At 42.8% G+C, this 288,358-nt stretch overlaps 5 protein-coding genes across 7 annotated transcripts; 2 read left to right on the top strand and 3 right to left on the bottom strand.

The window, feature by feature from the left end:
• Nucleotides 1–109,508: 109,508 nt before the first annotated feature.
• Nucleotides 109,509–143,972, bottom strand: KLF5 (KLF transcription factor 5). Of its 2 annotated transcripts, none has more exons than XM_035114951.2 (4): nucleotides 143,659–143,972; nucleotides 139,057–139,924; nucleotides 136,989–137,048; nucleotides 109,509–114,058 (listed from the first exon to the last, which is right to left on the bottom strand). In XM_035114951.2, the coding sequence occupies exons 1-4, from the start codon at nucleotides 143,836–143,838 to the stop codon at nucleotides 113,880–113,882; spliced, it is 1,287 nt and encodes a 428-aa protein (XP_034970842.1). In that variant the 5' UTR covers nucleotides 143,839–143,972; the 3' UTR covers nucleotides 109,509–113,879. The 2 variants fall into 2 exon arrangements, with proteins under 2 accessions (XP_034970842.1, XP_034970843.1); XM_035114952.2 differs by lacking the exon at nucleotides 143,659–143,972 and adding an exon at nucleotides 141,876–142,666.
• Nucleotides 143,973–159,737: 15,765 nt separating this feature from the next.
• PIBF1 (progesterone immunomodulatory binding factor 1) lies at nucleotides 159,738–239,604 on the bottom strand. Of its 2 annotated transcripts, XM_060273324.1 has the most exons (19): nucleotides 239,331–239,604; nucleotides 238,263–238,558; nucleotides 237,896–237,996; nucleotides 237,041–237,239; nucleotides 235,338–235,457; nucleotides 231,232–231,365; nucleotides 230,621–230,729; nucleotides 228,814–228,995; nucleotides 227,783–227,908; nucleotides 221,217–221,315; nucleotides 199,885–200,050; nucleotides 197,510–197,660; nucleotides 191,148–191,238; nucleotides 185,048–185,150; nucleotides 182,919–183,049; nucleotides 180,189–180,273; nucleotides 172,669–172,692; nucleotides 167,126–167,299; nucleotides 159,738–163,590 (listed from the first exon to the last, which is right to left on the bottom strand). In XM_060273324.1, the coding sequence occupies exons 2-19, from the start codon at nucleotides 238,512–238,514 to the stop codon at nucleotides 163,534–163,536; spliced, it is 2,304 nt and encodes a 767-aa protein (XP_060129307.1). In that variant the 5' UTR covers nucleotides 238,515–238,558; nucleotides 239,331–239,604; the 3' UTR covers nucleotides 159,738–163,533. The 2 variants fall into 2 exon arrangements, with proteins under 2 accessions (XP_060129307.1, XP_034971382.1); XM_035115491.2 differs by lacking the exon at nucleotides 172,669–172,692 and having other exon boundaries at nucleotides 239,331–239,602.
• Nucleotides 239,605–239,964: 360 nt separating this feature from the next.
• On the top strand, nucleotides 239,965–263,873 carry DIS3 (DIS3 homolog, exosome endoribonuclease and 3'-5' exoribonuclease). Its single transcript, XM_035115488.2, has 21 exons — nucleotides 239,965–240,292; nucleotides 241,840–241,997; nucleotides 243,137–243,330; nucleotides 244,263–244,336; nucleotides 244,976–245,140; nucleotides 245,887–246,057; nucleotides 247,555–247,668; nucleotides 247,753–247,890; nucleotides 248,339–248,485; nucleotides 249,379–249,495; nucleotides 250,808–250,909; nucleotides 252,418–252,482; nucleotides 252,837–252,921; nucleotides 253,808–253,935; nucleotides 254,808–254,894; nucleotides 255,555–255,711; nucleotides 257,923–258,137; nucleotides 259,733–259,901; nucleotides 261,003–261,161; nucleotides 261,725–261,847; nucleotides 263,557–263,873. The coding sequence occupies exons 1-21, from the start codon at nucleotides 240,041–240,043 to the stop codon at nucleotides 263,641–263,643; spliced, it is 2,907 nt and encodes a 968-aa protein (XP_034971379.1). The 5' UTR covers nucleotides 239,965–240,040; the 3' UTR covers nucleotides 263,644–263,873.
• A 2,454-nt stretch (nucleotides 263,874–266,327) lies between these two features.
• BORA (BORA aurora kinase A activator) lies at nucleotides 266,328–280,399 on the bottom strand. The gene is made up of 12 exons (XM_035115489.2): nucleotides 280,266–280,399; nucleotides 278,845–279,015; nucleotides 278,224–278,330; nucleotides 277,979–278,024; nucleotides 275,802–275,883; nucleotides 274,560–274,625; nucleotides 274,040–274,096; nucleotides 272,729–272,952; nucleotides 270,665–270,818; nucleotides 269,678–270,258; nucleotides 268,065–268,196; nucleotides 266,328–266,789 (listed from the first exon to the last, which is right to left on the bottom strand). The coding sequence occupies exons 2-12, from the start codon at nucleotides 278,998–279,000 to the stop codon at nucleotides 266,700–266,702; spliced, it is 1,695 nt and encodes a 564-aa protein (XP_034971380.1). The 5' UTR covers nucleotides 279,001–279,015; nucleotides 280,266–280,399; the 3' UTR covers nucleotides 266,328–266,699.
• A 922-nt stretch (nucleotides 280,400–281,321) lies between these two features.
• On the top strand, nucleotides 281,322–286,296 carry MZT1 (mitotic spindle organizing protein 1). The gene is made up of 3 exons (XM_035116645.2): nucleotides 281,322–281,505; nucleotides 282,791–282,936; nucleotides 284,956–286,296. Exons 1-3 carry the CDS (start codon nucleotides 281,457–281,459, stop codon nucleotides 284,977–284,979), a joined length of 219 nt encoding a protein of 72 aa, XP_034972536.1. The 5' UTR covers nucleotides 281,322–281,456; the 3' UTR covers nucleotides 284,980–286,296.
• The last annotated feature ends 2,062 nt before the right edge of the window (nucleotides 286,297–288,358 follow it).

Raw genomic sequence — 288,358 nt, 5'->3', positions numbered from 1 at the left:
TGTGGAATTCACTGCCACAAGATACTGTGATGGCTTCTTATTCAGATGACTTTAAAAGTAGATAAATGGATTAGAAAGGGGCAGGTCTATCAACTGGTTATCGTTGGAAACAGGATTTATTTTAGTTATTTTGGATGACACTCTAGCAGCGATCTTCCCCTGTTGTCTCCTCCACTGTAGAAATTTAGTTTTTAACTCGTTGCCTGATTGAGTGGGTAGTTTACCTCATAATGCCCTACTGTGTGTATAATGCTATACACACTATTAATACCACTACTATTGATCTTCTGGTGTTATCGTTTAAATTTCGGAGGTTGAAACTTTGAGATTTAGTTTTTTTAATGTATGCATTTGTGAGCCACTTTTTAATGAAACGTAAACTCAAAGCAACGTACAAACCAAACAGTACCGTAAAACCAACATAAACCTAAAACAAAAGCTAAAAACTTTCATATTCATAAACAAAGAACCCCAGTCAAACACATCCTGTCCATTAAATGAGGCTGCAATATCAAAAACTCTCCAAGGTGAAGCCCAAAAGCCTGGCTGAAAACATATTTGCCTGGCACCAAAGAGTAGCCAACGTTTCTCCCAGGGGAAAACATTCCATAAGCAGGGGGCCACCACTGAAAAGGCCCTTTCTCATGTTACCACCCACTACACCTCTGTCAGAGAGGGTACATGCAGAAGGACCTCAGATGAAGAATGTGGAGTCCAGATGGGTTCATGCGGGAAGAGGCAGTCCTTGAGGGACTGGGGTGCTGAGCTACATAATGTATGCTTTAAATTTCATATACTGTCTATGCTTATCATTATAACCCACTTTTGAGACCTTTGGGGGAAAGCAGGGGTTGGGTTTTTGTTTAAAACTACTTTATTATTACTTTATATTATTTTTATCCAAAGCCGGACAGTCAACAGGTTCCATTTTGCCTGCACAATTTGCTCCAAATACCAACTGCCGAACGTCACTGCTTTCAAAATCACCCCCCTGGACAGAAAGTACTTTCCTGGGATACACCACAACAAAAACATTTGGAGACACATGTACATTTCTAGAACTACATTTGTCGTGGTGATGTTCTAGGAGCACTTCTCAAATGCAGATCCCTTGTTGAGTGCTGCTGCCGGCAGGGCCCAGAGGTCACGGAAGGTAAGCAAACCTGACTTGGGCAGCCTCCGTTCTCCCATCCAGAGTTTGTCGCTTGAGGTGGTCAGTAACCTTTCGCATCGCCTCAAAGTCTTGTGACTTCGGAGGAATGCTGCCGTGTCTAGGAAAGGTAGGCTGGTGGCATTTCACAACCCAAGCTGGGCGGAAATCTCAGGAAAGAGATACCTTCTTTGCACCAAAACAAAACAAAAACTGCTCGAGGGGGTTAGCTGCTGGATATACACACAGCCTGTCTTCTGTCGGTAACACTGGCTGCCTTAACTGAAGGGAGCAATTCAGTTCAAGGGTTTTATGGTGCTGTAAGGCCAAAGGCCAACATACTTTGAAAGCACCTTATCTGTTAAGAACTCCCCACTGCTGCAGACATTGCCCTGAGCAGCAGCAGGGATTGTTCTGTTTGCAACTTAAGGCATAGCTGCCAAGTCTCCCGTTTTCCCCGGGAAATCCCCGTTTTTCCAGCTGTCCCTAGCTGAAAAAATGGATTTTTTTGTTTCCCCCCGGTTTATTCTGGCGCGGCAGCCATTTTGGAACTGGGCAGAGCATGCTCAGAAGCGACTTTTGATGCTGCTCTGCCCAGTTCCAAAATGGCTGCAGTGCGACTTCTGGCGCGGCGGCCATTTTGGAACTGGGCAAAGCAGCCTCAAAAGTCACTTCTGAGCATGCTCCGCCCAGTTCCAAAATGGCGACAGCGCTACTTCCGGTCTGCTACTTCCGGCCCGGTCCCTTATTTCTCTGACAGCAACTTGGCAGGTATGACTTAAGGGTCAATTTTGTTAGGGGGTGATCCTATGGCAAGATCCACTGGGACAAGAAGTTTAGGATGTAGCAGGTCTCTGACTCGTGTGACTCATTCCCAGCTCAGCTGGGCTCAGCCAGCGATATATCAGTCCCCAGTCCTGGTTCAGATGAAAATACACCAGAATGACTTGCTGCATAGTCCAGCTGAGCTAATCCCAGCGTAATTGCCCCTAAAGGGGTGTTCCAGGGATGTGGTCTTGGTGGGATCAGGGTGGAGAGACTTATGTTGCATCCTCAGCCAGGTCAACTTGGTCACATGACCCGGCAAACACCATATTAATGGCTTGCTTAGCTTCTGCTAGGTTTAGGCAGAGGATGGGATTTGGATCTGGTGTAACTTTCTGCCAAACTAACTTACACCGGCTTGCTTTAGCCCAGGTGCTTGTGCATAGTGTTGCCCCCTCAGTGTTAAAGAGCGAGAATGGGCAAATGTGTTGCTTAGCAACCAAGCAGTGTCATGATCTTGACTGAGGTAGCACATAGCTCAATTGGCTTTGTAGTTCCGAGGCAGTTTTCCTCTGTATGTTTGGTTGAATGTCTCCCTGCTACGTACAAGGCCTGAACTAAGAACGACAAAGGACCTTTGTTCCATCCACCTCCAATGTTTTTGTTCAGCTTACTTAGTAAAGTACTTACTTTTCTCTCTGGACTCTATTTGCATTATTTAAGGGACCTTGCTAACACCCTTAAGATCTGTGCAGGAGGTTGTCTTGATGGGTGACATCAAATCCATAGCTAGAGCACACAGACCAGGGCTGTTATTTCCTGCTAGATGTTGCACCACAATTGTGGGATCATTTTCTCCTCCTGACAGGCCTTTTCTTCTTTCAGAAGGCAGACACGTTGGAATCTTTAATCTCTGGATTATTTTTATTGGAAAATTGCTGGTGCGTTTTGATGCTATTAATAAATGCAGTTTGCCTACTGCTGCTTCTGGGAGTGCTCCTTCCCCATGTCCAAGTTCGACTCAGATGTATGAAGAGACAACAGACCTCCCACCGGCCCATGTCCTGTCCAATATGTGGCTTGGCTTGCTCTGTGCTATAATGCTGGCCTCAATTATGAAGTAAACTTCAAGCCCCATGCTTTGAACTTCAGATGTAAACAAAAAACCCTTTTCGGACATCTAGTATGAGCTATGTGTGATTAAACACTCACTTTCTGGGTAGCCTGAAAGTACCTTACTGGGGTACAGATCGTGCTTTTTTTGAGGGATATCAACATAAAAGTCCTTTTTTCAGGTGTTCCTTGCAATAAGTGTGTCTGCCTATACAGTGGTACCTCTGGATACAAACAGGATCCGTTCCAGAGCCCCGTACACATCCAGAGCAGTATTTAGCCTGAATCACTCCCTGCGTGATTTGGCGCTTCTGCGTACACACGTGATGTCATTTGGCACATCTGCGCATGCGCGCATCTTCGAACCCGGAAGTAACCCGTTCCGTTACTTCCGGGTTCGGCACATATGTATCCTGTGTCGTACGCAACCTGAAGCATATGTAACTAGAGATATGACTGTATATGTACCAAAAAAGCAAGTTTCTAATTCATATACAAATACCTTAACATGGCTATCTCTTATGTATGAATAAGGCTGCAGTCTTAAATACCAGCCTTGTGGAAACTCCAGGCTTGGCATAGTTAGGCTAATGTGACCCACAAGGCTGTTTTCCCCAAACATGGACACCTGCCCCACAGGAAGGTAAGGATGCAGCTACAAAGCAACTCCCAATTGTTGCTTGGCAAATGTGGCTCACCAACAATGCAGCCTTTTCAGAGTTGTCCCTTTGTAAGCATGGTTTGGATTCATCAAACCACACCTGCAAATGGAGAAAGCAGGGCTCGCTGTCGGCGGCAATTGACTGATCAACTTAAAGTTGTCAGCTGATGTCATAATGATATCAGGTGACTGACAGGTGGATGGTTCTGTTTGCCTGTCCAGTGGCCAGTGGGGGGGGGTCAGTTCCCCACCGCAGCCATAGTTGGTGCCCACCTGTTCTCCACCGCAAATGCCTTCCCATCCCCAGACCGATTTCTCCAGTAGCCCAGCTCACTTCTGAATCCAGAAATATTTCATCCTAGCAACTTCTCCCTTGTGAAATGATACCAAGTGTTTTTCTATCTCTGCACCTTTTGGCGTTAATAGGCCAGCAGTCACTTGCACTCTTGACTGAGATTCCATGTGGCCAGAAAGGAAAGAATGAAATGAATGTAAGGTCAGCTGAGGCAAAGTGAGGCAAGGGACCTAATGATGCACTTGCTCTCATGCCTTTGAAACAAGCGCTTAGCCGCAGAATGCAATGGGGTTGCAACACACAGGGCTGCCTAATTGCGTCTTACAGCAGAATGGGGACTCCACGGTGGGTGCTTAATACATTTATAATGTATGGTGTTTGGGAGATACCAAGTATATCAAACGTGCAGGGCACTCAGAAGTAAATCCCACTGAACTTGGTGGAACTTAGGCTGCAATCCTATACACGCTTATCTGGGATGCCTGGGTGGTAAAGGGGTGCTCAACCAGTTCTGGGTGGAATGGCACTCCCCCTGAAGGTTCAGGTTCGTGCTCTTAGATCCACTGATGTCACTAGAGGCATTTTGACTCCATGGTGAGGAATGCCTTCTACCAGCTTCAGTTGATGGTCCAGCTCAATCCCTATATTGATGTGGCTTCGATAGCCACTTTGGGTAACCTCATTTTTAGATTAATGAAACGAGGCTGCCTTTGAAACAGCTGCTGGTGCAGGACTCTGTGGTGAGACTGACCATAGGTACCAGATGGTCAAGATGTATTGCACTAATTCTGGCCCATCTGCAGTGGCCTGCAATACATTTTCTAGTCCAACGGAAAGTGCTGCTTTTAACCTGTACACCCTTATACAGCACAGAACCTATTGATGTCTTATAGATATATATAATCTATATATATATATAAATGTAAAAATCGTGAACTGCGTTTTCCACTTTTCTCCGTAACCGCTTGACCGATCGTCCTGAAATTTTGACACAACGATCCAGGCCACTCCCCGAGCGTTGTTGGGGACAAAGATCCCTCAAATCACACACCTAGGCAGGTATAGACCTGGTTTTCCACCAAGTCAAACAGCGCCCTCAAGTGGTGTAATACCCTCCTCCACCCCCTCCCTTCCTGTGAAATATAAGCCACACCCACAAACCAAATGACATCATCAACCAAGCAACTGAAACCACCAAGGCGGCCATTATCAGACCCCTAGCCCCCACCAAATAACCAACATTGCCAAGTGGAGGTAGGGGCCTGCCTGGAGGGGATGCGGGGGGGATGCGAATGGCCGCTTTCCAGACTAGGCCAAGTGGAGGTAGGGGCCTGCCGGGGGGGGGAAAGGGGTGTCCGAATAGAGGGCAGGGATACGTAATGGGTCAGAACAGGGTGGGGGAGACACAGGGATGAAACCTGCCCTCTCCACAGTATCTCGCCTCGACTAGGGGACTCTGAGGCTCAGGGGGATCTGAAGGGGGGCTATTACCCTCCATTTCACAGACTAACGCACAGCAACGCGTGCAGGGCCAGCTAGTTTGTAATAGATTGTTATTATCGGGGTTTTTTACATTGCATTTGTCATTCTTCGTGTTGGACCTGTGCAATTTCCTTCATCATCGGTCACCTTGAGACAGTTTGCATAGTAAGTCAGTTAGTAAGTGAAATGAAGAGATAAAACAATAAATAACAGATACACACAAGGGAAGGTTTTGGTGTATAAGAGAGTAGAGAACCTGTTCTCTTCCAAATGTTTCTGGACTACAACTCCCATGATCCCATGATTCAGAAACTACAACTAATCCAGAATGCGGCAGCAAGACTGGTGACTTGGAGTGGCCACTGGCACCATATAACACTGGTCCTAAAGGATCTACATTAGCTCCCAGTACGTTTCTGAGCACAATTCAAAGTGTTGGTGCTGACCTTTAAAGCCCTAAACAGCCTTGGCCCAGTATACCTGAAGGAGCATCTCCACCCCATCTTGTCTTTAAATCTCTTTTATTGTTGACCAGTATTTCGCTTTTCATTCTTAAGCTGGGAATCGAGCAGTTGCTTTGGAAGATGATAATCAGGTATCCAAACCACATGAACAGTAGGAGTTATGCATCGGAGCTAGTAAGGAACAAGCTGGAAAGTGAGTCAGAGAACGTTTGAGAGTAGTGGTGGGGGTCTGCTTAAATTCAATGCTGCTGTGGCTATGGAAGAAGCTGGAGCTACTCGGGGTATGAATGCTGTGCACCCCTCCATCATAGGTTCAGGTTGTAGAGATGTGTAAATAAACCATATATCATAGAGACACCACAGTCTCCGCTGTGCCTCATTTTGTAAAAGGAAACGCCAACCATGGGGCAAAGTGTGCCTGAAACTCCCTTGAATCTCACACTGAGATCATATTATACGATTACCTCTCTCGGGTTATGTTGCAAAGACTAATCCGCTTTACAATAAATGAAATTGAACGGTGAAATTGCATAACCAGGAGTGTTGGGAAACATATGGTGAAACGTTTGCCGCAAATGCAACTGGCACATCAAAAGTACTTGCAATAGTGGAGCTGTAGAAGAGACCCTTGACTGTCAGTATTTAATGGAAGGGAGGTAGAAACAAGGGCCCGGGAATGTGAAAAATCCTTGCCTCCTCTCTTTTCCCTGGAAAGCTCAATCATTTTCCGTGGCAGACATCCTTTGTTGTGTGCCCTTCTCTAAATAATAAGAATAATGGCAATCTATCCTTCACCAGCAGGTCCCAGGGTGGGTTGCAATAATTTAAAACTTGGTATTAAAAACAGATTAAACAAATTACAGCCATAGGAATAGGGCAGGCCCTGAAATTACACATCTCCAGTGTCAAAGGCCTGGTAAAGAAGTGTGTCTTCAGCATTCGCTGCAAACTATATATTGAAGAAGCCAGATGTTCCTCTTTGGGGAGGGAAATCCACAACTTGGGGGCTTCTGAGGGTTGTATAACTTGACACCTGATCTTGACACCTGAAAGGGATTGTTCCCTAACAAATGCACTCAATTAATTAAAAATATATGGCCTTTCTATTTAAATAAATGCCCAACAGGCTTACACAAAAAACCCCAAAAACCACTTATACAAAGTCGCTTTTTCAAAAATCACTGTTTACACCAGACCTTGTCGAAAAATATTATTCTTAATTACAACCCAGAAAAGGTTTTGGTAAATAAAGTTCAAAAATGCAGGCAGCTTTGCCCATCTACAATCACGCACACACCAAAGAGCGGCAGTACATAACATGACATACAATTTAAAAGCATCAACATGACTTCAGTCCTATGCATAGTGTCCTGGGAATAGCGCATAGGTTTAAACACATGGAACTTCAATCCCCAAGACAGAAACGTATTACGGTACATCGCCAACCAAGTACGCCACATAATCCCATATATACTGGAAGCAAGACAAAAGAATGGGTACACTTGGAGAGGGACACAATTGAAAATAGCTGCACCACAGCAAACCCATTCCTCCCAAACAAACTAAGGAAAATCCCTACAACACTAAACAGGTTCACACAGACCATGCTTAAAGCATGGAAAGCAGAAATAGGTAAACTGTCCCCAACCCCATCCCCACCAATTCCCCTGGCACATCACGGCAGCACAAAACCTCCAGATAAAAACCTGACAAACCAAAGGCTTATACCACCTAACAGACTTCTACATGGAAGATTCTCTGTCAGCTAAAATGCTGGTTAAAACTAAAGCTTTTCATTAGAAAGGGCAACCGTGATTGCAAAGTGTTAGCATTTAAACTACTAGCAAGGAGTAGGAACCCCATCAAAGAAAAGGAAGCAAGCACCCTGCCTCTGCCAGATTATTTTCCTTCTGATTTCTTCCATATGCTAATCTGCCACACACAAAAAAACTTGGGAGCCTCCTTATCACCTCATTCCCTTGCCACAGCTTTCCTTCAATTACCCTGGCGCTCTGGCTTATGGCAGGTCACACATGCTTTGAAAAAGTCCTGGAAGGTGCTCCCCTGCATTCTCCCTCCACAGTACCAAAGGGTTTAACCCTTCCCTCTACAGCCGCTGGGATTTATCCCCCTAAAGCTAATGGCAACTTGAGGAGGGAATGGTTTATGTTGGGTTTTTCTTTGATATAGGTACTGATCTGTTGCAACTCAAAAACTAGTTCTGAAAATATTTCCTCAGTCTAATGCAGAGATGCATTATTTATTTATTTATTTCTGCGCAGATTCACTGGAGTTGTTGCAAAACATCTAGAAGTTTGTTTAGAACAGAAGGGAGGGGAGGGGAGGGGAGGGGAGGGAGGGAGGGAGTATTCACTAACCCTTTTTTATATCCTGCCAGCTAGCCTAGAGGCAGACTCTCATGGTAGCTCAGAAGAATAAAAAGCTAAAAAATACAGATACAATAGAATCAACTTTATTCTCTTAGAATGCAGAGGAAAACAAGCCAAATGACTCAACAACCCTAAGCAAATTTGCTGCGCATATCAGATGGATAATACATTGCGACATGGAGCACACAAGAGTTATGCTTCTGTCTCACACAATGTTTGTTCTTTCATTGTGTTCTCGTTTTGGTTGCTACCCATTTCATGGTACCGTAATCCTACAACTAAAGCAAATTTAAGAAACTGATTGGATGCCTTCCTCGGTATCTGTTTCGAAACAACTCAGTTCTGATTTCTTTGCATATTCCTGCCATGAAAAAAAAATTCCTAAACATGTGCATGGATACGGAGGCAAGAGGAATGAAACAATCTGTATTCATTCATTCATTCATTCATTCATTTATAACTTTTCTATACCACCCTTCAACTGTAAAAAAACATCCAGGGTGGTTTGCAGTCGCTCACAAAACAGCAATGATTTGCTCATACGCAGGAGAGACCCATTGAACTCTATGGACAAACCTCAGCCCATTGGTTTCTATTGAGTTGAATGCAACACCTACTTTTAAAACGAGAATCCATCCATCCATTATTTTGTTCAGCTGCCAATGAACAAAAGGTAGTTCACCTGGTAGTTTTCATTCATTTACATATTTATTTATTTATTTAAAAAAATAGACCTTGCCTTTCTCAAAAGGGTTGAGGTGGCTATAATAATCAGCAAGAAAACTAACTACAAAAGTTAAGAAGCATGAATGATGGGAGCTGTAGCCAATAACATCTGGAGAGTGGGGGAAGACTCGTCCAGTGGGCCAAGCCTTTGTGAATTTCGGGGGCTTAAGTGACAGCCAATCTAAGTCATTCTAGTTAAATAGACCTCCTTCTTTGGAGGTCTTTAAGCAGGGGCTTGATAGCCATCTGTCAGGAATGATTTGATGGTGTTTCCTGCTTGGACTGGATGGCCCTTGTGGTCTCTTCCAACTCTATGATTCTATGAAATATATCAGAGAATCAGTGTTGTTGAAGAGGAGGGTGATGCATTGGAAGTAAGCTTAGTGGTAATAGCTACAGCCCTCACTGCCACGTCCACCCACTTCAACTGAAGCTGGGTCTTCTTCCTGGCTTCTATTCTTGGCTGTGGCTTTGGGCAAACCCTTTCGGCTCTCACAGCCTCAGTTTCCAAACCTGTAATTTGGGGATAATTCATACCTGGAGGGAGGACGTGTGTGCGTGTTCTAATGAATCAGCATTTATGAAAGGCTCTTTTTGTTAGGGTAGTAGGCACTCTATAAATACTATTATTATAAAGGTGTTTGTGTGTTTAGATTGGATGCATATCTCCAAAACCCAACAGATACATTTTCATTGTTCACCAGGAACAATGTTTTCATTGCTTACAACACTTAATTAAAAGTTACTGCCCTGTTGATGCTCTCAAGGAACTTTGAAGACCTGTTAAATTACCTCGTTAAACACACGAGGATGTTAAATAAAGTAATCACAGTACATGTGTCCTATCCTATATCAGAGGATTGATCCCATGGTCCCCCTGGTGCTATTTACTTTGGCTGATAAAGCTAGTTGATCAGTGGAAGAACATAATAATTTAAGAAGAACGCTGCAGGATCACGCCATCAAGTCCAGCATCCTGTTCTCTCACAGTAGCCAACCAGATGCCTAAGGGAAGCCCACAAACAAGACCCAAATATAACAGCACTCTCCCCACTTGTGATTCCCAGCAACTGGGAATACTTCCAGAGGCCTCCAGCAGTGGAGGTAGAACATTGCCATCATGGCTGGTAGCCTTATACTCCAGGAATTTGTCTAATTCTCTTTTAAAGCCACCCGGGTTGGTGTCCATTACTACATCTTATGGTAGCAAATTCCACAGTTTACTTCCTTTGGTCAGTGCTAAATCTCCCCATCTTCCATTCTTCAGCTTCATTATGTGGTCCCAAGTTCTCGTATTATGAGAGAGGGGGAAAAGCTCTCTGTCCACCTCCTTCAAACTATCTATTGAGTTTCCCCTCACTCTCTTTTGTTTCTAAACAGCCCCTTCATTGGAGGTTGATTACTTGGGTTGCCCCTTTTCTAAACCTTTTCCAGCTCTACAAATTGTGCCCTCCCTCAAAGAGGGCACGTGTTGCGGTGAGACCTGGAGACCAACCTCCTGTGTTGTGGGTGGGTAAGACTGGTCAGCCACAACACCCAATTGGTAGGTCCCTCAATGTTGGGTTCAATCTGGCCAATGGGGCGCAGTCCAAACAGATCGAGGGACCTATATAAACCCATGCACGTGACCCAGAGCTTCCTCTTTCGGTGCATGCATTCGGAACACCCGCCCACCTCTCCCTACTTTTAGGGCTTGTTGCGCTTGACCTTGCTATGCCATCATGTATAGTCTGTTGTTGGGACAGGGTCACGGCAGGAATTTCCCCCACTTGGTTGATTGGCTGCTGCCATTTGGGTTTCGCCTGCCACGTAGCAAATCGTCACAACTTGTAAGGTTGCGGATAGGCACTAGTTCAGGTGATAGGGATGGGGGAACACTCTCGCCATCCCTATGTGAAGGGTATTCCATTAAAGGAATCCAGGGACTCATATGGTTTGGTCAACCCTGCAAGGGATTGTGCCCGTGCCTGAGTCCAGGGGGACATCTGGATGGTGGATGTAGCCTGTTCCCGGCTTTCCGCCTATTCAGGTGTTGACCCTCGGCTGACCTATGGTGGTGCCCTGGGTCAGCGCTACCTGCAACGGTGCAGGGAGCTAGTCGAACCAGAGCCTATGCAACCACTCACTTTCTGTAATCAATAAAGTTGTGGCCTAAATTCTGCCAAAAACCCAAACTAAAATTTGAGTCAAGTGTGAATTTATTTTTGGGAGGGGGGTCTCTGGGTCTGAACACACAATATCATTTTCGACGCGAGGAGACCCAAAACGCACAACCATTCCAAATCTGGTTGCACCACAGATCAGAATAACAGCATTATGTCAGTGACACATGCTTTATTTTAAATTTTTTATCCATTTAACAATATTTCTATGCTGCTTAATCAACAACAGCTTCTAAGCGGTTTACATAAAACTATATAAAATAGTCAATATTAAGATACCAACCAACTCAAACTTTTTTAAAAAGTAGGCATAATACTTTGCTTGCACAAGGCCCCAGGTCCAATCCCTGACAACTACAAGCAGGGCTGGGATTGGGAATGTCCTCTCTTGGAAATTTAGGTCAACTGCAGCCAATTAAGGTAGCAGCCAGGACTGAACTAGATGGGCCACTGATCTGACTCAAATAAGAGAGCTTCTTGAATTCCCGTGGTCCCCCAAGGCCTTGAGCAGATCTTTCCCCGTCTGATACCTAGAGACACCAGGGACCGTATCTGAGATCTTAGACATCACAACCATGAGCAATGATCCTCCATGGTTTTTGTGGTACAGGCAATCAACATATTGGACCTGGGCCCAAAATAACATGTATAAAACCTGGTGGGAGGCACCTTGAGTTAAACACTGGCAGAACTCCAAGGTAGCCAAGATTTACAAGCCACATGGCACCAGGTGATCCTATGGCATCCCTGCACATCCAACATGGGAGATCACCGACTCGGCTTGTATAATAATAATACCTTTATTGTCAACGTACAACCTGTGTGCAATGAAATTAACTGAGCCTCCCCCACACACAAACACTCAATCTCATTGCACTCTGTGTGCTTGTCGCACAACACACCAACCCCGAAAGTCAGTTGCACTATATTATTTTCCGTTCAGCAGCCTAACAGCCCACAGATAGAAACTGTTTTTTAGCCTGTTGGTACAACTGATTATTTTCCAGGGACTCCCTGGAAAAGACCCTAATGTTGGGAAAGATGGAGGGCACAAGGAGAAGGGGACGACAGAGGACGAGATGGCTGGAGAGTGTTCTTGAAGCTACAAACATGAGTGGAAGACAGGAGTTCCTGGCGTGCTCTGGTCCATGGGGTCACGAAGAGTCAGACACGACTAAACGACTAAACAACAACAACAACAACAACTGATTATACTTCTATATCTCTTGTCCAAGGGCAGAAGATTAAAGAGGTGCTGGCCGGGGTGTGAATCATCCCTGAGAATTTTTCTCACTCTCCTAAGGCAACGATCCCTTGCGATGTCATCTAGAAGGCTCAGGGGGCAGCCCATGATATCATGTGCCGTGTTCACCACCCTCTGTAAAGACTTTCTGTCCGTGGCTGTCAAGCCAATGTACCACACTGTGATATGCTATGAGAGGACGCTTTCCATTGTGAAGCGGTAGAAGGAGGTCATCAATTGTTTAACATTTTTGCTTTGCAAGACCCTGAGGAAATGGAGTCTCTGTTGGGCCTTCCTAACCACCTGAGTTATATTGTTTTTCCAAGTGAGGTCTTCACTAAGGTGAACTCCCAGGAATTTAAAGGAAGATACTCTCCCCCCCCCCCCGGATATATAACGGAGCTAGTTCCCCTCTCTTCCTCCAGAAGTCCAACACCATCCCTTTTGTCTTACTAGTATTTAGGTGCAAGTTATTCTCTAGGCACCATGTAGATACTTTTTGAACCTGCCCCCTGTACGCTGATTCATCTTCACCTGTAATTAAACCCATTATCGTAGTATGGTGTAGCCTGGATGGAGGAAGGATCTGCAAAAGCCTACCAAGGCCAGCACTATCTATTCCTGCATTTCTGAACATGCGCTATGGCATTAGACAAGGAGTATGGAAAGCTCCTTGGGGAACATCCCCCGAGAAGGTGGATTAATCACCAAATCTCCTTGCTCTCAGGGTAGCATTCTGCATGGACTTGATCTTCTCATTTGTCTTTGGATAAAGTCTAAGAAACAGAATGAAAGCCTACTTAAACAGATAGTGCTGATTTGAGAGCAGGGCATATTTTCAAAGTGATGATTAATGTAAGGTTTTAAGTAGCATTTCTAATCCCGCTGGATATAATGGATGCCACTTTCTTTGGCAACGGCGCAAGGGCAATTAAAAATGCTTGATTTACAACCTTAGCTTCTTACGTGAGCATTTGAGAAGACACAGATTTGGAACATTACCCATTTAAAAAAATGTGGCAGTCACTACTCACTGCCCTTTGTATACCATTTTTATAGAAGTAAAGGGAGACGTTGCCGGGCACGCTTCCTTGAAGCAAATGGGAGCCATGCAGGGAAAGGATACGGGAGTCTGGGCGCCCAAATCACAGATGGCAAGAGATGCTAAGCAGAAATGAAGACATTCAGCAGAGGCAAAATATGCTCTATAAGAGAAATTGTGGCAAGTCGTTGGCAGGAATGATGAGCCTGAAAGAAAACTGCCTCCCATTCTATACATGCTCCCTGGCAGGACAACAGAAGCTAACGAGAGAAGATTGAAGAATGTATTCGAGTTTCTGCAGAACCTCAAAGAGAAGAGACTCAGTTCAATGGTAGAACACATTCTTGGGACACAGAAAGTCTCAAATTCGATTTCTGGCGTCTCAAACAGGACTGGGGAAAGCTCCTGCCTGAAACTCTGGAGAATCACCCTCAGTCAATGCTGAGCTTGATGGACCTCTCCCTTACAGCAGGTGCTTCTAATCTCAGCTCTTGGCATACAGTGAAGATACCAGGTAGCCTGACATCTGGCTGGTTGATAGGGGGTCAAATACTTATTTCACTCATTATAATGCACATCAATCTCTGACTTTTGTCTTCTGGGTTTCTGGGTTTTTTTCCTGTTGTTATTCTGTCTCTCGCAGCTACAATAAACCTACCATTAAAATTATGGACTGGTCATTTCTTCGTCAGAGGGGGCAAACGGGCAAATTTAGCAGGGGATCAAATACTTCCCCCCCCTCTCTGTAGATCCCTTTAACTAGCGCTCTTATCATCCGATTCTTACCCAGTGCTTTTTTTCAGGGGGTACTCAAGGTACACAATGGCGGCACCTCTTTTGGTTGTTAAAAAGTGTTGCACTTACTGTAACAGCTTCGTGGCGAGTTCCTGCACCTATTTTTCGGGGTGGGGGGGGAGCACTGTTCTAACCTATTTGTCTCCTTCCCCTATTACCAAGATGGGGAATATTCATTCATCATGCCTGACCCCTGGCCATGCTGGCTGGATGGCAGCTGGAGCCCACATGTTCCCCATTCTTGCTCAGTTGCCACCTTTGCACTTTCTGCCATCTTACTGTCCTGTGCCTGAAGTAGCTTCATTCTGCTTATTCCTCTAGTCTTTTTTTAAATCTAGTTCACAGGCCCCACATACCATGTAAGAGTCGGACGTGTGCTACTATCCTGCTTGCTGTTGGATTCCATCTCCCATCAGCCCCAGTCAACATGGCCAATAGTTGGACTCTAGCAACAGCCAGAGAATCGCAGTTCCCCCATGCCCTTGTCTTATAGGACGTTTGCCGAACAATGTTGGCTACTCCTGCTATGCAAAATGACACCATTAAGTTTTCAGCAATAAGATGGAAATTATTGGTTTCCGCAGGGAAACCCAAATCGACCCATGTTTTTTTTTTCCTGATCTGCGTTATTAAGCAAGGAAGGAACATTTCACGATCAGGTTAGAAGGTTTATAACAGCTGCATAGCTCTAAAGTACAAAGCATAAAAACAATTCTTTTTAGAAAATTAATGTTTTAAAGATGCCTGCACAAATTACAGTAGTTGTTTATGTTAGCTCTCCGCTTTGCATTCTGTCTCCAAGAGAGCTATGAAAATCAAACAATCCCTACAGGATTCCTCATGTTAAATATTTTTTGCATAAACAAGGCAGAAGATTTGATTATGGCTACAGTTTTCCAAGATACACAGCTTTTGAAGGGAAATGCTTCCCCCTGGAATACGTTCTTTCATTTTGTTTTATTAACTTTTTTCCCCTGATCCAAACAATAAGAATTTGCTTTTCAAGAAAATGGTGCATGTAATCATAAAAAACATTCCACTCACATACTATGTGTTTTAAAATAAAGCTTTTCTGTTTTGTGATAATAAGGAGAGAGATTAGAAATGAAAGCACATCTCTACAGGCAAATAGAAGGGAAATATCAGAACGTGTTGCTAGTTATCAGCCGATACCAGATTATAATATTTGATGCTGTAGAGTTTATAAATGATGACTATAGAGAACAGCGGAATGAACAACAAAGGAAACTTTAATTGAAAGCTGTGCCAAACTGTGGCTGCTGTAGATTTTGTTTCCTTACTCAATGCCGCCTATAGCCACTTCCCTAATGCAACAACTTGTGGGACATTTTGCTTTTCCTACAATGAAGCACCATCATTACAAATGACCGGAGACTGTGCAATTATCGTTGCCTTTCATTGTTATAAAGCACATCCTTGTTAGAGAGCAGCATAAACAAAAATCAACCAAACGAAAAAGGGTCATTCCCCAAGTTGCGGTAGTCACACTTTACGTTCAACAAGGTAAACGATCTGCATTGATCATCATTGTCTTTCTCTGTTTTGCATGCAAGCATCGGTCTTAGATGAGGAACTGCCAGCTCTTCTCACATAGGAGGGAATGTATTTTCCATTAAGGTGCCAACGCAAAGGCAATTTTTTCAGTAGTTAAAAAAAGGCTCCTCCCTAATTAAATCAGGGACACTTTTTAAAGGTAATCGAAATGTTTTCAATCAATTAATCTAATGGCCTGATCAATGCAATGGTAGCTGACATGGTGTTATTCAGATGTTGTTGGAGTCCAGCTCTCAGCATCCCTAACCAAATGACGTCTGTTGCTGTAGAAGTCACCACATCCCTCAACCAACTGACCAATGCAAAGTGAACATATTTCAGTCAGTGCTTATGCTACATTTTAAAAGCTTGCATTCTTTATTATTTGAAGTACTAAGGTATATGCTATTAAAATCCAACAGACAGCTTTCCCTTTCATTGAACATATCCTTGGAATGAAAAGGAACCGGCATAAACATCCAATCAGCTTGCCTATTTCTTTTTATCATTTTTTTAAAATAAAAAAATACTCCATAAAGCATTTCTGCTAACAGTCATTATTGACCATAAAATTATGGGGGAAATTAAGGTTGACAGCAGATCAAAAAATGCTACTCAGTTAAGAATTTTCCATTAAATCGGTCAATACATTAATAAATTAAATGCAAAAGAATTGGCCATGATCCAATTGCAGATTTCAACAGGGGGGGGGGTAACTAGGCCCTTAGCAGTACACTCTTACACCTGGCTACTCAGAAGATTCCAGCACCATTTTCTCCAGTGGGGTTTATTCCCAGGTGAATCCTAGATACACAGTTTTACAGTCTATACCTTTGCCATTGCTACATATTACCAAAACTAGGTGCTTTTCACAAAAGATAACCTCACTTCCTAGAAGGAAAGGTAATATTTCATATTTCTTTTTCATCTCTTATTGTAGCAATACACCAAAACGGTTTCCAAAATAAAGCCTTAAAAGACAAACTTCTATGCTCTTAACTCTCAGCTTAACAGTAAAAACCCAACCTTAACTCTCATCTGCTATCAAATTAATCTAGCCATTATACAGGCTGCAGCCCCTATAAAGCATCATTATGGTATAATACAAACCTATTTTTATAATTACAGTAACCTTCCATATACATTCATTCGAGTATTAACATCATGCTTCCCTTTATCTGTGATGTACATGCGTTTATTTTCATTCAAGTCAAAGGTCAGCTTCTGTTTCCTCTCACTCAAAGCACTTGAAGTATACTGGCCCCAATCCAAGAGAGCGCGTGTGCACCAACCAGGGCTATGGGAGGAGCACAGCACTATTTTAAAAAATGGAATCCTGACTAGCAGCTGTTCAGCGGGGGACTGGATATAGCCCCCATTTCCAAACAGCTGATTGACAAAAGAGCTACAGGCATGCGGAGCCCAACTGAAGTGAGCTGGGGAATGGCAGGCACAACATTCATTGGCCTGTACAATTTCCCATCCAATCACAGGTATTTATTCAAAAGCCTGCTTCTGCACACAGATAGCCTCTGGCTGCATTGGAATAAGGCTTTGGCTCCATATCCGTACTAACCACCTACTTTTCCAAAGTCATAAATACCTGCTTTAGTTGCAGTTCATTTTCAGGAAAGTGTCTGCAAACTGTGACCAAGTCACTCGTCGGATGTTTTCTTCCAAGCAAGACGGGCATGATTTGAAAAGAGCAGAGCTTTTTGACCCTCTAAAGCAGAAGTAGCTCACATTTGGGCTCTCTAGCTGTTGCTGGACTACAGCTCCCATAATCCCTAGTATCCAAGCCAGATGGGGCTGATGGAAATTGCAGTCTAACAACAGCTGAGCCACCTTTGCTTCAGAGACTTGGAAGAGCAACATTCAGCAAACACAGTTTTGCCTCGTTATAGAAGCTAACTTCTATCTCCCTGTCTTTTTGCTTCCCTCTTCTTAGTTCACCAACAACCTCTTGTGTTTGCCTGTCCTCCTGCCTGCTTGCCTATACAGCACAGCCTTTTGAATGTATTCCTCTGCACAGATCCATCCTGGCCTAGCACTATTTCTGGGTTCACCTACTGCAAATCTTCCCCAGGGCTCTTGTCATTCAAGGACTCACTTCATCACCCTGCATGCTTGGCTACCTGTGGATCAGTGGTAAATGGAAGGTTCTCCACAATGTGTAAGAAACTCTTATTCATGGGGCAAAAAAAAAAAAACCTTCAGTAGCACCTTAAAGACCAACTAAGTTTTTATTTTGGTATGAGCTTTTGTGTGCATGCACACTTCTTCAGATACATTTGAAACAGAAGAGTCAGACCCTATATATATACAGAGGGTGGTGGGGGTGGTGGGAATGGGTGATGGGCTGATAGGAGTGGTAAACCTGTTGATGGCTGTTAATGACTGCTGATGACTGCAATTGGTCCTGCAGGGAAAAAGCAAGGGCTGAGGCGCTAAAGAAAGCTTGATCATGCATAATGAGATAAGAATCCTATGTCTTTGTTCATCCCAGGTGGATCCATGGTTTTAAGCTTGGTAATGAGCTCCAATTCAGCAACTTCTCTTTCCAGTCTGTTTCTGAAATTTTTCTGTAATAAAACAACTGCTTTGAGATCTTGTATAGAATGTCCTGGGAGATTGAAGTGTTCTCCTACTGGTTTCTCTGTCTTGTGGTTCCTGATGTCAGATTTATGTCCATTTATCCTTTGGCGTAGGGTTTGGCCTGTTTGTCCAATATAGAGAGCTGAAGGGCACTGTTGGCATTTGATGGCATACACAATGTTAGAAGATGAGCAATTAAATAGTCCTGAGATGGTATGTTGGATGTTGTTGGGGCCAGTAATGGTGTTGTCCGGGTGTATGTGGCAGCAAAGTTGGCATCTGGGTTTATTGCAGGCTCTGGTACCAGTGTCCATGTTAAGTTTGGTGGTTGTATTATTGTGGGTGAGGAGTTGTTTAAGATTGGGTGGCTGTCTGTAGGCAATGAAAGGTCTTCCTCCCAGAGCTTGAGAAAGGGAGCTGTCATTGTCCAGGAGAGGCTGTAGATCTCTGATGATGCATTGTACTGTTTTAACTTGGGAGCTGTATGTGATGACTAGTGGTGTTCTGTTATTCATATCTTATTCATGGGGCTAAGCTATGCATATCCCTTGGTCTATTTGCCATTTAATCGAGCAAGCTTAACCTCCACCTTAATTCTAAACTGCATACTTCCAGTCGCTTCCAACATCATACAGAGTGGACGCCACTATTTGCTAAAAGAGTCGATTTCCTTGAGAAAATGTTTTACCAACACCCACCAAGCTTTGAAATGAAATGCTGGACAGCAACTTTGCAAGTGATGTCCAAGTGTTAGGACTTTGTTCCGAATCAAATTTAAACAAATAGCTTTTCCCACCCCCCACCTTTGGTCCCCCTCCCAAATTCCTCAGCCGAGAGCTCCAGCAAAAAAAAAAAAAAAGGAGAAAGGAAAAGGGGGGTGAAAACACAGTTCAAAGTAAGTTCAGACATTGCCGTTTGTGTCGTCTAATTGTAATGTGTATTACAAATTAAGGAAGAGTTGCATTTTAATAAAGTTGCCGTTGCTGAAACAGGAAGCCATTGATTATCCTCGTGTGTACCTTATGATGTATTTAGAGACCAGAACAGCCAAAGTTTTGAAAATGGAGAACAGCTGAATAATGTCATTAGGACATAGGCTCTACTCTGACAAGCATAATCCCACTGCCTTTGTCCCCCCCCCCACAAACACACACTGCAGTTCTGAAATGTGTTAAAGGCAAGTGGAAACCTGAAGACACCATCGAAAACTCTTTTCCCAATCCCTTTGCAATCATTTCCTTGCTACTTTGCGCACCTGAAAGACGCTGACTGCAAAAGGCATAATGGTAGACAAGACTGAGGAACATGTCCTCCAGATGTTTGGTAACATCTCCCATCAGCCCTAACCAACATGGGCAATGGACTGGAATGATGGGATTTGTAGCCCAGCAACATCTGAAAAAAGGTTATTGGTTCCCCCATTGGTTACAATTCACACAGGCCATAACTGCAGGCCTGAATCAAGTTCTCCTCCCTCTCCCTTCATAACTTAACTGCCACTTGTATCGTGACATTATAAATTTCCCCACCACCAGCAGTCAATGAGGTCGAGCAGGACACTGAGGACAGAGGTCAGGACACTGAGGACAGAGGTCAGTTTAGCTATCCATTAGAAAGGGGGAGATGTTGAAACATAGCTTCCATTTATTGCAGTTTCCCCGTTTCTTGTGCACATACGTAGATACCCTAATCTCTCCCTTTCCCACACTGCTGCCGACCCTTACCTTTCAGCTCCAGGAGCACCAAAAGCAACCTGGAGACCTTCATTATTATTATTATTATTATTATTATTATTATTATTATTATTATTATAATTATTATTATTATTATTATTATATAATAATATAAAGAGGGATGCCTTGCAGGGTGAAGGTGGTTTCCCCAGCCACTCTGGGCAGCTTCCAACCGAATATTAAAACAGTACAGCATTAAACATTTAAAACTTCCCTAAACAGGGCCGCCTTCAGTTGTCTTCTAAAGGTAAAATAGTTATTTATTGCCTTGACATCTGCTGGGAGGGTGTTCCACAGAGCAGGTGCCACTACCAAGAAGGCCCTCTGTCTGGTTCCCTGTAACCTCACTTCTCGCAATGAGGGAACCGCCAGAAGGCCCTCGGTACTAGATCTCAGTGTCCAGGCTGAATGGTGGGGATGGAGACGCTCCTTCAGGTATACAGGACCGAGGCTGTTTAGGGCTTTAAAGGTCAGTACCAACACTTTGAATTGTACTCGGAAACGTACTGGGAGCCAGTGTAGATCTCTCAGGACTGGTGTTATGTGGTCCCGGCGGCCACTCCCAGTCACCAGTCTAGCTGCCGCATTCTGGATTAATTGCAGTTTCCGGGTCACCTTCAAAGGTGTACTGTGCATTGCAGTAGTCCAAGCGGGAGATAACCAGAGCATGCACCACTCTGGCGAGACAGTCCGCAGGCATTGAGGGTCTCAGCCTGCATACCAGATGGAGCTGGTAGACAGCCGCCCTGGACACAGAATTGACATGCGCCTCCATGGACAGCTGTGAGTCCAAAATGACTCCTAGGCTGCGCACCTGGTCCTTCAGGGGCACAGTTACCCCATTCAAGACCAGGGAGTCCTCCACGCCTGCCCGCCTCCTGTCCCCCCAAAATAGTACTTCTGTCTTGTCAGGATTCAACTTCATGGCATTCTCCACACAATATTGGTCTAGGTAGGTTTCCTCCTTCCCAGCCATCATTTGGAGAGGAGGCTATGCTGTCTCTGCTATTTTAGGCATCCAAGTTGAAGGGGCTGTTAATCTCCTCTTCTGCACCACCCAGAGGGATGCCTTGCAGGGTGAAGGTGCAAAAGATGTGCAAGAAGGCTTCCCTCCTCCTCCTTGTCAGAACAAATTAAGGAAATCCTCTACCTGCTTACCTGGGAGGAAGCCGCACTGAATACAGTGGGGACTTATGCCTCAGGAAATTTGCTCCATAAGGGAATTTTCCTTGCTTTAAGTTGTCCACAGATGTGCTTGTTGGTTGGCATCATCAGGAAATGGCATTATCCCATTATATACCGGGCCTTTTATCTGATGTGCTTGACCAATGGCCTGCTTTAATCCCACATTTAATGTGAATTTATTATGGCCATGAACTGCTCAGTGCAAGTGAAGAGACCTCAGAATGGATGCAGTGGAAGAATAGGAGAATATACCGTCTGCTCCCACAGTATTTCTGTTGCTGCCAAATAACAGGGAAAAAAATCATCATCATCATCATCACCTATTACCTCTGTTGTTGTTGTTGCTGCTGCTGCTACCACTACTCTTTCAGAGTATTGTCATCTTCAAAACAACCCTGTAAGGTAGGTCATTTTTATTATTTCCATATTGCAGATGGAACTGCAAGCAGCTTCCTGATCAAGTAAATTAGGACCAGTTCTTTTGCACGAGTAGCTGGCATAAAACAAGACAGTGTAAATTAAGTCAGTGTAAATGTTGCACTGCATTCCAACTGTGTTCAAACTGTGTTCAGCATTGGCACTGCTTTTTGCAGATGGAAAACAAGCAATTAAAATAGGGTTTAATGCGGGGGTTGCCAGGTCACATGACTGAGCTGAATGGGCATAGGATTGAGCCTAAGTCCGTCCCCCCCACTTCTCGCAACACACACCCATAATGTCCCTTTTAGGGGACTTGCACTGTCCTGGTTTTAGCTGGCTAAATCCCAGCTGAGCAAGGATTGAGCAAGTTATATCAGCATATCTTTGGTTCAACTGGGGTGGGGATTTAACTAGCTGAACCAGTTTGAGCTGGCAATCAGTTGGCTGAGCCAAAGATCCACTGGATTGTAAGCTGCTCGTCCCTGTGGATCTTGCTATAGGATCACATCATTTTAAAAGGGACAGTACCTCCTCCTTGTGTCCTAGGAAGCAGGGCTTTGGGAAGTTGTATCGGATATATTTTTCATGGTGAATGTAGGAAGGCATAGCCAATTGGTTCTCAGCATATGGAGATATTGACAGACACGAGAGTTTTCCACATGACATCCTCATGTGATGGAATGGAAAAGTGTTTCTTCCAGGAACCTGAGTGTATAATGGGACTTTCCTGCAACCCCTTGGCTATTTTGCCCTCCGAAACGAGCACTGAATCTGCACACCCCGTAGATCATTCTAAACTTATTATTATAAAGGCCCTCTTTAAGGAACAATGAAATGAATTATAAGAATGAATAATTTGAGAGTTTGCTAACTTAAAACAGAGTTCCTTCTGTACTGAAAAGGAAGAAGATGAGATAATTCCCAATAATTTGTTGTAAGGATTATGATTAGATGAATATGATAAGAACAATAGGTGTAAGAACACATTTTGTAATCTGATGACTCAAGCACGTGAATTTATATAACCTTGAAGATCATTTAAAGGGAAAAAAGGATTTGCACATGCCGAAACAATCTTAGCCAACCTGATATCCTCCAGCTGTTTGCAACTACAACACGATGATGCTGTAGTCGAAAACAGCTGTAGGGTGCAAGGTTGGTACAGGCTGACATAGAAAAATATTGAAGCCCAAGTAAAAAAAAAAGAAGGAATAAATAAATGGCTGTAAGGAGTCAACATCCCCACATTATATGCTTACCGCCTCTCACCCAATAATATTGTATACACAGTGCATGTGGAAAGAGGTGCTAAGGCTGCACGGTTATATGCACTTCCCTGAGAGTAAGCCCCACTAAAATCAATGGGACTTACTTCTGAGTAAGCATGTATGGATTTGCACCTTAAGTTTTAGTATTGTGCTGTATTTAGAAGGTCACACTACGAAGCTAAGCCAGCTCTTCCAGTTTGATCAAGAAAACCAATGGAAAATGAAGAAGATGATGCTATTGATTTTGCTGTGGGAGAGTGGACAGTGTCAAATTTCTAGGTGGAAAGATTGCAGGCGAGGTATTTTGGAGTCAATCATTTATTCGCTTGCTGCTTTTTTTTTACCCTCAGCTGAAGACAATTTGCAACATTAAAACTTCAGTCACACGATATTATAAACTGCCCAGAGAGTGCTAAAACAAGTGCACATACAAGGATCAAAACAACTACAATACATTAAAATAAATGGAAAGCTTTGCAGAATTAAAATTAAATAAATATTACGGTGAAATCTTGTTTGGTTTAGTGGAGGATGCTTCTGAATGAGGTGTGTATCAGATTGCAGCATTGACTGTCTACCTAAAAGAATCAGAACCAGAACTCTAGAGATAGCATTGCCTACAGTATACTCACACACATATTCTGGCATTTGGTCCAGTCAAACTGGTTTGAATAGGTTTCTCATTGGTACCTCGAGGGAAGCCTTAGGGCAGCTCCCAGGAGTGCAGTCCACCTGCATGCCTACAATTTGGAGTAACTGTTGTCCTGAGCAGTTCTAGGCTTGTACCCGTTTTAAGTAACCTACACATACCCCATTCAGTGCCTGAAACTGTTCGAAAATACTCTAAAGTTTAAGTTTCAATGGGCAGGTGCCTATATATTGTTACACACAGCCCTCTAAAAAGGTGAATCTATGGTTGTCTACTTTGTTTGCTTCAAATAAAATAACAGATTCAGTAAAATAGCAATATGATCCACACAGCACCGCATTTAGGTATAAGATGAAATATTTCCCGAAAGTGCTTATAGCATTTCCAGACCTCTAAATGTCCGAGTCTGGGATCCCAGGAACTGCCTGATGGGGTTTTGGGCTGCTGTTTCTCAAACCACAGCTTCTAGGGCTTCGTGGCGAAATTGTTTCTTACTTTCCAAAGCAACTTGTGACCTGGCATAGGGGGGGTTGCAGTTCAAAGGGGAAATGTCAAACATCCCACTTAGCCACGCCCAAACCATGTTTAATGGACATGTCTCAATTATATCTCTGAATCCCAGCCAGAATTTCAATAGTGGGAGATTGGCTAAGTTGCCTCTTCCAATAACCAACAAATATTCTGATTATCAAAATAATTTCTTATTTTTTTATTTTTTTTAAAGACTCTTGCTTCTCTTCCTGGTAAGTAATTCACCAGATTTGTGTTTCAAATTCTTCGAAGTCTTCTAACAAGGCCCACTGGAAATCAAATTCAGTTGTACTTGTTAAGATCAGATTAGCAATTACTTCCTAATGTTTTCTGTGCACTAAATCTTTAAGATAAGAAAGTAAAAATAAAGCATAACACAAAAGGATAAGGAATGTGAAGAGATAACTTTCATCAATAGTTCTGAATTTCCTATCACATACAAAAAATTTTTACCTTTGCTGTCATCACATACACACTCCAAATATGTGTTGGGGTTCAATTCCTTTCTCTTATTCAATTCAACAGACATCATTGGTTTTCTCTTAAGGATTAGTAACAGAATTGCTGTTTACGAGGTTTATACTATGTGGAATACCGCAGACTAATTACTGCGGCTAGACTGAATGTCCTTGATTCGGTGGTTTTGAGGGGAAGATTTGAGGAGTCCCATACGGTCAGAGAATGTGCCATTGTGCCTTGGGTGAGGTAGAGTCCACAGAACACATTCTACTGAGTTGTCCCTTTTATAATGATTTAAGGCAATATCTTATAGACCCATATTTATCTCAGTTTAGTTCCCGACCAAGAGAACGGCAGGCAGCATATTTGCTCAACAAGCCCACTGGGAAAATAACCTTCTCAGTGGCTAAATTCCTCTTCCTGGCGCTCAAGTGTCGGAAACGTATAATCGAATGTCTTGATGTGGGTTATCTGTAGGAGGTTTAGTAGCGCGGTCATACCCCATTTATGTATCCCTCTGATGCCTTCAGTTTTATATTTTTATATTTTTATGTATCCCTCTGATGCCTTCAGTTTTATATGTTTATCTTTGTATTGAGAAATGTTTTTTGTTTCTGACTATTGGTCGAATAAAGTATATTGAATTCTTACATATAAATTCCAAGATTTCCTCACCATTTGCCTTTTAAAATAAAGGCAATTTAATTGTTTCAACTGTCCTTTAGAAGTGAAATTGACTTGATCAGAAGCATCTTGTGATTTGGTCTAGTCAATGTTACTTCTCCAGTCAAATTGTCTTCTCCTGAGACAAAGGGATTCTAGCCATGACCTGTAAGGGAGCAAGGCTTACCATACCCTTCTATAGCTTTCAAATCTTTGGTGCTGAACTGAAAGCATGAAAGGATAGGGTGCTGCAAATAGGATGCTGTCCCCCATTGTTCTTCAGAAATAATCATCTCCCCACAGCCTTAAAAACCCTCACTTCTCAAAATGGAGTACCAAAAGGAATAAAGATCAGTGAACTTGGAAAACAGGAAACAGGAAGAGAAAATGACTTAACGTTTAAGTTACTTGGCGGGGTTTTGTTTCACCCATCATTCCCTAGAATATAAATGAAATGGAAGGTTTTGTTTTTTCGAAAACAGACAGGTTTCCAGCAACAACAATTTTGAACAAAATATTTTTACAAGCTAAGTTAGAAGAGCATCATTCCATTCATGGTCCACACCCATGATAACTTGAAAGACAGAACTAGAGGACAAATATTATGATCAAATGTTCTTTGTTATGAAGAAAGGTTCCCTTTTCTTATTACCATTCCTCTGAGTTCATCTTGTCCCCCACAAGGAGACTTTTTGAACTTGAGTGCGTTCAGCCCATAATATATATTTTTAAGTGGATGGAAAACTGCATCTAACACAGAGTCGTTTTCATGTGTGCAGTTGAAAGGTGGGAATTATCTGTATGATACGTCCATACCCCATGCCAAGTTGGTAATGCAGATATTGAAAAATATTTAGCATGAACACTTAAATGTGCATTGCAAGTGGAAATATTTGTAGAGATTCCAACACATTTTAAATTGCATTTGCTTCTCTTTAACGTTTGCTTTGCTAATTTGTTCATCTCGCCCCTCCACACAAACACTATATTTACTGTTCTAGTGCTAATGCATTTTCACGTCTCTAAAGCTTTTAACCTTTAATCTCCTCTCATTCAAGTAAGGTTAAGTAATCTTTTTTTCCTTTCTTTCCTTGTGGCCAAAAATAGGTCTTCAATCAAACTTTCCTCTGAAAAAGACAACACTCCCATCAAACCCCAAAGTGCTTCCTCTTAAAACTTGACAATTTTCCTAGCAATAATGCAGAAAGAATGTGGAGCAAGAGATTATGTAAAACAGGTAATTCTTTTTAAAAGCACGCAGACACAATGTTTTATACCTTTTAAATGAAACCAGGACGAAACATACAAGAAGGCAACTGTTGAAATTAGGGCCTGATCCACCCAAGTTTCAACATTTTTCAAGGAGCATTCAGTTCAACAGGAGAAATTTCGCATACGCACTTATGACTTCAGACATTTAGGCTGCAGTCCTATACCCAGTTACCTGGGAGTAAGTCCCATGGAACTCAACAGGTCTTACTTCTGAGTAGACATATATAGAATTTCACTGTAAGTTAAAGATATATAACATCACACAGTAGCCTTCCAAATCATTGACATCAGCTCATGTATTCCATTTTAAATTGTTTCAAATCCTGCTTTTCAATTTCTGTTATGTCACCATTTTTATTATTATATTTTTAATGATAGGATGTTTCATTGATATTATATGTTCCTGGAAACTGTTGTTGAAGGGTGGCATAAAATTCCCTTAAATAAATTAATAAGGCTGCAATCCTGTGCACTCTTTCCTGCAGGTAAGACTCACTAAACTCAACTGAGTTAACTTGAACAGGACTATACTGTTGATTTATTACAAAGCAGGGACTCATGTAGCAATACAACGGCCAGTCTCATATAAGAGTAAGCTTTTAGAAGCCTTTAGTTAACCAGTTCATTTATTTTTCAAGGCACCTTGTGGCACACAGTTTGGGAGTTATAGATTTACATGATGTCTGGCAGCCTCTGCTAGCTTAAATGCTAATGAAATAGTAATTTAAGTTTAATTTCCAGACATACCGTACGTGTAAATCAATGAGGGGATACCGAGATGATGTAACAATATAAGTCTCATTCCTAGTGACATTGTACACCCACAAATATTTTCTCTGGGGTCCAAATATTAAAAAAAAAATCTTTAAAAGGAATCTTGCTGCAAGCGTGTTCAAAAATAGAATCGTAGGGCGTTATTTTTTGTTTGGGTTGTAATTATAGATGGTGTTTTATTAAAAGAAGTCTGAGGTAAGGGATTGTACATTCTATTAATGCTCTATACTGTTAATTCCTGTCACTGTTCACTTGTTACTTTATTTTTAGGGGCAAAGTTATAGTGAGCTCCTAGATCACATGTGCCAAAGTATTTGAAGTATCTGCAGCTGCTTACATTGCAAGCGATCCAAACTGCATTCCTGTCACGAATCATAGATTTGCGAGTGCAGCGCAACAAGTTTCAAAAGAGAGAGGGAGAGCGAGAGAGCAAGGTTATACATGTTGCAATCAGATAGTGAGACTTTATAAGATTCTTTCGTGTCTGAGGAACTCCATCGTTCTCTCGACCCCCGTCCTGATGATGGATGGGTTGGGCTGCCATTGCCAGCTTCAATCTTTGGCTTTCATAGCCGTCTACCGTGCGCCGAGAATGGATTTAAGTGGGAATGGATGGTTGCCCATACAGCAACCATCAAAAGGTTCACAAGATGCCATGCGCCAGCAGCTGACATGGGCACACAACTTGAGATCGGAGAGGACTCCTGGAAAACATGCGGCTCGGAGCTAAAGAGCAGGGTTATCAAGTGAGGAGAGGGGACCGGTTCTTGTTCCCATAACAGTGCCTTGATTTGCAGACGAAGCCTCACGGCGGGGGGGGGGGGTCAACACCGTGGGCTGCCAAGGTCAACTGTTCCACTTGGTTGAAAAGTTGGCAACCCTTGCCCATCCCTGCAATCCTAGTGGAGAAGGTTAAGCGTTTCATTTGGACACTTAGCAAGACTGGCTCTGTTCATACAGATCCATTCCCTTCCTCAGGAGGGAAGGAGGAGCACATGAGTCAATCTCAAGGGAGGGAGCTTTTCCATAGATTCTGTGGTCCCTTCCTTTAACGTATGCACCCCTTTGTAGAGGGCCATGTGAATGGTATCGCACCAATCAGAGCCATCCTTGCCATTAGTAAAGGACCCCTGGACGGAAGTGTGAGGTGGCTACCTCAGTCGCCTGATTTAGAGGTGTAATGAAAGGACAGCATTACGTCAATGCTTTTTAATTCTTCACTATTGATGTTGTCTCCTGCTTCAGGTGCTAAAATAACTTGGCCAGCTTTGAAAACAGACCTCAGTGCTGACCTTTGAGGGACACCGTTTTCATTGTATCTTATACATTTATTGTAATATTTTACTTTCATTTTATATTTTGAAGGGGTTTTTTTAATCAACTTGTGAAAGAGGCTGTATCGATTGGTGACTATATCGACTGAACATGCCCAGGCATGCTCCTGAAGGAATTTTAAAAGGGAAATTTGCAAAGGAGAAGGCACACCAAGTGAGATTTTGACATGCCTGAAATTGAGACTTAAATTATAACATCACAATTCACATGAATTCACACTCAAAATGATGTGTGCTAAAACATTTTCCTTTGCAGTTGAGAAAAATAATCAAGGAATGTTGTATTACTCATTCTTGCAACTTAAAATAAATTTAGCTGCTTCAAGTGTTGGACTTGTCTTTTTTTATCTTTCCTACGAGGCATCTGTTTTTGAAAATTGAAGTTAGTAATTGTGGATGGGGGCATGCAAGCAGCAGCAAACCTTGCCCAGATCACAAAATAGCCAAGCATCAGCTTTGGACCCACCTCAGGCAGCACAATCTCCTGGGTCAGCCCTGCCACTGCTTTTCCCAAGGGTGGTCAGATGCAAAAGAAGCTCGGGTTCTGGCACCTCCTTGAAGGAGAGGTAGGTTGTGATGCATGGAACATGGACGGAAATGCCCCTTTCTGTACAACTATTAAAGGTGTAGGAACCCCATTCTTTTTTTTCACCTGCCCAACCATGATCTTCTTACATCAGCCCAAATGTAAACGGTGCAAAAGGAGATAAGGAAAAGAGAAAATAGAATATCCTCATGCAGAGCCATTTTATATCTTAATGCTCAGACAAAAGAGACCTGCATTTCTTGTCATCTATCTCACCAGGGTATGGAAAAACAAGAACGGTCACCTCACCTTTGAAGCACGTGATTCCCTGCCCCTGGCACAGAATGAATGAATCTTTATTTGCATCAGCCGCCAGCCATAGCAATCAAACAAACAAAATGTGGTATACAGAAGATAAATTATTGCCCCTGGCAATAAAGATCCTGAGAACTGTAGTCTGCCCCCTCACAGAGCTACATTTCGCAGCACTCATACCAAACTACAGTTCCAAGGATTCTTGCTTCCTGAGCTACAGTTGCTTCCTGAGCTACAGAAGTCATTGAAAACATCAGTGGCCATGCCCCACACTTCCTATAGTTCATCATGCCTTTAAAAAGCAAGTGTCCTATCATGGTCAGCTGAGAGCGCTATGAACTACATGCAACCTAGAAAACAAAGGAATTCCCCAAATTTCCAAACGTCTTCAACAGAATGTACCATTGCATAACATTAATGTCATTTTCTTGGTGTTGACGTTTCATATGGAACATGGCATGTTTACTTTGCCTCGTTTGTCTGATGATTATTAGTTCTGCATTAACTTTTTGCATCAGGGTAACCACACTGCGCATGGAGAATGCTATCTTGGGTCACAGCCAACCGTCTCCAAGTGCCTTGGTGGCTTTCAAGCACGACTGACTGGAGGTGGGACTAGACAGTGTGGCGGCAGCCTTAGGCCTTCAAACATCTTCCTACTCTCCCCTCTCCCCAACCCCTCCCCCAGGCTGTTTTTCTTCAAGTTGGGCTCATTTCTGGCATCAAAAAATGAGATGAAGAGTTACGGTGGTGCTGCAGGAGCAGCAGGCTCAACACAGATGCAATTCCAGATACTTATGGCTTCTCTGCTTCAAATCACACACACATACCAAAGGGCCTTGCAGTTGTTGGGCACAACTCATCTTCAAAGGCATGGGTCATGTCTAGTTCTTCTGTAAAGACCGTAAACAAAGAGGCATTAGAGGACTAGCCTAGTACAGTCATACCTCTGGTTGCGTCCACTTCAGGATGCGTATTTTCAGGTTAAGTACGTGGCGGACCCGGAAGTGTCTACTTCTGGGTTCCACTGCGCGCGCATGCGCAGAAGCACTCCGGATACATACTTTTCAGAGAACGGCACCCTGGAATGGATCAGGTATGTATCCAGAGGTACTACTGTATGTTGATGTTGTTTTGCGCCATGTACAACCTGCATCACAAGAATATAAGGAACTCTGTGTACTATCTCAGATCACCGGTCCAACTCTGCCACAAGACAATCAGCAGTGGTTCTCCAAGGTCTGAAACAAAAGTCATCCCGTACCTGCGCCTAAGATCTTTTTATCCCCTTGGATTGAGTCTGCGATCTTGTGCATGAAATGCATGTGCTTACCTGCTGCGCTTTTGGCACTCCACAGAGTTTTATGCCTTCTTTACCCCAGTACTTCTTGTTTGGGATATGAACCTGAGACTATGGGAGACTTGTGCACCTGACAGACTAGGCTTCTACTTATGTGACTTTGTGTCTTTATTTTTAAATTTTCTAGCCCCCACCCCACCCCCGTCATCACCAATCCCAAACTAGGTGACAAAAACATAGCATAAGATGATACCATCAGTTTCATATGTACAAGAGGACCAGATTACACTGTCACCATTGAAATAGAATTGCCTCTAAAACTAGATTGATGGCTTCTTCCTATATTCCATTAACATTCCACAAAAGCCTGAGCAATCGGGTACCAATGTCCATAGAACTGTAGAGTTGGAAAGGACCATGAGGGACTTCTAGTCCAGGGGTCGGCAGCCTGTGGCCCACGGGGGTCATTTAAACGGCCCTCAAACCCAGCTGCCCACTCGGTGAGTCCCCATGAGCTGCGCTAAAGCAGCGCAACGCAAAGCGGGGGCTTGCTTCCACGATGCCAAAAATCACATCTGCGCTGACGCAGATGCCGGAAATCACATCTGCACAGACGCGATCTGGCCCACAGAACGATCTCCGCAGGAGTGAACTGGCCCAGGCGAGGTAAACTTTGCCAACCTCTGTTCTAGTCCAACCTTCTGCAATGCAGGAATCTTCTCCCCAACATGGAACTGGAACCCACAACCCTGAGATTAAGAGCCTTAAGCTCCACATGCATTCCTGTAAACAGCCTACAGATTCTTCTCATAAGCCCCAGCAAACATATCCAATGGCTAGGGATGATGGGAGTTGTAGGTCAGCAACATTGGGAGGGCCCAAATTCCCCCATACCTGCTACAAAGCAATAGAAGCTACTTTCCCCTTAGTGCTACCATGGTGGATATACCAGAAATGGCCTCGGTCCAGTATATCTGAAGGAGTGTCTCCACCCCCATCGTTCTACCTGGACACTGAGATTCAGCGCCGAGGGCCTTCTGATGGTTCCCTCGCTGTGAGAAGCCAAGTTACAGGGAACCAGGCAGAGGGCCTTCTCAGTAGTGGCACCCGCCCTGTGGAACACCCTCTCACCAGATGTCAAAGAGAAAAACAACTACCAGACTTTTAGAAGACCCCTGAAGGCAGCCCTGTTTAGAGAAGCTTTTAATGTTTGATGGATTGCTGTATTTTAATATATTGTTGGAAGCTGCCCAGAGTGGCTGGGGAAACCCAGCCAGATGGGCGGGGTATAAATAAAATATTATTATTATTATTATTATTATTATTATTATTATTATTATTATTATTATTATTATTATCTACCATCAGTAGGTTAGAGATCACCCACCAGAGTAGCACTAAGCAGAAACAACCGTGTGTCTTGATATCATAAAGACTTCCAAATAATTATGACATAAGCTTCCATGGACTTCATATTAGTTTACTAGTTTGTTAGCCTTCAAGGTCCCTGAAACCTCTTTCTGGTTTTTGTTGCCACAAACTGAGAGAGCTACCCCTCTGAAATCTATTGGACCAACTTTCTCATCCTGTCAGTTTTACTCCTTTTTTTATTCTGTCAGTTTCACTTTAAAGGGCTGCGAATATGCTCCCTTCCTTCCCTCTACTTTAAACAAACAAACAAAAACAACCCAACTATGAATAAAGGTATTAGGGAAAGAGGCAGGTAATCATAGCAAAAGAGAAAGCTTTTATAAATCGGCCACTTTTAATACATATTAAGCTGACGAATATAATGGCGTAATAAGGCACAACAAAACACAACATGTGACTTTAAGCTCCTCCCCCTATTAAATTGCTTTTCCCAGCAATAAACTGGGCTGTACTGCCTAGCATGGAAACCCTTTAAAAAGAAAAGAAAAGAAACATACTGCTACCATGCATGACTCCTTAGTGGCAACTGAGGCTGGATCTACCCACATCAAAAAACATTTCAGGAAAACGCGTTGTAAACCTCATAATGGAAAATCACGTTGTTGAAAGTCCCAACTCTACAGAACTATCTGGTGTCACAGTGTTGTCATACATTTTAAATACTTTTTAAAAAATACACTAATTGGCTGAGTCCTAAGTTTGTGAAAAACGGCAGTACGACCACATTTCAGCTATGGAAGAGGGCTCAGTGTTGATTGGACTCATTGGAGGAAAAAGATCTTGCTAACAGTTTAGAAAATCTGGTGTGTCTGGTAGACAAAGAACTGGGTGGCAATTCCTTTCTCAGTTCTAGAGCTCTCAACTCCTCCCAAAAATCCTGGGAAGTGGCCATTACTCAGCGGTAGAGAGAGCATGCTTTGCAAGGAGATGGTGCCTGATTCGACTCTGACCTTCGGGTTTAATAGATTTTATATACCAGGACTGAGAAAGACCTTTGCCTAAGATCTTGGAGAGCTCTGGCAGGCCAGAACACAGAGCTCAGTGGCATAATAACCTAAGTATGACAGCTCCATATATATATATTTAGAATCATAATACTGAACTTTGCTCTTTTGTCTGCTATTGTTGCTGTTCTTTCATTTCTGTTTTATTGCCTTCCGCAGCAGCTGATGAGAAAACACATTTGAACTCCTTATTTCTATATTCTCCTTATTTCTATATTCTCTACTAATCCGTTCTGATATTTTAATACTGTGGGACCTGAACCAATATGTCTGTATTTCCAATGCAAATGTCTTTAAGATGTTGTTGAGTGCCTGAAAGTTTATTCCACAGTCTTCAAATGGGATCATTTCCTTTCAATGTAGTACAGCTGTGCAATAATCAAGTGTAGTCTGCATTCCATATGCTAAAAGCAGATTGCTTGCTGTTCGTTATATGCCTAAGTTTGCCCATTTGCATGATCCAAAACCAACCTCAGCCAGAAGTGAAACAATCAGACACAGCCAGACCATGTTGGCATGTTTTTATTTAAAGGCACAGCTAGCTTTTCAAGGACTCCAGGTGAGAAACAGGATGATTACACAATATGAATAACATAGTATATTTCTTGGAAACGTCTGCAACCCATTCACGGTCTGTTTGCTTTTTCAAAAAGCAATCTGCTGTTGTAACCAATAAACCCACAAAATCAAAATGACTTATTTTCAAAGACTTTGCTCTGGGATAATTTTAGAGAGCCAACTTTCCTCCTCTGCAAAAAAAAGATGAGCATATTTCACTGCAAAAGCAGTGATTATGGCCTTAGTGATTCTTAAACCATTTTTCCAATCTTACCCACACCATTCTCCTGCCATCTTGCTTGGCCAAACTATTCTACATAGTCAGCCTGGTTAGCTCAGTTGGTTGCAGCATGATGCCAAGGTTGCAAGTTCGAACCCTGTAGGGGACAGTTGCATATTCCTGCATTGCACAGGGTTGGACTAGATGATCCTCGTGGTCCCTTCCAACGCTACGATTCTATGAAATGGTTTGAAACCCAGGTACAGTATCTTAAAGGTGAGTTTTGTATGTGTTCCTTTATGTGCTCCAATCAGTGTCAGAGACCTCCTCCAGGTGTCATTGCCAAATGAAATACAGTAGGCATTTAGTAGACCTCTCAGTAGCAGTGCTAATTCTGTGGAACTCCCTCTACACATGGTTCCTCTAGGTCTCTAGGCCATTACCCTATACATTTTTAAGTTCCTTGCTGGGGCAGAAGCTTTAGCTGATATGTTTTAGAACGGGCCGTACAATTGGTACCGTTGAACATGCAGGTGTTACCACATTATGCTGCTGTTGGAGTATAAGACAGATCACAGAATCAAAGAATTGTAGAGTTGGAAGGGACCCCAAGGGTCATCTAGTCCAACCCCCTGCAATGCAGAAATGTCAACCAGATCATACGCGAAAGATGGTCATCCAACCTCTGCTTAGAAACCTCCAAGGAAGGAGAATCCGCCACCTCCTGAGGGAGTCTGTTCCACTGTTGAACAGCTCTTTCTCTTAATTGTAATCTCTTGGTGTTTAGTCAGAATCTCCTGGTGTTTAGTTGGAATCTCCTTTCTTGTAACTTTGGTTCAGATCCAGAGCAGCGCATGGAAACGCCGTTTACCTTCCCGCCGGAGCGGTACCTATTTATCTACTTGCACTTTGACATGCTTTCAAACTGCTAGGTTGGCAGGAGCAGGGACCGAGCAACAGGAGCTCACTCCGTCGCGGGGATTCGAACTGCCGACCTTCGAATCGGCAAGCCCTAGGCTCTGTGGTTTAACCCACAGCGCCACCTGCGTCCCTTCTTTACCCAGCTAATCATGCCCAATTCCCTCATAAGACTTCTTGTCGCTTGTTACCAGAATGTCTCCAAGTTGCTGTGACATTTCCACCCCGTCACAATGATGTCTGTTCACACAAGTGTTGGCTCCAAACTTTGGTAGCTACACCGATTAATGAAGGCAAGCAAAGTAGATTGTATCTGAGAGCAATGTTCCCTAGATTAGTAACGTGGGTGAAATCAGTCAAATCAGGGATCATGTCGTGAGCAGGATGGCATATTATGCAACTGATCACATATGGTACATTATGATCAGGGCTTTTCCCCCCCAGCTGGAACTCACTGGAACTCAGTTCCGGCACCTCTCAGATGGGCACTGTTGCCATTCTTTTTTATTATTGTTGTTAAAGATTTTCTTGATTTACAGAAATATGTGCAATGTCTCTCGTAACATTTTTGCAAATCAGTTTCATTTGTTGAGACATTGGAAAGAAAGGGGGGAAAGAGGTAGATGGGGGAAGGGTGGGTGGGGTTGGAGTGGGGTGACAATGTTTCTATTTTGCTCAATATATGGGAGGGTTCTCAGCGTCGCTTGTGTAACTTCTCTGCTGTTCGCTTGTGTTCCTTTAGTGGTGGGAGGTGTTGGGTTGGCTAGGATATGGTTGTTCCTTTGTGGTTGGCTGTGGTGGTCTTTGTTTCATGTGTGAGTGGGGTGGGTGGGTGTTTTGGATCAGGTTAGCAATATTGATTTGTATGCTGTCTACTTTGTCTACTTCTGCTTTGTCTACTTCTGCTTCATTGACTATGCAAAAGCCTTTGACTGTGTCGACCACAGCAAACTATGGCAAGTTCTTAAAGAAATGGGAGTGCCTGATCACCTCATCTGTCTCCTGAGAAATCTCTATGTGGGACAAGAAGCTACAGTTAGAACTGGATATGGAACAACTGATTGGTTCAAAATTGGGAAAGGAGTACGACAAGGTTGTATATTGTCTCCCTGCTTATTTAACTTATATGCAGAATTCATCATGCGAAAGGCTGGACTAGATGAATCCCAAGCCGGAATTAAGATTGCCGGAAGAAATATCAACAACCTCAGATATGCAGATGACACAACCTTGATGGCAGAAAGCGAGGAGGAATTAAAGAACCTTTTAATGAGGGTGAAAGAGGAGAGCGCAAAATATGGTCTGAAGCTCAACATCAAAAAAACCAAGATCATGGCCACTGGTCCCATCACCTCCTGGCAAATAGAAGGGGAAGAAATGGAGGCAGTGAGAGATTTTACTTTCTTGGGCTCCTTGATCACTGCAGATGGTGACAGCAGTCACGAAATTAAAAGACGCCTGCTTCTTGGGAGAAAAGCAATGACAAACCTAGACAGCATCTTAAAAAGCAGAGACATCACCTTGCCGACAAAGGTCCGTGTAGTTAAAGCTATGGTTTTCCCAGTAGTGATGTATGGAAGTGAGAGCTGGACCATAAAGAAGGCTGATCGCCGAAGAATTGATGCTTTTGAATTATGGTGCTGGAGGAGACTCTTGAGAGTCCCATGGACTGCTAGAAGATCAAACCTATCCATTCTTAAGGAAATCAGCCCTGAGTGCTCCCTGGAAGGACAGATCGTGAAGCTGAGGCTCCAATACTTTGGCCACCTCATGAGAAGAGAAGAATCCTTGGAAAAGACCCTGATGTTGGGAAAGATTGAGGGCACTAGGAGAAGGGGACGACAGAGGACAAGATGGTTGGACAGTGTTCTCGAAGCTACGAACATGAGTTTGACCAAACTGCGGGAGGCAGTGCAAGACAGGAGTGCCTGGCGTGCTATGGTCCATGGGGTCACGAAGAGTCAGACACGACTAAACGACTAAACAACAACAACAACAACAACAACAAATGCTGTTGGCGGATTTTTGTCATTGTCTTGTTGGGCTGTGTATGTGATAAAGGGGAGCCATACCGGGGTGAAGCCGTCTTCTTCTATTTGTCCCCGTTTCAGTTTCAGTTTGTTGGTTAATTTTTCTAGTAAGGCTGTTTCCCATACTAATCCTGACAGGTCTCTCCAGTGTCTGGTTATGGTGTTTCTGGTTGCTGAGAGTAAGTGGGTTATGAGTTCTTTGTGATGTAGGTGGGCATTATTGTCTTAGAAGATGTTTAGCAAGGCCAATTCTGGGGCTATGTTTGCTTGGTTACACCATTGCCATTCTAAAAGAACAAGGGAGGTGTTCATGGCAAACAAAGAGATGAGGTGGTTGTATCCAATGCTGTGGATTGGAACTCAGTGCTGGGTGTTTGGAGTTATTGTTTTCCTGGAAGCTCTTCTCCAAAACACAGATCTTATATGTTGTGTTTTGGCTCCTTTGTGTGGCTGTTACCAGTGGCATAGTAATAGGGGGTGGGGGGCACACCGCCCTGGGCAGCAGGCTGGGCGGGGGGCAGCAGGCTGGGCGGGGGTGACCACCGACGACGACACCATGGAGGAGAAGCCCCGACGCAAGTGAGATTGCCTCACTCCGCGGCTTGCTCGCAGGATTTGCTGCAGCGCTGCGGCGCACGTGTTTGCCGCTGCGGGCAGCCAGGCGGCTAGCTACGCTGCTGGCCGTTACTACTTTCCTATGTTTATATGGAAAGGTTTGGTATGCAGACCACTACGGACAGTGAGAAAAGACGCTGTCAGAGAGTGAAGACAGCTCATACATCCCAGATGCTTCCTAGCTTAACTCTAAGTTTAATAGAGAACAGCAAAATTAACTACAAGACACCTGAAGGCAGCCCTGCTTTAATGTGTGACATTTTAATGTATTTTAAATCTTTGTTGGAAGCCGCCCAGAGTGAAATAATAATATATTATTATTATTATTATTATTATTATTATTATTATTATTATTATCCTCTCCCCACAAAACTGCTCCAGTCAGCCCCCAACCCCTTGGAGAAGACTTTGAGCATGTGTGGGGAACTGCAAGAGAGAGAAGGAGGGGAAAGTCCCATTGGGCAAGTGGACATCCGTTGCTCGAGCAGAACAGCAGCACTGGCAACAACCCTGGAAGCAAAGGTTTTTACAGGCAAAATTGTCAAAAATTGTCCAGAAAATGGTCAAAAGAAGTGGCTTTTTCACACTGCTAAAAGTATTCCCCAACAACAAGGACTCCAGCTCAGCATAACCCTACCAATGCTTCCTTTTATCAAAGATCTTTTACTCATGGGTAATATATATGCTATATCAAATCATATAGCAAAGAGCTCCTTTAAGCAGCTTAATCAGCAGTCAATCCATCTTGGATTCTGTTTCAACCAGGGGACTTTGACTTGTTAAGCCAAATATTTAACTACCGCTTAGATTTCTAGTATCTACTTGAAGTCTTTATCAGGCCACTCCAATTCATCTTTGTCAAATAATAAACCTTTTGGCCGCAGACCCCCATTCTCCCTGCAGGTGTCAAAGAAATATATCACTGTAATTTATAAAACACAAGATGACAGAATCCCCATTAGCTCAATTGTTAGCCAATGCCAAAAGGTAATCTTGTTACAAATATCACCACCTTTTCATCTGTATTATTTTCCGGGTGGTCTGAAACGTTGATTCAGAAAATAATGCCACAAACAGCAACTTGTAGTTCCCGAGGCCAAGCAGCCAGATGTGTCAATAATCAGTGCAAATTGGAAACAGATGTTGGTCCATCTTGAATAATAAATATAATTGAAATACTTCCTTTGGTCTCTCAGGTCCTCAGCAGACTCAAAAAATAAAGTCACTCTGAGTTTTTATAATCCATTTCCTTGGGTTCCTGTTTTTATGATGATCGCTAGGCTGCATTCTGAAATGCCTGTGCCATGGTTTGCTATAGCTGTCATTGTCAGGTAGTGGCAGTGAGGGATATATAAGAATTGGAACATGATCAATGCTGTACAACACTGGGATATAATATAATCTGGCAGCACCAGATCACCAGTGTTGAAGCAACATCAACTTTGTTGGACTGGTCATGTATTTTGGATGCCGGATTATCATCTTCCAAAGCAAATACTGTCTTCCCAACTTAAGAATGGAAAGCAAAATACTGGTGGACAACAAAAGACGCTCTCAAGACAAACCTTAAAAAATGCAGTATAAGCACAGAAAACTGGGAAACACTGGCCTGCGAGCGCTCCAATTGAAGAACAGCCTTTACCAAAGGTGTCATGGACTTTGAAGAAGCACAAACTCGGGACAAAAGGGAGAAACGAGGCAAGAAGAAGGCATGTTTGGCAAATCCTCACCATGATCAGCTCCTGCCCAGAAACCTATGTCCCCACTATGGAAGGACGTGTGAATCCAGAATTGGCCTCCACAGTCACATACCATTAAGACGATGCTCATGGAAGACAATCTTACTCGGGTACGAGTGATTGCCCAAGAAGAATCTGACAGCAGGACAGGGAGCCTGGGGAGGTGGGTTGGAGTCCTTACCCGTGTTCAAGGGAAGAATCACGCATGATGTACAAAGTCAAAGGCAACATGGAGTCAACGTGGAGCTAAACAGTGATGGTTTGTGGGAAAGGGGAGGTTCAACACATTTTTTCTTCACGCACAGCAGCTGATTGGCAAAAAGAGGCAAAAAACAGAAAGCAGAGATATGGGTGTGACAGGACTACAACATAGGCACCATGGCCAGAGAGCGATCAGCAGCGCCCAGCCATGGCAGAGGTCCCTGATGTCATTGGCACATACTAAGTGGTATGGGCAAAGCAATGTGCCCTGGTAATGGGTGCCCTTCACTTGTGTTGCTAAGAGTACTGCATTCACCACCCCCAATCCTGTGCACTTCACTACTGAAACAAAACGATTCCCACCCACCTACCCAGGAGATCCCTCTTGGAAAGATCTGACTGGTCCGAAAAATAACAGAGATTTTTATTTATTTTTAATCCTGCTAAAGTGGACAAGAGGATGCTCCCACCGAAAGGCCTAACCCTGGGACTGGAAGAGCAGTGCTGTGAAAATCCACTTTGTTTTGGTTTGGTTTTTTAATCTATGCAAAAAACAAACAAACAAAAAACGCAGTCATCATATGCAGTCACTCACTATAGTTCCCCTTCGGAAATTATCAGAAAGAGATATTGGTTCTCAGGGCTTTGATAACATACCCATCTCTCTCTCTTTTTTTTTTTTTTTTGCTTTGAATTCAAACTCTCCTGGAGGCTCGAACAAAACACAATGCTGTCTGGTTAACACCTCCTTATCTTAACCCGGGATCAAGATTAAGTCACTATTGTGGCATTTGGTTAAGAGTTTTCAACATGCTGACACCATTGGGATGCCATTACTTCAGATATCTGAGGTTTCGTTTCCCTTCTTTAAGTGGGACCTAACTGACCCCCCCCCCATGCCCCTTTAGTGAAATTAAAAGACACACAATAAAATATTAAAACATACTTCTTTTAAAAGAATTTATGGCATAGAAGGGAGCTAGTTTTACATATTTATGCCCCGTGGGTCCAGTTATGACGACCCCAGGGAATCAGGGGTGTTACAGTGTTGGGGGGGGGGGTTGACGGCTGGCTGCTGACACTCCCGACTCTCAGCAGGTAATACTAGCTAATCCAAAATGTTTCATAAATGTTTGACAAAATCATTCTGCAGGGATTTCCCCCTCCCTCCTTTTTTGCTCATTAATTTTCCCATGGCCGCCTCAGCCCCCGTTCTTTGCTTCTCGACTCCTGCCTGCCAATTGTTATTCATTTAATGCGACAGGCTGTCATTTCCTTTGAAGTCACCTCATCCTTCCTGCAAACTTTGATGCCACGCAAAGCTCTTGAGCGGGAGTGTGAAGATCAAAGGCAAATATGACAGGGTTGCTGCTGCTGCTGCTGCTACTGGCCCTCCCAAGTTGGAATGAGGAAACCAAACTGAGAGTCCGCACCTCAGAAGTGCTCCTATGGGTTGTGCAAGAAGGAATGGCGCTTAGGGAGTGAAAATCCCACCATTTCAGAGAACTAGTCATCACCTTCTAATTCATTCCCAACATGGTGTCTGGCGGCAAGAAAGGGGAAAGTGATCCAGGGAGAGCAGAGGAACTCTTGAGTGCTAGGACTCCTGAGAGCTGAGTGGGAACTGGCTAACCTAGACAGTCTTCCCCAACCTGGTGCCCTCCAGAAGGACCACAGTTCCCAACATTCCTGGCCCCTGGGTCTTGTAGGAGCTGTAGTCCAAAATAGCTGGAGGGCACCAGATTGGAAATCTCTGCTGGTCTTGGCCAAATGATCAGATGAGAGCCAGGCCCATTGAAGAGTGGATATCTATAGCTGGGAGCCCAACTAATTTTGAACTGTTGCCTCACAGCCAGTTCCTTTCACATATCAGGGTTACAATCTTCCCAAAGAGATGCATTTATTATCAAGTGTATTGTCTCAGGGCGTCGCCGAGGTTTGATCTTGGGGCCTAGAATGAACTACTCAAAGTAAGTCCTCTGTGCTGACGCAATGGTGGCAGAGAAGTCTTTCTTTGCTGCCATCTCTGCCACAGAATAAGCCCTAAAATTGATCCATTCTGAATCTCCCTCCACTGTTTTCTCTGGCTGTCTACCAAAGTGTTTAATCGCCTTGAGTTCCTCAGACTCTACTCAGGGTGTTGTGATGTTAAAGTCTCGAGAATAATCTTTTGGAAAATATTATCGAGAATATTCTCGATTAATGAGAATATTAGAGAATTTTCATTTAAAATAGGAAAATATTCATTTTAATGCATTGAAAATTATATAATTAGTTAATATACAAGTTTATTCATGGGTAAACTTGTTCAGATGGCAACCTTAAAACTGTACAGATACTTTTATTCAATGGGGCAATGCAGTGAGTTAGATGTGCTGTTACACATAATTGTATAGGCCTAGGTACTTTAAGTGTATAAAGGATTAAAGCTACTTTCTGTATAAAAAAAAATCACACTGTATGGTGAAGGGCAGAGGTCAGCAAACTTTTTCAGCCGTGGGCCGGTCCACTGTCCTTCAGACCTTGAGGTGGGGAGGACTATTTGGGGGGGGGGATGAATCAATTCCTGTGCACCACAAATAACCCAGAGATGCATTTTAAATAAAAGCACACATTCTACTCATGTAAAAACACCAGGCAGGCCCCACAAATAACCCAGAGATGCATTTTAAATAAAAGGACACATTCTACTCATGTAAAAACACGCTGATACCCGGACCATCCGTGGGCCGAATTTAGATGGCGATTGGGCCGGATCTGGCCCCCGGGCCTTAGTTTGCCTACCCGTGGCCAAGGGTATAGAATCGCTAAGAATAAGGTCACACCAAAATAGAAAAAAGGCTATTACATATAGTTGAAATATATTCGAATTCAAATGTTCATCAAATTAAATGAATAGTATTTTAAAAACTATATTTAAAAAAAAATGTTTTCTGTAGCTCACATTTCAGAACTGCCAATGGTGAATGACACAATGCCCAGTAATGTAACTGGAACAAAATAATAATTATTATTCATTACTTACACTGGCAATATCACAGCTTGACTTATTACCGTGTTTCTCATATTATAAGACATGTCTTATATTTATTTTTTCCTCAAAAAAAACCACTATGGCTTATTTTCAAGGGATGTCTTATTTTTTCCTCCTCCTCCTGCCGCAGCCGACATTGCTACTGCGCCTATCACTATGTCTTATTTTCGGGGTATGGCTTATATTCCTTGAATGCTTAAAAATCCTGCTATGGCTTATTTTATGGGTATGTCTTAAAATATGAGAAACAGGGTATTTACTATTTTTTAAAAAATGTGGGTTATAAAACTGGTCCTTACATTAGAATTGACAGTTTGTGGAGAATATTCTCCAGAGACTATTCTCACCTCGCTATCAGGGTGGGAGGGTTCTTGGGAGAGAGCAGGCAGGGCTTCAGCAGGCTCACCTGTTATATGGCTGGTGTCATGTTGTAATCTACGTATATTTCTCAGTGGCCTTTGAGGATATGATATAACTACACATTTTAGTATGTTGCTCTTCAGGAGCAAAACGGTTATTTTAGTTAGGTTTCGGTTTCCTTTCTGCTGTTTGAAGTTGGTAGTTATTCCCAGGAAGGCACCCAAAGCTTGTCAGGTGAATTACTGCAGCTGGAAAATCCCCCAGAGCATTCAACAATCCTTCTGGGTTCAGTCATCTCAGAAGATGGGCCATTCCATTGAGACCACAACCCCTTCAATGGTTAAGCGCCCCTGCCTGCCAGGTAGTGATCCTTCCATGGCAACATTCTTTTCAGCTCCCTTACCCCCCCCCCCCCGATTGCTTTCATTCTGAGAGGGAAATATCAGCTCCAGAGGGGCTCTGTGTAGAGCCAGTGAGTAATTGAGCCAGGCCCATGGAGACCATGAAGTCTCCAGCTGCTCCAGATTTGAGTCAGGGGCTCTGCGTGGAAACTGAAATCCCCCTTTCTGGGCAGGGTATCTCAGTATAGAAGGATAGATGACTCAGGATAAATTGCTTCAACTCCACCTCCCATACCCCATCAGACCTTGCCTGGTGGGCACAGCTGGGTCATGATGGCTTCCCCTCTGACGTGCCCAGAGAACTGTAGCTTCTCCCACCCCAGAGCAACAGTTCCTAGCATCCTTAACAGGCAAGATTCTTTGGGGGAAGCCATCTGCTTCAAATATGTGTTGAACGTGCTTTAAATACCTGGGGGAGATCTGCTCTTTGTCTCATTCTTGCTCTCGAGCAGCAGCTCTTGACCATTTGAGTCAGACGATAGATTGTGAGGTCAGCTTCTGCTGCTGCATGACTGGACAGAGCTCCATGGTATCTTAGAGTTCCCAAAGCTGCATTCCCCCCCCCCACTTCCTCCCTTGCCCAAAGGCTTCTCTCTCCCATTTTTATTTTTGACAGTGGCAGACTTTGAGCTCTCAAATTTCATTGGCACCCTGTACAACACTAAAATACCCAACACCTCTTGCAATCCATTCTACAGCATTGTTGTGGTGCCCCCCCCCGCCCCTGTTGCACTACCCTAAAACTGCCTTTGCCTTTAAGTTAGAAGCACATAAGAACTTGAAAAGAGCCCCACTAGATCAGGTCAATGGCTCTTCTAGTCCAGCATCTGATCTCACAGTGTCCAACCAGGTGGCTTTGGGAAGTTAGCAAGCAAGCAGGACCTGAGCTCGTCAGCCCCCTCCCCACTTGTGATTCCCAGCAGACTGCCTTTGACAGTGGAGGTAGTCCACTGGTTTCAATTGGTCTGCTCTGAGCATGTCGTAGGTACAACCCAGAAGCTCCATTACTATGGTAGTACAGTGGTACCTCTACTTACGAATTTAATGCGTTCCGAACACACATTTGTAAGTTGGAAAAAAATGCAAGTTGAATCCCATAGGAATGCATTGGGAGAAAAAATTCATAAGTCGAAGCAACCCTATCTAAAAAATCGTAAGTAGAAAAAATCCTATCTAAACCGCATCCAAGATGGCGGACGGAGCTCCATTCGTAAGTAGAAATATTCGTAAGTAGAGTTATTCGTAAGTAGAGGTACCACTGTAGTTGTTTTACAAACACGACAGAACTGAAAATCATGGAGGATTAATTCCAAAATGGGAAACTATGAATAGTTACAAAAGCAATGAACTGGCTGAGCTATTTGTAGGTCTCGGATGATTCAGAAACTCATACAAGTTGAAAACTAGTAACATTTGACTGGTGAATTAAACAGCTCTATTGAAAAATATTTCCATCTTCTCGTTAACTCAGCAACCTTCTCTCCCCTCCGCTTTGAGTTTGGAGAATTTTCAAATAGTTCTCTTGGGCTGCTCTGCGCATTATTTTTCCACTTGGCTAGAGATTTGGAAACTAGAGTCCAGTTCAGTTGACAACCCTATACATCATGCCCTTTAGATTGCAGGAACCTGATCACATTTATCTCTGTTCCCACAATGGTTCTGCTCACAACTGTTTCTCCACATAATTCAGAGAAAACAGTATTTTATCTTAGATACGGTGCTGCCTAATCTAAAAGTTTCAGAAGCCTGCTCGGGGGCGGGGGCTCCAGGCAGGCTACCATTTTGAACCAGAACCAATGGTAAGAAGGGCTTGTCTTCCTTTGCAACTAGCTGTCCTCCTTTCACTGTTAATGCTCTGCCTTCCCCTTTTTTGAGTCTTTTTCAAGGCCATCCTTACCCATAGCTGAGTAGGGCAACCACCCACCTCAGTTAGCAGGTTCTGGGGGTGGGAGCATAGCTGCCAAGTTTTCCCTTTTCTCGCGAGGAAGCCTATTCAGCATAATGGAAAATCCCTTTTAAAAAGGGATAACTTGGCAGCTATGGGTGGGAGGGACCAGCAGCACAAAGTCTTGGAGCACAGAGCTGTGTTCTTCATTCACTACATGAACACATGAATGCAGAAAACGACATTTTACATTGTGAAGAATAAATTTCAGCACCTTCTTTCAAGTGTAAGGACATGCACTTGAGTCCTGAGTTGTAAAATTTGTTGCTGGAAGGAAGGCACTAAATTTCATTCTGCCATTCATCACCACCACCACCCCCCAAAAATTAAAGGCATGAAATTCTAATGCAGCAGACTACAAAAGAGAATTTTGGTCTCAGCAGTAAACATTTAAGTAAGCACCCCATTATTATGTTCACAATTATTATTTGCACTGTCAAACCTGATGTGCAAAATGCATGCCAGGTTCATTGCATCTTCATTTATATTTTGCTTACTGTTTACAGCTGTCTCTATACAGATCATACGATAAGTGGTAGCAGGCAAGAGGTTTAATAGGGGAACCAAGGGGTTTTTCAAGAGAGTAAGCAGCTTGGCTTCAGCATCTTCAGGTCAAAAGAGCAGATTGTTCTATAAGATCTGCCACTTCCTGTACTGTAGTTATCTTTTTCTTAACTGAAGTTCACTGAGATTCTTTCACTGCACTGGTAAGATATTCCAACACTGGCCCAGTTGACAGCAAACATTTGCCATTCTTGTGCCCATGATTACGAGTGTAAGAGTGCCCAGACGGTTTACATTCATTCCTTTGTTGTCATTGTTTTATTCGTATGGCCCTCTGCCTCTAAAACCTGCACATCCTTCCTCCCTCTGCAAAGTAGCCTTAACTCTGTGCTGATCGTGACCTCAAACCACGTTAGCTTGAAAACAGCAGCCTGCTTTACACACAACATTGAGACATAGTTTAAAGTAAACTCAATACTGTAGTTCCCATTTACTCCTATCCTGCTCTTGCTTTTGAATAATATTAATATTAATATTAATATTAATATTAATAATTTATTTATACCCCACCCATCTGGCTGGGCTTCCCCTGCCACTCTGGTTGGCTTCCAACAAACATTAAAATACATCAAATATCACAGATTTAAAAACTTCCCTAAACAAGGCTGCCTTTAAGTATTTTCTAAATGTCAGGTAGTTGTTTATCTCTCTGACCTCTGTTGGGAGGGTGTTCCACAGGGCGGGTGCCACTACCGAGAAGGCCCTCTGCCTGGTTCCCTATAGCTTTGCTTCTCACAGTGAGGGAACCGCCAGAAGGCCCTCGGCGCTGGACCTCAGTGTCCGGGCAGAACGATGGGGGTGGAGACACTCCTTCAGGTATACTGGACCAAGGGCTTTAAAGGTCAGCACCAACACTTTGAATTGTGCTCAGAAACGTACTTGCCAGGAAGAAACAATGTGGACCAGTGGGCACAGTTTGTTTCCTGCAAACAAACCAGAAGCAATAAGCTAAGAACAAACCCTGGCTTCCAACAGTGGTTTATTTGGAGAGAAACAAACCACAGGCACTGGTTGAAATGTCGCTCTCTGATTTACTTCTTCCCAGAAAATTGGGCACCGTTGAGCATGTGCAATAGCACAAGGTGTTATGCTACTTTTAATACTGCATATGAAGAAGGTCAGGGTCTGACCCCAGTGCTTGAAGCTGGTTTGCAAACCATAATTAAGAGTAACCATGGTTAGCATTAGCCTCAGCGCCAGCCCAGCACTAAACCATGATTAATTATGCAAGGGGAAGAGACGAGGGGTATTTATGCATAGCCTATTGATCTTATATTTTAGGTCTGCCCAAGACCATTCCCACACAAAGTGATGAGTGGTGGCAACTGTAAAAATAGCACTAAATAAATTAACACCTGGGACAATCTAGCGAGTGCAATGCACTTTTCAGTAACTCTGAATTCAATGTGGGAGAATTAAACACTTGTCTAAACCATGACCAATGAAATCAAAGGGACTTAACTTTGGTTGGCATGTGCCCAAAATGTAATGAAGAATTACCTAATATCCAACATACAGCTGGCACTGCGGTGAGCATAAACTAAAAAGTCACCCTAACCCTGACACCTGAAATCTAACATTTATTTATGGGCTCTTCTAAAGTCAGTTACAGGGCTAATGAGTGTACTTGTATTTAGTCCTATTAACTTTGGCTCACATTTAAGAAGAACAGATTATGATGTTTTATATTATATCCACATGTAATGGCATGCACTTTTCTTCTATTCCAGCGGCACATGCCAAGGTGAAGAAAGGTTTTTGTCTCATCAGAGTTAACTAGGTTTGTATAATTAAAATAAATAAAACCAGGTTTGTTTGTTTTTTTAAAAAAATAATTCACCTTCTTCCATATTTCACCTTCTTCATATACCTTGGTAATTATGTCTGTGTTATGACACAAAACGTTCAGGCTTCTAAGCAGCTTTCAGGTTTTTTCAATTCCAGCTGCAAAGCACACAATTATAAACTGAAGTTTAATTAAGTATGCATTGCTTGCAGCAGTTGTTTAATCACAGGGCCATCAAAGTGTGTTTCCAAAAATCTTCATAAACAGAATCTTTTCAAGTAAATGGTAGGTTGGCACATTCTCCGAAGAAATAAACCATGCAATGCATTAATTTTTAGCTCTTTTGGAAATGTTTGCTCTCGGTCTGCAAAAATGGCGTCGGTCCAGAAATGAATCTAATCTAAATTACCAGTTTGCTCGACCAAAACTTGACCATTTTGAAGGCAGATAAAATATAGAACTATGTGGGGCTTAAAAAAACAACAACCCAACTGCATTTGCAGCAATCAAGTGGAAAGATCTGGGGTAGAGATATTTTGAAGACCTACACAACTTGTGACCAATCAAGCCAATAAAATCCACCATTTATATATAGTGATCCAAGGACCCCAAATCTTTTGCAGTGGAAGGCCCCAGATCTGCAGATACTTCTGTCTTTTATTATTATTATTTAAAGAGACAATAATAACTTTACAAATTCAGCGGCTGGATGCACGGCAAAGTGCCCTGCTGCTGAGATCTCAGCCACTTCCTGCAAACATCTATGCACATCTTTTGAAGCATATGTAATTTTTTTAAGCATATGTAAGTTAAGCCTTGTACAAATTTGCAGCCACCCACTAATGTGAATGGGGGAGAAGCAGATGTCTTTGGGAATCCCAGAAGTAGGACTTGAAAGCAATAGCTCGTTGGGCTCAATGTTTGCCAGCAAACATTTTTAGCACAAACATTGTGCTTTTAGGTGGACTGAAATATGTTCTGCCTTGTATAAGGCAATATATACCCATGTTATATTGCCATTACAGGTGCCTATTTATATCAACTATGACTAGAATCGTGCAGCAGAATCATTTAATTGAATCCTTTAATTGAAATTCAGCTCCAGATTAAAACAATCTCGTGGATTTTTATAGTTCCAGATATTTCTGGAACCAATGGACGGAATTCCATATTACACTCTTCCGAATGTTCCATCTGCACAAGCATTCCATATTGCCAGACAGAATGATTCCCTTTCTCCTTTCTGTACTGTTTTGGGGGTTCTCCCTGGAAGGAAATCCCCATTGCACAAGCAGAAGTCCTTGTGCAGGACTTCCATTGATAGGACTGGTTAAGTGAATCCTACCCATTCTGTTTCATATTTTGTTCATTCGTTTCATAAAATTTATATAAAGAAACCCACGTCAAAGCAGTTTACAGCTATCGGGAACTACTGTGGCTGCAGACATCCCTAACGTTTTGCCATTTTAATCTTCTAAACGTTGTGCAGCCATATTCCTTAAACAAATAATTTTATCTGAACTGGTAGTTGCAGCGATGGAAATAACATTTTATTTAAAACCATTTTATCCTGTTCCTCAGCCTGAAAGACTCCCAGAGCCATCTTATGTCAGATCAATAAAAACAGGACAGTCTGCAGATTTCCTGAAAGGCATAATACAAAATGGCGGAGGAGAGAAGAGGAAAACAAGCAACCTCAGTCACAAATTCTTAGAGATTGGTTAGTGTCAGAGCACTGTTACTCAGAGTAGACTTGTTGAAACTAATAACCATGACTACGGTATGTTAGGCCCATTAGTTTCAATGGATTTACTCTGAATACAACATAGCTAAATACCACCTCCAGCTTCAAATTCCCATTCAGCCACAAAGCTCAATGGATGACCTTGGGCCAGTCACTATTTCTCAGACCCACCAACCTCACAGGGTTGTTGTGAGGATAAAATGGAGGTGTGGAGAACCACGTGTGGCTTGGAGGGAAGATGGAACATAAATGTAGTAAATAAATGAAAGTTACATAACAGCTCCTGATAAGGACCAGCTGGGAAGGAAAGAATTCAGAGAAGAGGAGGAGCCAAATGGAGCTGGTCTCTCAACAGAGTAGACGCAGTAGACCAGTTCCCATTTCTCTTTCTGTTGCAGCCTGAGGGAACCACTTTTCCTTGAAAGGAGACTATGTTGGAACATCTGGTACTGCAGGGAACAGGATGTTATTGCTGTGGAAAAACCCACCCAATCAGATTGGACAATGGGTTTTGTTTTTTCTGATCCACTATCTCTTCTGATAATTGGCTGAAGAGTAGCACAGCTCCTTGCGGCCACCATCTAAATGCACATTTGCATGGTGTTACTGAAGAGTATTAGACTATAAAAACAGCTTCTTCCCCTCTGTTTTCCTCACCAGCTTTTCCAACGATGACTATTTGACTCCACATAATGATGCGTTTTAGAGTATAAACATATGGGATAAGTGCTGCCTACACGGATTTTGGGAATAAGACTTTACGTTCTTAATATAAGTGCCGGCTTTGTTTTGTATTATTTTGAAGTTTGTTTGTTGTTTGCTGTTGATCTTGAAAAGTTGCATAGTGATTTAGAGCTTCTAAAACACTCGACAAAAATTGTATAGAAAAACTATGTAGCCCGTGTATGCACTGTACGTTGAATGCACATTCGGAGCACATTATTTCCCTCAAAGAATTCTGGGTACTGTAATAAAATAATAATAATAATAATTTATTATTTATACCCCGCCCATCTGGCTGGGTTTCCCCAGCCACTCTGGGCAGCTTCCAACAGAAAAATAAAACACAATAGTCTATTGAACATGAAAAGCCTCCCTGAACAGGGCTGCCTTCAGATGTCTTCTAAAAGTCTGGTAGTTGTTTTCCTCTTTGACATCTGTTGGGAGGGCGTTCCACAGGGCAGGCGCCACCACCGAGAAGGCCCTTCTGGGTACTGCTTACAAAGCTACAATTCCCAGTGCCCAGAATTCTGTGAGGGAAAGAATGTGCTTTAAAGGTATAGAGTAGGCACAGCCTTTGATGAGTGCTGGATTAAGAATGGTATGGGCAGTTCCCCCACATAGAGCACCGAGCCAAGGGGACATCTGAGAAAACCCATTTGGGGGTGCCAAATTTTGGGCTTGCTCAGGGCGCCATATTAGCAAAGATTACCAAAGTCTGCCTCTGCATTAGATGTTAGGAACAGAGGCAGCTGTCTTAGGCTACTGCAGACTGTTTATCCATTTAGCTCAGTGTTGTCTAATGTCTACTCTGACTGGCAGCAGCTCCTCTGGGCCAGGGTCAGGGATAATTCACACCACTCACTATCTGTCCCTTTTAAATGGAAGTTGCCCAGGGACTGAAGCTGCAAAACCTACCAGGGTGAGGTGGGGTGTGGTGGGTTTCCTTCTCAACCCCAGTGAGTGGAGGAATGAACTGGGCTTGAGATGAACTTTCTCAGGTGTTATATGAGGGCAGAGAATCAAATCTCTCCATTTCTTTCCTTCGCAGCCATATTGCTGCAGTCTTGAGTTAGCACGACAAAAGCTAATGGCTGAAAGAAACACCCCCATTTATAAGGCAGTAAAAGAGAGAGAGAGAGCCGCGCATTAACATGCTGCAATTCTTTCCTTTGAACTTTCAGGAAATTTCTTTGGTTTTAATAGCACACCTTCAATTATATACACTCAGAGAGAGGGATTTTTTTTCATAGCAATACCCTGCCTGTTTATTACTTTTTAACAGAAAAAGTGAGCTGCATCACAGACGTGTGGAACATGGGAGTATCATATCTGAGTATATATTAGGGTACATGTCAGACATTTTGTGAATGTTGGCATTTACTGTACAGGCTGGCAAGGCAGTTACAGCAATGGCTCACCTCTTCAAAAGGATATGGTAGAATGTAATGCTAATGTCCAATGAAGGTCTTCCAGACTTGAGTGTTGAGCACAATTGCCTCCAGCTTCAACTTCTTCTTCCTAATAGTAGTGATATCATCATTTATTCAGTCAGATCGACTGCACAACAATGTCTCTGAAGCAAATTCAGGATGAGAGCAAGGCTCCTCTTTGCCCTCAGTGCTTGCTCTTGGTGACATCATCTGATTGGCTACATAGCGTCACTGTAACCTGGAGGAAGAGTGGAAATGAGACTACTGGTAATAATACCTGGCTGATAAGTAATGTGAGAGGATTGAGAAAGTGAGGCTTGAGGGTTTGGGGCAAACACACCCACTTAGTTCTTTTCTCAGTCAAATGTGTTTGCTAGAGAACATTCAGTTTAACCTGGTTAATACCGTATTTTTCGCTCCGTAAGACGCACCTGACCATAAGACACACTTAGTTTTTAGAGGAGGAAAACAAGGGAAAAAATATTCTGAATCAATGCCGCTGTTGGTGGTGGCGGCGGAGGGAGGAGCAGCCTGCTTTCAGGCTACTCGCCCCGCCCCTCAGCTGCTGGCGGCGGAGGGGGGAGCAGCCTGATTTCGGGCTGCTCACCCTGCCCCTGCCCCTCAGCCATGGCTCTGGCAGCAGAGGTATCCCTCCACTCGAGGGATCCCGCTGCCGTCCAGTGGCTTCGCTCCATAAAACACACAGACATTTGTTTTTAGGAGGGGGAAAGTGTGCCTTATGGAGTGAAAAATCCGGTACCTTTGGTGACCATGGCATCAAAACAGCTCAGAAGGGACTGACCAGATAGACCAAGGATGGAGAACCTATAGCTCTCCAGATGTTTTTGGACTCCTTTCCTGGTCAGGGATGATGGAAGTTGTAGTTCAGCAACATCTGGGAGGGCAAAAGGTTGAGTGGTATAAGAGAACTCACATAGAAGAAGTAGGAGAATGAATGAGCAGAGTTTGGATGTGTTATTAAAATGTTCACTGACAGGGGCTCCAGATGATTTACAGATAAAATAAAAAAGAGCTAAAAGCATCTGAAGAAGTGCGCATGCACACGAAAGCTCATACCAATGACAAACTTAGTTGGTCTCTAAGGTGCTACTGGAAGGAATTTTTTTCTTTTGTTTTGACTACGTCAGACCAACATGGCTACCTCCCTGTAGGTAAAAGCATTGAGAGAGAAAAGCTATCATTAAAAAAAACAATTAAACATTAATAGAATTAATTCTTTCTCTATATATATCAGGGTCCCCAAACTAAGGCCCGGGGGCCAGATCCAGCCCAATCGCCTTCTAAATCCGGCCCGCGGACAGTCCGGAAATCAGAATGTTTTTACATGAGTAGAATGTGTCCTTTTATTTAAAATGCATCTCTGGGTTATTTGTGGGGCATAGGAATTTGTTCATTTCCTCTCCTTCAAAATATAGTCCGGCCCCGCACAAGGTCTGAGGGACAGTGGAACGGCCCCCGGCTGAAAAAGTTTGCTGACCCTTGCTCTATATATTATTATTTGTTTGTTTGTTTGTTTGTTTGTTTATTCTTTTATACCCCGCCCATCTGGCTGGGTTTCCCCCGCCACTCTGGGCGGCTTCCAACAAATACCAAAATACATTAAAATATCACAGATTAAAAACTTCCCTATTAAAACTCCCCTATTAAAAATAATAATACAATCACAACAAAAACAGCAGAGAACCAACTGTGCCAAGGTACAACACACATGTGTTATGAGAGGCATCATCTTAGCACTAGTATCTTGGAACAAGATATTTCCCTGCCTGAGGTAAAAGACAATATATCACCCTACCACCCTCATCCCAATTCTTTGTAAAGCAGCTACCGTAACTTTGGCTGCCTCTGCTGTACCTACGGCAGTGTGGTGCACAAATGCTCTAGCCCATAGCTGCCAAGTTATCCCTTTTTTTAAGGGAAATTCCCTTATGCTGAATAGGCTTCCTCATGAGAAAAGGGAAAACTTGGCAGCTATGCTCTAGCCTCCAACACCTCTCTGCCACACCCTGCTCAACAGTTTCAGCCACCTGAAGCAGCTGTCTCTCTGTGTGTGTCTAATGGTAGGGACAACCCTGTATATTAGGTCAGATGAAGAATGCGTCTCTTAAAATAGAGCTTTTCACCTGCAGTTGTATAGAGAGGGATGTGACAGCATTTTAGACATATGAAAGTTTTTAAATCTAATTGATGAATCAATTAAATGTTGCAGTGCTTGTAGCTAGGCATAGGGATCAAATAGAGAACAATTGTACACATCAAATCTGAGGAGGCTAACGTGGTCATAGCCAGAACAGTGTTAATATAATACAGGACTGTGCCTGTATTATGCAAGAAGGAAATGGATGCTTTTCCCCCCTATTCTTTTTCATCCATAACACAGTTCATTCACACACCCGCATATAATTGGCTATCGCGCGTCCCTTAACAAAGACCATAGCCAACTCACACTTGCAGTGGGCGGTTGAGTCATGCCACCCATGAAATCCTCATTTTTCAGTTATGAAAATTTATCCCAGTCCAAAAAGGTACCTCATTGTCTACACACTGTTTTAATATGAGGAAATGCAGGATGTGGGGGTGGATGTGACTCTTATAAGACTCCAGCCGTGAAGATTAAACTAGTGAGGGTATAAACAAAGCAGAAAGCTTGCAATAAATATAAAAAAGCCGAACATTGGAAGTCTGTACCAGGCCCCTCTAGAGATGGATGGTCCGAGGGGCATTGCCTTGTCTGGATTCTAAGGAGCATTCAAAGAGTTGTTACGAAATACCTAGTTATCTCCCACTTGGACCACTGCAATGCACTCTACTTTGGGCTACCTTTGAAGGTGACCCGGGAACTGCAACTAATCCAGAATGCAGCAGCTAGACTGGTGACTGGGAGTGGCCGCCGAGAACACATAACACCAGTCCTGAAAGACCTACATTGGCTCCCAGTACATTTCCGAGCACAATTCAAAGTGTTGGTGCTGACCTTTAAAGCCCTAAATGGCCTCGGTCTTGTATACCTGAAGGAGCGCCTCCACTCCCATCGTTCAGCCTGGACACTGAGGTCCAGCTCTGAGAGCCTTCTGGCAGTTCCCTCACTGCGAGAGGTTACAGAAAAACAGGCAGAGGGCCTTCTCGGTAGTGGCGCCCACCCTGTGGAACGCCCTCCCATCAGATGTCAAGGAAATGTGCTCCACACAAACATTGCTGCTTGTTTCTTTATTGTTTGTTTTGTTGGTATCTTGTTGCTGTTGAAAACTTAATAAACGTATCTTTAAAACAAGATGCTTTGTTCAAAAATGGCACCCATCTACTCCCCCCCCCTCACCTGTGTCCACTTTTATCCGCTTTTATTTTCTCGGGATTCTGCTCCCTCATTCCGCTTGACGTGTTAGACCAAACAAACTCAATCCACTGGCTTCGAGACAATATGAAAGCTGTTTCTGTGATGTGTGTCCAGGGATGTGTCATTTGCACATTCAAATCGTCACTTGATGGGGCGGCCATCCTGAGGTGACCTTCCATGCAAAGACCTTACCTGTTTAAACTAAGAACATGTATATTCATGTGCTATAAATGTGCCATGTGCCATTCATCTGGGAGTGGCAGTAAAAGACAGCTTCAGAAATTAAAGCTGTCTTCACAATGCTTTGCTTTTTTTTAAGAACAATCCCTGTTTTCAATTCATCACATTCTGGATAGAAGCATGAAGCATGGAGAAAGATTTACTCTTCTGTTATCTTCTCTTATCATGACCATAACTGACATATACACTCCACCACTGTCTTCCGCTCATGTGTCCTCCCCCCATGTCAAGGAATCAAAAAGCCTTTTTCTGAGGAAACATTTACCTCATAAGATATAATGCAAGGAGGTCCAATACTATCACCGTACCTACGAAGAATGCAAATGCTATTATTTGTTGACAGAGAAGTTAGCAACCAGTTTGTAGCTCCCAAGAGGTTGGAGGGAGTAGGGAAGGGAGGGAAGATAGCTAGATTCCTCGTTCCTTAGCTGGATTTCCAAATATGTACTTGATTATCCTTTGAACAAGATGGTGCTCCTGACAGAACACAAGGTGGTCAAGTGGGTTAATGATCCATGGGCAATATGCCTATTCCCAAATTTAATACTGCTGCGCTAAATATTTGCTTTATTTCTGTCCCAAGATTAACTGCTGAAGAATTGAGCAAAAAGGGTTAGTTTAAAGCAGGCACCCCCAAACTTCGGCCCTCCAGATGTTTTGGACTACAATTCCCATCATCCCTGACCACTGGTCCTGTTAGCTAGGGATCGTGGGAGTTGTAGGCCAAAACATCTGGAGTGCCACAGTTGGGGATGCCTGGTTTAAAGTTTCTGCAGATACTATAGCAGGAGAACTTACAGACCGGAATTAGATTGCAGCAAGATCTTTGTCAATTACTAGTGTAACCTGTCACAAAATGTTGCAGTACCGGTACATCTTCACCTGGGCTCCTAGCAGGAATATTCTGATTCAGGGTTCCAATGAGCCAGCCCGCTCACAGGTCCTTATAATATCAGTGGAAACAATTGGTCCTGGCGAGTATTAACCACTTTCCATTTTAACCTGAGGGTTGTCATTTTTCAGTTCTAATTTAAATTTAAATTTATTTTAATTAATTTTGGGGTGCATTTTAATCGATTGATTGCTTGTTTTTATTCATATTGTATTATTTATATGATATTAGCCACTCTGAACCCGGCTCCAGCCAAGGAAGGCGGGGTATTATTAAATTTATTATTATTATTATTATTATTATTATTATTATCATCATCATCATCATCATTATTATTATCAGCTGTTAAGAGCTCAAAGCAAGCCCATTCAATCTTCTTCCTCCCCTCTTGGTTTTGCATTTTTCTTCTCTGACATTATTCTGAGGTCCATTGAGCATGTTCAGAGTAAGGATGACATGATGTCCTATGATATGCTGCAATATTGCACTGAGATCTTACCTTGACTCTTAATGCCTAGGGACCAATAGTACTCTGTCTTTGTCTTTTATCTGAGGGCTGGCCTAGAGCAGGCATTGGCAGCCTCCGGCCCATAGAGGCCGTTTATCCGGCCCACGGGCCGCCCATGTACCGAGCCGCCCGCTCGGCAAGTCCCCCACGCGCTGCGGTAAACCGGCGCGGCACGGGGACTCACCGAGCAGCGCCAGGAATCGCTTCTGTGCAGACACAGAAGCGATTTCTGGCGCTGTGGACATTTTTGGAAATGGGCAGCTAGCACCGTAAATCACTTCTGCGCATGTCCGCGGCAGCGCAGAAGCGATTTCCGGTGCTGCCTGCCGATTTCCAAAGTGTCCGCAGCACCACCAGAAATGGCTTCTGCGCCTGTGCGGCCCATGTCCGGCCCACGGATTATAGTCCGTGGGAATCCTTCGGCCCACGGGAAGAAAAGGTTGCCGACGCCCGGCCTAGAGCATTTGCTTTCTTAATGGCTCATTTCTCTCTCTTTTATTCCCTTAATGGCTCCTTCCCCAGGTGATTACCTTACGAGGAAGCTAACCTGGTTTATATTTTAACACTTGCTGCATCCAGGGGTTAAAAGGTCTGGCACACACAAACTCACAACACAGGGGAGTCTGGTACCCACAAGCTCATAGCAATACACTTTCCAGATAGATGAGATTGTCCGTGGCTCAACACTGAGTATGCACTCGATAGGAAACCTCTGTCTGCCTCTGGGTGCATTGATAGCCCGTATAATTACAGGACTGAAGAACTGGAATTCCTGACCTGAAGATTCCCCAAGAATCCCTAGAAGATTAGGTCATATTGCAGGCTAGGGCCAGGTTATACAACAGGCTACAAATCAAGAGCAGGTGGGATTGAAGAGTACGATGCTAGAGGTGTTTGTAAGACTAGTCATTGCTTAACACAAAACATGCTGTGGAAGCTCAAGGAACCTGGCCAGATCGTACTCCACAGGAAAGGGAGGGGATGGGCACGGCACTCACTAGCCAACCTGTTCTGAGGAGAAATTTCTTGCCATCCACACACACAAACAAAAAAACCACGGGGAATCACTTTGATTCTGAACATGAAAGCAAGAGGTGTTACCCCCCCCTCTTTATTTCAGGGAAAATATATTATTAGCATTTTTAATTACTACTATCCAATATCCCACTTGAGTTACCTCAAAGAAGGAGGATTCCCCCCGCCTTCCCTTCGCCAATCTATTAGTCAGTCAGGCATAAGATGAAAAGTCTCCATGCAGTATACTTCATAAGTGTTAACTCACTCTGTTTCAAAGTGAGTGAGTTCCTTACTCCAGTGGCTCTAGGGGGAATGTTCTAGAATTTCACTTCTCTGGCGGTGAGAAATGTTCTGATCGCTACCCTAGACTTACTAATTGACAGCTCCGGCTCATTTATTCTGATACTCATGCTCCCTTTTAACTCTTAAAAGAAAATCCCTTTCCCCGTTGCTCACTTAACTTTTCCATATTTAGTTTGAGAGTTAAATGTTCGAGTTTACAAAGTGGTTTCTAACTTTCCAGGTTCTTTAATGTGCAAGAAAAGTTCCACCGAGAAAGAACAAACTCCAAAATCCATAGCTGGTTTTGAAAAATGGTGGCTCCCAATATTTGAAAACATGAAGCCTGGCTGAGACTCAGGACAGGCAAACAGGACTGTCTTCAAAGTGTCTAAGCAGCATGCTCCAAAATCTAGAGATGGGAGAGAAATTAAGATTTGCAACCTGCCTAATTCACACTTCCCGAAACAATACACACTGAAATGCAGCTGTTCTTCAAAATGTGTACTTCTCTGAGTTCTGTGATGCAATTCTCAAACCATAACACAAGTACACAAAGTTTATTAGAGGAAGGTGTACATAAGAATGCATATATTAGTAAAATTAACATTAAAAAAGGAATTGCGTTGAAGATAATTGGTTGCAAAAATATATCTTTTGGGCAAAATTCATACAAAAATATAGAGAAACTCTGACAGCAAAACACTGGTGGAATTTCATGAGAACTTTTAAAAAAGAAATTCACAAACTGATGCAGAGGTGAGGCAAACTGAACTTAAGGTTGGAGAAACTAAGAAACCAATATGGACAGATTCATCCACCCTGCTAGAACGCCCTGTGAGTTTTTCAAATAATCTTTAGATGTATCTCTTGAACTGTATATTACTTCATGGGTCCAGGGTATGCATTTGCCAGGATTGCCAAAACACCAGGGAGAGAATTGAAATGCACTGGGCCAGCTGATAGTGGAAGATTGCAATCTTTCAAAACAAACAAACAAACAAACAACAACAACAACAACAACCATAGCTACCACCATTGGCCACCTTATCTTAAATTCAGCTAAGACACACACACACACCCGACCATGTTTAGCACAGCTTGGGTTGGTTGGACTGTTGGCGTGGCTTGTGCTGGCCCAAAAGATTAGCTCTGGGCTAAAGGAGGGAGAGGTGCAGGGCTCCACTAAAGTGGCATTAACTCTGGAGTTAACTCTGGAAACAAAGAGAGAAAAAAACACCTTTGTAGGATAAGTCCCCCTCTCCTCTTATTCAGACATTCTTCACTCTTGCATGTAAGCCAATCAGGCAACAGGGAGTTGGGTTCCCTGCCAAGCACTATGCCATCTTTACTCTTTGTGGAGCCCCCGAGACTTTGAGAGCAAAGGACTGCAGTGGGGTGTTGCCTCTCTTTGTGAAGGTTATGCCTCTCAGAATAGGAGCTCCCCATTGTCGGGAGGCAGCCAACTGGAAGGGTAACAAACAGGGGTTCGTGAGATTTGATATGGGACCCCGACGCCGTCTCTTGCTACTAGAACCAACTGCCACTCTCCTCGCTAGCAATTCCAAAGGATGAAAGATCCTCAGCGCAGCCTCAAAACATGTCAGGGGACAACTGTGCAGATGCTTACATGCGGTTTCTTATTCACACACTGGTCAGGCCTGTACTCATGTAGCTTCGACGTCGCAACAGGATCTCCTGGACCATTCACTAGTGTCCATCTGAGCGCACTTTGGTTAAACAGGAGATATTCTGGTGTCTGAAAAGCAAGCCACTCTCATATCACGTACTGAGTTTTTTAGAAAAGCTGCAGAACCAGGAAAGAAAAAGCAGATTGTTGCCAAAGATGTCTCATCTTGCACCATTATTATATCAGCCTCTTTATGTTGCATGTACATGCATAGGCCTACAAACTTTGTTGTTTTAGCTGTCATCCTTTAAAAAAAACTATATATTCTAGTATATTTTCCCCTTTATGTTAGAGGCTCATGATTCATTCTTACTTGGCTACAGCACACTCTTCCACCCACATAGAAAAACATGCCAAACCTCTGAGGTTTTGCAATATTCTTTTGTAGCATTGCTTTTATCAGGCAATCAAGTCAATATTAATGTAATTTTTTTCCCTAAAGCAAAAGCAGCCTTTGCTGCCAAATGCACACGGCTCACTGGGTGATAAAATAAAGTATCAACAGATAGTTTTTCAAAAAAAATTAAAAAATTCAGCTAAAGATATTCCCAAAGATTTGTGGCTTGCATTTGTTTGTGCTAATACGTGCTGTGCTGAATGAAGACATTCATAAGGATCTGATCCTAAGGATCCAATCCTAAAATGTGCTTATTAGCATGAAAATTCCACCACATGTCAAGAGGATGACTCATAAACAAACTTGATTGTAGACCAAACCGTGTGCATTTTCTTTGTGAAGGTAATCCTAAAACCATAAGGGAGGATTCTGTTATGGAATGAAGGGGATGTAAATTAAGAGTGAGCTGAAACTACTTGCCTCGTTTTAAGTTTGTTTTCGTGAGTGTCAAAAGTGCCTTCTGGTTTTGGTAGCTTTTTGGCACTTGTTGCAGACACTTTCACATTGTCGCAATGTTGTTTTCTTATGCCATTTTCTTTCTCCTCCTTCCCTGCCCTTACAGTCCTCAGCCTCATCATGGGCAGTTGAGCCACCTGGATGAACGATAACTCCCAGATACCCAGCTTTCTAAGAAAGAAAGAAAGAAAGAAAGAAAGAAAGAAAGAAAGAAAGAAAGAAAGAAAGAAAGAAAGAAAGAAAGAAAGAAAGAGTTTCTAGCATTTGTAGAAGCTGAGATATGGGCCCAAATCTGTAATCACTTTATTCACATTTGTTTTGAAAGCAACTCACCTTCTTCCACCTTTAGCCAATCAATGAAGTCAGACCAGTAAGTGACATTTAGGAAAGCCGATCTAGCCAAAGAGACACAGCAAAAGCAAGAGTGAAACGCCCATGATCTCGACTCTTCTAGATTATCAGCCTTTTCTGCTGGCCGTTCCCTGGTGTGGAATTGACTGCATGACCTAAAATCCAGGATTTTAATGTGACGGGGGAGTATTGTATCAACTCAAAAACAAAAAACAGGAGCAGCAAAGCTGCAGGAGCACACAATCTTTCTAAATCAGGACTTGCTTTACCCCAAAATGCAAATTTCTTCCAAGTTCTAAAGATTGCACTGGCATTAACAGAGCAATTATTATTGTACTGTATATGGTAGTGGCCAAGACTGTGGCTGGGAGAGTGTGGCCTGCAAAGTAGTCCAGTGTTCTTATCCCTATCTTGATGAAGGGAGAGGGGAGGTAGGATATGACAACCCTGAAGTGTAATTCAGGTTTGTTAACCTGATATTTTGGATTGGGGGGGAGGGGGAGGGGCAGGGGCAGTTATGAAGCTTTGTTGCAGCAGCACTGAAGTTAATTAAGAGCTGACAGTGTAGGGAGCCAGGGGAGAAATGGGGCGCTTCAGTAGTGGTTGGAAAGACATTGTCTGAATACAAGGTCAACACACAGATGGGCAGCCGGTTTTCCCTTTAAGAACAAATCGAGGGGTAGATCTGGAATACAGGTTTCACAGAGCAGGCGTAGCTTCCAAGTGACATGTCCCGTCAGCGCAAGGATGTATGCTCGCACAGGGGAACTTTCCCCCGTCTCCTCTTCCAGATTGCTCCATAGGGTTGAGGGAACCACTCTGACAGATTTAGGGACTGCATGTGGGGAGAAGAAGGGTGGACACTCCATTGACAAGCGTAGATCCTTGCAGTGAGGGGATATTAGTTGCATAATGACTCCAGTCTAGCCAGGCCTTGCCACTGTTCAGTCACGAGATCTACCCGAAGTGTGCATGCACACGAAAGCTCATACCAATAACAAACTTGGTCTCTAAGGTGCTGCTGGAAGGAATTTTTTTATTTTGTTTCGACTATGTCAGACCAACACAGCTACCTACCTGTAATGAGATCTACCAGAAGTTTTGGTCCTGTTCTCTGTTGCTAGTCACGTTTGTTTGTTTGTTTGTTTGTGATATTCCCTCTTCCCTGATGGAAAAATTCATGAGCCTCACTTGCCCATACTGTCATTTGATTGTACTGTCTATCAACTCACAGATAATTTTGCAGATGACTTTATGATGGTAAGTCATGCATTAATGTACTGAAAATGCATGTAAGCAAACACATATGAATTTAGTCCAATTTAGACCAAAAGGCAGTGGTATAGGCAAATGAGAACAAGGACAGAAAATGCCTTTTAAAGAAACCAAGCAGATTACTATTAAACAGGACAGTGAGCTGATTTTCCAAAGTTGTGATCCTCAGTGTTGTCTAAGTTACTTATGTTCTAAAAGTTATTCAGGATGCAGCACATGTACTCAAGGATAAAAATAAAAATGAGAAATAAGATAAAATTTTGTTGGGAAATCAATACAGAATTTCACAATATTGTCTTCTGCTATTGGCCTAATTGGGTTCAAATGTTGAGAAGTGATCAGGAAGTCTAATTTCAGGAGGAAAATTCAAGTCTGGACACCAACTTCCACATTTCACAAATTGTCCAGGACTATGAATATGAGCTGTTTCTAAACCTGGGAAATGCCATGTTTACATTTCAGCATGCAAAGTTGCTTTATCATGCTCCCAAAGCAATTGACTGAATAACTGCAAATTATTAGAGGAATGTTTTAGTAAAGATTTCCTATGTGCCGTCCCAGGTTCCCTGTGTTGCAAATCACATATGATCATTGCAAAGAAGCTGTTATAGCTTAGTTTTGCACAGAAAGTGACAAGCAAAACAGTTATACACATGTAAGTCCTAGGCGTGCATAAAGTCCTTGCTTTAAAATGCAAAGGATAATTTAGACTGGTGTGAATAAACATTGCTATAAGAGATATAAATCAACTCTTAGTGTTTAACATTTCCCCGCAGTCTCAGGATTTGCATTACGGCCATCTTAATACAGTAATAATAATAACAATATTTTCCATAATAAATACCTGCTGGTGGTTCTGTCCTCGAATATCGAGGGCTTTAATCCGCCACAAACATAGAGGCAGTTAAGGGCATGCTGGTGTCCCTAATTTACAATTAGGGAATAAATATGATCACGCCCTCCGATATCAAACTCAGCATGTGAGTGTTGACATGACTGCAGCCCCGGTGGAGCCTAGAGGAAGAAGAGGAAGATATCAGCATGCTCAAGAGAACCCCGAGGTTTACAGAAGAACAAAAAATATTTGCAGCGAGGGAAGGGAGGAAGAGACTAAGTTGATTTTAAAAACCCAAGAACACCAAACCCAAAACAGCTCCATGAGGACTGAACATAAAGGGCTGAACTTACACTGAGCGGGTATTGGGGGGAGGGGGGAGAACCAGAAAAACAGTGGGGATTGGGGAATGGGGTGGAATATCTTAGAAGCAACCATTGTTGACTGGCTGGAACACTGCACAAATGCAACATTTTACAGGCCCCAGTTGTTACTGAATAAAAAATAACTGGGGAAGCTCATTAACCCCTATAGGGAATAATGGGGGTTGCGGCAGGGCCCAGCAGAAAAGCCTGTGTGTGTGTTAAAGGGTGGGTCTAAAAGTAAGGGAGATAAGGTCATTGGAGGTAATTGTGCTGTTTTTTTAAGGATACCCAAAATCTGCTGCCTGAGATGGTCCTCTTTGCACCTTTAGGCAATACCATTCTTGCATTAAAAAAATGTCCTTGCCTTGTCTCAATCACCTGTCCTGATTTGGTAACTTCTTTTGGCTCCCAGGGCCTTCATTCTTTCCTTTTACCTTAATTTTCCTGTAGCCTGGGCCCTTGCTTGCTCCACCCCAGCACTGAATACTAATTTCTCCACCTATGACACAATATTTCCTTCTTTAACATCCTGGAGGTATAGCCAAAATTATTGACTACACTGAGTATTCTCAGCACGCATATATAAACTATTCCCTCTCACTTATCACCTGCCTCAGCACCTGCCTTGTTTGTCGTGTTCTGTAGGAAATAATGTAACTGTATGCCTTAAAGAGAATCTTCTTTCTATGTGATGTTTCCTCATAGTACCTGGTATGCAATGAACACAAAAGGATTCCTCATGTATTAGCATGAGGTCAATTAGTAATGGTGATGGATTAAATAGCAACCAGAGACATTTGTCCAGATGACACAATTTTTCTCTCTGAGAGCAGCTCAATTGCAGGAGTTTAGATGGGGAAGTCCTGCAAGAACTGACTTGCACTGGTCTCTCTTATGAGAGAAATATTTCCAGTTCTCAGGCTTATGTCACTGATTGGTATCTTTTCGCAAGTAAACACTGTTGTTTTGTACTTTTCCAGATACCTAGAATTCTGGAGTAGCCCCAATTTCCAAACACAATACTGAATGGGACTGTCTCTCTATAGGCAGGAAAGGTAAAGGTAAAGCTTACTATAAAAAGAAATTCCAACCCCCCCCCCAAAAAAAACCCTGCACTGAGGGTGCAAGATAAATTTTGCTCTATGTCTGCAACAGAGGACAATCTTTGCTTCTTTGCTGGTCCTTGATTGATTTTGTCTTCCTAGTTCAGTCTCAAAAAACATATAAATATATACATATACAGAGAGAGAGAAAGGGTATGACATACAAAAACCCGTGTAAACAACAGTCGCAAAGAGTCGGTGATTAAAAAGCATATAAACCAGCATGATAACTAATGATGAAAGGAAGGACAACATTTCTACTTTTCCTGCGTATATTCATCAATGTCATAGAATCATAGAGTTGGAAGAGACCACAAGGGCCATCCAGTCCAACCCCCTGCCAAGCAGGAAACACCATCAAAGCATTCTTGACATATGCCTGTCAAGCCTCTGCTTAAAGACCTCCAAAGAAGGAGACTCCACCACACTCCTTGGTAGCAAATTCCACTGCCGAACAGCTCTTACTGTCAGGAAGTTCTTCCTAATTTTTAGGTGGAATCTTATTTCTTGTAGTTTGAATCCATTGGTCCGTGTCCGCTTCTCTGGAGCAGCAGGAAACAACCTTTCTCCCTCCTCTATATGACATCCTTTTATATATTTGAACATGGCTATCATATCACCCCTTAACCTTCTCTTCTCCAGGCTAAACATACCCAGCTCCCTAAGCCGTTCCTCATAAGGCATCGTTTCCAGACCTTTGACCATTTTGGTTGCCCTCTTCTAGATACGTTCCAACTCATCAGTATCTTTCTTGAACTGTGGTACCCAGAACTGGACACAGTACTCCAGGTGAGGTCTGACCAGAGCAGAATACAGTGGTACTATTACTTCCCTTGATCTAGATGCTATACTCCTATTGATGCAGCCCAGAATTGCATTGGCTTTTTTAGCTGCTGCATCGCACTGTTGACTCATGTCAAGTTTGTGGTCTACCAAGACTCCTAGATCCTTTTCACTTGTACTGCTCTCAAGCCAGGTGTCACCCATACTGTATTTGTGCCTTTCATTTTTTTGCCCAAGTGTAGTACCTTACATTTCTCCTTGTTAAAATTCATCTTGTTTGCTTTGGCCCAGTTGTCTAATCTGTTAAGGTCATTTTGAAGTGTGATCCTGTCCTCTGGGGTATTAGCCACCCCTCCCAATTTGGTGTCGTCTGCAAACTTGCTCAGGATGCCCTCAAGCCCATCATGGACAAGGATCTACAGTCATGGACTCCATCATGGACAAGGATTTACAGTCTGGAAGGAGTTCTTGCCAGTCAATTTTAGGAACTGATGTGGGACAACACTGACTTCCTTTAAATTCTTCAGGGTTGGCATGGGGAATAACAGCAGGGCATAGCTGACTTGTCATGGTAAGCATGAGTTTGCCCACTGGATGTGAGGAAGCAACGATGGCAGCAAATGGTCTAATTTTGAGTTGTGCCATTCCCCCACCCCATACAGCAGCCATGTTGTGTTATTATGACACATACTTGCCGGCAGCCATTTTGTAACTGGCACAGGCTCAAAACCTGAAATGTTCCCACTAGTCCAAAATAGTTGGCAACCCCTGTCTATGATGATAGGAACCATTATAATTCCATGTAGGGACTATCGGCACTCGGTAGCACCAAAGCATGTATGAACTGGCCCTTAGCAGAACATTTAAACTCAGTGATGCAATCACCATTGGGTTCAGTAAGCTAGAAAGGCCTGTGAGAAGCTAAGCTGACTGAAAAAGAACAACCTCATTAGTGGGTTATATTTGAATTCTCATGTAGAGCAAAGTGCACACTGGAGAGAACAAAGGAAGCTTGCACTGGCTGTGACGCAGGAAAGTCTTATTTCATTGTGGTCATAATGACTCATCACCACTCACTTTGCAAGACGAGAGCAAAGCCCACTTTGGTAGGGAAAGGGCCACTCTCAGCCATAGCTCCAAGTCCTTTGCTTTCAGGATAGAAGGCAGGTAGTAGTAAAAATAAAGTCAAAGAATTTTTGTCTCCAAATGTTGTGGTGGTAAGGGGCAGGGGCCTAGGAAGGCAAGTCATAAATCAACATAAGTAGGAAAACATTAAAAACAGGTAGTCTGATATGCTAAAGTTTTTTTATTTAGTCTTAGCCATATTTCTTTTTACCATTTATTAGAATTACGCAGAGGTCTAACACATGCTAGTAAAATGCGGCTGTGTTGAGTGCTCCTATTCAGGGCTCCAGTCAGCCATGCTGTTTTCCAGGATACTCCTTGGCATTCCTGCTTCACAATTCCTGGGTTTCCATCTCCCCACTCTAAAAGTCAGCCAGCAAGCATTTGTAGCCTAGTCCTCACTAGACTGCTTCTTTTTCTGAAAGGTTGGGTGGTGGGTGGTACTAACATCTTGGGCAGGTTTCCTCAACCTTGGCCCTCCAAATGTTTTTGAGACTACAATTCCCATCATCCCTGACCACTGGTCCTGCTAACTAGGGACCATGGGAGTTGTAGGCCAAAAACATCTGGAGGGCCGAGATTGAGGAACCCTGATCTTGGGGTTCCATTGAGTCCTTCAACGCTTCCCTCCTGTAAATGAGTAAAAATAAGGGGTTTTTATCAGTCTTCTTCAGTCCAGACTACAGTATGTCTGTTTATTGTCCAAATCTAATTATTTTATGAAACAGATATTTCCAGCTATGAGAGTGACTTCGGAGAGTGCCAACTGTTTCATGCTCTGGGACCCAGCGTCCTGCCGCTTGCACCTTGATGCAAGCTGGTAATCTCAGACGGTCTGTGGGTCTACGAGACAGTCCTCCCCGACCCTGGGGAGTGCGCCAGGGCTAATTACCCCCATATCAACCCTGAATTACCGGCACGGCTGAGGTCCAATCGTGTGGGAGCCAGCCATTTCTCACCACCGGAAACAGGAAGCTCCACTGAGTCCTTCAACACCTCCCTCCTGTAAATGAGTGGCGCGGTTTTGGTTACACAATGATCCATACTTGGAGAATGACTCATTTACAGGAGGGAGGCGGTAAAAATACGGTAACTAACCTTCCTTTTCCTTCATCAGACACCCTTGCACTTTTTAAACATATGCTTACCATAACTCTATTTTCTCTTTCATCAGGTGCCTTGGAGGTGAAAAGGTGACACACCGATATTTTAATTAAATGAATATTGCATCCACTTTTCCCACAACGATTGCAGAGTCAGGTACATGTGGTCTCAAGTGGACTTTTTACCAGGAGGCTGGAGGCTCGGCTTGGGAGTTGCGGGGGTGGGGGCACCAAGTGGCACCCCCCCCTGCACAGCATGGATTGGAAGCAGGATGCTGCGCATGCATCGTTATGTGGCGGGGTATCACCGCCCCCCGCGCCTCCAAAGCCGCGCGCCTCCAGCTACAAACTCCAGATAGAAAGCCTGCTCAGCCTGGCATGCCCGCCACTCTTAACAATCCCCCACCCACCCACATTGCTGAAAACATTGGGAGGCAGTATACCATGACGCAGAATACTCCCTTGCATGCATATTCAAGAAATTGCCCTAGAGTGCCCAGAGGAGACCTGTGTCCCACTGCCCCTGTGGCTACAACCCTAGTTTGAAGAACACAAAAACCTCATCGCTGCATGTGAATTGGCATTCATCATTTGATTTACCGGAAAAACAATATTTGCATAGGTGGAAGACTCAGCGATGAAAATGAAGCAAAGAATGCAATAATAGCTTGCATAGTACATTGGATTGTGACCACTATGACTCATTCTTGATTCTTGATTCCAAAAGCACATAAAGGTAAGAAAGTCAGTTCACAGAGCTAGTTTCGAGGATGGCAAACACGTTGCCTAGCTTATCAGCACCGACTTTGTCTACCATTGTTGAAGAATAATTGCCTGGGATGATAAGTAAAGTGATAAAAGAGAATGATATCTGATAGCCGATTGCTGATAGGCATCCCACCCCTTTTGATAACCAAGCAAAAGCTGGATCCTAATATGTCGTCATCATACCCAAATGAGTTCCAGGGTTCATTCTCTTTAGCCTGCTAACATTGCTCCTCCATCACCACACAGCCCCCCCCCCTCCATTGGATTTCCTGGGATCTGTAACAGAAGATGGTCTTGAGTAAAGTGAGGGGATTTTCATTCTCTGCCAATATATTTTTTTAACAACAAAAACAAAACCAAGAGCTTTATCTGCAGAAATCCTGAACCAGTTTACTCGGGCTACCTTTTTAGGCTCTAGATCAGGCTTCCTCAAACTCAGCCCTCCAGAGGTTTTTTTGGCCTACAACTCCCATGATCCCTAGCTAGCAGAACCAGTGGTCAGGGATGATGGGAACTGTAGTCTCAAAACATCTGGAGGGCTGAGTTTGAGGAAGCCTGCTCTAGATGTAGTGGGCTTTGGGGAGCTCCTCAGACTTAACGGTCTTGTGCTTTACCCCCTTTAGCTGGCTGCATGTATTACTTCACTTACTTATGGGGTGGTGTGTATTATTTCACTTCAAAATGTGATAGGCCAGCCCTGTTGCATTCTGTTCCTCTCTTGCTCATACTGCAGAGTTGGGACCACTGAGAACTGGTTCTAAAAGTGGCTGATGTTTTTCGCTCACAGCCAGAAAAGTGATGGTATGGTCACGTGCAAGACCCCATTTGGGAGCTGGCCCTTGTGCCCACATCTGCAAGAAGATGTGGTCTCGCACTCTGCTGTAAGTCAGAAAGCTCGCGCCAGAGCCCAGGAGCAAAAAAACAGCGAGAGGGCAAGACCCCCAAACGAGTGTTCTGATTTTGATCAGCAGGATGTTGGGGGATATGGTATGGGCATAGGGAAAAGTAGGTGGGCCAATGGATCTGAGTCTTACCTTTGCACAGCCAGCTTCATTTCAATGGCAGGAACAACCACACTGTTGTCGTCGTTTTCCAAACTGAAACACATCAGAGTGTTAGAAAGCCGTGCTTCAGGAATAATTAGAGCTGAAAAGCTCTCAAGAGCCCACCATCCTAGGACAGAAGTGGAAGAAAACTTTCCATCCCAGGATGGTTATAAATTAGAAAGTGTACAATCCAGAAAACAGTTGCATGCCATTCTGTGATTTCTCATAAAGCAAGTAGGATCAGGACAATTGCTCTCTTATTTCTAAAATTAGTCTGCAGTCCTAAACACAGGAAGCAGGCCCACTAGATAGACTGGGACTAACGCCTGAGGAAGTACACATAGGATTGCACTATTAGAGTCATAGCACAAGACATAGCGGGACCCAAGTGGTGCTGTGGGTTAAACCACTGAGCCTAGGGCTTGCTGATCAGAAGGTCGGCGGTTCGAATCCCAGTGACGGGGTGAGCTCCTGTTGCTCGGTCCCAGCTCCTGCCAACCTAGCAGTTCGAAAGCACGTCAAAGTGCAAGTAGATAAATACAGTGAGAAGGTAAACGGCGTTTCCATGTGCTGCTCTGGTTTGCCAGAAGCAGCTTTGTCATGCTGGCCACATGACCTGGAAGCTGTACGCCGGCTCCCTTGGCCAATAACACGAGATGAGCGCCGCAACCCCAGAGTCGGTCACGACTGGACCTAATGGTCAGGGGTCCCTTTACCTTTACCTTTACAAGACATGGCAGTAAAATGCAAAATAAATCTCATGTCAAACAAAAAATATGATCATTTTAAAAACTGTGTCTAAACTACCATTCTGCAGTTCTTGCTCTGAAATAGTCCCTTCCTTTCATTTTCTCCAAAGAGCAAGGCATATGGAAGGCGCATTACAAGAAGCCTTTTCAAAAATAACACGGTTGAAAACCACGTTCAGGAAACAGGGTTGAGTAGCTTGTTCATAGTTTCCCAACATACTTACATTTGGGCTTGAGGCGGGGATCCTTTTCGCTTTGAGGATGATTGGAAACACCCCAAGACGTGATATTCACTTCCATGTCAGCTAGCCAACGTTCTTCAAATTAGCACAGACAGCACCTAACCCTTTTAAAAAGCAGGTTATGCACAGCTGCTGGGATTCTGTTATATTTTTTGGCAAGGGATCATTGGATGAAGGCCAATGTAACATTTAAATAGTGGTCAGGTAGGGATCACTTGCAGGGCATAATCCTAACTTCACAATTTACCCTGACCATATAATTTAATGGCGAGCACAATCACCGCCTTTACTGTACATGGGATCCAGTTTTTTCTCTCTCTCCTGGATATCACTTTCTCCTCTCTTTCCTTCTCTCTCTCTCTCTCTCTCCACGCTGCGTTAGTGTTGCTGGTGCAACCCACTTTAGGTTTCAGATCAGTCACAAAGCATATATATATATATGAATGAACTGATTAAATATACCATATACAGTGGTACATCTACTTACGAATAACTCTACTTACGAATGTTTCTACTTACGAATGGAGCTCCGTCCGCCATCTTGGATGCGGTTTAGATAGGATTTTTTCTACTTACGAATTTTTAGATAGGGTTGCTTCGACTTACGAATTTTTTCTCCCAATGCATTCCTATGGGATTCGACTTACAAATTTGTTCTACTTACGAATGTGCGTTTGGAACGCATTAAATTCGTAAGTAGAGGTACCACTGTATTCTCCTGGGAATTGAAATAACTTGTATTTGAGAGAATGAGTGTCTGAATTCACAGCTCCCTGAATGTCACATTCTCTGACAATGTTTAAGAATCGGTTTTCTGCTGTTTCAAAAGCTGTTGTGGAAAACAACCTTCTTGTGTTAAAAAATAAAATAAAATGGCCAGGCTAGAAGATTACCAAATTAGGTGTAAACATCTTTGCATAATGATCTTAAAGGTGCAATTGGGGGGGGGGGGATTGCTGAGAACTGAGAAAGGATTCTAAGCCAATGGCATACATACAGAATCAATGTAACCTTAGGATTTCCAAGATAGTTCTACCATTTACACTACTGCTAACAGCCACAACCAGCTTTCCCAGGCCAATTCAGCAACCTCAGACATGTCTTGCCACGTTGAAACTCTTTTTCATGTATAGCACTTTTGGTACAACTTGGCATAGCTTCAAACCACCCACACACTGGAGGGATGAAAAGATCAAATTAGAGGGAAATTTCCACCTATTTATTCTCAAAGGGGGAGAAAAACATTCGGTTGCACAGGTAGGCACGCCCAAACCTTTTCTTTTTCCCCCCCTTTTTTGTCCTCAGTACTCAAATACTAGAACATGTCTATGAACCGGGAGCAACAAGAACCTCTATAGATGGCAAGCTGGTATTTGAACTCGTAGAGTCATGTCCAAGGCCCAAAATGCTCCGGTCTAATTGTGGGACCCTGGGACAGTCCTCTTTTACTACTATTTCTTTGTCTGTGAAAATAACCTAACAGAAAAAGTACCACTCTCGTTAACAAACTACAACTTTTAAAACACAACAGTTAAGTTTGAGTTTACAAACATGAAAACAACTCTCTAATATTCCATAAGAGAAAATATACATGGGTAGGCAAACTAAGGCCCGGGGGCCAGATCCAGCCCAATTGCCTTCTCAATCCGGCCCGCGGACGGTCCGGGAATCAGCGTGTTTTTACATGAGTAGAATGTGTCCTTTAATTTAAAATGCATCTCTGGGTTATTTGTGGGGCCTGCCTGGTTTTTTTACATGAGTAGAATGTGTGAGCTTTTATTTAAAATGCATCTCTGGGTTATTTGTGGGGCACAGGAATTCATTAATTATTATTTTCAAAATATAGTCCAGCCCCCCCCCCCCACAAGCTCTGAGGGACAGTGGACCTGCAAAAAAAAAAATTGCTGACCCCTGCACTTATATATAATATAATTCTTAATATTTATCTGTGTAATATATTTGTCTGCAGATATATTTTATCTGCAGGAGTTGCTGGAAAGAGGTGTAAAAGTCTCCCCTCCACTCCAGATTTGTGTAGGATTTTCTCTTTAGCCTTTTCCTCTCCTGAAAATATCCCACAATGCAGGGGGGGGGTTAGGATCAGAGTTTTCCTTCTTCCCAGGTTGATAAGCCCCATCTGCTCCTCACTTCCTTCTACAGCACGTACAGAAAAGGCGTTCTTGACCGTTGGACCCACTAGTGGCCTCACCTGCTCCATCTGCCAGAGCCTGTCTTAACATGCAGGAGACGTCCCTAACTCATGGAGGGTTTGAGACCCATTGGCTACCCTTGCCTGGTTTAGCCAGCCAGTCGAAGCCGTTCCCGGGTGTGGCTGCTGTTGCACGCTGACAACTCCTAGGAGCCACAGGTGAGAGGTGAGTGCAGATGAGGGTCAAAGGTGGACAAACTACCCTAGAAAGAGCACAACATGTCTGCCACTCCTTTCCTAACACCCCACACAGGGCCATCTTAAGCGTATCTGGTGCCCTGGCGCCATGGTGCAAAGATCCCTCCGGCGCCCCCCCACCGCCCTGTTTCCCAGCGCGGCTGTCTGGCGGGCGCAGCAGCGCAGCGGCCCCCTGGCAGCCCAGTGCCCTGGCGCATTGCGCCACCCAGCCTTGCCTTAGAGCCGGCCCTGACCCCACACCCCACAAATGCCTTAAGGCAACTCCGGCAGTCAAGCTGCTGTCAAACGTATTGGTCTGCTTTCTCCTGGGCCACATCAACAAGGCCGAGAGGTGGAAGCCCGAGACCTTCAGATACGCTGCCCAGGCTTGCACTCCAGGGATGTCCCTGGGCTGCTGCTAACACAGCAATAGACTTCGCCCCCAGAGGCACACTCCATTTTCTCTGGAGACCGACCGATGCCAACAACAATATTTTATCTTGTGGAATGTGAAAATGATGCACCTGACTATGTTGTTATGTCAGCAAAAGCACAATGTCTGTAAACTGCGCTATGAATTAAACAAGCTATGTAAATGATCATTAGAAAGACCTGATGTTCTTAACTTTTAAGGATAACTGGAGTCTGATGTTCTTAACTTTTAAGGATAACTGGAGTCTGCTGCAAGCACTTCTAAGTCTCCACAATTTATCCCAAGTCTCCCTGAGCCCTTCTCCCTTCCCTTGGCTGGTTTCTTTTTGTTGTCTTTGTTCTGTCAGCACATCAAGGGTTACTATTCTGCACATGTGAATCTACTTTACTGTATATTACTTACTGATTCTGTCACTTTCCACAGGTGAGTCTCAGGCTCTGTGCACATCGTACCTTTAAAGCATGTGACTTACCCAAGAGAATCCTGGGAACTGCAGTTTGTCAAGGGTGCTGGGAATTGTAGCTCTGTGGGAGGTTAACTGCAGTTTCCAAGATTATTTGGAGTGGGTCATGTGCTTTAAAAGTCCTCAGAGTGACTTACAGCATTGAAATACTGTATATACAAATACATAAGCCAACAAGGGCAAGAATCAAGCATGTATAAATAAATCCTACTGAAAATTCAGAAGTCAGTAGTTTCAAGCATCCAGGGAGACAAGGAATGAAGGGAAGGTGAGGAGAATTTTAGCATTCCAGTCAACTAGTTCTATATCCCAGGTGGCGCTGTGGTTAAACCACTGAGCCTAGGGCTTGCTGATCAGAAGATCGGCGGTTCGAATCCCTGTGACAGGGTGAGCTCCCGTTGCTTGGTCCCAGCTCCTGCAAACCTAGCAGTTCAAAAGCACGTCAAAGTGCAAGTAGATAAATAGGAACCGCTACAGCGGGAAGGTAAATGGCGTTTCCATGTGCTGCTCTGGTTTGCCAGAAGCAGCTTTGTCATGCTGGCCACATGACCTGGAAGCTGTACACCGGCTCCCTCAGCCAATAATGCGAGATGAGCGCCGCAACCCCAGAGTCGATCACGACTGGACCTAATGGTCAGGGGTCCCTTTACCTTTACCTTTCCTAGTTCTATATCACCAGTACCTGGAAATCTGCTTATTCCAGTATCTACCATATATATTTAATCATTGCAAAAAGGTAGGGAATAAATATTAATATTTCCCATGCAGATGGCAAATACCAATACTTTATATACATAAACAACAGGAGAACTGGTAAAACTGTTCCTATTTCAGATTTCGGGGAAGGAGGGGGGACTCGCACATGGCCAAATGCTCCTCCGTACTGATTAAAAAACAACAACAACAACCCTCTGTGAACATTCAAAACTATAATATCAGGAAGAAAGCTAGGCTGGAACTCTTCTGGCTGACACGCTTCATTTCATATGTGCAGGAAGTTTTTTTTAACACTCAGCCACACTGCCACGCCCTGCCCTGTGCGCTCCTTAGGCCAAGCAGCACAACCCAAGAATAGTTTTAACATCTCATCTGCCGCTTCCATGATGTTCTCGGCCAAAAATGGATGACAACGGTCAGTGAGAGGAGGAGCCCTTGCTGTGCCCATTTCCACGGCAGAAAACCAGATATAATTCCTTTAGAATAAAATGTTAACGTATACCTCCTAAGTATATCCTGGACAGGTGGACTAAGGTGATACTGGAGTAGGTCCTCATTCTGGAAAGTTTTGTGAACTGCACAAGGATGTAGATTCTCTCATTCTCTCTCTCTCTCTCTCTCTCTCTCTCTCTCTCTCTCTCTCTCACACACACACACACACACACACACACACACACACACACACACACAATGTACCTACTTTCACATTCTCAGTGCTAACAATTTCTTATTCACATAGCACAGTTATTCAGTCAAAAGTAGTTGGAATCCACTTGCATTAAGCTAAGCTGTGCAACATAAACTCTCATCAATAGACCTATTATTGCAGATGCCTCAAATGAGTCAAAGCTTTAGAGTCCGTTCGCTCATCACCACTTGTGAATTTGCATTCTGATTTATTTTTCGTTTCTTTGTTTTAACAACTTTTTTCCCCAGGAAACAAAGAAAGAAATCCAATCGAGCCCTTCTATCTTCTGAAATCGTTGCCTGCATAGCTTATTTCCACAGATAGCACAGTATGTCTTATTTTATTTATGATTCTTGGGAAAACTTTGATCTGCATGCCAATCGTGATAAAGGCACAATCTCTCATGAATACACAGGTAGCTTAACAGCCAGTTTGTCTAGTTTTGTGTGTGTGTGTTCATTTTAAATGGGCGTAGGCATTTATTTTTAGTTGTGCAATATCTAGCTCAGAGAGGTTACAATGCTGTGTCTATTTTGATACTTAATTGCTAGCAATCTCTGAAATACCAAGGGTACCTTAGAGGCACACATCAGAACTAATTACAGCACAGGGGAGGTCTGAACGGTCCGTAATTTATGCGACACCTAGATCTTTGTCCACCCAGCCGCTTTGCCATACATTTCCGGTGTATTGAAAACATAGGGTGATAGCCATCAAAGCCAAACTCGAAGCAGAGCTGCTGGAAACAGTAGACTTCATTAACTCATGAATCAAGAATTTCCTCAACCAGGCCGGCATCCGACTGGTCTGGGATGATGCTTCTACCCAGCAGTTGACTTGATGCCTCTGAAATCTCACCAGCTGGGCTATGAAGGAGATGGCACACACTCCAGCTGTCCTTTTCTGCCTGGTGCCGCTCTCTCTCTGGTCTCTTGGCTTGCAATGGCCTTCCAGATGTCGCTGGATTTCAGCTCCTGTCTTCACTGGCCCTGCTGGTGGGGGCTGCAGCCCAACAGCAGCTAGTGGGCCACAGATAGAGATGTAAAATTTCCAGAAATTTTGCAGCTCGGGGAAAAAACCATCCCCCCCCGGGGGTTTTCGGGGGGAAACGGAAATTTTGGGGGGAAATGCTACATGAGCAGTTCTTTCTTCTTTTCCAGATTGAAAGTCATTATGTTACTTTAGAAACATAAAATATAACTATGGACAATTTTAATGGGCATAAAATTATCACAACTAGCTGTCGCGGTCACCCTGACCTGCGCAGCACCCCCGGACGTTTTACGGTCTATCGATGACTGCGCCAACGACAAAATAAATACCTGCTGTCACTTATTAAGCACTTCAGACCAGGATATTGTGGAAGTAAAAATATGTTGCTTTATTGTTGGTAATGGTTTCAGTATTAGTCTTAATAATGTTCCAAATAACAGATGTTTCCTATACCGGCCTGTTACCTCTAATTATAACTATTACCGGCCTATTACCGCTAAAGACAACTAATTGTTTTTGTAAATAATCACTCAAACTCTCTATCCTGACTGATTAATAACCCACACCATCTATGCCTCACCTCAATATTTAAACCAGCTCTATCTCTACTAACAACTAATTCTCAACTAACTCTCCTCTCCAATCTACTGGATTGCAACTGATCATAAAAAAACAACCAAAAACATTGTTCAGAGTCTATTGGATTACCTTACGTTTTTATAAGAAAGGGCTACCTAACGTGGCTTTTCGTTGGAGATGTAATGTGGATGACGCTTCTTTGCAATACACGCTTCTACAGTGTTACTGAATTTTTGGGGAAGTTGCTGGACTATATGAATAAAACACTACAGAAAAATGTAAGGTTTTCAGAGGGAAATGTTCTTTTGAACTATATACCTATTGTACGGAAATTGACAACAGGACAATGAAAATGGATTCTGTGAGCCCTACTAATGAACTAGAAGAATAGAGATTTGATTCCCCTTAATCAATAACTTGATAACACAACTATATTAGGAAAATATGAATGGACTGCTTATAGACACATACTTTCTTTGGCAAAATATCATGACATTTGGAATGAGTTATACATTAATACATTATACATTAATATATTTATATTAGGATAGTAAGATTATACACATCTATATACCGTAGTAATGTATGGAAATGTAACTGATTATATTTATTGTATACTTATTGTATTATAACACTTTTCCTATACCTTTTTCTCACTCATTTTCTTTCTTCCTTATTCTCTTCTTTCTCAGTCTACTTCCTTACAAATGAAATTCTTCATACATATAAGTGTGAGTTTTTAAACAGAAAAGAGAGAGAAAAAACAGGGCTATGGAGAACAATTAGGGGAAATTACAGAAGGGAGTGGGGGAAGCTGAAATATATACACATATATTTAAGAGGCTTTCGTGAAGCACAATGGGCTTAAAGGTGCGAAAAATTAGGAGCCTACTGCTCTGGTGTTGATACAGAAACATGAATACAAATTCCATGGGGAGTGTGCTCTCACCAGATTTGGCAATAGGGGCTGACTTTAAAAGAGAATTAGAGAAATTTGTGGAGGGTGAGTCTACCATCGCCTATTGGTTATTGTAGCTCAATTTCAGGTACAGGTGCAATATGTCTCTAAGCCCTTGTTGCTTGTGGGGGTGCAGGGCCTTCTCGGTAGTGGCGCCCGCCCTGTGGAACGCCCTCCCATCAGATGTCAAAGAGAAAAACAACTACCAGACTTTTAGAATACATCTAAAGGCAGCCCTGTTTAGGGAGGCTTTTAATGTTTAATATATTACTGTGTTTTATTTTTCTGTTGGAAGCCCAGAGTGGCTGGGGAAACCCAGCCAGATGGGCGGGGTATAAATAATAAAATTTATTATTATTATTATTATTATTATTATTATTATTATTATTAAACATCAGAGGAAAGCTATTTGCCTCCTTTCCCTGCTTATGAACTTCCTAGAAGCATTGTATCCAGTGCTGGAAACTGGATATCAACTGGAAGTACCTCTGGCACAATCCAGCAAATATCCTCTTGGGCTCAGTGTATATTATAAAAATATAGAAAGGTGAACTGTTTCATCGGTTTACTTCATGCATCCTGCCTCAGAAGGCAAGGCAAGGCAGCTATTGCAAGGCTGCTATAGCCATAGCTGCCAAGTACCCTGTTTTCCCTGGGAAATCCCCATTTTTACTTACCTTTTCCTGGTGGTCCCCCGTATCACTTCGTCTCCCGTTTTTCTCTGTTATTTTCTCCTGTCGGCGGCCATTTTTTTTCTTACCGATTTGCCCTTCTATGGGCACCAAAAATGGCCGCCGCCGGCTTCAAAAGTCGCATCTACGCATGTCCAGAAGTGCATAGACGCGACTTCCGGTGTCGGCGGCGGCCATTTTTGGTGCCCATAGATGGGCGGAGCGACACTGGAAGTTGCGTCGATGCACTTCCTGACATGTGTACAAGCGACTTTCGAAGCCAGCGGCAGCATGCAGTGGGAAGAGAAAAGACTCCAGAGATGCAATATTAGGAACAGCTACTTTACAGCCATCTCCAAAACATCTGGCATCAAATTCAAAGCTGCACCGAGTTTATTTCTCAAACGAGCAGGCAAAAAGCCTTCCACTTTTTACAGGGTCCTTGATTCATATCTCACATATGTGGCAACACTGTGGTAAGCGCTCCCGGACTTCCACCCATCCCATAGCCATTCATAGACTCACGATGGGCATGGTGCCATTGAAAATATATAACGAGTCACCCAACCTAAATTTAGGCTTAGACCCGTCAACACCGGCTGAAGAGTGTTTATATTTGAGGGCTATTTAATAGGAACAAAGTTTGTGGATGTGCTCCTTATTAGCATCCCGCCCTCAATCATCCCTCGGCCCCGAGCGTGTTTTGTTTTGTCCTCTTTGCTCTGCAACACCAGCTTTAAAATTCACTCAATGGCGCTCGTCGCTTACAGTTTGTTGCTGGAAGTTGCTTACAGCAAAAGGGAGGCCTTCTTGTTGTGTCTTTGGGAGCCTCTGAAATAATAGGCAAGAGGCCTGAGGCTTAAAACACAGACACACAAACAGCCGGGAGAATATACAGTAATGTTTAGAGTTCATGGGAGCCAGACTCCTCTAGATTCCTGGCTCTAGTTGTTGTTGAGAGACAATGGAGTGTGCCTCCGGGGGTGAAGTCAAACCGCTGTGTTAGCAGCCCCAAAGTGACCTCCCCTGTGTGGAAGCAAAGGCGGTGTGGATGGAGGGAACAAGACCTCTCTCTCAGCATCACTGATGTGGTCCAAAGGAAAGCAGAGCAATACATTTGGCACCTGCTTAGCTGCAGGAGTTAATGAAACAACTCCTGTGTTGCAGACTTGAGTAAAATACCCCCAAAAATACCCCCCCCCAAAAGAGGAGGCAACACGTTGACCAATTCCACGGGCGAAATATATCTGTTTTTATCTTTGCAAAATCTAACAACATGCGAGACAGTGATCCAAGGCAATCATACTGTTTCGGTTTGGTCTTCTTCCATTTTTGCAATCTGCGGAACAGGGGCCATACATATGTGTATGACCCCTGTCCCGCAGATTGCATACAAACACTAAGTTAAAAAATTGGATCACTTGGATAATAATAATTTATTATTTATACCCCGCCCATCTGGCCGGGTCTCCCCAGCCACTCTGGGCGGCTTCCAACAGAAGAATAAAACACAGTAATCTATTAAACATTAAAAGCCTCCCTGAACAGGGCTGCCTTCAGATGTCTTCTAAAAGTCTGGTAGTTGTTTTCCTCTTTGACATCTGGTGGGAGGGCGTTCCACAGGGCGGGTGCCACCACCGAGAAGGCCCTCTGCCTGGTTCCCTGCAACTTGGCTTCTCACAATGAGGGAACTGCCAGAAGGCCCTCGGCGCTGGACCTCAGGGAATGGTTTATGTTGGGTTTTTCTTTGATATAGGTACTGATCTGTTGCAACTCAAAAACTAGTTCTGAAAATATTTCCTCAGTCTAATGCAGAAATGCTTTATTTATTTATTTATTATTTCTGTGCCGATTCACTGGAGTTGTTGCAAAACTTTCAGAAGTTTGTTTAGAACAGAAGGGAGGGGAAGGAGGGAGGGAGGGGAGGGAGGGAGGGAGGGAGGGAGAAAGTATTCACTAACCCTTTTTTATATCCTGCCAGCTAGCCTAGAGGCAGACTCTCATGGTAGCTCAGAAGAATAAAAAGCTAAAAAAAATACAGATACAATAGAATCTACTTTATTCTCTTAAAATGCAGAGGAAAACTTGGCTTCTCGCAACGAGGGAATCGCCAGAAGGCCCTCGGTGCTGGACCTCAGTGTCCAGGCAGAATGATGGAGGTGGAGACGCTCCTTCAGGTATACTGGACCGAGGCCATTAAGGGCTTTAAACGTCAGCACCAACACTTTGAATTGTACTCGGAAACGTACTGGGAGCCAATGTAGATCTTTCAAGACCGGTGTTATGTGGTCTCGGCGGCCGCTCCCAGTCACCAGTCTAGCTGCCGCATTCTGGATTAGTTGTAGTTTCCGAGTCACCTTCAAAGGTAGCCCCACGTAGAGCGCATTGCAGTAGTCCAAGCGGGAGATAACTAGAGCATGCACCACTCTGGCTAGACAGTCTGCAGGCAGGTAGGGTCTCAGTCTGCGTACCAGATGGAGCTGATAGACAGCTGCCCTGGACACAGAATTGACCTGCGCCTCCATGGACAGCTGTGAGTCCAAAATGACTCCCAGGCTGCGCACCTGGTCTTTCAGGGGCACAGTTACCCCATTCAGAACCAGGGAATCCTCCACACCTGCCCGCCTCCTGTCCCCCACGAACAGTACTGCACTGTCTCGCATGTTGTTATATTTTGCAAAGATAAAAACAGATATATTTCGCCCCCGTGGAATTGGTCAACGTGTTGCCTCCTTTTTTTTTTGGTAGCTGCAGGAGTTGCCAGAGGGAGGCGTACAATGCAGGCTGTGCAGAAACTGCCTTCTTGACCGTTGGACCCACTATTGGGACTCAGCTATACAGCTGCAAATAGAACGTTTTAAGTGTGTTTTAAGTGCATTATATATGGCACTGATGAGCTAATGGCAAATTCTATATACAATATAATTTACTACTACCGGTACTTCTTTTTCTTTCTTTTTTAAAGGCATTTCCCCAGTGTTTTTTTAGATCTGTGTAAATCCAGCCTTATTCTCATCCAAGCAGTCTGCCAGAGCCTGAGAATTTTGAAAACCATTGGCTACACTTACTTGGTCGAAACTGTTTCCTGGGCTGTGGCTGCTGTTACATGCTGACAGCGTCTCAGAGCCACAGGTGGATCCGGCAAATGTTAAAATATACGTTCTCTGGAGCTTCTGCCTTTTTTATTGTCTTCCATGTTGTCATGAACTTGCAGGACTTTGGGAAGGAGGGAGAGGATCCCGGTGAAGGATACAGCGGGGACTGGGTCACACGGGGACAAGCGGGGGCGGGGAGGAAAGGTTGGTGTAGATAGTACTCATGGGGTGACGGGGGATGAAGAGGGGACAGTGCACAGGAAGCCAAGCAGTGGAACTCCTCACCAGAGCCAGAGCGGGGCTCGTCTCCACAAACACAGTAGGTCCTGAGATGTAGAGAACAGGAAGCAGAGATGGGCCAGGGCCTGCAGGCCAGGTGGGGAAGGAGGCATGTGATTCCTCAGCTGGGTCAAACTGAGAGCAGGTGAGGGTCACCTGCCTCATCAAGCCCATGTGCTGCAATCAGCAGGCAGAGTATCAGAAGGCAGCAGAGCTGAGGGGCTGGGGCTGCTCAACTTCCCACATTGAGGGACCTTGTCTGGGATACTCCTGGCCCTCCATGAGTTTCTACTTTGGGCGTGATGCTGGACTGCATCCTGACTTTGGACTTGGGTTGACCATGGACCTCGTTTCCTGACCTTTGGCCTTCGACTTTGGATCTCGGACTTTGCAGATGCTGATCAGCCCTCGGCTTTTGAACACTGTCTTCCAGGTAGGCCAGGGGATAGGGCACACATGCAGAAGGATCACCTAATACAGCTTTTTCTGGGGTATACCACAGCAGACTAAAGGTGAAAGGAAGGGGAGACCAGATTTCTATGCCTTTCTATGCAATTCAGGAAGGTTTCTCCCTGCCTGCCCCCACCCCTTTGCGGGGAAGTAGTCAAATATGAGATTTCCCCATCAGCAGTGGCATAATCCAGGGAAAGCGGCACCATGTGGTTTTGCCACTTGTGTTGAACAGCAGTTACTGGTTAAAAATTAAGATTAGCATGGATTTTCTTGTTTACATTAGGGATGGCATTGGACCGGTCATAGCATGATTCCCCAAGAGGTCACATGTTTAATGCACTACTGGAACAGTAGCAAAGAACAGGGAGAATCATGCCAAGTGTCCTTAAACAATGGGCATCCGGCTACTTTCAGGTGGGCCTCAGTGTCACAGCCTGTCCAGTTCCTCCTCCTAGTCCCGCTAGTCATGCCATAGCATTTTGGTTCAGCGAATGCCACCATGAGCAACTCCTGACATCCAGAGCAAAGGTGGCCAGGAGAGAGAGAACTTCGGGGCAGGTGGCGGCAGCGGCAGGAGGGTGAAGGGAAGGACCTCTTCTTTGAGAGGAAAGGGCTAGATGAGGCGTTTGGAGGATTGGTAAGATAAAAGGTTAATATTGAGAATAAATCATGAAACCGATCATGGAAAAGAAGGGGTAGGAGCAGAAAGCTGTTACAGAAGGAAGAAGTGAATTATGGGGGTGCTGGGGAGGGGAGATGGCAGTTGGGTAGATTGATGTTTTAATGTGGTAGATTGATGTTTTAATGTATGTTTAATCTTTTGTTGGAAGCCACCCAGAGTGGCAGGGGAAACCCAGATGGGTGGGGTAGAAATCATCATCAATTAATTTATTATTATTAGCAATAAAGTGCATGTTGAGTGTGGATAATGGGAGAAGAAATTACGGGGGATGAGTAAAAATACTTTGAGAGGCATTGGTGGGGGGAAATGTAGAATGAAAAGCCTTCTCCATTTAGAGCAATTGCATCATCAGATTCGGCGTAGAATGATGAGGCTGAGTCACAATATCTCCACAGCAAATAAAAGTCTGTACTTAGCTTCAGGAAAGCTGAGCTACGGAGCTTGCCACAAGGAAAGCGCTGTGGCATTTTTTTTAAAGCAATTTCCAAAGATGCATTGGATATCAATAGAAAGTGATGACAGCCATTGCTAACTGATTATGCCTTACACTATCTCAATCTGGCACTATTTTGAGACTCGCTCAGCCCCTGAGCAACCATTTTGCAACTGGTGGGCCTCAATTTATATAGCCGCCTCAACTGGGCCCTGAGTAAGATCCTCTCTAGTGTATTGGCTGTCGACTCAATGACTCCTAAGTCCAGAAGCTTTTCAGAGCACTTCATCAGGTCTTGCAAAAAAAAACCCTATCCTTCTCACAGCAGTAGATTTGATAGCAGCACCGTGGCACCTTGGTTCCCAAACACCTCCGTTGTCATACGTTTCGGTTCTCGGACGCCGAAAACCTGGAAGTAAATGCTTCCGTTTTCTAATGTTTTCCGGAACCCGAACGTGCGACGCAGCTTCCGCTGAGTGGAAGAAGCTCTTGCAACCAATCGGAAGCCGTGCCTCGGGTTTTGAATGTTTCAGAAGCTGAACGGGCTCCAGAACAGATTACGTTCAAGAACCAAGGTACCACTGTACCAAACTGATACCTGCTTATAGGATTGTTGCTTCTGTGCATCTGGGCTTTTGTTTGTGTTGTGTTGTGTTGTGTTGCAGTTGATCCTATGATACAATTAAAGGGACTGTTATATACGGTTTGTGAAATATTTGGCAATATTCTACTGTAGTCATGTAATAGGTAGTCACCGGACCAGTGACAGTCACAGCCCTGGTTTAGATGAATTATGTTTTAGCAAAGTCACTTAAATAATGCAGGTGGAATTCAGGGACAAAAGAAGTCCTGATAATACTTTAATAAGGAAACTGAAAACAAAAACTGTGTATAATTTGAGGATAAAAGATGAGAGGGGGGGTTGCCTTTCTTACCTCAGGTCTTGTTCAAAGCAGGAAGTAGCATTCAGAGAAAAATCTGGTTCAGTTCACATTTAGAGGTGAATTTATCAAATTCACACCTTCCAATACATGAGAACCAAAACACCCTTTGAAATTCGTACTTATCCTAATTTTATGATAGTTTTCCAACCAATAAAAATGCATATACATATAGGGGGAAAGTGTGCATTAAAAAAGATATATCTGTGAAGAAAACATACATATTGGGAGAAACTGCTTGCAAAAAGATGTGGATTGGTCAAAATTGTGCATTAAAATGTTTTTATTAGGAGAAATTTGCACTAAAATGCCGAATAATAATGCTGAAACACACTGCAAATTTCTGCATAAATGTAAAGAACTGGATTAAATTTTAATATTGGAAAAATGAGCAACGGAGAGAAGCAAAACAGACAGATTATTCCATCCCTAGTATGGAGGCATTCAGCCAAACATACAGGAAGAAAAACTCCCTCAGAACTGCACAGCCAATCAAGGCACATGTTACCTCACTAGAGATCATGCTGCCCTGCCTGGTTGCTAGGCAACATCTCTTCCTCCAGCACCCTCTCAGTTAGCTAACTTACTGATAACCCTTAAGTTCCAAACTGAATGATGCCTACTGTTGCACCTCCAACGTTATGAAGGGCTGGGAATGTCACCTGTCTGAAGCCTTAGAGAGCTACTGTCAGTCAGTGTAGACTGAGTTAGATGGACCCAATGCTCTCACTAAATTCCTAAGCAGCAATTTAAAGAATAAAATTACATTTACATAGCATCCCTAGTTGAACCAAAATCAGTTTTCCCTGCAGCCTTGCATCTTTCAAAGCAACCATGATCGCTCCCATTCCTAGTCAATCCCCAAGAGAGCATAGATAAAAGCAAATAAGGGCAATGCCTTTCTTTGGCCAACCCAAATACTACAAAACTGTGGGCGTGCACACACACCTTTTAAAATATTTTTGCTTTGTTTACCATCTAACCCAGGCACCGCCCAAACTTCAGCCCTCCAGATGTTTTGGACTACAATTCCCATCATCTCTGACCACTGGTCCTGTTAGCTAGGGATCATGGGAGTTGTAGGCCAAAACATCTGGAGGGCCGCAGTTTGGGGATGCCTGATCTAACCTGATGATTTCTGGAGAACTCAAAAGCTTACACACAATTTTGTGACATTTTGGTTAGCCAAAGAAAGGCATTACCCTAATGTGGATGCCTGAATTTTGCTTGTGGGCCAAACCAGCTGCCTTTGCTTTTTGAAAGGCATGTAAGTTATCAATAGGTAATGGATCTGCTGCTACTAAATGTACCCTCATGGCATTCAGGAGATCGTGTTACAGATCTGTAGAAATGCCTCTGAGCAGAACGCCAGGGAATGAAGTTAGCACTTTGCTTCCAGGCTCTTTGTTCCTGCATTTTATTTTTATTTACTTGGTCTCACAATATACACTGCAACAGCTACCTGCAAGCATTGCAGTGGTATTTCTTTCTTCACTCCCCTAAATGCCTCCAGTTTGATATCTAAATATCCAGAAACTTTCGCTTTGTGTAAATATCTTTGAGGAGAATTCAATATTTCCACTGGTTATCCTCCATGTCCATTAGCTCTCTCTTAATGGCAGCCAGTCTGAGACGAGTTAATGACGGGTCATGTTTCTGTTGACTCTGGGACTGTGTTGGTAAACAGAGGAAACAAAGGTCTAGGCAAGCATTAGGAAGAGCATTGCCAAGCAGCCAGCCTTTTCTTGTTTGTACTCTAATCAGTGTCTGAAATTACACTGCAGTTGCCTGTTGGTGAAGTGAATGCACACTTTCCTGGCAATTGTCTGAAACTGCCCATGTTCAATCCTGGCCCTTTGCTTGCCATTACTCAGTTTGTGAGGCAAAGTGCTACAAAACAACAGCAACAGTTTGGCAGGGATTCCAAATTTTGGGGTTCATAGTTAATGTCCATGCCGACACGACCTTACAAGGAGCCGCTCGGGACTTCGTGGAAAGCATGGCCACCATGGGGCTGTCCCTAAATAAGTCTGGCCCAACTCATAGCCGCGGACATGCCTTGGACTTGGTGTTTACCTCTATGGATGTTGGTGATCTGACATTAAGTAAAAGCGAAACAAAAGAAGTGCCATGGTCAGATCACTTTCTGGTGCAACTGGACTTCTCCGCAACCCTTCCCCTCTGCAGGGAGGTGGGACCGATTCGGATGGTCCGCCCCCACTACTTAATGGATCCAATTGGCTTCCAGAGAGTGGTAGGGGATGTTTTATCCCATGTCGATGGCCTTTCAGCTGATTCCCTGGTGGCCCGCTGGAATGCGGAGTTAACCAGCGCTATTGACTGTCTGGCTCCGAAGCGCCCTCTCAGATTGCATGGAGCCCGGACAGCCCCGTGGTTTTCCCCGGCGCTGAGGGCGATGAAACAGTCGTTGAGATGGCTAGAGCGCCGGTGGCGGAAAACTCATTTTGAATCAGACCGGACACGGGCTAGAGCTCAACTTCGAGCCTACCAAGTGGCAATGGCGACGGCGAAGAGGACCTTCTTCGCCATCTCCATCGCATCTGCAGAAAACAGCAGCAGGAGACTCTTCCAGGTGGTTCACAATTTAGCGGAACCACCTGCTCCATCCGGGCCCAGTACGGGCCACATGATCTCCTGCAATGATTTTGCAAAGTTTTTTGCAGATAAAGTCGCTCAGATTCGGGAAGAGGTAGACTCCACCGTGGGAGCAGGGCCGGGGCGGGGGAGTGCTAGAGTCCTGTCTAGTCAAGTTTTGTGGGATCAATTTCAATCTGTTACCTCCGAGGATGTGGACAGGCTGCTTCGACGAGTGAAACCAACCACCTGTCTCCTTGATCCTTGCCCATCCTGGCTTATAAAAGCTAGCCAGGAAGGGCTGGGCGATGGGCTTCGCGGGTTGGTAAATGCTTCTCTCCATGAAGGAGCCTTCCCAGACCCGCTGAAAGAGGCGGTTATTAAACCGCTTCTTAAAAAACCATCTTTAGATCCGGCCAATATGGCCAACTATCGCCCAGTCTCAAATCTTCCATTCTTGGGCAAGGTGATTGAGCGAGTGGTTGCTGAACAACTTCAGGCACGCCTGGAAGAAGCGGACCATTTGGATCCCTTCCAGTCAGGATTCAGGCCTCATCATGGAACTGAAACTGCCTTGGTCGCACTGGTCGATGATCTCCGGCGGGCTAGGGACAAAGGTAAGAGCTGTTTCCTTGTTCTGCTGGATCTCTCAGCGGCTTTTGACACCATCGACCATAACATCCTTCTGGACCGTCTAGAGGGTTTGGGAGCTGGGGGCACTGTCATGCAGTGGTTCCGCTCCTTCCTCCTGGGCCGTGTTCAGAAAGTGGTGGTGGGGGATGAGTGTTCAGACCCCTGGGCTCTCACTTGTGGGGTGCCTCAGGGTTCTGTCCTCTCCCCCATGCTTTTTAACATCTATATGCAGCCGCTGGGAGAGATCATCAGGGGGTTTGGGCTGGGTGTCCATCAGTATGCTGATGATACCCAGCTCTACCTCTCTTTTAAATCAGAACCAGTGAAGGCGGTGAAGGTCCTGTGTGAGTGCTTGGAGGCGGTTGGAGGATGGATGGCGGCTAACAGATTGAGATTGAATCCTGACAAGACAGAAGTACTGTTTGTGGGGGACAGGAGGCGGGCGGGTGTGGAGGACTCCCTGGTCCTGAATGGGGTAACTGTGCCCCTGAAAGACCAGGTGCGCAGCCTGGGAGTCATCTTAGCCTCACAGCTGTCCATGGAGGCACAGGTCAACTCTGTGTCCAAGACAGCTGTTTATCAGCTCCATCTGGTACGCAGGCTGAGTCCCTACCTGCCCACTGACTGTCTCTCCAGAGTGGTGCATGCTCTAGTTATCTCTCGCTTGGACTACTGCAATGCGCTCTACGTGGGGCTACCTTTGAAGGTGACCCGGAAACTACAACTAATCCAGATTGCGGCCGCTAGACTGGTGACTGGGAGCGGCCGCTGAGACCACATAACACCGGTCCTGAAAGACCTACATTGGCTCCCAATACGTTTCCGAGCACAATTCAAAGTGTTGGTTTTGACCTTTAAAGCCCTAAACGGCCTCGGTCCGGTATACCTGAAGGAGCGTCTCCACCCCCATCGTTCTGCCCGGACACTGAGGTCCAGCTCCGAGGGCCTTCTGGCGGTTCCCTCACTACGAGAAGCCAAGTTACAGGGAACCAGGCAGAGGGCCTTCTCGGTAGTGGCACCCACCCTGTGGAATGCCCTCCCACTAGAGGTCAAAGAGAACAACAATTACCAGACCTTTAGAAGGCATCTCAAGGCAGCCCTGTTTAGGGAAGCTTTTAATGTGTGATGGATTTCTGTATTTTAATGTTTGATGGATTTCTGTATTTTAGAATTTCTGTTTTGTTGGAAGCCGCCCAGAGTGGCTGGGGGAACCCGGCCAGATGGGCGGGGTATAAATAATAAATTATTATTATTATTATTATTATTATTATTATTATTATTATGTTAAGTGCGAACCCCATGTTTGATGTATCAATTGCTCAAATTGTGGGGCACTGCAAAATTCAGGGTTAGCGTGCTGCAAAACTTCGGCACAGGTTTGGAGGGGATTCCAAATTATGAGGTTTGAAGTTAATTTGCCTCCTTCCTATTCCCATGCAATGCAATATATAGCCAATGCAATTCTGGGCTGCATCAATAGGAGTATAGCATCTAGATCAAGGGAAGTAATAGTACCACTGTATTCTGCTCTGGTCAGACCTCACCTGGAGTACTGTGTCCAGTTCTGGGCACCACAGTTCAAGAAGGATACTGACAAGCTGGAACGTGTCCAGAAGAGGGCAACCAAAATGGTCAAAGGCCTGGAAACGATGCCTTATGAGGAACGCCTTTGGGAGCTGGGTATGTTTAGCTTGGAGAAGAGAAGGTTAAGGGGTGATATGATAGCCATGTTCAAATATATAAAAGGATGTCATATAGAGGAGGGAGAAAGGTTGTTTTCTGCTGCTCCAGAGAAGCAGACACTGAGCAATGGATTCAAACTAGGAGAAAGAAGATTCCACCTAAACATTAGGAAGAACTTCCTGACAGTAAGAGCTGTTCGGCAGTGGAATTTGCTACCAAGGAGTGTGGTGGAGTCTCCTTCTTTGGAGGTCTTTAAGCAGAGGCTTGACAGGCATATGTCAAGAATGCTTTGATGGTGTTTCCTGCTCAGCAGGGGGTTGGACTGGATGGCCCTTGTGGTCTCTTCCAACTCTATGATTCTATGATTCTATTCTAGAGTGTGCACGAAGTAACAAAATAAATTCATTTAAGTGGAAAATGTATGGAGACTCGTCATTTTTTCGCCTTAGCAATGAAACTGTGAGTGAATCTCCCTCCCTCCCTTTCTTTACCACATCTTGATGAAAATGTGATAGGGTCACTTGGGAATTGATATGTTATTTTTCTTTGTTTGGGGGGCAAGCTAACAGTCGTCCCTGAATGAATTGCACCCTAGCCTAGTCCAACACATACACACACAAAAACATAATGTTAAGCTTCTGAACATATGAAAAACTACCAGTATGTGGAAATACCAGCATGCTTGTTTGATATCCTCTTATGGCTAAAAATGAACAAACAAAGCAAAAAAAAACCCTCAAAAGAACATTAGAGACCTTAGTAACAGTAACAGTGCACAGAAAATAAATAGACTTCCTGTGGCAAAATGTAAAACGTGTATATCTTGATATATACTCTGATGCTTGACAGGCACTGAATACATTACCACAAGGGGAATACAAAGCTGGATTTGAACAGGTGAGCTTGCTCTTTCAGTCCAGACCTTTCCTAAAGTTCAGTATTAATCATTACTAAGTAAGCAGGAACTTTTTAAAAAGAAACTATATGCCATTTCAAACATGAGTCTCTGACTTGGAGGTGAACTCTCTTTGCCTCCATGCCGCCATTTTGCTCGAGATAATTTTAAAGCATGTGATATCTGCTTTAGCAGCGCCAGGTGGTTTTTTAATGGCTGCTGTGCTATATGTGCTAAAGAAACAGATCATTTCATTTCCCGGCGAACAGCATTCAGCCTCATTATTTAGCAGCAGCAGTAGGGAATGGCCTGTGAAATTTCACAATTCGGAGGGGATGCCTTGCTCATCCTGTTGGCTTCAAAACAAAAGCTCTCGTCACATGTTATGATCACATTAATATTCCACCTGTCCTCCAAGGAGTCCATGGGAGCACCTGTAATTATTATTATTATTTATTATTATTATTTATACCCCGCCCATCTGACTGGGTTTCCCCCACCACTCTGGGCGGCTTCCAACAAATACCAAAATACATTAAAATATCACAGATTAAAAACTTCCCTAAACAGGGCTGCCTTTAGGTGTTTTCTAAATGTCAGGTAGTTGTTTATCTCCTTGACCTCCGATGGGTAAAGCATCAGTGTATGTGTGGAAAGAGGAGAGGAGAGCCGGTGTGCATTAAACCCCTTTAAGTGTGCCCTCTGTTTCCCCACAACTGTGCATTGTGAGCACTTAGTGAGAATAGACCCCCAATGAGGAAATTTCTGCTGAGCCCCCAATTGGGTGTCTCGAACACCCAAAGCCCCTACTTACAAACGGGCTCATGCTTTGGGCTTTGTTTTCACACATCCAGAAGCAAGACACTTTTGTGGGGGGAAAGAGAAGCTCAGGTCCGCTCCTCAATGCACACATATCGCTTACAAGTGAATAATGCATGTACAGGACTAAAATATGTCCTTGTTTGTTGTGCAGACATTTTCTAGATTAATGAACAAGAGACATTTTAATTAGGAGCCTTGGTGTTTTATGTAAAATTTTATGTTGCTGTTCAACAATGGTGCAATTTGACACCATGATTTCATTCCAGCCAATAGAGTATTCAATCCCTTTGCCATATCTCTGTTTGCTCCATTCCTTTAATGACCTACTTTATGGTTTGTTCCACCCACTCTGTGTACTCAGTGGGAAAGCTTGTACCCACAGTGGGGCAGCGAATACATGATGTGTCGCTGGTAGTACACATATATCTGAGCAATCCTTGGCCCTTTTAGGGCATTGCAAAAGTCAGACCACCCTCTCTACCACCACCTGAACTTCAGCAGTATGGTCTGAATCCAGGGGATCCCTGTGCAATCGGGGTTCCTGATCTTAAGGAAGCTTTGAAATGTGTTCTAGAAAACATCATTGCAAACTCCTTTCAGATCTTGCCCCTGAAAGCTGCAAAGTCAGGGGTGGAGGGGTAGCTTCAGTCCGTGTGTCCCTGCACCTCCAACATAGTGTGACCTGTTTCCCCCTGTCTGCCTTCAGAAAAGGGGGGACAAATCAGATGAAGTTTCATTCCACCAGTGTCACCCATATGTGTGAGCTTTCTAATCTACGCAAAATGCACAGCAGAACAGCAACAGCTGAGCAACACGGGTGTAGAGAGCTTACTAGACCTGTCTATTCATCCAAACATTGGAGGATTAGATCTGTCACAGCTTTTTATTCTGAAGTCACCATTACAATGCCGAGCGCAAGTTTCAAGTTCCCAAAGGAGCCATTATATCTCGCAGACAGATCTTGCAAAGAAACCTAAACAGAAACTTAATTTTTTTTCAGTTCTTGTAACTGGATGTTTCGGCAGCACGTAAAGACAAAGGACCAAAGTAAACAATACAGTTAATTGCATGAATGCAACCAACCTCCAGGTTTTTGTAATGCAAATACCAACCTCCGGACTGGGGAATGGGGCAGGGAGCTTATCCCCTTTTCTCCCTGCCATGGTCCCAATAAAAAAACACACCTTTGAAGCCGTTATTTGCATTTCAAGGGAACCCTCTATTTGGCACCAATGCTACCTTGAGAAAGTTGACTTTTGCCAGGATCATGGCAGAGAGAGAGAGAGAGATTTGGGCCCTTAAAAATGGCCAACCATAGACCAAGACAGAGGAAACTGATGAAAGGATGCCTCTGAGGTGTCTCAGGACTTGAAAGGTTGGATAGCATAACAGCAACAGAATTGGCATTTGTATTCATACCCTTTACTGGTTGAACACACAGGCCGAGAAAATGCCAACCTTTGTGTGGCCAGCATGACCACACAAGCAATTTATTTGAGGGCAGCAATGAGGCAACATGCGATCTGAGGAGCATCCCAGAATCCCTTGCTATATCCCACAGAATGCCAAGGTGTACCAATAGTTCTTTGAGTGCATTTGGCTGTGCTTGAACTGAAATTCATGCCCTAGCGTTTTCCGCCATAATGTTCTCTGTAACATTTTGGGACCCTGGGTTGAGTCTCTAGAATCACAGCCATGTAGGACAACAGGTTGTCTTGGCCCAGCCTTGCCATATATATTTGAGTGAAAATGTAGCTTTCCTTCTTTTGAATGGCCCACAACATTGACATTTTAACATTAAGTGTAACTTTACGGGTATCTGCATATGGGTGTTGTTGATGATGAAAAATTGGGAACGTCAAAATGTCCCATTGCTTTGTGCTTAGATAGATGGATGATATTTGAAAGGATAAAGCACGCAGTTTTCAGAAGGTCAACGTTGGCTCTCTAATGACCGAGATAAAAGCAAACAACCAATTTTGAACTTTATTATGGAACACATCGCTGCTGTAATAAAGGATATGCTCTCCTTTTTTTTGCAGAGCCATTTGAAAAGGGAAGAAAATGGCACAATTAGCTCGTATTGTGTTGGTCTGCTTTTAGACATGATGGCGACTTTGCACTGCAAGGAAGCAAGGATCCAAATGGCAGGAAATCCACTAGGCTTCGCAATTCTTCTCTAAGGGTCAAACATAGAGGAAGCACTTCACTGATAGTGCAACTGTGCAAACAGTTATATGCTAACATGTTGACATTTGCCAGTAAATCTACAGCAATTGTATCATTTCAGGATATAGCTCACTTCTTAGCGTACACTTGTGAATTAGTCATTCATTTTAGCTGTAAAGAATGATTTGCCCGTCAAGTTTGCGTTACCTATCCTTGGTTATGGCATTTCTGAGGAATAAAAGAGGCAGCCTTGCTCATTTTCAAATATTTGCATTTCTCTCCCCTTTCTTCTTGCTGGTGAATCAGTTTGCAGCCATTTCCAACGGCTATTCGTCCAAGCAAGGGCCAATCTACACACTCAGTAGAATCAAGTGGTAGATATTTTATTGGACTGTTCCATCTTGGGCTGCAGCTAGGAGACTGCAGAGTTATTATAGTTCCCCCAAAAAGAACATTGCATGTAGGCAAAAAGCATATCAAGAAGGAGGCTAAGCAGATCGCTTCTCCCTGACAAGCGAGTTTTCCGTGTGAAAGGTTTCTTCTTCGTGGAGAACATTAAAACATGCAATTCCCCTTCCACAGCATGAAGTGGTACGGCGCAGGAAAAGCTTCGCCATTTGAATTTGCCCTATGTTTGCTTTGGACTGCAGCCATGGCGTTTCTGTTTGTAGAATCTTACTGGCTTCAAGCAGCAAAATGCTACTTCTATATTTTCGATTTCGGCAGGGAAGTGGGATGTATAATTTGTTGTTTTGGATACATTTCTATAGCAACCTTTTGAGGTTTCTTCCAGGTTGTTTTTCCCCCCTGGCTATTTTGTGGGCATGCCTGCCCTAAATGGCCCCACACAAAAGGCATTTCAAGACAATATCCCATTTTGTGTTCATGTATGCCTTTGAATGGTAATAGCTGTAGGTGTGTGTGCATGTGTGTTTAGCTCCCCAGTGTAAATATATACTTTTCTGAAACCTGTTTTGGACCTTTAAAAAGCTAAGAGCAGCTCTTAAGACCTCATGACAAGCAAAACATTTGTTAATCAGAAAAATTACAGCCCATTCATCCTTACTGTTTGATTTATTTCCATACAGGCCTCGCTGATTTCCATTGTAAATTGAGCTCATAATAGTAACGTCTATTGATTCTTTTTCAGCCAGACCTTATGAGTGCAACTCTCCTTATCGTCTAGTGATTTATAGGCATAATAAGAAGCTGTTGAATGGGTTGCTAGGCTGGAAGAAATGCTCTGATCGTGATTAGTTAGTCTTTATCTGCTAAGAACTGAGACCCGGCTGAGATAAGCGCAGGGTCCCTAATAAGACTAAGTTTTGACTTCAAGCGCGTCGCTGCTTTCTTTCCTGTAATAGCTAAGAAGTGGCCCCACAGCTTTGCTTTTTTCCAGTGTATCTTATTTAGCAAACCCTTGCCCATTCTTTGAAAGTCAAGTTATCTTGTTAATACATTCCAAGTGTTTGAGAGAAACTTGCAGCAATCACATGGACCTGAACTCAAACTGCAGCCAGAGAGCCATCGGCTGGGTTAGCACACGAAACCTGCATTTTCACTCCCAGCCGCTGTGTACTGTTCTTAACCCTTGGAAGTACAGATTCTGAAAATATTTATATTATTATAACTACCACTGTCACCCTTTTCTTCACCCTATACTGGTACCGTACCTGTATTGAACAAATGTGTTGGAGATAAACCTCAAGGACCTCAGGATGATTGGAGATACTTTTACTTTTTTTAAGATTGGGCAATTGGAATGAAACACAATGTTCCAGATGTAACTATATCAGAGTTCTTGCATGAATGTGTAGATTTTATAATACTGTAGTTCTCACTGCAGCCCACCACACACAGCCTTCAAGATTTCATTGAGCACATCCCCAAGATTTCTTCCTAGGTTCGTCACTGCCCGCTCAGACTCTGTTAATTTATATGCAAAACTGGGATTTGTTGTTCCTTTACATCATTTATTGGCCTTGAATGCAGTTTGACATTTTGTTGTCCATTCACCAGTCTAGGAAGATCTTTTTCTGAGATTCTTCATATAATGCTTAGGTTTTTGCCATCCTGAACAATATTGTGACATCTGGTACCCCTCCCCCCACCCCTTATCCCTGGAGCCTGATCATTTATGAATGGATTAAAAAGCACTGATCCCATTTCAGATCTCCAAGGGACCCTGTTGCTTGCTTCTCTTCATTGTGAAAACTTTCCATTCAGATCCTCTGCTTCCAATTTTTTACTTGTTAGTGATCTGCTTAGCCATGGAATTTGTAAAATCCTTGTTGGCAGTCCCAAGTATATAATTGGGCACCATATCACCTCATCTAGATGTTTGTGGACACTATAGAAGAATTATAAAAGGCTGAAGGGGGGGGTCAGGCTTTCCCATTGCAGAAGCCCTGCTGATTTTTCTTCAGCAAAGCTTGTTCTATTATACGCTTAATAATTCTAGATTTAGTCATGCCTTCCACCCAGATAGACACTAGACCAAAAGGCCTATAATTTCCTGGTTCCTCCTTGGATACATTTTTAAAGCTTGCTGTTACATCACCTGTCTTTCAAATCCTCTGCTAAGTAGGCCATTTTTAGCACATTTTTGTTAGGCAAGGCACAATTTGACTTTAGCTGTTTCAGAACTCTTGAGGGTGTGCCATGCAGATTCCCAGTTACAGGTGAACTTCTCTGTTTCTGTTCTGATGTCAGCAGAGAGACATGAAGGCTATAACTACCTTCAGAATCAAAGCCTCTGAATACTTGCCACTGGGAACAACAGTTTCACCCATGTCCTGTTTGTGAGCACTCCAAACACATCTGGTTGGCCATTGTGGCAAACACAATGTTGGATTTATGATCCTTTGGCCTGAATCCAGAAGGCTCTTCATATATTTTCCCTCATCCTGCACGGAGCTCTCCATAAGAGCTTTCCAGTAGCTGCTTCCTGAGAGAGACTCTCCGACACTCAGAAGCCTGTATGACCAGATTCTTCCTCTGATCTCAGCCCCGAGCCATAGAAGAGCTAGCTTGAATTCACTAATCAAAATCAGAAGCATTTATCTACATGCTTATCAATGACTGGCATAACTGCCAATCCTGAAAATGCCTCCAGAGGTAAGGTCAATTGCTCAGGTTCTTCAGCTTGTTGCCTCAAGGGTTAGCTGATACACAGTCTGTCATCAAAAAAAGATGAGGCTACACCAGTCTCACAGAAATGTTATGGTACTGAAGACAGATATGAGAGTACAAGCATAGGATTGAAGTATAGAGCTTCAAGACATCATGACACCCTGACTCAAAGCCCATAAAACAAGTAATATGGGGGGGGGTCTATCATGACCCTTAGTATTAGGAACATAGGAAGTCCTCTTATACTGAGCCAGAACATTGGTCCATGAAGCTGAATAGTGTCTACTGGCTGGTAGTTTCTCTACTGACTTTCCAGGATTTCAGACACTGGTCTCTTCCAGTCCAACCTGGAAATGGTGGGTCCTGAAGCTGGAAAACAAGCAGATAGTTTGCCACTAAGCCACATCCATTACTCTAGTTGGAATAAAACGTCACCTTGCAGTCAAGCAGAACTTGGGGTTATTATCCCATGAACCTGACCAGTGGTGGGTTCAAAATAGGCAATCGCTCAGTCCATATAACTGATGGCCGCTAAATTTTTAGGATTAAGCAAATCCATGGTGTGCATTTGTGGGCAGCTGTTGGCCTGAACGCTTAAGCGATTGAATGCCTGTGTGCAGAAGCAGAATGCTTTGCACCACAGGGGAAAACAAGAGAGGATAACCATCATTTATACCGCTTGATTGTAAAAATGACAACAACAAAAACCAACCCTCAAAGCCAGTTCGTAGGTTTCCCATTGGTATCTGGTAGGCCACTGTTGGAGAAGTATTCTGCAACAACAAATCTCATCAACCAGGGACCATGCTGGCTGGACCTGATGTTGTGGAGGACCACAACATCTGGAAAATACCAGGTTGGTGAAAGTTTCTGAGTTCTTATAATCCTATAGTGTAGCTTTTTCCTCCTGTCATTGTAATTTATATTATTTGTTTTTATTTAACATATTTACACATCACCCTTCCTGAGAACAGATTCCAGGGCAGTTTGCAATAATTAAAAATACAGAGTTTGATGTTAAAAGAATTGTACAAATTAAGTTGTACAAATTAGGTAAATATTGGGCGGCAAATGCTTGGATTAAACGCATTTTATGTAGTACATTTCCATCCTGCTTTTCTTCCATCAGAGAGGCATGCAACCTCCTGTTCAGGCACAGGCCAGGGAGGGGGGGGGGACTAATTTGTTCTATGTCAGGGGTCCCCACACTACGGCCCGGGGGCCGGATGCGGCCCAATTGGCCTGCCAATCCGGCCCACGACGACCCCCGCCGCCCGCCGCCCACTCTTACGGTAAACGGTAAAGGGACCATTAGGACCATTAGGTCCAGTCATGGCCGACTCTGGGGTTGCGCACTCATCTCGCATTATTGGCCGAGGGAGCCAGCGTATAGCTTCCAGGTCATGTGGCCAGCATGACAAAGCCGCTTCTGGCAAACCAGAGCAGCACATGGAAACGCTGTTTACCTTCCCGCTGTAGCGGTTCCTATTTATCTACTTGCATTTTGACGTGCTTTCGAACTGCTAGGTTGGCAGGAGCTGGGACCAAGCAACGGGAGCTCACCCCGTCACAGGGATTCGAACTGCCGACCTTCTCATCAGCAAGCCCTAGGCTCAGTGGTTTAACCACAGCGCCACCTGGGTCCTTGCTGTTACACATTGCCAAACACGGGGAGGGGGTACCAGTCCCATAATTCCAGGGGAAAGCCTCAGCTATCAGAAGCTTTGGAAAATTTGCCCTAGAGAACTGGAGCATAAGAACCAAGCAGGAACAATTTCAGGCCTGAGGAATCTCTCAGCAAAGTGGACCACTCCTATGTTGGTGGGCTTACCTGTCGGGGAGGTAGAGACCACCTGGTGCCACCAGACGCCATTTAAATTTCCCATAATGCCCCAGTGTGACACCAAGCCCGCCAACATTTTTCTGATGAAAATAGGGACATCCTATTCAATGATAATAATAATAATAATAATAATAATAATAATAATAATAATAATAATAAATATAATTTTATTATTTATATCCTGCCCATCTGACTGGGTTGCCCCAGCCCCTCTGGGTAGCTTCTGACACATATAAAAACATAATAAAACATTAAACCTTTTAAAAAACATATCCCTATACAGGTTACTTATCTCCTTGACCAGGGGGTCACATAACTCTGTGCCCACCAACATGTCTACGATGAAAATAGGGGTGTCCTAAGGAAGAGCAGGACATTCCAGGATCAAATCAGAAACTGGGACGGCTTCTGTAAATCCGGGACGGTCCCTGGACAATACACTTGGAGGGTCTGTGACCGTATTTTACTAAAAGGGAGCAAACACCAGTGGTTTTCCCTTCGAGAGCACTGGGATCCTGGCAGTTGAACAAGGAACTAAGGATTTGATTATATGCTGCACGTAGCTGCAGAAGAAGACACTCTTAGTCCATTTCAAGGGTGGTTTTTTTCGTGTTTCTTGTTTTTTGCACTCTCACCTTCCTTTCCTCTGGATGGCTTTTCAAGGACAATAAGTAACGAAAACAACTGATCTCTCACAGTGCTGGGCGGGGGCTAGGGGGAGGCCACCTCATAATACCCAAGACTTGGCATTAATATCGCCCTGTTAACTTTTTCTAAGGACCCAAATCTTCCTATAATAAATATCCTTCATGGTGACAGGTAAAGCTCAAGTCACACATTGCCTTTGAAGTTTTAATGGCCACTCCAGCATCTCGATAAAGCTACTCAGCCTTTTCGTTGGTAGTAATTTTGCAAAGCCCGAAGCGGCGCGAGTCATCTTTACTGTTCAGCTCCCAAGGACGGAGATCTCATAAAACGCTGGGCTTCAAAGAGGCTGCTCCTTTCCTTGCCCCTTTTAAAAAGGAAATTCCTTCTATGTTCTACACGGAGTCTACACAATTTAACACACGCCTCCCATATTTTGCCCTGCTCTTCAAGCCATCGTAAGTGTCAGCCTCTACTTACCCAGCCAGCCACGGTCCTGGCAGTTAAAAGGGGTTCCTTTCGCCATTCTTTCTTTCTTTTTCCTGGCAGGAATCCAACCTTCAACACCCCTCTGAAATGCTTGGGGTAGAATTATCTGCCTTTTACCAAGTTATTTTTTAATTAGTTCAGGGGTGCCATGGCAACTCTCTATCTGTTATAGGAATCACTACTCTTTATGGCAGTCATCTACAGCCCATTTACTTTATGGGATCCCTACTTGCCCTGCCCTGAACATGTTCATAACTGGAGCAAGGTCAGAGAACGAGAGAGATAGGGTGTTGCTTGCAAACACAGGTAAGTTTCTTTCGAGCAAGTTGACGTTCTGTTGGATGAGCTCATGTGCGTTTAAGGATGCGGCAAGAAGAAAGGCAGAGGCAGTGAGGTCCTTTCGCTGCTCAGGCCAGGGAGGAAGTCTCAAAGAGGAAGTCATTATGGGGTGGGGTGGGGGGTCAAGGATTATCAGCTGACCTGACCTATAGGTGCACTGTGGCTTCCTTGTCTGATGTGAGCAGTCTCCCTCCAGGTTCCCACACAGGCTGGATAAAATACCGCCAGTTCAAGACCTTGTCTTCCTCACACATTCCTTGGGTAGGGTCTTCACCTGACTGACCCACATTGTTAATTAACTGAAAGAGGCAAAGAGAGGCTTATATCTGCCAAGTGTTGGTTTATGTTTTGCACTGAGCATCATAATGACATTTAAAAGACAACTGTAGGCAGCCCTGTTTAGGGACGTTTTTAATGTTTGATGCTTTATCATGTTTTTAGCATTCTGTTGAGAACCACCCAGCCAGATGGACGGGGTGGAAACAATAAATAACAATTATTATTATTATTATTATTATTATTATTATTATTATTATTACACTCATACCTTGGAAGTTGTAGAATTTTAATGCTTAAAATTCTACAATTTTAATGCTTAAAATTATTCACATTTATGCTTAAAATTATACAAGGCAGGCTTAGGCAGTATGTGGACCGAGAACTCCCAGAAGTGCAAGCTGGATTTCGAAGGGGCAGAGGAACCAGAGACCAAATAGCAAACATGCGCTGGATTATGGAGAAAGCTAGAGAGTTCCAGAAAAATGTCTACTTCTGCTTCATTGACTATGCAAAAGCCATTGACTGTGTCAACCACAGCAAACTATGGCAAGTTCTTAAAGAAATGGGAGTGCCTGAACACCTCATCTGTCTCCTGAGAAATCTCTATGTGGGACAAGAAGCTACAGTTAGAACTGGATATGGAACAACTGATTGGTTCAAAATTGAGAAAGGTTGTATATTGTCTCCCTGCTTATTTAACTTATATGCAGAATTCATCATGCGAAAGGCTGGACTAGATGAATCCCAAGCCAGAATTAAGATTGCCAGAAGAAATATCAACAACCTCAGATATGCAGATGACACAACCTTGATGGCAGAAAGTGAGGAGGAATTAAAGAACCTTTTAATGTGGGTGAAAGAGGAGAGCGCAAAATATGGTCTGAAGCTCAACATCAAAAAAACCAAAATCATGGCCACTGGTCCCATCACCTCCTGGCAAATAGAAGGGGAAGAAATGGAGGCAGTGAGAGATTTTACTTTCTTGGGCTCCTTGATCACTGCAGATGGTGACAGCAGTCACGAAATTAAAAGACGCCTGCTTCTTGGGAGAAAAGCAATGACAAACCTAGACAGCATCTTAAAAAGCAGAGACATCACCTTTAACCTGCATAGTTAAAGCTATGGTTTTCCCAGTCGTGATGTATGGAAGTGAGAGCTGGACCATAAAGAAGGCTGATCGCCAAAGAATTGATGCTTTTGAATTATGGTGCTGGAGGAGACTCTTGAGAGTCCCATGGACTGCAAGAACATCAAACCTATCCATTCTGAAGGAAATCAGCCCTGAGTGCTCACTGGAAGGACAGATCGTGAAGCTGAGGCTCCAATACTTTGGACACCTCATGAGAAAAGAAGAATCCTTGGAAAAGACCCTGATGTTTGGAAAGATTGAGGGCACTAGGAGAAGGGGACGACAGAGGACGAGATGGTTGGACAGTGTTCTCGAAGCTACGAACATGAGTTTGACCAAACTGCGGGAGGCGTGCTATGGTCCATGGGGTCACGAAGAGTCGGACACGACTAAATGACTAAACAACAATAATATTCTGTTGAGAACCACCCAGAGTAGCTGGGGAAGCCCAGCCAGCTGGACAGGATGTTGTTGTTGTTGTTGTTTGTTGTTGTTGTTTGTTTAGCCAGATGGACGGAGTAGAAACAATATATTATTATTATTATTATTATTATTATTATTATTATTATTATTATTACAGTCATACCTTGGAAGTTGAACAGAATCCATTCCGGAAGTCCGTTGACTTCCAAAACGTTCAGAAAGCAAAGTGTGGCTTTTAATCAGGTGCAGGAAGCTCCTGCAGCCAATCGGAAGCCACGGAAGCTCCGTCGGACATTCGGCTTCCAAAAATAGTTTGCAAACCGGAACAGTCACTATTGCGGAGTTTGGGAGCCAAAACGTTTGAGAACTAAGCTCTTCAAAAACCAAAGTACGACTGTATTATTATAATCAGACGGTGACTGCAGTGCAACCAAGGAAAGCTGGAGACATGCATGAGGAACCCCCCCCCCCGGTCATGCTTCCAGATTTTTTGTTACTCACACTGCCCAGTGTGCATGTGAAACATCTGATCTCTTCATCATGGCTAAGAAATTGGGAGCAAGAGATTGGGAGTGCATGCTCCCTGCCTCTTTTCTCATCTCCTTTGCAAAACCTTCCCCACTTATCCTTGTTAGCCTTAATCATGGCTGAGCATCACATCATCGGTGTCAGAATATGACCTGGGAGCAATATGGACTCCGTCAGCCACGATTAAAAGACCTTTAGGGAGGACAGTACTGAACCGAACCAATCAGCTGCAATGAGGCCAGAGTTAATCATAGCCAAGGGGCTCTGAAAGAGAATGGGACTAGCTAAACCAGGCACCCCCAAACTTCGGCCCTCCAGATGTTTTGGCCTACAACTCCCATGATCCCTAGCTAACAGGACCAGTGGGATGATGGGAATTGTAGTCCAAAACATCTGGAGGGCCGAAGTTTGGGGGTGCCTGAGCTAAACTCTGACACAGGCATCCCCAAACTTCGGCCCTCCAGATGTTTTAGACTACAATTACCATCTTCCCTGACCACTGGTCTTGTTAGCTAGGGATCATGGGAGTTGTAGGCCAAAACATCTGGAGGGCCGCAGTTTGGCGATGCCTGCTCTTACAGGTTGCTGTCAAGTAACCTTTACTCGGAGTAGACCCCTCGAAATTAACAGACCTAAGCTAGTCACAGCGATTAAATTTCAATAGGTCTAACAGAACTCAGGATAGCTCAGCTGGTAGAGCATGAGACTGTTCATCTCAGGGTCATGTGTTCGAGTTCTACGTAGGCCTAGGGCAAAAATTCTTGCATTGCAGGGGGTTGCACTAGATGATCCTTGTGGTTCCTTCCTGCTCTGATTCTATATACTGCCCAAGCTTGTGCCCCAGAGAGATCACTTTGGTATCGCTAACGCAGCAAAAACAACGCAGGAGGTAGCAATTACAAGTTGTTGTTACTACTACTACTATTACTATTAGCCAGGCATGGCAAAACTCAGCCCTCCAGCTGTTTTGGGACTACAACTCCCATCATCCCTGACCACTGGTCCTGTTAGCTAGGGATGATGGGAGTTGTAGTCCCAAAACAGCTGGAGGGCCGAGTTTGGCCATGCCTGCTATTAGCGGTGTCTGCAGCCACAGCAGGTGCTGTGATTCTCCAGTAGTTTGACCCCCCCACCCCCTGCCTGGAGGTGCACTCTATTGTCTCTTGAGACAGACAGATGCCAACAATTCTCTGAGTAAAAGTCAGTTTAAATGCCATTGGGGGGGTGGAATTGGGTTGTATTTAATCACAGCTCGCTTTGGTCTGGACTGTGTCCTTTGCCTTTTTATATTTGGTAGGCCAGTGCTTCCGAAATGTCTGCTAGCTGACACACTGTTTATTTTTGCATTAAAGTAGGGGGTTTTACCTTTAGAATGAGCAAGAGTGGAGAATTATCTGTACTCGGCGGAGCTCGCCCCTTGTTCTCCTGTGCAAGTCAAGACGGGAAGAGTGACTCATGCCAAGACACAAAAGGGAGTCTCCTCTTAAGGGTGAGACACAAGACATGTGACAGAATTATCTGCCCCCCCCCCCGAGTGTGACTGGACTGAAGCAAGGGCAGAGCAGTGAACCATGCAGAGATGGGCAGGGAGCTTCCTCTGAGGGTGCGTATTTTGGGCTCGCAGGATCCTCCAGTGGCTTATGTTAAGGTTGCCATATTTCAAAAAGTGAAAATCCAAACACAAAAGCCATTGAGCTCCAAAATTTCTCCTATTTTTTCAGGAAAACAACACTTCCGACGTGGACTGCCATACTTCCAGACATTTCTACATTTTCCCGGATGCCATTTTCGATGGATGAATTCCAGTTTATGTGCTTCATTGTGGCACACATTTGGAGAATCATGGCTCTAAGTGTACTGAGCATGCTCAAACCGTCTCGTCACAGTGAGGGGAACTCATGAGAACCCTTGGTGTAAGAGACATTAAAGGCCAGTTTCAAAGCATATATGGAACAGGTTCACGGGCTACTCAGTTGTCAGGCGTTGCCTTAAACCATAAGGGCGTGCATAGCCCCCTTTCAGCTTAAACGAAATCACATTTGGAATCGCTGTGACTAATGTATTTGCAGATGGTACAAGCTGACACCATTTGATAATCAGGTTTCTCTCGTCTTCATGAGGATTTGCTTCTTTGAGGTTACTGAAAAGCCCTTTTATATCGCAGAAATTAGCTGAAACGTCCGGAGGCATGGTATGTACCCTTCAAAATGCTCACATTTCACTTGATTGCTGCTGTTAATATTTCAAAGATGCAAGTAAATCTTCTCTCCCCCTCCCCCCTCCCCCGGGGCATTTTAGCATGTGTGAACTTTTTGCAAGGACGAGTGGATCTCAGTTCCATCTTCATAACAGAAAGACCGGGGGGGGGGGGAAGAGCATTGATATACCCACCAGAGTGTAGAAAATGATAACCATATGGGGAAAGACTTTTAACTTATGTTCAATTTATTATTCTGAAGGGACCGAACTAAATGTGTCATTTCATGTAAGGTACACTCTTTAAAAATGCAAATAGCATGCAAGGGTGGGGGTTGATAATTATAGGGGTTGAAGCAGGTGGGTAGGAGGAGCTTAATCTTCTCCTCCCTTGATGGACAAAATTTGCATATATATTTTTTAAAAAAATGCATCCTAAGTGCAAACATGCATATGATGTCTAGTTTGTCTCAGCGCCTCTGTTGGATTGCAGCAAAATACAGCCAAAGGGAAGCACTTTTACAATCCATTGGCTTCAAGGGGAGGCAGCTAAGCATAGGTTCGGTTCACCTATTTCAGGGGTCAGCAAACTTTTTCAGCAGGGGGCCGGTCCACTGTCCCTCAGACATTGTGGGGGGCCGGACTATATTTTGAAGGAAAAAAAAGAACGAGTTCCTATGCCCCACAAATAACCCAGAGATGCATTTTAAATAAAAGGACACATTCTACTCATGTAAAAACACCAGGCAGGCCCCACAAATAACCCAGAGATGCATTTTAAATAAAAGGACACATTCTACTCATGTAAAAACATGCTGATTCCTGGCCCGTCCGCGGGCTGGATTTAGAAGGCGATTGGGCTGCATCCGGCCCCCGGGCCTTAGTTTGGGGACCCCTGACCTATTTGCTCCCGGTAGCTCCTTTGCAGCCACGGCTTTGATATTGGGTGTCGGGAAGGTGAGTTTGGCTGAGGGGTTGGGAGATCCCCCATGCCTGATCTCAATTCAATGGGATGCCCATGTTTAACTTTGGCTGAAGTGGATTTATTTATCCCGCAGAGGATTTGCCGCCTTATCTTTTATTCTGGGTACACTTAAGCTACAATCTTTTATGCATTTACCAAGTCCCACTGAAGGAAAGAATGCTCAGGATTGCACTGCGAGGAGTAAGAACTTTTGGCCAAATGTTGGAGAAATCGAAGGCCACCCTCAAAAACAGCAGCAGCCCACATACTTTTACTGTCACTGAATCCTTCAAACATACAGAACCGATTTGAATTACCTTGTAGTCCTAGAGCAGGCATGTCCAACAGGTAGATCGTGATCTACCAGCAGATCACTGGACGTCTGTGGTAGATCACCGGTAGATCAGTGGGCTCCCCCCCCCAAAGAAGCTAAAAAACTTTGGCTCCCCTAATAAAAGCTCAACATCTTTGCCTCGCACCCCTAAAATGACCTGAACCACCCTGTTTCCTTCCTAAAAAAAACAAAAAGCTCAACGTTGCTTTCCTCTTCGCTAAATAAGTTCAACAACTTTTATGTGAACCCCCCCAAAAACAGGGCTTTCCTCCCTAAAAAATGCTCAACAACTTTGACCTGAACCCCCCAAAAGGGGGTAGATCACTGCCAGTTTTTAACTCTGAGTAGATCGCAGTTTCTTGGAAGTTGGCCACCCCTGTCCTAGAGGATTTATTTTTACTTTTTTGCCAGCCCCGCAGACCCCTCAGCTTGCTGTTTCTGCGAGGTGGGAGCAAATGTGGTGGTTTCTACTTTCCCGGGGTCTGCAGCTAGGAAAGCTGCTGGTGCAGGATACACTTGAGCCCACCTGTAAAACCTTGGCCAACAGGGTCTGCGGTCAGAAGCGGCACTTCCTCCTGCCTTTTCCCTGCTCTTTATAAGTGAATGTACACCTTCACTCTGTTTACTTGTGTGGGTCATGGGGAAAGAGCTGCAACTGGAAACAAACCTGCACCTTTCACTCAGAGACCCTATTTTCTGGGGTGGAGGGGGGGCATAGTGCTTCTCCTAGCAAGTTTCCCTAATTATCCTGGAGCCTGAAGACTCCTCATGCAGCCACGGTACTGCTTATTGGCTCACCCCACTTCTGCATAACTAGGAATTTAAGGCCAATGTCCATCTACTCCAACATGCCATTTCCAGAAGTGGTCAGTAGGCTGCCACCAGGAAAGTCCACAGGCAGATATCAAGGCAGCAACCCTTCTCTGCTGTTTTGCCCTCGGCCACTGGAGCCTTGTTGCTTGTGAGCCATGGCTAGTAGCATTTGATACATATAATTATACATATAGAGTCTAAGCCAGGGGTTCCCAAACTAAGGCCCGGGGGCCGGATGCGGCCCAATCGCCTTCTAAATCCGGCCCGCGGACAGTCCGGGAATCAGCATGCTTTTACATGAGTAGAATGTGTCCTTTTATTTAAAATGCATCTCTGGGTTATTTGTGGGGCCTGTCTGGTGTTTTTACATGAGTAAAATGTGTCCTTTTATTTAAAATGCATCACTGGGTTATTTGTGGGGCCTAAATACTGTGATTTCCCACAAACTGGTGAAAATGGCTCCTTCCTGCTTTTGTTTCCAGTAAGAGGCCAAATAGTTTTTCATGTTTGATGTTTTATTGCATTTTTAATATTCTGTTCGGAGCCACACAGTGTGACTTGGGGCAAGCCAGTCAGGTGGCCAGCATATAAATAATAAAATTATTATTACTCCACCGCCCGCATGCATGGTGTGTGTGTACACCTAAAATTGTAGACCTGAGGGTCATCTAGTCCAATGCCCTGCAATGCAGAAATCTTGACTAAAGCATCCACGACAGACGGCCAACCTCTTGTTTAAAAACCTCCAAGGAAGAAGAGCCCACCACCTTCTGAGGGAGCCCATTCCAGGGTCAAACAACTATTACCGTCAGAAAGTCCTTCCTCTTTAGTCGGAATCTCCTTTCTTGTAACTTGAACCCATTGGTTTGGATCGGGGTCGGCAAACTAAGGCCTGTGGGCCGGATCAGACCCAATTGCCTTCAGGATCTGGCCCGTGGACTGTCCGTGGATCGGTGTGGGGATTCTGTCGGTTTGGGCTGCGCCATTTCCCCCCCTGCACCATTCCGTTTCCCCCCACACACACACCCCATGGCAGCACCTCTTTCCTCCCTCCTCCTGGCTCCTCCCCCCGCCCTGCCTAGAGGAGGAAGGGGCATGGACTGAGCTGGCTGAGCGCCATTTTAAGCAGCCCCTCTCTGGAGCCACCCCTTCCGCGCTGCTCATCTTCTCTCCGCCACCACCCTGGTGCTCCTGTGGGCCAGAGCGGACGAGCTCGCTCTGCCTACTCATGAGAAGCAGCAGCAGCAGGGGGGGCAGCCCCAGGGAAGGTAAGCACAGCGCTGGGGCTGCGGCTGGGGAGGACGACTACTTGCCCCCCTCGCCTCTTCTTCCAGCTCCCCCCCCCTCGTGCAGCTTCTCCAGCCCACCACAAGGTCTAAGGCAGCGTTTCCCAACCTTGGGTCTCCAGCTGTTTTCGGACTACAATTCCCATCATCCCTGACCACTGGTCTTGCCAACTAGGGATGATGAGAGTTGTAGTCCAAAAACAGTTGGAGACCCAAGGTTGGGAAACACTGGTCTAAGGGACAGTGGACTGGCCCACAGCTAAAAAAAAATGCCGACCCCTGGTTTGGGTCCTCCCCCCCCCCCGAGCAGGAGAAAACAAGCTTGCTCCACCTTCCATGTGGCAGCCCTTTAGATATCTGAATCATATCTCCTCAAGTCTCCTTTTCCAGGCTAAACACACCCAGCTCCCTCAACCATTCCTCATAAGGCTTGGTTTCCAGACCCTCAATACCTTCTTCTGGAAACGTAAGCTGGGGAATTCATAGGCAGCCTCTTATAGCTTCCATGTGTGCAGGATTCATGACAAAAGCCAAAAACCAAGTATGAATCTTGGCCAGTCTCTCTCTCTCTCTGGTCAAGATATGAAGTTTTGTGTTGCTCTAATAACTGTTCCATTTCCACGAACATTTAGGAGAATCAGATGGTTGTTTTCCTGATGTGTTAAAGCAGCCGAGATTTGGGAGCCGCCCGCTCTTTAGATGATAAAACCTACTTGGAAATGTCCTGCTCGAGTTTTCCAAGAGAATGTATTAAAAACAAGCCAGAGCCCTTTACAGCATTCCTGAAAATGGAAAAAATCCTTCATCTCTCTGAGGATCGCATGAAAACAACTGTTGGAAGGCCTGTTAAATATGGAAAAGCCGGAATCCCGTGACTCCACGCTGCCTCGGTGTATGGGGACCCCCCCCCCCGACATGGTGTACCCTCTGCGGGTTGAGGAAAACTCTCAGCTGTGTGGAATCCATGCCTCAAATGTACGATTTGATCCACCTTTAGCGCAGCATTCCTAGATGGAACAAATGGAAGACTGCCCCGCAGTTATTGTACTGTATGCGTTTGTGGAACAAAACGATTGGAGAGTCAAGTGAGCAAATGGAGAGGCTGAGTTCAAGACGTCCGGGGACTGACTGCATTCATTTAACACCCCTCACTCTTGCACCTGTTGCTTATTGTCGAGGCAGTTTGCCACTCTGCAGGTGGTGCTCCAGACCCAAAATCTCCAGTATTATTAACAAATTGAGCGGGCATATCTTAGCAGCGCTGTAAAACATGGAAGCCAGGATACTTTCTGGAATCTGAAAATTCCTGGGTTAAAGTTGAGATTTCCGTGGTCAAGTTCCATTTCCTAGAAATATTAAATCCATGGGAATGTCATACTGGACGTATTTCAACAGAATTGTGGAACTCTACCTCGGGGGCAGTCCAGCCAAGCTAAACTCCCTCTGTTCAGAAGCTGCTAATTTCAGAGATGGCTCTTGACTGGGCCTAGAGCAGAAACTCAGAGACAGATGCAGGAAGTAGCCATCTTTTTGAGAACACACAACTCTGCCTCTAGCAGAGTAGTGGGAAGGGTTGTAGCTGGGATGAAAAGACCCAACTGAAATCCCAGTTCTCCACCAGTGCAGACCACATGTGGGGAACCTTTGGCCCTCCAGGTGTTACTGAACTACAACTCCCATCTTCCCTGGCCATTGACCATGTTTGCTGAAGTTGATGGAAGTTGTAATTCAGGGGTCCCCAAACTACGGTCTGCGGGCCAGATGCGGCCCAATTGGCCTCCCAATCCGCCCCGCGATGACCCCCGCCGCTGCCCCGCTCTTACGGTGTGCGGCGTGCTTCCAGATCAGAAAAAGCGCCGAAAATCGTTTGTGCGCATGCGTATGGGCCTCTCCCGACCCAGAAGAGGTCATTTCCGGTGCACTTCCGGGTCGGGGGGAGGCCCATGCGCATGCGCACAAACGATTTTCGGCGATATTTCCAACCTGGAAGCGCGCCACCATGCCAGAAAGTGTGTGTGTGCATGCGCACGGGCGTGCACTCCCCCTCCCTCTGGCCCGCTGTGCGCGCACTCCCCTGCCCTCCGGCCTGCCGCGCGATCGGCGCAGCGGGCACCGGCCCAAAGCCGGGTAAGTCTGGGAATCCCTGTTGGCTCTACAGATGCTGTTGAATTACAAGGGTCCCCTACATCTGGTGTCTGCATTACTGAGGCTGATGGACCTATAAGCCTAAAGAAAATAAAGTCCGGAATAATAAAACATGCAGAGAGGTGGGCTCACGATAATTTTCTATTATTTCTTATGTATACTCCAGCAATTTGAAAATTAAAATTAAGACAAGTTTTTAAAAATCAGGAGATCTGTTCTTGAACCCATTTACACACACACAAACAAATGCTTTTAGGCACTTTTTATTTTCCAAAAAAAAAGGTCATATATATATATATAAAGCATCTCATTCTCTTTCAGTAATGATACAGCTGTTTTGCTTGATCATTTGCATAGGATATATCGCCATACAAAAATAAGGACGGGGAGTGGGCAGAGTAGCAGGGGAAGAGCAGCAAAACAATATGCTTGTGTTTTTTTTTCTTTCCAGGATTAAACATCTGAAGCCTTACAAAAAAAATATGTACATCTTTTCCCATCATCTATTTACAATTAAGAGCAATGCTTTTTCTTTTTTTTTAGAAAAAAAAAAGCTATAAACAACTTTAATTTATCAAGTTTGTGGAAATTTTTCTTTAAAAAAAAATCTCTACCATATACCACAAAAATAAATAAAAGACGCAAACAATAAGTCTGAACAAAGTTTTGCTTTGAGGCCTTTCTCCCCTCCCCGCTTTTTTTTGGCATATTGGTTAGTTAACTTTAGTTTCTACCCTTTGGTTGACAGCATAACATTGCAGCTCAGTGGCCATGATGCGGAGATGGGGGGCCAAAGCGCATGTGAGGGCTTCTGAGCCCATGCTGGAGTGTCTCCCCTCATGCCAAAGGCAGCGCTGTGCACAACTTCAGAACCCTCTACACCCTTGGATCTTAGGCTCCAAGACGTGCACAATGGGAAAGAACAAGGAAATAGGCTAAAAACTTTTAAAAAACAAACCAGAGTTTCTAAAGCAGCTTGTTAATTAGCTGTTAGGAAGGGGCAAAGGCTCAGAACTCTGCTGCAAAGAAAAGCTTGCCTCGCAAATCAACCCCCCCCCCCCCCCGTAACTGAATTACCGTACTTATGGGTGCAATCTGACCGTATCCTACAACTCAATCCCTTCCTCTGCTGCTCGGAATCCAGCATTAAGGACCTGGTTGGCAATGAAGGATAAGGCTCGGAATAATTTGTGGTTTTCTGGGGAAACCTGGAACTGTGCGTTATGATTTACCCAGTTTATATCAGGCATAGGCAAACATCTGGAGGGCTGAGTTTGCCTATGCCTGGTTTATATCCTGCCCTTTCTCCTGAGCGAGAGGGGGCACAGCAAGAATTCATAAACGAGGACCTGAATAGCAATCTCAGCTACAATCTAGTAAAGATTTTAGGTCTCAGATTCCAGGAAGAGACCTCCACTCCAACTCTACATTCACTTGGGAGTAAGCCCCACAGAATAGAATAGGACCTACTTGCAAGTAACTATACATAAGCACTGTTAAGAGCACACATTACTTTGTCCCACTGAAGCCAATTAGACCTGGAAGTGCTCAGATTTTGTCAGGATTCAACCCATTATAATGCCTGAGGCAGCAGTCTTCTAAAGCTAAGGTGTTAGAAGTAAATAAACAGAGTGGGACTTATTTGCAAGCAAACATGCACAGGATTCTTCCACTGTTGGTCACAGTGCACATTTTACTCTTGTGTATCTAACTGCCTTGTGCTGCTTGCTAGTACCATTTCCATTACTGCCTCTGAAACAGATTAACCTGTGAAATTTTATGTTGAATTAAAATAAAGTTTGAAAGGCCACCACTTGATTTTTTTTAAAAAAAAATTAATGCAGAACTAGTCACAGATCATTTTCTGAAACCCATGAGAATGGGCAGAACAGTTACTCTTGAAGACAGAACACCATTGAAAGTTAACGCACCGGACTTCCTTTTCCCTGTTCGGTTCCGACAATAAAAATCCACCACTCTTTTGTGGTTCAACTCATCTTGCCTTCCTTATCATTTCGAGCTAGGTAAGATGGTGGAGCCATTGCTGTGGTCACATGCAGACAAGGCTCCCGTACCTTTTAATAGCTAGGCAGAAAGCGAAATTTCAGCAGTGGGAGCTCGTCGCTCAAAGAGCCACAAAACACGGGTTTTTTTGCTCTAGGTAACCGCATTCCAACTGGTAGTGCCTTCCCCCCAATTTAAAATGGGATGAGGTTTGCGTATGAGCAGAAACACTTCCCGCCCCTCTCTCATCCTGTCCTCAGCTATGGTATATTAAGCTAGATTCCAGCAGCAGAAAACATTCCCTCTTAGTGTTAGAACTCCAATTTTACAAAACGTGTTTATGCTTTAATTAGAAAGGGGTGTTTGTTGGGTTTTATTTTGGGGGGGGGATTACAGCATCGTTTACATTTTAACTAGCAAACTTTGGGGGAGGAGAAACTGCAGTATCCTTTGCCTTTGCGAAAGCTACAAGTCAGGTCCCAGCCTCTGCCGTCCCCCCAGATCCATATTACATAGACAAATACACAGAAAGTTTCAGTACACATTAATTATCACTAGCTGCACCGGGAATGCAACACACACAAACAGGTGCTGTGTGCATTTGATACCAGAACCTGAGCTGGGCCTGAACATATCGATCAAACAGGCTACAAACCACACCAACATCAGATTCCCACAGCCCCCTTTCCATGCTCCAGAGAGCTGATCAACGCAGCTTGTTTGAAAGGGCTACACGCACACTCAATACAGTTGAATCGGGGGCAAAAAAAATCCACACAGAATTAGATTGTGCTGGTGTTGAACCAGCTTAGTGTTTTGATATTCTAAACCCACATTCTAAATCCTTTTTAAAGCAATATTAAGTTTAGCTTATAGTAAGAGGTTTAACATTATGTATCTGATCCACCCTTGTTATTTAAGCTCCTGGCAGTTGCTTAACAGTTCATATTTTGCAAAATATTTTGCACTTGCAAAACATTTTAGGGGGAGGAAGCGTGATCTGTTTTGAATTCTCAGTGCATCACATCCGTGTGGACAATAAGAAAAGTGATTGAATGGCTAGCTCATTATGTGAAACCAAGGCGGCTAACTCTGTTTGAGAGGTATTTTAAAAAGATGGTTCGATTCTTAAATGTGCCACATTAAAACCGTCCAAAGTAAGATGGTTGCTACTTTTCCCAGCTGATTTCTAGAAAATCCTTTTGTAAGAAAACATTATAAGCTGATCTGCATATTTACAAAATCTTTGTCATAGCAAACATGCAACTTACAGAACATTTTGTTCTATGGCTATTTATGAATTTGTGTGTGTATATATATATATATTTCATCTCCACAGAAAAAAAAATCTTTTTTTATAAAATATAACAAGTAATAAAACATCCAGTAAAATTCTGACAGAAAATAAATGGTGGCTTGTCCTCTTAGATTCACTTAGCTGTAAATTAAATTAGTTTTCCTAAACACTGCTTACCAAAGCAAGAGTGTCTTGGTCAGGGCCCCAAAAACATAGATTCCAGAGCTTTTGAGACTTAATACTTACATTTAGGGACACCTCGTCATGTTATACTTTGCAGACGTGAGATGGGGCACTTCAATACAACATACTTTAATCAGCTCCATACCAATTAACTGTCATTGCTTTCCTTAAAGGAATCCCGGGGGTCGCATAGTTTGATCTGTCACAGATTCCCCCATCACAAAACAGTATCCAAGAGTCCCCAGCAAAAGGGTTATTTATGGGCATTAAATACCTGTGGTGCAGATATGTCCATAGACACTTGTTTACCTCCACAGACAAGAAGAGCTTGCCAGACTGCATTGGCTTCACCGTAAGCCATAAATCACAGCTTATCGTGAATGAGCAGAGTCGTCGTGTGTGTTTGTTGACCGCTCCTCAACTGGCGCATGTGGGAACAACACAAACCTTGCTTATTGTGCCACCTGAAGCTGGGACCGTGGTTTGCTGGAACAAACCACGGTTCTGGGTTTGGAAAACACGCCAAGCCAAGGTCTCCGGTTTGTTTCTTCTGCTCACGCAAGCAGAGTAGTGAAGCAGCAGCAGCAGCAGCTGGGAAACAAGCATGGCCGCATTGCTTGTTCATGGATTACTGTGATATATGAACGCAAGTCGCCATGTGGTAAAACAGTTAACCGCAAAACCCTGGCTCCCCGATACATGTCATTAGCCAAAATCTGGAAAATGGCTCCCATGACGGCACAGAAACCACACACTTGGGCAACCTCTTCCTGCAAAATGTTTTTGCCTATGCATACATGGAACCAGTTAATCCTATCTGCAAAATATATACCACGGTAGAGAGCCCTGAGATGACATCTGTGGGGGGCTGAAGTCAAATGCATGAAGAGCAAGTCACGTGGCCATGACATGGCGAAACCATCAGTATTGTGACACAGTGTCTTCCCTGTTTCCTCATAAATATACAAAATATACACTTCCAGTTTCTTTCGCAATTTTTCCTCTTTTTAAAAATGGAGAGCAGTTCATATGCAGTCAAAACACTTAAGCTAATTCTAACTGAACGTATATATACTTTAACCGAGTCACTAGGAAGTTGCATAGATACCAAAGAGCCTCATGGACAAGTCCAGCCTAGTTCTGATGTCTTTTCATGTGCAGAGCCAAGTGGTCAGACCGAGAAAAGCTGCGACTGCACACGGCACACTGGAAAGGTTTGGCCCCAGTGTGCTTTCTGTAGTGGCGGGTCAACTCGTCGGAGCGCGCAAATCTCCAGTCACATCCTTCCCATGTGCATTTGTATGGCTTCTCTCCTGGAAACAATAAAAAGAAAAGCACACAAAAAAATTAGTCACCACTCAGTCAAATACCACTAGCCAAATTCCAATCCAATCGACAAGGTCATATAATGCTCCCTGCATATGGCGAGCTAGCACATCAGCGAGAGAGCTACGGCAACCTACTTCCTTATGAGTTAGGCTTCCAAGTGCCGGGATATATCTACGTGGCAGAGCAGTCAATAATCCGGCACTCCCACTTGCAGTGCAGTGTGGGATGGTCCACTACAGTGGACGCTCGGGTTGCAAATGTGATCCGTGCAGGATGCACGTTCGCATCCCGCAGCGTTCACATGCACAGGTTGCGATTTGGTGCTTTTGCACATGCGCAAGCGCTGAAAGCCAGAAGTAGCCCATTCGGGTACTTCCAGATTTGTGCAGTGCGCCACCTGAAAAGACGCAACCTGAAGCGTCTGGAACCCAAGGTATAACTGTACTCTGTTTTGCACCCTGTGTGGATCGATGCTCAGGGCCCCTTTTGCAGCATAGGAGCTTGCTAGAGTCATATCAGAAGCCTCCAGCTTGAAACTGGGACACCCCCAAAAGCGTGAGAAACAGAGGCAGCAAGGACTCCTCCTCCATGTTCAGGGACTTCTGGCATTCTTCAAGTAGCACGGGAAGGAAGCCTCAGCTTCCACACTACCAACCCACCCATAAATTTCTTGAAGTCCTCAAGTGTCTTTTCACAACTAGCCATGTGCAATTACGAGTACATTTAGTCAGGCAGAGGGCAACACAAGAACCAGCCTGCTGGATCAAACCAAAGGTCATAGAATCATAGAACCACAGAGTTGGAAGGGACCCCAAGGATCATTTAGTGCAGGAATCTAAGCTACAGCATCCATGACAGATGGCCATCCAACCTCTGCTTAAAAACCTATCAAAGTCCACAGGCTCTGGAGGCAGACCGTTCCACTGTCGAACAGCTCTTACTGTAAGAAAGTTTTCCTGGATGTTTATGTGTACGCCACGCAGCCAATGAAATTGCTTATGACGAGGCCGCAATGCAAGGTATCATGGACAACAGTCCTCCTTTACTGGCTCTCACCATCTCTATCAAGACATATACAAATGTACACATGGAATGCCTCTACAGCCATCAATTTTTAATCATTTCATTGTCTCCTTTGCAAATGAGAGAGCCATGAGTGACAACAGGCTTCAAATCCCATCTTCGCTACGGACTCTGCGAAAGCAGCACGGCACCTGAGAATCTGCAGTCCAGGCGCCTCAAAGCTAACTCTTTCGCAGGGCTGCTTCAAAGGCAAGCAAGACTGTAAAAAAATGTGCTAAAACACTTCTTAGAAATATCTAGATGACAGTCTTACGACCTCAACATCAGGGACAGGTAGGTGTACATTATTCCAGTTATGTGTACAGACACAAGAGATGTCCATCATAAAGTTTAGCCCAAAATGTACACTAGAATTGCAGGCATCGACCCAGAATAAAGTTTGTTTACTGAACATTTCAAGGAAGACTGTGGAGATAAAGGTATAGGGAAGGCAGAAGAGGAGGAGGGAGGGAGGGGAGAGAAAGAACGAACAAACGAACGACATTAAAAGACAAGAATTACCAAAAGAGAAGTACGCCTTCCAGAAAAGTAGATGCAAACACAAAGTCCAGCTAAAATATGTTATGACTAAATCCAATTGAAACCAGTGAAACTAGTTAGTTTCATAAGCCCCATTGAAAGCAATGGGACTCAAGTTAGCTGCAACTTTCAAAAACTTGTTCCGCCGGTTCAGTCACAGCAAATTCTAGCTGAATTGTGTGCTTTGCGTTTACATCCACTTTTCTGGCAGGTGTACCTCTCTCTTGGTATTGTGTAGAAAGAAAGGATGCGATGAAGTGGAACAAGGAGAGCAGAATTTGTTTAACTAGGAACCAAGGGAAAGGGCACAAAAACTATGTACTCATTAGTCAAAGGAAGGCCTTTGTCTGTGGGACTTTTCAAAGCTTTTTCTTCCCTCCTGCAATCTAGCGACTTTTCTCAATATGTGAAAAGCCAGGTTCTCAAGCAAACCAGTTCTGTGCCTGATTTTGACGCCCAAAACTTTTCCCGCAGCAATAGATTAGAAAGTGGGATTCATCCAGCCAAAGCATACTTTTAACAGGAAGAATCAGCTCCAAAATGTTTCCGATTGATGGCCTACTGTTAGGAATGCAAGTAGCCGGCTATTCTGAGGTGACAAGTACCTGCAATTCCCAGTGACTTCAACTGGCACGTATGATACTTAACACCTCCAAAATTTTGACCGCAGATTTATGTAAGTGCCCAATATAGATTTAATTGCACGGCTTTACACAGTCCCTTTGGAACATGTTGTCACAGATAGGGTACTAAATTAAATGGCCACATATTTAGCTAAGTGGGGTATTTTTAAGCACACCTCTAAAATTTGTAACTATTTTTGCTGAAATTATGAGAAGAGTATTCATAGAAAGTTAGGCCAGGGGAAAAGATTTTTCCTCATAAGTATGAAGGAACCTGTTCCAGGGAAGTTTTATTTATATGGCCAAACCTTACGTCATTTGAAGATGAAGATCATTTATATAGCTTCTGTTGTACATTATACAAAAGTGAACAGAGATTGTGAAAGGCTTTTTCTACTGTGCAATTATCTTGGGTGTGATCTGACAGCAGTCACAGTGTTTCTCAAACTTCCGAGTCTCCAGCTGCTGTTGGACTACAATTCCCATCATCCTAGGCTAGCAGGTGATCAGGGATGGTGGGAGTTGTAATCCAACCACCGTTGGAGACTCAAGTTTGAGAAACACAGCAAGCTCTGCCAAGGTGCAGGAGGTTCCTGACACAGGTGGGCTACGCTGACATAACTCCCTCATCCTCTACTCAGCGGGAGGGAGATAATACCAGTTTATTCCACCTACTCTGCCACAGCCAGCACCCAGCTGGCTGAGATGAACAGGGAGGGTCTGAAGTGAGCATAAGCCTGAAAAATGGGATGTTTTATGGATGGGATTGGGAACGGGGAGGAAAGGGCTGGATCGTAAGTCTTTGGTACGTGACCTGGTAACCCGCCGCAAGTTAAGCTGGCAAAAAGGATGGTGTAACTCAAACATTATTTCCAAGGTTCATTTCCCCTCTTCCAGGCTTGGGCTAGCTCAGACATCAGCTCTCGCTTTACACCAGCTTCTTGTGTGTAGGACTGATCCCTGGGGTTTGGTTCTCACAACAGCACAGGGAACAATAAATCTCTGTGAAAGTGCGAGAATCACAAGACTGCCGTTTTCCTCCAGCCAAATAACACGCTGAAAACTAGCGTGCGAAGGCAACAGGAGGGAGGGCAGGCTGACACCGGAGAGGGTAGGTTCCCAAATAGGGGGAATGTTTCGAATGGAGCAGCATTCAGCGATGTGAGATGCCCTTGCAGTCTGAAGCAGCACATCCTGGAAGCAGATCCCCCCCCCCCATTTCTGGTGTTTGAGAGAACTCAGCCGCAAGGAGCCACAGGAAGAACATTCCCCAAAGGTCCCTACTTTTTCAGGGTAGACTCCTCCTTTGCCCTCACTGGCTACACACTGCGTTCCTCACCCCAGATACAGGAGACAGAGGGAGGCAAGGGTGGAGGGAGGAGGCGAAAGAAGGAATGAATAGGCGCAAATGCAGTTACATGTAGGTGTACACAAGTTAATCCAACTTTGGTCAGTGGGACTTGTTTCTATCTAACCGTGTTCAGGATTGCTGTATTGGTTGGGGATGAAAAACTACAGGATAAAACCTCAATTCTTATAGAAAAGGCCGTTTATTTCTTTACGGGTAGGAAACAGCAGGGCGTGTATCGGACAAAGAAATGCTATTGCCCTGATTTTCTCTGTCCTGGATGACTCAACTAAATTATTGCTCTTCAGTATGGCGGCTGCTCACTTTGGGGTCCTAGGACTCTGAAACACCGAGTTCAAACGTTTGCATCCTCAACACAAAGACAACATGTTGCAATGTGAAGTGCAATTCTCTATATGACACAGCCCAAAAAATCTGAGGGCTTGAGCAAGATTGCCAATTAATATTCTGCAAGCAAATTACACCTCAAGAGAAGCCACCCAAATTACGCAGCTGGTTTTGGACAAGGCGTTCTCCAGCATTTTCGGTGCTAGAACAGCATTTTCTCAAGCTGCCAATAAGGGAGACACACTCTGAATTGTTAAAAGCAAACCTTGTCAGGTTTGGGAGTTAAGTACGCCTCTGATTTTTAGTGGGTAAGGAGGACTTTTCTTCAGAAAGGTCCAGCCTCTGTATCTGATTGTGAGATTAATAAATTACTACTACTACTACTCTGGATAGTCACATGCAGGCCAGAATCCACCCCCACCCCCCAAAAAAACCATACAAAGGCTGAAAGCAAGCAAGACCAGAGCAGTGAACTGTCCACAGGAAGCTTCTTCCACAGATGGACATCATTATTAGAAAGGAAGAACATGATTTGGGGACTACTGCACTAAAGCCACATGAATTACAAAGGCAGTCAATGTCGGCCTGCCGTGCCAATAATTAAAACCTCCATTGCAGAATTATTTTTGCACCAAGTGGGGAAAAGAGCAGAAGTGTGTTTGTGAGCAGAGTCAACTGCAAAATGGCGTCCAACATACGATGGAGAGGAGGGACTACAACATTGAACTACAAAATTTGACCTTTGAAAGCATTGTTGACCTCTGTGTATTGTTTTTAACTAGCCAGGTCTAGTTCTCGCCGAGCTGTACCACTTTAGAAAACAGGGGCAGGTTTGCATAATTCAATGCTTCTTCATACAAGGAAGTTCCCTCTAATGAGGAAACCTGCTATGGAGAAGGGTTTAAAAGGTAAAGGTAAAGGGAGCCCTGACCGTTAGGTCCAGTTGCGGACGACTCTGGGGTTGCGGTGCTCATCTCGCATTATTGGTCGAGGGAGCCGGGGTACAGCTTCCAGGTCATGTGGCCAGCATGACTAAGCCGCTTCTGGCGAACAAAAGCAGCGCACGGAAACGCTGTTTACTTTCCCGCCGGAGCAGTACCTATTTATCTACTTGCACTTCATGTTTTTGAACTGCTAGGTTGGCAGGAGCTGGAACCGAGCAACAGGAGCTCACCCCGCCATGGGGATTCAAGCCGCCGACCTTCTGATTGGCAAGCCCTAGGCTCTGTGGTTTAACCCACAGCGCTACCCGCGTCCCACGGAGAAGGGTTTTAGCCTTCTGGAAAACCTGGTTTGTCATCTTTTCCCATTTTTAGGAGGAGTTGGGGGTTGAAAATTCCGTCCTAGGGCACCCTAGCCCAGACATGGGTTTTTCAGCTGTGTGAAAGGCAGGCCTTAGTTTTTCTGAATTCCCACTTACTGGTATATGGTGACCACAGAAACAAGACCCCAGGGTATTGTGATGACTCATAGCAACTGTTTGTTTATATATACAGTGGTGCCTCGCTAGACGAATTTAATTCGTTCCACGGGTCTTTTCTTATAGCGAAAAATTCGTCTAGCGAATCCCATAGGAATGCATTGAATTTTTTTTGGAATTTTTTTTTTTGCCCATAGGAACGCATTAATTGAATTTCAATGCATTCCTATGGGAAACCGCGATTCACTAGACGATTTTTTCATAAAACGAATTCGTCTAGCGAGGCAACCTCCACTAGAAAAATCCTTTTGTTAAGCGGAAATTTCGTTAAGCAGGGCATTCGTTAAGCGAGGCACCACTGTATATATAATAATACCTACATACAAGCCTGCTATACATATAAAACAAATGGTAATTCTGTTTAAAGCCACGTATACAATACATATTGCCAGATAAGAGTCAAGTACAATATGTGTTACTTGACTCATGTAAGTAACAGCATTTTCCTAAAAGGAGGATGGAAAACACTATGAAAGATCAGGTGAATATTTAGGTAGGTGAAATGAAACTTCCAAGAGCTTTTGAGAAAGAGCAGAAGAACATCACTCACATATCTGCACATACTTCTCGGCCATTTAGCCAAGAGAAAAAATTTGACCCAAGTTCCACACACAAAAACTGTTTCAAGTTATTTCAAAACTTATTCCATTTCTTTCCTGTGCTGAGCTTTAAGGGGCCGAGGAATCCGAGGTTAACAAGATTTGTTTGCTTAAAAAGCAGAGAGACACTGAACCCTTTATTCACCATTTTTATGGGTTACGCAGTAATGCAAGCCTAATGACTGCACAAAATACAGAAGCTGCAAAGTTTCAGGAAAAATAGTTGATTCTTCTCCAGAAAATTTAGAATGAACATGGAGAGGCTGTGAAACCCAAGAATGCCATCAGTCATCAAATACAACGGTGCTGGAACATGGTCTCTGTACTAAAACAGCTATTTCACTGTAGAAAGGATTTAAAAAAGAAAGAAAAAGTATCTAAAGTACGAGCAGAACTCCTCCACTTCAGAGCAGCTTCCACAGAATTTGTTTAAATGTCAACACTGCTCAACTAAAACAGCATGGAGGAAACTGGTACCAAGTTCTGGCGAAGCAGCAACACTCCAGCTCTTTCTTCCCAAGCCAGAAATATTATACACATCACTTCTGGGAAAACAGAACTGCTTTCCTTTTAAGTTATGTTTCAAACAGGAGGGTTTCCCCCCGCCCCTCTTGCTCTCTTCATAACTTTAATTGGATTTTTGCATCATCTCACAGATTTCAAATATTTTGTTAGGCGTGAGTTGATCATCCAGTGTATTTTAAGCCCTCAAAATTGCTCATATGCATCCCGTCTTGCAAGTAGATTTATTTACTTTTATACAAAAAACACAGTTTGGAAAGCATGTGGAATACATTTATGTTAAACTGTTGGTCGAACACCAACATTTGGTTTGGAATCACTTTAGAACAAGACCGCACCGTACAAGATAAGAAAAGGAAACTCAGAAAAATAATAACCATCTACATTCTCCTTATTGAACGACTACTGGTGCTACAAATAACACACACCTTTCTTTTGATGTGCCCTGAAGATGAATATTGAAGGCTACAGCATCCCACATCCAGATCTTCATTTTCCATGCAGTATCCAACCCGAAAGCCCAAAAATATCTTCTTGATGCCATAGAACTACCCGTGCTCAGTTTCAGCTTCTGAACCATGCTTAAGACTAAAAATACGTTACATGCCTTTGCCCTGTAAATGATATCACAATTTCTGCTAGGATGTTGTTTTATCAACAATGGATGTTGTCATGGGTGCTGGAATTCAAAATTAGGAGAAGCAATGGGAAATTCCAGCTTTGGGGTGAAATGTCAGGTGTTTCTGCGTTCTTCTGGTCCCAAGATTGCATTTCTAGGAAATTTCTGTTGTGTGGTTTTGGTCTTTGCATTTTTTGGCACAAACGAAAGATGGGAAATTGGAATACAGATAGTGGAAGTGGGGAAAATATCAGGTACTTCTGGTGTAAAGGAATGCAGAGGCCAGGAAAAGGTTCCAGCTCAGCTTCTCTTCTCCCAACTATGAGGGCTGACTTTTGAAATAAGGTGTGTGCTTCTAATCTAGATTTAGAGAGGGGCTTTGTGGGGAGCAGGCGGAAGAGGCAGAATTCTGGGAAAGAAAAGACGGGCGATTAGGGGTGCCCCTCTTAAAGACCACAGAAAACACATTTGAGCAGTGTCTGGTCAAGTCTCCTTATTTCAGATCCCAAGATCAACTTTTTAAAAGGAGGGCTGACAGCTTCCGTTCCCTTTTCAGTTAATTACTGATCTTTAATTATTTACTCTAACCTAAAATCGTTCTAGCTAGGTGCGGGAAACGCCAGTTATTCCAAAAGCTAAAGAAGGGATGAATAAAGCTCTGGCAATTTCAGAAATGGATTCGCAAAGTAATGTTGTACATAGGAGGAAGCGGGGGGACAGGAGAGGGCTCCTGTACTATTAATAGTTGCATAGAAGAGGCAATTTCAAAAGGCACCGCTTACACCTTCTGAAATTCCCTATTTTATACAATAAATTAAAGATTCTTCTGGTCACCTTCAGGGAAATAATCCAAGCAAATCCAACTGCAAAACTTGTAGATTGCTGCTGAAAGAGAGCAGACCTGGTTCAAAAAAGTTTTTAAGACAGGTGGACTAGATTTAAAGTCCCATCTTTATGCAGTACTAGAAATTCCCATGGCAACCTAATCTTTGAGACAGGTTGAACTGGAAGCCCAAAAGTTCTGGGTTCAAATCTAGCCAGAAAGTTATGAGTTCCAATTTCATCTTGGTCATGAGGGCATAGATTAGCCTTTGCCAAACCGCTGTGCCTTTCAGCTTCTATAGCATAGGGATAGTTCCAACTTTGTGTGGGTGACAGATGCATTTGAAGTGCTTTAGAGAAGCACTATTTGAATGTTAAGTATTGTTCCCTCTATTTTACAACATACCTGTTACATATCAAGGTAGATTGTGGAGCATAATCTTTTGAAACACCTGTCTGCACTCGATGGTCTGTCTACCTCTGCTGAACTGAACTCGCATTTTTTCATTTTGGGTGGGACAGAAGAACAGCAACAACTCTGCTTCAGTCTCCACTAAACTGCTGGAGCAGGACTCAACACTGTTATTCCTAGGGCACGGCGAGTACGGTGTTTTCTTTTTAAATTTTAAAAAAAGGATCGTGCTTTAAAATAGATTCCACAGGGTGGAGTTTTGTTTCCTAGCGGATTGAGAAAGGGAGATTCAAGAGTCCTAAAACAAAACATTTCGCACGCACGCACGCACACACACACACACACACAAACAGCAGAGTTGTACAAACAGGACCAATAAAATAAGTTGCATGGGCGACAGGTCAAAAAGGGAAGTCTATTCTGTTAATAAAGGCCAGCTTGTCTCCCCCCCACACACACACACTCACTGCAGTTGTGAATAAAGTGTGTGTTCTGCTGAGAGGAAGCGGCTTAGAAGAGCTGAGTCACTTGTGTGACTTCTCTTTATTCTCCTCCTTCATTGCTGTGTTTTTCTAGCTGCCTGTCACTCGTTCTACCTCTCTGTATTCCTCTATTTTGTGTCCTCATACGCACACCACAAGGATGCTCTCCTGTACCCACATACCTGGGCGTGTGGGATTGAACTCAGCGGGGCATACATCTGAGCAGACATCACTGACTCATTTATTTCAGCCACCTCCTGCCCTTATTTTGCCAAGTTGCTAGCTTTTCGTTTTACTTCCAAACTAGACCGTGAGCCCATTGAACGTGGCCTAGTTTTTCCAAGCACACTTCTGAAATAACCACTGGTTCATTGTGTCTAGCACAGAGTGTGGGCACAAAATGAGGTTAATCCAAAAATAGCATTCTCTATTCGTATACCCAACGGGGGGGGGGAGAGAAGAAATTGCCTGAAAAACCCTAGTCATGCTTGAGAATGATAGGGATTATTCTAAGGGATTTTCCAACTCGCGCGCCAAGGAATGCCCCCACCGCACAGAGTATTCTAAGGAATACTAGGGTGGAAAACCACTGCCCTGCTAGGTGTTCCATATTGCCTCTCGGCTTAGAACTCTGCATAAATGGCTCTGTCCCAGAACAGCAGAAACCCTCCCTTCCTTCCTTCCACCCATCTAGAATTCAGCTGGGAAGAGATGTCAGGAAGAGATCCTTTCTCCTTTCACAAGAAAGAAGAGCCCCAGTTACATAAATGGATGGGGAAACTGTGGCCCTCCGGAAGATGTTGACCTACAAGCCAGCATGCCCAACAGCTAGAGGACCACAAGGCCACCCCACCCATGTTAGAAAATGTCTAAGAAGAAGTCAAGATCAAAGTCTTACTGGAAAAAATGGTTGTGTCTCCTACCTGTGCCTGTGTGTGTTTTAACTGCAATGCATTATCCATTACTGCAGGGAGGGGGGACCTATGACTTCCCCCAGATGTAGTTAGACTCCCATCACGCTGACCAAAGCTGATGGGAGCTGGAGTCCAGTAACAACTGGAGGGCCACGGGCTCCCCATCCCACCCCTGAACTACCATAAAGGGGGCAAAGGCCTTCCTGTTTATTTACAAGATGCTACTCTAAATCCCAAAACTCGGCCCTCCAGATGGTTTGGGGCTACAACTCCCATCACCCCTAGCTAGCAGGACCAGTGGTTAGGGATGATGGGAATTGTAGTCCCAAAACATCTGGGGGGCCGAGTTTGGGGATGCCTGCTCTAAGGTAACAAATTGTATGCAGGAAGATCCATCTTCCTGCATCCAGGAATATAGAGGAGGGTGAAAGGTTGTTTTCTGCTGCTCCAGAGAAGCGGACACGGAGCAATGGATTCAAACTACAAGAAAGAAGATTCCACCTAAACATTAGGAAGAACTTCCAGACAGTAAGAGCTGTTCGACAGTGGAATTTGCTGCCAAGGAGTGTGGTGGAGTCTCCTTCTTTGGAGGTCTTTAAGCAGAGGCTTGACAGCCATATGTCAAGAATGCTTTGATGGTGTTTTCTGCTTGGCAGGGGGTTGGACTGGATGGCCCTCGTGGTCTCTTCCAACTCTATGATTCTATGATCTTCTCACAAGTTTGCGGATCTCGTTTCCATCCCAGTCACACTATTAATGTGCTACGGTAGTAATCCTCACGAGGAAGACATTCCCAATGAAATTTCTCCTGGTTGAAGTGGTGTACTGAAGCCATGGAAATCCATAAACCGAAAGGCGTCACAACAGGAACTCTGCCACTTAAAGAGAGGCAGTGTGGTATAGTGGGAAGAGGGTTCATTCAAATTCCCTCTCAGCCACAAAATTCACTAAGTGGCCTTGGACATGCCTTTATCTCTCAGCACAATCTGCCTCATAGTGTTATTGCAACTGTAAAGTGGGGTAGCCCCCGAGTCAAACGGAATTCTGAACAGGAAGGTCAAGAGACAAGTGTGATAAATCTTTTACAGTAACTTGATGAATACTTAGGTTGTCAGTACAATGCATGCAAGGCAAGGGAAAGGAGCCTTGCACACACTTCTTATCAAGGTTGTCCACACCCACCGAGGCAAACAAACATTTACTGCAGTTATTGGACAACTAAGACAACAGAAGCCTATGAGAAAGACGTTAGCCCTGAACGGGATCAGAAGCAACCCGTTTCACCCAATTTACAGTTCACTCACAAACCATTAAAAATTCTAAACAGTAACCTAAATCATTCAAACGGGGGGGGGGGGCGGCAACTTGAAAATTAACATTGTTTTGGGTCAAAAAGCAAGCCATAACTTTCTTGCTGCTGGTGTATATAAAGTTGCAAGAAACATGCCCACATCAGCTTGCAACTACAGTGGTGCCTCGCTAGACGAATTTAATTCGTTCCATGGGTCTATTCTTGTAACGAAAAATTCGTCTAGCGAATCCCATAGGAATGCATTGAATTTTTTTGAATTTTTTTTTTTTTGCCCATAGGAACGCAGTAATTGAATTTCAATGCATTCCTATGGGAAACCGCGATTCGCTAGACAAATTTTTCATAAAATGAATTTGTCTAGCGAGGCAACCTCCGCTAGAAAAATCCTTTCTTTAAGCGAAAATTTCGTCTTACAGGGCGTTCGTTAAGCGAGGCACCACTGTACCAACTTTTGAGAATCAGGGTGGTTCACAGATCATCTCACCTTCTAGAAAACTCTGAAAATGTATAGAGAAACCTATCCCTATGTGCAAACAGGATACAGAGGGCACTGTCTTCAATCTGGTCTCATCAGGGGTTTTCCTGAATGTTGCTCTGATATTGGGATGTGTGCCCCCCCCCCAATGCAGAAGCATGAAAATATGAACACATGATTTTGAGAGGGAGAGCTATTTTGCTTCTCAGAAATACACCAGGTACACATTGTGGGACTCACAAGTAGTGGACACGTTATCTTGGATTAGATCGAAGTCATCATCAGAGTGATCCCAGGTTGCTGCACCATATAACCAAAGCAAGGTATAGTTTTAGCAACCAAAGCTTTTTTTTTAATTTAAAAAAACCCCATCTGTTCTAACTAATGATGACCCTTAGTTTTTATAGGCCCCAATAAGCAGGCAGACAAAATTTAAACTGTCTCAGAATGAACACATCATAAAGTATTTCCACACAAAAAATAAAGCCTTAACACTTGAAGTAAACGACACTGTCTCTATCCAATGATATGAGCATCCAGAACCCAGTTAGGCCTTTCAGCAAACACCACTTTGGTCTTGCTGTGCAGGTGGCCCAGTACAAATGGAACTCTGAAGTTCTTTCATTCTCAAGCCTACGGTGGCCAAATGACCAGAAAATGTAAGCAAGGCCCGCTCCCATGCCATTCAAAGCAGCTCGATTTGCAGAAAGCAGTTACCGCCTGCAGATAACTGTTAAAATGGATTGGCCAACCCAAACGTTGGCACAACTGCTTGAGAAACCATCCCCATGAATAAAATACCTGCTTCTCCATCGTTCGATCAGATATTTGAAAGCTGTCTCTCCCCCTGCCCTTCTTGCACTTTGGGTTTGGCATGTCCATCCTTTTGGAATCGATTATTATCTCCATTTTACAGAAGAGGAACTGAATGAGGACCAAGCTGGTGAGATGTTTTACCAGTTCCCTATTCCCACCCACAGGTTATTTCTGTTTTCTTAAAAAAACAACACATACAGGCATGTTGTCCTCAGCAGCAGATGAGAAGCCTGTCCCACTCTGAAATTCCTGTTGTATCGAGAGTTGCCCGGAGAAAGCCTGGGATTATTAGAGAATCCCAACTGGCAGAAATTCTTCCTAGCCCAACAGTATAGTAGCAGCAAGTCTCTTCCCACCAGGCATACAAACACACACACACAAAAGAGACTTGTCAAATTTTAAAAAGAGGATCTGTAATAAATCCATACCATCTGGCATGTGTATTTATATGTTCTGTATACAGGGAGATGGTTTCCTCGTCTTTGGTTTGGGTTCCACAGCTGCTCAGCTGTGCTCTGCCATTTTCACACTTCACGCTTCAAAGATGGCACTTTTAGGCTCAACGCCACCCCCTTTTCAATGGCAGTGTTTATATAGTTAAGATTCAGAGCCCACCACTCACTCGGTTCGAAACAATAAAAGGTCACGTCGAAAAATCCCACTCCGATCTAGGCAAATCAAGAGCCGTTTGAACACAAGACGTGCTTTCAATCAGAGATCATGTTCAATGTATTTAGCCATCTAGGACAGGGTACTTTGAAAACTGGAAGAATCTTCTATCGTATGTAGATGAGACTTAACTTTGGGGCAGGGTGTTAGATAACTGCCACCTCCCAAATAATGCTATTCCATCAACTTTAACTACGGTAATAAAAAGACTGCTTTCTCAACAAGAGACTTGTGTGTATTTCCTTTGCAATCTATCCCGATGAAGAATTCCGCAGAACTTGGAAGCTTGCTAATGGCTGAGATTTTGACCGATCCTAATAAAAGTATTTCAGGCTCTTTGCTACTTATAATTTGATGGCCCTAAATATTTCAAATCTTTCCTCACCCGGAGATGCGCACCAGCAAGCAAGCAGCCAGCCTACAACATTTGCTTTAGAACAAATGAGGAGGCTGGGCGGGGCTTTGGTTTCCCAGGTTATTGGACTACAACTCCCATCATCCACAATCACTGGACTGGGAGAAGTTGGGAGTCCAACAACATCTGCTTCAGAAGGCAGAGCTGGTAACAACAGGATCCCAAGCGAAAGCTTCAGAATTTGTTGCAATTAAGGAGCATCTGAGCATATTATGGTGATTCCTCTGACTCAGTCCCCATTTGTTTTCGTAAGGCCCTTTCAGAATTAAGTGTGTTTACAGCTAGCAACAGTCTTCCTTATCAGGCATCAAATATCCTGGAACTGAAGCTTAATCCCTCTGAGAGAACAAGTGGCATGCTTTCAGCAGACATTAGGCATTTAATTAAAAGCAAAATTTTGTTGGTGGTCAGAACTAAAAAAAAGTCTCGTTGGTGCTGGCACTGTTAAATCCATGATGGCAAATAAAAATGAGATACATGAGCAGTTCGCTCAGCCTCCTATCCCATCCCCAAACCCCAAATCACACTGGTTTCTACGGCAATAACTAGACAAAAAATGAAGAGCTGAAGCAGACATAGGGTTCGTCAGCATCTAAATTCTTGAGAACCACTTTATCTTCTAGGCTAGGGGATTAGTCCAGAGGCTGACCTATGCCAGCAGCTGGGATTTTTTTATTATTATTTACCATGCTTTGATTAAAAATTTGATCAACCACTAGGAATCATACAAAAGTTTTGGGGAGGGCAAATTTGGCTCAGCTGCTCCTGATCTTGGACGGCAAAAACCTGCAACCACACAGGAAACACTTAAAAAAAAAAACAAAGTACACTGTCTATCTCGTGTGCTCTGCTATTTTTCTCCCAAGGAAGGAATGGGTTTATAGAGCTCGTAAACAGGGATGCCAAACCATTTGCCATTGTTGCCCAATTACTTTGCATTCGTGCCTGTTGCACCCTGTGCTCCCCGATGTTATTTCAACTTATACTCCATTTTCACCCTGTTTTTTATGAGGCAACAGACAGAAGGCTAGAGAAGTCCTTACCCGCACCCAAAGTACACAAACCAATTGCCAATTGAGAGGGGAGGGGTCCGGCTTCCAGGTAAGAACCAGGGAGTTAGCAGAGATCTTTAACAGCAAGACTGCACTGCAAACACTTATCCACAGTGAAGGGATAGAACTTCGTATTACACACCTTGTGTTAAGACACTGCCTTATCATTTTCGGGGGGAGTCTTATTCCAGCGGAAAGGGCTCTACGAGGCGCAGCATGGCTGAGGGCAGCGAGCTGTTGCCGGGAGAAGCCGCGTCCTTGTCTTATTTTCGGGGTATGGCTTATATTAGGGAAAGGCGTAGAAACCCTGCTACGGCTTATTTTATGGGTATGCCTTATTTTCCGGAAAACAGGGTAGTACTGCATACTATTCATTAGTTATCTTTACTCAGTTCAGGAATGCATATTCATTCCTCAAGGAAGGAGATGTATGATCAAGAAGTCCACATGTATGTTATTACTAGGGCCTAAAATGAAGGCATCGGGACGCGGGTGGCGCTGTGGTCTAAACTACTGAGCCTAGGGCTTGCTGATCAGAAGGTCGGCGGTTCGAATCCCTGTGACGGGGTGAGCTCCCGTTGCTTGGTCCCAGCTCCTGCCCACCTAGCAGTTCGAAAGCACGTCAAAATGCAAGTAGATAAATAGGGACCGCTACAGCGGGAAGGTAAACGGCGTTTCCATGCACTGCTCTGGTTCACTACATGACCTGGAAGCTGTATGCCGGCTCCCTCGGCCAGTAACGCAAGATCAGCGCTACAACCCCAGAGTCGGTCACGACTGGACCTAATGGTCAGGGGTCCCTTTACCTTTACCTTTAAAATGAAGGCATGGCTCTCTCCTATACAGAAATTGCATTTCTGCCAACAACTGAAAAGCATGGCTACAGCCAGAGGCAATTCATACTCATGTTTTAAGGTTCCTTGTCCCAGCTCGTGAAATTAGGCTCTTTGGCACATTCACACTAAAGATGGTTTTTACAAAAGATTGACAGATTCAACTCCTTTCCCCCGTGTTATCAACTTACTTGCTGGTAAAAGCAGGAATCTTGAATTTCGTTTATTTTCCTCGCATCCCATCCCTTTAAAGGAGAGAGCCCTGAATCGCCAACAACCTCCCCTGGTGTGTCACGTGAGCACCACTAAAAATCATAAAATATGGTTAAAACAGCCAGCAATGAGAGAAGCAGGTGCCATGACTGCCATTCGACTGCCTCATTTCTTGCAGCGCGGAAAACTATAGGACAGAGAAACAATCTCGGGAGGAAGGAGGCTGCTGGGGCTGGCCGCAAGATAGGGCAATAGGCAGCGGGCTAGACACCCGTCCTATCTGAATTCAAAGCCTTCCTCCATGACGCACACAGACCTCTGTGATATTTACCCCAGCTTCTGAAACACATATGAAGTGATTCTGACTTGGATTGGGGCGTATCAGTGTTCTAGTTGCCCATCAGCCTTAATGCAAAGTCTTGGGCTGGCCAGTCACTTGTTCTCATTTCATCCTCCTTCCTACGAGGATAAAATGGAGGAAAGGAAGGCCCTCTGCCTTGAGCTGGTTGGAGGAACGGTGTGATAAAAATAAACTTAAAAAACAGGTTGGATTCTAGAGGCTGTCTGAATAGTCTCTCCCGTCTACACTGGTTCTCAGACAACAGTTTCCTTTTAAGGTTTTTAAGAGTGCCTGGCTAGAGAAATCAAAAACTAGCATTGGGGCAGAGGCAGAAGTGTTCGATGGCCAAGCCTTAAAAACTTTGGTAACAGGGATTGTACGCATCTTGTTACAGAAGTGCCCCTTCTCTTGGAAGCATCGAGGGGGGGCTTCCATTTCCCGGCAGCATATACAAGCTATATCTATAGATAGATGAAATAGTTTCTAGCATTAAGTGCAGAACTATTAATGGCAAGGCAAGCATGTGATCAAAGAACATGTCTGCCCAGAAACTCCCAACGCAGAAAGACCCAGAGGCTGCTCAAAAACATCTTCCATACCAGATAGGGGAGGCTAAGGAACGCAAATGGCAGCTTGCTGGCCCCGTTAAATGGGAGTTCACAGCGCAATCCTAAGCCCCACTGAGTGCACTACGGGCTCACCCTCAGGTAGGCTTGCAAGTTTTAGGCTTATCACCGAACATGTGCAGACTTCATATCAGCTAGTAGTAAAGTCTCTCACTTCTGAGTTGGGGAGGACAGGGCTGTTTCAGGGCGACGTAGGGCTGCACGATTCATGCCGCACCAGCAAAAGAAAAAGCTCATTTTTTTATGGCTATTTGGAACCTCCAAGAACAGGGAAGGGATATTTGGTGGCAGGCCACAATACGTGGTTGGGGGACTCCGCTCAGCTTTGTGGGTGACAAAGTTCAGGCCTGGGAGAGCAAGCAAGAGGGAGGGAGAGAGACAAACAAACCTCCAGGCAACTTGACCGATACACCTTCTTTACAGAAATTAACCCGAGTGCTTGCAAAAACACTATTTAGGGGGGGTCGCCTTGACTTATTTAGAAAGCTGCAGTTGCATTTGTATAAAACCTCTCATGCGCAAATGCTACGGCAGAAAAGTTAACTATTTATTTTTTAAAACACACACACACAATTTGAATCCTTTTATTGACTTCTGGCAAGCAAGTTCAGGTCGGTCACCCTGCCAATAACACCAGTTGAGGGTTTACGGCACATCAGCCTATAATAAGGATTTCTGTCCACGATCATGAGGGTTGCGTAACGTCAGTTATGAAACTAAAGTTATTGCCCACAGCCAATGGAGAAAGAAAGCCTTGTACTGTGGCTTTGGAGAAAGTACTTTAGCACCAATTTCCCTCTGAAGCTGGGATGAGAACCTACGGCCTCACGTAATGTCGTTTTATTCCAACTCCAATCGGCCCCAGCCATCATCGCCAATGGTGATGGGAGTTAGATTCCAACAGCATATGGAAAGGCCACAGTTCCCCATTCCTGCTCTAGAAAGCAAGGACCAGGTTTAGATTTAGCATTAGAGAGACCGGGCTCAGGTGTGTCCAGCAAGCCAGTGGTTGAATGAGGCTCTGGATCCCATACAGTCGTACCTTGGTTTTCGAACAGCTTAGTTCTCGAACGTTTTGGCTCCCGAAGGCCGCAAACCAGGAAGAGACTGTTCCTGTTTGTGAACTATTTTTGGAAGCTGAACATCCGATGGGGCTCCTGCGGCTTCCGATTGGCTGCAGGAGCTTCCTGCAGCCAATCAGAAGCTGTGCTTTGGTTTCCAAACATTTGGAAGTCAACTTCCGTTTGACTTCCAAGGTACAACTGTGTTCTCCAAATTCCTCTGGCCTCCGCAAGCCACTGTCGCTCACTTTCAGGAATCAAGGCAGGTTGAGGTTTTGAGTTTTGGCAATTTAAACCCCCCAGATTTCTACAGCACGAGAAGAGCAGGGCTTGTTTTCACCAGGCCTCCTTAGTTACTTAGGGCACCCCACATGCAGTTATCCTTTTCAGTTACTTTGGCTACTTTGAAATAAGTCCTGTTGTATTTATGGGGAGAGAAACCACAGCGCAACAGCCTTAAGCCCAAAAAATGGGCCAAGGTAGCCCAGTGAAGGACATTGTTCGGAAGAGACATGAACCCAGGTATCGCTGATTCAAGACCAACACTATAGGCACTCTGCCTCACTTTAAAACCTTCTCCATAATTGTAGAATCCAACAAACCTTTGAGCATGTTAACTACTTCAGGACTGAGAAAACAAATTAAAGGTGCTAGAACAGGCCTTTTCTCCTGGTCAGTTGGCAACGCTCATAAAGATTTCAGCAGCAATGTGACGTAATATATATATACAGTGGTGCCTCGCTAAACGAATGCCCTGCTTAGCGAAATTTCCGCTTAACAAAAGGATTTTTCGAGCGAAGCTTGCCTCGCTAGACGAATGCGTTTTACGAAAAATTCGTCTAGCAAATCGCAGTTTCCCATAGGAATGCATTGAAATTCAATTAATGCGTTCCTATGGGCAAAAAAAAATCAAAAAAATTCAATGCATTCCTATGGGGTTCGCTAGACAAATTTTTTTGCTATAAGAAAAGACCCGTGGAGCGAATTAATTTCGTCTAGCGAGGCACCACTGTATATTTAAATGGTTTGCTTTAACAGCTGCGTGATCTTCAGAAACTAACGTGTGAGCATGGAGATAAAAACCACCCGCGAAACTCTGCAGATGAAGCCTGTTTAAAAGGCACGGCGACAGAAATGGAAAAGGTTAGCAGCGCTAGACCCTTATTTGCCCAACAACTGAGTCTCAGAGCCTGTTCCTACCACTCCCATGTAAGCTGTGCATTTATTTATTTATTTTGTCCCCCTGCCCATTTGTTTTATTTCTTGCAGTTTATAAATCCAACAAGCTTGCTCCTATCTTGAGCTGAGCACCTCTCTCACCAACCGCTGCTGCCTTTAAGTTTGCTCTGAAAAGAATGCCATTAAACCTACTGAAAGCCGTTCAGGTGGAGACAGATTGCTAAATAAATACTATGAAAAGGCACAGGGTTTCCAAATACAAAGGAAGAAAGCGTACGCTCTGTTTTGACTTCTAAAAAAGCAAGATTGCTGCTGGAGGCTTTTTGTATTTTAAAGTGACAGATCACAGAGAGGGGTGGATGAGAGTCAGGTTAAAATGGATTGTTAGGAAGAGAGAGAGAGAGGGAGAAAAAACCCAACCAATGTTCCCCCATAGATACTACAGAACAAGTTGAGCCAGATAAACAGGTCTGTTAAACCCCTAAGGGGATTGGAAAGAGTATCACACAAAACTTTAATAACATGCATTTCATGACCTACATTTATTAAAGCTTTCGTGCTACAGTGTTTTTATAAATAGCTTTTGGGGGGGAGGGGGTGTTCCTAAGCCAAATGAGTACAAAGAATTTAAGGAAAACAGCTAAATTAAGCTTCATAATTTAATATGGGTTTTGTTTTGGGTTTTTTTGTTTTTTTGTCAAAGGGCTCCCGTAATCTTCTGGGGAAACTTCTTTCAGAATACTCAGCACATTACATCAACCAGACATAACAGATCCACCCAAAAAATCGGTCACCTTTTATATGCTTCCATAAAAAGCCTTCGCAAAACAATACATTTCAAGTTGAGCATGTCTATCTTACCACGAAAGGGGTGTTACTGATCACATATTATCTCCATGTCAAAGTACAACACTGATTTGGGTAAGTATGTAATGTACTTAAGACGACCAGATTTTATTCAGAGTGGACTTCTTTCTATTAGAGTCATTGACCTGTGATGAAGAGGAGTCTAATCTACAAAAACTTATGCCAACCATAATAAATGTGTTAATCTTTAGAGCACAACACGCTTGTTTCTGTGCTGATTTTAAATTACGAAGTAGTTGTGAGCTAGAGAACACTTTAAATATCAAGTCTCCTTCCATCTATGCAGCAGGATATTTTACATTATTGAATGCGCAAATAGAGAATTTAAAAAACAACAACATATTTTAACATTCCTAGCTTTAAGTCTTTTACTGTCTTTCTGTCTTCTTCTTTTTTAGGAGGGCAGTTAAAACTGTCCTAGAAATTTTGGCTGCTAGCGAGTTTTGTTACTGTTGTCCATCGAGGTTTTACTGCTTTTAATGCACAAAACTCCACAACTGCCTCCTGCAGGAACAGTGTGATATAAATTATTTTTCATAAATACTGCTGCAGCAGTGACATATGCCACATTTATTTGTTTACAGATTTATATCCTGCCCTTCAAACAACACGTTTCAGGGTGGCTTACACAATTTTCAAGCTAAAATAACTTGAAAGCTACTGGCTGCTAAATTTAGCCTTCGAGAACTGATGCTAAATCTTGGATTAGCAGAGGCCTGTTGGCTATTCTGCCTAAGAGTTTATGAATTTGTGGCATACGCAACGCGCAACTGGTTTAAACAGAGAAACACAAACGGCGGGGGGGTTTCTACTTCTTATTGTAGAAGTGAACTTTCTACTTATCTTCTTCTCCAGTGGGCACAAACCTTAGAACAGCACCTCCCAAACATCATTTTACGGCGGAGGTCTGTAGGCTCAGTGGCAGAAGCTATGCTTTGCGTGCGAATGTCCCCAGTTCAGTCCCTGGAATCTCCTGGCGGGGCTGTGAGGGATTTCCCCCCCACACACCCTGACCCCCATCTGAAAACCCTGGAAGCTGCTGGTCCTCACTGGGAACTAGGTAGTCTGGATTAGGAAGAAGCAGCTTCCAAGGGGGGCAGAAGTCAATCATTTTTGGGGTGTGCCCTGCAAGTGGAAGGAACCAAACTCATGCAGAGATACACAAGGAGTGTTTCTCTCACAGGAGGGCAATTCTGTTATTCTGTTCTGCCTTGATTGGGAGCAACTGAGTCGGTCAGATACTCAGTGCAGCAGAAATTGACCACTCTAAGCAAAGGATGGCTTGCAAGGAGGCAATAACAGGTTGGTGATTCTTAGACACAGCAGCACTCTCTTTGGGTGGGCACACTCTCAAGCAGCTTGAGAATCCTTGCCTTGCAACAATTGCTTTTCCATTTTTTGTTTTTTGTTTTGTTTTTCAACCGTTCTTTTTACAGATAGCAGCTTCGTTTATCAAAACCACATTTCCATAGTAACACTCTTGCCCGGAGGCAATTCAGTCTTTTGACAATGAGCAAACACTGAATCCAGGCCCTTGTTCTGCAGGCAAAATGAGCCTCAGATCTTTCTTCAGTTTTTTAAAGGTTTTTTTTTAAAAAAAAAACTTTTGAATTTTAGAAGTATGAAGAGGCCATTTGAACCACAATCTCAATGCACATGAGCTAGCCACACACACACACACACACACACACACACACAAAAAAAAAACCCCGAACAGCAATGTTCTTTTGAAGACTCAAAGTACTTTGATGCATCTGTATGTAGAATTTTAGTTTACTCCACATATTCCAAATGCATGCTCAGGAAACACTATAGCAGGCATGTCCAACAGGTAGATCGTGATCAACCAGTAGATCACTGGACGTCTGCGGTAGATCACTGGTAGATCATTGGCTCCCCCCAAAGAAGCTGAACAACTGTGGCTCCCCTTAAAAAAGCTGAACATTTTACCTCCTCCCTGAAAAAACTCAACAACTTTGACACCCCCCCAATGGGCCTTACTCCTTCCTAAAAAAAGCTCAACAGCTCAACAACTGACCAAAAGGGGGTAGATCACTGCCAGTTTTTAACTCTATGAGTAGATCACAGTCTTTTGGGAGTTGGCCACCCCTGCACTATAGCATTTATTCTACACCCAGGCTGCTTTTAAAAAAAATTCATTTTAAGTGCTGTACGTCTACTTTTACACAGGAAAACATCAGAACTCTCACACCGTTTTATATCACGCCAGACTGTTAGTGCATCTCTTTCATTACTGTCCACTGAATGACAGCTGCTCCTCAGGGTTTCAGATGGGAATTTCTCCTAGCCCTACCAGGACTTCTCTAGGGTTGAACCCGCTACCTTTTGAATTCCAAGGCCTGTGGCTCCACGACCGAACCCAGCTACAAACCTACACCAAATGCACCACTTAAAAATATTTGCATAAGGAATTTTTGTTATTGTTATGATTTCAACCGGCAGGACCCGAGAAAGCTAAACAGTCATCTGCTCAAGAAACTCTACAGCTTGGAAGAACTCCGAAAACACAAGATAGCAAAATAATAATAATAATAATCTAGTAAGCAACAAGATGAAAGCTTCTGTGCTAAGCACAAAAGTGAGCTAACTGTGCCTTGAATAATATACATCAGAACCAACTTGTTCAGTTTAATAAACACACAATGTATTCTCTTCCCCCCCCCCCAAAAAAAAACAGAGAACACTTTTTATTTAAATAGAACTAGTTGCCTTAAGAAGAAGAGTCTCTCATTACTTTCAGGTAGGCTACAGCAGTCATGTGGGGACCACTTGGAAGAAAACAACTGTGTGGTTTGGGTTGGTTTGTTTGTTTTTACAAACTGAAACAGTACGAAGATTTCAGTGTTTCATAGCATAATCTGGTTTTTAAATCCAGGTAAGTGTCACAGGACTGCAGCCTTGATATAGTTAAGCCGAGATCGAAAAACAATGTTTTATGTCCACGAAATTGAAACGCGCACACAATATAGGGAAGAACCCTCCAACCAAATCGCAGCATAAATTCTGTCGGAAAATGTTTAAGGGGGGGGGGAGGCAGGATGGAATGATAGAGCTTCAAAGAGGGTATTTATTCACTGCCCAAATTAAACCTCTTTATTTTAAGAAGTTCAACAAGTGTCCGTTTTCATTTTATTAACTACTCTGTTTGGCTGATTTATAACTCTCTCAGCTTGAAGCAAACCAAATGAAACCTTCCAGCAAAGCAGAGAAAGAAAGAAGGGCAACTTATATTTAGAGGACATTTAAAACACAGTAAACACATACCAGTATGAGTTCGCAGGTGCGCTTTTAAGTGGGAAGACTTCGTATAGACTTTAGTGCAACCTAAAGACAGAAAACAGAAGAGACGTCAGGCTCATCTAGAAACATTTAACATTCAGTGCCATCACCAACATGTTGATCTAACTATATTTTAAGAAAGTTACTCAAATCTGCCATATGTCACATAGCAAATATGCTGTTAGTGGGATATGCTAACAGCAAAAGGGCAGGGCCCAAGGCTGGTTTATAGCAGTAAACCCACAAATAGCACAATCAGACACACCCAGAATGTCAACTCCAATATCTATGTATTCCTAAACGTGTCCATCAATCAGACAGGATTCTTATTTCGCCAAAATCTCACTGCCATTTCCAACATCTTATCTTTCACTTATATGCGGCGAGTTGATAAACTATACCTTTCAATGTGTAAATAAGACTCCTAGTAGTAACGTATAGCGTATTATCATATTAGGAACTATACTAGCAAGGAATTACACAAGCGTGGGCTACGTGGCCAGCTGTACAAGAGCATCAAGTTCTAGAGCAGGGTTTCCCAAAGTTGGGTCTCCAGCTGTTTTTGGACTACAATTCCTGTCAACCCTGACCACTGGTCCTGCTAGCTAGGTCCTGCTAGGAGTTGTAGTCCAAAAAAAGCAAAGAAAAGCTGGAGACCCAAGTTTGGGAGACACTGATCTATAGTGTCTTGCACACCAGTTCAGCGCAAGTGTCGCCATGTCAGAAGACAATTCTGCAGGTGTATGGATTCTCTAATGCAAGAAAAACTGATGCCATTTAAAGGCCCGCCCTAGTCTCAGAAGTTATCTAAAACTCTCAAGTACAGCCTAGCTCTCCCTCAAACTTTGTAAAGAAAGCGGAGCCAGTGTTAAGTGCCACCTCTCATGTGCCACCACACCACAGCATGCCATGCCAGCTACTAGGAGTGGAACGGGACATGATCCCAATGAAATCGTCCCTTAAGGAGAAATGCGTGTACACGCAGGACTTCCTGCTGAAAGCAGAAGGAAAGAGTTGGCAGTAGACAGCAGTCACAGACTACCAGTGAGCTGTCTGCCCAGCTGCTCCTAAATTCAGCCTCCATCAGCCCCAGGCAGCCTGGCCAAAATTATAAGGGATTGTGGGAGTTCAACGACGTCTAAGAGGGCTACCATATCAGCGCTAAAACTGCAGTTCTAAGCCCACGTACTTGAAGTTCAGATTAGTCAAGAATCTGAACCAAGGCTTAAGTCCAAGGCCCAGTTGCTGGTAGAACGTCCAACATGGCAGAACTGTTCCTGGGCTGTTACCGCCTCGGGTGCTGGTGCGAATGTCTCCCTCATATCTAATGACTCCCTCATATAGAAAAAATGTCAGGGAGAAGTTCTAGCCTAGATCTTGCCCTCCTCCCCACCACCATGGAAGGCAGCAAACATACAGTTCCCCACTTGCATAAAATCCAAGTCAAGCAAACCTATTTCCCCACCATGGCCCACGCTTTTGTAAAAGGTTTGGTCTTTTTTGGGTAGTCTACCATGTTTGTTCATCTGTTGTTTCCATACAGGGCAAAAGGAATGTCAAGTGTTTCTAGAAAAAAGGTAAAGGTAAAGGGACCCCTGACCATTAGGTCCAGTCGTGACCGACTCTGGGGTTGTGCGCTCATCTCGCTTTACTGGCCGAGGGAGCCGGCGTACAGCTTCCAGGTCATGTGGCCAGCATGACAAAGCCGCTTCTGGCAAACCAGAGCAGCACACGGAAATGCCGTTTACCTTCCCGCTGTAGCGGTTCCTATTTATCTACTTGCATTTTGACATGCTTTCGAACTGCTAGGTTGGCAGGAGCTGGGACCAAGCAACGGGAGCTCACCCCGTCACAGGGATTCGAACCGCCGACCTTCTGATCAGCAAGCCCTAGGCTCAGTGGTTTAACCACAGCACCACCTGGGTCCCTAGAAAGGTGCTCTATTTTTATTTTTTGCTCTGATCCATGCTGACAATGGTTCATATTTAACCCACGGTGAAGAAGTCAAGGGAGAGCCTTCCGGTGGTTCTCCCCCGCCCCCTTCCCAGCTTACCAGGATAATCACAGTAATGAACACGCCTCTTCTCCAAGTCTGGGTTACTCCTCCTGTTGTACCTGGGCGCTGGGATGGCTGGCGAATTCATGGGGATGTTTGCAGGCACACTGGGATTGTGGATCGCCATCTTGGAGGCAATCGTAGCAGCGTAAGACGGAGGAGGGGTCAAATTCTGCAGCATTTCTGCTTGCCTGTCTGGGCTGCCAGGCTCCGAGCTTGGGGGGGAAGGCGGGAAGTAAGTGGCTTGTTGCTGGAGAAACTGGTTTGGCATGGTGTACGTGCAAGGGGGCATCGCGTGAAACTGCTTCATGGTCGTCGGCGGCATAGCGGAGGACAGGGTGTTAAGGCCCGCCATGGCAGAGGACATGGAGACGTTACTGAAGGAGTCCATCACCGCAGCTTGCGTAGTCGGGTTGGGCATGTCTAAATCGGGAGAGCTCAGGAGCTGATACAGCTGGCCTTGTTGGGGCACAGAGACGTGGATATCTGGACTGGGAATCTCCTGCTTGATGAAGAGGTTGTTCACATCGGGTGTCTGGTGGGGGCTGAAGATGCTTGTAAACTCGGGGAGCGCCTGGGTTGGGTTGGGGACGGGAGCAACAGTTTCACTCTGGTGGCTGAAGGCTGTCACGGGCTCCGTCTTGATGTGGGTCACCGGTGGCCTCTGCGATTTGTACAAGCCCGTCCTCAGCTGTGTGATATCAGGAAGGTAGATGTTCATGTTGACGCTGTAAGGCACCCCTTCACTGTTGGTGAAGAACTGGTCGACCACGGAGGCACTCTCTCGGCGGTACTTTTTATGCTCAGGGAGAACCGGGGCAGGAGGGAGCTGAGGTGTCAGATACTTCTCCATTTCACATCGGGCCTGAAGAACAAGAAGATTAAAAAAAATTAGCTCTACTACACTGTACAAGAAAGTGCTCCTAAAAAGAGATAACCTGACCGATGGCACTTTCATCTATTCTCCTTTCATATATTACAGGTTTTAAGTCTGGATAGCTCAGCTGGTTAGAGCGTGGTGCTAACAACACCGAGGCTGCAGGTTTGATCCCCATATGGGAAAGTTACATATTCCTGCATTGCAGGCGGCCGGACTAGAATGTTCCTCAGGGTCCCTTCCAACTTTACAATTCTTTACAAGCCCTGGTACTGAAAACCTAACAGGGCCGTTCCCCAAAACAACCCAAACCCTGAGCCTACAAGCATTTATCCATTAACAAGTGAAATGTTGCCATTCAGAATCCCGGCACACAATCCAGACGAAATCAAGTTCTTATGTCCCATTGAAAAAAACAGAAGCAATTTAAGGATGAGCCTAACTGTTTCTCTTTGAAATCAGTGGGAATTAGAACTTTGGCTGGATCATGTCAGTTGTATTTTTCACAGTAACTACTTAAAGAGAAGAAGAGTAGAAATAGCAGGTTGGATATATATATTCCTTTAGGTGGGGGGGAAAAATACAAACAGGTAACAAAAGCTTTGACACCAGAAGTTCAAATTACAACATTTAATAAAATGCTGTTCTCACTTTTCAGGGCTTCCTGACTACAATAAGGCAATTCCACTAAAAAGCGTTTAGATTTTATCAACTGTCTCTTGTTATCATGACTGCAATTAAAAGTTGGGTGGCGCAGTTTTAATACGTGCTTTCCTACACGCAAATCCTGTACTCCGTTTGGTTAATTAAAAATTAGCCTCTTGAGATACTCAAGAGTTTGAAGAAATTCAAATGTGCAATTTTATGGAGGGAAACAAAGAGACTGCAGCAGATGCGAAAAACACAGGCCTGGCTGCATCCATGTAAAACGTTTTTTCCTGGGCCCTTTTGAGGTGGTTGGAAGCAGCTTCACTTTCCATTTTGATTCCCACCCACCCAACTGCCACACCTGCAGGATGAGAACAGCACTGGAACAAGGTAATTTAGGAGCCTCCAATCTCATGGTTTGGAAAACCAATCCCAGAAGAACAAATATAAAGACTTGCATCTGATCCCAAAATGAAAAAAGCTATTTCCGTGTAACAGCCATAGTCTAAGAAAGTTGTGGCTGGCTGGCTGTACCACTTCATATTGCAGGGGGCTGCTCACAAGATCAGAACACTTCCCCTGTAAAAAGATTGTGCTGGCACCCAAACTCTCCCATTTACAAGGCTTCTATGTGCAAGGGAAAGGGTTTGTATTGGGGGTGGGGGACTATTCCCAGGGACTGTGCTATACCACTTCAGTGAAAAGTAGCCACTTAACCTAAATCCAAGTCCCTATTTTCCAATGAACGCTGCCTGACTTCAAAACAGGACACACAAGGGAAGGGACCTTAACACAGATAGCTAGCTACCTGATCTTAAGATTCAAATGCAAAACGAATGCCATTTACAGGTCCCTAAAGATGCATGTTTGCTACAGACCCCTTCCTGCATATGCATTTGCCACCCAGCCTGAGTGGAGAGCAAAGGTGAGTCAGCCTATAAAACCATATCCATCGGCAAACATCCCTGTCCTTGAGGAGATCTTTAATTACCAGCAGGGAGGGAGCGTGCAAGGGAAAGAGAAAGGGAATCTTTTGCCGAGTTTAGCGGTGTTAGGGGATCCGTGGGTGGACGCAGCCCGATACATTACAAGCAGAGTCACCAGTAAAACATTTATCATGTACCCTCCAGTGTGCAAATGCTGCATTCCCCGTTGCTCTGTAAGGAGTCCATTCATGCCAGAACCCTTCCATACCTCCAAAGTGAGGGTCTGCTGACCAGAGGAACATTGGGCAAACAAGTTTATTTTCAGAGCCTCTCTGAAGCCACAGTCACCACCAAAAAGCCCTCACCAGAAAGGAGAAACAGCAGCCCTCTTGTCTCCCATCAAGATCTGCACCAACGTGCCAGGCGACTTTTTCCAGCTCTTGTTTACAACCCCAGCCGAGCTTGCTTTGATGACAGAAACACTATTCTTGGGGGGGGGGAAGGGGGGAGAGGGAGTATCGCTGAAACCAGGCTGCCTCCATTGCTAGGTACTTTCCTCCATCGCTCCTCCCCCACCCACCTTTCGGGGATTGCGACATTCTAATAAATAAGATCCTTGTGCAAATCAATTAAAACCAATATTCCAGCACACACTTGGGCTGGAGATTGGGGGGAGGGGAGGGAGAGAAGGAGAAGAAGAAGGAGAAGAAGCATTGCTTTGTTTAAACCCACTTGAGGCTTTTTCCACTCATATCCACTGACATTTGGACTTTTTTAAAAAGAAAAAAAAATCTTGCAAAGGGATAAAAACGTAAGCGAAAGCGCTCAAATAAGAACAACCCAGGGCTAGAAATAGTTGCAAATTAAAACCGGTTGCGTTCCTACAAAAAAAAAGAAAATATGCCAGCGGTTTGTGCTTTCCCGTTTTAGCTCTTCCAGCTGTTTGCATGTGGATCCGTTTCCAGCCGGTTTTCTGGGACGAGAAAAAGTCCCAGAACTTCTCTCTTCCTTCTCTGCCTCTACCCCCCCCCTCCGCTGCCCTTTCTCCCTCTCGCCCCATCTAAAATGACCGTGCGTGGGCGAGAGGGACAGGCAGCGACTCTAATTCGGCTGCTGAGCAAGTGCGTTAAGGTGGCAGCTGTAGCTTTCAACACAACTGCCCGGGCCAGTTTCTCTCCCCCCCCCGCCGCCCCCCTTCACCCACTTGCTGCCTGGGCACTGGCTCAGCCCCAGGGCTCTCTGCTGCCAGTGGGTAGGTGCGTGGGTGCTGCGTAACTCCCATAAGGGCGAAATGTGGAGCCTGGCACCAACTGGCTCGCTAGGTGGGGCGGCAACCCGGATCCCAAGGGTGCCTGGGGAAGGAAGCGGGTGCCCTGTCCTGGAAAAGGGACGGAGAGTCCTCCTCGAAGGGCAGCTGGCTCTGTTTGGTGGAGATGGGTCAACACATCTGCTCCAGGGAGGAATGGCATGGGGAAACTGTGAAGTCCGCGAGTTCCTAAAGAACTGCCAATGCCGCCGCCGCCGCCGTCGTCTAGGCTTGGCGGGGCTCGGCGAAGTTGCCGCCTGACTTTCCCCGGCACCGCCCAGAGAAACAGCGGCCCGTCACCTACGCTGTAGAAAAGGCTCCGGGATAACTGGCTCCTTGCAACGAGCCTCGCAACTTCCTCCCCTATGCGCACGTAAGAACAAGATGCGTGTCTTACGCCGCGCCTTCGACCGCAGCGGCGTGAAAAGCCCCGGCGTTCACACAAAGGAAACCCGCGTTCAATAATCGCGGGTCGTTAACAAGCGCAGTTCTCGGGAACTACGCGCTGCCCGAGGTTTCGCCCTTAAACGCAAAGAGCCCCTAATAAAGCCATAAAAAGGAACCGTGTCCACCTAGGACGGGGCAAAGGCGAGCGGCACCCCGCACCTCGGAGAGCCTGAGTTGGCTCCCTGCCCCAAACACACCCAAAGCGAGCCAGCGCCGAGGCGCGCCCAGCGCGCTCCAAACAGAGAAAGCCCATGATCCGAGAAACGTGCCCCCACGAGGTGCACTCTGCCCGTGTCCAGAGACAAAATAATACATATTTTAATGCCGATGGGAAAAGATGCCGAGGCTCCACTCCTGATTAACCGTGAAGCGCGAGAGGCGCGCCCTGCGCTTACCTGCGCCATCTCCTCGCTGGGGATCCTGGCCCCTGCGCCCGGTTGCTGCTGCTTGATCTCCTCGGGACCCTGCCCCGGGAACTGCGCGGCTTCCCGGCCGCCCAGCACGGGCTTGAGCTGCGCGAAGACGGGCTCCTCGGGCCCCAGGCGGGCGCTCATGCTCAGCACCCGCGTAGCCATGCGGAAGGCGCGCCTCGGCGCGAAAGCGGCAGGACGCACGGAATGGAGCCTCGCCTCGCTCACTCCTGCCCGACAGCAGCGCGCATAAGGCTTCCAAGCTCGCTCTACCTGGCTGAGGTCGCTCCGCCTGGGCAACACCGTCCGTGGGCCCGCCCTCCCGCCTCTATTTCACCGCCTCCGCCCAGGCGAGGGGCTGGCTTTGCCGGACGGGAACGCCCACGGGCCCGGGCAGCGCGCCCCGCCCCACGGAGGGGGGGAAGAGCGCGCTGCTCGGCTGGCCTGCAAGGCGCAGGGCAGGAGGGGAGCAAAACAAGCTGTCGAGCGGGGGGCACGTTTCTCGGGGCGCTGCCCCAAAGCACCCCACCCATTTTCTCAACCCCCACCCCACCTGCTTTCTTCCCCCACACAGCCTGTTTCCCCCAAGCGCTGCTGCTAACCGCTACCGCTCCCTCCACCAATTCCCTTTCCAGACTCCGGAGCGCAATGGCCCCTGCGCGCAAAGGGGAACAGCTGGCCTGAAGAGGCCGGGGCGATGAAAGGCCAAATCCGAGCTGTTCTTTTTCGAAAATAGCAGCACTAAATTCTGGAATTGAGCGCAGGCAGCAAACAAGCAGTGAGCGTCGCCATGGGGGGAGTGCGCGCTCTTGGAGACGCAACACCCCCCCCCCCGGGATATGGAACGGGCACGGGGCGGGAGCCGGCTGGGATCCACAAAGGGCTTAAGCCAGAGTGGGTTGCCCCTCGGGTCTCTTTCACCACCACCGTATGTAACCCCCGGTAACAGGAGCCCGACCCGATGGGGCAAAAATCACATGCGTTTAATGGAAAGTTCCAAAACTAGGGTTAAATAGTGTGATGTTTGCTTTCAGTGTGGAATAACTCATATTTTTGAATGGTTGCTGGAAGGCCAAATGTCCGCTTGCGTAAAGGCTCAGTATACATTATATTGATAAGAAATACAACAAGGATTGCCCTCAGTATCACTTTTTGCTCTTGCTTCATTTTGAAAAGATGTCTATCCATATTCTGCAAGTTTAAAATAAAATAAAATCACACTACACTAAAGTGTAAATGTTTCATTGATTGTCCTTGCTTCAGCCCACCACTCTTGCCACCCTTTCCTGCCACACCAGTGTGTCACCCTTTGAAAACCACTGTACAGTATAAAAAGATAAAGGTAAAGGACCCCTGGACGGTGAAGTCCAGTCAAAGGCAACTATGGGGTTGCAGTGCTCATCTCGCTTTCAGGCCAAGGGAGCCGGCATTGTCCACAGACAGCTTTTCCGGGTCACATGGCCAGCATGTCTAAACTGCTACTGGTGCATGGAGGACCGTGATGAGTGCCAGAGCACACGGAAACGCCGTTTACCTTCCCACTGCAGTGATACTTATTGATCTACTTGCACTGGTGTGCTTTCGAACTGCTAGGTAGGCAGGAGCTGGGACAAAGCAACGGGAGCTCATTCTGTAGCAGGATTCGAACCACCAACCTTCTGATCAGCCAGCCCAAGAGGCCCAGTGGTTTAGACCACTCTTTTTTACCACCGTATTAGTGGCATGTGGCGCAGCAAGATTAGGCTTTTGCCACTAAAGTTTCTGAGCAGGAGCTAGTCAGTCTGTAGTGAAAACTTTGAATTTAAGCACGAGAGTGATATTTGTAACTCACAGTTGAGTCTGCCCTGGACATGGAAGTCACTTGCATTGTGTGTAGAGGGGGAGTGTGTGCTCTGTGTGTGTAGAGGTCAGTGGGATTTCTGGCAAGGTTATTTTACGGAAGAGAGATGATTGTGCATGATGTGTCATACAAATATATCTTTATGGTCTCTCTGTCCAGGTTTTAGAGAGTTCTGCGCTTCAAAAAAATCAGAGATGACAGCAGGGCAAAATAAATTAGTGTAATAAAAAACCATATTATTATTATTGCCACCACTTCTTGCTACTATCTCTAATAATACATTTGGATGCTACTTTTCCTCCAAGGAGTTCAAGGTATTATTATTATTTAAATAAATTTGTTAGTTGCTTTACGTTGCCCAAGGCAACCCAAACAACAAACAAACACATAGATACATTAAAACCAAGTGGGGGAAAGCCCCCCCCCCGTTTTATCCTCAAAACAATCCTGTAAGGTAGGTCAGGCTGAGATTGTCTGTCTCTAATATGACAGTGTGCAATGAATGGAATACAGCAGTTCACACTTTGGGAGTACCTCTCAAGTATTTGAGGCATTCTTTTAAGAAGCCTGCAAAACATGTAGGTGCATCAACCCAGGTTTGCGGCCAGCCAAGGACTTGACAATCCTGTTCCACTCTGCTGTCTAAGGTAAAGGTAAAGGGACCCCTGACCGTTAGGTCCAGGCGCAGACGACTCTGGGGCTGCGGCACTCATTTCGCTTTACTGGCCGAGGGAGCCGGGGTACAGCTTCCGGGTCATGTGGCCAGCATAACTAAGCCGCTTCTGGCGAACCAGAGCAGCGCACGGAAACACCGTGCTTTCAAACTGCTAGGTTGGCAGGAGCTGGGACCAAGCTAGCAACAGGAGCTCACTCCGTCGCGGGGATTCGAACCGACAACCTTCTGATCAGCAAGCCCTAGGCTCTGTGGTTTAGACCACAGCGCCACCCACGTCCCGACTGTGCTGTGTCTAGTTAGAGATAAAAGGAGTTGGGTTTATGGAGCACCTTGAGGTCAGGCCATTCAATTAAAGTTGAAGGAAACAATTGAGGGGGGAGGACGACAACATTTTTAACAGGGCTTGATTAAGGATACCTTCAATATTAATCTGCAAAAGAAGAAAGACAAGGGAAATAAAAGAAAAAGCAGTTTTATAAGAAATAGAGAAACTCAGTCTTGCAGCAGCATAAAACTGGCTGGCTTAATTAAGCTTTCATCTATACATATGCATATAATGAAGGGAGGGAAGGTGTTGTAAACACGGGATCTATGAAATGCAAGAAATAGACAATTTTGCTTAAAGCTAAGATGTATGCAAGTTACAGATGCCTAACCAACAAAAGCGTTTGCAACTGATAATTTATCTTTTGTTATGCTAATTTAACATTTTTGCTATGGGACAACAAGAAGGCTTGTAAGGACAGAAAAAAACCTAGCAGGGCTAAAAGCCTTTGTTCCAGTTAAACCCTAGATGAGCACAGTCAAACCTGTTGATAATCTAGTCCAGCAGTTTTAATTGGAGTCTCCCTTTGTTGAAGAAGAATAGCCAGTTTCTGATGTCCCGATTTCTGCCTCTTTAACCCCTGCAATGGCTTACAAAGCCATTGGCGGGGGTGTGCCCAGGTGAATGAGCCTCTGATATTAGAAGCTGCAGTAGTATTACCAAAGTGGACTGGGCGTCGGGTGGCAATTTCTGCATGTTGGAGAGCTACTATAGCATAGTGATTGGAGAGCTAGACTAGGAAAAAAGAGCGTTGGACTAGGATTTGGGAGGCGAGGGCTCAAATCCCAACTGGGTGGCTTTGGGCCAGCTGCTAACGCGCAGCCTGGCCTCAGCAGCAAGAGGAGGAAAGAAGGGTTTGTTCCAGTTAACTTAGGGAAGCATTGCAATCTGAAACTGTGCGAAGGATGCCTGACTGCTAGGCGCTTAGTCACTGATGGCCAAGCACAAGACACTCCAATATTGGGGAGGAGAGAGAAGGAGAATCTACAGGAGTAAGAAAATGTTTGAAGATAGGTAGGTTTTTTCAGGATACATACAGTTACTTGGAAATCTCCGGTAATTGCATTCCACAGACTCCTGATCTATTAGGTAAGGGGTGGGGTGGGGGTCACAAAAAAGGCCAAGTTTAGCCTTGAGGTGCTCAGTTCTCTCTCAACGGAGCTCTCTCCCGATGCTGGTGAGCTCTCAAGAAAGGCCCTCGTCTGTAAATGATTTACCTTTCAGATTTTGTTGTGAGAGGTCTTGCGATATGCTAGCCGAGTGTAAGGCCCCACTTCAAATATCAACTCAGCGCAATTTGGCAACTTGAAAAAAAAATCCATGTATTTTTGCAAACTAAGAAATCTTTAATAAAAAATATTGTATGTATGTATGTATGTATGTATGTATGTATGTATGTATGCATGTATGTATGTATGTATGTATGTATGTATATCACCTCAGCAAAAGGTTCTGTCTAGGATCTCTTGGCCTCAGTTCCCATCTGCAAAATAGGACTATTATGGTTCTATAGCATTCAGGAGTTGTTTTATGTGCTTTGCATTTCCATTATAAATTATAGTAATTAATATTGTGTCATGAAGGCGAGACATTCTAGAAAAGCTTAAATAAATGATGGAGGCAAGGAAATGGTCAGGAGCCCGACAGTGCAGCCCTTGACACAACTACTCAAAAGTAAATCCTCTCAGTTCAGTGGCCTTAAGGCTTGTGGCCCTAATTGATTAAATTAGTAGACTGATCAATGGAACCTTGATTCACCCATTGGAAGTTGATTGAACTGATTAACTGAAGTCTGATTGATGCAGCTTGTTAATCTACTGATCTTAACAATTTAATTAAAAGCTAGTTGCTTCATAGTGGAAGTCAGTCTTAATTGTAGACACTTATAGCTTTAGGCCCTGTGGGTGGGAATGTACTTTATAATATGGAATGAAAAAAGGAAATATGAAATATGTTTGTTTAAAATGAATTGATGAACTGGTTAAAATACTGGTGCTTAATCAAAATACTGGTGCTTAATCAGCTTAAAATCTTTTTATTGGCCATGCTTTAACATTTAGATGACTCTTAGGGTGCAAGCATATACCCAGTTATCTGGGAGCAAGCCCTATTGAACTTAAGTGAACTTACTTATGAGAAGACAAGTATAGGGCTGGGCTGTTATTCATGGATCTATATTGGGACTATTCAATCCTGCTGAACGAAGCACTTCTGTTAAAGAAATGGAAAAATGAATATCTCCCTTATGTAGTATCAGTATTCGGCTGCCTTTGGCCTCCCGTTTGACTCCACTTGTTCTGTGCAAGGGAAGGCACTAATATGGATTCAAGGAGCTGAAGTGCAAAATTGCTAAGGCACAGATGTGCAATCTGGAACTGCCTTTCGAAAATGGTACTACTGGGAGAAACATCTACAAATCACACTCATGAAAGGGTTCCATAGGGGGAACACCACGCTTTCATGAAAATACATTTTTCCTTCCCCGACAGTGCAATAAAACTGCGTGTGGTAACATTATTTCCTATTAAAGGCATCATGTCTAGGGGTGAACTATTAAATGGGAAAATAGAAACAAACAAAATGAAAGGCTGCAATTCTGAGCACACTTGCAAGGGGAGTAAGATCTATTGAGCTCAATGGAACTTACAGCCAAGTTTTTGTTTTTTTAAAAGGTAAGGGTTAAAGGACCCCTGGACAGTTAAGTCCAGTCAAAGTACACATGCATTGGATTGTGCTGCAAAACTGTTTTTGAGAGGCTAAGAATGCGCTCATACGCAAGTTTACTCAAAAGGGAATTCCATTAAGTTGAATAGGATTTGTGTCCTGGTAAATGGGTTTAGGGTTGCAACTTGAAATTATTGTAAAATAAAATAAAATGAAGGGTGGAATATTGTGCCCTATGCCAACTTATCCCCCCCCCTCTTTTCTGGTATAAAAATAGCAATTTTGTCAAGAGTGAATGGTATCAGTACTCATTTCTTTGGACACCCAGAAATGCCAATACCATAGGATAATTTCAGGATCAGGGGTGAAAAGAGAATCAGTGGGCGGGCCCCTAAATCAAAATTGGATGGGGGTCAGAGCATAGAAACCAGGCATTTCAGCGTCCTCCCCAATGGCTCATGCAAGCAAGCCAAACAACATTCTTTTCTAGAAAATTCACCTTCAAACCCTCTCTGTGGTGCAACTAAGGAACGGCTCCATCATTTCCACATCTGTGAGGCCACTCCTAATCTCAACAGTATGGCCAGATCCATGCTTGCAATAACTAACGGAGCTCAGAGCACCTAAATCTTATTGAAGGGAAGAACAAGTTGGAGTAAGTACTTTACATGCACCAAGGTCCCAAGTTAAGACTCTGGCCTCTTCAAGTAAGGCTGGCTGGGTTTCAGACAAGAGTTGGTGCCCATCTGTGTAGACAATACCGAATTAACTGGACCAGTAGGTCTGGGCTGCTTCCTATTTTCCCAAGGTCCGAAAGAACCCACACATGTACAGGGAACATTCTCCACGTCTACATTTTTTACACACTTATCTGGAAGCGAATCTCACTGAATTGAATAGAACTTCCAAGAAGACATGTATGATAGATTGCAGTGTTGATCACTTTAATATAGATTACGAAGCATCTCACGGCGCAATTGACTTATCCTGCAGCAGTGTCGATTCGGAAAAGTTAGTGTAAAGAAAAACAAAGCAACCTTCAATGTAACATTTAATCTCGCGATGGAACTGCTTGCGATTCAAACAGATTCGACGGCAGCATTTACCGTAGTACGTAGGCTAGAGGAGGAAGCAGAGAAAGGGAAGCAGGATCCTGACATTTTGTGCCAATAAATGCGTCCACAAAACAAGCATGCTTCATCAGATGCATCCATAGACCCATTTCCTAACAGTAGAATCCCCTGCATGTGCTTTAACTGTACACAGCCCCTCCCTTTCTCTTTCTGTCCCTCAAATACAAACACAGAGCAAGCTCAGTTACTAACAGTTCCCTGACCTGTAACAGTATCCCAAATTTCTTACCTGAGATGGGCAACTTGCTCAGTTGACACAGAAGACAAAAGGCCACGATGAGGTGTCAGGGTGTTCCCATTTTGTTGTAGTTCTCCTCTCCCTGTATTTTTGAAGGCTAGCCCAAATAGAAATGTTCCTTGGTGTGATGTGTAAGTAAAGGCAAAAGGTAAAGGACCCCTGGACGGTTAAGTCCAGTCAAAGGCAACTATGGGTTTGTGGCGCTCATCTCGCTTTCAGGCCGAGGGAACTGGCGGTCGTCCACAGACAGCTTTCTGGGCCATGTGGCCAGCATGACTAAACTACTTCTGGCACAATGGAACACCATGACAGAAACCAGAGCGCATGGAATCGCCGTTTACCTTCCTGCCGCAGCAGTACCTATTTATCGACTCGCACTTTGACGTGCTTTCGAACTGCTAGGTTGGCAGGAGCTGGGACCGAGCAACGGGAGCTCACTCCGTCGCGGGGATTCGAACCGCCGACCTTCTGATCGGCAAGCCCTAGGCTCTGTGGTTTTAGACCACAGTGCCAAGCGCATCCCTGATGTGTAAGTAAGTGTGAATGAACCACCACAGATGAAACTTTCAGATCATATCAGGTCAAGCACCATATTTTTCCGAAGGGGACAGTTCCAGTGGTGTTGTCAGAGCAGGACTTTGGAACTAAGGTCCAGAGCCCCACACAACAAAATGAGTTGTAGCAGAGGCATTCTGTCCCGTATTGCCACCTGAGGCAACATGGGGACATGCTGCTGTATTGCTGTACCCCCAAACCCTTACCTGGGAATCCAAAGAAGTGGCTAATTCACCCTGCCTTGAATAGGAGGCCCCTCCAGAATGCAGCAGGTTTGGCTTGCCACAATTTGAAGTAATGCATATTGCCATCTAAAGAATAGGTAAGACTCCTAAGTACAGAGGGTAAAATGATCTAACTCAGGCATTCCCAAACTTCGGCCCTCCTGATGTTTTGGACTACAATTCCCATCTTCCCTGACCACTGGTCCTGTTAGCTAGGGATCATGGGAGTTGTAGGAAAAAACATCTGGAGGGCCACAGTTTGGGGATGCCTGATCTAACTGCACCATAGGACAGTTCCCCCATGCGGCAGAGAGTCATTACAACCCTGCAATGAGAGTTCAGACGATGTTTCTGGAATGGGCAACCAAGCCCTAGGATGGGTTTTAATATGGTGGTTTTATTTTCAACCTTACCCAATCCATTTTGCCTTGCATGGGATATCCTTTAATAAAGTAGTATACAAAAGCCAGATGCCAATGACTAAGACCAAAAAAACAAAAATAAAAGCAATCAAACCCACCCACTCAGAGTGAGGCTCTCATACACAAACAGCTTCTTAGTATTCCTTTACAGAAGCAGGTAAAGATTTGTCTGACTCAAGCCAAAAATTCAGAAGGTACATCTTGCACTGTACATGACCCAAATGCAGATTATTCACATAGACATGTCTTTGCAGAGGTCTGTGCATGCATTTTCTCTTGTGTCATAAATTCAAGCTGAGTACGCAAGCACATCCCCACATAATTCTTCCTAGTTTTCTATGACTCAAAGGCAGTAAGTGGGACAATTAAGTAACATTTCAGCTCTTACCCATATTCAGATTCTGGAAGGCCAAACCAGTTTGAAGACAAGCAGCTGAACCAAATGGTTTCCCCCCTTCTCCACCTCCCTTTCTTTCTTTTTACATATCTCAGGAAGTTTCGATCATTTCGATATGAATGTATTATTTTGCCGATGATGCAAACCCTGGTTCCAGGGCTCATTGCAGCATCTCCTTCTCTGAGAGTTGTAAAGAAAAAGGAGAGAAAAGGAGGGGAGAGGAAGAAAATGATTTCAGGGCCCTGATGTGGTCCAAGCAGCATATATCCTTGGGCATCAAAGGAGATCTGCAGTGCAGGTAGTCTAGCCGGAGAAGCTTGGGTAAAACTCTGTCTTTTGCACATACAGTATCTGTAGATCACCAAGATGAGAGTGCCGCCATCAATGAGTCTGTGTAAGGAAGCTTTGCTTATTGTTTTGTACCCACCTTGCTTATCCGATCACTTTCTTTCATCGCTGCTTGAAAGAGGTTACTTTGTAAAAAACCAAATGTTTTTCTTATCTGTAAATATTTCCTTCTGTTTGTTTGTTAGACAGCAGTTTGGACAGTGTGCGTTCAGTCTTTCGCAGACTTTTAAAGAACAATCAGCAACAAATTTCAGTCTAACAACACCTACCCACCAGCTGTGTTTGGGAGCATGTGTTTTCTCATGGATGTGTACCAACTAATGATCATAATTGTATTTGATCTCCTTAGTCCTCCAGCCAGTTTTGTTTTTTTGTTTTTATAAAAAGCACACTACAGCAAATCAGTTTAGACTCAGCATAACTTTGAGACTGCTTTCTTCATTATATCCTGTTATAACATCCCAAACCCACCAAGCATTAAAAATGTGAGTTAAAATACAGGCCACCGAGGTCACAAACCTATGCACACTTAACTATCAGTAAGGTGCATTTAACACAGCAGGACTTTATTGAGAGTAAATGTGCAAAAGAAAGGGCTGTTCATTGATTTGTCTTTGCACCTTTACATTATTAGCACAATACAGAGAGTCAGAATTGTTGAAATGTACAATTGGAAATGGCACCCTGCTGTTAGTCCATGTTTGAAGCAGTTTTGCAAAGATTTTCTTTACCAAAGAAGGAAGGCCTATTAAGCAAAGGTTGTGCATGTAGCCACTATCTATCATGTATATTACTCTTTAAAAGTGGGGCAGGAACTAGTGGCAGGCTTCCAATGCTCACAAAACCATGTCCCACCATTTCATTTTCTAAAGTCTTTCTTTGAAGTCATTTTTCTTCCCTTCGTCCACAGTGAAGTCATTGTGATGAAGTCTAGTCAATTTGGCTGTCCCTTAAGCAAAGGAATAGCTAAGGAAAGTGGCTGTAACTAGCATTAATCTTACAAGGGGTTTTGTGTTTTGGTTTTTTGCAACAAGCCTTTCCACTTCCAGATCCCCTTGATCTGGACTAGTACTATAGTATTGATAACAGGGCTGCCTCTCTTGTTGCTCTGCAGAAATGAAAGTTTATTCTGTTAACAGTAGGAATGTACTTGGCTTAGCAGTATGGAAGCAATTAGCCAGAAACCGCTAAGTTTTCTCTTCCAAAATCTGGTAAGTGGATATTAAGCTTTTCAAAAGTATGAAGCAGCAGCTGAGTGGAAACGTGGTTAAACTTAAATTAGATACTAGGAAAAAGATCAGGAAAAAGAAATCCATCTTTAATTCAAGAGCAGATTAATGTTGTCTCCCTCAGAATAAAGTGGGACCACAAACAAGCACTATGAAGCAAGCTGTTGGTCTGCTGAATGGCGGACTGTAATTGAACCACTGGATTTTGTACAATCATTAAATAATTATGTATTTAATTAATGCACATACCACTTTGCATTTCAACAGAAATCTCAAAGTGGTTTACACATCCTAACAAAAAGGAATTAATACAAGAAATACAATACAGTCGTACTTTGGTTTTCAAACAGAATGCATTCGGGAAGTCCATTCGACTTCCGAAACGTTTGGAAACCAAGGCGCAGCTTCCGATTGGCTTCCGACGGCGCAGGCTTCCAAGAAAACGGTCGAAAACCAGAACACTCACTTCCGGCTTCCAATTGTTTGGGGGCCGAAACGTACGAGTACCAAGACATTCAACAACCGAATTCCACATCTCTCTATACAGTAATAGCTTTGCAAGGAAAAATGTTGTCATGCTGCAGTTCACATAGCCGCCAATAGGTTGTCTCTGTGGAAAGGAAATGTGCAGCTCTCAGCTGCCTGGAATCCTCTCGACCAGCCAGTTCTGCCATGATTGGTAGAACTACGGTAAATGCTGCAGTGACCAGAAATATACACATTATTCCCAGTGTGGCTGCACCACAGGTTTGTGTACTATGATGTTGGCAGTTTTATTTTCATTCCCCCCTCTAATTTTTCTGAACATGGAATTTGCCTTTTTCTGCTGCTGCTCATGGGTCAACATTTCCATCCAGTTATCCACCAGGACCCTAAGATCGCTCTCTTTTGGTCAGTTACTACCAGTTTGGAACCCATCAGTTTGGACCTGAATACGTTTCCTCCCCAGTGTGCATCACCTAATGATATTGAACTGCATTTGCCATTTTAGTGCCTGCTCCTCTAGTTAAAAGAAACCCTTTCGGAGCTCCTCGCAATCCCTTTTTCTGCTTTTAAGACTGACTGTGAATAATTTGGCACCTTCCCGCTCCTGATCATGTATGGACAAGTTAGAAAACACTGGTCCTCCTCTTACAGATCCTTGGAACACTGCACTTCCTACACCCCTCAATTGTGACAAGATTACAGGCTCTCACCAAACCAACAGAGAAATTTCCAGGACCCTTCATGATGCCACAATTCCTGGAATTCTTTGGGGACAGTGGTAGCAGCATGGTACGAAACCCAATCAGGCTTCTTGTCTGCATTTACTGTTAAGCAACAATACACAGGTTTGCATTTGCAGGGCAGCAACTCGCCCAGCTCCTGTTCCACCTCCTCTAATCTTCTCTCTGTGTTGTCATATAAGCCTTCCAGGAAATGAAGTCCCACGATGAGTGCATGTTTAGATATTACATAGAACACTGGATGTATTAGTCCCTCTACTGTACAAATAAAACTGCATTTACAACAGTTGCTAGAAAACAAATGGCGTGCTGGTTGGCTTGTTTTTATTAGCTTCTTCCCCACACGGAATGATATCACGCTGAGGATCCAGCTAGACAAACGGAAAACAAAGCCCTTGCTTGCTTGGAGAATATGCCTGCAATCAAATGCATAGAGTCTTAATTGTGCAAATACTAGAAACAGGCCTTAATCAGAGGAGTCTGTGCTAGTAGCATGCAAGAATGCCCCCTCTCCCAATGTTGGTCTTTATATCATTAATTTTTGTTAAGAAATCCATTTGTTTTGCAATTTTTTTCATTAAAATAACATTCGTTCTTAACATTTGCACTGTGGTGAGCTATTGTAGTTTGCTTTTTTTTTTTTGCTGACATTTGTGAGCAATGTGGAAGCAGTGGTGGTACAGTTTCCCAGAAGGCCCTGGAGGGATGTAACATACAACTATTTTGTATGGTCAAGTGGGAAGGGGGGCAGAGTGTCTTTTATAGGCTTGTTTGAAGAAAAAGAATGTTTTTCTGCTCTTTGAGTTGCACATAAAAAGTTAAATAATGACCATTGCATATTCTAAATTATATAATAAATGCTATAATGCAACTCCAACTCGCAAGGCCGGATTTTCCTCCGCAGAGGCTCAAAGCATGCATGTTGGCAGGGGGGAGAGCAAGGAAGCCACGTGAGCTTGGGGGCAAGGTCTGCAGCACTGTCACTCCCTGGCCATCTTGCGAGGACCCCTAGAAAGACATTCTGAAGTGTGGTTAGGCCAATATGCTGATGAACACAAAGATGGATCAGGAATTTCCCCGTTCAAATCTTGTCTGTGCCACAAACTCACTTGGGAGCCTTAGGCAAACCATTCTATCTCAGTTCCCCCATCTACACAATACGCAGCATAAGAATACTAAGCAAGAATATATACTATGTAAGTATACTCAGGCAAGCAGGCAGGAAAAAAAACTACAGGGTTATTGCAAGGATCAGAACTAGATAATGCCTACTCAAAGGAATTCTTTTTGCTCATCAAGCTGTTGTTCAAGATACTAAATCAAACTAGGCCTGGGTTTCTTTTTCTTGACCAGTGGACAAGCCTAGCCAATACTACTAAACAAAAACCAATATATTTATTTCCTCAGCTTCATAGAGTCAACATGAAAAGTGTACTCCAACAGTCCCTGTTTGGAAAGGTAATTTTACTGTCCTGATCTTGGGAAGGTATTTGTGGATGCCTTTTTAACGTGGAGGTTTTGTGTGTTGTTCCTCCTTCCAGTCCACCAGTCCATATAACTGCCTATCCATATAGAGATGTTCTTTAAGTTGGATTTTGAGATGCAACGTTCTACGAAGCCTTTCTAAGCTTTAAAAGAGGAAATGAATGTGTGTGGAGGAAGGCCACCGAGCTGATCAAGCGTCTGGAAACCAAGCCTTATGAGGAACAGTTGAGGGATTTGGGTGAGGAGATATGATTCAAATATCTCAAGGGCTGCCACATGGAAGTTGGAGCATGCTTGTTTTCTCCTGCTCTGGAGGGTAGGACCTGAACCAATGGATTTGGGTTACATGAAACGATTTTCCAACTAAACATCAGTAAGAGCTGTTCGGGAGTGGAACGGACTCCCTTGGAAGGTGGTGCGCTCTCCTTCCTTGGAGGTTTTTAAGCAGAGGTTGGATGGCCATCTGTCATGGATTATTTAGTTGAGATTCCTGCATTACAGGGGTTTGGACTAGTTGACCCTCACTCAGGGTCTCTTCCCCACCTCTACAATTCTGATTCTATGACTGCGGTTTGTTTCCTAACAGACTCGGGCTGCAATCGTTCTTCACTCACGCACTCACCTGAGAGTAAGCCCCACAGAACACCGAGGGAAACCTACTTCTAAGCAGACGTGCCAAGATTGTGCCGATGTTAGCAGCCGTTCTTACACACTTATTCAGTAGCCATTAACATTGGGGAGTTTGTTTCTGAGCACTTTGCTGTTAACCACGGAAGCCATTGTGGAACAAACTATTTCATTAATTAAAGCAGTCGCAAGCTTTGTCCAGCATGTGCATGACTGTCCACGATTGTGTACAAATTTTTCCAGTGTGTACAAATTTTTCCAGTGTGTAAGTAGTTGTCGTAGCGTGTGAAAACCACGAAAATCCACGAGGATCAATGTTTTGAGCTGTGAAATGTTGGGGGCACATGTATCATGGCCCGGCACTGTGTGAATGATAGAGGAATGACTTTACTGTAACTCAAGTCCAATTTACAGGCCTTTAATTAAATCAACAGAAGGTGGCTTTAAAATTATTGTCCCGATTGCCTGAGGTTCTTTTTAAAAAAAAAAATAAAAGGGGGGGGGAGACCTTACAGATTAGATTAGGGCAAGAAGTCCATATGTGGTGGGCATTTTCCACAGGAGATCTTAATCAGGTTGCCCTTAGGGGAGTTTCATTCTGTGCTCATTATGCGAGAGTGGGGGCCTTGTGCTGCATTTTGAAGACACAAAGAAAGGTAAGCCCCCTCCTGCTGTGGGTAAACATGGCCATTGTTCTCTCACCCCTGCTGGCTGGAATGAATGCTAAGCACCGGGATAATAAATGAAATTCCTCAAACCTGCAAGGAATGTGTCCATTCAGGCCATGTGTCAGGCACCTGTCATTTCCCTTTATTGCCATTAAAGGCCCATCTCTGATCTAATCATAGGTTTGGGGGCTTTTAGAGACTAGGAGGATGGAGTCTGGGTTAAAATCCTGGGGTTAGCCCCTCATTTGCAGAAGTGTGTACCTAAGAACCCAGATCCTTTGCAGAAGGGGGCGGGAGGAGAATAGTGATGTTTAAATAAAAATTCAAAGGTCAGAGGACCTGGAACTTTGGCTAGCCAAGGTATCACTGCATTTGTAAACTAAAACTAGAGACACAATTTACCGTATTCTTGCACCACAAAGGAGGGGTCACCAACCCTTTTGGGCCCATGGACATATTTTGAATTGTAAGAGAGGGTTGTGGCCCGCCTTCCTCTTTGCTTCTCTCTTCCCAGTCAGTCTCCACTCACCCTAGGCAGGCAGGCACAGACAAAAAAACCCCACAACTTTTCCACAGGGTCTGTGGACAAAAGCTGGATCATGAAAAGGACCCACTTGCATTTCACACATGGTCCCCCACAAAACAGCTGTCAAATCGCAGGTTGCTACGGTAAGGCCGCACCAGTGCAAGTCACAAAAGCACAGATCCACAGCGTGGAGCCTCATGGATGTTCATTATTTTTTACATATTGTGACAACAAAATTACCCCCAACACATCTGCATGCACAGAAGTGACCTATGGTTTGATGATGGTTTGGAGGGGAATCAATCCCTTGTAAAAATTCCAAGGATCCGTGAGAATCAGTGCCTTTGATTCATGCTTTTGCGCTAGCTGTGATTGTCAGCGGACAAAGATGTGATCAGTGATTTTTTCGGGGGGGGGGGGTTAAGGGGAGATTGTGGGGGAAGGGGCAAAAGTATGCCATTTCAGAGAATCTGTTTTATTGGACACAATTTGTGTTTGTGCATTTATCTTTGTTCCCTTCTCCCTCTCCTTCGCCATCCTTACTCCTGTGGCATCCTCCTTTGTCCTCCCTTTTCTTTTCCCCAGTCACCCAAATTCTTCCCCTTTTTCGCTTCAATACAGCCCCTGCTTATACATTTGAAGTGGCCCTGAGATTGCTATGAGTGCATGCTGGATTAGCAGAATTACCGAATTCTTCCAATGGATGAGTAAAAGTAGACAAGGTCGTGTAATCATGCAGAGGCACAACAGGCAAACTCTTCCTTAGTTGGCACTTGGTGCTCCTGGGTTCCTTTAATTCCATTTCCTGTCATGCTGGTTGTTCACTTGCAGCATACAATGCGCTCTGGCACACAGTGTGGGAATTGCTGCCATAAGGAAGCAGAATACTGTCAAACTGTTGTGCAGAAAGAGCGTGTCTCAGTAACTGCTGATGGAACGCAGAACAGAAAATGAGTTCTAGCTGGTGTGCTGGATCGTTTTAAATGAATCCCGCATTGTATAATGAAAGGGAAAATGAAATGATCTTCAGTGAAATGTGGTCACAGATTCCATCCAAGACTTTTCCTGCAATTAAGCTACATTTGCTGATCCAACATGCCTTTAAGTGAAGCATTAATATAAAGGCTCTGATTATTCACAGTCAAAGAAAGTTGATTCTTTTACTTGGAAATCAAAGCATTCTTTCACAGTGGCTCTTTTAGAGTTGTCTTCACACAGGGATCCATGCGCACAAGCTATGCTTGCTGTCTCTGGCAAGCTTTTTTTTTCTACATTCAGTATTTCAGCCCTTTGGATATACATGGGAGCAAAGTTTCATCCCCTGCTCACTTCCTTACACAAAATGCAAATGGTTTTTAAATTCATTTGAGTTTCTGCCAAGGCCCCCAGCCCCCACAAACACCCCAGCCTTCAGTGACAATCAGAACAATGTACAGAATTGCCTATGCAGAAGTAGCTGCTTCTTACAATTTCTCATAGTTTGAAGGGTTGTAGATTTTGCCATGATCGGAGAGCTAAGTTTGTGAAGCCAACTGTGAGCCCTTAGACTTGTTCAAGCTTAGAGAATGAATGAATAACTCTTTATTTGTGTCAGCCATCGGCCATAGCAATAAAACAACAATACGATATACAAAGAATAGAAATAAAAAGTCAATTATATAAAATATATTTTAGGGTTTTGAATCAATAGTCAAATAGTGGATCTTATTCTGATTGCTCCAGCTAAAAACCTTTCAACCTTAGAGAGCCATCTCCTTATACTCAAGGGTAAGCAGACTCCAGACTTCCTGAATCTGCCTAGTTTCCGCCCCTTTAACTAAGATCCCAAGGTCTACCAACCAGAGCCAGGTGGAGAAGACACAGAATGAGAATGAAAGAACCCAATGGAGAAATTCTGAATCTAGTACGGTATGTTTTCAACAGCAGCCTAATTGGGGTGGGAAAAGTCATCTTCTCATCTTTAGACAATTGAGAGTCAGAAACGCATGCTGATTTACTGCAAATCACTCAGTAGATAGCCTGATTTATCTTCTGCCCCCACTCAGCCTAGATCACATAACAAATTACTATTCAAAGTGGGTGGTGGGAGTAGCTTCAAAAGTACTTTGTGACATTGTGCAGTTCAAAGAAGAGAAAGGCATTGGTTTAGCCTGAAGAAAAAAGTCGTCTGTGAGAACTCTTAAAAATTCCTGAAGGGATATCTCATAGAAGAGGGCAAAGGCATGTTCTGGCGTAAGTTACAGGGCTAGGTGAACTGCAATATCTGGATCAGTCTCTACACTATTCCTGTTTCTAGGGCTCCTTCCAGAGTGTTTTTTTTCTGACTATGTAATTAAAGGGGGAAGCCAGATTTTTTTTTCAGATGGGAGACGTTAACTTTAACATCATATACCCTTTTAAATGTATTTGTGGGAGGGGATAGGGGATGGGAACTTATTGGTTTGTGGTTTTTTGTTCTTGTTTTTATTATGTATTTTGTGTTTTTATCTTGTATTTTTATGTTGTGAACCACCCTGAGATCTATGGATGAAGGGCAGTATACAAATTTAATAAATGAATTTGACTTATTAGCCAGGTTTTCTTTCTTTTCTTTTTTAAAACAAAAAGCCAACTCAAAGCAATTTACAACAGAAGACAAAAATTAAAACAAATGGAAAACTAAAACAAAACAAAAGCTACAAACATTGATATATCTAAGGCCATAAGCCTGGCTGAAAATGAACGTTTTCCTGGTGCTGAAAGGTTATGGTGCCAGGCTGCTTCCCTGGGAATTCCATAACTGGGGAGCCACCACTGAAAAGGCCCTGTTCTTGTATTGTCACTCTCTGAATCTACCTCAGAGATGGTACATACACGAAGAAGAACCTCAGATGAATCCAGGTCCAGGTTGGTTCATGTGGGGAGAGGTAGTCCTTGAAGCTTTGGGTCCTGGTCTGCACACACCACACTTCAAATTGTAATAACTCAGGATGTATTGACACTGACTGACTAGGGCTGGAGGAGCTCAAGGGAACTTCTAGTCTCTGGGCTTTGAGGACATTTTTGGAGAAAGCATCTCTCTCCTGCTATAGCCACTCTTGTCCTATTGCTCGTCTGCCTACTGCACAACTGAAAGGGGGTGAGAGGATTTCCAACTTTGAGTGAAAATAGGTTCATAGCTACTAAAAGTCTCCAGCTTTATGCTTTGTTTAAAAAGAAGTGCCCCGAATTGCAGTGTGAATTCATAGCCTGACTCCAGTCTTCAGCTTCATTCCAAATTAAAATGATACAAATCTATGGTGTGACTGCATATACGGAATACTGTGAGTAGTTCTGGTTGCTGCACCATCAAAAGGATGCTGTAGAGTTGGATATGGTAATGAACCAAATAATCAAGGGCAGAGTTGCAATGCGATGTCTCCAGCAGAAGTTTCCTGAGCTTCCTGCAGGTGAGTCATTACGTTGTTCCTTACTCCCAGTTAAAGATAAAACTTGCAAATTGGATTTCAAAAGAAGGGGCTCAGAGAACAGAGGCTAAGAGCTTGTGATGTACATATGCATTATCTATACATTTTGAGATTTGACTTTGATGCTTCCAACTGCTTTGAGAAGATCTGAACAACATATGGCCTTATAATGTAAATCATACTGTTGGCTTTTAAATGACTTAATCAGATTACCTGGGGGATACGAACTGTGTGCCAGACAAACGAAATGATCGATAACAATGAGAGAGAATTGGACAGATTAACAGAGCTGAGACATTCAGTGGGTATTTGATCATTCCTTTCACTGAAAACAACACTTTGATCTGATCTCAGGGGAATAGCAAGGAGGGTCTGTAGGAGGCAAAAAAAGAGAGAGTGTAACATGGCGCCTTAAAGACAAACCCATTTATTGTGACATAAGCGTTTGTGAGCCCCAGCCGCTATTTTAACATTGCTACTCCAGATGCATTAACTACACACCCCAAATCAGAGGGTGGTTTACAGATGCTGGCATTTTGCTCTCCACTCTGACCTCCTTCCCATCTGTGATACAGCTCCACATTCTGGTAGTGGTGTTACTGAACACCAGCTCAGTTCATAATGTTGATCCCTGGTCTCACTGTGAGTGAAGAGGCTGGCCTAGCATGTGTTGTTACATGGGGGACCTGATGCAGCTCTGCCTTCCTGTGTACTGTGTCCAATACTAATCCAGACTAGAGGGTTTGTACGGAAGGCATTTCATAGTTCATAGGAGTTCATTCTCTCTCCCTCACTGAGAAGCCTCTCCTCTTAGCAGCTGGAGTAGAGGGCCTGTGTCTGGTGTGTGTGTGTGGGGGGGGGTCAAGGAGACAGGTTGAGGATGCTGTTGCTGCACTGCCCACCCTGCTGCCCCAAAACCTCCCTGACCAAGCTGGCTGATGTAGTTTCTGGTGTGGTCTTGGAGGATCTTCAATATCCAAGGACTCCTCAGAGGCAGCTCAGGGTTTCATGGCTTCCAAGGCAACTAAATGGAACAGCCCAATGAGTGTCAGCAGCTCAACATAGACCAGAATATACACATGTAATGTTCACCTCTACATTCACAGAGATTCACGTGCTTTGTTAACATGAATGCAAAGCCATGGTTTATGGGTTACATGAGCCCATTCCGCCTTCTCCCTGTGTACATTCTGTTCCACCTTACAACATTGGTTCAAACCATAGTTTCCAATCTTGGGTTGGAAGGTAACAGCAAACCAGGAAATAAGTGAATTGGAGAACATGAGAGGAAGCACATGATTCCATGAATTACTTGTAATTTCCTCCTGGCCACCAAGCTGATGTTATGTCTCAAGGAAACCATGTTGCGATGGGAAACTGTACTAATTGAATTTCTACTTTCCACAGTGTGATCAAAGGCACAGAGCCTGTCTGGAAACATGTGCCATCGCAGACGTATCCAAATCTGAGTAATAGAAAATGCTTTCCTTGCAGCTGAACATAAATGCTTCCCAACAGAAGCATTAAAAATGGTATCCTACAAGGATATGCTCATGTTCCTAGAAGTCAGAGGAACACAAAAATGGCTTAGTACTTAAAATTATTTTCAAATATGAACTCTTAAACAAACACCAGTTACAGATTAACAAATTCAAAAGCCTTTAATAGGTCAACCTTTCAGCACAAGGGCTGGTATATGAATTTTGAAATTCACAAAAGCGATTCAAAAAGTTCTCTTTAAATTTGAAATAAAGGGAATGAAAATAGAGGTGTGTAATTAAGAATTTTTAGAACATGATTATGATTATCAACATTTATTTCTTGAAATAACCTAAGATGCTTTTTTCTGCTTTACCTTCTTCAAGTACTGTAGTGGAGCTTCGTTTGTCTGTGAAATAAAATAAACACATTTGTGTAGTTGAAGGAAGCAAAGTAATAAAGCAATAGTGGTACAGCACTCGCCTAACACGTAACCTGCAACCATTTGGGCAAGTTTCAGTCCTACTGCTATAATTTCATTACAGCTGCACATTTAACATGAATTAGGCAAGCAAACAAAACACAACCACCAAAACAAAAACAAGTATGTAATTCAAGATCTACCTCAAGAAAAGCTGAATTCTGTAATCTCTGAACATTATGAAAATGAAACACATTTGCATACATTTGCTCATGTTGTATATAACCTAGTCTGCTTGTGCTGGGCACTGAAAGAGCCAAAGAACTATGCAAATCAACGAACGCTTGTGCTCTGTGTTCAGCCTCACCTTTAACCCCTTATGTAAGGCCTGCCATTACATTTTCAAACCTACCTTTACAGTTTTAGGGTGCCTCTGCACTCTCAGTTTACAGATGGTTGGCACCATCAAACAAGGGGCTGTCCACCTAAAAGCCAAATATTCAATTGGGGCAGGGAGCAGCAATCTGTGTTCCAGCCACTGTTAAGTCCACATCAACGATAATACTCAGCAGTTGGAATGTTATCCATATTACAAAAAACTGATGGGTTAAAACCTTCATAACAACAAGTGCCTTGCTTTGTTTCAGAAGCTGTCTTTCTGCTCTTATCAGGTCTAAAAAGGCAAAGGGACCCCTGACCATTAGGTCCAGTCGTGACCGACTCTGGGGTTGCGGCGCTCATCTCGCTTTATTGCCCGAGGGAGCTGGCGTACAGCTTCCAGGTCATGTGGCCAGCATGACAAAGCTGCTTCTGGCGAACCAGAGCAGCACACGGAAATGCCGTTTACCTTCCCGCCGGAGCGGCACCTATTTATCTACTTGCACTTTGACGTGCTTTTGAACTGCTAGGTTGGCAGGAACTGCTAGGTTATCAGGTCTAGAGGTACCCTTATTATCAAGATCAGGGGTCAGCAAGGTTTATCTTGCCTGGGCCGGATCGGTACCGTGGAGATCCCTCCATGGGCCTGATCGCCTACCTGCCTGGAATTTTCAGCGCTTGCGCTGATGCGATTTTCGGTCCCCGTGCAAGTCCCCGCACCATGCCAGTTTAGCGCAGTGTGTGAGCAGGCAGCTCAGTTCGGGGGGGGGTCCTCGTGGGCCGGTCAAATGATCTCTGGGCCACCTCTGGCCCATGGGCCTTAGGTTGCTGACCCCTGATCAAGATGCTAATTTCAACATAGCACTAAAGAGATCAGTTGGTTACAGCATGGTGCTGATAATGCCAAGGTTGCAGGTTCGATCCCCATAAGGGACAGCTGCACATTCCCACATTGCAGGGGGTTGGACTAGATGATCCTCAGGCTCCCTTCCAATTCTGATTCTACAATCTGTTGCCTGAACAATTTGATTGTTCTGTCAGCGCAAGCAACAAAAAGATCTCCCCCAGCCCCCACTGCTCTGGGGGTTCTCCCAACCCTCCAAAGTAGACTTGCGGAAGGTGCAGGGGGGGCATGCATGGGGAGGAAGCCCCACTGTGCTAGTGGGGGAGTCCTGCTAGTGGAATGAGTTAGTGTAATCCAGCCCCATATTTTGTGCATGCAATGTGATTGGAATAAATATAGCTCTCTTCTGTGAAAAATAATGGCATATTATATATTAAGGTGTTAAAAAAACCTTTCAACTCATGAAGATGCTAAAGAAGAGCTAGGGGAAAAAGCAGCTGTGCTAAAATAGAGAGATATACTAAGGAAAATAATTTAGTATTAGAGATGTTTGGAAAATAATACTTGAAGGTAGCAGTGTCAGTTACATAAGGTTAACACCATCTCACTTGCATTCTCTCTTTAAGGCCCACTGACAGTCTCTTTTTTCGCGGAAGATACACAAAAAAAGAGCTGCACCAAATTCAAAGAGAAATTTTGTGTTCAGATTGTGATTAGCAGATACAATTTCTCCTGACCTCCGTGCACTCTTCTCTCAAACAACAACAACAGTACAAAGTTCTGCAGTCAAATCTTTGGAATAACCACGGAACAAAGACATAGGCTGGTGTGACATGGCATCCATTTAGATTAGTCATTGCTTAAATGGATGTATGCCTCAAAGCACCATAGTGAAGTTGGATTACCTTTTATTTATCCAAGACACTGTTCCATTGAGCACATGTCTTATTTCTCAATCACCTTTACTGTCAAAACCTGGGAGGTAATTTCCCCCTATTTGCATTTGTTGCAAACCCATTTCCTAAGATTTCCATAAAGTTCTGTGGGCATCTGCTTATTGAGAGCTCGTGTAGTGTTTAAGCTAGTGTCGGACTTAAGACTGGAAGGGCGAAATCGCCACTTAGAGGAAATGTGTGATTCATGGTGACACTTAAATATGTGTATTGAGCAGCTATGGGAGAATTTGATATAGGTGGGGCTCTGGCTGAGCTTGGGCTCAGCTGCGGCTACGCTGGCTGGAGTCCCCTATTTTGGCTCAGCCACAGATGCACTGCCTAAGTCCTCCATCCTGGCTCAGCTGGCATACGTCTCGAAAAAGGGACATTCCAGGAACATGGCAGGGGGAGACATTTCCCTCTTCCAAACTCTGTTTAGCTCAGTCATGTGACCTAGCAACACAGTGGAAGTGACACTGGCAAATAGGGTGGTGTAAGTCTAATTCTATTTTAAAGGTTTGCTTATTATTTTCTTAATTTTTTTAAAAATATTTGTATACTGCCCTATACCCGTAGAGCTGAGGGTGGTTTGTAACATAAAATCACAATATAAAAACAGAAAATACATATAACAAAAATAAAGGCAACCCTCAATCAGCCAAAGGCCTGGTTAAAGAGGAATGTTTTTGCCTGGTGCCGGCTGAACCTCCCTGGGGAGAGCATTCCACAGACGGGGAGCCACTGCAGAAAAGGCCCGTCCCTGTGTTGCCACCCTCTGGACCTGTCATGGAGGAGGCACACAAAAAAGGACCTCAGATGATAATATCAGGGTCTGGGTAGGTTTAAATGGAAAGAGGCGGTCCTTGTTCTCCCTCTGCGAGACTCAGACCCGCTCAGTTGGCAGTATCTTTGCTCCTGAATTTGGAACAGGGATAAATTGCCCCAGGATAATTTATCCTGGTATAACATATGCTGACTTCCTATAGCTTGAATTGCTCTGCCCCTTAGGAGCCATTCACTTCTCTCTTTATTAGGAGCATTCTGTTATGATGGTTAGCGCATTGGATCCAGGTTCAGATCCTGACAGAGCCATGATGGTCACTAGGTGATTCTGAGTCACCACCTCACAGGGTTGTTGTGAGGATAAAATGGGCAAGAAGACCATGAATGCTGCCTTGAACACTTAGGTGGAAGGGTGGACTAAACTTTTAATTAATGAAAATAAAATACATTTATTTTTATTTCAGAGCTCATAGTTCCAACACTGTATCTAACACACTGATCTACCAAGATCTAATAAAAAAGCATACAGGTATTTAAAAGTTGCTGCACCATGAAAATAAACAAAAATGGTTGCTGTACTTACAAATAATGTTGGTTTGGGTGCAAAGACATTTCCTTCCTCGTGTTCAAAAGGCAAACTGACTGATGGATTTGAAATGGCTTTTGCATGCAGATTTTGACCCTGTTTCTGGGGCAAACTATCTCCTTGGGGTTTACCATGAAGACGAATCAACGTCTGTTTCATCACAGCCAGTTCCTTAACAAAAAAGAAGTCAAACTATAAGCCTCCATTACTGGTTATAGAACATGCATTTTCTATTCAACAAAGCATGGAAATGGAATCATTACAGTACAATAAGGATGGTTATCTCCCTTTCTGGTCTGATTACTTATTTGAAACCACTTCATAAAGGAAGTAATAAAATAAAAAAGGCACAAGATTTATATGAATAGGAGCTCATCATTTGTGAAATGCTGTGACAGAAAAAGATTTACAGAGCACAGTTAAGCATCCCACTGGCTCTTTTTCACTTAAACTGCCATTTATTTTAAAACAATTCTTTTTAAAGGTTTGTTTTGAAAAGGCAGAGCGCTGGCTTAATCCAATCTGCATGCTTACAAATAAGAGGCAGATGGCTGGGATAAGAGAGCATGTCTTACAAAGGCAGATATAAAAAACACTTATTACTCCCAGTAAAGTGAGAGGAGTGGGAACATCCAGGAGAAAACATACACACTACAAAGATCACAGTAAATATAGGAAAAAATGTTGTAAAGAGACGAGCTTCCCTCTCTGAAACAGAAAAGCAATTTTTTGCCTCTCAACACATCAGTTCTCTGGACTTGCCTCCTAATTGGGAGATATGCTCAGTAAAGAAATTCAAGAGAGAGGCATAGGCCATGTTTGCACACCACATGGTTGAGCATGAATGCGCCCCTTCGATGTGACCCTCTCCCTTCCCCATGGCTTGTGCTGAGGCAGTGTTTAGCTTGACAGTTAAAACATTTCAACTTAGTGCTATGTTTGAAGTAGTTATATTGCTTTAAGATAATTATGTTAAATTATGCAACAAGTCAATGTCAAACCAAAGGTTATGAAGCTGGTTTGCTAAACAAACCAAAGTTTGTTTTAGTATGATGCTAACCCAGGATTTTCTAATAGTGAAACTAAACTCTACTGAAGCCCTCTTCCCCATTGCATGGGAGGAGAGGAGGGGAGGGCGCAAACAAAACACTTTGCTAGATGTAGCAGACGTAGTGCAGCTAAACCATGGTTAAATGTTACGTTTGAATACAACCACAGAGCTCTGTTGAGGGTGGATTATTCTACCCCTTTCATACTTCAACCAACCAACCAACCAAAGCAAAAACTTTTAAACACAAGAATGAAACAAGCATCCAGTTTCAGTTCTGAAAATACCAGCAAGTCTTCTTCGTTATCAGAAGTTGGAAAATAGTAAATTAACAGAACCATCCGGGCATGTAAATTCTAGTTTGGGGTTCCGTTGGTCACTTTTCATCCTGACAGATAAAATTTATCTATTTCACAATGATTTGAGCTTCAAGGAAATGTAAGGAGGCCTGGATAAACTCATGCAACAATGGTGTAAAAACATGAATGCTTGTAGTTTAATGTCAGACAACAAACAAGTAGCAGTAGACTGTGAGTTAACAATAGATTTCTTAATTCACATTGATTCACCGTTTTGGTTACAATTATGAAAATGAGCCTTGGAGGATGAAAGCATGCCATTCCTCATACACAATTACTTATAAGCAGCTCTATAATACCGTAGGATGTAAATTCTTCTGCTCAAAAGGTAAAAATAGGCACACTTTGTTGTACTGACTGTTACATCTACTTAATAAATGCCCAATATTCCAGTTATGGCCTCCTCATAACACCACCCCAAACCCTTAAAGCACACCAAACCACTTTCTCCACTGGGTGCATACTTCTTATTGCTCAGTCATTTAATATTGCAAGTATTTGCATAATTCAGCCATGTGCAGTGGCATGTCAAAACAGCTCAACTGCAGAGCAGCTGTTTCAAAGGGCTGCATAACTGATACCAACATGTTGCTGAAAGTTGTAAACTCTGCAGAGATGTTGCCAAAGCAATGCATAGACAAAATTTCTCGATGAAAATAACTGGGACAATTATATTGCAAGCACATGCTTCATCTTTACTGGACTGAGGCTACAATCCTAAGCAAACCCACTGGGAAGCTATGGAAATAAGTATTCAGGTAGGTTTAGGATTGGGATGCAAATCGTGTTTTCATTTTAGCAACCACTGTGAATGAGTGTACTACTTTGCTGCACCATATTCTGATTGAAGAGATGTTGAAATTGTACTCCAAAACATGACAATGGTAGGCAATTCTCAGGCTGATAGAGAGTTTACATTTCAGAGAACACAAAGCAATCTTTTAGTAGTTATTTGGCCATCATATCTCTTGGAGAGAGGCCAACTCTCAGGTAAGCGGTGCAGGGGGGGGGGAAGAGAATAAGCCCTCTCCAAAAATCTTCCCAATTCCTTGTAAATCAGCAGAAAGCCTTCCATGCACTTAAAAAAAGTTTCTATGAAAACCTCTTCTAGCCAATGTATAGGTGTCTTCCAGAAGTGATGCGAGAACCTTTTATTTAAATGTAATCATTTTAAGTGGGGGCTTTGAAGATTAGCAAATTGCTACCCAGCTTCATGGAGCAGCATAAATTGAGCAAAAGAACAATACAAGCACAACATAGTGCTAAGCAGATTGATCCACAAGTACAAGAAAAGTCTTCCCTTCTCCCCCCCCTGCACTCTGCGTACCGCTTAAATTTCTTGGGTTCCCCCAAAAACCTTCCAGAACAGTTTGGGGGATGGCCCAGGGCACACATGGAGGAAGGAGGAGAAATCCTCTTGCACTAGTTCTGCTAGCGCAATATGTAACTGAATACTACTCAGTCTGTTATAGCTCTCTAGTGCCAGTCTTCCTGAATGAGAGGGGAAATCAGACAAGGCAGTCCTTAATGTATCCTGGTCCCAAATTATTTGCAACTTTAAGGGTCTTAAATGACATTCTGAACAGGGGCGGAGCAAGCGGCACCGTCCTGGAGGGGGCATCACTTGGGGCCGCGCCCACGCCCCTTGCCTCTGCACGGCAGCCTTGGGGAAAAAAAACAAAAAAGCTGCAGGCGTCGCGGGCAGAGCGATTGGGTGCTGTGCGGGTGCCTGCTGGAGGGGTGGCGGCACTCGGGGCCGTGCCCTCGCCCCGCAATCGGCGCCTGAGCCTGGACGCTTTGTTTAGAAGTCACGGGAGCGCAATCCCCCTCTACCTAGCACGCATGCACAGTGGGATGCTGCGCATGCGTACAACATACAGGGGATTGCGTTGTACATGCGTGCTAGGTAGAGGGAGATTGCGCCCCCGCGACTTCTAAACGGAGCGTCCAGGCTCCGTTTTGAATTCAGGGGGGGGTGTATGATCCCCCTTAGATAGCGACGCATGAGCCGTTACGTAGCAACACCGCGCCCCCCGGGGGCATGGCAATTTGCCGCCCCGGGTGTTGCGCCGCCTCGCTACGCCCCTGACTCTGAATTGGGTTGAAAACTGGAAGCAGTCTGAGTGCATCCATTCCCAGAGAGCTTTTCAGCCTTATTCCATCATCAGTCTATGAGCTGGTTCAAACCATAGAGCCCCTGACAATAACTTTGAAAATAATTTAGAAGGGATTTTTTTTTGGGGGGGGATGCTGTACAGCCCCTGCTGTAACAGTTGTGTGCTGCCTTTGATTCCTTTAAGAGGAGCAGAGTTTGACAACACTCTGACACATGTATCACGACAATACTTTGTGGAAGGAGATCACTACCCATAGTACACCCTTGCAAACAAAACAAAGAACTTGGTTCTGTCTGCTGGAGCAAGGGATTTTTGGGGGGTAAACTCTGAATGTATTGTATAGTTTGGTTGACACAATGAACACAACTTTCAGGCAAAGTACATAAATATAAAATGTAAATATAAAATGCCGCGATTTCCAGCATCTGCATCTGCACAGACGTGATTTCCGGCGTCTGCGCATGTGCAGGCACAATTTCTGGCGCCACGGAAGCGAATCCCCTCACTGTGCTGGTTTAGGGCAGCGCGCAGGGAATCGCTAAGTGGGCAGCTTGGTTTGGGGGTGGCTCATGGGCCGGTTAAATGACCCCCATGGGCTGCTTGTGGCTCTTGGGCCTTAGGTTGTTGACCCCTGCTCAATGACATAAAGTGTACTAGAGCAGGGGTCAGCAACCTTTTTCAGCCATAGGCCGGGTCCACCGTCCCTTAGACCATGTGGGGGGCAGGACTATATTTTGAAAAAGATAAAAAAAAGAACGAATTCCTAAGCCCCACAAATAATCCAGAGATGGATTTTAAATAAAAGGACACATTCTACTTATGTAAAAACACGCTGATTCCCAGACCGCCCACGGGCCGGATTTAGAAGGTGATTGGGCCGCATCCAGCCCATGGGCCTTAGGTGGCCTACCCCTGTACAAGAGCTTGGATAGAGTAGTTCCTGGGATCCCAGGCACTGAATGCACCCCAAATTACTTATGAGATCTCAATGGGTCTACTCTGAGGAAAACAACCCATTCCTTAAAAAACAAAACAAATGTACAGAATATCTGTAGGTGTTTCTGCTCCAGAGCTATCTCTTGCTGCTTTGGTGGTTCATAAGTATGTTTCTGTTCATTTGTTATATCTGAATAGAAAACTAGAAGGGTTTACACAGCTGGACAGCTACTGCAACATGATTGAAAGATTCATAGTCACCTGGGGAAATGAATTAAGGACTTTTTAAATATTTGGATGATCCTACTGGCAACTGTTTCTTGCTAAAAACTCCTATCCTTAATAATAATAATAAAAATCTTGGCTCTCTCCAAAGTACGTTTTGTATAACGTGCTTGCCAGTTTGATCTTGCAATCCAAACAAACACAATGAATTTTGCCTATATTTTGTGGAACATTTCCCCTCTAAATCAAAATCTGAGGTGCTTACATTGCGTTCCTATCAATTTACATTACAATAAGCCTTGCTTATTTTTGTAGCACATGGAAACTGTGTTTCCTGAAAGTCAGATTTTATTCAGCACAAGTTTACTTTATAGGGCACAATAAATGAGCATACAATTCTTAGGTGTGTGTGTGTGTGTGTGTGTGTGTGTGTGTGTGTGTGTGACGTCTAAGAAGGAGAAGCAAGTTACTCAAAGCTTCCCCTCTCATCCAAAATTGTGTGCATGAATGGGCCCCGTTTGCTAAAAAGCTTCCAGGTGTTCTAAATTCAGTAGCCTTTTTGTATTCATGTTTAAGTAACACAATAACTCAATAGATAACATAAAATAAAAATGAGAAGTGCTGATAACAGCACAATAGGAACCAGAACTGTCTTGACAATCACTTAACAATATGATCCTTGCTTGCTTCTCTAAACTGTAGTTGAGAATAGCTCCAGGGCTAACTTGGGATACAGAAATTTCCCTGTAATCTCTCTCTCTCTGTGTATGTGTATGTGTGTGTGCAAACAAACAGAACATTAATAGAAGCAAGGATCTCAGAACAGTAACTTAGTAGAAGAAAAATGATAATTACCTTCTGGCTGAATGTTAGAAGGAACTAAGCATTGTATTTAGAAGGTTGCAGCACATATGCAAAAAGGAAGAATAAATTCTCTTTAGAAACATAATTCTGAAATTGCCTTATATAAAAAAGTAAAACAAGGAAGGAACTTGGCTAAAGGCAGTCTAACCAAAATGCCTGCTTTCAGCTTTCTTTTTAAAATTGCCATAGAAAGATGTATGCTGTTCACTGACAAAGCAGAAAACCAATGTTACCAGTAATAAGCTTAGTGTTGTAGGAGAGCCAGAGGGCTTTCAAGAACGCCTTCAGTCTACTGACTAACTCAGGTAAATAACCTTTAGAAAGGTTCAGTAGTTTAATCATGCTTGAGAACAACTCTAGTAAAAGGAGACGCAGCTATAGAAAAACTGACAAACACCTTCACATGCAATGGGATTTCAGTATCAGAATAGATAGGCCTTTTTTAGGGAGGTGCACAGTTGATTAGATTAAATACAATGCAGTTTGACAGCTTTAGAATTCACAGAACTCATGATGAGACTGGATATTCCTTTTTTAAAACTATTTTTCTTTTTCAGATAATACAAAACACAAAATGGAACAGAATAAAAAGGAAATCCCTCAACTGATCCATCTGCCCCTCCCCACTGGGTTGGATATTCATGACAAAAAAGGAAAATATTTCAGAGATGAAATAGGTATTTTGAGCAATGGCAATATTTAGTCCTGTTCATTCTAGTCTCCATTTTTCTTTTTCTTTTTCAAAACTCCCAAATTTATATACTGCTTGACTGTAATAAAACCTCAAGTGGCCTTTATTGATAATTTTTAATATTTCTTATAAAAGTTAAATAAGTAGCTAATACATTTAAAAGATAATTAAAAGTAACAATATACTAAAAAGAGATTAAACACATCTACATCTACATGTCTGGGTATACAGTGGACCCTCTGGATACGTAACTTTTGGGTTACGAACGCGGCAAACCTGGAAGTGTATACTTCTGGGTTTCGCTGCGCTTTGCGCATGTGCAGAAGTGCTCAATCATGCCATGCAGAAGCAGCGCCTCCGCCTATGGACTTTTCAGGTTGTGGATGGACTCCCAGAACGAATTTAATTCGTATCTGGAGGGTCCACTGTATATGTTTTAAGCAGGTAAAGGAAAAGGTCTGTCCACAGACAGCTTTCTGGGTCATGTGGCCAGCATGCCTTTGACAGGACTTAACCATCCAGGGGGAAAGGTACAGTGAAGATGCCTGTCTGATGTCAATAGGCAAGGAGTTCCAAAGTTTAGGTGCTGCCACACTGAAAGACTGATTTCTTACATATACAGAATCAATATTAGGTGCTGCCTCTTAAGTAGGGTGTGCTTAATTTTTCAACTTTCAAATTCCAGAAATAAGGGTTGGCAAAAAGTTGTAACATTACTTGGGAATTCAAAAGATATTCAATATAATTTAGTTTTGCTTGGTAAGTAAAACACATGCAAAACTACATAGAAATCATTAAAAAAAATGATTGCCAAGTTCTTCCAATTATAAGGCTTTCCAGGGCAGGCAACTGGCCACTTTTCCAGACACTCACCCACAGTGAGCTTCTATCTCCCCAATATTCAGGCTCAGCTTATTTTGCATCATCCATAACACCACTGAATCCAGGCGCCAGTACTGGACGGCCTCTCCTGATTCAGATATTCTTCAGCTATTTCTACAGGGCTTATTGTGGGGAGAGTTTTCGAGTGAGAGCTCCTTTGTAGAGAGTGCAGGGGACAAATGCTCCCCTACATTCCTCTTTGATATCACTGGAGCCGGTTGTATTGTCTTGGTGGCTAAAGAGAGAAAAACAAATGTTGATGAAAAATAGTCACAGCCCCTTTGCTGCTGAGGGTGTCCTCTAAAGCAGTGGTCCTCAACCTTGGGCCTCCAGATGTTTTTGGCCTACAACTCCCATGATCCCTAGCTAGCAGGACCAGTGGTCAGGGATGATGGTAATTGTAGTCTCAAAACATCTGGAGGCCCAAGGTTGAGGCCCACTGCTCTAAAGGACATGTCTCCTGTGCGCAAGGAGCTGCTCCGAGAAGTGGCTTTCTATTCCTTTCCTTGGGAATGTCTTTATGTCTTTAATATTGCAAGTAGGTCTGACTACTGAATTTTGCAAGCCACTCTGGGAAGCTTTCTGGCTGAAGGGCTGGGTATAAATGCTTTAAACAAATAAGGAAATAAAGCAAGCAAGCACACCAGTCCTGGAAACTTGTGCTGCTGCTGCCCATTCTCATTCTCCTCAGGAAGTATTTAATGGTGTGAGCAAGGGCGATGACAAGAGGTCCCCCCACCAAGTGGCCTCCAGAGAATGAGAAAATCAGCAGAAACACCAGAAGCATCCAAACACTGTTGTACACAGCACAAAGGGGGGATCCTCCAATTGAGAGCAGCAATTGCAGCAGGAAGAGAAAGCGGGGAATGATGAAGTGCAAGGATGATCATGAGTCTTAGAATATAGTATATCTGGGGGGCAGGGGAGAATGCTTTTTGAAATCGTCAAAATAAGGATCACAGAAACAGCAGGCTGCCCACCCCACTTTCCTTGAATATACAGCCTCAGAAACACCTGGAAGCCCATATACCGTACTACATTCTGAATGTGAGTCGGCCTAATAAAATGCATTATCTCGCATTCCCTGTGTCTTTTGTGAAATGCAGAGTAGTCTTTCAAGAGTTCAATAAAAAGGAAATGTGTGACTGGAAACTTATCAGACCACACAAGCCTCGGAGAAAGAAAGAAACACTTTTCAAGGCCTGTGAAACATTCTTGGATCTCACACAAAGGTTTATTTTAATTCAATCTGAATGTGGCCCTAAATTGCCCATGTAGAACAATATAAAAACATACGTAATCTGTCAAGTGTATTCAAGCAAGTGCATTATCTACTGTGTAGCCAGACAACAGTTCAAAAACAGTGTAGCTGTGACTGTAGTATAGAAAAGGCAAAAGACAAGAGGCAAGAGGTTTGCCGAGTGCCGTGGAAGGTAAGCTTTTTCAGACTGAGACCTTTTGCCTTTTGGCATGTATTTTATGTAATAAATATTGTTATCTGCACAGAGCATCTGGGACAGAATGAGCTATTATTCTCTCCCCAACTCTGCCCTGCTTCACTCCAGGGTTTCCTCCAGGAAACATAAACCACCCCAGCTGTGCCTAGCTCTGATAAGGCAAGAAAAGGCCGCTGGCAGCCTTTCTTGACAGTTTACCCAAAGCACTTCTGAACTTGCTTCCACTTATCTGCCCCTTAAAACTACCTGCCTGCTTCTTGCGTCTTTCTCAGACTCTTAGGGGGCAATCCTGTGGCAAGATCTGCTGGGATGAACAGCTTATGATGGCTTAGCTGGATGATTCCTGTCTCAGCTGGCATTAAGTCATCAACCCTGGCTCAGTCAAAGACACGCCAGTGCAACTTGCTCAGCCAGGCCAGTATTAGGCTGAGCAACAGCAGCAACCCCACTGCCCGGGGTGCCTGTCCCCCCTGCGGAAGCCTCGCTTACAGGGGTCGCACAGTGGAGGCATCTGGCAAGATCTTGCTGGAATTCTCACAAGAGCTCATTGCTGCCATAGGAAAAAATAATAATTGTCCAGTAGCACCTAAAAGTAAAGGGACCCCTGACCATTAGGTCCAGTCGTGACCGACTCTGGGGTTGTGGCGCTCAACTTGCATTATTGGCCGAGGGAGCCAGCGTACAGCTTCCAGGTCATGTGGCCAGCATGACTAAGCCGCTTCTGGCGAACCAGAGCAGCACACGGAAACGCTGTTTACCGTCCCGCTGTAGCGGTACCTATTTATCTACTTGCACTTTGACATACTTTCGAACTGCTAGGTTGGCAGGAGCTGGGACCAAGCACCGGGAGCTCACCCCATCGCAGGGATTCAAACCGCCGACCTTCTGATCGGCAAGCCCTAGGCTCTGTGGTTTAACCCACAGCGTCACACATGTCCCTTAAAGACCAACTACGTTTGTTCTTGGTATGAGCTTTCATGTGCATGCACTCTTCTTCAGATACACTGAAACAGAACCTTTATATATAGTGTGCTTTATATATAGGTGGGGAGGGGTATTACTCAGAAGGGTGGTGGGAATGGGTGATTGGCTGATAGGTGTGGTAGACCAGTTGACAACTGTTAACGACTACAATTGGTCTAACAGAAAAAAGCAAGGGATGAGATGGCCAAAAATAGCTTTATCAGGTACTGTATAATGAGATAAGAATTCAATGTCTCTATTCAGACCAGGTCTCTGCTGCCATGTGACTAACACAGTGGAGGGATTTTTAAAAGCGCTGGTGATACAATGGTTCCCTGTGGTGGTGGTATTATTATTATTATTATTATTAATTTCATTTCTATACCACTTCATATTTTAAGGGGGGGAAATCTCAAAGCAGTTTACAACATTAAAACATCAAATAAAACAATCCAGAGTAAAACACTGAAGAAAGTCAAATATAAAGTATACATTCAAAGCAACATAATTAACGGGAAACTCAAATATTATCTTAAACATTTCAAATGAAAACTTTACTAAAGGAAGTAAAATATAAAATGCACATTTAAAACAGAACAATTAACAAGAGGTTAATCTATTATCAATAGCATAGAACATATCTGCTGCTGTTGCTGCCAATCCTGCCATGGTGGTTCATGGCAGGCGGTGGCTGTAGAAGCTCAAGCCTGGTGACCTGGGTCTGTACTAAGAGATGGTGCATCACAGCATAAACACAATGGGACCAAAAAGATACAAAATCTTACTGCTTCAGTGCAATCCTATATATGTCCACTCAAAAGTAGGCCCGACTGTGTTCAGTGGATGGCAACCTAAGTTACTTTCATATCCGTAAAGACTTGTGCTGTAATGGTGTGTTTATAACAAAGAGTTTTTCAGAAGTGATAAAGGAAGTTTAGCTTGACAGTGTCAACAATATTGACATTCAATAATCCCATTATAAAGTACAACCTAACAGGAGTGCCAACTTGGCCCCGTGACCGTGGGTGCCCAGGGTTGTGGGTGCCATGAAGATTGTATGCCCCTGGCCCTGAAATTTGTGGGTGCCCGGCCCCTTCATGGGGAATTTTGTGGGTGCTTGGGCACCTAGGGCCCCATGTTCCTTCTTCTAGTATAAGGCATATAAGAATAGTTGCTAAGATGGATTTTGTTAATCAAGTTTCACGAAGTGCCACCAGATAAAAGAAGCACATTTAGAATAGTTAACATCTTGTTGTGGGAGAATGTCCAAAGTCTTCAACAGTTTATATAAAGCTGCTAACTTTTGTCTTTGCATGTATTTAAAGCTCTCTTCTTGAGAAACATCTTTTTTCACAGAGGGTAAAATGAATGAATCCTCTGTTAATACTGCATGACACCATGTGTTAAGGACATAATAAAAAGGTATAATACATCTAGTGTAAGTACTAAAATATTTTTAATAGCATGTGTATCATAACTTAACCATTCATTACACATGCAAGACAATGGTAGCCAATAAATGTATAAAGAAAACAGCTGGTGGCATTTATGGAAATTAATGTACAAAGTTTAACACAAACTAAAGCTCTTTGTAATTTAATAGAACTTTTCATTTTATCATCTGAAAGTACTTTGCCAACGGTTAAACCTAGAACACATTTGTAAAGCAGCATAAAGGGTGAAATAATGATTTAAAAGAGGAAGAAATTAAGCGCACATATATTAACTTAATTGCTCAAGGGAAGTAATATCCAGAGTGGCACCAAGGTACTAAACACAGAGTTTAAACATATATACCAGGGGTTCCCAACAAAATTTTCTCGAGGACCCCTCATCGAGCCGCTATTGTGACAAGGACCCCCATTAATTCCTAATCCTAAAATTAAAAAGTGAGCGCGCGCCAGGGAGGAGGGAGGGGAATGGAGAAGACAGGGTACCTGCGCAGTAGCGCACAAATGAAGCCGCGTCGACGCGCGCAAAGCATCTTGGGGAGGTGAGCGTTTAGAATGCGTGCGCTGCCTCTTTGCAAAACAGTAGTGTTTTCTAAAGCGCCACCTAATGGCATACAGCAGAACTACTGCCTCTATCTAATTCTAGTTTTGTGCTAGACTCTGCTCATGCAGGAAGCAGCCAAAACAAAAAATCTGTTATCATACAAAATATATTTAATATATTTTTTATATATTTTTTATTCTAATAGCATCTTGCGGACCCCTCTGGCATAGCTCGCGGACCCCTGGGGGTCCGCGCACCACCTGTTGGGAACCACTGATATATACAAAAAGCATATATCTGTGTTCATTGAGTACAATTTTTAAAAGTATTCTAGCAATAGATAGCCTCTTCCCCAACTCCTCCCAATCAAAGATAGATCGTTCGAGCTTTTCTGCAGAAATCTTAAATGTTTAAGATCTGCATGGGTTTTGGAGGACCAAGTGGTTCCATGTGCTTTTCAGTTTTCTACCTTGGTAATCTCAGGACATTTCCAGTGATGGAGGGAGAGAACAGCCTTGTTTTGATGCAACACTAAACTGGAGTGAACAAAACCTGGGAAGCCTTGGGCTCATGCACTCCCCCCCCCCCGCCCCAACCCTTGTCCACAAAAAGATTGGAAGCTTTCCTCCAATTCTCTATTAACCTCAGCTAATAAAGAAGCTGGAGGCATAAACCACAAATTGACATTAACTACATTTCACAGAAATAAACGAAAACTAAACACAGTTTGTCCAGATTCAGACATAACATTGAAAATGCCTGTAGTTGGAAATGAAAAACTTCAATTACTTCTCTTGTGGTTGCAACAGAGGAGGTGGGGGGAGATGGAGGAGAACACAAGACTCAGGCTCGCTTTGGCCTGCTTGTGTAACGCTAAACCATGGTTTCAGTGACAGCTGCCCTGCTTTGCAAGTTATGCTGGGAACAAACTGTGTATTCCCAGTGGCCCCGTGAGTAGAAGTGTGAACAAATATTTTCCAAATAAAAAACAAATTCCATATTTTTCTGTGTGTAATACTGGTTTTTTCCTAAAAAATAATGTCCAAAATTAGGGGGCATCTTATACACGGATAGAGCTGAGGGTGAATTTTCTTAAATCTGTGTCCCCCCAAAATAGGAGGCGTCTTATACGGAAAAATACAGTAAATGCCAAGCAGAGAAGTAACATGGCATGGCCTAGCCCACAATGATGGGCTTAGGAAGGTGCAGTGAGCAAGTCAGACTGAGATGCGGCCGTACATTCTGTGGCTGGCATGAGTTAATTTATCCATCACAGAAGCTATCATCACCCAAGTTAAATTTCAGCAGTGAGAGCAACCTTCAACAGCCAATCTCATGAGGCAACTGGAGGGGCAGAGGATAAAGGGAAACAACCTGGGAAATGTGAGGGAGGTGCTTGGATGGGCATTTGCTTCCAGTATATTTAATAACATTAGCAGAGAGAAAAACAAAACAGCCCCATGACTAACATGTTGGGAAAAACCCAATATATGGTAATAGCTGTGCTAAAACAAGAAGATTACCTCACGGTGATTTAGAAGTCTTTCTAAATCTGCTGCCATTTGATTCTTGACACGCAGCAAAGCCGCCTTTTCTTTATTTAAAAGACTGGTAGAAAAAGCGATAGTATTAGGAAACACAGTAATAGCAAGGGATGATCTTTTCTAATCTTTTATTCTGGTTACAACATGAATTTGTAAAGCAATTCTTGGCAACCATGAGCATATGCTGAAGCAACAAAATACAGAAAAACTTTGTCCTCGTTAAAACCTGTATGTTTACATTCATTTTCAAAAGAAAACATGAATGCTATCTTTAGGCTGTGAGCTATAGACCATTCAAACCACCCCACGTACCACTGATTTCAATGGGACAAACCACTGTAAACATTAAATATACTAGTTTAAGTAGTTCATGCTTTGTACTATTAATCAAATGAGAGCGCTTAGTCAGCTGACCTAATTTTCTTTAATATTGCTCTATACTGAAAAAGCACAATAAATTAAATTCTGCTTTGATTTATTAGCATTGTTCAAGCATAGCACAAGCCATCAAAGTTCAAGGAGGCTGTTGAAAAATTGGATGGGACTCAGATTAAAAAACAAAACAAAATGAGGTTGACAAAAATGCTGTAGCTACTGCATACTGTATGAGGAAAATGCTGGAACAACTCTATGTCTTTGTTGAAGTTTATGAGAAAAAGGTGGAGATGCATTGTTTGGGGATACTTTAAATAAAGAGATGAAGTGTGTCACAATGAGCTTCTCCATGCTATTCTGCTTAAATCACCTAGATGTAACTGAGATTAAAAAACAATCAACAGAAATAAAAGGATGGAGCAGCATTACCATTGCGGGTTTATGAATTAAGACAAATTAAGAAATGAGGTCACGCAGACAAGACAGAAAAGTTTTAAGTCCCAGGCACACTACTCCTGGAAAGTTAAAACTTTATGTTACTGTGCTGAACTGTAATTCTTGTATGTTTTTCTTTTAAAATGTTTTATAAACACTGCTTGGAAATTCTGTATTTGATTTGTTTATTGGATTTGTACACTTCTTTTTTTGCCAAGGTGTTCAAGGTGGTTTACAATTTAACATTTCTACTATTTTACAATAACGCAAACAACACCCTCCCCAAAACCCCCCTCCTCCTCCTCACAGGGCAATGATGTCTGTTGGCCCTGTGGGATGGAGAGGGGACAGTCTGGACCGCCACAGGCCCTAATGGTGTCTGCATGCCTCCCTCCCTCCCTCCCTCCCTCCCTCCCTCCCAGCCTTCTCACAGGGCTGTTGGCCCTGGGCAGGGGGAGAGGGGACAATCTGACTGGCCTGACATCAAAACCAGCCTTCCTTGTGGCACTTAAGACATATATAATAACTGTGATCCATAAGGAGCACACACATCCTATAATGACTGCTATTATAATACAATAGGAAAAGACTCCAATTAGCGGAACATGACGTGTTATCTGAGGGCAAAGATGACATTAGCAATTCTCAAAATGTGTCCTGGGGTATACAAATGTGCCAGGAGAGAGAAACTAATTAAAAGCTGCAAACAGAACAAAGTCTCCGCCAGCAAAGGAGGAGGCCTGCTGCATTTTGCCATGACTCTATGCTCCGGTTTTCCCTTTTTCCTATCAGTTCCCTGTCCTCCCTACCTCCCGCCCAGGGTAGAGTAACCCTGCCATGGGTCTGCATCAATCAATTGCCTTTGAGACACAGAACAGAATTAATTTACCATTAGATGGGACTGCCTGCCATCTCCCTATACAAGTTGTAGACTCAGCTATTTCCAATTAAGAGGCACATATCCACAGGGCATAGGCTCCTCTGTGGGCAAGTAATTCTCATGCTTATGCACATGTTAAAAAAGAAGTGTGCCTACAGTTTTATTACAGAAAAATTTCCTCAGATAGAAACCTGGGAAATACTGCTTTGGAATGCATGACCTGTGAAACGTAAGATTCTTGGACAGTTCACTCTTTGGCCTTATAATATTTGCTGCCTATAACTGACCTAAAGAGCAAAGGAGGAACAAAGGTAGCACTCTACACCAGAATTCTCTACAAATAAGAAGCCACAGGCATTGTTTTAAGCTTACATGTCTGGCTGTACAAATAATAACAAGCTTTATGACGTTTGAGAAATCATTTCTTACACTGAGAATTTAACCGTTGCCCTTGGAGAAAAGGGAATAAAATGTTACAGAAGGACTAACCGCTGCATTCATTGCTTCCTAAGTCAATGATCCTTCATGGGGAGGATGTGTGGTATTAAGCACTAAGAAATTGAGCCCATCATTCAGAGACAATGCACAACTGACTGGTGAGATTGAATCTTCATGCAGGCTGCTGGCCTTGCAGAAAGGTAGCATGAGTAATTCATGCCCCTTGACTTTCAAGGAGGCAAGGAAGTCATGTGTGTGACTAAGATTACAGGACATCTTTTCAATGTCTGTGCTGATTGCCACTTTGAAATAGGTATTTAATAAAGAGCAGCAGTGTTGCACAAATGGCTTCCTCAAAGGTTCAAGTAAAATAGTTAATGGCGTGCAACCAACCAATAAAACATACCAAGGCACAAACAAAAAATGCAGTAGATTTTCTTTTATACTGGCAGCCAGATAAAAACTTTTGACTAAACCGTGTTTGTTTGGCATTGTTGTTTAATCTGTCCTGCCGTTAAACGGACCTTAAAATGAAGAAAAAGAATCCAGAATCCAACTAAAATAATATACTGAATGCTTACCTAATATCCTCCTCAAGCTGCGCAATCTGTTCTTTCTGTAAAAGTATCTGAGAATCTCTCTGTTGTACAGACTCAATGAGATACCTGTAAGGCTGTTGTACTTGGTTGAGCAACGCATTACCTCTGTCCCGCTGTGGGGAGTAAAAAGTATCATTCTTTCAATTTCAGGAATGAGAATTGTACTCTCTTAATAAAAAAGGTAAAGGACCTGGACGGTTAAATCCAGTCAAAGGTTGCGGTGCTTATCTCGCTTTCAGGCTGAGGGCGCCGGCGTTTGTCTACAGTCAGCTTTCCGGGTCATGTGGCCAGCATGACTAAACCGCTACTGGCACACGGAGGACCGTGACGAGTGCCAGAGTGCATGGAAACGCTGTTTACCTTCCCGCTGGAGCGGTAACCTATTTATCTACTTGCACTTTGACGTGCTTTCGAAGTGTTAGGTTGGCAGCAGCTGTGACAGAGCAGTGGGAGCTCACCCTGTCGCAGGGATTCAAACCACCGACCTTCCGATTGGCAAGCCCAAGAGGCTCAGTGGTTTAGACCTATACTCTCTTAATAACATCATCTTGTAAACTGCACATGAACACAATTGTAAAAGTTGCTGGACAACAGTTTAAACCCCATCGAGCTTAAATTTCAGTTGTAACTGGCTGAGAGTAAGCCTCAACTGTCACGCAATCTCAGACATGCAGCCAAGATGTGCATTTAAAGACTTCTTTATTTCCTTCTCAGCCTTGCCTTAGAACATACCACATCAAGAATTTGGCGGTCACTTCAAATATATAACATATATATAGCAAACACTTATATAATATAGCAAACACTTATAAAGCCAAATCTAGAGTCATCAGTAAAATGGATGCTAACCTAGGAATTTTTAAAGTTTCATTTTTTAGAGTATTCAGCTCCCATACAGCTTGCTAACACTGTAAAAAGCCTTTAAGGAGCAATCCTATGCACAAGAAGCTGGTGTAAAGCAAGCTGGTGTAAATTAAGTGGGTGTGTCAGATCCCAGATCTCAGTCTGACAGAGGGAAAACAAGCCTTTAAAATAGTATCCGAGTTACACCATCCTTTTGGCTAGCTTAACTTATATCGGGCTGCCAGGTCATGTGACAGAGCTGAGCAGCCTAAGCCCCCAATCTCTGGTCACACTCCTGGACGCCCCTTTCTCAGGGCATACAATCCACCAGGCTTGGTTCAGCAGGAATGGGGGAAATACACTAGTATAACTTGGTATAAGGCACCTTCTTTATGCAGCAAGCCTGCAACATATGCACATTTAACTTGCGCACATTCAGCTGTGCAAGGTAAAAAATTAAAATAAAATAGAAAGAGGTTGTGGGGTTCCATGAAAAATGACTTTGGCAAGACCACCCACTATGGAACCCAGTGTGTTCTGGCTATAGGCAATTTGCCCCCCACCCCCACCCCGGTGGCACATAGGGTCAATGTGTCTGGCTGTTAATCAAATGGTTGGTAGTTCAAGTCCACCCAGGGTCAGCTGTGGGCAGGATTCCTGCATCACAGGGCGTTGGACTAGATGACCCTCAGGGTCCATTCCAACACTACAATTCTATGATTTTGGCTTTAAGCGCAACAACCAGAGTATCAGTAAAAGAACACTCCATAAATTTTGGTTAAAAGCAGATTTTTAAAAATTGGTAAGTTCAGAAAGAATTTTGCTATTTTACCAGTTGTGTCAGAAGTTAATGAACTTTGTATACTAAAAATCTCAAGAGCCTGAGAAATCTGGGAAAACTAGTGACTTCTCAGGTATGCATGTTTTAGTGGATAAGGAATCTAAAAGAAACTATATAAAAGCAGCAATATTATATGGGGGGGGGGGAACCTCAAGAACATTGAACCAGTTTTGCTAGTTCTTCCCCAGCTCAGAAAACAGAGACTTATCTGTCTAGTCTGCATTTTTGTTTAGTCTGCACACTAATCTGTATTTTGATCTCTGCTTTAATACAACATAAATTGCTCTGAAAAGGGTTAGTGTGCATGCTTTCTTCAGTTGGCTAACAAATGCAGTAAAAACGTTGCTTAAAAATGCCAATTCAGGATGGATGGAATATATTATACAGTATATACATATATGTATAGATATTGTTGAGAGTTGTGTACCTCTTGTGAAATTTGGGCAACTTGTTCCTTCTGATGCTCCAAATCTTTTACAAGCAACGTGTTTTGCTTTTCTAGCTGCAGCAATCTTCTTGCCAAATGAACACTGCGCCAAAACAGAGGGAAAGGACATTTCAGATATGTCTTCCAAATATGACAAATGAAGCCACCTACATTTATCCACACTTTCCACTAATACTTTAACATGCAAAACAAGACAATAAAGTATGAGTTGCAAAGATGTTTTGCTAATTCTGCTATAGAGGTGTTTCTGGAACAACATGTCAGCTCTCCATTTGTGCCACAACGGAACAACACAACGGCCACTCACCTGATGATGATAATCATTAATTAGATTTCTTATCCATCCTTTACCATGAGGTCCCAGGGCAGGTTGCAAAAATTTTAACAAACCGGTATTGAAAACAGTAAAAAGAGGTTCCAAATCATCTGCTTAGAGGCTATATTTACAATTAAGTAATACACAATTTTTGTTAAATTATTAGAATAGGATGGGTCATTATCTATCTATCTATCTATCTATCTATCTATCTATCTATCTATCTATCTATCTATCTATCTATCTATCTATCATCTACCGGTATACACCCCAGGTATGAAAGGTCAGGGTAATGAGGACAATCGTAACACCTGAAAGAAGGGGTCAGCAAACTTTTTCAGCAGGGGGTCGGTCCACTGGTCCTCAGACCTTGTGGGGGGCCGGATGATATTGGGGGGGGGGAGAACAAATTCCTATGCCCCACAAATAACCCAGAGATTCATTTTAAATAAAAGTACACATTCTACAGTAATCATGTAAAAACAAGCTGATTGCCGGACCGTCCACGGGGCGGATTTAGAAGGCGATTGGGCCGGATCCAGCCCCCGGGCCTTAGTTTGCCTACCCATGCCTGAAAGGTTTGTAGGGAAGGAGGTGGGCTTTCTGATATTTGGGGCCTAAGTCAACCCATGTGTGAAAGGTAAAAAGCCTCCACACAAGAAGGCAAAGAAGCTTCTGAAAATGTGCTGCCTTTTCCCTTTGTGGGCTGTATGTGAGAAGCCAGGTTAGTAAAGTATTTTGGTGGGCTTATTTTCAAGACTGCTTTAAAACATATTAGAAATATTTGGGTGTGGAAGAACCCGCTTCAGTTTGGGGGCTGAACTGGATTCTTTCCCATCTCTACTGTTCAAAGCCCATAGGCCACACATGCAACTTTAACTGGGTTAGAACAATAATATTCAATATTTCTCCTTCTTTCCCATAACATAATCGTATTACTTTGCTTACAGCAGCAACAGCCTTTATCTGTTGCATTTTAGATAATTATCAGAAAGCATCTATGGACCACAAAATTACCTTTAGGCAGTAATTACAGAAAAACATCTCTCCAGCTTGCACTTATCTAAGTCATAGTAAATTATAAAACCAATGAAGTAAACACATGAAGTAATGCATGTTTTTTAAAAAAAAGTGAGGAAAAACATGAACCAAAATATTGAACAATGCAAAGTTGGCTTATTTTATGTAGGTGATATGGTGTCCTGTGAGTGAACTACAGTATTATCAAATAAATGAAAAAATTGATAGTATTTTCTATATTCAGAAAAAAAGGCAAATAGCTATATTCTTGTTGAAGCACCAGTAGTCTAGACACTTAAGCTGTACAATAGGAAATCTCTACAAATCTCTTTCTTGGGGTGTAACTTTAACTTTATCAATTTTAACTTTAACTTTATCAACTTTAACTTTATCAATTTTAGGTTGGGTGTTTTGAAGTGCAACAACACAACACTACCCTTTGGACAGATATAAAGTCCCATTAAATTTCAATGTGACTTCAAACACACTTAACTTCCTTTGGCAGGGATGCAATGGCTTCACTACTCTTCTATGGGCAGAACTGGGGCTGTGTGGGCATTCCTGTTGTTTGAGATCAGGAGCTGAGCACCCATAACCTATATGGGTGCAGCAGCAGGGCACAATCCAGGAAACTCCCCCCCCCCTGCTATCTGTTTAGTGGGTGTGCATGTGCAGCAAAATGGAATGATCTATAGATCCAGGCTTGTTTATAAAATCTCTACATTCCTGAAATGAATTCCAAGATGATTCTACAATTACTCCATGAGAATTTGCCAGTTTTAAACTTTTTATTGTACCACGGTAATGTAAAATGTTGATGTTTGAATACGTTTCCCATACCTAGGGAAGTTTTCACCTCTTCCTCATTGAGTATATTTTTAACATACTGATATATTAAACACTGTCTCAAATTGAGGATAATCAAAGTGGAATCCCACATCACTGGGAGGGCATCTCACAGCCTTCAGAATGAAGTGGATCTCCCTCTCAGTTTATGGAAAGGGAGGGCTATCTATCCAATCCTCTGTGTTACATGCATGGATACTTGCCACTGTGCTGTTGGCAACTGAAAAAGGGGGTGTTCAATGGGGAGGCTTCAGATCCTCTGGACTTCCTAACATGTCCCCTTAATGAATGGGAAGGAAAATATTTTGCAACAGTAAACTGGCACTTTCTACCTGACATATACATTTGTTGCTGCAATAAATGTCTCACTATTAATTTTTGCAAGCTACTGTGGGGACCTTTTGGCGACGTGCTTCAAACAAATAAATAAAATTGGGTTCTAAAGGAAGCTGAGTATATGCCTGAATGAGGTACTAGATGCACTTATTCACTTTCCAAATCCGCCATTTATTCAATCCGTGGTGGCGGCAATAGATAATGGGAAGCAAGCTTCGATGATATATGGCTTAATGTAGACATGGGAACTTTGATAATGCATGGGAGAACATGCATTTCCCGGGCTAAGGCTCTGTTGTGTGGTCGTGAGGTTGCTCGACTGCTCTGTCTTGTAAGATAATTTTCAATTTATGTGACCAGATGGTATGGACAAGAAACTTGTTGCTTTGCAGCTAACATATCCTCTGGACCTCTGTCCATCATGCCTGATGAAAGACAGCCAGTAGTGCTGACTGGTTGGGTATGGGGTGTGGTAAATGTGAGATGGGGTAGCGTGTGCCAGCTTGAAAGAAGCAGTAAGTATCCACGCCTTTAGTAGCCAGCTTTAAGACCCAGATGTCACAAGAAACGCGCTTTCTCTCTCTCTCTCTCTCTCTCTCTCCAGTTGTACCTTGGATCCCGAACGCCTTGCGAGTCAACCGTCTTGGCTCCCGAATGCCACAAACCCGGAAGTGAGTGTTTTGGTTTGCGAATGTTCTTTGGAACCTGAATGTCTGACGGGGCTTCTGTGGCTTCTGATTGGCTGCAGGAGCTTCCTGTAGTCAATCGGAAGCCGTGCCTTGGTTTCTGAATGTTTTGGAAGTCAAGCGGAATTCCGGAACGGATTCTGTTCGACTTCCAAGGTACTACTGTATAAAATAAATGTGCCTGTTGCATATAACATGAATCAGCAATGTGACCAAGAATTATGCAAGCAATATACATACTATGCAGAAAACAATTACATTTTCAAAACTTCTCTCATGCTGATTCAGATGCTTAAAGCTAATTTCTAATGGATAAAAATAAACATTTTGTGTTTTGCTTTTTCAGCTGGAGTTTATATACAAAACATCAAAAATGCATAGCCAGGAAGTCTTCTCTGCTGTTTTCAAACCAAATTTGACTGAAATGAACACTTTATATGCTCAAGTTCAGTCAAGCATAGGTAAATGGTTTTCTGTTTCAAAAAAGCAGGCCTCTTGGAATGTGCACAATACTTCAGTGTGTCCAGGAAGAGAGAGTTTATAACAGTCATTACCTCTTTGGGAAATGTTTACTTGTACTTAGTGCAATAAAGCACAGTGTATGTGTAATGTGCATTTATTGCAGCATGACCTGAAGCTGAAATGTGCTGTGCGAGACATTAAGGGGGAAAACAGACAACTAGCCATAGACAGACATGCGGTGAAATTTGCTCTTGGTTTAATTTTCTAAACAAGCAGAGCTTTCAACAGCTTGAGAAATGCTGACTTACTACAGCAGAACAGATATGGTTTTGCTTTTCAGCATTGATTTTTATAGATGAATAATGTGGGAACTCCAGCCAAATCTATCCGCTTACCTTATGTCAGATATGCTTTCCTTCAAGTGGGATCGACTACAATGTCAGACATAGGTAGGTAGCCATGTTGGTCTGCCATAGTCGAAACAAAATAAAAAATTCCTTCCAGTAGCACCTTAGAGACCAACTAAGTTTCGTGTGCATGTGTGTATCCGAAGAAGTGTGCATGCACACAAAAGCTCATACCAATAACAAACATAGTTGGTCTCTAAGGTGCTACTGGAATGTCAGACATGTTAGTTTTTCCCACACTGAGCCCAGCTAGGACCTTAAAAACAGTTGCACCACTCCACTAGTGCTACGTCATTTCAGTGGAATGATACCGTCATGAAATGTAGGAGGGGAATAGGCTTGCTGCGGCACAGGGTGTGTGTGTGTGGGGGGGAGCATTTGCTGTTGGCCACCCTGGTGCGTTTTTTGGTGAATGAAACTGAAAAACACTGCAATGCAAGGAAGACTTTAAACTTGCAGTGCAAAGAGAGATACAGCCCTGGTGACACATTTGGTTTTGTTTTACATTGGGGGGGGGGGCAGGGTTCGGGAAGTGCAAAAGTTGATCAGGAATGCCCCGTGGACTTGAGATGCCTTTCCTCTCCTTCTTTCAACCTGCTGTGTGCAAATTCCCTATATTTCCTTTGCACTGTAATCACACGCCTATATTCTGTTTCTTTGTTGATTTATTTGCTAAGAGCACAGGGCACACTTCTAAGCAGGCAGGTGTAAAATACAGTTATTACCATAACCATGGTTCAAACTCTGGTTTGCAGTTCGTCACGGTTAGCATTTGAACTGGTAAAGGTGCACATATATTGCCAACCATGATCAACTCACCAGAAAAAGGAGATAATTCACATGCGAGGAGGGAGGAATGTGCAAGCCCAGTGGAAACTTATGATCTCTTAACGATGATTATTTAATTCATACACCACATTAGGTGGTCAGGGAGCATTACTTATATCTGTACTGGGTCTATGTGTGCTGCAGTTTAGTTAAATCCTTAAAATGTTTAGCCTCCCCACGTAGGATAGGAGAACCCATTATTGTGGTACTAATACAGGTTGTGATTTTTCTCCTACATTGAAATAGGATTGAAGCCAGAATGGATAACAAACAAACCCTCTTTACTCCTAGAATTTGTTCCTCGGTGCTCTGGCTCCAATAAAGGGGGGGGGGAGTACATGTGATGCATGGCACTCAGGCCAAATTTTATTTTCTGACTCATGCAGGAATTTTTGATTTTATGTAAACTGTGTAACAGTAATGAGTTATATCTGGATTATTTCCGTTCACTGGGATTCACATTATACCTGGCATACAGCATTATATTTTCAATTTTTTAATGGTTGCTAAGCTAATTTTATTTTTGTATGTTGCAATTCAAAACTATAACCTATAACATTAGGCAGTATGCATCAACTATGAAGTAATCGCTTATATATAAGAAATTTCTTATACATTTTAAGATGTTAATTTAACATTTTAGATGTTAATGTCCATGTGCTGACCTAAAACTGTTGTTTACTTCTATATTTTTTTTAAAAAAACTACATTTAAAAATTGAACCATTTTCACACACACACACACACACAGCCAATTACCATCGAGTTTTAGCTTTAATGCACTAACAAAAGGTATTTTAAATACGTTAATGTTTTTAAAGGCAGGAAGCGTGCTAGAAAAGTAGCAAGATGATTATGACGATTAAGAAAGGGCCATTTACAATTGCTTAGCTGCACAAAATTATGAGCTTGGGAAAGGTGACAAGCTTATCAAGTCACATTTATCTCTCCATGACAACACCCTTCTCTACACATCAACACCCCGCCCCTTTCCACATGCCCTGTATCACAGAGTGCAACAAGCAATGCACACAAAGAATTAAGAGATGCTTAGTCGGTAACGCCATCCACTCACCAGAGGAAAAGACACAATTAGCAATTGTCTGCAGGGTGGAGACACTTTTCCTTTCTTAAGAGGAAAAGAGAAAGAAAGTGTAGGGAAGTTCGTATTGTCCTTACCTCTGCTTCAACCGCCTTTTGGCTGTTGTGGGAACATTTGCACCATATCCATAGGAGAACAGAACTCTTTCTGCCTCTTCTTCACTTTCAACTATAAAAATAGAAAATAATCTTCAGCAGAACATCTAGGAAAAAGAGAACAAGTCATACCTTTGAACAACTCTATAAATTATATGTACACATACAGCGTAAGAAAGATCAGGGGGTTTCAGGTTATGCTAATGGAATTGTTCATTTTAGTTTCTCCACAAGAATATTCATTTTTTCAAATATTTTAAAATAAACAGTACACAGAAATGAAGGTTGAAGATACACAAGGGGTCCAGCTAGCTGATTTTTAACAAACAAGGATTAGGGTAAATAACAAATGGAAATGAATAAGGTGACGAATCCAGGACTCAGTATATATTCAGTCAATTAACTTAAAATAGTACGTAGGAAGCCATTGTACAACTGCCAGAAATGAGAGAGATTTGTTGCCCAGTGCATGGCTTCATAGGATTTGAACTTTGGACTTGCCGGTTTTATTGTGCCCCAACAATCTCTATTCTAATATGCTAATACTAATTATACAGTAATACTGTACTATATAATTATTATTTTACAAATATATGGTAACTTATTTTTCTTCATGATTATTTACGGTTTTGGCCTCTCCTTCAACTGCCACCTGATGGCAGCTGTTCAAAATGTCTTCCTGAACTTTCTCTGTTCCACTTGGTTCGTTAACTTTAAAGTCTGGTGCCTGAGTTTGCCTTTTGTCTTTTTTCTCCCTTTCCCCTTGTGTTATATATATATTTTAAATAGGAAGCAGGGATCGTCTTACCACTGATTTTCGTAAGTCAATCTGAGAGCCTTTTCTGCTAAGGGGTGGATTAAAAATGTTTTAAATTAAACAAAAAGCCAATTATCAAATTGGTAAAGGTAAAGGTACCCCTGACCGTTAGGTCCAGTTGCGGACGACTCTGGGGTTGCGCGCTCACCTCGCTCTATACGCCAAGGGAGCCGGCGTTTGTCCGCAGACAGCTTCTGGGTCATGTGGCCAGCATGACTAAGCCGCTTCTGCCGAACCAGAGCAGAGCACGGAAACGCTTCCCGCCGGAGCGGTACCTATTTATCTACTTGCACTTTGGCGTCCTTTCGAACTGCTAGGTTGGCAGGAGCTGGGACCGAGCAATGGGAGCTCGCCCCGTCGCGGGGATTCGAACTGCCGACCTTCTGATCGGCAAGCCCAAGGCTCAGTGGTTTAGACCACAGCGCCACCCGCGTCCCTTATCCAATTGGTACTGTTTGGTAACTATTGAAATTTTACAGATGTGGTGAATCAAAAGAACTTCAAGAATTACACCAAAAACATGGAGGACAGTGTGGGGTAGACGAGCCATGCTTGCAGCAATATGCCAGGCATTGGGTATGAAATGAAGTTGGGAAATGAGGTTGTTTGGTACATGTACTGAAAAAGATGTGTGTGTGTTGTCCTCAAAGCCAAGCTCAGTTGGTAAGGGAGACATGGAATAGGCCAGGCCAGGTTTATTTTACGGGCACAACTTCTATACCCTGGCTTCCCAAAAGAGGCGAGCAGTATCATTCCCTTTGCAGTAGCGTGCAAATGATAAAGACAGCAGGCTGAATGTTTACGTCTCACAGCAATATCAATGTGTCATTTCTGAAGACTGTTAGTGTTGGTTCCCTTTAAAGAGCCATTCATTCGTGAAATACATTAATAATATCTCCCGCCCTGTTCTAAGATATAAAGGAGAAAACAAGCACTCTTCAGCTCTGGAAGTGAGTGTTCTTTTTCCTGGCAGCATATGCAACAGCATAATTATACATGGTTAGGGGAATAATTACGAGCACAAAATGTACAGGACAAAATATTTTTGGCAACAGTCTCTCAAATCTGAATGCATATATATATATATTCTCTGCAAGCTCCAGCAAACGCTATAAAAACATACATCCAGCTTCTATCAATAGGCCTTTTGACAACAGAAAATATAGCAACATGCATCCTAAACATACCAAAGTGATATTTCTGGTATTTTCAATCAAAATAGTAAATATACATTAGCATTATAATAAGACTTGTTCACATACGTACTAATGAAATGTGAGCTATTATATTATCAAAACAAATGCCAAGCTTGCTTGGCAGAGTCTGATCTTGCCAAGTATAGACAACAAATAGAAGATTGTAAGGAGAGAGAAAAATTAGGTTGCACACATTGCTGTTGCTGCATATTTCTCTGGATTAAATTGGTATGCTTTAAAACCACAAGACAACTATTGCACAGTCATCATGTAAAGTGTATGTTTTAGTGCAGGCATCCCCAAACTCGGCCCTCCAGCTGTTTTGGGACTACAACTCCCATCACCCCTGACCACTGGTCCTGTTAGCTAGGGATGATGGGAGTTGTAGTCCCAAAACAGCTGGAGGGCCGAGTTTGGGGATGTCTGTTTTAGTGTTATCAATAATGACGATAAGAAATAGTAGATAGTCCATCTTGCAAAAACTTGAACTTGTGATATATGCTGCTTATTCTATTTTTTTTCTCTTGTCAAAGGCCACTGAATGGGCCATATGATGTTATATATTCCCTCAGTAAATTTTCTTCTTAAAGTGTTTTCTTACACACAAAAATTAGGCTCTCACACCTGAAGTTTTTTAAAAAAATATTTCAAATTGTAACTTGAAATAGCTCTGGACAAGAATGAAGGATGGGTATATGCTAGAATGAATAGCAGAGAATGGATACTGGAAAGAGATTCTAGAAAGTCCAAGCGTTTTGTTACTAACTGGATGATCTATGTGTTCAATGTCTGATTGATTTATTGTTATGACTGTTAAGAAACAAATGAATTATCTCTGCATTCTAAACTCGTTAACATGAAAGTGGATAATTCACATTTATATTATGTTAAAGAGTTCTTTCTAAAGTTTACAACTTGATAATGCAAAGTCAAAATCATCTTTGGACCAGAGCTGCTACAATCCAATACATAACTAATAAACCATTTATTTCCTTGGTCTGGATCCTAGGCCACCTTTAAAAGTAAACAGTCTCTCAGAACAGCTTACACAGGAAATGTAACAAAGTATAACTACAGCCGTAAAATCATTAATAAAAACAACAAACGTCCAGCACAACAAATAAATACTAAAACACTTTCCAAAACAATCACTTTAGCAGAAGAATAAACAGCAGCTAAAGAAAAACTGGATAAAAATAACTGGAGCTTTAGGTGCTTTTCTGATTAAATATTTAGGGGTATGGTTAACTGCACAAAATATAAATGTACAGTGGAACCTCGGTTTATGAACACCTCGGTTTATGAATTTTCGGTTTATGAATGCCGCGGACCCATCTGGAACGGATTAATTCATTTTCCATTACTTTCAATGGGAAAGTTCGCTTCAGTTTATGAACGCTTCAGTTTATGAACAGACTTCCGGAACCAATTACACCCATGCTTCAGTTTATGAACATTTCAGTTTAAGTACTCCGCGGACCCGTCTGGAACGGATTAATCCACTTTCCATTACTTTCAATGGGAAAGTTTGCTTCAGTTTATGAACGCTTCAGTTTAAGTACTCCGTGGACTGTCTGGAACGGATTAATCCACTTTCCATTACTTTCAATGGGAAAGTTTGCTTTAGTTTATGAACACTTCAGTTTATGAACAGACTTCCGGAACCAATTGTGTTCATAAACCGAGGTACCACTGTATTTAAAGACAATTACATATCTACGTGGAAAGAAATTAAGAGGGATTTCGAAGTACGTGGAAGGATGAAATTATCATTTTAGGGTAGAATATCTGCTGTAAAAATGAATGTGCTACGGAGAATGTTCCCGCCCCCAATCTATACCTGTGATAGGTGGGACGGGACACTTCAAAGAATGACAGAAAGTAATCTAATAAATAATCAATCTAATCTGGCAGGGGAAGAAACCAAGAATAAAATAGAAATTACTAACTGATTCTAAAGAAAGAGGGGGCTTCTCCCTGCCAGTTTTGAAGTTATCTTATGAAGCGTCCTGCCTCTGCTGGTTGCGGGAATGGATTTTGTTAAAAAATACAGATTTACTAGACCTGGAAGGTCACGATAATAGATTTGGGTGGCACGCATGTTTGTGGTATAATAAAATGAAAGTACACAAAGGAACCATTTGATAAGAAAATCAATCTACGAGGCATGGGATAGCTATAAGAACTTATGAGAATGGAGAACACCGTGGTGGCTCTCTCCATTGGAAGCAATTTCGGTTAAAAAGGTAAATATGAGAGGCAAGTGGGCCACCTATAGAGATTTGTTAAAAGAAGTGGGAGACCAATTAAAACTGAAAAAAATTGAAGATATTAGAGAATTATTAGCGGACTGACTTCAGTATCACCGATTAAATGATGTCTTTAAGAATGATTAAAAAAAGGTTTTGATATAATGAGATCGAGGTTTGAAATAGATCTGTTGGAAAATAATGTCAAAGTACTATCAAAAATGTACAAATTACTTTTAGAATGGCATACAAAAGATGAAGAAATCAAGGCAGTGATGATACATTGGGCTAGAGATTTTGGATATAATATCCAATTTTCATCTTGGGAAAAGTTATGGAAAGAAGAAATAAAATTTACTGCATGCTGTTCGTTGAAAGAAAACTACCGTATATGAAAATGATGTATCGTTGGTATCTAACACCGAGTAAAATTGCTAAAATGTACAAAACAAGTTCAAAATCGTGTTGGAAATGTAAAGAGAAGGACATTTTACCATATGTGGTGGACCTGTACACTGGGAAATGATATATAATGAACTAAAGAAAATTTTCAAAAATACAGTTGTTAAAAAACCAGAAGAAAACCCCCCCAAAAACTAGGTATAATAGGTGAAGAGTGAAGAGTGGCCGTGGAAACCCAGCCAGATGGGTGGGGTATAAATAATAAATTATTATTATTATTATTATTATTATTATTATTATTATTAGTTACCAAGAGAAGATAAAATACTTTTTATGTATGCAACAACGGCAGCAAGAATGCTACTAGCCTGTGCTCGCTTCAGCAGCACATATACTAAAATTGAGAATGCTACTAGCCCAGAGATGGAAGGAAGGAGAAATACCAACAAAAGAAGAATGACAGATGAAACTGATGAGAGTATGCGGAGATGGCGAAACTGATGGGGAAGATCCGAAACCGGGAAGATCAAGTATTTTCTAAAGACTGGAGCTTAGCTGCCAAGTATCCCGTTTTTCACGGGAAACCCCCGGATTTTAATCCGTTTCCCGCTGTTCTCCCAAATGGAAAAAAATCCCGGAAATCCCCTGGATTTCCTACCTGCCAGGGAGCCTCCATTTTGGGTGCCGCTCTTCCCATGTGTGGGCACCGGAAATCGGGCAGAGCAGCACCGGAAGTTGCTTCTATGCATGCCTGGCGGCCATCTTGGTGGTGGCCGCATGGTGGCAGCCTTTCCGGTGCCTCTCTGCCCGATTTCTGGTGCCCACAAATGGGAAGAACGGCGCCGGAAGTTGCTTCTACGCAACTTCCGGTGCTGCGCCACTGCTTATCCCGCATTTTTCAGCGGGAGACTTGGCAGGTATGGACCGGAGTAAATTTGTAATTTATTTAAAAGACCACTGTAAACAGTTAAAATCTTGGCAGGGATGTAATGACACTTGTAATGCAGAATTATTTGTGGAAATTATGGTTATATAATAGATGGATAATGGTAAAAGATGCAGCAAATTTAAACTTAAACATGGAACCCATGGAGGGAGGGAAGGAGGTCCAAAGGTTCAAAAGTACCTTGTATTTTAATGTTTGAAATGGTTATGTTTTATGTGTATAAAATTATCAAAAATCCAATAAAAATCATGTATAAAAAAGAAATTCTTCAGTAGAAGCTCTCCCTCCCCCCATCATCACCTTTGATAGATAATAGTGAATTGTTGTGACATAACAGAACTAAAGAGATGTGCAATGGGGTGCTTCTCCCTGTTTTTCTCTTCAACAGCCTTTGTCCAAAATCTTCCAAGCAAATATGACTGGAAAGAAAAACAAACCAAAAACATCTGCACATAGATCTGACATGCATGTCCCCGGGGGAATCTGAGCCAGTAGAAAGTATTTACTATAAAGTAATTTAAGGAGATAATCAAAATGCAATAAATATTCTCACTGCCAATTAAAGCACAATAAAATATGTATTTGATGTTAAATACTACACTTTTGCATGTTCAATATCTACTAAAAATTCCTGGGATTTAAAATGTTCCAAATCTCATTAACAGCGATCAGATTATAAAAATATTCCAACACAGTACACTACAGGAAGAACAGGGTGAATTAAAAGAACTTACGTTCTGCACTTTGCATGATTATCTCATCAAGTTCTTTTTCCAGCTTTTCATACGTGTCAAGCCTTGCCTGGTACTCAGAATTTTGTGCCTGAAGTTCTGAAATCCGTTTCTCACTCAGTGCTTGAAGATTATAAAATTCTTTGGTTAAAACCTATATGAAAATTAAAATGAAAGTTAATTAACAGAAGGCTATAAATTATTTATGGGGGAGACAAAAGCCCAAACAGTTAAAGTAATGAGTTCTACACAGTTCAATTGCTATTTAACTTACAATTAAGATAAGAATCCAATATGCTCTATTAAAAGCAGTACTACGTACAGATTTGTATCGTGACTCTCAAATCCAAAGTCATTAAACATGTTTCAGTTACAAAAGGAATCCAATCTTAGTCCACAATTTGGTAGTCTTTGCTGAATCCCTAAATTAATATTTATGGTTGCTGGTACTCTAGTGTGTCAGAAATAAAGAGTTGACTATCTTTGCTTTGGGGTACAAACTTCAGATTCTATGCCGCATGGAAACAGGTATATAGAAAGACATGCAAAAAAAGCAAGGCTCCCATCTGTATAAATTTATAGTAGTATTGTATCACTTTAAACAGTCATGGATTCCCCCAAAAGACCCCTGGGAGCTGTAGTTTGTCAAGAGTGCTGAAAAATGTTAGAGAAGCCCTTTCTCCACCCCTGTGGTTTAACAATCAATCATTCTTCTCAGAGAATTCTGGGAGTTGCAGGGGTCTCCTAACAACTTCCCTTTTCAGATGTCCATCTCCTGCTTCCTACTGCAATGCTCCAAGAAGCTGCTACTGAGAGTCAGAGGAAATTAGCTTGAGGTACCAGGTGGGTGGAATTAATAGAATTATTTTTTGGGGGGGAGGGGGGGACCTCATTTGAATCTTGTATCCTGTTTGTGCAAAACTCTGAGCTATTATACTGAAAGAAAACAAGTGTCATAGAAGATATAGTTTTGTTTGAAGAGAAAAACTTGTTTAAAAATGGGGGGGGGGGACTCAACCCAGCCCTAACAACCCACAAGCTGTGCTTGAAGCAAATGCATGCAAGTGTGAAAACAGCATATATTATAATAAAAAAAGTTTATTGTCATGTCTATCACAGCTCTTTAAAGGTCCTGTGTGATCAACCATTTAACAAATTAGTACAGTGGTGCCTTGCTTAACGAATGCCCTGCTTAACAAAATTTCCGCTTAACGAAAGGATTTTTCGAGCGGAGCTTGCCTCGCTAGATGAATGCGTTTTATGAAAAATTCGTCTAGTGAATCACGGTTTCCCATAGGAATGCATTGAAATTCAATTAATGCGTTCCTATGGGCAAAAAAAAATCAAAAAAAATTTCAATGCATTCCTATGGGATTCGCTAGACGAATTTTTCGCTATAAGAAAAGACCCGTGGAACGAATTAATTTCGTCTAGCGAGGCACCACTGTAATACCAAAAGGTAAAACCCAATTAAATGTATGTAAAAAAAAAACAAAAAATTATCCATATTTGCTTAAGCTTAGGTCCTAAACAAGAAAGTTCAGTCCAAACAAGAAAGCTTTACAATGCTTCCAGAAGACATATAGCAGGGGTAACCAACTATGAACTTCCTTGGGTGCCCACAACAGGTCTCAGTAAATATCCATTTTGTGTTTTTACCATGCCCCCACAGCAACCATTTCAAGTTATGCCGTGCCCCACACTTCCAATTTGTGATATAGCATGCCACCATAACAGCTATTCTGTGATTGGCACCAATGGCCCTTCCTTAAAATTCTAAATGTGCCCACTGGCCCAGAAAGGTTAGTGACCTCTAGCATATAGGCTTAGATATGCAAATGAAGGCAAAAATATTAAAATTATTAACCATTTAAAATGCAGTATTAGACATTATAAATATGTGATAATAATTTAATTTTATAACTGTTAGGAGAATGATGGCTAATTGGCTAGAACCCTGAACAGGAAAATGTTGTTTGCAGGTCCTACTTGTCTCCTTTCTGTCAATATACGATACTATGCTGGGAAAAACAGATGTTCCAAGAATAAGTATTGCCACCTGTAAAGTCAACAGAACACAGCTGCCCTCTTCTCCAAAATGACCTTTCAATGTCTACTGACAAAATAATTAGTCTTCATTTGCTCAGAATGGTTTCAACGACAGTACAGCATGATTATGATCAAAACATACCTTAAGGTAAGACCTACTTTGGATTGTTTCATGTGCTGCAAGCAGTTTATCTTTAGCACCAAATTACAATGATGCAGTTCCTTACCAGCCAATCACCACTCCGATGGAAGGAGGGGAATGGCGATGAGGAGCCACACCATGGGACCTGCCCACACTGAAGCAGCTTACGGAAGCTTTTCTTACGTACCTCTAGTTTTCGCTGATATTTTTCACATTCCAGCTGACACTGTGAAAGGTTCTTGGAGGTTTCTTCTTGCAACAGCTGTAGACGTTCGCTTTCAAACAACTTCAGTTTATTTTGATGGAACAGTTCAGCTACTTTACTTTCTGTGCTGATCTGCAGTTGTCTGTACCTGAAAACACCCAAGGGAATAAAATGCAAAATAGTAAGAAGCTCAACAAAGTCAATTAGACAGCAAACAATTTATATCCTTAGTATTATGATGATATGGTTTTGCTTCAAAGAAACAATGGGAAAATGCACCACTGGGGGGGTAAAGTCAAACCGTTGGAGAGTTACAGCGCCTGCTGTGGCTGTGGAGAACAAAATGGGAGAGGCATGTTTTACTGCAGCTGGGGCAGATGATGGCATCCAGTTTCATTGTTACAGATGTACCATGGTGTTTCTTCTCTCTGTGCTCCTCCCAGTGGTCATTCCTTCTCTGGCCATTGCTGCATATACATGGCCTGACTGTCTGTCTCTAGGCACAGGGTAGTGACCTCTACCCTGCCCTATAAAAAGCATTATTCAGAATAGCAGTTTGCACAAACCGCTAAAGACAATATTAACACAATTAATTTCACATTAATTCAAAATCCAATTAAAACCATTTAGTACAATTAATTCAACAAAATGGATTAACATGATCCAGTGATACCAGCTTTTCAAAGTCTGATAGTCATTTGGCAAGCGTCTTAGATACAGTACTGAATTTAGTAACTACTTGACTTTTCAGGAAATTCTTAAAGCGGTGGATGGGCGTGATGAAATTATACCAGTTTCCCAATGTCTGGTTTAAAGTCACTTAGCAGGAGTTTTAAATTGCAATGTTTAGCCACCTTGTAGTCAATTTCTTAGCTTGGAGAAAAGTTGGATGACCACACTAAAATCACATTCCACCAAATACAATATTGGGAATGCAATAAGGAGCTTCTTAATCACTGTCCATAGTGCAGGATAGAGAAAAGAAATTCCTCCTGTAACCAAAACTCATGGTACGATTTCATAAACTTTGACTTCAGCAGATCATTGTCTTTTTGTAGCTCAATTAGTTCTTCTTCCCCCTACCTCAATTTCCGCGGCATCTGAAAATAGATTTGTCACCCAATCTGGAATTACCATAAAAAACTCTAATTGCTCAGCCATATCTTTATGTAGCATATCCAAACTGTCACAAAAAATGTACAGATCCTCATACTGTATCCCATCTTTCTCTTCTGGCTCAGACAGACTCTAGCCTGGTCAATTGTAAATAAGCAAACAACATGCTCAGAGGGCCCCACCTTCAGGGACCCCTGCTACCCCCTTGCCTCTTAATGCCCCCATGGTAATCCCAATGCCCTCTGGGGGGTACCATCCACTTTGGGATCTGCTGAGTGAGACATCCATTAGAAAGTTGCCATAGGTACTTCTAAATACAGCTAACACAGTTTAAAATACTTGATTTTCCTAAACCTGGGGTTCTCAGTCCAAGAAAAAGTTAGGTCTTTTGTCTCCCCTCTTTGTATTCTCTGGAAACTGCAGAGGTCCTGTCTAGAACCGCCAATTCTTAATTAAACATTTTCTAGTATATTTTATGACTGGATTATTTAAATGCAATAAAATTAATTACATTTAGAAACAGGAACCATCTTCCTAATCTTTCTCTCACACCCCCATAATCCAATGTAAAACCAGATTAAGAGATAAAGAACTCCACCTTTCTACAGTTTAAAAACCCGAGGCAAAGATTGCCATCCAAATAAAACAGGGCTTTTGGTGCTTCAAAAGAGGTGTCCAAAACCTGAGCTTTCAAGTACTGTGCAAAACATTGCTATTATCCATTACACATAGTTGCAGTCCAGAATTTGTGCATGTGGAATACACTTACTGGGAAAGCCACAGCCTTTCATAGCTTCTCAGTTATATATCCATCAATAGGTGAATAGATAGCAAGACAGTCTCGAGCACGTCCTTGCTAAATGGGCTTCATTCGGAAATGATAACCTCAAAGTCGGATATACAATAGATATATTTAAAACATGATTTAGTCATCTGTGCTGATGGAAATACTCTGGAGAGTTAAGGTTAATTGGAAAACATTTCCTAGACAAATAACAAAGTGAAGAAATAATCAACTTTGAATTGAGAGCCGAGAAGCAGAGCTCACTCCATTGGCTTGGCTGCGATAGGCCAGCTCTATCAGGCACCTCCTGCCTCCGAACTATGCCAGCAAGTCAATATGGGAACAACTGTCTAGAAATTGGTGTCTGAGCTTTTGAGTTTTATTTTCTTCTCCCCTCATTGTTCCTTTTCCCTTTTGTGGAACATCCTCCCTTCAGATGTCAAGGAGATAAATCTGCAATGGGGGGCTTTTTTGGCTGGAGGGCGGAGTACAAATGCTCTAAATAAATAAAACACAAAACTGGGAATCTCTTGCAGCAGCAGAATATGCAAATTTAATCTAGTTTGAGCAGTGCTGAATCAACCAACTAATGGAACATCCATAGACGTTCATGTCAGGAGCATTAAGTAACCTAAAGTTGACCCCCCCCCATCCTGCAATGAACTTTAGCCCAGTAACCTGGTCTGAGATACAGTATCAGCTTCTATTGTCCAAATAAGCCATTTGCTTGGCCATACAATCTCATTTAGCATAATAATTGTTTCTCAGTGTAACTGTAACTGGAGTTTGTATTACAGGTAGGTAGCCGTGTTGGTCTGGATCGAAGTAAAATAAAAAAAAATCCTTCAGTAGCACCTTAAAGACCAACTAAGTTTTTATTTTGGTATGAGCTTTCGTGTGCATGCACACTTCTTCAGATACAGTGAAATGGAAGTTTCCAGGCACTTATGTAGAGAAGGGGTGGGGAGGGGTGGGGATGGGGATGGGGGATCACTCAGAAGGGTGGTGGAAATGGGTGATTGACTGACTGATAGCTGTTGATGACCGCAAATGACTGCAAATGGTTTTGCATGAAAAAGCAAGGGTTGAGATGGGTGAAGATCGCTTATCATGTATAATGAGATAAGAATCCGATATCTCTGTTCAAACCAGGTCCCTCCATGGTTTTGAGCTTGGTGATAAGTTGCAATTCAGCAACTTCTCTTTCCAGTCTATTTCTGAAATTCTTTTGTAGTAAGACAGCTACTTTGAGATCTTGTATAGAATGTCCTGGGAGATTGAAGTGTTCTCCTACTGGTTTTTCTGTCTTCTGGTTCCTGATGTCAGATTTATGTCCATTTATCCTTTGGCGTAGGGTTTGGCCTGTTTGTCCAATATAGAGAGCTGAAGGGCACTGTTGGCATTTGATGGCATACACAATGTTAGAGGATGAGCAATTAAATAGTCCTGAGATGGTATGTTGGATGTTGTTGGGGCCAGTAATGGTGTTGTCTGGGTGTATGTGGCAGCAAAGTTGGCATCTGGGTTTATTGCAGGCTCTGGTGCCAGTGTCCATGTTAAGTCTGGTGGTTGTATTATTGTGGGTGAGGAGATGTTTAAGATGGAGTTTGTATTGTGGCTCCTGCAGCAATATTCCATGTAAGTGAATACAGAAATAAGAGGAAGATTTATACTACTACTTTTTTTTTTTGCAACTGCAGCTACAATTCCCAGTAGATGACAAACCCTTAGTGCATGTTATTTTCTTTTAAGTACTATTTCTGTTGTCCAAAAGAGTAAAAGTGATTTAAACTGAAGTTCTTGCCAGATGTTGCATTTGCTTTCCATCTAGTAATTAAACATCCATAGTGTTTTGCATTTTGGTTTAGTAAAATCTCTCTTTTCGACAGACTGAGGGAAAGCTTACAGCTCTGTTAAAGCTTCTTGCTGTAAATGCTGCACCATAATCACTGCTTTAATGCCCTCTGCCCCACCGCTACCAGGAGCTACTGGGCCAGAAACATGGAAATGCAGCAAAACAACAAACATGCAGAATACAAAAGGAATCAAAACTAGAAATTGATTTATCACCATCAACATAGCATCATTATGCAGAAAAGGAATGCAATTTTAGAATACCATTACTATGGAATGTTAAAATAAAATACATAACAATGATTAAATTAAATAAAAATGGAATTATTTATTCCCATTCATTGGTAACTTTGACCAGGGACAGAAAACACCACTGACTAGAAACCACACAAACAAACGGGGTTTGGTAATATTAGTAACTTCTACAGCGCTGCTGTTACCTCAAAGACTGAACTATGATCTAATTTACCTCAAACATTTCTTGTCCTCTCTTACCATGTTGTAACACAGAACACTATTAAGCTTTGTTGATTACAATGGAGACTTTGCTCTTCCAGTGAAATAGCTGGGATTTATTTTCTTAACCTGAGCTCAATATGTGCAGCGTTCAGGCTGTTTTGTCATTGTGGTAATATTTTCAACTTTGTGCAAACATTTGTTAACAGAAGACTCCCTGGCTATGGCAAAAGGTTTTGAAGCAAGCTCACCAATAGCTTATAAGGCGGAGGAGCATTAGTCTGTTACCGCAAGCACAAAGAAATACTTCATTATCTACATTTGGGATAAATCCTTTCAACGTGACAACAGTCAGAAGATCAATCAAAACAGCAGTCACATTCTAATGACTGCCTCTTAAACTTTTTGAACACTGAGCAGCTCCATTGCCACTCTTCCAACATGGCACTAAACATTTGCAGTTTATTTTGGCATGTGATAAATACACAGAATTGAAGGAGGACTGTGTAAGTCTCATGCACGAAGAAAATTCACAAACCTAAATCTGTTTCTGATGGAATTGGTGATAAAATAAACAATAAACAATACGCTAAATAGCATTTGTTGTTAATAGTAAGGGTCTTCTTCTGTATTATTATTATTATTATTATTATTATTATTATTATTATTATTACTGCTCTGCCTCACTTTACTTTTCGGAAATGAGAAAGTGCTTGGTGGTGGAAGAACATGGGAGTTAATGCTCTTATTAGCCAGATATGATCAAATATCAAATCGGTGAAGTGTCTCTCCAGGATACAATTTATGAATTTACACATGGCAAATATTAAATACTACATAAAGCATACATACCTATGTCTTTCTATATTATTATATACCACAGATCTAAATACGTTGAAGTAAAAATGTTGAGTGCTTAAAACTATTTCATGAATGTCTTTTCTTTTTATTAAAGGTGTTTCTACCAAGAAATTGCCCTTCACGTTGGCTAAAAAGACTGGTTCATCCACATTTGCCTGACTAAGTCACAAGTTTGAAGGCTTCAGGTGTTCGTGTCGCAATGAAAATAAAACAGAAATATGTTGTTTTGACACTTCACAACGACCATTGCTGCCAGAGAAGTTTGGATTACAACAGAGGTATGAGACTTCTTGGAAACTGGCCATTTTATGTACACCTCCCTGCGTGGCTGGAAATCTGAGTGTCCATCAACATTCTTCCAACACAGCTCCATCCATGTTCAACTAGCTCCTGCTTGCTTTGCAGAATGGAATGATGTTGCAGTGTAATGAAGCTGGGGAAAGTGGGAGGTTGTGGCAGATACAGTCTGCTGAGTATAAGACTACACAGGCTACATATATTTCCAAAGTATGCCGCAGCACGCATAGTTTACAGCAAGTTAGTAATGAGATTGGCCTTTCCTTGGACCTACATGCTGAGAGAGGCACCCACGTGGGTTCTTTTGCTGGGGGGGGGGAGTATAATAAATAAATAAATCAAATGTCAGCCTTTTGATCAGAATGGAAGCCACGTTTTCTTCCATTGACATCTCATAACAACCACCACCACCACCACCAAAACCCTACAAGCTTAATCAGCTAAAGTGAACATGTGAGTGAATAGAAATTATAAGCAATGCCACTTAAATGAGCTGGAAACATTACTCTTGGCAAGTTAATATTCCTCACGAGGCCCTTTAGGTTTCCTTATACCTCTAGAATTGGTAAGAAGTCTTCTTTTGCCAAAAGCAAGTACCACAATGTGGCTATGTCTGTCATAAAACAACTCAGCTGTAATATCATCTGTGGTCCTTGGCTGCAAAATGAACCACTGAATGAATGCAGTATTTTTAATTTTTTGCCTAAGCTGAAGATGCTGAGTATGCCCAACAACTGGGTTGATAGGAATCCCAAGCATGCATTTAAAGAAATCCATTTCAACTCTCTCGTCATGATTTTTTAAAAAAGGAATGTGATGTGATTTAAACTGCACCAAATATTGCTTCTTTAAACACATTTACTGTTCCAACACCCAACAAATTTCAATATATGCTGTTGTGAATACAGTAAGCTCCCAACTGATTACCCCAATGCAAATGTGAACCTTAAAAAGATTCCCCATTACTGCCATACAGTTTATATACAACAACAGGTCTATTTGTAGGGAAGGACATAAGTGAAATATCAATGTAGCCTTCTAAATAAAAACAACCACCACCAAATACTCACGTTATGAAAGTATTTGTCATTATGGACCAATATAGCTTGATCATAGATTATTTAACTACTCTAACTATGTATTAAGCTACATACAAAACAATCCTACTAATTTTAGCAAAGCCACATCCCCCCCTATTGTTTCCAATAAAAGGGCTAGAAGCCATGGATAAATAAATTCCAAAACTAACATATCATGTTAAAATTAAAATGCTATACATGCAAGAGGCTTATGGGGGGTGGGGCAGAATTCTAACCAGAGCAATGCCTTTCAGGTCTCCATGCAGATACAAGGTCAATTAACTCACAGGGCAAGGCTGTTCCTGACATGTTCCTGACACTTTGAAAATTGCTTCCTCTTTATTGTAAGATTTTAGGTATTTTTAATCTCTAATCTTTAGTGTGGGCATTTCTAGTAGCCAGGCTTGTGGTCCAATCTAAAGCTTTAAATTTCAGATTTTTTTTTAAAAAAACATATCTGCATGCTAACTATTCTAGTGTCATTTGGTTTTTTCTATATTTAATTCAACCAAAAGCCTCTATATGAAATATTCTCCCGTGCATTCCCAGATGCCTCAGACGTTCAGCTTGCCAACGAATTGAAGTCTAGTGCTCAAAAAAGAATAAGCAGATCTCCACTGCATATTTTTGGCTGAATGTGCTCGAAAGATAAACCTAGAAAGATTAAATTAGAGATTTCAGTTCCTAGTTAGACACACTGTGACCTTTCCTTTCCGCCACACAATCTGTTATTGTGGTGATACATTTCTGTCATTCCTATCCCCCCCCCCTTCCCTGATGGCTGGGTAAGGAATCCCTGGACTGTGTGTACTATCCTGGATTCTTCCACCCAAGAGGCAGTTGTATTTGTTTTCCTCCCGCTTCTTTCCTTCAACTCGCACATTATATGACCCACACAAAATTCAGAGATCCCACAAGAGGAGATGGATGCAGTGGGGGGGGGGAGGATCTGTGTTTCAAGGTAGCCAGAAGCTAGGAAATGAAGCAAGATGCAGCATTTCTAATTCAGGAAAAGATGTGAGAAGGGTTGCTTGAATCAGCTTTTGCAGCAAGTAAAACCTACTATTGTGCAGAACTGTTTCTTTTGCTGAGGAAAGTGAAATACAAAATCTTAATTCAAAGTATATGCAAAATTACAAAGAAAAATAAGGATAATGTGCAATGAATGCAGGGTATTATTGAGATGATTTTAAAAGTCTTTTGTCAAAGCACCACTCACAAACAGCATATCGAAAACTCTCTCTCTCTCTCAAATCCTGTGGGCCTCCAAGAACCTGAAGAAAAAACCCATGAAAACTTGTCACCAAGAGACATTAAATCATTCTTTCCTAGTTGCTACCTGATGGCATCTAATTCAATTGCCGCCTACACTCTCTGACACCACCACAGTGCGATGTTGGTATCTGATACATGCTTAACACCTGCCCTACCAAAGCTGACCCTAAATGAACCTGCTATGTGATCCCAGATCTCAGTTGCTTCATGCACCATATTGGCACTTTACTGCAATCTTTTTCTGTTGAGCGTGTTCCTGTCCTATATTAATATGTCACTTTATTCATACTTGTTGTTCTCTTGGCCTTAATGCAGGGGGGTTTAACCAAGATCTGGCTATTTCTTTGATTGAGCTCAGATACTGGAAAGTGCTCATCTTTTACTTGGTGCATCCCTCTTCCCTATGAACACTAAAGTATTAAGAGTCAGAGTCACTTCACAGGGAGACCCACAAGTGGTTGTTGGATTTGGATGGTTCTTCCTACTCAAAAATGGGACACAGTGCACAAATCAGGCTCTTTTGTATACATACGTGAAGATATCCACACAAAGCGTTACTTTAGGTGTGTGCTGGCTGGGTGAACACGGACTGCTCCTCCATATAAGGACCAACATCACCCATTAACTATATATACTGGGCCAAAATTATTATTGTTTCTATGCAAAGATCCAACCATTGCTTCTCCGATGGCTCTTTAATTTTTGACTGATTATGGGATCGTGAGCATGATGAGACTAGATACAAGCTAGATAATTCAGAGACAGAGAAACATGCACTGTATTTGCCATTGGAGAGGATGGCTGTTTCCACCTGCTTAGCCCTGAGAGCCTCCTTAAGGGAGCCGCTTGCAGAAGAACTCTGTAGAATAATAATAATAATAATAATAATAATAATAATAATAATAATAATAATAATAATAATAATAATTTATTATTTATACCCCGCCCATCTGGCCGGGTTCCCCCAGCCACTCTGGGCGGCTTCCAACAAAATACTAAAATACAGAAATCCATCAAACATTAAAAGCTTCCCTAAACAGGGCTGCCTTAAGATGCCTTCTAAAGGTCTGGTAATTGTTATTCTCTTTGACCTCTGGTGGGAGGGCATTCCACAGGGTGGGCGCCACTACCGAGAAGGCCCTCTGCCTGGTTCCCTGTAACTTGGCTTCTCGTAGAGAGGGAACCGCTGCTCTGCCAGGGAGTGTTTGGGAGGACTGCTCCCCCTGAAGCCCACTTCCACCTTTCTAACCTTTTGAGGACAGATCCTGAAGCTGAGGCTCCAATACTTTGGGCACCTCATGAGAAGAGAAGACTCCCTGGAAAAGACCCTGATGTTGGGAAAGATTGGGGGCACAAGGAGAAGGGGACGACAGAGGGCGAGATGGTTGGACAGTGTTCTCGAAGCTATGAACATGAGTTTGACCAAACTGCGGGAGGCAGTGGAAGACAGGAGTGCCTGGCGTGCTATGGTCCATGGGGTCACGAAGAGTCGGACACGACTAAACGACTAAACAACAACAACAACCTTTTGAGGCATAAAAGACAGGAGGGGAGGATGCTTGTCAGACACTAATGTCATAAGGTATGGGGCTGCTTTTGAACAGGAAGTTATTTGATATTTTATTTGATCTATTGGTGGGCTTCATACTCCCTTAAATTTTTATCTCTGTTTATTTGTGTGTGTTAATGTTGTACTAATGACATTATGCACTGTTATTGTACTACAGTAGGGATACTGTTTTCAATGTGAAGTGCTTTGAGCAAAGATGAATTTCTGGGAATATGTGTATATAAATAAATTGACTCTGTCTAGTTAGAAGCCTGTTAAACTCATTGAATTGAGTTATTAGTATACAAACCAACATTCATTGGCAATTCTGAAATAAAAACTAATAAGTGCGCAAAAATACTGATGGCATCCAGATGTTAGAACAAATTGCCGATAAAAATCACAACATCTGGACCATCATTGAATCGGCAATGATCAATTAAGCAATGCAGAACGCTCAAATCCTGCACAGAACACATAGCACATTTTAGTTTAATAAGTGAAAAGTTGTAGTTAAATCCAGTGAGACCTAGGCACATTTATGTTATAAAATCAGTTCTGTTTAATCCTCATCCAGATTTTTATATCTAACAGCATCCTTTTAAACTGGGTGCGGATTGAAAGGATAAAGCCTAATTTCCAAAGGAGGTTCTGCATTACTTCAAAAAGCCAGGGCAGAAAATACATTTGGGCAAGTTCTCTCTCTTCCTTCTCTGTCGGTCAAGATTATTTCCAGTTCTTTCTTTGGAACAACAACCTCTCTGCATCTTCTTCCATTTCCCCTAAAACTTCCATCTTAACTACATATTGCAAAGCACAATGGAACTAGTCTGCTTTTATAGTTAAGGACTGCAACTTTATGATTGGCTTCACCATTAAAACGGCACATATCCCTACAGGAACAGATACAAAAATAAAGTATATAGAGATCTGATATTAACTTCCAAGAGATGACTGTAACAAATACAGGGTGTGTGTTGCGGCACAAGGGAGCCAAAATTAAGCCATCTTCCGTGTCCCTTCAAAGAACCATCATATCAAAAGGCAGTGGGGAAGGGAGAGATTATTATTTTTTTAAGCCAATGCAATCTTTACTGTCCCTCACTACAGGTTCCCTTTTATTTTTGTCTATTCCCACTGCTGAAGAAAAGAAGTGAGGTGCATTCAGTATAGGAAGGACTGTAGCTCAGTGAAAGAACCTCCTCTATAGGCCAGTGGAAATACTTGATTCAACAGTGCCTCAGGCTGGTTAAGTACCTGAACAGGTAGAAACCTACCTTCCTGGTCAAATGTATTATTATTATTATTATTATTATTATTATTATTATTATTATTATTATTATTATTACCCCGCCCATCTGGCTGGCTTTTCCCCGCCACTCTAGGCGGCTTCCAACAATTACCAACATACATTAAAATGTATTAAATTAAATTAAAATTAACCACTTACCAACACAACTATCACCCTATACATGAAATAAATAGATAATTTTTACTAAGTTTCAGTTTATTGGCTTTCATTCAATATATTGCAGATTCTAAACAGCAGTTCAACGCTTCCCCAACCTCTCAATTTTGCATCCCAAAACTGTTTAGTATTTTCACCAGATTCTAATGGACAGGATCTAGAAGGCTCCTTTGCCTTCTGACGATATCTGTGCAGTCTCAGAATGAAGGTTTGTTTTGTTTTTTGTTTTTTTTCAAAGCATTTCAGCACATTTAATTTAAAATATACATTTTGCACATAAAAGACACACCTTTGTGCACAGACTCTGCACACCAAAACCCACATTGCAAAATCCAAAGAAGTGCATACTCTGACTAGGAGTGGCGTTCTGGTCTGCAAGAAAATTTGAGAGCGCCAGATCAGGCTGGGACACCGAGAAGGTTTGTATTGGTCCTGAAAAGTGGACTATTTCGTAGCAGTAAACTTGAGGCATTTGTGAGATTAAAGACTGCAAAACTGTCAAAATTAATCTGGGTAGAAGTCATCTAGTATAGAGATGAATTCACATGTGCTTATATACAAATTACAACATTGTGCATGTCCGAAAGCCATGATGAGAAAGATGAGCTTTCATGTGTCACCAGTGAAGGTTTGGAAGGATAGTGGTTAAAATGGCACAAAGCAGTTGTCATTTACCAGCTCAAGGAAAACATATCCAGAGAAGATATATTACCAAAAGAATTATGAACACAGGGGATGTCATCAGGCTTAGGAAAGTGTCTCACAACTAAGTCAGTCCAATAGTGGCAACTTTTCTATACATTTTCCCATACAGGATTCCTTTTTTCATTCCATTTACCAATTATCTGTAAGCATGCACAAGGAGTTATCTAGCATAAATGAGGGAGGGCAACCGATAAAACTGTTTTATTTTTTTCTGTGAGTCAACAAGTGCCCAGTTGTGACAGATCAAAGAACAGAATCACCACCATATCAAGTCTTGTTCAGAAAAAACAAATGCACAATTCTTTTAAATATTCTCATAATCACTCTATATAAACTGGAGAGATCAACACCAGCAAACATTGGTTATTGCTGCAACTGACCATAAATTTTTAAGTTTCTACAGCAGGGTGCAACATCCCAGTATCACTGCCAAGATTTAAAACGTTTTTGGAGTTGAACTAAAACATGTATAAGATGAGTCATTGTGGCAGCAGAATATGTACTGTAGGAAATAAAAGCTCATTTACAAGTGGGAGAAACATACTCACACTTCATTGGCAGTAATTTATGGAACTTCCGCTCCAGTAAACATAAAATTTAAAATTCTGGAAAATGTGTCTGTTTTCACTGCTGTTTTTATTCACAGATCTAGGATGTCATTACAAAACAGTCCTTATGGTTGTAGCTTTCCTTAAATTGTTTTTAAAATTATCAAATGGCATCCAGCAGTTTTATGAACTGCCATGGCTTTGCTTAAGATCAGAGTAAAGTGGGGAACAAATTTTCCCAAGGAAGAATAAACTGAACAGGTTATACAAACACACGCACCATTACTTCAGTTAATTGGCCCAGAGTTTGGTTTTTCCAAATAGAATTCCAGCACTTAATTCTTTGTAGGCTCTACAATTCACTTCCGGGGCTCCCATTTAGCTCTACAGGACAAAATAAATGGGCTGCAATTGGGAAAGCTCTGGAGGAGGGAAAATAACCCGCTTCAGCAAGCATAGATTTAACCCTAATTCCAATGTTGTCCCCCAACTTGAGTACACATCTTTACTTGGTTTGTTATAGGTGCATTGCTGCCACTCACTGTCACACAAAAAGCCAGCGCTGTGTGTGGTGGCAAAAAAGGGGAGGGAGGGGAGAGGAAAGAAAACAGAGAAAAAATGTGTGCCATCCTAAATTCCTAGGAGGAAAATCAAGATTAAAATGTAGTTTACAAACACACACACAAACACACACGGGAAAGTGCTGTTATTGGAGATGCCCCTATGTTCTTGATACCAGGAGGGTGGGAGAGTCAACTCCATTCATAACTCCATGTCTCTGCAATATACAGTACAGGAATTCACTCTGACCCTTTTCTGTTCCACCTATCATAATGATGGACATGTTACTAGGGTAATATAAACACACAGCTAAAAGAGTAACATAAACATAATTATGCGAATAGATAACAGTTAATCATGTTGCTATTATAAGGGCTATGAAAAGTAACTTAAATCACCACTAGGTTGCATCGTCCTTATCAAAGAATTAAATCAAGAAGAGTATAGAATACTGAAGAAGTCCAGTAGCAGCACAGATGAAAAATACACTAAAAGGCAGCCCAGCAAATAAAACAATATAATCAGAAGATTAACCTGCAGGTTCCACTAGCACAAGGACTTTTAGTTGCATAATGGAATTTCTCTACCTTCTTTTCTTCTCACATGCACCCCCTAAATCTGCTCCAGAAGGCTAGAAGACCCCCATAGCAGATTTAGAGGGTGCATAGGGACATCCCATTGTGTAGCTACCGGTAAAAGTCCTTGTGCTAGCAGAACTGTTTAGCTGTATACCATCCTATGTTCAAATAAATATATGCTCACAACTTGAGGTAAACTTTTAAAATTTTAAGTGCTCCAGTTAGTTTTACCATGAGGGTAGGATATAACTATCCTGTGTCTTTTACTGATTTATTATCGGAATCAATCAATAATAGAATAAATAAATCTCCAAGATTAACTGTTTTTAACCAGCAAGACATACACATTTCTGTGGTCGGGTAGGGCATGTTTCATTCATCTATGTCTCCTTAGGCTCAGAAGTAAACTGGGCTTCAACAGTCTTATCTTCAAACATATATATATAGCAAAAGTTGAAGAAACAGACACATTAGCTAGATGGGCAGGGTATAAATAATAAATTATTATTATTATTATTAGCTAGAAACACAGCTTGATGCTATTTTAAACACCATAACCACCTTCCAATTTAGTCATTTTAAAATCATGGGATACTCACAGGTCCTGCAACATCACAAGACGTACAACCTGGTACTGAATCTACTGAAATCATCTTGTTTCCACTCTGGTTAAGCAGGGAGCCACTCTAACTCTTTCTGAAGTCAAAAATTATTAAGTTTTGAAATGTCCATCTGTACATGTCAAAATATGTTTTTTAAAATGAAGATAAAACACTTCAAGTTCCAACTGTGTCTTTTGCCATTAGAAGAACAATCCATCACAGTTTATCCTAGATCAGAACACATTTTTCCTTAAAAAGTAAAAACGAAAAGCTCACTAATTAAGGGTCTGTCTGTCTGTCTGTAGTATGCAATGCTAGTACTATTCAGGAGTAGACCCACTGAAGTTAATGGAAATGGCTAACTTAGGTTCATTTAATTTCAATTGCTCTACTCTCGAGTAGTACTTAGCTGGATACAGCCAAAGAACTGTCTTCCCTTTCCCCCCCACCTCTGTTAAGATGGCTAATCTGTTTCAAGATTGCTGAGCCTGCCTATGCAGAAGCATGCCTCAGATTTAGAAGGTGCTGTACTGGTTTTAACAATGTGCTTGGTGTTGGTGCCTTGTTGATTAGCCACCAACAGCTAATATTGGCGAGTCTCCAACTTCTAAGTTAATATACATTATATGAGGGGCATCTTTCCTGTGCAAAACATTCAGCAAAAGAGACCATTCTGCAGGTGCCATAGCAATCAGATATCACCAGGAGAGAGCCCTCTCAATACAGACACCCCAATCACGGAACTCTCTCTCTCGAGCTGCTTATCTGGTGCCTAGCATGAAAAGTTTTAAGTGTCAGCCATTTGCACACACATTTAGTTGATTTTAGCCATTTGATGCCATGTTGATGCTGTTCCCTTCATTGTTTTATTAACTTTTTCTCTAAGCCACTTTGAAAACTGATTTGAAATTACAGGAGGGGAGGGGGTGAGTTAAATAAATATAATAAATGAATGCTTCCTTTTATTTTTTAGAGGTCAAGTTTTTGTCCCATTGCTTTTTAATAAGCCTTTGTTTTTCTTTTAAAAACAGCAGTTGGTGAAGCTTGCCTTGGATTATTCAAAAGCCTAGGCCAAAAGCTCAACCCTCTGAATTCTAAGCTCAGTCTTTAGAGAGGAAGTGTTAAACACCACTCTGTTAAAGAAGAGGGATGCAAAGACTTTATGCCAAATCCTGGTACTGTTGCATTTTGGGTTCTTTGTCCATCTGTATGTAAATGTGTTGCCAAAGTGGTAGCTACTCTGAGTCAGAAGCCAATGTGAAAGCAAGTCATCTTGTACCTCCTGAGCAATTTTTTTTAAAAACCAAAAAAACTCCACTGCAGTGCTAGGGAGTTCTGAGTGCGGAAAACACATCCTTGAATTTGTGACAGTGTGACTTCTAAGTTTCCCAAGATGCACTCTTATAGGCACAGTACTTACACGGACATTTTCCCAAGTCAGTTTTCCTTACTGTCAAGGGCAAAAAACCCTGCAAAGGGAGGCAGGGACAGCTTTATAGGTGGAGATATTTTCCATAAATGTTGCCCAAAGAATTTGTTAAAGCAAAACCAAAACAAAGCAAAGCAACAGGTTCCAGCTACAGACACTAGACATTATGGAACATTGAGGCGAAGCAAGGTCAGAGGTTGATGCTCCTTCTATACTATTACTGAAAATTTCTATGCTTTAAATCAATGTATTCATGCCCCATTAATAATAGTTGAAAGGGTCTCTTTCTGTCAAAAAGTTAAATGCCACTTTATTGTAGAATGAAGGTAGGATAGCTGGCAGGTATCACTATTTTCAGATTGCATGGATTTTTCTTTAACTTTTAGATTCAGGATCAGACGGATTCACAAATAAATGGAGGCTTATGGAGACAGTTAAAGAGTGCATCTCCTGCAATAGTTAGTACACAGGCTGAGACCCTCCCTGCCCATGGACTGTCTCGCTAGAGTGGTGCATGCTCTGGTTATCTCCTGCTTGGACTACTGCAACGTGCTCTATGTGGGGTTACCTTTGAAGGTGACCCAGAAACTACAACTAATCCAGAATGTGGCAGCTAGACTGGTGACTGGGAGTGGCCCCCAAGAACACATAACACCGGTCTTGGTACATTGCCTTCCAGTACGTTTCCGAGCACAATTCAAAGTATTGGTGCTGACCTTTAAAGCCCTAAATGGCCTTGGCCCAGTATACCTGAAGGAATGTCTCCACCCCCCATCGTTCTGCCCGGACACGGAGGTTTAGCTTTAGGTCCAGCTCCGAGGGCCTTCTGGCGATTCCCTCACTGCGAGAAGCGAAGTTACAGGGAACCAGGCAGAGGGCCTTCTTGGTAGTGGCGCCTGCCCTGTGGAACACCCTCCCATCAGATGTCAAAGAAATAAACAACTATCTGACTTTTAGAAGACATCTGAAGGCAGCCCTGTTCAGGGAATGTCTGATATTTTATTGTATTTTAAATATTTTGTTAGAAGCTCCCCAGATGGGTGGGTTATAAATAATAAATTATTATTATTATTAATCCATTATTTAATTTTTATGTGGTTTTTTATATATGTATAATTGTTGTAAACAGCTCTGATATTTTTAATGGAATTGTGGTATACTGGTATTTTAAAGAAATAAATGTTAAGTGTATACTTCCGGGTTTCGCCGCGCATGCATGTGCAGAAGTGCTCTATCGTGCCGCGCACATGCGCAGAAGCGGCACCTGATGTTGTGGACATTTCAGGGTATGTAAGGACCCCCAGAACGAATTAAGTTTGTATCCGGAGGGTCCACAGTATTTTGAAGTTCTGAGAAGATATTCCATATGACAATGCTACATCTTTTTGATGGGGTCTGTGTGGCGAACCTAGTTAGGAAGAAGGTTGAGCAAGTAAGGGGTTAAGTTTGGAACCTTAGAACCCTCAGGGGCAGGGGCTGGCAGGGTATAAAAACCCTCCCCAGTGGCAGTTAGGGCAGTTGAGTTGAGTGGAGTGGAGTTGAGTAGCAGTTGGGGTTGGAGGTGTCGGTGAGCATCAGAGAGCTAGGTGGCTTATTGGGGGAAAGGAACACACAGGATAGGAGTTTGAGGTGAAACTGGTGGCGTGGTATAATTAGAGGTATAGGCCGGTAATTAATTTAGCAGGTGTAGGCCGGTATAGGGTAATAGTTATAAGTTTATGTATGACTTTATGCTTTCAGTAACCACACGCTTCTGTACCAACAAATAAAACACACTTGTTATTTAAAACCTATCCTGGTCTGTGGTATCTGAATAAAGTGCATGTATCCAGCTGGCAGCCTGAGGGAAACTGCAGCTGCGGATACAAAGTGTCATTGGTGCAGCATCAATCGATCGTAAAACATCCAGTGGTGCTGTACAGGTCCATGCAGGACCGTGACAGTCTGTGGTGCATTTGTAACCTATGAAGCATACATGTTTAAATGCATAGCTACAGTTGAACACACACTGTGGAGCTTGATAGCTCATGAAGTGGTCAACAGCTTCGATTGAAACATGTTTAGTGCATGTAGGACAGCACTTCCAGTTGCACAAAGGAGGAAGGGTCCTATGATTTACACCAGATCTCCCATCCTTCTGCAGCCCTCTGTGCCATACCTTGCTCAAGAGTCTCCCAACCCCAGGATTGCCTTTTTGGGGTGGTTCTGGGGTAGTATGTTTCCTATTAATGATTTGCTGGCTAAGAATTTATTTTTCCTAATTAGTGTTTGCCTTACGTTGTTGCCTTACACCTTACATCAACAGAGATTTTCCTTTTTTGGAACTTGTGATTCACCTTAAGCAATAGTTTTTGCAATTGCATAAGCACAGAGAAAACAGCTTTTCAGGCTGATGTAAGCGATCAATTGCTTCAGAAAAAGACAAGATTCTATAACTAAAAAGAGCAGATTTTTAAATCCATGTTTCAGTTTTAAAATATGCAGTTAGTGTTTGAATATGGTGCTAATTTTGATTCTGTTTTATAAACAGGTATTGGACTAAGAAACGGATTTATTAGTCACCAGAATAAAGTTATAATAATCGCACTGACTAGAAAATTAGGTGTTAGTTACACTCTTCATCACACGGTTTGCCAGAGGCATTTCTTAACTGCCAGTCAGGCTAGGCAACATTCCATATACTTTGCATAAACAAATATGTTTGGAAGTTTCAGATTATACCAACATTGGTAACTAGGGCTTGGTTAGCAACAATACACTTTTGTCTTTTTGAACATCCCAAGGACATGCTCATACAAAGAAATGTTATTCATTGATTTGGCTGCATATTACATCCAATCCTGTTGAATCAGGATGGCTTCAAATAATTAACACTTCCTTCCCCTTTGGTCCTGCCCGCTCCTCTCCATATCTCCCACAGATTAGTTATCTTCATCAATGTAGCAAACTTGCAAACTCCATTCTTTTAAATCGGGGATGAGGAACCGCCAGTTTGTGAGACTGTTTCAGCCAAGCCACACCCATCTGTCCTATATCAGACATCCTACATGGGAGCAGGTAAGGGCAGGGCTTAGCTGAAAGGTGCACCACAGGCACTATTAATTGATAGTGCCTGCAAAGCCTCTTGCATGCTGCTCCCCAAGGGCTTTGTGAATGTGAAGTGCAGGGCTCGCAAAGCACCTGACAACTGGTTGATTGAGCAGTGCTGTGTAAAGGGCTTTTACATAGCTGCCAAGTTATCCCTTTTTTAAGGGATTTTCCCTTATGCTGAATAGGCTTCCTCGCGAGAAAAGGGAAAACTTGGCAGCTATGCTTTTATGCTCAGCACTTCCCAAGCATCGGACTTGAAAACCTCCTTGTACAGCACCTCCCGAGTGCCCAGCAATTGTTCGACATTTGGGAAGCGCTGTGCAAAGTGGGTTAAATCACCTGACATGATGATGACTGAAAGGTGGTGATTTCACTCAGGGTAGGCCCATTGAAATTAATTAGCATGATCTACTCTGAAGAAAACTTTTAACGGTATACACTCCCTTGTAAGCAGCAGGTGGCAGTAGCAGGAACCAGAGCAAAGTTTGCTTTTTAAAAAAGATATTTGTTTCACAAATACTGGGTGGTACTTTAACATGAGACATACTCAGAGTTTACCCATTTCAATAGGCCTACTCAAGGTTATGATTTAGATATCACTGTAATTCTGAAAGCACCACATGCTTAAAATGTTTCCAAAGTGGTATTTGCTCATGCAATGTGGTTTCTCCTTCCTCTTCGCTCCCCTGCAGCCAGCTCACCGGTCAGATTTGTTTCTTTGTGTGTGTGTGTGTGTGTGCGCAGAGGAAGGGTGCTGGAAGAGGAAAAAGAGAAAGTGGAAGTCGTGATGCGCCAGGGGATTTCTATTGTGCAACTGTGTGGTCATTGATGTCAACCATTGTTTGCTAACTTGTTTCATTTCCCCCAGACATTCACATCATTAAATAAATTAGAGCATAGGTATCCCCCAAACTGTCTTTGCCATAGAGCTTAGTGGCGCATTGTGCCATGGCGCTGGCCTCTCAGGAGCACCCCAGCGAGTGGGGGAGCTGCATGGCTTTGCCGGCAGCCTCCTCTTTCCCTGCACACCCCGTGCAGCTTGCCTCCCAAGCTTCCTGCGCATGGGAGGAGTGCGGGAGGGAAGCCCTGAAGAGGCAGGTGGGAACGGTTTCGATGGGGACGCTGGAGCCTCTCCCAGCAGCTCCCTGTCAAAGCTCCCCACCAGCAGGCGAGGACCCCGTCTCTACCTTTTCCGGTGCGGCAGCTTCCCGGCGGGCAGAAGGGAACTAACTCCAAAGTGTTTGCAAAGACTCTCCTCTTCCTCACCCAGGAGCAGAAAGAGCTGCTTTGGCTGCTGCCCCTGTGACTCAATCCATGCTCTTTTCTGGAGACCAAGCTGAACTCTCATTGAAATAATTATTTCATCGGGTCTGCCCAAGGCATTTGGCTTCCCCCCTCCCATAGACCCGTCCTTAGCTGTGCCCAAGTGCACTTTTATTTCTCCTTTTAAGTAGTGTTGCAAAATGCTGCACACGCACACCCTTTATGCTGCATGTGACACTATTTCTACCCCGGCTCAGCTTCCCGACCACCACCTTCCTCTCCTCTCAGTCAGTGCCCTCTCCTTTCTGCCTTCCTCTGTCCCTCTTTCTCTTTTCATTCAGTAAAGGAAGGGGTAGGTTTGTGTAATTCCCAAGTTCAAGTCAACAACTCTGGGGTTCCCCCTCTTAAAAGGACTGACAACTCTGGGAAACGGGGGGGGGGGCACGTCGGAGGGATCTTTGCACCACGGCGCCGGATATGCTTAAGACAGCCCTGGGTATCCCAAAGACCCATGATCATGTGGGTGTGGGATATATTTGATAAAAGTCAGCAATAATACAAGGTTAATCCAGAAGTGCTTTGTTTAATGATAAAATGACTACAGCATTTTTTATGATCTATTTGCTAATACCAACGTATAAGCATGTTTCCCAGAAATGCTGATTTCAAGTAAACCGCTAGGGGGTAAAGTTTAATAATATGTTAACAACCTTAAATGTCATAATTTTATTTTGACCTAATTCAGTTGAGACCTCCTAATCGTTAATTTATACTCTTTACTGCTTTATATGCAAGAAAATCAAATAAGACATGTTACACTTTAGAAAGAGACCAAAAACATATTACAGTAGTATATATTCTTTAAAAAAAGAAACTTACTGATATAAAAAGCTTTCACATAAGCACAAAGCTATCCTTAACATCTGTCATAAAATTTCAAAATGGATTTACTTTCACATCAAAAGCCAAGTGATGTTAGTCAGTAATAAAAGATGCTACACTTTTATGTCACCACTTTCAGTCTTATGAAAATCTCATGACAAATGTGAAAATGACCGACAATAAACCAAGACTGTCTGCCAAGTTCTTTCTCAAGAGAAGTGTTCAATAGCATGACGGCTGTGTCAAAAGCTGTAGCACAGATTTTATTGTAACACTGATATAACAGCCTTATGAATGAAGCAATAACTGACTTCTGACTTCCTATCTGGTAAGAATTTCCAGCTGGCAAGCTGAGTGAGAAAAGGGGCTCTAAGGTTGAAGGAGCTAAGAACAGGGAGCCATGAGGCTGAATGACTAAAAGAGTGGGACAGAGACAGGACAGCAGTTAACTACCTAAAAAAGGTTGTTATGCAGACAAATTAACAGTTGTAGTGCAGAATGTCCATATTGCCAATAAACAGAATGTTCCAAAGCTTAGCACGGAGAGCCAAAGGAAATCTCAAATCTTTGCTAATGGATTCAAGATGCCAATAAAGACAACAACTACCAAACTACACTTCAGGCAAATATACATTCGTTGGGAAGTTTACTTTTTTCTACTAAATTTTCAAATGGTTTATAGAAACTTGGCTTTTCTAATTCTTCGCTCCCAATAACAATTTATACTAGTTCTTTTAGCTTATCAGAGATCTAAATATGACAGCCTGGACAGGGTGAAAGGAGCAGCTCAATCTGTCAAGCACAGTGACACCTCTGAACAAGTAGTTTGAAACCAGAAGCCTCAACTTTATTTGTACAAATGTTTAAGTCTCTTTTTAAATAAATGTGAAAGGAAAAAGAAAGGTGAACGTACTTACTGTTCTAAAAGCTGCTCATGTTTTCCTAAAGCATCTTTTTCAGCTGCAATAGCTCTCTCTCTTTCAGTCACAGCATTATCTCTGGCTTCTCTTAAATTTCTGAAATTGAAAAGTGTTTCAGAGTAAATGTTCCTTTTATTCTCTAGTATATTTTCACAAGTAAGTTATGGTACTAATCTAGTTTTTCTGTAACTGAGCTCCAACAGGGGGGAAATCTGGTTATGTGCATACGTTTTTCTTTCCATGCTTCGTCCACCAATCCCCTCAAAATTTCATAGAAACTTATGTATATAGATAGAATACTAGCTTATTAATTCCATTTATGAATTGCTTCCTATGAAATATCTAAAAAAGATTAACACCATCAACAATAAGAACCATACAACTTCATTACTTATATAAAAACAAATTCCAATCTAATGCAGATACAAACTGGGATTAAAGATCTCCACTTAGAAGGCTTGTTGAAAGGGTAGGTGTAATAGCAACAGATTTGTCAGAGAGTAGAACTTTGCAGGGGTGTAGGAAAGGAAACTCACAAAGAGCTCAGGGACAGGGGAGCAATGATATTTTGGTAGTAGTAACTGGAAAGACCTAGCATCTAAAAGCTGAGAAGCAGAATGGTAAGGTCTTCAAGATAAGACAAGTTAACATCAGGGAACTATAGCAATAAAGGATAGGGGATAGATAGGAAGTACCTGGAGAAAGGCTATATGAAAAAGGGAAATGGTAAAATAGTTGGAAACTGTGGGTAAGAAGGGTGGAGAGAAACCACAAACAGGGTCTAGCAAGTGTACCGTGAAGCCAAAAGTGGGCAAAGGAGGTCAAAGAGATGGATTTGGTCCCAAGTCACAATGTGGAATTTCTGTGCAGATCACATCCTTGTCCATCTAGGCTAGCATTTTCTTGCCGAGGTACAAAAGAAATCATCCCCTCCTGTTTTCTGTAGTCAAATGTGTGTGTCTGCGTGTAATATATATGAAGGTTCCATTTCCCTAGCATAATTAGTATCAACTGATAATACACTGATATCATGTGTGAACATAATATATTTTTTAAACCACCCAAGGCAGGGGCCATCACCACATTTTCCTCAAGTCCTTGCTGGAACAACTCTAACCAGATAGGCAGATATGGTAGACAACTTCAATCTATACTGTACAAAATATGGCATATGACCTATGATATAGAAATCCTTGTACAGGTAGACAGTGCTTTTTTTCTTTAAATGAATCCACATATAACAGATACTTCCTTTTATATACTCTGTATTTTCGAGGACTGACTTGGAATTGGTGTGTGTGTGTGTGTGTGTGTGTGTGTGTGTGTAAATTTTAGACATTTTTGTAACTCTGTAGTGTCATGTGGACCTGAGATTCATTCTATGGTATTCTGGATTGCGTATTTCAGCACCTGCTCTGTGGAGCACACTTGCCACTGAGGTCAGACTGGCAAACGACATAGGTTGTTAAACATCCAATAAAATATAAACAATTTTTCTAGACAGTAGAAACAATTAGGCGTTTTTGCTTTGTTTAGAATTGTGGTATTTATTTTAATGTACAGTATACCAATGTGGTATCATTTTGGTGTTTAGTGGCTTATACCCTTGCCTGATAACTAAATACCCCCCTCAAGAGGAGGTAATAATAATAATAATAATAATAATAATAATAATAATAATAATAATACAATTGCAATCCCCTTACTCACTCAGGTGCCAGCTAGACTCATATTCTGAGTCTATAGTGCTGATTGGTTGAAACTGGCTATGTGATAGCAACACTGGAGGCAACTAAACCTAATTCAGAGTGAGGGCAATGCAATTCAGGATGAATTACCCTCACTCTGAATAAACTTCACTTGTTTTCCATGATGCCATCACATTGCCAAATCTGATTGGCTGATTGAAGAACATACTGTTCCCAGAATGAAGGCTGAAATGTTAAAGCTTATCAAAGCTACTGAAAAACCCCTTTCATGCTAAAAATATTTGTATCACAGCCATACTATCCTTAGTTCTTCCTAATTTGAGACCTAAACTTTGTTAAGGCATAGCTCCTATATTAAATTTATGCTCATAATATTAAACATTCACCTATTTTTTGAATATGCGTTTTAACATGGCAGCTGTACGGAGATTTCACCTTTGAAGTTTCATTGTTTCTTTTGAGAAGGAGAAATGCTGCATTAACAATTACTATTTTTAGATCAAAAAGCAGCTCTCATTTAACTATAAGGCTTTTAAGCTTGAAACACTAGGCTCAATTCTCACATTACTTTTTGATGTGGATGCTGCTTCACAAAGTGACTTTACCATATCATTGTCATGCGGTAAATATTTCATGTGAATGCCGTTTATTCTGATGTGATATGCTAGATGTCATTGTGTAAAATAATAATCAAATGAAACATTTCATGACAATTATGTTTTAGATCCACCATCTCCATTCTGGCATCCCCCAGTTTTCTTGCATCATCCCTGACCACTGGCTATGATTTGGGGGGAGGGGGTTCACCCTTACCCCTCACACCTCCTCACTGATTTTACTATTAACATCCCTTGCCTATAAAACAGAAAAATTGAAAGAGGTGCAGATTTATGAAAAAAACTACAAGATGAAAAAGTCAGACTCTGTTGCCTTATCTATTTGCCAATGTACAAATGTTGTACAGGCCTTCAAATACCATTTCATGAGAAGAATTTTCCTAAAAATTTACCATTATTAAAAAATAAAAAATAAAATAAATTCTCAGCGGAAAACATTTTATGGTCAAAAGTTATAGATGGTTAGGTCTGTTTTTACTTTCTTTGACTGAGCAAATGCTGTGCTCTTCTCCCAACTAATAATGGGGAAACTACAACTAAGCCAGTGAACAATAGCAACAAGAAACAGGGAAACTAAAACAAAACACAAAGGGATTCAAAAATATCAAGTGAGATGCAACTGGGGAACACTTTCCATTGTGATAATGCTGATTCATATAGTTCCAGAAAAAAACCAAACAAACAAACAAAGCAAGCAGCAGAGCATTCATTAAATGAGCAATCAAATATGTATCCTCTAAGCCAATATGTATCCTCTAAGCCACTTCAGGTGCATTTGTGTAAATTTTTAGGATACACCCTACTCTGATTCTTAATCTTATTAGGACTGATTCACACATCACATTTTCTAAGTGTACACTTTAAAATATTTTAAATGCATACAAAGTAACATTGAATGCAACAAAACAGTTACTGGTATTTGCAAATATGTAACACTCAGTAGGGTGCCAAAAATGCCTTTGCACTCAAGTGCCAAATCTAGGTTTGCCGTTTTGTAATGTGCAAAATGGCTCAAGGCAACATTTATAAGCCCAGAGGCACCTTCAAGAATCAAGCACTTTGCAAGGGACGTTATAACATATAACAATCCCTTGAGAGAAATTTGCTTTGCCTCAAACCACAACAAGGGATCTTATATTATCCTTGGAAAAGGATCTAATACATATGGCTTTATGTCAGCAAAACATTCTGTATCTTCCACAAATATATGTAATGATCAGGTGCTAAGGAGACAAACTTTATGGGTCCCTCCTTCTTTCCTCGAAAAGCAGAGAGCTTTTTCTCTTGCCTTCCTTTAATCATTTTGCCCATTTATTTTTCAGCAGCAGCATGATGTTGAGTGTTTTGCATAGGTTTTATGAACATATGAAGCTGCCTTATACTGAGTTACATCATTAGGTAATCTTGCCCAGTCAAGACTACTTTAACTGGCAACAGTATGGTGGGTTGAGTGTAAATAAGGATTTTTCCATCTGTTCCTATTATATTTGATGCCGACTGTCCTGAGACTGGCTGAAAAGGTAACACTGGCCTGTCAGAAAAGGCTTACAAAATGATACAAAGTGAAATATTACTTTAGCTGGGAATACTGTTTGCAAAGGATTTATTCTAGGTATTCTTGCAGAAGCTATAGTTGCAAAGAACCAAACACTATTCTTTAAAGATCATGCACTGATCAAATGATTCCTCCAGCTTCTAGAGGAGTTGAAGACTCTTCTGCTACATCCTTGAACTGATATGTAAAGTTATTGATCCATAGCAGCTACTTTCTCAAGAGCAAGTTCTTTTCCTTTTTTTCTTTTTGGACTAAAGTGCACCTCAGCTTATGCCAATAGATCTGTTGTTTTTGATGCAGCAAACTAATACAACAACCCTTCTGGAATGTACCTTATTTGTGAACTGTGTTCCTTGAGTTGAATGACTTCTTCCTGTGAGCTCATCTATGTAATTTGAAAGTCTGTTTGTATGAAAGTCACCTCATTATTTCAAAACTGGTGCTGGAAATGGGACTGCTAGTCCCATTTGGTGTTTCTGACTGGGCGCTAAGATGCCTACAAGTGGGAATTGTGTTCCCCCTAGCATTCAAAAGCAGGTAGCGTTGTCACTCCAAAGGAGTTGTTTCGTCTCCCTCCTTTGGAGTCAGTTTCCTGCTTGAAGCAGATCTTTCAAACACCATATCATGTTTTTCTGTCTGTGCATTGTGTCATTATTGTGTCTGCATGTGCCTTAGTCAGAGAGAAGAAAGCTCCTGTGGTTTCTCCCACCCTTGTTGTCTTAGTGCCTTTTCTTCTCAGATTTTGCTTGCCTTGGTGTTTGTGTCAGAAGCACCTGTCTCAGTGCCCTGTTACATCTCCATTGTACCTTGTGTGAATCATGCTCCACTCCTTCTCAATTAAATTCAACCTGCTGCCATCAACAAGGAAAACCATAGCCCTTGCTCAAAGTTAACTAAAACCCAACCAAGAGTCTGTCAGTAGCCTCCACCATTTTATTGCCATTGTATTTGTTGCCATTGCTCTTTTTGAGAAGGGGTGGGGGTGGTAGATGAAGAGTATAGAATGTTGCTACCGGTAGCATAGCTGCCAAGTTTTCCTTTTTCTCGCGAGGAAGCCTATTCAGCATAAGGGAAAATCCCTTTAAAAAAGGGATAACTTGGCAGCTATGACCGGTAGTTGGGTTAAAAGCAAGTTCCAGCTCTGCAAAAGTTGACATTTGCCAAGCATCCGAACTTAATTATATGGCCTAAGGATTGCATGTTGCAGCAGTGTATTGGGTTGTGGAAAAATAGAGTGTGTATTTGTCTAGAGAAGCACTATATAGAGAAGTGCTGGAAATAAGCAGAGACAGAATGATTAACACCCCAATCTAAAATGTGTCTATGTAAATGCAACTCACAGTTTTCAATCACATTTGTTTCCCAGTTAGCAGGTTTAGGAATGGTGTGTAAGAGTTGAAGAACTATAGTGTGACAGCTTTGATAGTCACTTCAGAGGCCTACAAGCAGAACCTGCTTTGAGTTTCATAACACAATACAAATTTTCAAAGCACATAACTACATTAAACAACAGAAAACGTGTGCAAGTTTAAGAACAGAAATATAATGATTCACTGACTTACCACACCCTTTTTGTCCCAACAGGGATAAAAATAAAGCATTGTTTTCAAGATTCTTATTCACAAATGTTCTTTTATATCATAAGACATTCAAGAATTGGCAGTAAAGAAACCATAACTTTAAGATGAAGAACAAAAATTTCGGCCAACTGGTTCCAGACCAGTATTTTTAGCTATTTTGCATGCGAACATTTTTACATCTGTCAAACCTCCATAAACAAACAGACCTTAAAGCTGTTTTATGTAACACAATACAAGCCTGTACATGGGAAGCAAAGCTTTCTGTTAATCCCAGTGATGCAATCAGTAGTTGGTATAATTTACCTGACTGGTGGTAGAGAAGGAGAAAGGAAATGAGGACTAAATACTACGTATCAGTTCTTTAGCTTTCACAAGTCAACATAAGGCTATTTAAAACCTAAAACTTCGTTCATGTTGCATTCTCTCTGCATTACTACCAGTCATAATTTGTATGTTTATATTTCAGGAACCATGCACACACATAAGAACCTGATCATTATAAAGAAGAGTTTGATCATATTATCTCATAGAGGCAGCACCGTGTTCTGAACTAAACTTCCATTAGCTCTGCCACCACTGTCAAAAAGGATTTTAGAAAAAGGATTTTGAAGGTAACAAGGAATGACAGAAAGTAAGACTTCTAATTAATGATACAGCATGGTCTGTCTTACACCTGAATGAAACAGAAGGTTGCTTTTGCTATTCCAACTAAAAAATTTTTTTGGGTGTGGGAACTGTTGCAGTGTGCCTCATCATCAGAAATGGAGGTCACGGGAGACAAATCCACAACATAGCCTCTTCAGGGAAAAGTAACAATGGTGCATTCTAGACCAATGCTGGCACAGAGAGAAGCCATGTTGTTGTTTAGTCGTTTAGTTGTGTCCGACTCTTCATGACCCCATAGACCAGAGCCGACAGGCACTCCTGTCTTCCACTGCCTCCCGCAGTTTGGGCAAACTCATGTTGGTAGCTTCGAGAAGCCATAGTGATTAGTAAACATGAGGATCTAAAATGTGTCTCAGAATTATCAAGCACCAAATGCAAGGTATTTTCCTTCCTTATTTGTTTTTAGGTTCTATTATTTCTAAAAGTAGTTACTCACCTGTTTTCACGTTCATACATTTCCTTTGTAGCTGTTCGAAGCTGTTCTATTTCTTGAGATGTCTTTTGCCTTATTTGTTCCAATTCATTATGCAGTTTATTTTCATATTCTGTTTTATAATGGTCTCTTCATTAAAAAAAAAGCAAAGCAAGTTTTAAACAAAATCTGTAGCTTTCTTTGTATTATCCCTTTTGAGTCGCTTATCACCCAGTAAGATTTATCAAATGGTGGCATTCTGCTTGTGCAACCAGGACTTCCCATTCTGCTTCCAAGTGTGGGTTGGGGGGGACCCTCTGAAGAAAATGTGATGTTGGATCTCACCGACTGAGAAGAATCTTTTTTTTTTTACTCCTAGATAAAAAGAACTGCTCTCTGTTATACAGTATATGTCTTCCATTTGGCCTATTGCCAACCTGAGCTCAGCTACTAGCTAAAATGATAAGAAGAGTTGCCATCCCTTAAGCAGTAGCAGATTCCTGCATATATGTTGTTACCGACTGAACCAATACTCGTTCAGAATTCACAAATATTCCCTTTCATACATAAGTTATTTTTATTGATGTTGGTGACATGTTATAGAATTGCAAATAAGTCCACAGGAGCTTTACTATTAACGATGCAAAATAAAACATTATAGTATCACTGATCTTAAGTTACTTGGAGATTTTATAAACTAGGGTGGATTGTTTAGTCAAATTTTTAAGGCATTATAATAGTCTTAGTTTTAGTAATATAGTGCAACCTGAGGAAAATATTAACAGGCTTAATTTCTGACTGTGTAAATTCTCTAGCAATAATGGAAAAATATTGTTATATGTTTTATAAAGGTCTCACAGCTTCTTAAAGATCTTTCTGTATGTAGAAACTAAAAACTGAGAACACTACAGCAGAATTTGATTTCAACTGATTGGTTCTGGGGAAATCTGATCAACTGACCAAAAACATTATGTTTACTATAAATTATTTTGTCCAACGCAACAACAGTCTACTGCAATGAATCATTTGTTGAATGAATTAAAAGAACTATGTACCTGGATGTGACATATTTCTCATAAATTTCTTCTCTGGCCTTCTTAGCATCTTCTAGCTGAACCTGAAGCCTTTCAAGACGATCTTCTTCATGAGCACAGCGAACATTAAGCTCCATGTTTTGACGGTTGAGGTAATCCTTATCTTTTTGCAGTAAGGTAACAGACTGCTGTAAAGTTGCAACCTTTAAATGCAAAAAGGCTACGATAAAATCAGGCAGTCTATAGTACAGCCCCCCACCTCTCAGGTTAAAGATTTTTCTTATTTTATTTAAAAGATTTATAGATGTTAGTCACACTCAGGGTGGATCCACTGAAACTATTGGGTGCAAGGTCACTGAGTAATATTCAACAAAGGTTTACTAAGAGTCGACTCTCTGAAATGAATGAACACAACTAAATTATTCCATTAAATTTAATGGGTCTATTCTGAGTAAAACTTAGTTGACTACCACCCCCTGATTTCAACAGCTCAACTCTGTATGACTTAGTTGAGGTATACCACTGTGAATATTTATATTTAACAGAGCTTCCAGGGTGGTTTAAGAAAACAAAATGCAATTCTGACTCTCCCCATTGCAATGGATGAGACAGTTCTCTTAAGTGAACAACTCAGATTTGCATTTGTACTCATTCCTTGCTCTTTAGGTATATTTGCTACTGTTTATCCCTGCATGCAGTACAATGTAATTTAGATATACAGTGGTACCTTGGTTTATGAACTTAATCCATTCCCAAAGTCCGTTCTTAAACCAAAGCATTCTTAAACCAAGGCGTGCTTTCCCATAGCAGCGGGGGACTCAATTTACAAATGGAACACACTCAACAGGAAGCGGAACATGTTTTGCTTCCAAGGCAGAGTTCACAAACCAAAACACCTACTTCTGGGTTTGCAGCATTCTTAATCCAAGTTGTTCATAAACTAAGCTGCTCTTAAACCAAGGTACCACTGTATGATCCATTCCAAGTCTTTAAAAAAATGTGTATCATTTATACACAAAATTATATATGAATAATTTGCCCACATACAAATTAATATTCAAAATTTATAAATTTTATTATGTTTTACAGCTGAGTGTCTCTTTGTTCTTCCCCTCGCCCACATGCTCCCCCCCCCTTGATATATAGATTTCAACAGTGAAATGATGGGATTCAAATAGATTCCTTTGCATCTCCCTTATCCATTCTATAGAAACAGCACTATTTGGTGAATCTCAGTTATTCAAGAACTACCAGAAGAAGGAAACGCATCCTTCCACTCTCCAAGTTTCCCAAATGTGGTTCTGGGTAGGCACAGAACTTATTAAGTGTGATTGCAAAGAGGTGACAAAAGAAGGAGGTATCTAAATCATGAATAATGATAACACTGTTTAAATACAGATGATACTCCTAAAAGGCAGAATCAAAGAAAGCTACGTGCCAAAGGATGGCAGGTGGAGTTTCAGGCAGTAAATATTTGGAAAGAGATTGGCAAAGAACGGATACCTAGCTCATGAACGGGATTGACAAGCAGTTTGTTGTACCATAAAGATCCAAACTCAGTAGACCAGGCATCCCCAAACTCGGCCCTCCAGATGTTTTGGGACTACAATTCCCATCATCCCTGACCACTGGTCCTGTTAGCTATGGTGGGAGTTGTAGTCCCAAAACATCTGGAGGGCCGAGTTTGGGGATGCCTGCAGTAGACTATTCCAGGTATATATCAAATATAAGTGTAAAAGGAGGGGGGCGAATAAAATTCTAATTTGGGCCTTTGTACCTTTTGAATGAATGTTTCGGATAATGGTCAAATTAGATATGAAGATCTCACCTCTTTTGATAAATCATTTCTTTCTTTGGTTAGTGCTTTGTGTGATACTTCCAATATTTCGTATTTTCTTCGAAGCTCTGAAAAATCATGTTCAAATGCATCACGCTCACTGTTAGGGGGGAAAATGAGAGTACTGTAAAATTATGACCCCCTCAAACCCTTGACTGCTTCTGTAATCTATGCTTCCTTTGCAAATCTAACATCAACAGCCCTTCAGATATTCTTTCATCAGTGAAGCCCAAATTAAGTTACAGTAAGTCTTGTGTACATTTATTTGGACCCTGATGAATCCAAGAATCAGTTCACATTGCAAAATGCAATGTCATCACTTTCTCATCCTTGTGTAACACAGCAACAATCTGCAAAAGCCCTGCAGAGCTCCCTGCTTGATACACTCATTCTCATGTTTGATAGTTTCAAACATGTTTGGTGGTCTCCAAGCATGTGCTATCCTCCCTTCTTTGCTAGCTCAAAGTAGCCCCAGTACAAGACAAGATACTTATTGGAACATTCTCCTTATTCACAGGCACCATTGGATATAACCCATTACCTTTGATCCAAGGCAATATGAGAGCTCCTTCTATAATTTTCTTTATTAAAGACACACTTACCCTTTTACTTTATCGTAATTCTCTTGTCTATAATCTCCTTGATGAATCATTTGCTTTGTATCAGCTAGTTCAAGTGTTAAACGCTGACATCTGACTTCTAGTTCTGACCGATCTCTTCGCTCTGCTTCATAGTTCTGCAAAACAAACACACCACACTACTATTTAATGTGAAAATAGAGGCTGGGATTCAGAGAAATATACCATGCACACAAAAGTGTTTGGCGACAGCCCTTGACATTTTTAATTCCCCCCTTTGATCAATTGTTTTACAAACTCTGTCAGTTTAAAAAGAGGGTTGCCATAGGGCATGTTGGGGGAATGCAGTGCAAGGAACATGAACACACAGACACACTTTGTTCCAGAAGCTGATACATGGTTCTTCGCAGGGCTTTTTTTTTCTACAAAAAGAGGTGCCGGAACCAAAGTTGTTGAGCATTGTCGGAACGCACAAAAGATGTGCCGAAACTCAGTTCTCAGCTGAAAAAAAGTCCTGGTTCTTCAGACATAGGTTAGAAAAACCATTTTGTTAATTTCAAATACAGGAGTGTATTACATTGAATTCAATCTAGAGATAAGGCAGCAGAAAAGCAAGAGTGGGAAGTGACTTTCCTGCTTTTCTCCCTCAGCCCCCCAAACCTGCTGAATGAGATATGTTGTGGCACAGGGGGCTGGGCAGGATGGGGAGAATGGGTGGAAAGAATGGGGGGGGAATCAGATGGAGGCACCTTCTGTGGGTGCCACTTTTATTTCCTTTCTTCCTCAGCCCTCTATCCTGCAGCCGCCCCATTCTATCGATTCTTGTGGCCTTGGGAGGGGGCAGGAAATCACCTTTTACCAACACCCTTCTGGCCAGTGTTTCGCTGTATCTAATACCTTCTCACTAAGACAGAAGTCATTTCTGGAAGTCTAAATAAGGAGACAACTAGCCACACCGTTTGCATCAGATATAACATCCATAAAGATACCTCCATTAGCATTACTGCTAACATAGTTTCTAGATCTTTATAGCTACGACAGGCACACAGAGAGTTCATACCGATAATAATAAAATGCAGAGAAATCTATCACTATCCTAAATGAGGCAAGTGGAAAAGCTAAAGCACATTACCATGAACACAATCAACACATACCTTAAAAAATAGCTATACAATTAAAAGACAGGTCTAGCAGATCCTGCCTTACCAAAACAGACCACAAATACTTTAAAGTATTTCAACCTGAAGGCCAAATGCCTCAGTAAAACAGCAAGTTTTTTGCCTGGCACATTCCATTATAGAGATCAGTATTAGTTTCCCATTCTTTCACTAAATCCAGTTGTATGTTATTTCTGCTAACCGCTACCACTTGAGTTTTTCACTGCACAGTAAAGACGTTCTTTGGAAGGATGTACAGTGATCCTGTACACTTGCTACAGGGTTTTGTAAAACAAGCTCCCATCAATTTCTTCTTGTTCTCTTTGTATCATCCTTTCTATTTTTAAATTAACTGGATCTTATGAATACGGTTTAGCAACATCTAAAGTTGTTTAAAGTATTGTGCTTTTTCTTGAATTTTTACAGACATATCTCTATCATCTTCACAATGTCAACAACTCACCATGCTACTGGCAAGGTGGTTTAAAATAATATCCTCAGCTATATCAAAAAGTTGACCCTGTACATAGCATAAATCCACTGAGTGCTCCAGATTTTGATGTATTGTTTTCCTTGCATCCCATCATCACCAACAGTTCAGCTATCCTATGCATTCTTTTACCTTGTTCTGGGTAGTGATGGGGAATTGAATTGGATCAGTAGTAGCTAATAGCTAAATCTTTTATCTCTTCCCACTCCCTGTGGGACAGTTTGAAATCCAACCATGTGGAGCACAGTCTCAAAAGCGTCTTTCAGAGCATTCTGCAAGACCGACTATCATCTGACCGCCAGGTCTTTCGGAGCCCCTTATAGAGCATTTTTCAGGCACACACCTCTTTTAACTGAGACAAGTCTTTACTAGCCCTGCATATGATGTCAGCTGTAGGGCAGGTGGGTGTGGCTTGGTTGAAATGGTCTCACAGGCCAAATGCAGAGGACTACATTTTAGGGATATGGGGCAAGTGCGTGTGACAGTACTGAACTTAAAAAGTCTGCAACCAGCAAAAATAAAAAAATCCACTGATGTCACAACATGCTATTTACGCTTACAGCTAAGTATACAATTTTCCACCTGTCGAGGTAGATGAATCACTACTAAAGCAGGTGGATTTATTAAGCCCTGAAAAACTAGTTGTTTTATACTTCTTTTCCATTTCCCTTATAAGGCAAAGTTCTCCAAATCTAAGTGCTGCAAAACTGGCTAGTCACAACAAGTTTGAACAAATGTGACAGGCTTACAATACTTGAAAGACCCTTACAGTTTTTCTGATAGTTTCACAGGAGTTCCTTTAAGGATAATGAGATAATAGACAAGAAGAGTCTATTCTGAAGTAGTGCTAAGTGTGTGTCTGTATGTACAAGTATCGGAACTGAACCCCCTGCAATTCAACTTAGATGAGAATTAGAGAGAAATCCCTCTTCTCTTTTCTTCAGCCATTTTACACTTTTACAAACCTACTGTGTTCCCAACTCAGCCTTTCTTCATAGGAAGATGCTCTAAGGCCTTGCTTAGAGTTTTAATAACCCCAAGAAAATAAAGAATGAAGCATAATAGTCCCAATGTGTTTTGGGTATCACTTTTTCTTCTGGGGATCAGCTATACCTATCTTCCTATTAAAATACAGGATAAAATAAACTTTCTCCTCAAATACTTCTAGAATCCTTTTTTTCTAGTTACCAGAGTGCCAGACTTAAAACTGTCTTATTTTCAAAATTCAGGTTTCTTCTTTCAGGTTATGGATGAGCCCCAAAGATGAAGAAACGTTGAAGGTTTAGTACATTCTTTTAACAGATACATAACCTAAGAAAATACATTTTAAGAGGGCGTGCTTGGCTAGAGCAAAGAATACTTTGGGAATTGGTCCTAATTCTCATCTCTGTGAAAGCTGATTGATTTCATTTGTATTCTCTTGCCAGAGAAACCTAAACATTCAAATGCTCACTACCCTCTACTTTCTCTGATTAGCATTCTCAGGTATCAATTTCTTTAATCCCCGGGGATTGCTTACTGCTGAGTTGATACTGACACCAAGTGGTAAGAAATAGGAAATGTTCACATTTAAAAATTTCTGCATCTGTCTCTCAAGACATTTTATTTATTGAAAATTCCTTAGACACAGATCAGAGGTCTGCAGCAAGTTATGAGTTGCTTTGGAATTTCATGTTGTCATTTGCCATTGTGTGTGTTTGTACAATGTATTCATTGGCTCATGAAAGTGCTTATTACAATTTGAGTAGAATAAAGTACAGCCATTGTCACCCAACACTTAGAAACGGTCATTGAGACAATGTTGAAATCCAGGGCGTTTCAGCCTGTTGTAATCCTCATGAAACCATTTATGATTTAGTGCAAAAGGGCTTTGTGTGACCTGAAACTTGACCATATAGCTTGCTTTAACGAACAACTAGTTTTCTCCATCTTGAAACTAAACACAGCATTCTACCATGTACTGGTAAAGAAATATCTATTTTTAATTTTCCATGAGCATCTAACTTGAAGAAGAATTCTGTATAACTTTAAAGTTCACATCCTGCATTTTGAACAACTGGCCCAAATGGCATCTTATTGCTTGGTCAATATTTCATTTTTACTAAATGTTTTCCAGGACAATACCTTAATGCATTATAAAGAGATCATTAGATTCATGAAAGAGAGAGCAGCCATTCTACTAAACACTCAGCTTTGCTCTAGTACCTGGGAAACTCTCCCTGAAAAGAGCTGCATTAGGCATTTTAAACCTGCAACACACACTGAGGAAAACAGACCAACAGAGCCAGGAGATTAAGCCTCCAGTACAATCCTAATCATGTTCACTCACAAGTAAATCCTACTGAATTCAATGGGGCTAACTACCAGGTAAGCAGGGTTAAGACTGCAGTCTTAGCTGGCAGTAAATCCCACTGAACATGTTGCTATTTCTGCTTCAAAACAAAATAGGGTTGGTTTTTTTATTTAAAAAATGGCATACAAACCTCCATCAAGTGTTTCAACTGGGATTTGTAATCATTCAGTTCTTCAGATGCTGCATCCTTCTTTACCTGTAGTTCATTTAGCTCCTTTTTTAAAGGATGCACTGCTTCGTAAAATATAATCTGAAATGCATGACGCATAAACATGATTATTACATAATTATTACTCTTCAGTGTAAAAGAATTAATATTTTATACCCACTTCCTTCTTCACCTTGACTTCATTTCAATTGTGAGCTTTTTGGCAAACAATTTTTTTAAACTGCATGAATAAAATAAAGCACACATTTAAAATATACTAAGCACTACAACCACACAATGTTGGTAAATTTACCTTCAAACTTCTAAATGCTTTTAATAAGTATAAAAATGCACTTATCAAGGCCTCAGAACTGAGATCCTAAAAACATTTTCTTAAACCAGGGACTCCTAACAAAAAAAAATCCTTCCAGTAGCACCTTAGAGACCAACTAAGTTTGTCATAGGTATGAGCTTTTGTGTGCATGCACACTTCTTCAGATACACTGAAACAGAATCTAGGGACTCCTAGATTAACTTAAAACACATACCCTTAGAATTCCATTACAATATTTTATCAAACATCTACAGGACTATCTTGAGACAAAATGACTAAAGTTAGAATGAATTTCAGGCGCTTCTTACATCTACCTACTGATAATAGGTGTCTATTATGGGACGATAGTTAAGTAGGTGACCCAAAGTTCAGAGGCAATATTTCAGCTCCCATGTTTCATCATGAGATCTTGTCTATTATACGCTGTGTCTATTTACTGCTGTGCTTACTGAAAAGGGACACAAGATTAACAACGCAGATCTGGATGCTACCTTGTAAATTAAGCAAAACACAGAATGTACTGACAAATTATTTGGACAAGAGGTGGGGAACCTTAGGTCAAGGGGTCAAATGTGGCCTTCCGGTCCTCAATGTCTGGCTTTTGAAACCCTAAATTAAACTCCCTCTCTGCAGATCACACCTTTCTGTGGCCCCAGATCACACCCCAAATGTTTTTTTCTTGGCTGAGAGCATCTCTGAACTCTTGAAGATGGCTCTTGATGCCTAAATAGAGGGGGGGGTGCGTGTGTAAAACTAGCCTACCATACTTTTGCCTCTGGCACTGCTCACCACAAACAAGTCTCTTCTGGAAGGCTGCCCTTAAGCTGAAAAAGGTTGTAGACTGGCATATTATGAATACCAGTGAAAGCCATTATTAAGTAGTGAAAACCATGTCAATGCTAGAAAAGCAGATGCTAAGAAATTACAGGTTGTATCCAATGCTGTCCATGAACTTTCACTCACGCCAAGAGAACTTCACCTTCCTCTTGGGAGGGTTGCCGGGGTGTGTGTGTGTGTGTGTGTGTGTGTGTGTGTGTGTGTGTGTGTGTGTAAGAGGACAAGAGGAAAGTGAAGTTGTTTTGCAGGAGCAGAAGTACATTTGCACAACACCGGATTCTGCCCTAGGTGTTTTTTTAAAAATGGAAACATTCAACTTCACATTCCATCCATCATCACATTTTTCCAGAACCTGCTGACATTTATACAGTGATCTTTGAATTTCATTCCTCCCACCCACTATATACATAGGAGTTTGCGTCATTTATTCATTTTCTTGTCCTAACAGTTATCTCCATCTCCATTATCTCTAGCAGTGATAGATTTATACTTCTGATGGGGCACAAGTACTTACAGATACATATTCAGGAATTGAAAGTTCATCTTCTGAAAGAGATTTGAGTTTGGTGTAGCACTCATCAGTCAATTCAAGGTCACGCAAGCTGCGGCGAATATCTCCAGACCGCTCTCTCAACTGATGGTTGTTCTTTTCTAGCTGCTTCTGGCGCAGCAAGATGGTTTCCATTTCCTGTTTCATTAGTTCTTGATGTTTTCTATGAAAACAAGTCAATAAATTATTTGTGATTTACCCAAATAAATTTATCCTAGAAACACAACGTTTTGTTTTTTGAATTCAGTGTTTCAGAGACTGTACAGTGAATCTATGTAAGAATTTGCAAGTGTTAAATAAAGGGATAGTTAAGAAATGCCAAACTATAGTTTAGGGTTACATCCATGAAAATTGGCTCAGAAGCTGCCTTGTCTCCAAACAGACAGCAATTTCCTCCATCTTTTCCAGGTTTAAAGCAAACCATAGTTTTCTCAAACCAGTAAACTGTGGATTGTGCTCACTCTGTAAACTAGGATTGGAAATTAAGAGTTTCACCATTGCTTCCAAGCCTGGTAAGCGCAAGGGCAAGCACAAATCCATGTTATGAGTTGAACAAAATTATTATCTTCTTCAAACTGAGGAATGTGGAGAAAATCTTTGCATGCAGGAGGAGCAGGTGGGAGCACACAGACCTGAAGAACTAGCCATTTTTTTTACAAAAATCAACCATGGTTTGGCATTATGTCTGTGCTACCTCAAAGATCTGAAACACAAATGCATAGCGTAACACAAAATTTGCAAAAATATTTAAGTCAATTATGATTTAGGCCCCACTTCTGTATTTAGAATACACTGATTCCGAATTCTTCCTTCTCATACCGAGCATCTTCTTGCTGTAACGCCAACTGGTTATCTAGTCGTAAAGATAGCAGCTGTTTCTCATGGAGAGCATCATTAAGCTTTTCTTCCAGTTCTTCAATCTAAAACAGATAATCAGTCAGCAGAAAAATGAGAATTTAATTGAGGCCCAGAATTATATAAAAATGAGGGTAGTGTCTTTCCAACAATACATAGTATGAAGATTATTTATCTACCCCGCCTCCCCCCCCCAAAAAACCCACCCTCAGTTTTTGAGTATGTCCCAAAACTCTGTCTATTTTAAAAGGAAACCAAGAACATATTACTGTATTTCCCAGCAATAACTTTGCTTTTTGCAACCCTAAAACATGTAAGAATTAGATCATACTTTAGTCAGGTATTCCACCTTCAAGTTGTCTAACATCAAGTTCTTCTGGGAAAGTTCTATTTTCAGCAACTGCACATTATGAAGCAGCTCCTTCCTCTCAATCAGCTGTCTAGTAATTTTGACGGGACCTTCCCGATCTTCTGAGGAAGAAATATCATCAGTGGGTACTGTAGTCTCCAAGCTTATATCTTCCAATTCCAAGGAGCTGGAAACATTAACTTTTTTGGATTCTCTGGAGCTTTTCCGTGACATTCTCCCGACAGTGCCCGAAGACTTTCTACTTGCAGTTTAAGAAACTTGGGGAAGAAAAAGAAGAAGAAGCGAATGGTGGTAAGTAGAAGGATTTTCACAGAATTCAACCTATCCTGTGCTACATCTGAAACATGTCAAGTGTATAAATTCTATACTTTACAAGACCAAGAACCCCATGCTGGCACATATCAGCTATTATTCATAAACCTATCTTGTCAGAAATAAAACATTAAGCCAACAGTTCTCATGTTCTTAGCAACACCAGTACGTTGCATGACGCACTACCATACAGCTATCGACGATGCCCAACTCAAATATTCACCGGTTTGCCAACAACAACAATCGAAAGACCAGCGTTGCAGATACACAATGTAAAACAGGCGGGAGCATTCAAAACAAGTCGACACATTCAGAACACCCAGTAAGAATAACCGAATCATAGAGTTGGAAGGGATCCCCCGGGGTCATCTTGCCCAACCCCCTGCAATGAAGGAATCGTTCCCACAGCTCGAACCACCAACCTTCTGGTCAATAGACAGGCACACTGATCCTGAACCGCCCTGGCATCTTCAGATGAACAAATATACAAATTAATATACAAAATAAATAAATAAATAAAACAAATGCAGGCTCTCCTCCCATTTTTATTTTTACCCACTTTCCTCAGCAGTTGTCTTAGTAAGCAGCTGCTTTAGAGCATATTCCTAGCCGCCTTCTCTTTCTACCAGAGGGGTTTGGGTAAATGGCTGGTTTCAAGGCCCTAAGCCCCCCTCCCCCCAACCAAACTGGGAAATACTCCTAACGGTACTGGCCTACCTTGCAGGGTTGTAGATCCCTAAAGAGCTCGGCTGCTAATAACAGCCAGGCAGCCTCCACATGCCCTTGACTCAGCTATTCAGCAAACAGATACACTGCCCTACCGAGAAAGAGAAGGGGGAACAGCGGAAGGCTCCACAACACACACACCCCGTCAGCCGACGGACCGCGCATGCGTTCCTCGGACGGGGCCCTCGCGCCGCGGAGGGAGGCCGCCCTGCTGCCATGGTAACGGGAACGACGCTCCTCGGCCCCAGACGCTCCTTTCTCCCGCCGTTTCGCGCGGCATGACGGGAGTGGCGGTTGTAACGTAGAGATAGAAAAGTCAAGAAAGGGGACCGTGTGGGCGGAGCTGAAAGGCGCCATAGGGGTGTCGCTTATATTTTCACGCCATACGCCTGACATCACAGAACTAACCCGTTCAATTTTTATTTTATTTTATTTTATAAAAACCGGAACTGCCTATGATTGGCGAACGCGCGCAGCACTTCTAACCCCGCCCCCGAAAAAAAAGTAGACCTGTAAGAGTGGTGGCGAACTAGAGAGAGGATTTGCCTAGAGCGGCTCCCTCGCTCGCTACGGTGGCCGACGGCGGCGGCTCCCGGGCGGAAGTGTGGTCGCGCATCGCCGGATGAGAGGGCTGCGCGGTGCATTGTGGGAGCAGCGCCGAGGCCTTCGCGTTTCCCTCACGATTCCCTCGGCGGGACGCGATGCTGACCTCGCGCACGTTCCTCAAGCGCACGCGGGCCGGCGCCGTCGTGAAGGTGGTGCGCGAGCACTACCTGCGAGACGACATCTCATGCGGGGCGGCCGCCTGCGCGCTCTGCGACGGGGGAGGAGCGGAGGAGGCCGGCGGCGGCGGAGACCCCCGGCCCTTGGAAGCTCAGCCCTGCGGGGCCGCCAGCAGCCTCTGCCCGGAGCCGCACTACCTGCTGCTGGACACCAACGTACTGCTGCACCAGGTAATGGGCCGCAGCGGCCAGGGCTTCTCAGGCGCGGATCTCCAGTTGTTGCCGGACTACAACTCCCAATGTTGTAAGCCAGATAATAGCTTTTCTCCTGAGTTTACGCCAATAAAACTCAGAAACGTGAGCGGTTAGGAGTCCAACGTTGTTTATTGCAAAGCAATAGGTTACAGTCGGATCCTTCCTGCCTGGTTGTCCAGATAGTGGTATTTATAAACTTTCAAAGCATTTCAATTTTCACCAACCATATACATCATTACCTCATTTCATGTTTAATACACATGCACAATAAGCACTGGCAATTTCTGCTGAATAAGTTCTGATTCCCACCGTATTTTGTTACATTGTTTTAGTATGCATGTTGGGAACCTGTGCTATGTGTAGCCATTTGAACCATGTAGCAACTTATGTTCTAGCTTTGAGCTGTATCTTTGTGATTAACATATAAGCTGTATTTCTTCCCCAATTGGAGGGGGAGGCAACTACCTACCATAACTTCTCTATTAGCCTACCATAACTTCTCTATTAGAAGCACACTCGATGATTTACAGGGGTACACATTATCACATTTATTGTGGCCCTTTGGGCCACTACCACACCACCGTCCCTTGCTGGCTGGGGTCAGGGGTGATGGGAGTTGTAGTACACCAACAGCTGGGCGGGGGGAGATCTCATCAAGGGTGGGATGTGCTTCCTTGGCAGAGCCAGCTGAACATGTGAGGCGGGATGAGGCAGCTGCCTCGGGTGGTGGAAGTTTAAGGGGAGGGGACATTGTGGGCACCGTGCTCAGCCTCACCCCACGGGAAAGTGGTGGCAGCTCCTGGTCAGCGTTCGAAAATCGCCAGACGCGTTCTGCATCCCGACTCTCGGCCCCCTTGCAACCAAGTGAAGGTGCCAGGATGGCGCCTGACATCTCCACCATGTGATGTGAAGGTGCATGCCTCCCTGGGGATCCTTAGATCTGAACTGTTTCCACACACTAGCGATGCATCCCAGAGAATTCTAGCTGTCATATTTTATCTGCACGATTGGAACAAATTTCAGGTACCGTAAAGTCATATTGAAAAAAACAGGACTTTCGAGCCAAAAAATGGCAACTGCGCATTCTGTTTTGTAATCCTGGTTTAAGGAGCCATTTGGCTCCTAGCTTATATACCTGACTTTCTAACACTTCTGGAGAGATCTTGGCCGGGTCCACCATCCTTTCATGGGTTCTGCCATGCAGCCCAGGTAAAGGAGGGTGGGCAGTGGCTTCCCAGTTCACTTCAGCCAGTGAAACAGTACAGGCCACCCTTGCTGCCCTGGATGATTTCAACAGGTCTGGCCTTGAGCAGAAGTTATTTGGATGCAACCCCATTCTTGCCTCTTGATACGAAAGGGCAAGGGCAAGACCTGGGCCGGGTGGCCCACTAGTGTGCCTTGAGTTTTCAGTTGTGTCCTTTGTGTTTTAAAGAAGTTCTTCCAAGTGGCTGCAATCATGAAATATCTGTTGTTGGTTGCTAAATATTATGGGAATTAGCTCACATGGTATGTTTTCTTTCCAGATTGATATACTAGAAGATCCTGTTATTAGAAATGTGATCATTCCTCAGACGGTCTTGCAGGAAGTAAGAAGGCGGAGCGCTCCAGTATACAAACGAATAAGAGATGTGTTAGCAAATACTGAAAAACATTTCTATTCTTTCACTAATGAGCATCATAAGTAAGCACGTGAAGTAGTAAGCCACACCATTCTTTACTGTTCATTACTAACAGATACATTCAATATATACAAATTGTCTGTTAGGTGCTGTTTAGTTTCAGGTTGTATTTTTTATGATACTGATTGCTTTTGTACTGGGAATTTAAAAAATATTGAGGGATAACTCCTATAGCAAACTCTGTAAGGATGAGTACTGTTAGGATCCAGAGCAGGCATGGGCAACCTTGGCTCTCCAGATGTTTTGGAACTACAACTCCCATGATCCCTAGCTAACAGGACCAGTGGTCAGGGATCATGGGAGTTGTAGTTCCAAAAACATCTGGAGAGCCAAGGTTGCTATGCCTGATCCAGAGGATCTCCAGCAGAACTGGGAGGCAGCTGGCACAGCTGGGCTATGCTAACTTAACTCTCTCATCCTTGGCTCAGCTGGAGAAATGCTGGAGTGTCTTCCCCCATCCTGGCTGAGCCAAGCTTGGTGGATGTAAAAGTGACATAATTCCTGAAAGAGGGTGCAATGGGAGTGGGACCAGAGAGTGCAGGCTGGATCAGCCACGTGACCTGGCAACCCGTTGTTAGTTAAGCTGGTGAAAAGGGTGCTATAACTGAAACCCTCTTTTAAAGGTTTGTTTTTCTTCTGCCAGTGTTAAGCTGGCTGAGCCAGCTCCTAAATAGAGTTTGGACTTGGTGTAACTGGATCCTTTCTTGCTTTATGCCAGCTTAATGTGTGTATAATTGTTCCCTAAATAGTATAGAAATGCTTTAAAATAAATAGCTAAATTTAGATGAAGTTGCTGAAAACAGCACAGTGCCTGATGGGAGTGTGTGTGCTGCCTTTGGATTATTAACCCACCTCACCCCTAACCATGTATAAAAATTTAATTAATTAATAATAATAACTAGCATATCTGCATACCACCTTGTTTGGAGGACTGTTTTACAGATTCCATCTCAATTGGAATTTTGGCTGGATATGCCTCTTGTGCAAAGGCTTCCTACATATTGCAGGCTCAGATATATAGTTAGCCCTACAATGCACCGAGGGCCTGTGTGCGCCAGAGGATTTTGTGTGTTTATACTGTAAATGGATAATTTTTAAAGGAATAACTGGATTTATTTATTTTTTGCTTTTTGGTCTCCAGAGAAACATACATAGAACAAGAACAAGGAGAAAATGCTAATGACCGTAATGACAGAGCCATCAGAATAGCAGTGAAATGGTATAATGAACATCTGAAGGGATTGCAGAACGAAGATAGGATAAGAGTTATCTTGCTCACCAATGACAGAAAAAATAAAGAGAAAGCTGTGGAAGAGGGAATTACTGCTTATACATGTAAGTCCAGGCACTGATGATAAGCCATACAGTTCTGCTATAAGAAAAGGAGCCTTGTGGTAAAATGTGCTGGTTGAAAACCTAGAATGGACTTATTCCGTAGGAAAGATGTCAGAAAACAGATTTCTCCTGGACTGTGCTCCAGTACACGAAATTCTGTGAGTTTCTCAGCAAGTGATTTCATCTGCAAAATACAGTGGTACCTCAGGTTAAGAACTTAATTCGTTCTGGAGGTCCATTCTTAACCTGAAACTGTTCTTAGCCTGAGGTACCACTTTAGCTAATGGGGCCTCCCAAGCACGATTTCTGTTCTTGTCCTGAAGCAAAGTTCTTAACCCAAAGTACTATTTCTGGGTTAGCAGAGTCTGTAACCTGAAGCGTCTGTAACCCAAGATACCACTGTACGCTTCTAGCTAGCCCTGTCATCTGCACTTCTCATCTCAAAAAGGCAGAATGAGACTTCTGCAACCACCTTGCTCAGTGTGTCCTCCCAACACTTGTTGAAGGGAGCTGGGGAGACCCAGTGGAGTTGTTGCTGGATAAAAATTATGAGGAAAAGTGTTCCTTGTTATTAATGGAATGTTTGATACAGTAGTGGGGCAGTATTTAATTTCCAAAAAGAAGAAATGTGCAGGAACTCAGATTTTTGGTAAAACAGTTGTGGATGGAGCAGAACAGATTGTACTTAGTGGAAAGATTATTTGCATGCTTAGGAGCATTTCTACTATATTCCATTCAGTTAATAGAAATAATTATTGATATCAAGCCCAGACATAATTTGTGAAGTCCACATGTCAGTCTCACCATCCAAACTGAAGATTTGTTGCTGTAGAAAACAATATTATACACCAGTTTAATGTTTAATAGTTTTGTAAATTAGTATTGCTTATCCTATGATTTTTGTTACATAAATGTATTTTTTTTATTGGTAGGTGAAGAGTACATAAAGAGCTTGATAGCCAATCCTGAACTTGTGGATCGACTTGCTTGCATAAATGATGAAGCGGTATGTTTCACTCTTCTGGTCTCCATTTTTCTTTGGTGTTCCTGTGTTGTGGCAAGAAGCAGAAGAGAGGGAAAGATTGCAAACTAAGGATAGATTGGCAAAGAACCACTTCCAAACTCATGGCAACAACAAAACTATAGGTGCACCATAAATATCACCATCAGTCTTGCCCAGGAAGATCTAGCCCTAAAATCATCAGCTTAGGCGAATCACTCATACTTGGTATTTGAGGGGGCTGGGAAGGGCAGCTTCATTCTATGGAAACAAGTTGAGGGTCAGGGACCTGGTGAAACATCCAGCTGGTTCAGATGTAGTGTTAGGTGCACGAGTTGTGACAAGCCTTTGGCTCATGCACTCCTGTCCTTTCACATGTAAGAGGAAGAGATTGGAAACTTCCACTTTCAGTTTTAAAATAGCCAGAATTCTCCTTTATGCCTGATATCAGGAAACTATGTTTAGCTCTGTAAAATCAAACCATTTTTTTATTATTGTTTTATGGAGAAGTTCAATGGTTTAATAACCTGAAGAAGGTGCTTCTGGTAACCTACTCTTGGTGCATGGAGTAACATTAACCATGATTTAGATTATGTCCAAACCAGCCTACTGACTCTTTCTTGTATCTGCATCTGGCTCTTACAGAATGAAATAGAAAATGGAAGGATCATTTTCTCTGAGCATCTTCCACTCAGCAAACTGCAGCAGGGTATCAAGTCTGGCCTTTACCTTCAAGGAACCTTCAGAGCTAACAGAGATAATTACCTTGAAGCTACAGTTTGGGTTCACGGTGATGGGGATGAGAGAGAGGTTTGTTTGATGCACGATTGTCTGTGAATTCCTTCATTGGGAAAAGGTGAAATTGTTTTATATATGAATACTCTTTCGATTTTTTGTATAGGTAATTTAAATGAAGGTGGGTTGATAGGGTGAGGTAAGGGATCATTTTTAAACTCTTGTGAATTTACCTGTCAGCTGCAATTCGAGAACTGTCTACTAGACACTGATTCACACTAAAACCAGTGGGGCTTCAGAATAAGCTCATTCAGGCTCATGCTGAAATGGTACATCAAAAGCACCCTCTGCTTAAGTTTTATAGTTAAGTGTTGCATCTGTATAGAGAAGTCTGTTGTAAAAGCAGATTTCCCACTTCTGGCTTGAAAGGCACTCAGCGGATTGTACCAACATTTTTCTATTGAAGCTTAACTATGGTTGAAGCTCAACCATGGCTTCACTGTACATTTGGGATCTTAATCCTAAATGAGATTTGTTCACTTAATTTTTGGTTAATTGTTACATTTGGACTAGGCCACTGAAGAAAGCTAGGAGATGTAACTGACTGTAGTGGCCAGTCAGCAATTAGCAATGGGTCAATGCACATTTCCCTCTCACTTCAGGCCTTTTCTGGAATTCATCCAGCTGCTCTCTTGGGAGACAATACTCCCAAGGCACATGGATAACCAAGTTTACAGCTGGGAATCCCTCTACTAAGATGATATGTGATTTCATAAGGCGACTATTATCCTTAAAACTGATTGTTTGCTTGATGCTTACAGGTAATAATACAAGGGCTTAGAAATTTAAATCGTGCAGTGCATGAAGACATCGTAGCTGTGGAGCTGTTATCAAAAGATGCCTGGGTTGCTCCATCCTCTGTGGTCTTGCTTGATGAGGCGGCTCAGGATGAAGAGGATGATGTGGAAAAAGAAGAACAGAAGGAAAACAGTGTATGACATGAACATGCCAGGTTTCTCTATTCTTGCGCACTTGGCTCTTATTATTGCAGTGAAGTCTGTTTTCATCAGTGTGTACATCTTAATTGATTTGGCAGTCAGTTATTTGGATGCATGTATCCTGCGATTCCATGCATGCACTGGAAAAAGAAAGGTGCAAAAGTTAGCATTCTCAGAATTCCATCTTAAATTTTCAGCAGCAGCATTCCCGCTAGAAAAATTAGGGCTGCCATACGTCCAGGAATCGAACTGTCAAAATGTCGTCCAAGCAGATTTCCGCTGAATCGGCAAATGTAGGGTTGCAATATTCCCAAAAGTGAAAATGAGCCGAAGTTGTTGACATTTCCTCCCCAGCCCACCTTTGGGAATATGGCAACCCTAGAAGAATGGTCCTGAAAATGTGGGCAGTGCTTGATGAAATCTTCAAATTTAGCTGGAGTTTCAGAAGATTTCTCTGAAGCCAAGGGGTGGGGCCTCTACATACACAGTAGGGTAGTGATAACTTTTGAAGTGCCCCCCTTCATGGTGCCCCCCCTAGCCACATCTCCATGAAGTGTCCAGAAATGACAAGCCAACATACAAAAACGAAATAAGGTGTGTGCGTGTGTGCGTGCACACACACATACAACCTTCTATTCCTCGACCGGAAGCTATTTCCTTTCTTGATTTAAACTCAGAGCAAGAAATAAAAGTGATCCATACAAGAGCATGTCTGGAAACTGAGCATACAGATTGAATCGAAGAATGCCGCTGCTCTGAAAAAAAGTCTTAAGAGTTGCCCTTCCCTGAGTTTCTTATTTCCTTCCCCACAGGATAATTTGTAGAACTCCCTAGGACTGGCAGGTGCTTTAGTTAATGAGACAAAATGAGAGTACTTTTGGATATTTTATTTATTTCCATAGTTTTTTAGTTGCAGAATACAGTTTCATGGTATAGATTTTGGTCTGGATTAGTGCAGAATGTTATTTTATTCTTCTGCTGCTAGTCTTGGAAAGGCAGAAGGAGCTCCATGAGCTGCAAAAGGTGGGAAATCTTAAACTGCTTTTGACGTTTTAAATTTCCATCCACACACTTTCAAGGGATCTCTGTGGCTATAAATGCTAGAAACTTGCCTTTTATTTTATAGTAATTTGTTTTCCTGATTGAAATGCAAGTTATCAGAATACTTAATAAGTGAACAAAACCAAATCCTGTGTTTGTGTAGAATTACAACCAGTGTGCCTCCAGATGTTTTGGGACTACAACTCCCATCATTCCTGACCACTGGTCTTGCTAGCTAGGGATGATGGGAGTTGTAGTCCCAAAACATCTGGAGGCACACTGGTTGAGAAACACTGCTTTAAGGGAAGCTTATGTCAAAGAGTAGTTCAAATGATGTCATAATATGGGGTGTGACCTGGAACATTCTTACCACTAAAGCATGGCAGGTTGGGGAACCTGGTTGTTTATATAATTGCAGTTTATATTTTTTATATATGTTTTTAAACCTAGCTGAAGACCTCTGGGAGCAAGAGTATGCTGCGTCCGACCGGCAGAGTTGTGGGCATCATAAAAAGAAACTGGAGGCCTTTTTGTGGCATGCTTTCTAAGTCCCAAATAAAAGAGGTAAGAGCAACAGTTGCGGATTACTTTCTTCACTACCTGAATTCTCTAATTTCAATAAAAGCCATTCGCCCTGCTTCCTAACAGGCAAGACGGCACTTATTTACACCAGCTGATCGCAGAATCCCTCGAATCCGAATAGAAACAAGACAGGCTTCAACACTTGAAGGGCAAAGAATTATTGTTGCTATTGATGGCTGGCCTAGGACTTCGAGATATCCTAATGTAAGTCTGAAAGGAAACTAATTCCCTCTGAAGATTTAACCAATCACCCTGATGATCAAACTGTTACAAAAGGAAGACACAAGAGGTTAACTTGAATTACTTTTGTTGTATATACCTACTAGTGGGCAATGTGTGGCCTGACAGCCATTTACCATTACTTATCATCCTGTTTACAAAATTATTTAAGCCTTGTGACTGTGGTCACCAAGTCTGTGATGGAACCTGATTCAGAAACACAGTAGTTGTTATACTTAAATAAGTGCTTGATCTGATGTATGCCTACTTGGGAATAATTCTCACTGAATGTAGTGAGAATTTCATATTCCAAGTAAGTTGCACATAGGATTGCTACTTACAATGATATTTATTTTTAATACTCTTTAATACTAATATTTCCCCCCAAAACGGCATTGTTTCATAATATTAATGAAGACGTGTATTGGTTTAGGGTCATTTTGTAAAGAATTTAGGAACAGCTGGAGATAAGGAGACTGAGACTGAAGTCCTGTTGCTTGAACACGATGTTCCTCACCAAGCTTTCTCCCAAGCAGTTCTTAGCTTCCTGCCCAAGATGCCCTGGAGCATTACTGACCAGGTACGGTAAGCACTGATAATGTTCAGAAGTACTAATTGGTTAACATCACCATAAGTTTGTAATGCAATTTGTGCTGCACTGGGAACAATGATTAATAATGGAAATAGGAAAGTGATTATTCAGATTCACTTCCATAATAATGAGGGATTTTAAACTCTTGGTTTTTTTTAAAAAAAACCTCTGCCTCCCTGCAAACATTGATTCTACTCATTGCACTTTAATTGTCTCAAGCTGACAGAAATTAGCCACTAAGTTTCTCCAAGGTGAAACCTCCTCAAAGTCAATTTCAGACTGCTTCTTTTATGAAATTAGCATGAACTGTATGTCTGCAGAGTATCCTTAACTATGGATATCAACTGTCCACAGCTTTCCAACAAATGTATTGCATAACAGTTGTCATTTCAGGAGGTAATTCTCCCTCTTAAAACAATTTCTTTAAACTGTTAATCTCCCAAGTAGCATTGGATTGCATTGTACCTTTCTGATTCAATATTGCATCAGTTTTATTACAAATTGTATTTATTTGTGCTCTGCATAGTAAGATGGCATATTTCCTGCTCTCTCTTGCATTGATTGGCCTTTCATCTTCAGGTGTTGTTGTTTTCTTAAGTGTGCTCTTCTCTTTCCTGTATACCTACTTGCTTAAGTGACCAGTTTATGCTTCTGAAAAACTGGCTGAGGCTTATGTATGCCAAAATAAGTTCATAGTCTTTTGTGCTGCAAGCTTCCATGCTGTTTTTGCTGCATCACAAAAGGGCTCATTCCAAGGTTACTTGTCTTAATTGCCAAGTTTTATAATTAAGCAGTTTCTTCAGTTGGGTGAACTTTTTTCCATAATTATTATAACGGTCTGTAGTAGTTCATAAAATGTTTGTTGGAAAACAAAATTTCAGGATATGAAGTTGAGAGAGGACTTGAGGCATTTGTGTGTATGCAGCGTGGATCCCCCTGGCTGTACTGATATTGACGATGCATTGCACTGTAGAGAGCTGGAAAATGGAAATCTAGAGGTAAGTCAAATGTCAGGTGAAGGCTGACATGCATTTTTGTCTGTATATCTAAGTCATCCTTAGATATCCCAAAGTCATCTCAAAGCAAGAGGAAAAGGCCTATTGCTCTGTAAGAAGCAGTTACACATACAGTTTCTTCTGTTATACAGTGGTACCTTGGTTTAAGAACAGCTTAGTTTATGAACAACATGGATTAAGAATGCTGCAAACCCGGAAGTAGGTGTTTTGGTTTGTGAACTCTGCCTTGGAAGCAGAACATGTTCCGCTTCCTGTTTAGTGTGTTCCATTTGTAAATTGAGTCCCCCGCTGCTATGGGAAAGCACGGCTTGGTTTAAGAACGCTTTGGTTTAAGAACGGACTTCCAGAATGGATTAAGTTCATAAACCAAGGTACCACTGTAAATCTGTTTATCAGGGGTCCCCAGACTTACCGGGCTTCGGGCCGGTGCCCGCCGCGCCGAGCGCGCGGCGGGCCGGAGGGCAGGGGAGTGCGCACGCAGCGGGCCGAAGGGCGGGGGAGTGCGCGCCCGTGCGCATGCGCACACGCACACGGTCGGAAAAAATTGCTGAAAATCGCTTGTGCGCATGCGTATGGGCCTCCCCCGACCCGGAAGTGCACCGTAAATGACCTCTTCTGGGTTGGGAGAGGCCCATACGCATGCGCACAAAGGATTTTCGGCGATTTTTTTTCCGATTCTGAAGATCGCCGCCACGCGCCGTAAGAGCGGGCGGTGGCAGCGGGCAGCGGGGGGCGTCGCGGGCCGGATTGGGAGGCTAATTGGGCCGCATCCGGCCCGGGGGCCGTAGTCTGGGGACCCCTGCTGTTTATTATGCTCAGGTTTGTGGTTTGCATTCAGGTATGCTTTCATTCTGTACTATGAACTATGATCACTCTTCAGCTGCAGTACTACAGCCAGTTACAAACATAGTGTACTTTAAGGCAGGCTTGTGTGGCTAAATGTATGGATGCTGCTTTGGCTTAATATTTATTCACTGTATGCCCAGTGTGTTTCAGTTCCTGATTTTCTACTTCTACACTTAATCTCTGTACACAGTTGAACTCTATTTTCTTCTTGAGTAGATAATGCATAGGCTTATACTGTTTGATTTCATCTGAAGTATGTGCCACTGCACTCTTACTGACAAGTCTATCAACAAAACATCTCTAATGACTTCAAGAAACAAGGAAAGTTAAACATAAAGGGTTATATGCAGCAGAGCTATTTTTGTTTTTTGATTGATGCCTTGAGGTTGCGAGAAGTTTCATAAAATGCCTACTTTTGAAAATTCTGAACAACCTGTTTATTTACTAGGTTGGTGTACACATAGCAGATGTCAGTCATTTTATTCGTCCGGGAAATGCCCTAGACCAGGAATCTGCAAAAAGGGGCACAACTGTGTATCTCTGTGAAAAGGTATATTTTCCTCTTTGTATTTATTTATCTTCGGGTGGTATTTTAATTCCCTGTATTGGTTTCTTCCAGACATGAAATGCATTATATTTCTGAAGGTAACTGTGGTGTTTGCCTATGAAGAGAGTGATGTCATCCCCAGTATGTGTGTGAAGGGGTTAAATGTAAAGCCAATGAGAACCCAGGGGGCGGAGTCAGCGAGAGTATAAGACAAGCCCTGGGGGGCTGTAGATGGGAGATGAGATGAGATGAGAGATAAGAGAGATGAGAAGAGAGAGTTGTGGTTATTGAGCTGAGGGGAATCTTTGGGTTGGTTTGAGCTGTGTGAGAAAAAGTAAACCTGACTCAGTGACAGTCAGCATCTGAAAGGAACAGATAAGGACCTACGCAGTTCTGGTTAGGAACTGGGAGGAAGTTGGTTGAATTGTGAACTTGAAGGTATAGGCTGGTATAGGAACTAAGTTAATATGGACTGAACACCATCTTTGAAACCATACGCTTGTTATACTAGTAAGAAATAAACTGAAGTTTGTGTTCACTTTAACAACCCTGACTGGACTCGGTGATTACCAGGAAGCACCTGGCTGGTGGCAGCGGGAAAACCAGTGGTGGCACAGGGATCAATTGACCGTGAAACGTCCGGGGGTCCCTGTGTGATCGCCACAGTAACCAATCATACTATTGAATACAGTGGTGCCTCGCCAGACGAATTTAATTCGTTCCACGGGCCTTTTCTTATAACGAAAAATTCGTCTAGCGAATCCCATAGGAATGCATTGAATTTTTTTGAATTTTTTTTACCCATAGGAACGCATTAATTGAATTTCAATGCATTCCTATGGGAAACCGCGATTCGCTAGACGAATTTTTCATAAAACGAATTCGTCTAGCGAAGCAACCTCCACTAGAAAAATCCTTTCGTTAAGTGGAAATTTCGTTAAGCAGGGCATTCGTTAAGCGAGGCACCACTGTAACAGTTTTCCAGTAAAAGAATTAACCAAAAATTAACAGTTGTTGGGATCCCAAGGGTAGAAAACTGACTAAAACACAACCTTGGTTGAGTCGAAATTGTGTGAAAAGCATTGTCTATTGTACTTTTATCATGATAAGACTTTCCTTTTGACTGGATTTTAACCTGATATTGGGTGACCCTTTTTGCCCACAGAAGCTCATTTCAAAGGGCTATTTTTTCAGTCTTCAACGTCATTCAGAGGTGCCATTCAGAGCACAGGGCAAGAAGAAGGCTTTTTTTTTAGAGGAGCTCCAATGGCTTCTTCATAAGTTCCTCCCTTTCTCTCTTGCCCTGCACTTTGAAAAGGGGCTTTGAATGCACCATACCCAGGGCTTGGTTGAAAAATAGGAAATGTAATGTGAGAAAGGTAGCGTTTGATTAACAACATATCCTTGATCAAATTAACAATATGAGTACAGTTCTATATGCGTACACTATGTCAATATATGTGATTTTTTGGACATAAATAACCACAGTCAAATTTTGTGTGTTTTTGCAGAGGATTGATATGGTTCCAGAGCTGCTCAGTTCAAACTTGTGTTCGTTGAGATCCAATGTTGACAGGTAATTGTGTGGATACAGTTTTTAGATATATAAGAATAAGTTGTCTTCTGTAAACAATTATGTTTACAGAACGGGTCTTTCCACATCTCTGTTCTCACTATGATGTCCTGCAGTCTCCAAGGATCCATTTCACAAGGGTTGTGGGATCCTCCTGAACTGGATGGCATGGGGTGCCAGGGTTGGGGGGCTGCAGCAAGAAGCGGGGGGGGGGGGGGAGTGTTCCATGGAAACTGCAGAGGAGGGAGCAGACTTCCCTGAGCAGAAGTATCATCTTCTCAGGCAAGAGCACCCTAGGATCAAAGACAGCTGCAAGTTTTTTCCTGTTTCATCAGCAACTTTCTACTCCTTTCCTAGGCTTGCATTTTCCTGTATATGGGAAATGAATCACAATGCTGAAATCTTGAAGACTAGATTTACAAAAAGTGTAATTAATTCCAAGGTAAGGTTTGCATTTATTTGGAATATTTAACAACAAATGCTGAATTGCGCCATTTTGAACACCTTAATATTGGGGCATTGAATATGCTTACCCATAAGATGCTGAAAATGGGAGAGTTCCAAGTTTATTTACTTATTTCACTCATTATAATGCACATCAATCTCTGGCTTTTGTCTTCTGGGTTTCTGGGGGTTTTCCTGTTGTTAATCTGTCTCTCACAGCTACAATAAACCTACCATTAAAATTATGGACTGGTCATTTCTTCGTCAGGGAGCAAACGGGCAAATTTAGCAGGGGATCAAATACTTTCCCCCCTCACTGTATATACTGTCCAGTCCAGATAATGTTTGTGGCTGAAATCATGTTGGTTGTTACTTCAGCAATAGATCTGGACAAAGCTAAATCATACTTAGAGTAGACGTAAATGGATTTAAGTTGACTGGTTTCAGTGGGTCTACTTGAGTGTGACTTAACACTGGATGTTACTTACAATCTAAACTACATTTTGCTATGTTTGGCACCCTGAAAAAAATTACTGTATTTACTTATTTGTATATTGAAATGTGTATGTTACTTTTACATCCAGAAGTGGTGAACAAAAAAGCAATGAAAATACAATTACGATTCAGTAAAGGAAATATAAATGAGCTTGATACATGCCACAAAAAGACAAGAGTAGCAGACAAGATGGATCAAAATCAACAGCAAAGCCTGTTGTCTATGCATTCAGAGTTAGTGCTGTAAACTCAGTGAAGGTTGCCCAGTTCAAAGTTTCATCAGAAATTGATTTTTGAATTCTGTCACATTGAGATGGGATTCTCTTAGGAATCGTCACTGCTGCCCTTATATTGATTGCGCCTCTTTTATTATATATTTCTGTCCAAAGGCTTCCCTTACATATGCTGAGGCACAAATGAAAATAGATTCTTCCAGTATGAATGATGACATTACTTCTAGTCTGCGTGGACTAAATAAACTAGCCAAAATTCTTAAGAAGCGTCGGATAGATAATGGGTAAGTAGTTCTTACTGCAGGTCTTCTGCACAGCTTTTCATTCATATGGAGACACTATGACCCAATGCAGCCACTTAGCATTTGCTAGAGTGAATCTTCCTGTTGTCTGCCCTAAAGAAAACAATAGCTGATAAGATAGCACAGTAGTTTTCATACTGCTCTGAAATTCCAAACACATGTTTCTCAATAACAAGATCCAGTTTATTCGAAAGACTGTTTAACCATGATCACCATTACACCCTGCAACTTGCAGCAGTCCCAAATGTGAGTGCTTGGTGCATTTATAAAGCCATTTTCAGATGGGCCTCAGGCTTCCCATCTCCTGCACCCCCGAGCTGTGTCATAGCCTGTTCGTTGGACCCATGCCAGCGCCAGGAACTCCTTGCATGCTGAATAAAGATGACCAAGAAACAAAAGAAGTTTGGTGTGAGCGGAGGTGGGAAAGAATGCCTCCCTTCTCTGAGGGGAAAGGGACAGAGAAGGTGTTGAAGGAAATTGGAAAGTGAAGTGAAAATAATGATAACAACAATAAGAATTCTTTGTGATATCCGGTGCTGTCATTCCACTTGCAATGCAATGCCCACCAGCCAACCCCTGCACACCTTCAAAATCTGCAGAGAGTTGGGGGATAAGATTTTTGAGAAGTGCAAGGAAAGGAGACTAATACGGAGATGCTGAGATAGAATACATCCAGAACAAATGGCTGAATTTAGCATGAGGAAAAGTGAGCTCTGGGACTCCTTGCCACAAGGAGAATGTTGCAAGGAATATAGCAATTGTAATTATTGCCATCATTTTCTACTGGTACCTTGTTTGTATGATGTTTAGGCTCTGTAAAATATTTTACTATTCTCATATCTGTTACTTTCTAGGGCTTTAACTCTCTCTTCACCTGAAGTTCGTTTCCACATGGATAGTGAAACCCACGATCCTATTGATTTACAGACGAAGGAGCTCAAGTATGTTTTATCTCCTGTTTTCAATGCTGTCCAATTATTTGTTCACAAGTGCACCGTTAATGGAAGTATGATGTGCACAGCGCCGTTCTCCACACCAGAGGCCACTTCAAAATATCAAAGCAGTCAACAGTATATGTTGCATTCCGTCAAGAGTGTTTATGAATACAGTCTATCATAGTACACTTCTGTTTAGAGTGTTCAGAAAAAAGGTTGTTCTGTGGAAAAGTCGGGACGGTTGGAAAATTGTGAACATGGACTTAATGATAATGTTATTATTTTTGTTAACTTACAGAGAACCATTAGTGTGTGTGGCACTTTACAGTATAACCAAGCAACACAACTAAATTTTATAAGCTATAGTCTGCAACTTCTAAATGTGCACATCTTATTGTGGCTACACAAGCAACATGCTGAACAGAGCTGGTAGCTGAGCCTGTCCACTAAAACAAACACACACCAGAGGGCATCAAAACTGATATTAGGTCACAGGGGCAGGGAACAGTGTCTAAAGGGCATTTGTTTATCATGTATAAAATATGCAAGAGTGTTGAAGTTCACCTATGAATTCTTCGTGCTTCCACAGAACAAACATATCAAATTTTAACTATCGCTTTCCATGACGGCCTCTCTTCTTATAAGTGTAATATTTCCTGTTGATAGAGAAACCAACTCCATGGTTGAAGAGTTCATGTTGCTTGCTAACATCTCTGTGGCGCAAAAGATCTATGATGAATTCTCAGAGCATGCCTTGCTAAGAAAGCACCCTGCTCCGCCTCCATCAAATTATGACATCCTTGTGAAGGCTGCAAAGTCTAAGGCAAGTTATCAATGCTTGGAATTGAAGTGGTTAAAGGATCGAGTTCTTAACCAATAGGTATATTTTTCTTTCTGATTTTAGCTGGGATCAGAATACCTCGTGTGGAGTTGTAATCAGCGTAGCGCTAACGAAATTGTTCCATTGGCACACACATTTCTACTTTCCCTTCCCTTCCCCACAAACTGTTCTTGGGGTTCTCCTGCTCCTCCAGAGCAGATGTGAGGAGGTCATGGAGAGAGGGGAGGTCTCAGCATACATCTGGATTTTTTTAGTAAGACTTTGCAAAACAACAACAACTTTTGTGTCCGGATTTTCACTTTTTGAAATAAGGCAATTTAAAGGAGTTATTTAAAGGTGGGCCATGCTGATTCACACATGTACTAGAGCAGTTGTCTTCAACTTTGCAGACCCAAGACCCACCTCACATGCATTTGGGGACGCACTTAATTGTTTTACCGCATGATAGTGCTGCTGTCTTGCAACCCTGTGTACGAGGTTCTGGCCCTCTTATTGAAGATCATTGCACTCTGGCTTTTCAAACCCCTGCTTTCAAGAAAGTGCACCTCAATCCCAGGGCCACTCCTAAATATCCAGCCCATGGGTCAGTTCAGTCTTGACCCACCAGTTACCCATTTGGCCCATTAGACCAGATTTGGGGGCAAGCCACGTTTACCCACTCTACACCTGAAGTCATTCAGATAAAGGGCAGGGCTTGGCCAAAAGGGTGGGGCTTCACCAAAACCCACTTGAGCAACTTCCAAAGCACTCAAAACATCTGGAACCTTTGAAGTAATGTGCAAAACAGGTAAGAAGGATTCCCTAGGGGTAGGTTGAGGGAGTTTTGGACTATTTGGTATTGTCTGATATAATATGGTCTGACCTCGGAATGTATTTAGGATTGTATTATGGATCTGGCTGATACATCTGGAGATACCGACTTCAGGGAAAGGGGGGTGGGAACTTGTTGTGAGGGTGGGAATAAATGGGTAAAATATTTTGACATTAAGTTAAAATATTTTTGGGTAAGGGATAGAGATTAGTAGTTAGATCATAGCAATTTTGGAGAGAGGATGTTAGTAATAAAGAAGTTTAAGTATAAAAAGTATGGTTAATAGCAATGAAGAAGTTAAAATTTAGAAAAAAGAATTTGAAGTTAGATTTGGGAACCGCGAGAATTATTTTAACAACAAGAACTCAAGAGGGGGAATTGAGGAAGTCAGAAAGGACAAGTTTAGAAGTCTTAGAATGATGTCATTGTATTTTTACTTTTATTTTTATTGCTGTATTTTCTTTTTTAATCTTTTTTATTCTTAATTGTTTTTGAAATGTGAAGAATTTGGGGGAATAAGAACGGACAAAGTGGTTTTGTACTCTTTTTTCTTTTTTATCTGTATTTCTTTTAAAATCCAATAAATAATATATATATATATTTTAAAAAGGATTCCCACCCCCTCTCCACATTAGCAGCAAATCTGCTGACATCATTTGCGACATCAGGTGATCGATAGATGGGCAGTCCCGCCCTCCTGCCAAATTTGGCTTGAGAGGCAGATCCTGATAAAGATCTGGCCCACAGAGTGGAAAAACGTTCCCTGTCTGTTCTAGAATTTGGAGGTAGTAAAAAGAGTTTGCTCCCTGTGTGCACAAGACAGTGCTTTGTATGTTTGTGCAGGCCTCAGAGTCCTTGTCTTTTTGACATCTAAATTAACTTCATGATTTGTATACAAAAGGATATAGCTTGGCCATCTCTTATTTCCTTTACCTTGGCTTTGAACCCCTGTTGAGGGCAGCCATATTGATTCTTAGGTTTGTGAGTTGAACAGATGATATTAGTTGTGGTTTGTTTGTCATCTTGCATGTAGTCCTTTCCCTGAGGAGCTCAAGGTGTCATATGCATAGCTGTCAACTTTCCCCCTTTTTTTAAGGGAAATTCCCTTATTCCGAATAGGATTCCTCACGAGAAAAGGGAAAAGTTGACAGCTATGGGACTCATATGTCAGTTCCTTGGCCTGCATCAGCAAACGTTTTAAACGATGGCAGTGTTGTGAAATGTTGGTGTCTGTTTTTATGCTTATTGTGTTGTTTTTATGATGTTAGCCACTGTGAACCCGGCCTTGGCCAGGGAGGGCGGGATACAAATAAAATTATTATTATTATTATTATCAATTATTATTATTAAAGCAACTCCCCCCTACTTCTTTTTTTCTGTAGGGTTTGGACATCAAAACTGACTCAGCAAAAGCCCTGGCTGATTCTCTTGACAGTGCAGAATCGCCTTCTTTTCCTTACCTGAACACTTTGTTACGTATCTTGGCTACTCGCTGCATGATGCAAGCAGTTTACTTTTGTTCTGGAATGGACACCGATTTTCGTCACTATGGCTTAGCATCTCCTATTTATACACATTTTACTTCACCTATCAGAAGGTACTCTTCATGAAATTTTGAAAGGGAAAAAATGTGTGTGTTGCAGCCTGTTAAAAATATAGTTCGACAGTTGCCACATTCTACCAAATCACCCTAGGATAAATTACTTTCAGTATTGCTTTCGTTAGTTCAAATACTAAAGTTTTATTACAAATTGTGTAAATATGGCAAACTTGCCTACTGTCCTCTTGTTTTCTATGCATACTTTGGGACTGTTTTGCAGAATTTTGAACCATTTACGCTTTTTGATTTTGTGCAGAAACTAGTTGATAAACCATAGAATAAATATTGTCAAGGGAATTTTGATTGATGCAAAGTCCTTAAGAGCCTTTGAGCCTCCAGGGCTTATTGAATGCTGAGTATATCAGCTGAGGGAAGGAAGAATGGAGAGGAAATAGAGGTGGTTGTCCTACTCAATTCCCATACCCTTTAAATTTATATTGAGTACGCATTTCTACAATACTGATAGCGGTAGGATGAAAACATAGGGAAACGCTGTCCAAATGTCTGGACGGCTGTTGCATGAAGCATCTGCAATACAAGCAGAAATATCACAAGATGTATTAGGATGAAAAGAGTTTCATTAGTTCCGTACTGCCTGTGTCATTTATACACGCACACAAACGCCTACCCCATCTGATTTCAGGAAAAGATGCATGTGACTGTCTAAATTCACATTCAACCTCTGGCCACGTAGGACTAGATCATTCATAAACAGCCCCACCCCATAGCTGTAACTGCTTTTAAGGAGGACCTGTGTGAACACACAAAGGACAGCCATAGAATGTAGTTTATAAAAATGCTCGACTTTCCTCAACAGTCTTTTAGGAGAACAGGCCAGAAACCTTTGAAATCCTGCTTCATATGCTGAAAAGACATGGCAGGTTTCACCGGAAAAATAGACGGAAGCAAGTTCTTCAAATATGAAACTGCTTTGGTATTTTTACCTTTGGATTTTAACCTTTCACAAAATACAGAAATCAAATGTGCTATGTACTTTAAACGTGCACTGTCAGATTTTTGCCATGAGGTTAAGAAAATGGTCTAAATGGACAGTTTTTCAGGGGAAATGAATCTGGAAGTAAGATTTGAGTTGAGTGGACATGTTTCACGAGCTATTTCCAGGGGGAAATCATGAATAGGAAAAGGGAAAACACTCCCTCCTCTTTTCACACTTCAGTATGTCTCCCCTCACCTCAAGGAAAGCAATATAGTACTCAGGTTTGGGATTGGCAGCTGGCCCCAAACCTGAGCATATTGCATAACAGAGGAAGATTTCAGGATAGCGAGAAAGGAAAAAGTCCTCTTCACCAGCCCTACCATGAGCCCTGAACAGAACTTCAGGGTTTCTTTTCCAGGCAAGCTGAAGCCCTGAAGAGAGACACTCCTGTGAGGAGCAACTGACACTCTGCAAGGTTTTTATTTGCACACCTTTGTTCTTCCTTCATTGCTTATAGTTTACAAGTGAACTACGTACTGCATAAGATGCAAGCTGCAAAACCTGAATGTTTAACACGGGTTTCTGTGCACCTGAAACAAACTGCGGTTGGCTCTCGCTTGTTATCAATGATGAATGTTTTCTTCTTTCATTGCAGGTATGCTGATATTATAGTGCATCGGCTGCTGGCTGTGGCCATAGGGGCGGACAGCACTTATCCTGACCTCACGGATAAACATAAATTGGCAGATTTGTGCAAGAATCTAAATTACAGGCATAAAATGGCTCAGTATGCCCAGAGAGCTTCGGTTGCCTTCCACACTCAGGTGAATGTTTGTCTTTTTCTTCCACAAAGGATTTGGGAGCAAAGGAGTGCTGGAGTGATGGCTGCTTCACCTTGATATTGTGATTTTTAAATGGCTTTATATTGTTTGCAGTCTTGGGGGATTCTTGAGTCAAAAGATGAGGCAAAATGAATTCCACCCTCCCAAAGAAGTATATCCTCTTCTTCCCGTTGATCATACCTGCTTAGTTTCAGCAGAGTGCAAGCAATTGGGGGATGGGTCGCTTGGAAGCTCTCTCTCTCGTTGCGACAGTTTAGGCAGTGCATCATAACGAATAATATTGTGTTGTGAACAAACAGGAAACTTGGGAATTTGAAGCTGCTGTTGTTCTGATGGCTATATTTACATTGTGAATCTTTAGAACTTTGGAGAAGCAATGTTTTTAAGAATGATCCAGCCCAAGTCAAGAGCACTTGTCCTTTTAATTTTGGCAGAAGAGAGAATTAAGCATGCATTTAACTCTGCCGTAGATATCTGTGTAACTTAAATGGTCTTAAGTTTGAATAGATTATACATTCCATAGTGCCTGCAATATTCTATCTGTTTCCCCCCCTGAAAACTTGAGTGTTGTGTAAAAAGACGGTTCATTTCTATTCCGTATACATATTCAAATGGCTGCTAAAACTGCCCAGAGTCCCCACCTTTCTGCATAGGACTCTGCAGAAGTGAGTGGAAGGACAGTCTGGTCAGTCATTTGCTAGCGAAAGAAGAGCTGCTAAAAAGTGCATCCATGTGCCTCCCCATCTTCCCCGCACCCATCTCAGCATATGAATGCTAGGAAGAAAAATACTACTGGTTCATCTGTGAATATAAAATTCAAAGTATTTGTCTAAGCACTTTGGAAGGGAGTGGGATTAATTAATTCATCTGGGTGCTGCCTTTCACTGTAGAGAAAACATGTACCTGCTTCTTCTAGGGTTTCAGTGAAGATAATTGTTTATTATTATTATTAAGTATTATTTATTTATTATATTTATACAAATTAAATAAATAAATATAAATGCTTTGTCTGGCACCTAAAATACATTATTACATTTATTATAGTCAAACATCAAAAATGGTTTCAATTTCTCCCCACCCCAGTTGTTTTTCAAAAGCAAAGGCGTGGTGAATGAAGAGGCATATATCCTGTTTGTACGGAAAAACGCAATTGTCGTTCTGATCCCCAAATACGGCTTAGAAGGCACCGTCTTCTTCGAAGAAAAAGACAAGCCAAAACCAGCCCTTCTGTACAACGAGGAGGTAAGGCGCCTTGGTTTTTGTATGGGATCTTTTTAGCTGGGAAATCACACAAAGCCCAGATGCCACTTATGCAAAGCATGTTCAAAGTTTTAGACTGAACGTCTAAAACTAATGTGGCATCAAAGTTGAAGCTGATTTTGTGAAACAGCAAAATCCAGAAACATGCAGTAGGAACAACCCCCGACCACTAAGAAGCATTTCAAACTTACTAAGGTTAATGTGTGGTTTTGTAAGTTTAGCATTAGATACATTACAAGGGAAACTGGTTTCAGGGTTGTGTGCATGCTATTTGTGTGTGTTTCATTTTATGCATGCTTTGTTACGCTGATTGAAGGAATCTAGATAGATTACTCTGTTAGAAGTGCACTCAAGGTGCCTGTCTCTGGAGAGCAGTCCAGATCCTTAAAGGTAAAGGGACCCCTGACCATTAGGTCCAGGGGCTTGGTATAGTTTGCATATTTCCTGAAAGCCAAAGCTTTAAATACTTTAAATGTTATTACTATTTTTTTCCTTCAATGTATCAATTCTGTATTGAACTGGGGGGGGGTATGTTCTTTTCTTAGATTCCCTCTCTCACTGTGGAAGGGACGCCTTTCTATACGTTTGACAAGGTTATAGTGAACATCATGTTAGATGCTTCCAATATTCAGCACCAGAAAATCCGTATGGCCCTGGTAGAGCCCAAGGTAGGTTGCTGGTGTAGTAGCTGAAAGCAGTGTGGTGACAAGGAGAAGTCAAAACAGTGCATATTGAAGTAGACCTGAAAGCAAACTTTGAGACAGATTTGAAGGTTCCTTCTTGGATAAAAACACCTAGGAATACGTTATCTATTACTTTTCTTAAATGGGTTGGCATGGGGGAAGTGTGGCACAAGCTGCCTTTTATTGTTTTGGCCTGGTGAGAAGGAACTAAGTTCCCACTGGAATTAAAAGGGGGCTTAGGAAAAACACGGGTGGTGGTTCAGTGTGATTTAAATCCAGCTGCTGCAGCTTCACTCACTCACCAGCAAAGGGCCCATCAAATTTCTGGCTCATACATAAGTGGCAAGGATTTGTATATTCAAATGGCTGCTTGAAGGTATAGGATGTATCTGCATAGAAAAAAACCACATTGCACCCCTATATAAAAAGGGCTAGATGAGGCCACACAATTTTATCTCTGTGCAACAGCACTTTGCTGCCTCTTGTATAAGTGGATGCATGTTGTTCATTACTTTTTCCCATAGGAAAAAGGTGGGGTGAAAACTTACTGCCAGTCTCTTGTGACTCCCATTAAGAATCAAGCCAGTTCCTATCCATATCATGGGTTGTGTTTGTTGGTCACTAGAACAAGGCGGTCCAACTTTTCATACCAAGTGGGCCGCAAGAGTACTTCAAGCACAATTCAAAGTGTTGGTGCTGACCTTTAAAGCCCTAAATGGCCTTGGTCCAGTATACCTGAAGGAGCGTCTCCACTCCCATCGTTCTGCCCGGACACTGAGGTCCAGTACCAAGGGCCTTCTGGCGGTTCCCTCATTGCGAGAAGCCAAGTTGCAGGGAACCAGGCAGAGGGCCTTCTTGGTAGTGGTGCCTGCCCTATGGAATGCCCTCCCATCAGATGTCAAAGAGGAAAACAACTACCAGATTTTTAGAAGAGATCTGAAGGCAGCCCTGTTTAGGCTTTTAATGTTTAATCGATTATTTTATTTTATTTTTCTGTTGAAAGCCACCCAGAGTGGCTGGGGAAACCCAGCCAGATGGGCAGGGTATAAATATAAATATTATTATTATTTGACACTGAACCAGTGGGATGCACACTGCCGTGTCGTGCCGGCGTGGGAGGCTTTGGGAAGGAGGATAAAGGACCCTGACGGAGTCCTCATGACTCCTTCCCAAAGCCCAGTGTCACCCCCAGCTTTGGGAAGACAGCAGGAGGGGTGGGGGGAGAAGGTGAGGGCCGACAAAAAAGCCCTTGGACCACTCTGCTCTCGAGTGTGACTTTATTGGGGAGGAGTGGGGAACTGTTGTCTAGTTTTTCTTCACTGAATTGTGAATTATCCTACAGCAACTCCCCCCCCACCCCACTTCTCAAAGAACGTCTCTGTTTAGGGTTTTAGAATATACATGTTGTGAAGCTGGGTGACAAGACTATTTTATTATTTTAAAAACTGATAGCATTACGCTGGCATTCAGCTAAACAGTTCTGCAAGCCCGACTACTTTTCACTGTGCCATGTAACTTCTCCACTTTGATGCCCCCTAAATCTGCTCTGGAGGCTTGGGGAAACCCCAGAACACATTTCGCAGGTGTGCAGGACAAAGTCTTTCCATTGCACAGCTAAAAGTCCTACGCTAGAGGGGAATGGCTTGTGCTTTTCACAAGAAGTAAGCATTGTTAACCTTTTCCTTTTCTGTCAGGTACAAGGCATTAGTATTCCAAACCAGGCCAAGCAACTGAGTGGCAAGAATGAACCAGAGAAAAAGAAGACAAAATTGGGAAAATAGCTTCATTTGACAAAAAATAGTTAATTTTACATCATATTTGATGTTTAAGACAAATGATATTTTATATACATTTACAAGCCACTTTTAAATAACTGTGTCGTTTAAACTTATTTTTATATGTTCCTGTTCAAGTCTTGTATTTAAAAGCACCACTTAAAAAACGAAGCTAAGCTTCTGGACATCTTTAGGTGATCCTACAGAAGCTGCAAAATAAAGAATATCTTTACACATTCCTGATGCAGAATTGTCTATATGTGCTGTGGTGTTTCAGACTTTTCAAAATAACATTAGCTAAAACTGTTCATGTACAAAAAATTAATAATAATTTAAAGAGGAAGTAATGAACCATCTTTTGAACCTCAAGTGCATATAATATTTATTTTGGAAAAACCATTTGCTGAGGGATATCCTGCCGGAGGAAGGTGTGAAATGTACATCACTTGTCCACATTTTAGATGTTGTTGTTTAGTCGTTTAGTCGTGTCTGACTCTTCGTGACCCCATGGACCATAGCACGCCAGGCACTCCTGTCTTCCACTGCCTCCCGCAGTTTGGTCAAACTCATGTTTGTAGCTTCAAGCCACATTTTAAATACTGCCTCTGAATTACATACCTTGCCATTTCCTGTAAGTTGGGGAAATGTAGAGGTCTCTTCAGAATTAAGCTTCTAGCATCGATTAGGGGAGCTGACCTATTATCACAGAGGGCTGGTTCAGGACGCAGTGCATATTGCTTCCATTTGCTAAGGCAGAATTGATAAAGAGGACTTGAGATGGTAAAACTTGTATCTGGCTTGCACAGCCTATAGCTAGGTGGCTCTCTTCATGAATGTAGCAGTCAAGAAAATTTCCTGCACATAGAAGCGAGTATGTTATGGAGAACGCTGTGCTACAGGAGAAAAAAACTGGAAGGCGTTTGCCAGTGACAGATACTTACCAAATTCTTTTCAGAATACAAACAGTAAATGGAAGGAACTAGGAAATTTAGTTCTAGGAAATGGAACCTTAGATCTAGCAATGTTAGAGAATGATTTAAAAAGAATGTGTAAAATTTGGAGTTGGTCTGAGATGGAATAGAAAAAGAAATCTACTGAATATGAGAATTTAATGTCAGTAGAGCATTTACTGCTGAGATTCTAATCCATTTGAGTGTACATCTTTATCAGACAACAGGGCAAAATTTGTTGTCTACATTCAGAGTTCTGCACCGGGTTCAATTAAATGTTTGTCCCTATCGCCCTTAAGTTAGAGGTTGCCCTCTCCTCCCTGCCCCACTCCCATGAAATTAATCTTATAAGCCAAGCATAGTTATGTGGCAGGATGTCCATGCTGGCTTTCCTGGTTTGCAAATGTGCCTACAGGCACAAAATAATTTGTGATCCCTGTTAATTTTTTTTCAGGAGACCAAGCTTTACTGTGAATGTATTGAAGAGAAAATTATCTACAGCCAAAGGTGACTAGGGCAGACAATTTTGCTGCAGAAACACCAAAATTATTCATCTCTGAACAAGAGGCTAGTTAGAACGATGGGAGTGCCCGAGCCCATTAATCATGTTTAGATGCATTTCCTCTTTGAAGAGTCACGGGAAACTTTATTGGTTCGGTTTTTAGTACACTTACACCATCCATGTACAAGAAAGGTGGAGGAACATACTGAGCAAGGGCTTCCATGCAGTCAGTAATTGGTACCTCTTACAATCTGGCCAAGCTGCTTAAAGCAGTCGCTAGGCTTGGAAGGTGTAGCCATTTGCAAATTGTATTGCCCAGCAGGGAGTGTGTGTGTGCGTGCATGCAGGCAGCAGCAGCAGCTTGGAGAGAAGTAGAGAAAGCTCATCTGCACTTGTAGCCATTAGGTATGTGGGGTCAGAACCTCACCCCCACCCCCAGAAAGAGCAGACATAGAAGGCTGTACAGGCAACCTGCCTTTAGCTACCAAGGAATCTTGGTAGTAGTGTGCAGTGGGGCCATAAGAGGCCTGAAATTTGAAAGGATTGCGCTTCTGGAGTGGCACTTTTCCACCAGGGATCACTGCAGAGCTCATTCTTTGCTAAAAAAGATTTGGGGGGGGGGTGTTTCCTCACAGGAGACATCTAATCCCATGATCCTTCCATGCAGCAGAAGGGAATTTCCCCTACTGTCATTGACATTCACAGGCTCTTGGTTTTGAGCTGTACTAAAATCGTGATTTCTCGCTAAACCCCACTGACACACGTGTTACCATGAAAGGGGCTGCAAAGCTTACGCTGCCAAGGTAAAAACCATTCTTGTTTTTCTTCCCATGCCGGGTTTCCCTTTACGGCTAAAAGGAAGTTAGAGGAGGGGAATGCATGCAAAAAATAAAAAAAATAAAATGCTGTGCTCGTGTGCTTGGAAGGTATTAAACAAATAAAGATCCAACTTATGTAACAGATTGCAATCCCAGGTGCACCAGTACTGAGCACTAGAAATTGCAGATACCACTTTCAACCTGGGTGTGAAGACTTTATTACATTTGATTAACAATTCATTCCAATATTATTGGAGGGGGCAGGGAGAGAATAAAATATGCAATTGGTGTTCACCAATGACCACCAGGAAACAATGCACTGTATTATAGTGGATACGATACACTTCTGACAAGATTTTAAAAGTAAAAATGCAATCATCATCTACAACTACAATTCATTTTCATAGCAATGGGGGGAAATTTCTACTGTCGGTGCCTATAATTTTTCATTGCACAATTCTGTACGTTTTTGCTGAAGTGCCTTTTGCAAGAACTGAATCTCCACATGGAGGATATGTGCATGTCTCTGGTGTGATAAACCATTTCTTGTGGCGACCATGAACAGCCACCGCAAAGCAGCATCTCAGTACAGCCCAGCTACCAGGGGCTTGTATGATCAGGCCTTAGGGTTATCAGGAGTCATTTTCACATGCTCTGTGCTCAACAATCCTTCTGCTAGTGGAAAGCAATTGTGCCAGTCAAGTCTTCCTCCCTTGCATCTCAAAAACCCCACTTAAGCTTCACAGTGAACAGTTGCTTGCTCCGCAGAAAGCATATAAGCAGATGTGCAAATCACTTTGACAGCGGCAGTTCTACAAGGTGGTTTCTGGATTGAGTAACAGGCTCATTTTCAGTCCAAATGTTAGGAGTGGCTTTTCCTTGCTTGAGAAAGAGAAAGAAAGAACAAGGAGACACAATTAGATTTATTCATTTCAGGAAGCCCAAAAGGAATTTGCTCTCTGCAACATTTAAAGCAGCAGCTGTCCCGACCACTTTAACCAGGGAAGAACACGGCAGCTAACTGAGGACCAAGCCAATAATAGACCTTTGCTTCTTTGTGAAGTTTATCAAGGTGAAAAGTATGGGAGAACTTCAGTGCTGCTTCAGAGTCGCATCATGTGAAACAGCTTTTATATTTTCTGATTAAAATGAATGTGAGGGTGCCGGGGGTAGAGCGCAGCTACAAAAACCGCAAGGATAAAACTGGGAGGGACAAAACTAATTCAGAACTGTGTTAAGAATGTTACTAACACAGGTGGGCAGTGAGTTTTTTAAATCTATTTTGCTATTTTAGGAGATTGGCAGTGCAGTGGTACATCGGTTTATGAACACAATTGGTTCCAGAAGTCTGTTCATAAACTGAAGCGAACTTTCCCATTTAAAGTAATGGAAAGTGGATTAATCCGTTCCAGACGGGTCCGCGGAGTACTTAAACTGAAGCGTTCATAAACTGAAGCAAACTTTCCCATTGAAAGTAATGGAAAGTGGATTAATCCGTTCCAGACGGGTCCGCGGAGTACTCAACCTGAAGCGTACTTAACCCAAAGCATGGGTGTAATTGGTTCCGGAAGTCTGTTCATAAACTGAAGCGTTCATAAACTGAAGCGAACTTTCCCATTGAAAGTAATGGAAAGTGAATTAATCTGTTCCAGATGGGTCCACGGTGTTCGTAAACTGAAAATTCATAAACTGAGGTGTTCATAAGCCGAGGTTCCACTGTATGTGTTCCGTGTAACCAATCCACAAGGCAAAAGAAAATGCTGAACCCTTGTCACCAGCCACTAGATGTCTCAAGCTGAAAAACCCTATACTCCACAGGGAGTTAAATTATCTCATACTTTTTTAGGACTGCTGAACAGACAGGCACAGAATTTCTTTGCCATCGGTCTGGCTTCAGAGATTTCAAGAGGCCCCTCTCACACGCTTGCAGTCGTCTCTCTGGAAGCATAAGGGCTAGAAACCTACACAAAACACACATTCAAAACCAGATACTTTAACCCAGGCTTCCCCAAACTGCGGCCCTCCAGATGTTTTGGCCTACAACTCCCATGATCCCTAGCTAACAGGAACAGTGGTCAGGGATGATGGGGGTTGTAGTCCAAAACATCTGGAGGGCCAAAGTTTGGAGATGCCTGCTTTAACCAATACCGCTCCTACCTTTCTTTTGTAAACATGAAATTTCTTCTGAGTCTCACAAACGTGAGTATCATTGTCTCGGCAACTCGTCTCCGATCCAGCTGTGTCCATCAGGCTGCTAGTACAAGTCTGAGTGCTGTAACCGCTGTCCGCCTGGCAAAAAGAAATGAGAGAAGAGATATTGATCAGTTTCTAAAAAGCAGTGAGAAGACGGAGAAATTGCAGCATACCAAAAGACGAAAACCTAGCATTGTCATTACCCTGATAAGACAAGATGGCTGGGCAGAACAGAAGTCCATCGCCCCTGCTGGTCGAAACCAAGCCACAAATGGGAAGCTCAAAAAGAGGAAAGCTGGTTTTCTTCTATCTCACGCAGAACAAGCCACAACAAATTGTCCATTGATATACTGTAAGCCCCCAACTTATGCGGGGGTTACGTTCTGGGGATTGCGCCTAAAGCCAAAATTGATCATAGCCAAAACATGGTGGGTGGGATTGCCAAAGTCATTTCCCCCAGAACCTTGCCCCCTTTCAATTTCACTTTTATTTTTAGCCACACATATACTTGTGAATGTGCACAAGTTAAATGTGCATACGTTGTGGGTTTACTGTACATGGAAGCATCCCTAGGAGAAATATTCTTGGCTAAAGGATTTCCTCCAGTGTTTCTGCCCAAGCACAGCACAGCCACAAGATTACCACTGAAAATGGTCACCCAAGAAACTACGGATATAGCCACAGCTAAGGAGGCATTTTGCTCATATTTTTAACGTAACGTTACAACTGAATACTTCAGGCATAAGAATGCTGTGTTCTCCGACAGTTCAGCTTTTGGCTTCTTCCCTCCCTTGAACCGGGTGTTACACAAGAATAATTTAACTTTCAGAACTGGTGTCCTAAGTTTCCTTGTTTTCCGCCTCTGTGCCCTCTCCCATTTCTTCATCGTGTCCTCACACACACGCACACACACACACACACACACACACACACACACCAACACTCTCCACCTCATTCATATCTTTTGCGTAGAGGGGTTCCTGAGATGAAGGAACACGGTTCTGTTTATGTGTGGATACAACAGGACTCCATTTTGAACCAAGATGGCTGACTGAATTCCTGAGCAACGCCAGGAACAAGGCGGCTAGTTTCCTACAGGGAATACACACCTCTTTCAACACATCTGGAAAAATACGTGGATCCCAGGAAGTCTCCAAGGGAAAAGATTACTGCAAATAATAATTCTGCTGAATAACAACAGCATTGTTTTCAGCAGCCAGCCACTTCCAAGCATCACAAGCAGAGCATGAAAAACAATGACTTCCCCCTCCTTTGGCTAAAGGTAAACTGGCGCTGAACATGGGCCGTTTCCATTTAGATGTAGCATGAATAGCAGCTGCTGGAAGGCTGGACATGGGGACCATGTGGCAATCAAGATGTTGCTGGGGATTGATGGGAGTTGAGGGTCCAGCAACATCAGGAGTGCCACAGGTTCCCCAACCCCTAGCCGTACAGACATGGTTTCCAGCATATATTCAAGATGGCGCCCTCACTAAGTTTGAGAGGCCACAATGGGCCCAAGGTATGAAGATACAGTTCCAAGTGTGCAAGGTAGGAAATCAAGCTAGTAGCCTTACCTGCATGCTACTGCTCTCATAGGGAATGGCGCTGCTTTCAGCTAGAGGCGACATGCACATGCAAGAACTTTCAATACTGAAGCCAGCCATTGGCGTGCCACTATTCTCTGCCGATCCCTTTAGCGAGTTCTCGTCCAACATCTCCGGATCGACCATATCCACTGTGTAGTTTTCCTTGAAACTACCCGGGTCGTGGAGAAGTGTCAGCCCTTCCTTGCGGGCTTCAGGCACCTCTGGCGAGATAGACACCCGGGCAACCACCAAATGGGTGCTATGTGCAAAGGCATCCCCGTTAAACGGGTGCAGGTTGACCTTCGACTCTGCTGCCAAGGACATTTCTGCAGGCAAAGCCTTGGCTCCCTCCTCCTGCTCTTCGCTCAAACTTTCAGGCGTCAAAGGCAGACAAACGAGGGAGCTCTGATAAAATGTCGTCGTTCCTCTGCGTGCCACAAGTCTCATGGGGGAACAACTTTTTAATGGAGAGCATTCCGTGTGAGAATTCCTGGGCCCGGCAGGAGTTAGTCGGCAGGAGTTAGAAACAGAAGGAATGTCTGGGGAGCGAAAAGTAAACTGTCTTTGATCTGCATTTGGGGAAAGTAGGTGTTGGGGGGGGGGGAGAGAAACATGAACAGATAATAAGTGAAACCGCTTCAAAACAGTAAATTCCTCAAGGAGACTGGGGAAAATGGGTTACAAATATTCTGGGATGCAAAATGCAAGACAAAACAGCAACCACCTTATTGTAGATTTCAGATTTTTAGAAATCATGGGAAAATGGGAAAGCTTTCTGACACTCAGGAGTGTATTAGGGAAGTTTTCCTGGCTCCGTTCCTGTTCGAATATGAAATGGGCCAATCAAATGCATATGCATTGTTAGGTTTTATTTCCATGCCATTTCTTTTGTCCCAAAGTGCCCCCCCCCCCGTGGTTAAAAGCATGCAACAGCAAATCAGTCTGGTCAACAACTTAAGCAAAATTGCAAAATACCTGACAGTGGTGTCTTTCTTATCTGAATGCCAATTGGGGAAAAAGCTGGAGAAGGAATATTCGCAGGACTCCTCTCTGGAAATGAAGGGCTAGGCAAGCTTCCCAGACTGCAGGTCCTGGAGCCTCCTTGAATAGGGCTGGAGGAAAACTGGCCCTTTCAACATGTAAGAAAAGTTCCAAATAAGGTTAAACAACAGTTGTACACCTAGAATGGCTCACTTTCTTCTATTTCTACACTGCCCTTCATCCATGGAGCAGAGGGTTTACAATATAAAAACACAAACATGCACCACAGTAACGAACAAAATGACCCCCCCCCCCTGTTTAAAAGGCCAAAGACTGGCTCATTAGCCAAAGGCCTGGGAGAAGAGGAATGTTTCTGCCTGGCAGCTAAAGATATGTAATGAAGATGCCTGGAATCTCCTTAGGGAGAGCATTCCACAAGCATGGAGCCACTGCGTTAAAGGCCCGTTCTCATTTTGTCTGCCCTCCGGATCTCTCACGGAGGAGGCACACAGAGAAGGGCCTCAGAGGATAAGCCAACGCCAGTGAAACTGGAAACATTCATAGCGCACCACAGCCCAGCTCGGTCAATTTTGCCGCCAAAGAAGGCCACCCTTCTTTTCAAAGTCTTGAGCTCAAAATTAAGCACGCTGGCTTGATTCAAATAGGGCCTCCAGCTCAGCAGTGTGTCAGAAATAAGGCAAGAACCACAGTTCACCAGAATACAGGGAAGAACTAGAAAACTCCAGCAGACACAGAAGACCTCTTCCTAGCTGTCAGAATCCCTGCCCAAAATTCTATCTGGATTCCAAGGGTTCACACACTGGACCCAATTCAGCAAACTGATCCTACTAGTGGAAGCCCAAAATGTATCGGGATGAGGGTAGGATAACCCCGAGAGCAGCATGTGGCCCGGGGGGGGGGGGGCAGAATTGCTTGCTCCGACAGAATGTTTGTAGCCACTCTGCACTGAATTTCTCAGTGTGTCTATGCACATTCCAAACTCATGGGTGGTGCTTGAATTTCTGAAAGTCTACTTCTCCTACGGTGTGGGCCAAACAATGTGTACCAAAAAGCAGTTTGATGCACAAGTTTTCCAGAGGGATACAACAGCCACATGATGTTGATTCAGCATGGTAGAAACTAAATCCTCTAATGCAAGGCTGGGGAATTTGTAGCCCTCTGGATATTCCTGGGCTCCAGCACCAGCCATGCCCAACCACTTTACTGGAACAAGGATAGGAAAAGCTGTTGGGATTCCTAATGGAGCACAGTGATTTGTTTTTTTTCCTTCCTCACAAATAGGAACGGTAAGCTAGCAGTAAATCACACAAAGGAAGTGAAGTTAACTCTTTATTAGCAAAAATGCACAGGAGCGTCAGGGTAATGAGCACTGCAACACATCTCCAACAGGTCTTGCCCCACGAAGCAGCTGGTGAGAATGAAGGTCCCTGCCTCCCCACAGCCACCTAAGTCCCCTCTTCACCAGGGTTTCTCCAAAGCAATCTGAGACTGTGCCTGTCTGTCGCTAATCTCTCCTCCATCCTTTTTACGCCTCTCCTGGTTCTGGGAGACCGTAGCGGGAGGGGAGATATTCATGCCTTTTCACCAGCCTGATGCATCTCTGCCTCTTTGCCTTCCTCCTCTCCCGTTTTAGCTTCTGCCTCTAATTCTGAACTTTCTCTGTCACAGACTCTCCCAGCTCACTAAGTCCTGTTACCTCTTCTGCTTCCGACACCACCTCCTCCCAGTCTGCTCCCTCTGACCACTCATTGTCATCCCACCACCATTTCCCAGGCTCTGAGCCTTCTTCCCTTGGGGGTTCCCCAGCTACTTCCTCCCACCCTTCCTTGGCATCCAACCAGCCAATGACACTAAACATAGCTCAGCAGAAGACCACCACCAGCAAACAACTGTGCACCTGGATCAGGAGTTGTCCTCTGCAACATCTAAAGGGCACCAGGTTGGGAACAGCCCACCAAGATGCTCGTTTCATAGGCATGCTACTGTACTGAAAGTGTCTGGCTTGTAGGAGCAAGATGCCAAGCGCAAACTCCTTACCGAGCTGGATGTATTTAGAGGGCTTCTACAGCGGACTGGAGAGATGTCTATTGAACACAGTACTCCAAGAGAGGCTGGGACATTGTGTGGACTCTGAGCAGAAGGGGAGAAGCTCTCCGACGAGAGGCTTCCGTTCTCGTCTAAAAAAAGCTTTCTCCTCAACGAGGAAGTGCTCAAGCTTTCCTGAGACTGGTCGGCCAATTCATCGGGTTTAAAATATTCACCTATGGAACGCAAGAATCACAGCTGTCAAGGATACCATTTCCACACACATGCTGCAAGTCACGTCGTTACTCCTTACATAGCTAGCATTAAATAAGTAAATCTAATAAAGCACGAAGGAGAAGCTATTACAAAACCCAGAAGCCGGTTTAGCACAGCCCTTTGAAGCCCTCAGTAGTGCATTTAGGGCTACTTAAAACCCATGGGGTTTGAGTACACACACAGGATTGCAGTCGAATCAGACAGATGCTCTCCCACCCACAATGCACTGCAGCATCGCCACAGAGATAGCAGAGGAGGCATCGCCACAATACTCTAGTTCAACTCTTCCTCCAGTCACAAGCTGGCTATGTGGCACCAGATAACCTCACAGCCTCAGAACTGTGTGCTAGTAAGAATGCCAAGCTTTCCTTACACAGTTGTGGTGATTTCATGGAGATCAGAAATATGAAGTGTTCAAGGAATGTTCAAAATTATGGGTTGCATCCAACCAAGTGTCAATCAGACCCACTGAATTTAATAGAACATGCTTATCAATTTCAGCAGCTTTACTCCAAGCAGAACCAGCAACCAATATATAAACCAGGCATCCCCAACCTTTGGCCCTCCAGATGTTTTGGACTACAATCCCCATCATCCCTGACAACTGGTCCTGTTAGCTAGGGATCATGGGAGTTGTAGGCCAAAACATCTGGAGGGCCGCAGGTTGGGGATACCTGATATAAACAACTAGAACCAATGAAAAAGGTGTTGCAGCATGGAGAGCTCTGGCTTGCAGTTCCTACCATATTTCATTCATCTCTCCCTCTCACCTGGTTTCTGTCTCCCCTTCCCCAAAATCACTCAGCACTTGATGGCCATGAATTACACCCAGAACTCACTGAGTTGTGCGTCCCCTTCTTAGGGCTTATTTCCTAAAGATGTTTTGTAGTTCCTCAAAACTTGGGTCTTCCCCTGAGTGTGCCAGTACCTTCTTCATAAGCAATGGCACTCAAGACTAGAGAGCAGGAACAGAGGGAAAACTCCCATCGTACCCATTTCTACAGAGACTGGATATCTAGATGAGCAGTTCTTCCCACATTTACATACCTAGTATTTTTTCTATGTCAAAATCAACAGGCAGAGATAATACTGTCTGGCAAGCAGCTGCAGAGAACAAACAGAATGTTTAGGGCAAAGTCATTAGGGTCAAAGCTTGAAAAAAACCAACAACCCAAAAACATCATGACCATGATTTGTTAGGAATAACTGCATTTGGACATCACAACAAACTATAATGTGTCCTGATGAAAGCAAGCCAAGCGTTGCACAGCCCCACCCCCAACCTCCTGCACAACCACAAGGAAATGGAAAGTCTTTATCTCCTTTTCTACTGACTGCCATTTGGCAAGTCGCCCGAACCCTAGACTACGAGTAGTTGTAACACCCCAGCTTTATACTCTACGCTTTGAAGTTGTCTTTTTCCAAACGTGCCAGTTTAATATTAATCACAGGTTCTCAGGTTTGGATGGAACAAGAAGCTGTGCTCTGCATGCAGTTAGATTTAGGCACAACAGACACTAAATTCCACTGAGCAAGTTTCCCCTTTCTCATCTCGTTTCATACAAACCATTGTTTCTCCCAGGTTGCACAGTGATTTCTCTGTCAATCGGCGAAGCGTTACTTAGATCGACGCCTGCAAGATATCAAGTTCCCAGTTAAAAGCTGGTGTAACATTAACACAGAAACAACAGAAGAACCGTTTAACATCTCCAGCACAATCCCAATAATTCAGGGAGAACAAGTGCATAGGAAAAGGAGTGGGCTGTTTTCGACAAAGTCCTGCTGGTGCACAGACTTCCACCTGGCACAACAGGACTTCTCCTCTCTCCTTGCACAACTCCTGCCAGCAAATCTGTTACACCCATCGTGGCGGGGGTTAGGGGAGCACAAAGAAAGGAAGTCCCAGTATGCTTGCGCTAATGGGACAATATTTCCAATACATTGAAACTGGCCTGCCATGTTTTACATGGCTCCCAGTACGTTTCCGAGCACAATTCAAAGTGTTGGTGCTGACCTTTAAAGCCCTAAATAGCCTCGGTCCAGTATACCTGAAGGAGCATCTCCACCTCCATCATTCTGCCCGGACACTGAGGTCCAGCACCGAGGGCCTTCTGGCGGTTCCCTCGTTGCGAGAAGCCAAGTTGCAGGGAACTAGGCAGAGGGCCTTCTCGGTGGTGGCGCCTGCCCTGTGGAATGCCCTCCCAACAGATGTCAAAGAGGAAAACAACTACCAGACTTTTAGAAGACATCTGAAGGCAGCCCTGTTCAGGGAGGCTTTTAATGTTTAATAGATTACTGTGTTTTATTTTTCTGTTGGAAGCCGCCCAGAGTGGCTGGGGAAACCCAGCCAGATGGGCGGGGTATAAATAATAAATTATTATTTATTATTATTATTATTATTACATTTGGCTACAGTTCAAATTAGCCATTGTGGCAGTTCCAAAAAGCTGCCCAGCTTGGTACTTTTAGACTTTCCCAGCAGCTGGGAAATTGCACAATAGGCATCTGTTCCCAAGGACTCTCAGTAAGAGGGCTTAGTACACAGGTGGAGTTAGAGAATCCTTGGTCCCGCAGTCCCTCCCTGGCAGCTTCAATCAGAGGAAGAAGTCATGTTCCATGTCTCTCCTCCAGTCAAATGTTACCTGGCAGGACATGGTTCAGTGTTGCACAATTCACTTGTTTTATTAGAATCTCATAGTCCGGGCCACACAAGACCACGCCCAATGTGACCCACAGAGGGTTCCCCACCCCTGATCTAAGTGGTTCGCACGGGAACCTTTCCCATTATGATACAAGAGACAATACTTACATCGAGTGGAGTTAAAATGAGAAACCTGTTTCCCACTGTGATCAGTCCAAGGAGATGGAACAATGATGCTTTTGGTGAAGAACTAAAAAAGGAAAATGTTGTTATGTGTTTACCATGACATTATGGGTGACAGCCAATTTAGAGTTGACTGTAGCACTCCTCACCGTGCTATAATCCCTAGAAACTACAATTCCCATGATTTTTTTTTTTTTGGGGGGGGAAGCCATCTATGGTGTGGGTGTGACTTGAGTGCATCTTGCCACATTGTCTACATCTGATGTTGCGATTCATCTTAACTACGGTTAGCTAATAAAGCCACCTTTGGTAACTATGGCTCAAAGCTGGCTTGTTTGAAACAAGTTGCACTTCATGCTAACCAGTTTCTTGGTCTGGGTAACAGCAGAAGCAAAACCTTCCAGACTCCTCCACTCCCCGCCGCCCCCAGTTGTGATGTGGGAGAGAGGATTGCAGGAGCCAAAAGCTCACTGAGGCCAATTCCTTCCTATTCACGTTGGAATAAAGTTTGAGTGTGGCCACCATCTGCGTACCAAAAAACATTTAACACAACCTCCCCGTTTATTGTGAATGCATGCACAGCTACCTTAGCACAGGTTCAATATACCCTACTCCAAACACTAGTGAATCAAAACAACTCATCACATAACTCCCACATTGCAGGGGGTTGGACTAAATGGCCTCTTGGTTCCCTTCAACTACAATTCTGTGACAGAGTTCTTCCTGGATGCTTCCACATCAAACTATTTGGTGGACTGTGTGCTGCAAAGTTCCTAGACAACAGGAAGAACATGACAAACTAAATGAGATAATTGTGTTGTGTTTTTACAAACTTAGTTGTGTCAGGGAGAAGATTAGCCTAGAGCCCTTTTCTCTGATAGAGCCATTTTCTATTATTTTCTATTATTATTTTTTGAATTCATATACTGCCCTATACCCGGAGGTCTCAGGGCAGTTCATAGAACCAAAAGTGCATTCTAAGTGCAAGATGACTTTCTTTTAACTTTGGAGGAATATTACAGTGCTACTAATAATTATTAATATTTATCCAAAGCAGCCAGCAATATATTACAACAAAATATACCTTCAAGTACAATAAAATGCCATAAAAACAAGCAAGAAAGCAAGCAAACAATATAGGATAGCAAAACCACATTTTCAGTCTTCACCTGAGGCCCTCCTCTGAGTGCGCCGGCTTTTATTGTAACGCACTGTTCTTTTTCTGATTTTACGTTATGCCCTTAACATTTTACATTATGCCCTTAACATTTTGTAATTTGCCTGGACACTCCTTATGTGGCAATTGACTAATGAATCTATTATTGAATAATTAAGAGCAGGAAAAACCCTTTCCAAGTTAAAAGGCTAAAGAGGGATCTCAGCCAACTCTACATCCCAGGTGATTGTTCTACCTTTTCCACATGCACACACCCCAGCAGAATGAACTGATACACTCCTGGGACAGCTTCACTATGCGATGAACTATCTGCGGAGACTAGGCCCCAAATACCTACACACAAAGGTTAAAGATACTCCATGTATCATTATGCTCTATCTCTCACTTGGACTCCTGCAATGCGCTCTACGCGGGGCTACCTTTGAAGGTGACCCGGAAACTACAACTAATCCAGAATGCGGCAGCTAGACTGGTGACTGGGAGCGGCTGCCGAGACCACATAACACCGGTCTTGAAAGACCTACATTAGCTCCCAGTACGTTTCCGAGCACAATTCAAAGTGTTGGTGCTGACCTTTAAAGCCCTAAATGGCCTCAGTCCAGTATACCTGAAGGAGCATCTCCACCCCCATTGTTCTGCCCGGACACTGAGGTCCAGTGCCGAGGGCCTTCTGGCGGTTCCCTCGTTGCGAGAAGCCAAGTTACAGGGAACCAGGCAGAGGGCCTTCTCAGTAGTGGCACCCGCCCTGTGGAACGCCCACCCATCAGATGTCTGAAGACATCTGAAGGTAGACCTGTTTAGGGAGGCTTTTAATGTTTAATAGATTATTGTATTTTATTGGAATACATATTGTATTTTTATTGGAATTTTCTGTTGGAAGCCGCCCAGAGTGGCTGGGGAAGCCCAGTCAGATGGGCGGGGTATAAATAATAAATTGTTTATTATTATTATCTCAAACTCAAGAAATGATACTACTGATGGTTACCTCTTCAATGGCTTTTTGTCTTTTTTCTTCGATCTCTTTATCTATTCTACAAAGTGAATAAAAAAAAAAGGAAAACAGTACTGTTAGTTTACTGCAGAAAAATACACCGACTCCAAGACACAGAATAATCAGGGCAGCAAACCAGGTAGATGGTTGCAACTTTTCAACAGTCAAAGGAAAAAGACTCTCGCTTATTAAACTTGACAATCAGTTCTGTTGGCTGAATGCAGTAGAAGAAAACTGACCTGGCTTGGCTTAGATACAATGCCTGACGACGTATGTCTTCTGAGTCTATTTCCACAGGGTTTATTAAAGCTAGCTCATCTATAGACCATCTAAATTTTCCAGGCGTCTAAAAGAAGGAAGAGAGAACTACAATGACATATGCCACAATCAACTTCCTTGTTTCAAGATAAAGCAGCAATCATACAACCCCAGGAACATCTAGTTGGGCAAAAGGTTCCCTTAGAGTAGTTTTCAAGTGGTATTCTGAGGAACCCTCGGATTCCTCAGAAGCCGATTGGAGTTTCCCCATACAAAAAGACCAGTAACCATGGCAGCCAGCTCTGCAATATTAATCTTAGATGTTAAGACATCAGTTCAGCCCCCATTCCAGCTCAGAAGATGCAAGGTCTATTTCTCCCAATTCCTCTAAATAAATTTGGGACTTGCAGAATATAAGATTTGGTGCTTGGTTTCTTTCTTTAAAAAATACTGTAAAATAAATCTCTCCTCCAATACTTTGAAGGGAAAGAGCAAACTGGTCAGGTGTGCATCAGAGATCTGATTTGAATGACCTCGGAAATACAAATCCATGGAAATAAATAGAATACACACAACAACATGTGGCAAATCACAAGTCTTACCGCAGAGGATATTGTGGATTTAAACAGTGTTGGACTTGACACAATCTGTTCCTGCAGGTGGCTATAATCACTTGGGCTTTCAAAGGGGTTCTGGACTGCGAGCTGCCCAGGTGACTCTGGTGTAATCTGCATCTTGACTTCTTTTGCATCGCCCATAACTGTCAGCTGGACCTAAGAAACAGACAAGGAAAGTACTTACATTAGACATATCAGCACCCTACAGATTTAAAGCAAGTGTGCTTTGCAGGGATGGGGCACCTGTTGGTCCTCCAATGCCCACCAGCTTCAGGAAAACCACATTAAAGAGCCCAACCCTTGTTGCAAAGATGCCCCAGAAGCACAAGGTGCACAAGGCAGAGGCTGGCGGGGCATCCAGTTTCAAACTTGCGTTGCCACAAAAGCTAGGAGGGCTGCCACAGTTCACAACTGCCTTGGCCCTTTGTATGAAACATCTTGCCCAAATACACAGAGCTTGCGGTGGAAGACTGCTATTATTATTATTATTATTATAATTTATATACCGCCCTATACCAGCAGGTCTCAGGGCGGCTCACAGGATAAAATCAGAATATAAAACCACAAAGTACATAATGCTAGGTGCCTCTCCCATTCTAGCCTAGCTGGTCAGTGATGGTTCTGCCAGTGGTGGTGCAATGGTTAGTATGTTGAACCCTCGGAGGCCACGGTTTGATTCCCTACTCAGCTCGCTTGGTGACCTTGAGGAGCCAGTCGAAGCCTCTCAGTCTAACATACCTCGCAGGGTTGTTGTTGGGATTTAAATGAGCGTGAGAAAAACCACATAACAAGCCACCTTGAGCTCCATGGAGAGAAAGGTGGGCTATGAACACATCAAATAATAAGTAAATAAAAACAACAATGTAGCAAATGTGAAATAATTTTTACAAAAAGCCAAATGGGCTTTTTCTCTTGGCCTTGGGTAGCAGCTAGTTTCCTTGTTTCTCTCCCCAGGAAAGAATCCCAACACTTCAGTTCTGAACAACTCCCAAGAGATGTGTGCTCAAGCAGTTAAATTTAATTTATTGATTGATCTAATTCCTATACTGCCCTGTTTATATACGGTTTTTTATTTTTTAAAAAAACACCCACAAACATACATACATAGCAGAATAGCAAAGGCAACAATATAGATGTGGCAAGCTGGGAAGCAAATACCTAGCTGCACACACAAAGGCTTGGGAAACCAACGCGGACCTCTGGCTACAGGTAAGATTCATTCCCCTCCTACTTTTGCAGAAGGAGCTCCTGGATCACAGCTCTGCAAAACGGCATTTGAAAGGATATATTGAAGCATGATTTAAAAAACAAAGAAAACCTCTATGTAAATGTCGCATATTGGCAACAGGCGGGCAAATCCCTTTCAGCAGGATGCAGCCCCTTCCGAAGCCCCAGAAGCATCTTACCTGCAGCCGCTGCTCATTCGGACTCGCCCTCCTGCCGACTCTACAAAGTTGCTCAAGGTCTTTAACTTCTCTTTCCCTGCCGGCCAATCAGCGCGAGAGACCTCGGCGGGCGCCGCCAATCACAGCTCAGAGCGGGAGCTTCCCCCACGCCAGCATCTCTCGCTCTATATATACATTTGAATCGCTTCCCAGGTTTAACCGGCTCGCGTGAGCGAAAGGAACGGAGAGCGACGCGAGGGTTCGGGCGGGGGGCGGGGCTTCAATTCAAAACGGACGGACGCTTCCATTGGCAGGGAGGGGAAGAAGGAGGCGGGGCCGCGAGCGAGGGAGCGGACCAATGGAGCCGCGGAACCCCAAGCTCACGCAGGCGCCCTCCGTCAGGCAGCGCGAGGAGGGGCCTCGTTCGCTCTAGCCGCGGGAAAGAGGCAAGGAAAGCCGTAGAGGTAAGGGAACGTAGCAGAGAGTGAAACTTCCGGTACTGAATTGAAAACGGTCCTCTCTGAACCATTGAACCATTTCTTTTTCGTGTAATATATTACACGTGTATGTATACAACACGAAAAAGAAATGGTATGTGTGTGTGTGTATATATATATATATATATATATATATATATATATATATATATATATATATATATACACACAGTATACACACTTTATATATAATATGCGCAATGATACACACACACAGCATATCTGTATATAAAAACACATACATATTATATATGTGTATGTGTATGTGTATGTATCTATATCTATGCATTTATATATTTTATACGTTTTATATATTGTAGATAATATAGATCTGTGTTTTATATAGATAAATATGGTGTAGACTGGGTGATGTGTGTGTGTGTGTTATGTGCGCGTGTGTGGTTATATATATAGATATCTATGATATATATAGGTTTTTTTAATATATGCCGTACACCGTGTATCTGCTGTACTCTGCCTTGGGTGAGGAGCTGGGCTCAGGGGCCGCTTCGGCGCAATACCCGGACGTGGGGGTGACATCTGAAGCGGGAGACGGCCGTTGTCTCTGCGGTTCGCGCACGCGCACACCAACCCCTCCGTCTGGAACCGACGTCTGCGCCGGGGTGAGGGAGAGGGAGAAGGAAAAGGGAGAACCCGACGCCGAGCGCCGCCAGTAGAAGCGGGCGCTTTTGTTTGGCTTTTGCCCTTCCTAATCATGGCGAATGCCGCCGCGAACTTGAACGCCGTGAGGGAGACCATGGAAGGTGAGGGTCTCGGGGGGGGGGGCGCACTGCGCTGACCGTTTATCCCTCCCCTCACACGCCCCTGCTCCGCCGCTCCCTATTATTATTGTTATTATTACTGCTACGACTATTATCAGTGCCGGATTTACGTATACGCTAAACAAGCAAAAACTTAGGGCCCCACTCTCTTGGCCCCCCCCAAAAAAAACCACCTGGATGTACATTTCTAAAATATAAGATAAAAAACAAAATCAAACCTACATACAACAACAGTGTTTTGTGTTGTGTATGGACCTATTAGGTCCGTATATTACCATATAGCATATATTCAACACAAAAAACTGACAATTTGTTGTTGACAAAGGACAGCTGAGACATATAAAGGGCCCCATTACCTTCAGTAGCTTAGGGCCTCATCAAACTGAAATCCAGCTCTTATTACTATTACTATTATTATTATTAACACAGCCAGATGGGCAGAGTATTATTATTAATAATAATTATAATAATAATGAGCACTACAAAACTAGGCTGAGGAGAAAAAGAGGGAGTGCTCCAACCAGGGGCAGCCCAAGCCATTTCGCTGCCTGAGGCAAGATGACAGCTTGGCCCAACAGTGACCACACTGGTGGGGTGAATCTTCCTTTGGCGCTTGAGATCCTCCATAGCACTCCATAATAGGCCAGGAAACCTAGATTGGCCAGGGTGGGGTGGGGGAGGTGTTGCTGCAGGGCAGGCCCCATGGCACATGCGTCTTGCTACTTTACACACACGCACCAGAATTTGCCGCCCGAGGCAGCTACCTCACTCCACCTGGTGGGAGGGCCGGCCCTGGCTCCAACCCAGAGCTAGGGTGTATTCGGTTAGAGAGAACGCTGAAAACAAATCTTACAGAAAGCCAGACTTGTCCCAACACACAGCCAGGAACCAAAGCTAGCCTTAGGGATTTCCACCACAACCTCTGCAGAGGATTGAATATTAAGTTTTCTCCCTGTCTTTCTAACTGGGCCAATCATAGAAGTTGGAAGGGACCATGAGGGTCATCTGGTCTAAACCCCCTGCCATGCAAGAATATTTCGCCCACCATGGGCCTTGAACCCAGTAAAATATGCCATTAAAATTAAAATTCAGTTTAATTCAAATTACTAAAGAAAATATAGCTCTTATATATGGTATTTTACTGGTGGCAGTGAAATCATGCTCCTCACTTTTTGAACATACATTTGAAAACAGCATATGTTTACGTGTACAAGAAATTGCTAGCCCAGTACAGCCATACAATGTTAATTTGAAAATATTTTTTCAGTCCTGCTGGAGATATCAAGAATTCTAAACACTGGTTTAGATATGGAAACCCTCTCTATTTGTGTGCGACTTTGTGAACAAGGGATAAATCCAGAGGCACTGTCTGCTGTCATCAAGGAACTGCGCAAAGCCACGGAAGCCCTGAAGGTATGATCAGTTTTTGGAAAACCAAAATAATCTGTTCAGAGCTCTCAGAATGTTATAACATAAGCTCAAAAACCCCGTGCACTAAATCTGTAGAAATTTGCTTTACTTTCCAACACTGCACATACTTATCTTGCTTTCCAAGACCACAACTTTCTTAACCTTTGAGACTGCAACAAATGATGTCTTGTTAAAAAAACAACAGTTTGTAATTTTCTGCTATCTTTCATGTGAGAACAGGCTTTTTCTCTCACTTTTTCTATGGGTACGCACAGATAGCATGAATGTAATTCATAGGCTCCTGTAGGAGGAGGAAAGGTGGGATATAAATTCAATAAATAAAAAAGTATTATTAGGGCCTTAATAATTGGAGAAGATATTACAGTTCTGTTCAATTGAAAATAATTTCCTTTTAATAGCCTGATCTCCATACTTACTCAGAAGCAGGTACGACATTTTAGTGGGGTGGACATCCAAACGTGTAAAGTTGCAGTTTTATAATACATTTTTAGTTCTGGAAGACAACTGACCTTAAGGCCAGGGAAGCTATTTGATTATCAAATTTGTTTTGAACTTACGGCACCATCACCCACAATGGTTGCTGCATGCAGCAGGGATATAGTTAATGGTGGACTTGCCCCATCTGCAAGATGGAGATGTTTGGATTGCAGCCTAAGCCTTATAAAATTAGGTTCTGTTGTGCCTCAGAACATAAGTCTGTTGGAAGAAGTCCTACCCATCAGAAGTTTAACAAACAGAATAAGCAGCACTGGAATAAAGGTTAATATCTTATTTGTCATTTTGATTGAATTGTATATATGCTGCTGTAATTTATGCATATCCTGCGTTCAAAGTTCAAAAGAAATCTGAAAATACAAGAATAAACATTTCTGAAAGTTGACATTCTTTTGTTTAGAAGTTGGCAGTTTTGAGTTTATGGCTTTGCCTTAATACTGACTCCATAATACATGTGTCTACTTGCAAATCAATTAGATTTGTGCATGCCATACATTTATGCACATTTTGCTCTGGCATTTGTGGGTAGAGAATTTGATACCTTACTTTTGATCACAGCAAAGCTGGAGTTTCTGGATAGCTTCAGTCACTAGATACAGACTTGTCAGGAAGAGCAAGATTGGGATTGTTGAACACACTGTACAGTAAAATGTTGTTTGGGAAGGAAAGAAAGAAAGAATAGGGTTCAGAAACACTGAAAACAGATATTACCCTTAAGAGTCTCGTTGATAAGATCTACCTACTAATACAAATCCTTGCTGCAATTCATCCTTGTATGGATGCACTTGTTCCTTATTCCACCTGCCCACAAACAATTCAATATACTTTTCAGAATTGCTGATAGTTTAACAAAGCAATTGATTTAAAACTAGTTAACCTCTGAACTTAATCACCTTCCACACATGTGTACAAAGAAATAATTATCAGCCTTCAAGCAAGAAAGGTTTTGCCCTGGCTTCTGTGAACAGACGCAAGCACTTGCAGACAAAGCACCTGTAAAGTGGTAATGAATGTACCTGCTAAACCCTGTCATCTGTGGTAGATAGGGAAGAGTGCCAAGACTTGGTTCAGACTCCCCTTGAATTTCTCTTCCACCCCCAGAAGCTTGGCACACCGGTAATACTCCTGCTAAGCAGAGCTGCTATAGCACTGATCACAAAAGGTTGGTGGGATAGGAAGAAGTGCTGCTGTTTCTGTCATTGGCTTTGTGTCAAGGCTGCAAGAGAAGTCTTTCAGTACCGTTGGTTCATCTGAGAGGTAGTGAGAAGTTCATGGATTTAGTCCAGGGTACCTACCCTGGCAAACACACAACCAGCTGCTTAGGGCAGCTCAGTTGCAGTGGCTCCAGGACAGCAATTCCATCATGAACATCCTTTCAGCATCAGGTGAAAAATAAAAAACAACACATTTTATATAGCTACAAGCTGCTGTGATACAGGTCCATAATGTTAGTAATCTTCATTTTTGTTTTTCATGAATATGCTAAAATCAAGTTGCTTTTTCTAGGCAGCTGAAAACATGCCAAGCTGAATCTGTGGGACAGCATCTTTGGATTGAGGCGAAGCTTGATGTGGGAGGCTAACAGATGATTTCAAGGTCGTTTGCTGTTTGGACTCCAGACATTATTGGTTGTATTGGTTTCTGAAGTCTTCACTGAGGAAGAAATATAATGTAAAAGTGTATAAATTTTTTTAATACGCTTATTAACCAATGATGTATCTTTATTACACATGATGTTTTGAAAATATTGTAAATTATATATTCCACAAATCTGAGATGTAATTTTATTGGCAGTCTTTCAAATATTTCTTATCTCTGAAATAGTGAAACTATACTAAAAATAACCATATGATATGGTTGCAAAACACTACTGTATTGGATGTGGGGTATAATTGACTTTCTTTTTTAAAGGTACACAAAACTTTGCATAAGGTTTAAATAATATTTTCCATTCAGATTATTTCACTAAATTAAAAGCCACTTGCCATCCTGTGAAGAAAATTGCCATTAGGCACCTTTGCTTTGTTTAAATATATCCATATTTAAACAATATATTTCATGTATATAATGGAGCTTTTATACTGGGGCAGTCTGGTGCAATATGGTTAAAATTAAACACTGCTTGATTTCAGTGGAAGAGATACACATGCTTAACCATGATCTATTGAAAGTAATAGTAACTAAAAGTGCTTAATGTTGTCCAACTGGATTATGCATGACTATTATGTCGTCTTTCTTACTTGTTATTATAGTACATACTATACAAACAATAGAATATTATTATATAAAGTCCCTTGGAAAGGTTATCAAACTTAGTTGGGGAATATCAAATTACATTTTTATTTATGGGGACAGGTTGATCCTTCAGTTTCACAGTGGAATTTTCATTTAATGACCATGGGAAGATTGAACATAAATCAGGGGTGGAAAATGTGTGAACTCTAGCGGTCTTGGTCATCACAAGAACAGTTTTATGTGTTTAGTGATAAAAGCTGTTTGCCTTAAGGATTACCTACACATTGTTTTTCTCTGTTCATTTTTAAAATTCTGTTTTCTAAGTATTCTGCTTGTATTCTGGATATTTAAAGGACTATCAAGGAAATAGTCAGTAGTGATGTCTAAAATAGAGTAATTGGGTTTTATACTATTATGAACGAGGAAGACACTTATGCTCCAAGTTTATATTTTAAGTTGTGAAATGGCTGTAGGAAACTTTGGTTTTTTTAGTGAGAAGAGATGTTTCACAGCCCAGTTCTTTGAATTTGTATTAGTAACATGGCTTACTTTATTGTTAAAGCTTCATGAACTTTCTGTTGCTTTATAAGAAATAAAACCATTCATTGCCAACGGTGATATTTGCTTGCAGGTTAATCAAAAGAGTGCTAGGAAAGTAGGCAGTGGCAATGAATCTAAAGAAAATGGATGGTGGAGACATTGAGTTGAAGAAAGGAGGAACCAGGGATGAAGTCAGACTTTAGCAAAGCTACACTTGGGGACTAGTGCAGGTGTGGCGAGACCGTGGCCATTCAGAGGTCAGTTTATACAAGAATTCATAAAAAATAAAAATTTCCTGGTGTCAGGATATGGTGAATCCAGACCATGATGCTTAGAGCTATCACGCTTTGGTGGGAGTTGTGCAAACTCCTGGCTAAGTTTTTCTAAAGCTACACCAGCTACTCTCTACAAGTTGTATTCACAACAGTAAATAATAATTTTATTATTTATACCCCACCCATCTGGCTGGGTTTCCCCAGCCACTCCAGTGGCTGCTTTGGGCTAATGAAAGTGTTGTTGTTTCTGCATGAACTGGAACCTGATTTTTGGTGAGCACTCCCTACCTAGTGCAGTATCCTGTGCCCCTCCCAAGGGTTGGGGGACCCTCTGGAACAATGTGGAATATATCATGGAGGTCTATAATAGAGGTCAATATGGAATATAAGATAGGAGGAGGGTTGGTGAAAATTGGGAGCTCCACCCAGTACCACTTCCACTAATACAAAACCACCATTGGATACCACCCTTAGTTCATAATTCTGCAGTGAAAATGCTTGTTCAAGCATGTCTTGTGTTTTGTTCCCTGTGACTCTACACTTTCAGATTAATATGTCCAGTTGTTCGTGCTGTCTGCTAAAAACTGAAGGGAAATCCTTTGCCTGCTATTTCCCCTTGCAAATGGCATCTTTGGTATTTAATTGCTATCGAACAAGACCTTGCTGGCTGTAAAGTGTAACAAATCCCCTTTGACTTGCTGAATCTGGCAGTTATCTTCAACAGAACAGAGTTTTTGCTGTGGCTAATCCCCTTCTTCAAAATCACAACTTTATCCCTTAATATCAATAAATGGTTCATCAACAAAATCTGAGTGAAAACTCAGAAAGTTTGAAATTCTATTCATATTAAATGTTCTGAATTATTAACTACACTGGCATCCCATTTTCACCTTACCCTGCTACCAGAAGGGCTGGAAATGATTTTAGAGAGTTGCCGTTACAGTATACCCACCCAAAGTGTCAAAACCTGCTGTTGGGATCTACAACCCACCCGAGGAGTAGAACAGGTGAAATTTGACACAAACATCCTTAAATGCTGTTCATGAAGACCCTTAAATAGTGACACCACTAGATAAAACTCAAAGAGGCAAAGGCAATTTATGGGGAAGCAAACTTGTTCCATTTGTTAGATTTTTTAGAGAAATAGGTATTTTTCACATTAACACCCACAACCACAAATAACTGCACCACCCTGAGCTCCTTGGAAATAAAGGTGGTATATAAATGTAATAAAGAAAATCAAAATTTTCTCTGAAATCAAGTCCTATTGTGTTAGATGCCACCAGGTTTCCTCTCCATTCTTTTCCCTCTCGTAACATGTTGGTTGGACTGTGAGCCTGTGACAAGGGCTTATGTATAACACTTAGAATTTTGCAGGTGATTGATTTATATTTGTTTTTAAGCATGCTTAGGGATGCACCCCTATTTCAACTTCCAGTTTCTGATACATTATAATTTGCATGTGAAATGTGCATTTCTTGCAAAATTTCCAGGGAGTTTCCTTTTTGAATAACAGGGAGAAAAATCAGTTGCTCATTTATGGGGATAAATGCACTACAGTGAGGGGGGGGGAGTATTTGATTCCCTGCTAAATTTGCCTGTTTGCCCTCTGACAAAGAAATGACCAGTCCATAATTTTAATGGTAGGTTTATTGTAGCTGTGAGAGACAGAATAACAACAGGAAAACCCCCAGAAGACAAAAGTCAGAGATTGATGTGCATTATAATGAGTGAAATAAGTATTTGATCCCCTATCAACCAGCCAGATGTCAGGCTACCTGGTATCTTCACTGTATGTAACAAGCTGAGGTTAGAAGCACCTGCTGTAAGGGAGAGGTTTTACCTGTAATCTCAGCTCG

The sequence above is a fragment of the Zootoca vivipara genome, chromosome 4, assembly GCF_963506605.1.
Source record: "Zootoca vivipara chromosome 4, rZooViv1.1, whole genome shotgun sequence".
NCBI classification, from domain to species: domain Eukaryota; kingdom Metazoa; phylum Chordata; class Lepidosauria; order Squamata; family Lacertidae; genus Zootoca; species Zootoca vivipara.
Note: the sequence above shows the minus strand (reverse complement) of the source record. Positions and strands in the feature narration are given on the sequence as shown.

What these genes read in the sequence shown, in the direction of transcription:
- DIS3 (XM_035115488.2), top strand. Translation starts at nt 240,041, where the DNA reads ATGCTGACCTCGCGCACGTTCCTCAAGCGCACGCGGGCCGGCGCCGTC. An exon ending in GTGATGGGGATGAGAGAGAG is followed by an intron (nt 245,141 to 245,886) that starts GTTTGTTTGATG and finishes TGATGCTTACAG; the next exon opens with GTAATAATACAAGGGCTTAG. An exon ending in AAGCGTCGGATAGATAATGG is followed by an intron (nt 253,936 to 254,807) that starts GTAAGTAGTTCT and finishes GTTACTTTCTAG; the next exon opens with GGCTTTAACTCTCTCTTCAC.
- PIBF1 (XM_060273324.1), bottom strand. Translation starts at nt 238,514, where the DNA reads ATGTCACGGAAAAGCTCCAGAGAATCCAAAAAAGTTAATGTTTCCAGC. An exon ending in CAATTCCTGAATATGTATCT is followed by an intron (nt 235,458 to 237,040) that starts GTAAGTACTTGT and finishes CATGCATTTCAG; the next exon opens with ATTATATTTTACGAAGCAGT. An exon ending in AATTACGATAAAGTAAAAGG is followed by an intron (nt 230,730 to 231,231) that starts GTAAGTGTGTCT and finishes CCCCCCTAACAG; the next exon opens with TGAGCGTGATGCATTTGAAC.
- BORA (XM_035115489.2), bottom strand. Translation starts at nt 279,000, where the DNA reads ATGGGCGATGCAAAAGAAGTCAAGATGCAGATTACACCAGAGTCACCT. An exon ending in GCAACCTGGGAGAAACAATG is followed by an intron (nt 274,097 to 274,559) that starts GTTTGTATGAAA and finishes TGTTCTCTGCAG; the next exon opens with CTGCTTGCCAGACAGTATTA. An exon ending in CTCTAAATACATCCAGCTCG is followed by an intron (nt 270,819 to 272,728) that starts GTAAGGAGTTTG and finishes ACATGTTGAAAG; the next exon opens with GGCCAGTTTTCCTCCAGCCC.
- KLF5 (XM_035114951.2), bottom strand. Translation starts at nt 143,838, where the DNA reads ATGGCTACGCGGGTGCTGAGCATGAGCGCCCGCCTGGGGCCCGAGGAG. An exon ending in CCAGCGAGGAGATGGCGCAG is followed by an intron (nt 139,925 to 143,658) that starts GTAAGCGCAGGG and finishes CTTGTTCTTCAG; the next exon opens with GCCCGATGTGAAATGGAGAA. An exon ending in GCACCTGCGAACTCATACTG is followed by an intron (nt 114,059 to 136,988) that starts GTATGTGTTTAC and finishes TATTGTTTCCAG; the next exon opens with GAGAGAAGCCATACAAATGC.
- MZT1 (XM_035116645.2), top strand. Translation starts at nt 281,457, where the DNA reads ATGGCGAATGCCGCCGCGAACTTGAACGCCGTGAGGGAGACCATGGAA. An exon ending in CGTGAGGGAGACCATGGAAG is followed by an intron (nt 281,506 to 282,790) that starts GTGAGGGTCTCG and finishes ATATTTTTTCAG; the next exon opens with TCCTGCTGGAGATATCAAGA. An exon ending in AAGCCACGGAAGCCCTGAAG is followed by an intron (nt 282,937 to 284,955) that starts GTATGATCAGTT and finishes TGCTTTTTCTAG; the next exon opens with GCAGCTGAAAACATGCCAAG.